Consider the following 288,358-nt stretch of genomic DNA (forward strand, 5'->3'; position numbering starts at 1 on the left):
CGTCGTTGTGCAAAAAACTTTAAAGTAGCCCATTATTGAAACATTTCAAAATTTATCAACATGAAACTTAGAATACTTGCTTATTATAGCATGGTGCAGTTGTTAGACAAGAGGCATAATTTTGCAAGCAGTTTTTCTTGGAGTTATACCCCTTTATAACTCAGAAGTTTTAACAGACGAGCGTTAACACTACATGGGGTGCTCTTGTTATTCCCTGTATTTACGTGTATTTTTGTGAAGGCTTCCACTAAGATAGTACTATAATTTAATAGGAAAACCCTAAGAAATTCTCATAAGGGAATATCCTTATACTTTATTTTGTTGTTTTGGGGTTGTTGGGTTTTTTGTTTTTTTTTTTTTAAATTATAAATGAAAAGTCAAAGATTTGAATTTTATGATTATCTGAGAAAAATATAGTCCACTAGTTTATCAAAGGTGTATAAAGTGGATAGACATCTTTGAGGTTTTATTATGTATTTTATGTACAATTAAGGGTTATGGATTAGAGATGGTCAATGCAAAAATACAATTTTACATTATTGCCTTTAAATAATGTCATGTGAATAGTGGTGCATCTTACATTATACATTTCCAGATATTATGTCTGTATTACATACATTACATGCATTTATTTAAAAAAATTCTTTATTGAAGTTTTGTACAGTCATATGTTTTTAAAATACCTTTTCAATGCTGGCAGTGATACCTTGTTTTAGCCACCAATGACATAGCTGGGCCAGTCTGAACATCTGACCATATGTTGATAAAGTTACTTAATTGTCTAGAGAAAAGAGCAACAGGCCAGCCTATATAGCCATGCAGTCTTACAAGACTCTTTATACTGTTGGTAGCTCAATTTTTGGCCGGGTTGCACTGGTGCAAACCCGGGTTATAGTATGGTGAATGTTAGATATTAAAATCCCTTAAACTTTGAATGGACTGTTTCAAATTCAAAGCAGGGCAAATCCATTACACAAATTCAGCAGGTTAAGAATTAAGTTTAGTGTTTGTTACTGAAATCCCTTGAACAACTAAAGGACTGTCCTGAATTCAAAGCAGGACAATGTAGATATTACAAATTCAGCAGGGCAAGTGTTGAATCACTTGATATTTTCAGTACTGTTAGTCATATTTTTGATGTATTTTTGTTTTCATATCTCCTAAAGAAAAAACAAGAGTACTTATATCAGCATAATGCACAAGTCAAATGTAAGCCCTGCCCCTCACCCATGAGAAAGTACTGCATGGGGAATACTAACTGAAATAGCTAACTTTTTATCTCCGGTCTTGTCCCACATTTCTGGGTCAATGCAATTTTGGCACCAAATAGCTGAAGGTATGTCCCACATTTCCGGGTCATTGCAATTTCGGCACGAAAATAGCTGAAAGTGATTTAAAGAGAATTCTACTTATCAGACTGTTGTTACAGGATGGGACATTAACAAGGAGTTTGATCATCAAAAAGTCAAATTCTTCGCTAATTGCTATACTCCTCTGAAGGTGGTGGGATTTGGGTTGGCTAGGTTACAACTGACTGGTGCATAAGAACAATTATATTGTGAATTACGTGTATGTTATTTGATTAGTGTATTTGTTGCCTGATAATTGAAACTTTCAGTGAAATATGTAGCTCCTGAATGACAGATATTTTGTCTTTAAGTCATCAATAATATATTTTTTCTATAGAATAATTTAGAGCTGCACAATTGTATTCTTTCATTATTTTTATATTTCAACAGTGACATAAATTTACAAAGTAACTAAAAGTGAATGAATTAATTTCTTGCAGGGTATATATAACCAGTAAATGAAATTATAATATAATAGATATTTACAAGATAAAAGGGGGATAGTACTAATGATACAAATCTGGCCCCATTTTCTCTGCCTTCCATTTTTGTAGGAAGAGGACTTCCTATATTTGGCCCCAAAGACTTTCAGAAAATTTCGGGTAAGGTTTTAAATTACTAACCTATGTAATTATTGCATGTGCATAGCTTATTAATTGCATGACTAGGCTTTTTATCTTTGTTGTTACTGTTGTTTGTTATGTATTTTGTATTTAAGATATTTCTCCCCATCAATAGCTCAGTGCCTCCATGGCCAATTAGATAAGTTTGCTGAATTCAAAACAAGCCTCACCTCTTTGGGTTCAATTTCCACTGAGACCTATGAATTCTTTAATGTGAGGAAGATTTCTATTGAAAGGTTTTATTCACAACAGGTTCCTGCTTGTGCCTGAAATAAATGTATGAAGGGACACCTGAGGTCTTCCTCCATCATTTAAGCTTGAAAGTTGCCATATGACCTTTAAATTGTCTGTGTGAGTTTAGACTAAACCCTCCCAAATAGCTTACATGGGTTTGGTTATTTGGTAATTTTTCATATACATGTATTATGAATATTCATTCAGTGTTGAGACAATATGGTGTTGTGCCACTGAAGGTGTTATTTATGCTAATATAGTTTGGAGACTGGCTGTCTGATACAGAGAGTTATAAAATATGTGTTTTTTTCATTTCTGTGGAATTAATACCTTAAGAAATCATTATGGTTTGTTTGAAATTAATATTTACATGTTGTTATTAGTTCATTAATGACAAGTTTCTGTAGTTGTTGTTGTTATGATCTGAAGTGAAATTTTATGGACCAGCACATTTTTGTTTGTAAGTAGAGGTCATGGTGAAGTTGCAGTTGTGTTTTTATGTTTGCTTTGAAAGTTGAAATAATCTGTTACTATCTTTGTTAATTAGAATCAATTTTGAAACATTTTTATGGTTTTTTTTTAAACTTGAATGTTTTGGGTTAGTGTCAGATATAATATAATATATATAATAATAAAATTTTATGACATTTACTCCATGCCGGAAAATTGAAAAAGTGATTTTGTCATGCTGCTTTCCGTTATTATCACGTGTTACCTCAGTGCATGTACAATTATATGGCGTGTAATTTAAATCATTGCAATGTTTAACATACACCCAAGATGGAATGCTAACTGCACATGCTCAGCTTTTGGCTTTCCTCAAATTATGACATCCATCCTGCACTAAAGCTTGGATGGGGATCCATTTTTTCATGCTTTGTAAAAGAGTTAAAAGTGCAACAATCATATCTGAGTACAACTTATTTTTATCAGTTTTGTGATATATTGTATGTTTTTAAATATAAATCCATAGACTATATATCCTTCCTATTGAGTTTTATATTAGTTGTTTTTTTCTTGTAAATTTGTATTCACCTTAGATATCCTTGACAACCTTTCTTCATCCTATGTCTGTATTACATTTTTCTCAGATTACTTTCAATATTGAGTCTTGCAAACTTTAGTAACATGGTGTAATTTCAACAAAAAATGAACTGAATGTTTTAATTTCTATTGAAATTAGCCAAATATTTTGATCAACAATGTAAATGAGCTAAAAGTATTAATTAAATGAAAATGATATTTTCAGTTGGAAAAATAGGTATTTGTAACACACAGTTTTAATTTTGGGTATTGTCTCTGAATAATGTAGTTGCATTGGTTTAAAGTGGCTGAATGTATAAATATAGTAGTACTGGTTGGAATTAGGATGGGCACTTTTTAGTGAATAGAATGATTAGGACAGGCACTGTCAAAATTAATTAACTGATAAGTAAAGACACTGTTTAAATGAATATGATGATTAGGACAGGCATTGTCCAAATGAATTAGCTGTTTAAGAAGGCCGCTGTTTGAACGCATAGGATTAGGACAGCAATGTCTGAATAAATTATCTAAGTAATGACACTGTTTAAATGAATAGGATGATAAGGACAGGCCCTGTCTAAATAATTAAGCCATCATCATGATCTAAGTATGTCTAAATGCCTTAATGAATAGAATTATCAATTTTTGCAGTGGTTAAATATATAGAATAATTAGGAAGGACTTCGGGATTCCATAGAACTGATTTATTTATTCAACCCGCTATTGTGATGTTTATGTGACATTTTAAGAAATTGTTGACATCGCAGTTTTCACTGGCTAATATCATTGAACCAGATAGTGATTGTCTAGGGAATTGTGTGTAATTTTTTTTTTGTAGATAAAAAATATTTTTGTCACCAAATACTAGAAAAAATCTTAAAATGTGTGTTTAATCGTTCACATGTCATAAAATCATGTCAGCCAAAACATATTTGGTTCTGAAATTGTGGAAAGGAAGTTCCAACTGAGTGTTTTAACTTGTGAACAAATTGCACCAGCAGATTTTGTTATGCATCTTTTATGGCCACACACATATTCTGGAGGGTTTAATGCACGTTGTTTAGACATTGCTTTACATGTTTGCATGTATGCTTTATGACTTTATGTTTTAATATTGTTTGGAAAATTAGAAAAAAGTTTTGTGTGTCAACTTAACAATGTTATCATTTATTTTACAGCACAAAATTTTACTATAGCTTTCTACAAAGATTTGAAAAAGAAAAATGTACATTCATGATACAATTTTAAAACTTTCGATTTTGTTTCTTTCTATAACTAGAACATTTTCTACGAAAAATTGTAACATTTGTATGAAAACAAAAATATTCAATATAATTTAAACATTTGAAATTTGTAAAAATGAATGATAAAATATGTTGCCATTATGTAAGTAATCACAGATTGTTTGTTTCTCTTGCAGGGCTGCGGTTGCTGGCCATTTAGGTAAAAATATTGGGAATATACCAGTCCATGTAAGCTTACTGGTATCACGATGTCCCTGTATTTTCCGTAGATTCTAGCTTTTCAACCGCGTCAATGTGTTTTATTTTTTATTCGAGAGCTGTTCAATAATCATTGTTTTTGTTAAATTTTTATTGTTTGTGTCAATTTACAATGAAAGATATTTTTGTTTCAAATTTATTTAGGCTTAAAGTTTGACCTTGAAGCTTCGTGAACAAAATTTTTCACTTATTTATTTATTTCTTAATATTATTTTATGTAACTTTCAGAAATTCAATTTTGTCAAACTTTCAGATGTTTTTTATATTAGATTAGTGTGAAATGTTAAATAAGAGGCACTCAGTGGACCAGCTGTGGTCTTATTTGAAATAATATTAAGGATATTATTTAGATTCTTTGTTGCAAATCAAGTTCTTAGTTGTAAACATCATTTCTTAGACACCAATGATTAACAAGACTTAGTGTTTTCCTGAAATCATTAATTTTCAAAGTCTCCATGCCTGAATTTAGAAATGCAATATTTGATTCAAAATTTATTTCACTTGTCAGAACTATAATCAAGAATTATCTTTATTTTGTATGAGATACATTTCTAGAAAATTTTGTTAAAATCTGTGAATATTTCATACTTCCATCACTAAATTTGAATAATAGTCTTGCCCTGCACGGTATTCAGAACAGTTCATAAATTGTTATACAAAGGGGGTTTTCTTTCAAAAAGCTAAAGTTAAGCAGAACACATGTGTTTCAGTGCTTGCAGTGCTTTGATTCTATACAGGCATTATAACTGCTAGTATATAGAAAGCACAAAATGAAAATGTTTTGTTTAAAATTTAGAATTTCAATATTCAAATGAACATAGGCCTAGATAAGGGACTCCAACAGATTTTTTGTACATTTTTACATGTTTATTGTTCAAGCTTTCTGCAATTACCTGGCATAATTTTTTTGATTTATAAGGTTAACATTAGTAAACAATTTGTTTTTAAGTGTTTAAAAATAGAAATATTTATACAAAGAAATATACTAATACATAATCCAGATAAGATTGCTGTTTTTACTGATTAACCTATTTGTTTATCCTGGTTTTTTTGGTAACCTTTTCACATATACAGAGTGGAAATTTTCAAAATTAATCTGCATGTAATCTTTACATTCAAATACGGTTAATCAGTGAAATAAGATATAAGTAAAATATAATCTGACTTAAAATAAGGTGAAGAGGTATTTTTTCAGGTGAAAATCCAGCACATAAAAATAAAAGATATGCATATTGTAGATTTTTTAATCTTAACTATTGTAAAATTTAAACAGACAGACAGATAGATGTACAACATCATTCTGTTATTTAATATGTTTAGAATTTTCAGTATTAGATACATTTTAATGGACCTTTCTGGTGTTTACAGTTTTATGTAAATTGGCTAACTTGTTATACAATCGCTACACTGAGATAATACATAGTCACTGGTTGACCTGGTTTGCACAAAGGAGCACGTGCTTTTGTTTGTGATACTGTTTGTGAGCAGTTGACCTAGCAATGAATGGAAAAGGTGTGGCTAAATGTTCCGCTACGAAAAACCGGAAAGGTCCATTATGATTTAAATCGGCTGTTAGTATTTAAACCATGAAAAGCTTAGAGTTATGCATGTGCTTTATTTTAAGTTGTCTATAAGATGTGAACAAAGCAATTCATTGTTTATTGCATTTTTGTATGGCCAAAAGAAGTGGGTTGGTAGGGAGGGAGGAATTGGGTGTGTCTGTAGGATTCCAAGTATATGATTAACAAGAATCTTTCTTCATCCTTGTTTCCATTGTAATATAATATTAGTACAAATAGGTGATTGCTGTTGCTAGCCTGGTTACTTAGATCTCACTTTTGTTACCTCATCATTCCTAGTTACGAGACATCTCCATTTCAAGTTTTGCCACCCCTTACACTGCTTAATGGATTTGCCCAGCTTCCATTTTGAAACAGTCCATTATCAATTATAGGGATATATTATATAGAACGTTTGGATGTCAGACTGCACATACGGTAAAATTTCTAGTAAGTGCCCCTCCCATAATAAAGGTCTCCCCCAGCTTTTTAGATAATTAGGAAAAAATCCACACTCAATAGTAAAACTGTGTTTTAATAAACACCCCCCCCCCTTGGAAAATGTTAGGCCACAGGGGCATTCAATAGGAATTTTACGGTATATGTGTAAATGACATTGTATGTGCAGACTTGCCTGGATCTATACTAAAGGATGGTAAAGGCCTTGCAGGTTTAGTTAAAGCATTGATAGAGCATTGATAGGGTTATTTTACATATATTACATGTGTATTTGTCTGATTTGACAGTCTATAACTTTTTGATGCATCTTTAATTTTGTTTTCATTTGTTTTTCTGTATAACCATGACTGTCTTATATTTATTTATTGTTAGTTGTTGTGCCAAAGAGTTTGTTAAGTTTATTCTTGTCCAGTATTTATATTTTTTGCCAAATTTTGTTGTTGCATCATTTTCATGTGTGGTAAAAGGTTCGTGTCATTTAATTTATTTGAGCCGCGGCATGACAAAACCAACATAATGGGTTTGCGACCAGCATGGATCCAGACCAGCCTGCACATCTGCGCAGTCTGATCAGGATCCATGCTGTTCGCTATCAGTTTCTCAGTACTTGTCAGAGGGTTTGTAAGTGAACAGCATGGATCCTGATCAGACTGCGCGGATGCGCAGGCTGGTCTGGATCCATGCTGGTCGCAAACCCATTATGTTGGTTTTGTCATGATGCAGCTCATTTTTTGAATTCTATTGTTTTTGTTCTCCAATTAGTTTCATTAAAACTTCCACCCAAGCAAATGAAACTGAGTAAATTGTCATTTACACATGCTTTGGTCATTTTTTTTTTTTTTTTTTTAAACCTTATCAAATCCCTTTGATATTTCTTATCTGAAAGTAAAACTTAATAAAAAAAGTATAAAATTGTTTTTATTTAAAGCATGTTTGAACATTATTAAACACTGATACCAACATAAATTTAGGAAAGATTAATTATGAAATTATAATACTATTTTGGAATGAACAATAATTAAGTGCTTTATTTTATAATTCATATGTGATGACTTGTGTTGTGTTTTAAAACTGTTTTCATGTGTACTTTACAGGTCCTATCTTTTATGTTGACACTATCTTTTCATTTTGAACACTCAAGTACAATATTAAAGATTGTGTTCATTTTTGTGATTAGAACTTTTTGTGACTGTAAGACATATAAAGCTATAATTATAGAATGTTTGCATCTTGATATAAATCATGCCTAAGAACTAAAATTTTGGAATTTCAGATATAAAGCAGGTGGTGCGTTCTTGTTGAATATTATTTTGTTAGGAATTGTTTTATTCAGAATTGTTTTCTTATATTATTCTTGTGAAAAAAATAACAGAGTCACTTTTTATTAAAACTCTCTTGCAATAACATTAAAATTACATGACAACAACAGCATTTTAAAAATTGTTTAGTACATTTTTTGGTAACTTTGCACCTATTTAAATGAATTAAATTAATATTAACATCTTATCGGTACCTTCAAAAAATTTAGGGCTATATATTAAATTAAATATACAAAATTTGAACAACACAATGTTTTCATTCAGTTTACTGCAAGAATGGCAAATCGTTGTTTTAATTTATATACATTAAATATTTATAAATTCAGTTATCATTTACATTATGATAATTCAGTTATCATTTTCATGACACACATGCTTATTTATTGTTAAAGGCTTTGGTGTAAAACTGTATCTACTTTGTGAAATATACCATGATAAATTAGACTTAAATTATTGTGAGACTTGTCCTGTCTTTGATTTTAGAAATGTCTCTATTATTATTTTATATACAAGATAAAATTGAGCAGTCGGCGGTAAAGCCTGGCATACAGAGGCTGGTCAGATAACTCTGATATTGAGGGTTGACCGCAAAACTGCAGTAACTTGTATGAGATAAAAGAGGGCTTACAACAGTTTTGCGGCCAACCCTCGATATGTGAGATGTTGCACCTACCATTATCTTTCATAGTCAGTCTTATCCCTTACCTTGCTTGACCTGAAAGTGATTGAACTTTGCCTTAAAGCCATGCTACACTACTGTTGTTACCAGCTTTAAATTTTCATCTTGACGTTACCCCCAAAATTAATACTGAAAATTCCCACTAATGGAAGGTGGAAAAGTCCAATTAAAGAATTTGGCAGGGTAAAGGTCTACCATTTTCAACTTTATATTTTTTTCATTGCTATTCAGGTATCTTTTGAGATATTTTTAGGTTTTATCACAGGCAAGTCATTATTGCAGACTACCAAAAAGTCATTTTTTGCAGCCAAAAATAACTATAATTTAGAACCTTAGTACATTGTACATGTTTCAACCACGCGAATCTTTTGTATTTGAATATAAATATCATTTTATACTTAAAGATTATAGTACAAGTGTGGCTTTTATGAAAATGTTTTTATCATTTACTCGTGTCATTTTCAGTTTGTTTTAAAACTGTTGTGAAGAATTGATTATTTTTTCACAAATATCTCATAATTGTAGACTGTTAAGTTTCCATAATTGATTTACAAATGTACATGTAGTTTATTTTTAGTTATACAATTTACCTTTGACATATAATAGAGTTTATATTTTTTATAGATGAATACTTTTGTTATCAAAATAAAAGTTTCAAAACTCAGATGTTTGTTGTTGTTGTAGATGTAGTTTGTTAGGTCTGGTTTTACCATGCAGTTTATGATTTGTTGATGAATTAAATTGTTTATTCAGTTCAAAAATATTGTCCCCCCCACACACACACAAAATGTAAACAGTCTCAAGTTCAAAGCACAACTGGTCATTTGGTCATTTTAACCTCATACTCCCTTAGTCTTAATTTTAATGCGCCCAAAAACCTAAGCATATTATGGTATGTAGATGGCCGTCCGTCTGTCAGTAGAAAATTAGTTTTCACAGCACAACTTTTAAGGATTTTAAGTGATTGTGTTTATATTTGGCATATAAGTATTGGTTGTATCAAAACACAGGTCAAGTTCAATTTTGCTGCCTATGAATAGTTATGCCCCTTTTTGGGCAATTTTTAAGAGAAGCCATCAGAGCCATTTACAACATAGAGGATATTGAATGAGTTTAGGTTTATTGCTAAATTTATTGAACAATTCAGTTGAATAAAATCCTATGTGAGCCTCTGGCATGCATATAGTTTTATTCAACAAGTTCAATAAATTTAGTGTTGAATCTACACGATATATAATATTCCATTTATCACATACATAAAATAAGAATGGTAAACTGTTAACAAAAGACATTTTTCATTGACATGCCTATAGTTAACACTAACATTAGCATGCTTTTACACTTATAATGTTTGTATATAACGCAAATGATGTCCGTCAAAGTGTTCCCAGCAAACATACCTATATCGGGCCGATATCGGCTATATGATGGAATATCTGTGTCGGCTACCATATATCGGACCGATGTCTATCCGATATTGACATATTTCACTGATATAGGTCCGACATCGGTCCGATTTATATTCGTTTGACATGATTTAAGTTTTATCATGGTAACATTTTTTAGCATACAGGACCATGAAACCGGGAAAAAATTTCCGAATTTTAACGCGTTTAACCATTGAACGGATATTTATCGTAATTTGCACAATGTAAATAGTTACCTACGCACCGTACATCCGGGCACGCTTACATTTGGCGCAAACTCAACAAGGGACAAAAGTTCGAATATTTACAATCGCTGGTAATTTAGCATTTTCTAATACCTTTTTGATAAAATATCATTAAACATAATTGTATATACTGGTTGAGTGCTATTGAAATTTTGAAAAAATATATAAAAAATATATGGACAAGATGGCTTTGATTTTATAGTCATACAATTTCGCGATCACGTTAAATTGGGTTGGTAATAATTTCTTTTAAACCTATAAGACCTTAGCAACTTGTTGACATAAATAAGAAATAATTTGTTCTTAAGTTTAAGCAAGACTTTGCCATTAATTGATTTATAGATTTTAAACAATAATTGGTCTTTCATTGATAAAAGATGTGCTTTTTTTAATGTCTGAATGGGTATTGTGTTATTTCCTTCCACTTGAAGAACTTAGGAGACGTAAGATGTCAGTATTAAATGAAATTATTCAAATTATTGGTTCATTCTGTGTATAATGTTTTTATTTGGTTAAATATTGTTGGTTAGGGTTTAAAAAGATCATGGCATTTCTTTTGATGTTCTTGTTAAGAAATCAAACTTCTAAATTTAATAGCAGTTTGTCCATGTCTCTTCATTTAAGGATGTTCACTTGGTCTGGACATTGCAGGATGATTTAATTAAAAAGAATATTCCTTTTGTTTTTTTTACTTCAGTAATTATATTGAAAGTTGTTTCTCATAAAATAATATTTTTGTATTTTAGCACGAGATATCCGCATTTTTACCCTATTAGAAAAAATGTCTCGACAACAGACACAAATATTGGACACTGTTCATTAGGTATTTGGCGTCTTGTCAAAGTTGGAAAGTCAAGATGGTGGTAGACCAAATGAATTGCCTGATGATATTCATTTACTAGTAACAAGCATTGAAGAACTGGAGTTGGTTGAGACAGGTTTACAAGAACCTGGTTGTTTCAATGGCTTGGTAAATTTATTTTCATTAGTTAGAAAGATGTTAATTTTATCTTTGCACGAAATGAATTTATTAGTGTTTTTGCTAAACTTTTTTTATGTCACTAAAATTTTGCACACTAGTTTTCTGTCCGTCAGACTGTTCTTAAAAGTTTTTGGCCTGTCATTAGTGTGCTTTTGTTTGTAACACAAAAGACATTATATTATTACTCTAGTGTAATATGTAAACATTATATTATAACTAGTGTAATATAATTTCTTAAATAGAGAATATCTGTTTGTTTTGCATGTAAGATTGAAAAATATTTCACTGAGCGAACACCAGATGCAATATTAATTTCATGACTTGCATTGCAAACGAATGAAAATAAAATACCTGGTGTTCACGAATGAAATATTATTTCACTCTTATATGTAAAACAAATAAATTTTCTTTTTATTTCATGCTTTTTTCGTGATTTTAAATATTTTTTACTGATTTGCTGCCTGACGTCGCGCATTCTCTTTATGAAGTCATAACATCATGATGTCACATCATCAATTTTGAAATATAATCCTGTTAAATACTCCAATTTTGTTACACTTTTAACATGATAAATGATGACATCGACTTTCTTTTCTTAAAGAAAGAACATTTACGTATGACGGCATTTTATTGGGCCTGTTATTCATTTAGTTATATTTTTCATCTGCATTCAGATATAGTCCGGCTACAGTGAAAATGATATATTATAAATTTCAATAGTGGTTTATCAAAATTATTATCTATTACAGTGAAACACTGGAAAAGCATGAAATATAATGGCCTTATTACACTCCTGTGAATTATGTGTCAAATGCTTTTTGAAACGTTAGAAATGTGTTAAGAACAAAAATCATATATTTCAGGTCACATACCTGACACTGCAAGGAGGTATCACAAGAAGCGATATGTCAAAAAGAGTCATGAAACACTGCATGTCAAATCAGTTGGCACTTCAGTTCAACTGGTTTGGCAAGAAAGGCCAAGGGAAGAGAGCGTTTGGGAAACTGAAGCTGGCCAAGGCAGTGCAAAGTAATTATTTTATTTTCATTTAAAATTTTATGGATAACCAAACACATAATTGTTACAGACAGTAAGAAACCTGCATATTTGACTTAGATATTTGATTAAAAAGAAGAAAATATATCACTATGTTCTGACCTCTGCATAGAAAAGGATATTTCATAAAAAATAATATATCCCAAACTGTGATTTTATTGCTTAATTAAATGTTTGGAGTTCAAATGCGAGGAATTATATCAGGAGGGAGTAGCCTGATTGATATAATGATTGTATTCGAATATCATAGTGAATTTATAATGCAGTGAAATCACTTTTTTGGATATATTATTTCGATTTTAACAACAACAGATAAATACTGCCGTACCTAGTATTAAGGTACACTGCGTCTGATTTGTTTCCATACTCATTTTCAGCGCCTCGCATTTTTAAATGCTAATGTCACATATCTGTAAATGGTTTCGTCACATGTTTAAATACAGTGATTTTATTGCATAATATTAAAATAACACACTTCAGGTCTTTCTGTGTTTAATAGAGGAAAATGCGGGTTGTGTTAGAATATTATATAAATTTTTGATAAAGTTAATATTTTTTATGATGTATACCTTTACTTGATGTGTTAATTAATAAAAGCATAATATTCAGTTTAGAACACTTGAATGTATGGAGAAGTTAATATTTTAATTAAGTATATCACAAAAATTTAAGGAGTATATATAGTCTACCACTACATGTGTCTATAAAGTTCTGCCAGAACAAATAAGTAGGTAGATCTTATTTTCTTTTTTAATTATACTTACAGAAGCAGTCATGAAATGTAAAAAATGTACAGCAGCTGAAGTCAAATTAGATTGTAGAGAATGGTTTCAAAGTGCATGTGACAGAGACGGGGGCCGTAAAAGAAGACAAAAAACCAATGAAGGTGTCCAAGAAACACCCACTGAATAGAACTTTTTAATATATTTATAGCGATATTGAAAGAAAAAAGATGGCTCTTTTAAATTGGAAGTAATGTAAAGGACTTGTATCATTCTAGCCTAATAGTTCAAGAACATATAGCCTAAGAAGAATAAATCATACATAAATAGTGATATAGTTAAACTAAACATTATTGAGATATATTTAAGAAACAATATCAGTTTCTGTGTTGTTCATCGGCTATTTAAAATCAGCTTAAGCTTGTGTGTCAGGCAGGATTATATATATTGTGCTTACATCGTTGCTGGATTAATGATTCTTCAGCCCCTGACCAGTTTAAAGTGACGCCATTCTGGCACTTGTATGAGCAAGCTGCATACTTGGGATGACGTTTTTATGGTGCTTACGAGTTCGCGTCAATTTGTCTTATAAAACTTATATCAATCTGTTGGGTCGGTGAATGTGAGATGTTACTTTAGCATCATATGAAAAGAAGAAAAAAAGTGAACTGAAAACATCAGAAAAAGTGCATTATTATTTTTGCCGTAAAAAGAATTTGAAAACTATTTTATTGAGGGAGAAAAAAAAACAGCGGCATATTTGTGTAGTCCATAATCAGTGCTTATTGGAAGTTTATGCCGTTAAAATCCTTCTTTGTTATAGAAACAAAATCTCAAGGAGTGTTAGATTTACATAAGATGTACATATTGTTATTGTTTTTACTCATTCAGTATTTCAATCGCACATATCAAATATTGAGATTATGGTCATAGCTTCATGATAATCAAAATAATTTTTACAATTATAATATACTAAATCCTGCGATTTGTGAATCTATATTCAATTATTGTTTTTCGTTATTAATTTTTGTTTTTGCTTTGTAAAAAATATTATTCTATTAATCCAATTTAAAAGTTACCAATGCCTTGGCCCAATGTATAGCTCAAGTCTAGTCTTTATTTTGATTGTTTTTTTACATTGGTTTTAAAATTCTTAAACATTTAATTTTCTTAAATAATTCTGCATAAATTGCTGATCATTTTTTATTTCTTTTTTTCTATTTATTGCATAATAGCTGAATATAGAGAAAAAAACACCCATACAAATGCAATTGTTGTAGATTCATTCTCATTTTTTAAATGGAATTGCAAATCGAATAGCTTGAACATATTATAAGTTATTATATGCATTTTTTAATTTGTTTGTTTTATAAATGTTTACCAAAGGAAGCAGAACTAAATTAATTATCTACTAAGTCTTTATTATCTTTTTTTTAGTCAGGTATCAGTCGGTTACACGATTACCGGAATGGCCGAATTACCGAATCGACCGAAAATCGGCGCGAATACCGAATCGACCTGTAAGTTACACTTAAAAACTTTAATTATTACAAAAGTTACAAGGCTGTACTTTGTAATAATTCAACTTTTTTAATTTTTTTCTTGCAATTTAAAATAGTAAACAATATCAATAATTTATAAAAGATTTTATAAATAAAACGTTGATTAATTTAATAAGAAATCTAATATCGCGACTACTGGCCAAACTCCCGTGACGGAATCGCCCTGTTATTTCTTTATGCAACTTTTAATGTCTTTTGCATGTTTTTATTAAAAAACCTAAATATTATCATTAATCTTCATAGAAATTTAGGAAAAAATCCTTTAATAATGATAAAATAAACAAATATTTTATGATTCAGACGAAAACGGGCAACCAACTGCCGGATCGCAAAGATTTACGTGAAATCGGCTCAGTATTGCTTATCTTAATACTTAAACAAAAATGGTTTGCACCCTTCGATTATAAATAAACAAAGCATGATTTGTAATAACAAGATAATTGTCAATAAATCATTTATTGAATTAAACAAGATATTTAATAATCGGTCGATTACGGCCTCTGTCGGAATTCTCGCGAAGATTACCGTCGTAATCGACGTATAATTATCTATTGTACTTTTTTACTTTTCGTTGCATTGTTAATATCTCCTCTTTATAAAATAATAAATAGATATGATAAGATATTCTTAAAAGTTTCTTTCTTTCTTTTTATTTTGTAAATTCATTGCACTTTGGTTAATAACGCAAGAGAATCGAGAGATCGAAGTCGAGTTTACATATACTCGTCATACAGCCGAAAAGGCGAATGAATACCGGAACTCGGCCCTGTATTCATTGTAATCATGCACTTTTGCAAGGAACAATGCAACCACAAAAATAATTAGATATCTTAAAAAAGTATTTCTGTAAATGAAGAATCCTTATTTAAATAGATAGCTAGAGATCTAAGGTAGGCAATTACTGCCATATCGATAATTATATCAGTGCCAGGCCTATCCGAACATACTGAATCGGCTGTTTTTCCCCACAAATGTTCAACTTTACAAAAATAACTTGAATATTTTATTAAATACAACTAATTAAACGATTTTTATAATTGTTGTTGAAATCGTAATCAAATAAGAAGCAAAGATTATGAAAAACGCTGGTTTATATTTACATATAAAAGATTTATATTGAAGATCGGTCAAAAAACGGGAAACCGTTCGAATTAGGCATGGATTACCTTGGAATCGACCTCGTAATTTGGTTATTTGTGAACTTTTTAAATATTCTTTTTATGTTTGTATCAAGAGATAATAAAATTTTCAATGATATTGCATTTTGTAAGTAAATTTGCTTTTATTAATAAAAACAAAGACCTAAGATCGGCGAATTACTGTCATTCTGCCCGATATAGGGGAAGGATCGTGGACGGGATCAGCCTGTATACTATAGTTATTTTTATGTTTATTTTATTAAATGCAAATAATATCATTGATATAAAAAGATTTTTGGAAATAAAGATCACTTCTTATTATAAAACTGGATGTCTAAGATAGACTAATTACTATCATAGTGCCTGAATTAACAGGGAAATACAGGAATTAGTCGTTATGTTTGTTATATTTCAGCGTTTTAAAAAATATCTTGCCATATTTTTATTAAATACAAACAATTCAAATGATATTTAACTTAATATTTATTGTAATCGCTATTACATAATAAACAAGGTGATCTATGATTTCTTCCATACTACCGAATCGACGAGCGATTGACCGGAATCGGCTTCACTTCGTCTAGGATTACTGGAATCGGTTCTAATTTTGTTGATGAATGTGAACTTAATATAATTATTATCATTTATTTTTGCATGTATTTACAAACATAATCATTGATCTTTTATGGAATAATGCAATATCGTCTTTACATTATATTTTTTCAGGTAATTGCTAACAGAGGATTGTTTGAAATGACGGATAACAATAGGTCAGTTCAGTCTTTCTTTATGTTTGCATAACTCAATTCTTGATTTCATAAAGTAGTCGATTCATAATTACATGCAATAAGTTTTATTTGAATCTTTATTTAAACAATACAAACCTCATAAAATATTCACATGAAATCAATGTTTTACCAGGCAGTTAAATCGTACTTACTTGACAGTTCAAGGTCATTCTGGAGTATCAAATCAATTGTCGTCATTTGCGTTTATTGGTGCACCATAAAAAATATTACAAAGATTGCGAATAAGTCGATCGTTGAAACATAGATTATTTAGTCTTAAATAGTAAACAAATCATATATACCCGTAACGTATAAAACAGTGAGATATGGATGTTAACTATATACGCAACAGATGTATACTGTCACTTTATTGGAAGTAAACGAGCTGTATATCGGGAGCTGTGTATTGGGAAGTGTGATATACTACCAAACAGTGGGGTGCAATATACAGTATGCTGATATATTTCATAGTGGGAGGGTCTGTCTGTTAGAGAAAGCGTGTTGTTAAGCAAGCTGTAGCTGGAATCCGGGGAATGATTACCGGAATCGGCCTGTTATTTTTGTTATATTATGAACTTTAAAAAAAAAATCTTGCATCTTTTATAAAAATATAAACAATGCTAATGACATGTAAAAATATTTTTTATAAATAAAATCGCTTAAGATTAATTAAGCAACAATACTTAAGATCAGCTAGTTACTGTCATACTGCCGGAATCGAGGAATGATTACCGGAATCGGCCTGTAATTTTGTTATTCATGAACTTTTAAACTTTTATATAAATATAAACAATTAATGACATGTAATTTTTTTTATAAAAAACACATTTGATTCATTAAACAAGAGATTTAATTATGATCAAGCAAGTTACTGTCATCTGATATTAGATCTCTTGTTAAATTAATCAAAAGCGATTTTATTTACTTCTTTTTTTACATTTCATTGATATTGTATAAAGATGCAAGAACCTTTTTTGTAATCTTTATTAATAACCAAATTATACGCCGATTTCGGTAATCCTTCGTCGATTCCGACAGTATGGCAGTAACTCGCCGATATTAAATATCTTGTTTAATTAATCATTTATCAATGAGATTTTATTTACAAAAATCTGATTACATATCATTGATATTGTTTATATTTAATCAAAGATGAAAAAATATATATACATCACATTAAAAAAACTATTGTGTGTTTATTTGGGATGTTCGCGGAAAATGTCATTATTAATTCAGTGTCATAAGTAACTACATGTATATATCATAGTCCTTTACTTAAAGGATCTTCTTCCATTTTTTATTAATAATTAAATGGGTCAAACGGTTAGAAATTATGCTAAACTTTGAAAAGAATCTTAAGATCTATACAGGGTGTTTATATTGTTGTTTTGTTTTTACATTGACTAAATCCTGGGATATACGATATCGTATGTCCCAGCTAAATCTTAAGTCTTTAAAAATTATGAAGTTCAATAAATCCTATGACTTAATTCATCTACAGCTTGCTGAACAACAGGCATTCTCTAACAGATAGTCTCTCCCACTATGAAATATATCAGCATACCGTATATTGGCACCCCACTGTTTTGTAGTATATCACACTTCCCAATACACAGCTCCCAATATACAGCTCGTTTACTTCCAATAAAGTGACAGTATCATCTGTGCGTATATAGTTAACATCCATATCTCACTGTTTTATACGTTACGGGTATATATGATTTGTTTACTATTTAAGACTAAATAATCTATGTTTCAACGATCGACTTATTCGCAATCTTTGTAATATTTTTATGGTGCACCAATAACGCAAATGACGACAATTGATTTGATACTCCAGAATGACCATGAACTGTCAAGTAAGTTGGATTTAACTGCCTGGTAAAACATTGATTTCATGTGAATATTTCATGAGGTTTGTATTGTTTAAATAAAGATTCAAATAAAAATTATTGCATGTAATTATAAATCGACTACTGTATGAAATCAAGAATTGAGTTGTGCAAACATAAAGAAAGACTAAACTGACCTATTGTTATCCGTCATTTCAAACAATCCTCTGTTAGCAATGTCCTGAAAAAATATAATGTAAAGACGATATTGCATTATTCCATAAAAGATCAATGATAATGTTTGTAAATACATGCACAAATAAATGATAATAATAATATTGAGTTCACATTCATAACAAAATTAGAACCGATTCCAGTAATCCTAGACGAAGTGAAGCCGATTCCGGTAATCGCTCGTCGATTCGGTGGTATGGAAGAAATCATAGATCACCTTGTTTATTATGTAATAGCGATTACAATAAATATTATTAAATATCATTTGAATTGGTTGTATTTTATAAAATATGGCAAGATATTTTTAAAACGCTGAAATATAACAAAATAACAGACTAATTCCTGTATTTACCTGTTAATTCAGGCACTATGATAGTAATTAGTCTATCTTAGATATCTAGTTTATAGTAAAAAAGTGATCTTTATTTCTCAAAAAATCTTTTTATATCAATGATATTATTTTCATTCAATAAAATAACATAAAAATAACTATATTACAGGCTGATTCCGCCCATCCTTCCCCTATATCTGCAGAATGACAGTAATTCGCCGATCTTAGGTCTCTTCTTTCATTAATCAAAAGCAAATTTACTTACAAAAATGAATATCGTTCAAAATGTTTATATCTTATATAAAACATGCAAAAGAAATATTCAAAAAGTTCACAAATAACCAAATTACAGGTCGATTCCGGTAATCTATCGCCTATTCCGACAGGTTTCCCGTTTTTGCCGATCTTCAATATTAATCTTTTTATTATTTATAACAGCAATTTTTCATAAATCTTTTGCTTCTTTTCAATAAACATTATAAAAATCTTTTAAATTGTTTGTTTTTAATAAAATAAGTCAAGGTTATTTTTCAAACGTTGAATAAAACAGACCGATTCCGGTAATTGTCCGATAGCCCTGACACTGCATATAATTATGCGATATGGCAGTAATTCGCCGACCTTAGATCTCTAGCTTATTATTTAATAAGGATTTCTTCATTTACAGAAATCTTTTTAGATATCTATTATATTGTTTGCATTTTTTTCTTGCAAAGTCCATAAATTACAATAATACAGGCCGATTCCGGTAATCATTCGCCTATTTCGGCTGTATGACAGTATATGTAACTCGCCGATCTTCGATCTTTTGCTTTATTAACCAAAGGCGAATTGAAATTTACAAAATAAAAGAAAGAAAGAAATTTTAAAATATCTTTCATAATATTTATATTTTATAAGATGAATATTAACACAATGCAACAAAAAACGTTAAAAAATACAATAGACTAAATTATACGTCGATTCCGGTAATCCTTCGCCGATTCGACAGTATGGCAGTAACTCGCCGATATTTAAATATCTTGTTTTAATTAATAAAAAATGATTTTATTGACAATAATCTGATTACATATCATTGCTATTGTTTATTTATAATCAAGGGTGCAAACATTTTGTTTAAAGTATATAGATAAGCAAATTACAGGCCGATTTTCGGTAATCCTTTGCCGATTCCGGCAGTTTGCCCCGTTTTCGCTGATCATAAATATTTGTTTATTATTATCATTATTTAAAAGCGATTTTTTTTCACAATCTCTAGCAAGATTAAATGATAATATTTAGGTTTTATAAAAAACATGCAAAAGGAACATTAAAAGTTGCATAAACAACGAAATAACAGGCCGATTCCGGTCACGGGCAGTTTGGCAGTAGCTCGCCGATATTAGATCTCTTGTTAAATTAATCAAAAGCGATTTTACTTATAAAAATCTTTTCATAAATCATTGATATTGTTTATATCTTATAAAATTGCAAGAAAACACTTAAAAAGTTTAATTATTACAAAGTTACAGGTCGATTCCGGTAATTCACCGCCGATTCCGGTCGATTCCGGTAATTCGGCCGATTCCGGTAAGTCGTGTAACCCGGTATGTTTTTATTTAAAGTGAAGATGTATATTTGTTTAGAAATGGAAGCATGAGAAAAGAATTAACAGTGATGTTTGTACAATATATATATTATTTATCAACAGAAATAACAATTGAAGATGGCCATAAGGAGTTGTTTACCAATTAATGCAATCTAATGTAAAAGTCAAAAAAATATTATTTAATGTGGGAATCTGAATATTAGTTATAGTATGATAAAATGATATAATGTCATCAGTGGGGAACTTTCTCAAGAGTGAATCTATTATATTCTTTAAAATTTTGATTTCTTAAATTTTTATGTCTTCATTATAAAGATTCAGTAACCATGACAATTTATTTTCTTATTTACTTTCAATAATTATATATTAACAAAATTAATATGAGTGTTATTCTATTACCAGTATATTGTCTTGTGATTTTTAAAGGAAATTTTTGATTTCATTTATGAAATGGACTTAAATGTCTATTTAATAGATTAATGATACAATTAGACTTCCTTAAACACTAAAAAAACTATTACAACATTAAATAACATAGATTGAAGACTAATATTGTTTTTTTTTTGGGGGGGGGGGGGGGGTTTTGTGCACTTTTTCTCACATACTTCTCAAATATTTATAACAAAACGATGAAAAATGGATTGTTTGCTGTTATGTAATTGTTATTGGGTTTTATTTGCAGTCTGCGATAAACAATTTAATTTTGATAAAGCAACAAATACTAGTTTACAGTACCATTGTCCTTTAAAAATACAACTATATTTTTAGCTCGACTATTCGATAAGAATAAGTAGAGCTATTGTAGTCACCCGAGCGTCCACGTCGGCGTCGGCGTAATCACTTATGTTAAAGTTTTTGTAATAGTTCAAATATTTTCAAAGTCCATTGACATATGGCTTTGAAACTTTGCACACTTGTTCACCATCATGACCCCCACCTGTAGACAGGAGGAGGTAACGGTATCAAACATTTTGACAGAATTATGCCCCTTTTTCGACTTAGAATTTACGTTAAAGTTTTTGTAATAGTTCAAATATTTTCAAAGTCCATTGACATATGGCTTTGAAACTTTGCACACTTGTTCACCATCATGACCCCCACCTGTAGACAGGAGGAGGTAACGGTATCAAACATTTTGACAGAATTATGCCCCTTTTTCGACTTAGAATTTACGTTAAAGGTTTTGTAATAGTTCAAATATTTTCAAAGTCCATTGACATATGGCTTTGAAACTTTGCACACTTGTTAACGATCATGACACCAACCTGTAGACAGGAGGAGGTAACTCTATCAAGCATTTTGACAGAATTATGCCCCTTTTTCGACTTAGAATTTACGTTAAATTTTTTTGTAATACTTAAAATTTTTCAAAGTCCATTGACATATGGCTTTGAAACTTTGCATACTTGTTCACCATCATGACACCAACCTGTAAACAGGAGTAGGTAACTCTATCAAGCATTATTTTTTACTATTAAGCACTAGAATAGTCGAGCGTTGCTGTCCTACCGACAGCTCTTGTTTCCAATCTTTGTTAAATTCTCTTTTGACTGTGATGTTAACTGCTGTACACAATTAACATACATTTGTTAAAAAAAAAAAATATTGATTCTATGATATATATGATGTATATTTGCCAAATGAAAATTAAAAGCTTATATTTAAGCTCAATTGTGTTTTTTGTTAATTGGAATGAAAAAATCAAAGTAAAATGTTTTATTAGAAGAAAAATTAAAGGTTAATTTATGTCGGTATGACACCGGCTTCAAATCGATCTAATGATATACAGCCGATATCGGCCTGACTTGTAGCCGGGTTGCACATCCGACATCTGTCCGATATAAGAAATCGATATCGGGCCGACATAACAACTGATATCGGGCCGATATTGGACCGATATAAAATGTTTGCTGGGTTATTACACTAGCTGATCCCATAGCTGTAACCTGTCGAGGTCTTGTTGTAAGATCCTTTCTTGGGAATTGTTATTGACAGCTATATAAACAGCAGTGTCATCGGCGAATAACCGGACCTGTGAAACTAAATTTTTAGGCATGTCATTTATATACATGTATAACAGGAAGAGAAGGGGACCTAGGACAGGCCCTTTGGGGACGCCAGATATTACAGGGACCTCGTTTGACGTTTCCCCATCTACTTCAACGGACTGGTGGCGACCAATCAAGAATGATTTGACCCATTGCAATGTGTTGTCTCAAATCTGAAATTTAGAAATATTGATAGTTTCTACACACTCTTAGTAAATGTAAAATAAACATGTCTTGAGTACACGTGTACACAGAGTATATATTTTGCATTTTAAACTCCATACATTTTTGATTTGACCCATTGCAATGTGTTGTCTCAAATCTGAAATTTAGAAATATTGATAGTTTCTACACACTCTTAGTAAATGTAAAATAAACATGTCTTGAGTACACGTGTAACACAGAGTATATATTTTGCATTTTAAACTCCATACATTTTGGGTAAATACAGTATGAATACATAGTGTCATTAAAAAAAAACAGCAGTTCTTTTAAGAAATGACCAAGTTAGCTTGACCATGACCAAGTTAACTTGACCTGTAGTAGGGAATGCAACTTCCCATACACAGTTTGTGCATTTCCATATTCAAATTAGACATATAAAGTAAGAATATTCTACATTTAAACAGATTTCTGCACTAGAAATATTTAACTTAAAGATGAGCATAGTACATCTTTAAAATATGAAAATATACAAGATAACCACAACTAGAATATGCGAGATATTGGTGGGTCGGTGGGTGGGTGGGTGAATGGATGGACTAGTGGCGAATCGACATAAGCATCTCAAATAATAAAAAAAAACGACAGTAAATAAATGAAATTATGTATACCAAAACTATATTAAAACACAACAAGGGAAATGATTTTTTATTCAGAAGCTAAAATTAACATAAAAGATATTCGGCAATAATAAGACAACTCAATTGTCAGTATCCTATTATTGATCAGTAGACGCCGTTGTCAGTCAGTACATTAGCGTCTGCCTAACCGGAAAAAGCGTGCAGTCAAAATGGCTGCGCCCGTAAATTCTGTTGGCAAACGGCAACATGCAAGAGCTAAAAGACCTGTCTCTGATGCGTCAGCTGAAAATGTTTCGCGGAAGAAACCAAGAGTTAATAGCTTTGACCATATTGAGTTCAAAAGTTATCTAAAAGAACCACAAATGGCGAGTTTAGGTAAGATAATTTATGCTGGTTTTGTTTGTTTTCATGTCATCTTTTCATGTCATTCATCTTATGAATTACTGTTGTAGGTGAATCCAATACCATTAAGTCCATTGCTTACAAGACGTTAGTCAAACACCAGCTGGAATATGGTTCCGAAGTATGGTCTCCCCACATCCCATACATCACAAGACCTGTATGAAAACTAAGACACTTGGGAGGGATGTGGAGCTCAAAACGCCTTTAAAATCCAAAATAAAATGTCTATTTATCAATCCCAGTAGATGTAGATCTACTGATCATTATACATATCCAAAAAACTTAATATTAGTCGTTTTGAAAAAAATCGTATTTCAACATCCATAACACTGTTTAATAATTTTAGTCAACTTATTGTACTTGGTGACGAGATATTGTGCTTATTTGTGTCTGGGCAATATCTCGCCTCTTATATTTGCAACAGGCAAAATAAACAAAAAGATTATCACAGTTTTACTCCATTAACAATATCTTTCGACAAATTCAAAACATTTTTATTTTGTGTTTTATTATATTACAGGGTTTTACCAACCCTTTTTATATTAGGGGTCCATTGGACGCAGGATCTATAAAAACAGGGGTCCACCACAAAATTTTGAGGGTCCACTCCCAGACAATTTTCGAAATTGCTGATTGCTCACAGAAGAAGTACACTAAGATTGCAATATAAATGACTATTGTAAACAATTTTAGATTTATTTCTCAAACAAAAACAAAAAACAAGTTTTTAGTATTTTGACTAGAAACATTTTTTCATTCGAAGCTCTAATCACTTTAGTCATTTATTGAAAGACATCGCATTTTCTTTATTTTACAGTTAGACATTTATCGGATAATGTGAAAAAAAAGCTTCAAATACGTCTTGAGATTTAGACTATAATCACTTGTATTTATCTAACCAGACTGGCCGGAATGTTGTGTCTGTTTTGTGGATTGTTAAGATGATGTATTCGTTCAGTTACAGGCGACGAGACAGGCTCATTGTCACCTCATTTTCGTTTCGGACCACCCCCACCAAAAATTTCTTGGGTCAGTCTGTTTTGCCGTCATTTAAACCAAAAGTACTGTCACAGATAACGGTAACAACTGAGCGCTCCGACTGATAATAATATCCGGGACACGTTGGTGCTCACTAATGATTGGTCGGTATTTTAAATGCGAACATCAACTACCCAATAAACTGACGCGTTACTATAAATACCAATTGGTGATTCCAATGACCTTCACTGCTAACCAAAACATTTTTATCGTAAAAATACGGAAAGGAGTGTTACTCTAAACAATATTTGTGTGGTCACGATACTAAGTATTTATTTCAAAATATGGAAATGACAGTTTCTTTACACAATTTTTCTGCGTCCATGTGTACGCAGAATTTATTTTTTGTGCGTACAGGATGGCATTTTATGCGTATATGACGTAGGATCCTGCGTCCGGTAAATCCCTGATATTATATATGATTTGTTTTCAAAACGGCTTATATTAAGTTTTTTAGATATATATGATCAGTACACGTGTTGGAATTGACAGCCAAAAGTTCTACTTGTTACGTATCTGAGTCAAAAATGGGTGGCCTATACACACTAGGTGCTCCTCGTTTAGGGCACTTGAAAAGTAAAAAGCAAAATAAAAAAACATTAAACAAACATTGCAAACTTGTTAGTCCGATATATTAGGCTTGTTGTAGTTTATGATGGTTGTTTTGTCAAGAAGTAAAAGATATCCCAAAAGCAACAACATATTTATAGGTCTAGCAAACTTGTGTGTGTAGAAGAAGACTTTATAAAATATAAATTTTAAATTGCTAGTCTCTGCGGTGACTGCAGAGGCTGAGTGTGTATAGGCTAGCATGGTAAAGTTGAAAACCTTTTTGTGTTTACAGGATTTGAAAAGTTTGTGGAGGCAGCAGCTAGTCATACAGATGGTGGCGGTGAAGATATTGTCTTGAAATTCCTTCATTCATCACCAGAATGTTCGGAGATATTTCATGTACTGGAGGTACAACAAAAGAAAGTACATGAGGTATATCACTCTCTTGTTAATTTAATAACACAGAAACATCTTTTTTTTTTAATCACAGGAAAATTCAGCTTGATTTGATATTGTGCAGGGTTTCTATTGACGCACATTTCCTGCGTCCTTGACGCAAAAATAGTAACCTAGGACCCTTAATTACTCTAAGTCTGCGTCCACGGGGACGCAAATTAAATTTTCTTCCGTAAATGTCATTTGGTAATTCCTTCCGCTTCTTTAAAGGAAATGACGTAATTTGGTAGACAGCAGAGTTATCTTTCTTTCAATTAATTACAGTTTAATACGGAATAAAATGGCGCACACTAGAATTTAGTCAACCTTAAAAAAGCGTCCCAGTCTATGCATTGCTATGAAATAAATCGTAAAACATGTCGGCTGCTCCCCGAAATAAATCACGTAGTTTTAATGAAAAGTGGCTAAGTACTTACCTGTGGCTCGTGCAAAACGAGAAGACCACGAGTATGAAATGCAACCATTGCGTCTCAACCAAAAAATGTGATCCATTTGACTTGAAAAATGGATGTCTGAACTTCCAGAATAGTACATTGTCCGTCATCAAGGGTCTAAAGATCACTCGGACGCATTAAACAATTGACCAGATGTGAAAGATCTTGACTTTCTGCAAGTTTTACAATTATTCAGCCAAATGAAAGAAAGGAAAAAATAAAAAGTAACAATAAATGATGATTATGTCATTGTGAAATGTATTTCCTGAGTTGACAAAGCAAAAATAAATAATAAATTTTATTTAACAAAGTCAATAAAATGCATATGTAGTTGAACAATGTATATAAATGTAAAGAATTAAACCTAGACAATGACAATGACAAAAGATTTATTTGATTTTGGCCTCCGGCCCATATCAACAAAACATATACATTACAAGCAGTAAGCAGCAGCATAGACAATATATATAAGTAATACCTTACATTGAAGTAATAAATGATTAGGACCCTCATATTTTTCTCTGGGACCCTCATATTTTATGAGCACGAGTCCCTGGGACTCTTAAATCAAAATTCCTAGTAGAAACCCTGTTGTGTAAATACCGAGTGCTATGGGATATTGTCCCTTGTGTGCAATAATCAGTCTTCAGATATGCTATTAATTTTCCAGTCAGGCAGTGAGTATTATTTATGACTCATTTATTTTTGATTTATGACTAATTTTTATAGATGTTTTTATAGGATTTCTTATGTTTTATTTTGTTTTCATTATATGTTGTTCTTTCAAATATGGACAAATTTTTATAAATGGTGTCTTCATAATTTTCAGCTTCAGTTAATCTTCAAGTGTTTAGAGACAATTTTGTTGAGGATTGCTGATGATCTTGGACAGTTTTATAAAAGTGGGCAAAATATTGTGAAGAAACTCCTGGCTGGTCATGTACTATCCATCTTTAATACACTCAACATAAAGAACAAGTATGAGAATTTTAATTTTAACACTTGCCATGCTATATAATCTCAAATGGAATTGTCCATCTTTTAATTTGGAAAAAAAAATCATTCTTTATAGGGATATGTACTGACTGAATAATAAAACAGTGGAGACCAAGATCTGGTGGCTGAGTTTGGTCTGCACTGGTCACATATGTAGTCTTTGTTACCATACAGATGGAATGAGTTAATGTGATTATATACATTACACAATTTCTATATGGCTTCTAAAGGTAACTAGAAATTTGAAACAAGGATGTTACTTATACATTGTACTTTATTTCTTCATTGAGTTTTACAAATAATTCACTGTCACCATTGTGAGGCAAATACTATGATTTGCAACTATGATTTTAATTTAATTACAAAAGGTACATATCTATCTCAAAAAGACTCAGAAGAAGAAGAAATAACTACTGAAAATAATGTCTGGGTTATCAAGTTGTTTATTGTTTTTCTGGCAATACACTTTTTATGACTGATTTATCTGACAAGCTCTCAAGTAAGATTTGATAGTAGGTTAGAAGATAAGGGTATATTGATTCTTCTTGGCTTTAAAGGCTAGCTTTATAGCACAGAGGAAAAATGACTTATGAGGATGTAAAAGGTTTAAAGCTCAATTTTGAGGGAGTTTGTATTCTCCAAGATACAAAGAAAATGATGTAGTTTTGGGTGTCTTCACCTGACATAGCGATTCTTTATGCATACATGTATAAGCTGTGACAAATTTCAGAAATTAGGCACGATTTTAGATATATTTCATTGATGAATATTAATTGATGCATGTTAAATTAGACTTTCAGAGCTATAATGCTTTGTTGCTTTTTGTTACAGATCAAACCAGATAAAAACTTCACTAAAGTTATTTATTGCCATGGTAATGTTAGGAGGGCCAACTACAAAACTTGTGTTGAACAATGTTGATTTATCTCACAAAGCAATGGTACCATTGCTACAGAGGAGGGATGTGAAGGTATTACTTTTGTAATGATAATTACCCCTAAATTTTGCTTTGTTAACATGCCTGAACATAAATTAGCTCTAACCAGGCAGAAATAGACTTGTCCATCTTTCAATCTGAACTAAAGCATTCATTATTTTATTCTGTAAATTTCAAAATAAGTACTGAATGAAAAGCAAACAGTACAGACCATGATCAGATGACACACAAGTCTGTCAGGCTGATCTTGGTCTGCACTGGCGCCATTGGTGAACATCAGACTAAGGTTAGAAAATTAATGGGTAGCGAAACTGACGATATGTACTGCTTGGGTCAACAGTAAATTGCTTAAAATTGTATATAAATTTAGCAGGTTAAAGGTGAAGTGTATAAAAACATTGTTTTTATATATGAGTGGTATTGTTTTGCTGATTGTTGTACCTCGTGTTTTGTTTCTAGGATGAAGAAGACGTACGGACATGTTTTATACATCTCATTGTGGCATGTTTATTGGCAGGAGATAATGACGCCATAAAGAAACTTGTACAAACTAAAGGTACTGTATAAGGAATAATGCAAAGGGATAGATGCAAATGAATTTATGATGACAAATTGTTGAATGCTTTTTGGAATCAATGCTTTTTCATAAAACATCAAGGAATAAGTTAAGGAATAAGAGTGGCATCCGTGACTGAGTGGTTAAGGTTGTTGCCTCTTAACACTATAGGTTCCAGCCGGACCAGCGTCTTTGGATTCTTTGTGTGAGAAAGCTATCCAGCCAGTTCATGGAATGCCGATGGTTCTGCTCAGGTTCCTGTTTGTGCCTGAAATAATGCACGGAAGGGTACATGAGGTCTTCCCTACCAGTAATTATACCCCCACCACAAAATGTGGGGGGGGCTATAATGGATTCGCTTTGTCGCGTCGGTCGGTCGGTCCGTCCGTCGGTCCGTCCGTCCGTCGGTCGGTCCGTCCGTCTCCATTTTCGTGTCCGCTCTATAACTCCTATACCAATTGAAGGATTTTTCAAACTTGGCTCAAATGTTCACCTCAACAAGGGGATGTGCAGAACCCATATTGCCCGTGTGTCAGTTCAAGGTCAAGGTCACAATTGAAGGTCAAATATCAAACACTATCAAAATATTACACAGTATGTCGTGTCCGCTCTGTAAGTCCTACACTTCTTGAAAGATTTTCTTCAAACTTGGCTCAAATGTTCACCTCAACCAGGGGATGTGCAGAACCCATGTCGCCCATGTGTCAGCTCAAGGTCAAGGTCACAATTGAAGGTCAAATATCAAACAATTAAATATTACACAGTATGTTGTGTCCGCTCTGTAAGTCCTAGACTACTTGAAAGATTTTCTTCAAACTTGGCTCAAATGTTCACCTCAACAAGGGGATGTGCAGAACCCATGTTGCCCATTTGCCAGCTCAAGGTCAAGGTCACAATTGAAGGTCAAATATCAAACAATCAAATATTACACAGTATGTTGTGTCTGCTCTGTAAGTCCTACACTAATTGAAAGATTTTCTTCATACTTGGCTCAAATAATTACCTCAACATGGGGATGTGCAGAATCCATGCTACCCATGTGTCAGCTCAAGGTCAAGGTCACAATTGAAGGTCAAATATCAAACAATCTAATATTACACGGTATGTCATGTCCGCTCTGTAAGTCCTACACTAATTGAAATATTTTCTTCAATTTTGGCTCAAATGTTCATCTCAACCAGGGGATGTGCAGAACTTATGTCACTCATTTGCTGGTTAAAGGTCAAGGTCACACTTTAAGGTCAATAATTGACTTAGAAAATATTCTTAAATTTTAACATTTATTTGAATATTTCTAAATCTAGAAAAGGTATTTGCTTGAAACTTAAAATATTTTGAAGGGTCACAATTCTGATATGCTGTTTGTTCAAGTTTCATAACTCTGTATTGCATTTTACCAAAGTTATGCCCCTTTTTAAGTCTTCAAATTTACATACAATCAAATATTAGACAATATGTTGTGTCTGCTCTATAAATCCTATATACTAATGGAAGAATTTTCTTCAAACTTTACTCAAATGTTCACCCCAACAAGGTTATGTGTAGAATCCATGTCACCTTTGTGCCGGCTAAAGGTCAAGGTCACACTTGAAAGTCAAAAATTGACTTAGAAAATGTTCTTAAATTTTAACATGTACTGGAATAATTCTGAAACTAGCACAGGCATTTGCTTGAAACTTAAAAGATATATGAGGTGTGGCAAATAAGATATGCGGGTCAAGTTTCATAACTCTGTATTGCATTTTGACAAAGTTATGCCCCTTTTTAAGTCTTCAAATTTACATACAACCAATACTAGACAATATATTTGTGTCTACTCTATAAATTCTATACTAATTGAAGGATTTTCTTCAAACTTTACTCAAATGTTCAACCAAACTGGGTGATGTGCAAAACCCATCTTACCCTTGTGCCAGATTAAGGTCAAGGCCACACTTGAAGGTCAAAATTGACTTATAAATAAAATGTTTAATACATTGGGAAAATGAAAGGTTATTTGTAACTGTTTTGAACATGATTTGATAATATATATTTATACTATTACCTGTACAATTAGTCTTTTTTTCACCAGAGATAATTTCTTTTTATGTATTTGTGCGACATAAGTTATTCCCTTAACCACCTTTCCAAGTGGTCTTCTGTCAAGGACATTGGTGGGGGTATGAATCGCATTCAGCGATAGTTCTAGTTCTGAAAGTCGCCATATGACCTATACTGTGTTGGTGCGACATTAAACCCAACCAAAAACAGGAATCAGGGCTTTTTTTTCACAGGTTGGGGAAGCAGCCCTGCCCTTAATTTTGGGGAAAAGTTACACAGTATATTTGCAAAAGGGGAAGAAAAAACTTGATGTTAATTCAGTTTTTGGCCAAAACTGCATGATTTTAAAGATTTTTTCTTTGGGGAAGCAGCCCTATACCGGCCCCTGCTATAGAAGGAAAAAAGCCCTGGGAATAATTAAATGACAATGTAATATTACCCAAACAAGCAAATACATGTAAATATAGAGAAGTTATTGTACTGTTGGTAATGAATGAATTCTAGTAGTAGCCTTAAAGTACAGACTTTTCCCAATTCATATTAATTCAAAACATGCCCAAAAACAAAAATTTGGTTGGTTAAAAAATTTTCCAAACCAAAAAAAGTGTTTGTATTTTTGGAATGTCATATCTCCCATTTTTTGTTTTCCTGATTTTACGGGTTTTGTTAAAAAAATGTATTTCAAGGTTAGAATTTGCCCGGGTAAATCTTTAAACAATTATTCCCTTCAAACAATTTTAAAAAAGGGTTAAAATTTAAATTTATGATTATTTTTTTATTTTTGTTTTTTTCGGTGGTTTATATAAATATTCAGGGGATTTTAAAAGGGGAAATTTTCCCACGGGTTTGAAACAGTGAAATTCCCATTTTGAAAATTTTTCACGGGTTTTTTTTTTTAAAACCCCCTTTTAAACGTTTTTTTCAGAAAAAATACCAGCTTGCAAAAGTCGGGTTTTAAATTTAAAATGACTTTGACGTCTTTAAATGACGTCAATTGAAATTTTTTATTTGGGGGCGTTTTTTAAATTCCCAGTATTAGGTTCAATGTCTTTTTAAAACGTTTATATGCATATAATAAAAAGAAAATTTGTTTAGTTTAGTGAAAGATCGAAATATATTTCACCTTGTGAACACCAAAAAATCATATTTCACGAGTGGCTGCGCCACTCGTGAAATATACCTTTTGGTGCTCACTCGGTGAAATATATTCCGATCTTACACTAAACTAAACAAATATCCTCTATAATTATAATCATGAATTTATACAAGACATGCATATTGTAAAACTGAATTTTTGTCTTGTTATATAATGCAAAGGTAAATATTTCATTTATGTATTGAAGAAATATATTTACATATTTCAATTTTGAGAGCATTGTATAAATCATAGGGTGTAAAATGTGTAGGATGTGTGATATTAGACTGGTTCATGATAGTGTGCGGCTTTGCATATGTCCTCTTAGTTTTCTCAAGAAATTTCAGCTGAACTTTCATAGAATGATTGTCATCAAATTTGCTAGCATAGATTGTCTGATTTTGTGTTTTTAGCTCACCTGTCACAAAGTGACAGGGTGAGCTTTTGTGATCGCTTTTCGTCCGGCGTCCGTCCGTAAACTTTTGCTTCAAATGACATCTCCTCATAAACCACTAAGCCAATTTCATCCAAACTTCACAGGAATGTTCCTTTGGTGGTCACCTTTAAAAATTGTTCAAAGAATTTAATTCCATGCAGAACTCTGGTTGCCATGGCAACCGAAAGAAAAAACTTTAAATATCTTCTTTTAAAGAACCAAAAGAGCTAGAGCTTAGATATTTGGCATGAAACATCTTCTAATGAGTGTCTACCAAGTTTGTTCAAATAAAAGCCCTTGGGTCAAAATTGGCCCCGCCCCAGGGGGTCATTGATTTTCCCTATATGCATATAGTAAAAACTGAAAAAATCTTCTTTTAAAGAACCCAAAGAGCTAGAGCTAAGATATTTGGCATGAAACATCTTCTAATGAGTGTCTACCAAGTTTGTTCAAATAAAAGCCCTGGGGTCAAAATTGGCCCCGCCCCAGGGGGTCATTGATTTTCCCTATATGCATATAGTAAAAACTTAAAAAATCTTCTTTTAAAGAACCCAAAGAGCTAGAGCTAAGATATTTAGCATGAAAACATCTTCTAGTGAGTGTCTACAAGTTGTTCAAATAAAAGCCCTGGGGTCGGAAATTGGCCCCGCCCCCGGGGTCATTGATTTCCTTATATGTGTATAGCAAAAACTTAAAAAACCTTCTTTGAAAAAAACCCAAATAGCTAGAGTTAAGATATTAAGCATGAAACATCTTCTAATAAGTGTCTACAAAAGTTGTTTCAAATAAAAAGCCTGGGGTCAAAACTGGCCCCGCCCCAGGGGTGTCATTGTTTTTAACTATATGTGTATAGTAAAAACTTAAAAAAATCTTCTTTAAAAAACCCACTGAGCTAGAGCTTAGATGTTTAGGCATGAAACATCTTCTTATGGATTTTCTACCAAGTTTGTTCAAATAAAAGCCCTTGGGTTAAAATTAACTCTGCCGCCGGGGGGGGGGGGGGGGTGAGAAGGTCATTGTTTTTCCTTATATTGTAAGCAAAAACTTAACATATGAAACATCTTCTAATGGGTGTCTTAATTCCAAGTTGTTCAAATAAAAGCCCTGGGGTTTAAACTGGCCCCGCTCGGGCCTATATACAGGTGAGCGACCTCAGGCATCATGGCCGCTCTTGTTACATTGGCAGAACATGTCCTCTTTGATATTTTTCACAAATATAAGTCAGAAAAGCTGGTTTGTGATCATCAATGAACTTGTTTATAATGTATTATTTCAGGTGATCAATGAATACAGCAATCAGCAAGACACACAAAGGTTCACCATGTTTTCTGAGAAAAGTTTGAAAGAACTGGGTCGCTCTATAACTGGCATAGGCTCGGCAAGTGGAAAACAAAACTCTGAAACAGAAAGGAAAACACCTATACTCCCATATGTTATGTTTATCAATTTATATTTAAACCCTTTACATGTACATTTATTTATTTGTATAAAAGATTTTCTTTGGTATTCATTTGAATGTTTTAAGGGATTTCAATAACAAAATACAGAAATGAGGTAATAACCTCATTTGAGCCTGGTGCAGCTGGCATGATTATGTCTTGTGACAAAGGTTAGTCACTTTTGTTTGTGGCAGATCAAGGGTTAACAGTAAAGGCTACTTTGATTTCTAAATAATGTAACAGGAAAGTGTCCATTGAATTCATATGGGGAAAAAATGCCATAAAGATGCATTGAAAATATTGACATAAAGTGTATTTATATGCATTATACATGTATACTTACTATATTTAGGAGATAATGTAGTGATGTTTTCTAAAAAAAGCCAAATATATCTGTACATCAAATATTTGTTAAAGGAAATATTCACTGTTTTATGGAACTTTTAAGATTAAATTGAGAATTTCTGATAGTTTTATCAACTTGAATATAAAAAACATTGTTATATTTTTGACAATATTAAATGACAGCTGTTTATGTTTGGTTTTAGATGGAAACTGATGATATGAGAGAAGACAAGGTTATTGTGGCTGAACTTGTACATAAATTTCTAACTGAAGTGTGTACATCCTTCAAGCATGGTATAATATTCCATGATAAATCATATGGTCAGTCCGCAAGGTATATAGATTAATCTGAAATTATCAACCTGATAGTTATGTGAGAAGTATTTGCTTGCATTTGTTCTGTTCAGATGTTGTGTTTACCCTTAACCCGCTGAATTTCCTATATGGACTCATCCAGTTTCCATTTTTGGAACAGTCTATATCAATTTTGGGGCTATCATGATGAAAACAAGTTGGTCAGCCAATAGTATAGAGCCTGGTTTGTGCTGCTGGCCTAGCTTGATACTCTGGTGGCAAGGCTGATGACTTGTTAAAATTAAATATGTGTGTGTATTTATGCTTCTCTCAGAAGATGGGAGAGCATTGTTTAGTTACAATAGAGTGTAATATATTTTCATATTTGTTAGCTTCATTTGTTAATTCCTCAAGGGCATTGAAAAGAAGATGCATTTTAAGAAGGATGCATGGGGGGGAAGGATGTGTATAGAAGGGCTGGAGGATTATTTAGTTGGTTGGTTCAATATTGATCCAAGCAGAACTATGTCTTGAATTTATCACTCTCAAAATGCAAGTAAAAAAATGAGACTTCATTTTCCATAACAAAGAAACAATTTGCAAATTTAGAAATTCTTTAATTTGTCTTTGTAAAGATGCTTGAATAAATATTGACAAAAAAATAATGATCGTACAACAATAAACAAAGATAATTTTGTAAATCTTGATGATCAATGACAAAAAAAAGCACTTTCATATTTGTGAATTAAAAATTTCTTTTAGACTTCCCACCAACGATAGGAAAAACCAGTAATTCCACATCCTGTGCACTCAGATTTAAACACACTTAAAAAATTACATGACTTGTCACTTAATTTTAGAATTCCAGTTGACATGAGACACATGTCTTTTTCTTGTTATTTGTAAGAACCAATCCATTTGATGAACTAGATTTTAGGAATTTGTGTGGCAACCTGTCTAATGATTGTTGTGAAGGAACTTGTATAGGTATATTAACTGCATCCCAGATCACTCCACTACTCCTACCCAATCTTACAGACTCCGTTGTTCCTAATTGACCAAAAATGGATAGAGTCCATGGAGTTACTGATAAAGGTAGTTTAACCTCTAGGACTGTTTAACCCACAATGTGCTGAATTGGGCTTATATATCTTGCTTTTTGAATTTAGCTGAATTTGTTGGATAGTTAGGTTGTTGCAAATTTTCCTGTGCAATTTTATAACTTAAAGTATTACTTGAAATATAGAACGTAACAGCGAGAAGAAATCAGTGTAAGACCATCTCACTCTAACTTTATCGACATACTCGAACTCATATATTGGCTGTTCACTTTGAATTAATTTGAAAGGGATATCAAAAAGTACAAGTAAAAGCAGCAAAAAAACCGCTGTCCGGGAAGCAATGATACTATTGAGCATAGAAAAATCGTGTATTGATGCTCACACCTAGGTTGAAAGATCTTTGGCAAATTAATTGATTTTCTGTTGTCCATCAAATACTTTCAAGATGAGCAGGCAATGTTGTAGATTAAGTTATGCTTTTGTGTGTTTTGTATGTTACTTACAGTATTGAAGTACCTTCTCTTACAAGCTACATCTAAAGTAAGGTTAAATTCACTAAAAGGTATACCATATAACATTTAGAATATAATCTTTCTCACCATGAGAGTCTTAAAGACCCAACATTAGAATAATCTTTCTTCACATGAAGGTCTTGAAAGACCAAAACCGATAGATTCTTGAATAAACGAGTTACAAACCAACCTGATGTTTGATGTGTGCTCTCTCCTCTTGATTTACTTGTTCATAGATACATGTATAATATTGAATACTCGATAGATTTCAAATAAATTTACATCAGATTACAAAATTTTTATTGTCTGATGATCCCTGACCATGCACTAATGATTTTTTTGAATCGTTAGAACCATTAAAAAAATAGAGGCCTTTGCTTGACCAAGTAATTAAGATTTCTTCTGGCTTTGAATCTATTTTATTGCTCACATGGTGGTATTTCTTGTATATTTTTACAGATATACAGCAGTGTTAGAAGTAACATTCCTATATTGCATATGAAAGAGAAAAAGAATGTTGGAAATATGGTACATATTCTGATGATGTATACAATGCCTACATCTCAGATCCTTAAAACAATTCTGCCAGGTGTAAAGGTAGGTTTTTTCTTGTTGTTTTTTTTCTATATGTATATGTATTATTGGACATAGAGATTTTCTAAGAATTTTGTTGCCAAACATGCAGTTTAAAATATTGATTTATACCCCCAAAAAAATCCATCAATACAGTATTGAGCCTTATTATACTGTATAGATGTGAAGACTGGCCTAGCTACATGCAAGTGGTGAAGGCATATTATTATTGTGTGTAGCATTTAAAGAGTATTTGAGTCCATACACAAGGGAAATAAATCTGAAAAGAGGAGATTTCCTATGAGCAATGACAACAATGTTAATAATGGAAAAATAATTATGTTTTCCTATGCATTGCATTTAGTTTATTTTTTTTATGAAATATTTCGAAACAATGGCCAAATATAAATATGCCAAATAAAACATATCAGTTATGACTATTTCAGGATAGAAACTTGGTTATAAACCATGAGAAATTATTTCAGGATAAAAGTTTGGTTATAAATGATGAGTTATTTTTTCAGGATGAGTTTGGTTATAAATTATGATATATTATTTCAGGATAAGTTTGGTTATATATATATATATATTTGTTTATTTGTGTCTCATCTATGTACATATAGCATATTACAAACAAACAATATCATAAGACATGTACACGGCCATTCTATATAAGAATTACAAGAGACAAGAAAATCATTCATGCGTAAAAGAAATCTACTTGCTACTAAAATCAAGTACAAAGTGGCTAAAAAGGATAAAAAAGTTTTTTCAGAGTACCTGTAAAAAAAAATAATTTGTATATATTGTAAAATGAAGGTTGTGAAATACTAATTACTTAAAACCATGTGCTACAGTTAAAATTTTGTACTTGTACAATTAGTCAAAATAATTTATTATAAACATTAAGGTAGTATCTCAGGATAAAAATTTAGATGCAATCCATGTAATTGTCTATTTCAGGATAAAAGTTTGGTTGTAAACCATGTGACATTAGGTCTGGTTAAACAGATGGCTGATACAGCACGACATGTGCTCAAACTGATCCAGAACTTGCCTTCATATACACCACATGAAAACCTGGCAATACACACCACATATAAAGCATTAGTAATCAAAGTATGTATTAGGTAACATTCCTTTTTACCCCAACCCCTTGATAACATTCCTATTTCTTTATTTACTTATTTTTAAACCCAATAAAGCCACAGTTGACTTTTTGTCCCCCGCCTTTTCGAAGAAAAAAGGGGGATATAGAAATAGGCTCCGTCCGTCCGTCACACTTTCGTGTCCAGTCCATTACTTTGTCATTTATCAAAGGAATCTGAAATAACTTGACACAAGTGTTTGTAATTATAAGATGAAGTGTCATGCGTAAAACCAGACCCCTACCTCCAGGGTCAAGGTCGCACTTGCTCATTCAAGGTCAACAATGTCTATTTTAGGGTATATGTCGTGTCCGGTCCATAACTTTCTTATCTGTGAAGGGATTTTGTAAATACTTGCCATAATTGTTTACAATAATGAGAAGATGTGTCATGCACAACAACCGGTCACCTTACTCCAAGGTCAAGGTCACACTTGGAGGTCAAAGATTAACATAGTCTGTCACAGGGTATATTTTGTGTCCAGTCCATAACTTTTCATAGATCAAGGGATTTTAAAAATACTTTGCACAAATAATCACAATAATTAGACAATATGTCAGACGCATAACATGGGTCCGTACCTCCAAGATCACTCTTAGAGGTCAAAGATTAACATAGTCTGTTATAGGGTAAATTTTGTGTCCGATCTATAACTTCTTCATTGTTCAAGGGATTTTGAAAATACTTGGCACACATAGCAACAATAATAAGACGATATGTCATGTACAACACCTGCATCCGTACCTCCAAGGTCAAGGTCACACTTAGAGGTCAAAGCTTAACATGATAGACTTTTAAATTCTGTGTTTCATTTTATTTCTTTAATAAATTTATTGTTGCATTTGCAGATCTAGCATTGATCATAATTTTGGACTGAATGTCCCGAGATCCATACCTCAATCTTTTAAAATAGCACAATTTTATGCTTCATATAAAACTTTCCCAAGGCGGGGGACGTTGGTAACTCTGTTACAAATTCTTGTTTGTAGTTGTATTACAGTAAAACATATTCTCAGTGTCGATATACATGTACATGTACAATGTTTCTATTCACTGTAATAACCCCATCTGCTGCCCAGGGTGCTTTGACGCATGCTTTAGCATTGTAATATACAAAGTGGCATCCACTGCATGTATATTGCATAATACTTTTGAGTTCTAGACTTTGAACAGATGCTAAGCATTCACAATTTCTTTTTTAAGATAAATAGATTTTTATTCAATAAAACAAATATTTTTACCTAGCCTGTTTTACTGCCCTGTTTGTTTACTGTGGTAGGAGTTTGACTAATTTTCTTGTATGTATACTGAGGTAGGAACGGCTTACATTGCTTGTGAGGGGGACTTCAGTTTCTTGTATGTTTAAAGGGAATAAAACTCATGAATTGTTTCTATGAGATTTAAAAAACAGTAAAATTATGCTGTTTCCAAAATCTTATGGTCAATTCTCGAAAGAGTTGTTACATGGACTGTTTCTGTTTTTTAATATACTTGAAAACTATATGTTAACAGAAAAAATGTTCTGGAACAAAATATTACCGTTTCACAATGATTGTATGTTTGCTCCATGCTCTTTAAAGGAAATATGCTGACATATTTCTTTGAAACGGGCATTCTGAAATTATTCTTTTTTCAAATTTCAAACAAAAATTTTTGTAACTTGCAGGCAGCAAAAATATAGCTTTGTACACTCTACTGTGACATAGATAATATTTAAAGAATTTTCCTTATCCAAATTTTCAAGGTACGTTGTATAAACAAAATTGTTATTTTTTGTATTCATGTGCACTGTTATATTACAGAATTTGCCAGATGTGATGGACATATTGAATTGTTTAGATAGAATTATGCAGACCACATCCCAAGTTGACATTGACAAAGTACAAGGTAATGTTTTAATTGTGCTTTACATGCAAGCGGCTCAAGCCAGTGCTTGGGGGCGTGAGGGATGTTGCACTTTTTCATTATCCTTCATGTACAGTCTCAAACAAACCGAGTCTGCAATTTTTGTAATATTGTTGTGATTTATGCTTCTGAGGGATCACACTTAGTCCAGATTTTAAATGTATTAATGTAAAACAAGCTACAGTTTAGCCTTTACCCCACTATAACTAAAGTTATTAGCATTTACCACTTATACATAACTTACCCACCATATTGAACAATGTAATGATAACTTATTTTGGATGTACATTTATTTCAGAGTTTTGTGGTATAGGATTGTGTGAAGTAATGATCCAGCTAGAACAGATATTATGTTTATATCAAGATTTCCAGCCTACTTTGCTTGCTGAACATCCCACCATTCTAGGTAACTATAGCAAATATTTTATCTAAAAGTATTTAGATTATAATGTTAAAGTATGCTTTCAATTTTTTCTCTTTTTTAGCAAAGTTTGAAATGTGATCTAATGAGTTAGATATAACATATGCCAGCAGTCTGCTTTCAAAATTAAAAAAAAAATACCTGACCTTACTGACGTGATGAACCTTTGCTAACTGTATAGACTCATGCAAGATAATACATTGTGAATTGGACTGTTCCAAATTCAGGGAGTGTAAGCTTGAAGTATGTAACAGTAATAGTGAATATGATTTGATTATAAGAATATTTTATTTGTAGGCAAGCTGATTGAAGGCATTATGGAGAAGGAGTGGCGCTCTGTTACATCCAGTTCCTATCATTTGATGAAAGTTCATCTTCTCAAACTGATGGCAGGAACTGAGTCAAGAAGACTGCCATGGGCTAAACAGGTTTGTAATGACACTTTTTAAAAGTGACATTATTCCCATAAAATGGTATATAGTAAAAAAAAAACTTTCCATTTTGCTATAATTCCTTTCAATTTTACAATTTACATCACATGAGCGATAAGGAAGTCACATTGTGCAAGAAAATTTCTGTAAATATCCATCAGAAACAACATGTAAAAAAGAAATAATGATGCAGTCCATTTATATTTTAAACAGATTTAAATTTTATCCTGAACATTTTCCAAAATCAATTGTTGGTCAATCACCATTATAACAGTCAATCTTTTGACATATATAGTCAATTCAACTCAATTTCTCTTTTCAAACAAAGGGAAGTACATGTATATGATTTTTTTTTGTTTAAAAATGCTTGTCCTTTGTGCTTTACATTTATTGCTAAGTTATCTTGATTGGTCTGAAGACAAAATCCATTACACTCTTTAATGTAAATGTACTTCACAAAATGATTGGTTGTTTTATTCAGCACAGTTACCCAATTGACTCCACAAATGTTACATAAATCTGGCTTACATTTTCATAATGTTAATGCCATTTGTAGCAAAACTTTGAAGTAACTGTTAATAAAAAATTTGACAAAGTTCAAAATCTAATCCTGTCATTAGCATTGTGATTTTTCTGTTGAAAAGGAAAATTATGTTGTTTTGATATTTCAGAATGCATCAGGCCAGAGTCTTCTTCATCAGTTGCTGGCAATGTTGACTCAGCTATCTTCTAACAGAGAACTTGCAGACATGACATTACAGCTTGTTTGTAAGGTATGATATTTTCTTCTAGCACAGTCATTAACTATCTTGAAACTTAACATGATTTTAGAAATGAAAAAATGCGTTATTAACAAATTCCAGTATACATATCATCAGTATATGAAAAGGGGGTGTCCATGGTCCAGTGGTTAAGGTAGTTGACTTTAGACCAATTGGCCCTCACCGCTGTGGGTTTGAATCCGGCAAGGGACTTTGGATTCTTCCATGTGAGGGAGTTATCCAGATAGCTTATGAAATGTCATTTGGTGCCTGTTTGTACCTGAAATAATGCACAGAAGGGCACCTTAAGTTGTCTTTTACCAGTTAAGGTGGAAAGTGGCCATATGACCTTTACTGTGTTGGTGAGATGTTAAACACAACCAACCAATCCTGTGATAATATTAAATAATTTTTCTTGTTTACAAGATATACCATTTTTGTTATTTGATAGTACATTTTATAAATCTTTCATACAAGTTATGTTATTTTAGGCACTTGACAATATCATTGTCCAGTCTGGTTTAGGAACTGTTAATTCATACAATTATATATATACAAGATATGTTATTTTAGTTATTGGAGAGTACAGACCAGTTTGAGAATCATCACAATGATCTACTTGTTTGGCTCAATGCTCTATTACACTCACAAACAGATGTGCTAGACTTTGTTTCCAAGGTGATGATAACCTATATTCACAATCCATATCCCTACATGGATAGAATGTGTGACCTCCAGTTGACCTCGGATTTAAACATGGCCTCAACTTCAGAGGAAAAGCAGCCATTTGGTAAGTACTAGTATATCTTTATTCCTTGCACTGGTACAGTGCAACTTCTGTAGGGAAACCCATTTACAGCAATAACATTTTAACAACAACAAAAGCAGTCCTTTCAAAGTAAGGCTTCACAATAAATTTAAGATCTTTTATGAACAAACAAAATATTTCTTCCCTTTGTTCATTTTGCTGTGCAGAGATTGCACTGCAGGGATTGCACTGTAGGTCTATGCTTTTACATCACAGAGCAACCCAGTGGCACTTAAAGATTTATTGTGCTTGCACACACAAGTGAGCAACTTGGTAGCATTCTAAAATCAATTGTTCTTTTATACACAAGTGTACAGCTTCACCTGCAGGTGGCAATTTACATTTTATTTGCTTGCACCTAAAAGGAGCAATCAGTGAGAATTTTAACATTTTATTAATGCTTGACCCCTGAATCATATTTTGAAGACAAATTATTTGGAAACTGGCATGTGTTTGGTTTTTTTCCTTTATTAACACTGAATGTTTATTACAAAGATAGTGAAGTTTTCGCACAAAAAAAGTGACGTTATGTGTCGTCACGCCAAATTTACAACAATTTTTAATACTTCCCCTCAGCATCTATTATTTCTTCTCCCTTACGATTAAGTATGGTGGACTTGGAGAAATTTAGAATTGAGGAAATTTGAGCCTTTTAGTTAAAAGGAATTTCAAAAAGGTTTGCAATATTTTTTACTTGATTAACCACTTTGAAAAAGCTATGTTTAGTAACTACAAAGGATAAAAATTTAAATAAATTTGCTAGAATATAAGCGCTCTAATCCAGAATATCAGTTTATATATTATGTAACTTTAAAAGGGTAGTTGATAGCTGTGATTGCGAATTGTTGTTAAGTTTAGCTATCTCTTCTGCCAAACTGTATTTGGTCTCTGAATCGTGCATAGTCACAGTTATTAAAATGCAAGATTTAATTCTGATTTTTTTACAAACAGATTTCCATTTTGTCCAATGTTGATTGTTGGGCTAGATGTACTTGAGAAATCGGAAACTATACCAAAAGGTAACTTTTTGAAATTTTCACTAAGTTTAAGAGAATTTTATCCAAACAAATTTATATAATAAATTTACACTTGTGTGCTAATATTTTAATTCAGGCTTTGAAACTTAAAATATAAAGATGTTCCTGTTTGTTTTATTAAGCATATCTATCCAGCTAGGTTAGGGGACATTGGTGGTTCTACTTACGGGCACCTGTAGTCTTCTTTCACTAATAAAACTGGGAAGTTGCCATATGACCTGTCAAGCGTCACTGTGACTTAAGAACCAAAAAAAAAAAAACAACTTCCAAAAACTTTTACTCAATGATCATTTTTGGTATACATTTATATGTACCAGGAATGTTGATGAAATCGCTGCTGGATGATACTTTTATAGTTTTTATTATGCTCCCCGAAAAAATTTCGGGGGAGCATATAGTCGCCGCCTTGTCCGTCCGTCCGTCCGGCTTTCCGTCCGTCCCCTTTTCTTGTCCGGGACATAACTTTGAAACAACAAGAGGTATCAACATGAAACTTAGTAGGTAGATAGATCTCATTGCAGTAGGTGTGCAGTGGACAAGAACCTTAACTCTGCCTTGCCTATTTTTTTTAATTATTCCCTTTGTTTATTTTTACACTTTGAGCTTTGTCTGGACATAACTCTAAAAGTATAAAGAGGTATCAACATGAAACTTTGTAGGTAGATAGATCTCATTGAGTTGGTGTGCAGTGCACAAGAACCGTAACTCTGCCTTGCCTAATTTTTGAATTATCCCCTTTGTTTATTTTACACTTTGAACTTTGTCCGGGACATAACTCTAAAACTATAATAGGTATCAACATGAAACTTTGTAGGTAGATAGATCTCATTAAGTTGGTGTGCAGTGAATAAGAACCGTAACTCTGCCTTGCCTAAGTTTTGAATTATCCCCCTTTGTTTATTTTTACACTTTGAACTTTGTCCGGGACATAACTCTAAATGTATAAGAGGTATCAACATGAAATTTTGTAGGTAGAAAGATCTCATTAAGTAGGTGTGCAGTGCACAAGAACCGTAACTCTGCCTTGCCTAATTTTTGAATTATTCCCCTTTGTTTATTTTTACACTTTGAACTTTGTCCAGGACATAACTGTAAAACTATAAGAGGTATCAACATGAAACTTTGTAGGTAGATAGATCTCATTGAGTAGGTGTGCAGTGCACAAGAACTGTAACTCTGCCTTGCATAATTTTTTAATTAACCCCTTTGTTTATTTTCACACTTTGAACTTTGTCCTGGACATAACTCTAAAACTATAAGAGATATCAACATGAAACTTTGTAGGTAGATAGATCTCATTAAGTATGTTTGCAGTGCATAAGAACTGTAACACTGTCTTGCCTACTTTTGGAATTATTGCCCTTTGTTCATTTTGACACTTTGAACTTTGTCCGGGACAGTACTCTAAAATCATAAGAGATATCTGAACATGAAACTTTGTAGATAGATAGGTCTCATTGGATGGAAGTGCAGTGCTTAAGAATCATTACTCTGCCTTGCTTTATTTTGAAGTAATTGCCCTTTGTTTATTTTTACTTTTTGACTTTTGTCCGGTACATAACTTTAAAACTATTAGAGATATCAACATGAAACTTTGTAGGTAGCTAGATATAATTGGATAAAACTGCAATGCTTAAAGAACCTAAACAAAGCCTGATCTAATTTTGGAGTTATTGCCCTTTGTTCATTTTCACACTTTGAATTTTACCCGGGACATAACTCTGATATCATCAGGAAACTTTATAGATAGATAGATCTCATTGAATAGAAGTGCAGTGCAAAAAAACATAACCCCTCCTTGCCTTATTTTGGAGTTTTTGCCCTTTGTTCATTTTTTTTAATACTTTCCTGTGTCCAGAACCTTCTCGGGGAGCATCACCCAGTTCAACCGGTTCTTGTTTGTTTGGGTCGTCAGAGCAAACAAATAATGGTAGCGAAATTTCAGACTCTAATGCTGTTATTTGCAAGTGCCGAAAGTAGTCCGCTTTTTTGAAGCGGTTACTTCCCTTTATATGTAAACTAACGCCGAAAGATTCAGGGGAAATCACTGCGTAAAGATGGTTAAATGACAGGCGCATTAATTTTCAAGCAAAATAATTCCCGAATGGTCGAAGATTTCTAATATTGTTTTATTCTTTATAGATATACATGCTTATAGTAAGCTCCATGATTATTTTCATCTGTGTAGCGTCGTTACAAACCCTAATATAGAATAATATAGTTTTCTTCAGGCTATTAACAAATAACTGCACCGTGGCCGAGGGGTTTGCGCGTTCGCTTAGGAAGCGAGAGGTCTTGAGTTCGAATCCCAGTTAAGGCAACTCATTTTTTTTTTCAAATTGTTTAAGTCTAATAAACATTGGATTGAATATCAGTGTTTAAATTACATGTAGTCTAATAGCCAATTTACTCCAGTTAAAACGCTTGAAAGCATTGGTGGCACTTTACAAAAACAAATTGTTTTATAATCTCACAACCTTCACCTTTCTGACATTCTGAGACCCAAACAAATTCAGCGCCTTCTGTGCTTTGATTACTTTCATGTTATGATATTTTAACTGTAACTAAATACATGTATAAAAATAGGGGGAAACCCCAACTATTCTTTCCAGGAATTAAAGTCTAAATGTTTTGTCAGGTGTACAATACATGGCCATTAAGGCACACTTGATTTAAAAGAAATAATTTTCAAGTGATATAGAAGATAATAATGTCTCAGTTTGATATTTCAGAACTTCAGGAGTACATATCTCGAGTTTTATTGGGGACATTTCATCAACAAACTTGTCCTGTAGCACTTTGTACTCTTCTGGCTAAATACAGAGACAGTTTGTTTCTGCCTGGCTTGTTAGACTATATTCTCACCTGGATAAAGGTAATCTTACTGTCATATGTCCAGGAACTTTTACCCTTAACATACAGATTTTGTATTATGGATTTGAACAGCTTTGAATTGGGAACAGTCTTTTCCAAGTTTATGGGATTTCACTATCAAGATACAAAAATTGTGCAGTATATTGTCATTTTAGTGCCGTAATAGGTTAACTCCTATTACATTTTATAATGAGTTCACCATTTACTGCACTAAGATGACAATTTAGCCTTCAAAATAAACAGTATAGGGTCTTGTTAGACTGCAAGGATGTGCAGGCTGGCCGGGCTCTATACTGGTGACAAAGGCCTTGCTTTCAATTTCAACAGGTTAAGGGTTTACATGGAATGATGAATTAAATTTTACAATAACCATAGATAAACCTTTTCACTTTACAAGTTGTGCATTACATAGTTTATGCAGCAAAAGTAGAAACAGTTTTATGTGTAATATTTAAATGAGGTTGTGTGAATGTCAAAATGTATTTCATGGAGAGAATGTAGAATGTAATTATTTTAAATTTAATCAAACATATTTTCTACTTATTGCTCTTTATATGGCTTTTATTCACTTTTATTAGATTTCTTCCTATGAATTGTCATGCGGTTTCTTTATATCAGTGGTCATGTTCATGTACCGTTATAACAACAATTTGGAATATTTTTACTAAAACAAATTATTTATTATGATATTTTTATGCCTATTCAAATGCATTATAAAACTGTAATATTTTAGTTGTATGAATATTATGTAATAAAGTGAGATATTTCATTTCTAGGGTGATGAGAAAACAACAGACATTTTACCGACCAAGTCGATGTATCAGAACTTCTTGTCCAAAAATCCAGATTTCCTCACAGGCGAGTCCAGCCCAATGTTTACAATACAGCAAGACTTATTACATCTTACATATATCATTAAACATTCTCAAAAGGTACTTGTTTTTTTTTGTATGGCTATTAGTTGTTATAAAATATATCATGCGAGATATATGTCATATCACACTGTTTGAAAGTGTTTAACTTTGAAGTGTACAGAATATAGAATGCTAAACAGATAAGGCTATACATAACATCACAGTTACATAATACTTTTATGTGTCACCATTTTGGTAAAGATTCTGATTAGTTTTAATTCAATTAATGAAATAATTGAAGTTATTGAGGTTTTGCTTTGTAACATGGAAAACTTTTTTATGACATTCACATCCATTTAAATGCATTAAACTACATTATATAGACAGAGTTATGCTGATTTTTGGAACTTAGAATTTTGGTTCCATAGTTTTGTGCCACCTCACTAATTAGCCTGACTGTTTAAAGATTAGGGAGAGCTGCTGTACTTCCGTCTGTATCAGCGTCACACTTCGGTGAAGTTTTTGTGTGCAAGTTGGTATCTCCAAAACTACTGAAAGGAATTAGTTGAAACATCACACACTTTTTTGAGAGCATATAAAGGCCCATAACTCTAACACAGATTTGGGAGACTTATGACCAATTTTGCACTTAGATAATTCTACAGTATCCAGTCTATTATTTAACTATCAAGCACTGAGAATAGTTGAGCACCCTGTCCTCTCGGCAGCTCTTGTTTGGAAAAACAGCTGTTTTTATCTCACAATCAAGTTCTGTAAATGGTTCAGCACCCAATCTGGCTGTCTCTTATTGATATTGAAAACTGATAAAATTGTAAAATACAGTTTGAAATTAAAGTCAAGGCTAGTCCATTATTTAAATAAAGCAGTTGAAATGAAATACATAACCACCAGTTTACTTATATCATTACAGCTAGTTAGTAAAAGATACATGAAGGAGATGAAACACTTAAAGAAATCCATTATCTCGAATATTCAGCAGTTGTTCAAGACAGAAAACGAGGAACCTCGAGTAAATGATGTTAATGATGAACTTATGCTTGAATCAGCAGACAACAGGAACACTAGTGTGCTATATTTAGCTGTCAGAACGGTTCTAGAAAGTTCAGTCTGTAAACAATTTTTTCTTTGTGAAGAATCTGAGAATCAGTCTACAAAAATTGGAAAACTAATGACAGATATGGTTACAGAGGTTGTGCAGTTGAGTAATGATAACAAGATAAAACTGGAGGATTGTGTTAACTTCTATCATGAGGCAATATTGTCTACATTGCAGACGTCTCAATTTAATAGCAGCAGATATTTAAGTGTGTTGCCTATGTTTGTATCGACTTTCACTGCCCTTCAATGTAAACAGGTTCTACAACTTGTATTGAACGGTGCAGTACTCCAAAATGAGGCCGATAATGGAATGTTGCTGAAAGTTTTAGAAAACATATTACCTTCACTTGCAGGGTCACATGTTAAAAGTGTCAAACTAACAGAAAATGGTGTCTATACCTTAGTTAACTGTTTAGTTACTGAGGGACAGTCATCGGACATTCTGTTAAAGTTTTTCAAGAAATTTCCAATGTTGTCTGCTCAGTGTTCAGAGAGGACTGTGGATAAAATATTTGAGATGACCGAGCGTGCTGAATTGTTTGTATTTTTGTTAGCAAATAATGAAAATTTGAAGGTGAAAGTGGCGGAGATAATTCAATCTGCAGATCAAGACTGGACCAAAGCTGATAATATCAAAATTCTTATAAAGTTTATCCAACTGGAGACTGGAAAAAATGGTGAGATTTAATTACATTTATCACATTCATGTAAAAGAGTTATACAACAAATATTAAGGCACATGTAAAATATACTGGAATTTTTTAATCTCCAACAAACTAGTATGGAACATTATTATTGGTGATTTTTGTTCAGATAAATTATGTAACATGATGTCAACATGTATATTGAACAATACAATCTCATTTTGAGATATTTTCCTACACTTCTAATGACCAATCACAGTGTCAGGTATAAAAGGCAATTTTATATCACCTACAGAATAAGCATATGGTTAGCTCAGTAAGTAGAGTGTTATACTGTGAATAGGGGGATTTGGGTTCGATTCCCAGACGGTGCAGGTCAATTTCTTTGTGATTTATCATGACATCCTTTCTACGGTCATTCACACTGTACCTCTGATCTGGCATGTACAGAAGTTATCAGTTCCTTGCAACTTATACTGGTATACCGCTTTGACAACCTGCCCAGGAATGATGCTGGGTTGAACTGTGCTATTGTAAATTCATTGTGGCTTACTGCTGTGATCCGCAGTGAAAACTACCAACTCCACAACCAACTACAAAGTATGTTTTGAAAACAGATTTAATGACTTTAGTTTAAATATGCTCAAATATATATTCCATTTTCTACCACTCTCAAGGGCCAACTATCAGACCTTTTGTTCACAATGGGTATTTTTTTCCCAGTTACTGAAACAAATTCCCAAAATTAAACATGCTGCAGATCTGTGTTACAAAGAACTTTTTCCTTTTACAGTTAATGCAACAAAGGTAGTAACAAAGAAAGCAGTGAAATCGTTATGGTCCCAATTAGTGTCCATATGTGGAGATGAATCTGTTGATAATCTCAGTGAATTAAAACAACTGGCAGAATTGTTGATCACAAAGGATATAAATGGTAAGTGCTTTCTGTTTTTTGGAAGGAGATAATTATCATGTCCTATGTTGTTTCCAATTGTAAAGGCCCAACAACTACAAATCCTTGCATCTGCATTACAGTATTGATCATTGCCTGTTTAGTAAATCAGAACAATGTATTATGGGAAAATAATACTGTACTCGTTATAATGTTTCAAACATATAGAAATCCTTTATAAACTACCAGGAGCAGTTATTTTCCCTGCTCAGTTAAGTAGTATGACATAGTAACATTTAAGTGTCAAGCCAGATTGAAAGCAAGTCTTTTTCATTACATAAATGCAGCTGAGTTACTGGTACTGACAAGTTTTGTTTTTGTTTCAGGAGAAAAGTTGTCACATGAGATGAAAAAGAGACTAGCAATTACATTAGAGGAGAATGTGGGGAGTGTCAAACAACATCATATAGATCTTCTACATATGCTACACAAACCCAATGATATCCAGGCTGTTCTATATATGTCTGGGAAATGCCTTATATCTATGTATGAAAGTGAAGGTATTGAAGCAGGAATTCAGGACAGTCTCGTCAAAATATTGGCGGAATACCCTATGGTATGCCAGAGTTTTCTGTTTCCATTTGTATTTTAAGGCTATTTTTGGTTGTTCAACTTTGTAAAACAAGTTTTTATGTTATTGTTTCACATTGTTTGAACTTTTTAAATAGAGTCATTTAGAATGACTTCACATAATTATCTAGTTCAGGGTAATTTAATCCATAATTAATTAAGGGAAGGATACTAATTCTGTAAATTAATTTTTTTGTTTTGATTTAGTGTAGTTTAATTATTCACAGACATAGGTCAGATTTAAAAATGTGTGTATTTATATGATTTTTGTTTAATTTATAGACAGATCTTGATGCACTTACAGCACAGTCAGAGTTTTGGCTGAAACTTGTTGAAAATACAATCAAGTGAGTGGATTAAAATATTTATTATATACTTATAAATAAAATACTGAGAAATATTGATGAAATAACGTATTTTCATTTTCTGTATTTTCACTGTAAAAAAAAATATTTTTCACTGCAGTGAAATATTTTCCATATTTTAACTGGTGTTTTGCCAGACTACTTTCTGCTAATTTAGCCAACATACAAAATTTAAGGGAAGGTCTTTTAAATTGTGATGCCATTCATGAAATATATATTTTCATACCACTCAATGAAAATTAAATTTTGTATTAATAGGAAAATCTTGAATATCCTCTATTTATTGATATAATACCATCAAAATTGTGTTTTTAAATCCTGTCATGGACTTAAGAATATTTTATATGTGGAACTGTCCAGCTAGGTTACAGATGGTTTCCTGGTTCTACTTATTACCTTGTCTGTTCTGAAGAAAAAGTCTCGGAGTCTTATTGTACTATTCAAACAGTTTTTATAAGCAAATAAGTAATATAGAAAAATGTATTTTATCTTACAGATATTCCTACGCTAATGTTAATTCATTGAAGTTTGTCACAAGATTTGTACAGCTTGTACAGACAGGAGATGCTGCTGTAAATAAAGTTGAAGATATCGCTTCTTTGGTTACTAAGCATCCATTATTTCTACCCATCATGTTTGGAGAACATGGCCAAGATTGTAAAGGTAGGTTGCTACAATATACATGTTTATATATATTTATCTGTGTTGTAACATTTGAACATTTTCATACAGCAATACAAATGTACAACACGGGATAAGGAGTGGAGAAACAATAATTCATTTATACATACACAATGTACACTTGAAACTGAAATTGACATTTTACAGATGATACAACTATCACCTCATTTGGATCATCTATTGACTCAGTCTACAGATCACTACAAAACATCATTGACATCATCTACGACTGGTGTGCAAGAAACTCTATGCTACCAAATCCTCAAAAAACAAAAGCGATGATAATCTCCCCATCAAATATTATTTACAACACAATTAAATCAAGCAATGACTACATTTTGAAAATGCAGGAAAATGACATTCAATTTACTAACTCTGAAAAATTACTAGGAATTCACGTTGATCATAGATTATCATGGAACTGTCAAATTGAACATCTGATTAAAAAATGCAATTCATTACTGTATCTTCTACTTCGTATTAAACAATACCTAAACAAACAAATGAGAATAGTTTTTTATAATGCATACATATTGCCACACCTAGATTACTGCTGCACTATTTGGGGAAATTGTAATGATGAATTACTGAACAGCTTATACAAATTTCAGAAGAGAGCCACCCGTATTAAACTTGATGCAGACATTGATACACCCTCAGATATATTGTTTCATGAATTGAATTGGTTAAAAATACATGATCGCATACATTATAAAAAGTCAATTCTTGTTTACAAATCCCTTAACAATCTATTGCCACATTATATGTCTGATTTATTTTCGCATACAAATCACACAACTCTTAGATCACACACTCAACAGACACTACATATACCTAAACCTAGATTAGAGTTTTGCAGAAAAGCTCTTGCATACTCTGGGCCTAAAATCTGGAACAAATTACCATTACATATCAGGCAATCAAACAGTCTTGCACAATTCAAAAAAACATACTTAACATGGTGGTTCTCTGGTGGAAACCTCTGCTTAAATGCAATGTAAATATTTGTTTTTTTTTTTGTTTTTTTTATTTGTTTAAAGATATACTATGCTCATCTTTGCGTAAAATATTTTAATCAAAGAAATTTATTCAAACCTATGAAATTCTTACTGAATATGTCTAATTTAAATAAAAAATGACTAATAAACTATATTGGAAGTTACGTTCACTAAAACAGGACAATTTAAATTGGTCTTTTCTTAAAAAAACTGCCAGTTTTTTTAACGACACTATATATTTATACTGAGACGACCTATGTGTGTAGAGTTTTAAACATGACATATTAACTTTGTGTGAAGTCAAAACATCTTTATTATATATTTACAAAGAGACTGTGTAGCAATTGTCAATATTTTCTGATATCAAATTTGAGCATAGTATATCTTTAAATATGTTTGTTTTATATATATGTTAGTTTTCACTTTTGATAACATTTGTATACCGGTATATTATCTATTATCAACACATGTCTTTTGTTTGTTTAAGGTTGATCTCACATATTTCAATGTTGAATGTATAATAATGAAATCAACTGATGTAATTATTTAATCTCTGATTGATGTATTTTATTTTATAAATTGTTTTGTACATTGTTGAGGCTCACAGGGAAGACTTGGCTTGCCCAACTGTGTTGCCTCATTAAATAAAGTCGTTACTTACTTACTTACTTACTTATTTTGTTATTGTCGAAAGCATGTTGTTGTGACAGATTCTTTTTCTTTTGAATAATGTCAATTTCTAAATTCTAGTTGTAACAGATAATATGAATTGTTGAAGTGATTTCTTGTTATATGACATGATTTTGTATTTTCAGATTTGTTGGTCAGCCTGGTACTAATAGTGGCAGAATGTTGTCCTTCCTGTTGTCATGGAGATCATATTGAAGTATTTCTGGGAGCATACAGGGCTTCTCTTTCTATGACAGGTAGGTTTTTCAATCATTAGCTGATAACTTGAACCAATTGAACCGAAAGTAATTTGCCTTTGCCACCGGTATAGAGCTGGTCAGGTACACATTTGTGCAATCTGACCAGGCTCTATACTGTTGGTAGCTAAATTTTTTTGCAATTTTGATATTGAAATCTTTTAAATTTGGAATGAACAGTTTCAAATTCAAAGCTGAGCAAATTCATTACAGAAAATCAGCAGGTCAAGGATTAAGTAGCATTCTGTAACTAGTAAACTATCTGTGCACACTGTATGGAACAGTGTTATTAAAGATATATCCAATCTAGCAACAGATTACTAGTAAGCTATGTATGTACTTAATAGATAAATTTTATAGATATATCCTGTGTTAGATTTAATTCTAAGAATGTTAATGAAGTAAATGGACAAAGGCAAGTTATTATCAGCCCTAGCATTACAGCAGTTCAAGCAATTTTTACCATCTAAATGGTTATAGATAGGTTTATTTTATAATGTTAAATATTGTACCTACCTTTAAACAAACTCATTTTTTTTATAGACCAGACAATTCTGAAGTTGATGCAACTGTATGAGAAACGTGAGATCTCTTCAGATTCCAAGTACGTAAAATCAGATGACCTAATTTTATTATTAATATTAGTTGTATTTATTATATTATTTTGACCATGAAGTTATTTTATGCTAATGATGCCAGATTTCTGGTTATTTAACAGTAAAGCATATTATCCATTTGGCTGTATAAGTTACCATAACATTTATTGGGATTTTCTGTCTATATGCCTTAATTTATATTTTGTGTTATTTAAAGCCATTAATTTAAGGGTTTTTGTTTCAGGTCGTTTATGTGGGGAGAAAAGGCTGTAGAGCAACATATGTTAAGACAATCACTGGGACCGTCTTTGAAGCAAACTACCATGATGCAAGTGATGTCTAACATTGATGTAGATATGATGTCAAACTCTATACTATTATTCCCACTTAGGAGAAAATTACATGTTAGTATTCAACCTGATGTTAGATGATTTAAAGATATTATATTTGTTGACAGTTAACTCCCTTGATCGGTTATGGGGTAAATATCTTTTTCCCCAGTTCTCGGGCAAAAGTCTAAAATGAAACTTCTTAAATATCAAATTACAAAGTTCTAGCCTTTTTCAGGAATATTAGATATTAAAAATGAAATAGAAAGTTGTGGTGTAGACAGACTTTGATGCTCAAGAGTCAGAATACAAGAACCAATCATTCCAAAACAGTGATCTTATATTCTTCCCAGTTTCTAAGCAAACTGGTATATAAACAACCAATCTCAAAGGTCTGAGACATGTTCCCAAAACACTGAAAAACAACCCACCTTAGTTAGTGTTACTAGTATTGTACTAATTACTGCTATGTTTTCAGGATTTGGAGCCTCGTGTAGCGGAGGAGTACAAGTCTGACAGTAAATGTTACGATCCTTGTTTTATACTGCCATTATTGAGTCATCTCCTTCAACCAGGTAAGTCATGTCGTAATAAGCACATGTACAAGTTGATAATTTCAATTTTCTAAAATAGTTTCACTTGTAAGTTGTAGGAGGTATGTCCCTTGCTCAGTTTCGAATTTTCGTTAAGGTTGACCTCCACCCCCGAGTTGATATAAAAAATATTTGCTTATGATGCATACCAAAATAACTTTGTACATTGGTAACTATTAAGTTACCGAATAAAATATTTATAATTAATTTTTTTCTCTAAATATTTTCTCAAAATATATTGTTTTAATATCCAAGATATTATTTATCCTCTATTGTTTTGAATTGTGTAGCTATTTTCTGATTATTTCAGAGTCGGTGATTGATTGCAGAAGATTTATACATACTGGTTGCCTTGGTTACACAGTAGCTGCACTATCCAGTCATGATGAAAACATACGCACGTTGTCACAACATATTCTGGATAAATTTCAAGGTCATTTGGAAGCTGCGAAAGTGCCGGAGAAAGAGCAACTGATGTACATGTTGCAGGTCATTCAAAGCAGCGTACCAAAAACCAAGAATAAATTGTCATCTATAATAACTCAGTTTCTGGCAAGGGCAGTTAAACTGATGTTAAAACCAGGTTTATAATCTTCACCGTTTACTAACTCTTATCGTGCTCAATATCATAAATGGACTTGTCTATCAATACATACAAAACGGCTCACAATTTTTTGGGATAATTTCATAACGGGTACTGGCAGAATTGCAAAAAGTCTAGACCATGATCAAATAGGAAATGTGACAGGAAATCATGGTTTGCACCGGTGGCTTAGGTAGATTCAGTTGCCACTAGCAAAATAAGAGTTAATTTGGAATATACAGGGCATCATTGAAACCTCACCAGTATTTTGTGTTGTTTTATATGATAAGGGTTATGTTTATATCAATTACAGGTAGTGTTAAAGTAGATAATGTGTGAAAGTTAATGATAGGATGTGTTTACTTTTTTACTTAAGTTAAACATACTCTGTTGTAATATTTTTGTAACACGACATTTGATGTTCCTTAACCCTTTCACTGCCATAGGGACGGCTTATGCCGTCCCTGTTATTTTCGGCGTATTTGCCATATGGACGGCTTTAGCCGTTTCTATAATAATAATGATAATAATAATAAATTAATAATAATAATAATAAAAATAATAAAAAATATAAAGAAAATTATACCATCGACAATAATTATCATTATACTAACAGATTTGGAAACATATATAATTATTATAATACTAATAACAAATAATTATAATTATATTAATTAATAATATAGTAATTTCTTAGAAAAAACTGGCAAATAGGTGATCAATAAAACAATAACCCTCTGGCAGCGAAAGGGTTAATATAATGCTCGTGTTTTTATCGCAATTCAACAGATCAAAAGCTGTGCAACCAATATAGTCAAGTTAGCCTGCACATCCTTGCACAATGACCAGACTTCACTACTGTTTGTTACTCAGTTAAGTTTGATTTTGAAAATGAGTAAAATTAATTGCAGATAATTCCAAGATCTAAAAATATAGGATAAGCTGATAATATCAATTCTGTAAATTTAGGCATAAAATACTTATTTTTTCAGATGATCACATGTACTCGATCATAAATCAGTTTTTACTGCTGAAACCAAAGCTAGACATTGGCAATATTCCGGAATTCTTCAAGCTTTTCAACAGCTCTGCAATGCAGGTATGTTACATTTTCAGAAGGGAATGCTCAGTGTAGGCTATTGTTGATGTTATTGAATAATATGGTGTCCTTCATTCTTTTGTCAAGTTTCTGTTATGGCAAATTTTTCAGATATTTCTTCCTCAATAAATTTCAAAATTTGCTGAATTTCATCATAGTGCGGACCTGAATAGTAATTTTGAATGTAAGTTCTATCTCAATTTCCCACTTGAAACATCACTCATGATTTTGAAGTCATAATTGTCGGTCTCTAATCAAGACCCATAACTTATAACTGGTAATTGTCATTGTGCGATTAAATTATAACCAATTACATGTATTGTGAAAATGGTTCAATGTTGCTTTATCTCATAGCCACTAATTGCACTTAATTGATGCTTCACATACAAAAATAAATGAATTATGGGCTATTGATGTGATTCACTGACATTTAGTAAATTTAATAATATGTTTTTTATATGGTTTACAGTATCAAGTAGAGAGAAGTTGGATGTTATCATTAATGAAGGACGGACTACGCGAGTCGGCAGACTACTGGATATTTGAGAAGAGGTTCACATTCAAACTCCTGCAGAGTTTCTATGATTCTAATTTGGCAGATTTAAAATCACAGGTATACCATCTTTTCTGTTATTTTGATTGTCATGAAATTTTGATATTTTGGATGCTAGAGTGAAAATATTGAGGTCAATCACAATGCGTACACATGTATATTGGTCAACACTTTTGACATCATTAACCAAGTTGTAAAAGGGAAGTTGTGGCCTTGACTGCCTCTCAACCTAGGGATGATAGGTTTGAGCCCTGCTCGAGTCACAACCATGTTTCCGCATAAGACACCAATAATGGTTAGTCAACTAGTTCATAAAAGCTGCAAGCTTTCTTCACAATCCAAGATAATTTTTTTTTTTAACAGAGTTGTACTCTTAAAACTCATCAAGCTTGTTAGAAATAATCCTGGAGTGACCATTTACAAACTTTATCATATCAATTTAACCAAATATCTTTTTGTCTATAGCTTCAGGTGATGAAAATTGTGATGGCTGCCTGCCAGGAAAGAAGACTGGCTGTTGATCTGTGCCAAAACCATGGGCTACTTGCCTGGATTGCTGCAGCTGCTCAGAAAGTGTGAGTACATAATGAATTAGTTTAAAATATTGTTGAATTTGATTTTAAATTTTATTTGTATTACATAACATTGCTTGGTTCTAATGTAATATAACCATTTCATATTTCTTTGTATTACTGACATTATTTTAAAAATGTCTGATCAATGGTGATTTTGATTGTAATGTTTCCTGTCTTTATGATATCACTTATATTTATTTTAAATTCTGAAAAATCTAGATTTAACATGTTCCAGAAATGTTATAAAAATCGCCACAGACTTGCCTTCTAGCACAAGACTTATTTTGATTGTGTACATGAAATGACTGCTCATTTAAGTTCCTTTATTTATTTATACAAACCATTTTGTTCCAGCTCATCAGAGAAGGTAGATTTATGCACGAGTATATGTAATTTACTACATCAAGTTTGGACAACAGTTATAGCGGAGTCACGAGAAGAGGTTCAATCCATGCAGTTATCTTTCTCAACACAAATGTTAGCATGTCTGAAGACACTACTTCCTCACATGTGGTAAGTGGAGATGTTTTAGTATAGGGACTCCACTGAGTTTTCTTGACATTACTGGACTGGAATTATTTAAGTTTTGAGTTTTTCTTTTACTGTTTGATGTCAGTCTGAACCAATAAATTATGTGTAAATTTAAGCTCATTCACTCCCTTGTTTGCATAGAACTGAAGGACTCAACCACAATGAGCACATGCTTTCCCCTTGTTCTATAATATGTTAAATATATTAAGTTTGTGTTTAAGAATAATAGTCTTGTATTGACTTGATCTTTGCATGTTAATTTGTTCTTTTTAAACAGGGACACATTCTTTTTCAGTAACCTACAAGGAAAAACAAAGTTACAGTTTGGTAGGAATCTGTCATCAGTACTGCACTATCTAAGTTCAGTAGAAAAGAACATGCGGGGTCACGTCTCACTCACACTAACACTGACGGAACTTTTGATGTTCATTCTGCATAATCAGAGTCACGGGGCAGCATCTAGTAATTTGACTAACTTGATAAAAACTTATGTACATGGGAGTGTTCTTGGCCTTGGAAAAGAAGAAAGTATTAAAGCTAAAACAAGTCATTTCCACAGTGCACACGATGACAATATGAGTAAATCTGTTGGTGCCGAGGAGACAGACTGTGACACTGATGTAGGTGCTTGTATGATAAAAGAAATTACCAAGATATTGGAGCAATTGAAACGTCACACAGATGGGAGGACAGAAAGTTACGTAGGAGAAATCTTGATCGTTAAATGGATTATAGATCAGATAGGTACAGTGATGAATATTCCTGTTGTATGTAGTATGGTGAAACAGTTACATGTAATGTTAATGACGGAGGAGGATAATCAGAATGTGATACTTCATTACATAGCTTGTACAAACAGTACAACTTGTAATGAACTTGTTGTTGACATTGTTAACTTGTATAGTGATATTAGTCAGTTGTACTCGAGTTCAACATCGAAAGATATCCAGTTGTTTCAAGATGATTTTCGCAACATGGCAGAATTGTTAAATGATATAATGACTGGAATATACAGACACAAATTTGGTTTGTCTCGCAAGAAAATGGAGAAAGCATTGGATAAACAACAGAAAAATTTGAAAGGTATGATTATACATTATTTGAGTTGACTTTGTACGTTGATCTTAGCTGGCATGAGTTAAGTGTGGAACTGCCAACATATGAGAAAAAAGGCATTATTCATGATTCTCAACTTTTTAGGCATTTTGTGGCTTTATATTAAGAAAAGCCATTTATACATTATATCATTATAATGTGTGCTATACAACTCGCCATAGGCTTGTTTTATAACACTTTCCTTCAGTGCAGTGGGTCCAAATCCTGCAAGGGTCTTTGGATTCTTTTATGTAAGGAAGCTATTTAGCTAGCTCACAGAAGTTGGTTGGTTCTACGCAGATGAGGCTTACCTCACCATTTTAAAAGTATCTGTGTAACTACACTGGACCATAAAGTTCAGTTGACAAATGACCAAAGATTATAATTTACTTCATTATGTCTCTATTTATTTAGGTTCAGATGATGATAACAGACAACTTGTGAAATGTGTGGCATTAAGACAGATGTTTGTAGACAAATTGTGAATACAGAATTTCACAGAAATGCCTTACTTCCAAAACAACACAAGATTATCAAAGTAACAACAACCAAACAAAATAACTGGTGTACATGCTTTATTATTAAAGAGCTAGGTTCAAACTCAACTGAAACTTGTTCTTACACTAATGATCAATTTCAGTTGTCAAAGTTCATTTAACAATTTAAGTAAATAGTCATATATTGATTCACCATTCTCATCATTTCCCAGCCTTCTGCCATTCTCAGGACATGGAATACAATAACTGGATATATTATACACTGACTGGATATATTATTTCTGTTTTTAAACTGTGCTACAAAAATAATATGTAAATAAGTAAAAAGTAGTTGCTCGGAATTGTTGAATTATTTTATTGTATCATGTTAAAGACAATTTATATGATGAAAATTAAAGATATAAATATTAAATGTACATTATTTGTTGACTTGTGTTTTTCGCAAATGGAAAGTATTAATGATATACCCATTCATGGTTATAAATATATGTCAGGGGTGTTAACATAAAAAATTGTTTTCAATCAAATCAAAGTGTTCATCAAAGTCACATGGTAAAACACTAGATGAGTTATTGTTTCAGAGATAATTCTGGGTTATCTGTGATACATTCTGAATAACTGATGTACCACTGAGGTCATCTTGGATTGTGTGCTGCACTCTTCCTCAATGAAATCTATTCACCTATGAAATTTCAAGTTGTTTCCTCTAACACTTTGAGATAAGCTCCGGACAAAAAAGTATGAAAAATAACAAAGGCCAACAACTCAAAAATTACAAAGGGTAGAATTATCATTCTTGTGCACAGCATTCCTTCTCAATAAGATCTATCCACCTATGAAGTTTCATGTTGACATCTCAAAGACTTGAGTTATGCTCCACTCAGGTAAAAACTTAAGTATGAAAAATAACAAAGGGCTTTTTGAGTTATGCTCTGGACAAAAATTAAGTTTGAAAAATAACAAAGGGCAATAACTGAGAAACTAAGCAAGGTTGAGTAATCATTCTTGTGCACTGCACTCCTCCTCAATATGATCTATCCACCTATGAAGTTTCAAGTTGATACCTCATACTTTTTGAGATATGCTCTGGACAAAAATGTCTGAAGGACAGAAGGATGGAGACTATTTCTATATCCCCCGCCGCCTTTCGGCGGGGGATAATAATAGGATGTAAGTTGTTAAGTCTACTACTGTTCTGATCTTTTCATTTGCTCAAAACATTCAATAATATTCATTTGGGTTTTAATTCGCACCAACACAGTATGTCATATGGCGATTTTCCAGCTTTACTGGTGGAGGAAGACCTCGAGTGGCCTTCTATGCATTACTTCAGTCACAAACTAGCATGTATGAGTACCACTGACGTTCCCAATGTAAGCTTGGTAGTTTTCTTGCATGAAAGAATCTGAAGATACTGGGCGGCTTGAACCTTCGGTGGTGAGAGGCAAGTGTTTAAAGCCAATGTCCATAACCATTAGCTATTACTATTATTAGTTCAGTATAGCTGTAAGTTACCAATAAGAACTTTAAAACAATGCAATTACCATCAGTTATCATTTTATTATCATTTTTTTTTCTACTTTTACCTGTGCAGGTAAAAGATTATCATGAACCCCTATGTAATAACAATTTAAGTTTTCCAACACGCACAGCATCCAAATTTAAAACAATACTTTCTCAACCAATATCAGATCTTGTATTGTAACACTGTTCAAGTATTTTGCATTTTTGGTTTATGATTCAAGTGTCACTAGTTTTCAGTTTCTGGATCTCTTGAACACCTGTCTCTCCTAATTGCTTCAGCACCTGACAATACTGGCCTCTGAAAACAGAATGACAACTTTCTGTCTGTAAAGAAAGGTTAGTCAATCTATAATAGTTTAATGCAAAGAAAAAGTGGGTTTTGACTCTTGCATGATGCATTGGAAAGTTTATATTGGACTTTTCCTGCCTTTGAGCAGGAACTTTTATTAATAAAGGGTTGTTTGTTATCAAACTGTTCAGTTTAAACAACTAACCTGATAGGCCTTACTTTCTTACAGTCTGAGCAGACTGACTATACTGGTGACATAGACAATTTATTTCGACTGTTAAGCATATTAAAGGATATATTTGCTATAATTACATAAACACATAATAAAATCACATGAGAGCCTGATTATATATATTCAATACTCATATTCTGTCACATAAACTGCTTGTATTACATGAACCAATATTCTCTGACAGATACAGGAATCTGTATTGCATACAATTGTAATATGGTAAGATTTTACTGGTACCTATTTTTTAAAACAAATTGATGTGAGACTTGTATTTTTGCTATGTCATATAACATTGCACTTGCATCTCAATCGGCCAAGGCCTAGTGAAACACACTATTAACAAAATAGATTATGATAATTATAATTTATCCTTTGTCTGATAATTCAAAATAAAACATGCTCATTGTAAGATCATCAAGCCTACCGTAACTTCTGGTCTGTACCAAATCCCCTCAGCTTTTCTATGTTTCTCACGGATTCAGACAATTTTGGTATCACCGTGACAACAGCATCTTGTAGCAACAATGCCATTTTCTCCATCAGTTTCAAAACACCAGTACTGCTGAACTTAAAGTAACTACTGATGAATTGTTCCATCACAACTGTAAGCTCACATCTGGATATAGAACAAATTATGATATGAAGTAAAGTTGTTCACCCATAAAAAACGCAACAGGGCTTGCTTTTTTGTCCAAAAGCAGATTGCTGTATCTATAATTCTATACAAAATGTATGCAATAACAGCCAGTCATGTAAATATATCAAAAACTGGAAGGATGTTTCCGAAATTGTATTCATTATGGTTTCATTTAACCATTTTCTAAACATGTCAATTTTTTTTACGGATCACCCACTGAGTAACTGAGATTCCAATATCAAAACACACCATTGCCCCTCACTGCTGTGGGTTCGAATCCAGACAGGGACTTTGGATTCTTTCATGTGAGGAAGCTATCCAGCTAGCTTACGAAACGTCAGTGGTTCTACTCAGGTGCCCGTTTATGCCTGAAATAATGCAAGGAAGGGCACCTGAGGTCTTCCTCCACCAGGAAATGACCTATACTGTGTCGGTGTGACGTAAAACCCAAACAAATATCAAAACACTCCACTGTTGACAACGTAGAACTTGGTCATACTTAACATGCTGGTAAATGAAGGCCTGCTAGGCTCAACAGTTGGCACATATAGGCCTGTTAGTATAGCTGCTGGCATTCAAATAGTTGAATCAACTAAATATTTCTTTAAATGGAGTAAAAACACGTTATGCTTTTTTTTTCTAGTTAAAAACAGAAACAGCTTTCTGAAGTAATATAAAATTTCATTTTACTACTTAGCTCAAAGACTACCCTACTTAAAACTTTCAATACATGAAAAGGTTGACTTACAGTTGCACACATTGTTTTTGACAGTAGAAAGCTTCTGTCAGGTGTTGGAGAATGGCTAACACGAGGTTCCATGTTGATGAGGTATTTGGTAATAAAAGCATATACTCCAGACATACAGGTAACATCATAGGTAGTTCTCTGTAAACATCAATATAGCGATTGTCTTGATTAAATATTCACATTGAACAACATTACTATCGGGTCATTTTTAACTGCAGGCTTCATTATTCTCTTCTAAATTTATCTAATAGATTTGCCCTGTTTTGATATAGGACTGACAATTGTAAAGCAATTATCAGATATCTCAAATACCAAAACACCATGATGCAGCAAACAATTTACAAGTCCAGTCGGACAGATATGAATACTAAATCTTCAGACTAATTAATATCTTAATATTTAGTAAAATTATAAGTCTTAAGTCGTGCCTTAATATCAGTTAAAATTCATTCATCTTCAAGGACTTGTCTACAATGTAACATGTATATAATAAACTTTTACTTGCTAGCCAGTTAATATAATTACATGTACCTTGCTTTAACCTCTGAACTTGCAGTCCTTTGAACTATCTCTTTTATAAAGCTGAATCCCTGAAATATACATAAAACAAGCACAATGTAGTTCACTATTTAAGGTTGTTTTTCGGACGAGTTGCATAAATAAATTAGTAGTATTAACAAGACTACCATGTATCACAGTTTACTACATAATTTCCCCAATTGATTCCATATTAACATTTGATCAGATTTCACCAACAAAATTTCTGTTTGATTTCCCTATATCTATACTAAGAACTATAAGGGTAATGGTGGCCTAGTGGTTAAATTGCCTTCCTCTCAACCCCTTCTTATGTTGGTGCCAGGTGTTGGTAGTTTTCACTCCAGATTATGGCAGTAAGCCACATTGAATTTACCAGAGCACAGTACACAGTACAGCCACGGCATTGTTCCTGGCCATGCTTTCAAGCAGTTTACCAGTAATAGTTGCCTTCACTTTTACAAGGAACTGATAAATTCTGTACATGTCAGAGCAAAGTGTCAGTATGAATTTAAGTGTTGTCAGTAGAAAAGATTTCATGATTCATCACAACCAAAGTGACCTGCACTGTCCAGGAATCAGGCCCAGATTGATAGATTCACAGGTCAACACTCTGCCTATTGAACTTACCAAACAGCTCCCCTTCTGGGGTCATGATCATGTTTCTACATAGGAACCCAGCACTGATCAGTTCCAGGAAGCAGACATAAGAATGGTTCAAGTCAAGCACTGAAGTAACTTACATATTTATGGTAATACATGTATAAATTAATCCAAGGATAAATTTAACAATTTAATTTTACTTTCACATGAAGCCAAAATATAAAGAGGATATTTTTTCGTTTGAGTAAAATATGGAATATATTTTCACTCAACATGATAAAATGCCCCATTTTCACGAGCCGGTACAGCGAGTGAAAATAGGTGGCATTTTATCATGTTGAGTGAAAATATGTACCATATTTCACGAAAAACAAAAAAATAACCTTTTTATTTAATTTTATCATCAAAGAAAAATGGTTACAAACCCCCTTGCTTGCTACGCAACTGCAATTGTACAGCACACAGTAATATAATATAATTATTGCCTTGTTTTGCACGCGATATTTAGCGCCACATTGTGACGTCACATAAACAACTCTTTTAAAAGTCTGTACAGCATTACTATATTGGTGTTCGGATTTATTTGCTTAGTTAGACCATTTTCTATCATGCTTAATAGTTTTCAAAACAAAATTCAACAAAAAATTGTTTTGTATTTATCAGATTTTTTCAAATAAAATGGAGAAAGAAGTCCCTTAAAATAAATATGAGTTTTGACTCCGCCCACTTTCATATTTATATTTCATATTTATTTTTTTAAAAGATATGAAATATATTTGACTGATATAGCACCATATTTCATGGGTAAAATTAAATAAAGACATCCATTTAATCTTTGATTCTACAGTATATGCTCTTTAAGCTTACATCCAGTATCTCAATGGCAGTAGATGAACAACAATTTTAAAGGGAATATCTTAGGCAATATGTGATACACAGATCATGTTAATTTTACAACTGAACAATTTTCTGGATAATAGATTAAGTCACTCAATACCTAGACATTAGTAAATGAAGATCAAATTTACTCACCAAAATATGATTTGGATGAACTGTCATGTTCTTAACAGGTAACAGATTGTTGACAACTATCAGAATAATGTAGTGCCGAAACTTGACCGAGTCTTGTGGCGGGCTCTGAATGAAGGTCTCACTCAAGCTTACCTAAAGATAGATATTAACCTTAAGCCTGATGGAAAACCAAATTTAATGAGCCATTGATACCTGTATAGCCAGGCCAGTCTGCATTACAGAAATCTAAGATACGATCTTAAAAACAATTCTGTTAAGCTGCATCTAATTGTGTTTTTCTTTTTACAAAAAGTAAAACAGGAGGAGTTTATATACATGTTGAACATTAGGGTGATTTGTAATCTTATTAATCAATGATCTAGTGGTTACAGTCTACAAAGGCCTTCATCTTCCAGAAATCTTATACTAGTATATGTATATGATTTAAAACAATCCTATATCTGCAGTGTTTATGGTTTTTTATATGAAATGTTGATATATGATAGTGGGACTGACAAATGATTAATATAAAAGTTAGCCATTAACAATTAGCCATTTTTATTATTAAAGTAATATACATGTACTCACAACAAGAGGATGGGCTGCTGTCACACTGGCGGAACTTGAACTAGAACTCTAACAGAAAATAAATTATTTTTAGTGACAACATACATTCATACCTCTTGTAAATAAACTGTGCAATTACTGCCAATTTGCCGAATGTCTATGCAAATCAACCTTTTGTAAGTTGTAAAGTAAAGTTAAGAATAATTAACAATTTAATAAAAGCAAACTAGAACTGCCACTACCTTGGCGTGAATACCCCCGCATACCACTTTGTCAGAATCAACAGTGGCCATTTAGAGCTCAAGGACAACCTCCCTGCCAAATCTGAGGTTACTAAGCCAGTGCATTGCTAAGTTATGTATTCTACAAGCTTCAAATGTGAAAATGTCAAAATCAATACATTGCGGACAGGACATTCTTAAGCAATTGAGAAGAAAAGCTTCTTTTTGTCAAGGTCCCTGTGACCTTGACCTTTGACCCAGTGACCTCAAAGTCAATAGGGGTCACCTTATAGTCATGATCAACATCCATGCCAAGCATGAAGACTGTGGGTCAAAGGAATCTTAAGTTATAGGGCGGACAAGCTTTTTGAAGTCAAGGCCCCTGTGACCTTGACCTTTGACCTGGTGACCTCAAAATCACAAGGGGTCATCTACTTATCATGATCAACATCCATGCCAAATATGAAGACTGTGGGTCAAAGGCATCTAAAGTTATTGGGTAGACAAACTTTTTGAAGTCAAAGTCCCTGTGACCTTGACCTTTGACCTGGTGACCTCAAAATCAATAGGGGTCATCTACTAATCATGACTAACCTCCATGCCAAACATGAAGACTGTGGGTCAAAGGAATCTTAAGTTATAGGGCGGACAAGCTTTTTGAAGTCAAGGCCCCTGTGACCTTGACCTTTGACCTGGTGACCTCAAATTCATCAGGGGTCATCTACTTATCATGATCAACATCCCTGCCAAATATGAAGACTGTGGGTCAAAGGCACCTAAAGTTATTGGGTAGACAAACTTTTTGAAGTCAAAGTCCCTGTGACCTTGACCTTTGACCTGGTGACCTCAAAATCAATAGGGGTCATCTACTAATCATGACTAACCTCCATGCCAAACATGAAGACTGTGGGTCAAAGGAATCTTAAGTTATAGGGCGGACAAGCTTTTTGAAGTCAAGGCCCCTGTGACCTAGACCTTTGACCTGGTGACCTCAAATTCATCAGGGGTCATCTACTAATCATGACTAACCTCCATGCCAAATATGAAGACTGTGGGTCAAAGGAATCTAAAGTTATTTGGCGGACAAGCTTTTTGAAGTCAAGGACCCTGTGACCTTTGACCTGGTGACCTCAAAGTCAATTGGGGTCATCTACTAATCATGACTAACCTCAATGCCAAATATGAAGACTATGGGTCAAAGGAATCTTAAGTTATTGGGCGGACAAGCTTTTTGAAGTCAAGGCCCCTGTGACCTTGACCTTTGACCTGATGACCTCAAAATCAGTAGGGGTCATCTACTAATCATGACTAACCTCCATGCCAAATATGAAGACTATGGGTCATAGGAATCTTAAGTTATTGGGCGGACAAGCTTTTTGAAGTCAAGGCCCTTGTGACCTTGACCTTTGAACTGGTGACCTCAAAATCAATAGGGGTCATCTACTAATCATGACTAACCTCAATGCCAAATATGACAACTGTAGGTCAAAGGAATCTTAAGTTATTGGGCGGACAAGCTTTTTGATGTCAAGGCCCCTGTGACCTTGACCTTTAACCTGGTGACCTCAAAAATCAATAGGGGTCATCTACTAATCATAACTAACCTCCATGCCAAATATGAAGACTGTAGATCAAAGGAATCTTAAGTTATTTGGCGGACAACCTTTTTCGAAGTCAAGGCCCCTGTGACCTTGACCTGACCTTGACCTCAAAATCAATAGGGGTCATCTACTAATCATGACTAACCTCCATGCCAAATATGACGACTGTAGGTCAAAGGAATCTTAAGTTATTGGGCGGACAAGCTTTTTGAAGTCAAGGCCCCTGTGACCTTGACCTTTAACCTGGTGACCTCAAAATCAATAGGGGTCATCTACAAATCATGACTGACCTCCATGCCAAATATGAAGACTGTAGGTCAAAGGAATCTTAAGTAATTGGGCGGACAAGCTTTTTGAAGTCAAGGCCCCTGTGACCTTGACCTTTGACCTAGTGACCTCAAAATCAAAAGGGGTCATCTACTAATCATGACTAACCTCCATACCAAATATGAAGACTAAGGGTCAAAGATATCTTAAGTTATTGGGCGGACAAGAAAAAACCGATGGACGGCCGGACGGCCGTGGACAAGCTGATTCCAGTATACCCCCCTTACAACTTTGTTGTGCGGGGGTATAATAACTCTAATCTGTTAAATTTTAAAAGTGCATTTATTCAAACTCTCTTTGGCCAGCTCAAAATTCAACCAAAGATAACTCTTTTACGAAAATTCAAGTCAAAAGAGTAGGGACAAATAGAAACTTTTTTTTGCTTAAAAGATTAAACCATATTTTTTTTCAAAGAGATTGGATATATATGTGCAGGGTTCATGGAGCTACATTGTATGTCTTTGCCTCATACTTTTGATTTATAGTCTCACAATTTCAAATTACAATTGACATAATTTCAGTACTTTTTTTACGCAATGCAGACAGGAAACTTTTACTATATAACTAACATTGTCACATATCATGACTTGTAATATAAGTAATAGAAAGAGCACCGAAACACGAGGTTATCTGATTTGTACGAGGTGGCGTAGCCCCCGAGTATTAATCAGATTACCGAGTGTTTTGGTGTTCTTTCTCTTTTGTATCATAGTCAAACATAAAAACACGTTCCCTGTTGTTACAATATGAAACCCCGGCAAAAATGAACCAATGAACGAGCATCTAAATATGACATTTCTGTCGATTTCACTTTCACTGCCGTCACAATATGTAAACCCCAGCAAAAATGAGCCAATCAATGGGCATGCTCTGGAGTGCGGGTAACTAATACCCGCACTCCAGTTAACGCACTGTGCATGTATATGTATACGATTAAACCCTGACACATTTTCAACAGAAAGGTCTCCAAACTATGATACAATCATTATGTACTTTCTTTATATTGCAAACATTTAATACAAGACAGACCTGTCAAATGATGGTATTGCTGTTTTTATACTTCTAGTTTAAACAATCATGTATATGACAATTGATGTTATCTCATGTGGACTTGAACTAATGTCAGAAATGTTATAAAGCCTGGCTCAGGCTAAATCATAACACTTTGCTAAACTTGTTTTATATTCATCTACTTAGTATATGAAATGACAATTCTCGTAAGCTTCTAGATTTATATCTTCCATCACTGTGGAAAAGATGATAACAAAATATTCAATACGACTATAGTGATAACATAAGCATGTCTAAACACATGTACATGAAAAGTTTATTAAAGTAAACATACCAGTGAGAATTTAGGCAGATATAACATCACTATGTCTCTAAATCGTCTCTGTACATAAGGATCTTTCTCATAAGGCAATTTTCTAAGACCTTGGATAAACTGAAAAAATAAGATTCATATTTCAATACCCAAGTTTCATTTTGCCAACAGCTTTCATAAAAATGTGATATTAATTTCCTCTTTAATATTATGCTCCCCATCACCATGGAATAGCAGTTTCTATTAATTATCAAAGACAAAGTTCAGGCCATACCCTGCGAGGAAAGCAGATAGTAGAACCCCATCTATCACATCAAGCATTACAAGTTGGACACATCCATTGCTATTTTGGCGCCAAGATAAAACCACCACATTTCACCCAGCAGAGTGGAAACAAACAGAAGACATAAACAATCCACTGGTAAATTGAGATGACTATAAACAATTATATTAATATTATGTCCAGTGCTAAATTCACAATTGTTATTATCATATGACAGCAAATATTTCTACAGAGATAAGCCATGAATTATAGACTTACCAGATGTAGATGGTCTCTGATGACATTAAGGAAGACATTATTCAAGGGTACATCTGGGTTGAGTACACTATGTGGAACAATAAGACTGCTTATCAGGCTAGGAACAATCACATCTTGCTGTAAAAATATCCAGCAAATTATATTTTATATTTATATACAGCTTTTTTATTGTTTGATTCTAAATCACAGACACTTCAAAGTTCTTATGGCGACTTTCCAGCTCAACTGGTGCAGGATGCTCCTTTGAGCCTTGTTTTTGATGCCATAATGCAACGCAGTAGAACCATAGATCTCCAAACTAGCTAGATAGAAAATTAGTTTCAGGTGAGCTTATATAAGGAAAATCTACTAAGTGCGACTTATTGTCATTATTTTTCTATTTATGATTACATTTTTCTTTTCTTTTTAATTTCTCAATTTTTCTTTTGCCAGTATATATTTTTATCCGAGTTCATTATAATCTTTTTATAAGATATCTAAAAAGAATCCTTAAAAATGACAGAAGCATGTTGGCATTCAAAACACAAGTGCAGACACAAGAAATATATGACATGAACTTACCTGGACATATAAAAGTTTAGCACAATACTTTATAAGATAGCCAGTCATTCTGTATATGTTATTTACAACTTCAGCAGGTGACATGGTTCTCAATATAGGGGCTATAGATTTCTGTACATCAGTGAAATAAGGAATAATCTGTTTCTGAAACGCCATTTTCTCTTGCCAGTCCTGGAAATTAAGTAAAAGGTGATTAGGTTTTGCCAATAACACGATATTGGAAACTCTTCAATTTTGTGTGCTGATAATGAAAACCCTTAAAAATTGAATAGATTGTTTCAAATTTAAAGCTGGACAATCCACAATCTGACTTATGAAAAGATCAACTTATTTCTAACATAGATCTCAGAGTGAGAAACTCTAACCTTCCAGCCTATTTGGATTTTCCGGCAGAGATTTTTTAACCAATTAAAATCATCCATAACAAAAAAGCAAGACACATAGAGTCAAGCATGTCAATGATATTAAATTAGTCTAAGGAAAAACAATTATGTAGATATTCTGAATGATATTATTTGCAGCACATTCTATCACTATCAGAGTTTTTTCTATGTGAACAAAGAAGCCAGGAGTGTGCTTTATTTCAAAGCAGTGCACAAACCTTTCTGTATAAAAGATATTGATTTCTAGTCATTAATCTAAGAAGTAAAACTGTTGCAAATTCTGTTTGATTACATCTGTACAGGGACAGTGTTGGAAAAAGGAAAATATCATCCACATCAGCTAACACTGGTTTAAGTCAAATTCAATATTTAAATACAGAATCTCACAAATGAATCTGGTGATAAATAACCAAGTAAAGGACAAATCACTGACTTTAAAAATGACATAGTCATGTAAGCCTAATTTTATTAATTTTCCTTCAAACTTGTTATTTATTATTATTACCTGTGTTTTCATATGGGCTGTCTCGAGAGCTTTAAGAAACAGTACTGGTGCCTGATCTATGTCACCAATTATGTCCATTTCAGCCTGTCTAAGAATATCCTGTACAGATTTCAACTGCATCACAGGTCTACCAAGTACAAAAATTACACAATCATTTATAAATCAGTTCTGCTTTTGTCATCAAAAATTAAACTTTATAATAGTTAAAGAAATAATAGATGGTAGATGTCAAAAGAATTAGGATTGTCATCATAGAAGTCCTATTTAAGTTTCTGTCTCTGTAGTGAAAGAGCCACATACTTGCTAAATGTAACTAGCAAAAAATAGCTAGCATGCTATTTGTTTGTTTGATTATTTCAAGTTACACTGAAGTAAGACCTTAGGTGCTCCTTCATGCATTATTTCAGGCACAAGATGGAACTCGAGTAGAACCACCAACCTACCATTAACTAGCTGGGTAGTGTCCATACATGAAAGAATCCAAAGTCTCTGACAGGACTTGAACTCACAGCATTGAAGTGCAAACAATTTGAAGTGGATAACCTTTACCACTTGACCACAGAGACCCCTACCACAAAATTGCTAAATGTCATTGATAAAAGAACCATATACTTGTTAAATGTTAAAAGTAAAAGAGCCACATACTTGCTACATATCATTGGTAAAAGAAGCACATATCTTCCAGAACAACATATTACCTTGTGATTTCAGCCAGCATCTGTGAGCCTGCAGGAACGTACAGACAACATTTGAACCAAACACTCACTATCAACCTCTCATAGTTGTCTACATCTGACCGCAGTTTGTCCAGTACTTTATTACAGGACAACAAATGGCTGAGGAAGCGACAGCTTATACTGAAACAAGAACTGTCTGTGAACTACATGATCAACATCTCAATTGTCTGTGAACTACATGATCAACATCTCAATTGTCTGTGTGAACTATATGATAAATAACTTACACAACATGCTAATTTTCACATAAAAATTACCATAATAGTTGTTATCTTGAACTCGGCAAATGGGTTTTTTCCAATCTAAAGTCCACAATAACAAACTTTCACCATCATAGCTTCTTGGTGCTTCACTATTCACAATAGATAAGTCAACCTTTTGAACTTATTTTTAATGTTGTAACTGTAAAAGTTTGTTTATACTCCTGGATTAGTTGGGAAAACCAGAACTATTCTTTATTCCAAAGTAAATTAAGCAAATTCTCCAGAAATTTAACAAGTCTACAAATTATGTATCTTTCGGACATTTTAACATACAGGTAACCCCTTGTGTGTTTCTCCATATCATTTTATGTACAGTTGTTAGACATTTGATAAATCACAATAGAAAAGAACTACAATCACATTACCTGATTACTATTTGTTAATTTATTAAACAAAGCAGGACAATCAAAATGACAAGAAATGCCAACCTAATAATATCACTTACCTAACATTAACTTTATCTGAAGCTGCAAATGTTTGAAACACATCCAAGAATGTAATGCTTTTATCATCTGAAGGACTGGAAGAAAAATGTTTGGTTACATTACCACTTAAACAAAGTGCAAAAGAAGTATGTGATTTAAGCAGTGTAAAATTTATATGAGAATTCAGCAGTCAGAATGTACATTTGTATCATTATATGCATGTACTTATTTTATTCAATTAAACACACCCCTTCTTACACCATGTGACTAAACTAATACCTTTCAGTATTTCTACTATAATATTCCTGCATTTTTAAACCATACATCAAAATATACATTTTATTGTACAGAGCACTCACTTAGATACAATGTAGCATTATAATATACACATAATTTGTAATGTAATATACCTTGTCAATGAGAGAAGACAGAAAGAGGCAGCAATATCAGCCAGTATTGGAGGGGGTGTTAGTGTACTAGCATGCTCCAATATAAAACTGTACACATTCTGCCAGAGAGCACTACCAAACTCTGAAAATACAATCAATGTATTAATGTTTGTTTGTTTTTCCAGTTTTTATGCCAATTTTAACATACTTTTTGGTCATATCTCGGCAGTTGGTCCATCTAGCTGGCTTTCCTGAATAACTAACCAGTATTTACCTATTTCTCTGTAAGTGACCATGCAACTTCAAATGTACAAGATCAAGTGTCATGGAAAATTTGGCCTTGCCAGACGATCAAACCAATGACTCCTGAATTACAAATCTGATGCTCTCATTACTGAGCATAGTGGATAGATATCAATTAATGATATAATCTACATGTACTAGAAAACAAAGTACACAAACAAGAGAGCTGCTACTGCCCTTTTCAGTCCTTAAGTATATATAAAAATGGAGCTTATTTTTCTTTCTTTCTCATTAAAACATGAAAATGATTACTGCCCAAAAAAAATCTTAATAAGAAAACATTTGCACCACAAATCATCAGTTATCATTGTAACAACAATAAAGTATGTACCTGCATGCTGTAATGAGCACCTGACAGTTGGAAGAACATCTACTGTTGCTTGTTGTCTCACCTGTCTGATATATTAAAAGTATTATTAAATATCTTTACAATGAAAGTCATAAATGTCTCAAAGGCATTTAGAATAAATTTCTCCAGCTCAAAAACATTAAAACTCTTAAAACTTCTGGAATCAAAAAGAATTAGCTTTTGCCACCAGTATAGTGCAAAGCCAGCATACACATTCATACATTCTGACCAGGCTCTATACTGTTGGTAGCTTGATTCTTCGTATTTTTATATTGAAATCCCTTAATTATCAAATAAACAAATAAACTGCAAGACATATCCATTACACAAATTCAGCATGTTAAATATGTATAGACTACAAAAGGTAATAGCATTAGTACATTATTTTATGATTTTTTTTAGTAAACATAGAACTTACCTAAATTTATCAACAACAATATGTAAAGTTGCCAGAGTTGTCCTCAATTCATGTTCTGAACTCACAGACAGCAACTTGTGTATTGCAGGACCTGTTAAATTACATGGCACTTTAAAACGAAACAAAAACTGCATGATATTTAAAACCATCACAATAGAGAACAGTTTGGGTTGCAGTTAGGACTTCTGTGTGTATTTAATTTAGAACTTCTGTGTATATTCAATTAGGACTTCTGCATATAAACAATTACTATGTTCATGTATATACAATTAGAACTTCTGTGTACATTCAGTTAGAACTTCTGAGTATATTCAATTACTGGTGTATACTGTGTATATTCAATTTATATTTTTAAGTTTGTTTGCTTACAGTTGAAACTCAATTTAGTGAGTCACAAGTCCACCTTCCTTACTAAAGTTCTCTTTTGTACTAATATAAAGCCCTTTATAAAAGGATCATCACTAACAACATAAAAACAACAACAAAACATTGATCACTTCACAAGAAGGCCACTCCTACAATTGAACACTAGCATGGTATAAGACAGGTATCTTACAGATAAGTTTGTACTCCGATAGTTGTAGGGTTTCACTGTTTTCAACAATCTCTTGTAAACCTTCTAAATAAATCAGTATCATCTTCCATAGACTGTGCTTGATGTCAATTCCAGCACCACCAAAGTTGCTAAAACAAAAGTCAGTTTTATTCAACATGTTAAATTTTTTATTTTGCTGTCTGAAAATCAGTAGACTTGACTGGATCTTGATAGAAGCTATATCATACTAAATTGAAAGAATTATGTCTGTAAATTTAAAACAAGCTGGCGACGCATTCGCAAAATCACTGTTCAACCTACTAAAATAGTAACCAAGTATTTTGTTAGGGAATTTACTATTCCATTTTCATATTATTCATATACAATGTATGTTATATAATAAATGACAAATATTTTTACTGTCATATTTTCACTTTAAGAAATCTATGAGAACGCATGAATGCTGAGTTTTTAAAATGGATAAAAGTTTATTTATCCAGTAATTGTTTTAACGCATTTAAACATTAAACATTTTCTGGAAACTCGTATAAACCAAATATCAAATCATGAGAAGTGATACACCTTCACAACAGTTTAGATTATGATGGAAAGCTTCAGGATTAACATAAATTATGTGGGGAATTAAGCAAAACTGAAGACTTTCTCATGGTTATTTATCATGGTTTTATCATTTGTACAATGAAGATCTGACAACAAAGAAACCAGTCAACAATCAGAATATAAACCTACCTGACAACATTAGTGAATGCTGCTACAAGTCTGTCAGCCAAGAAACCAATGTCAATTTGTTTGTCAACATAAACAAGCATTAGTGTGAATGCACCACGCCACACCACTGACCTTCTCGCAAATGTGATGGAGTTGATATCCAGCATGTCGTAAAAGTCACAGAGTTTTGATGCCTGCAAAGAAAAACAGTAGCAAAACAGCAACAATTAATCTTTCTTGCTTACATATTCATCAACTGTCATACTTAATGCAATTTTTTTTATCCTTATGACAAGTACAGTTGGAATATTTAATAATATGATTATGTATACAAAGTTGCAAGCAAAATTTACAGGTACATGTTCCTATAACTTAAATGAGACAAATGTCAGACTATATGCCAACAAACAACTGGACAGCAACCTGTATAATGAATTCATTATCCTGTTTCTCTTCTTATGATAAATCTTGCAAAAAAAATGAAATGTTTACAACTCATTATGAAACTCAAATATTACAGTATTTGAATTTTGAAGCAATATTCAAGGAGTCATTATAATACTGAATAGTCATATATTTCAGTGACATTTCTGGAAGTTCACTCAATTTTATAGATACCTTTACTATATATCAGAACATTTTTCATATATAAGACGACTACTTTGTTGCAATATGAAAGTTACATACAACATCTTCAAGGTCTGCAGTCATTCCCAGGGTGATAAATAATGTAGAAAGATTGTATAATCCACCTTCCATTAAATCCTGGATACGTCGAGCATGAAACTTGGAGTATATCCTGCAAGTAAAACATACCATTTTTACTGAGCAAGTGAAAATCCTAGATAGAGAGTAATTGGTAGTCCATGAGTTAAGTACTAACCATTTCGACATTTGAAATGAATTTGCAATAGTTAATTTCTCTTTAAATGTCTTGAATTTATTGAAAAATGAATATTAATTGACATTTTATCATGTTATTGGACACTTATTATCTGCAATCCTCAATGCTTATTGTTCATTTGGTTGAATACAAATATAGATTTCAATAATAAATTTTTGTATCATTTTTTTTTCATTATTATCATATCAATTTTAAAACTGAGTTTACTTCCTGACATTTAGAGATTGATCAAGTAATTTAAGGAGAAAAGGATAGCCCAACCATTCTTCCAGCTAAAATGTCCTAATAATTTATTTTAATCTGGCATACATGTGACATCCCGGCGGGATTTAAAAAAATCCCGATATTTCAACACTGATCCCGATTCCCGATATTACAGCTTGAATTCCCAATATTTAAAAAAAAATCAACATAAAAAAAATCAAACACAGCACCTGTATCTAAAATGTAAACCGTGCCTCCGGGCATTGATTGTTATCTGTCCATATCCTAAATTATAGCGGATTAAATGTTGAGTCGCTAATTGACAGCAAGGTGACGTAATAAACAGTTCCAATACCCAAAGTTATTCTCACATGTTTAACTTATCACGTGTCGTGTGTCAGTCAATTGACCTCTTTTGTAATTTGGCAGTAGGTATTACACGCTACGTCATCAAAACTACCCTGTAAATTTACATGTATGAATTCGGCTCAACCTTTGATTTTCTTTGATTAGTGCCGCACTGATAAAGATAAAAGGGGAGCAGAATCATTTAAAGTGGATCATTCAAAACCTGTTTGAGATGTCTAATTAACCTATTTTTAGTGAGTGGGTAATTTTTTGTTTTGTTTAGGAATTACGCAATCATCGAGGCAAAAATGTGGATTTAATTAACAGAACGATTCTTGCATTTATTTTGAGTCTTTTACTTATGTTACGTTATTTAACTGTCATAGTCTTATGTTTATGAATAGTTGTTGCACGTTTTCAAATAGCTTGTGTTTAATTATTGAATGACTGAAAAGACATTATAATTCTTCAAACTGAAAATAATGAAATGTGAAAGTGTGACTGTTTTAGAAATAGCCAGTATGACTACACTTATTTATTTATCTATTTATTTATTTATTTTTTTGGTGAAATAAATTAATATTGATAAACAAAAAAATCATAAAAAGTATTATCATTTAATGATTTTGAGGGTAATATAGATTCTTTGAACCAAATGCGCCAAACACGCACTGAAATTCGAGTCGATAAAAAAATCCAGTTTTGAGCCTCAAAATCCAGCTGAAAATCCAGATTTGGCCCATTTCATTTGTCACATGTATGATCTGGAGAAAAAGAGATCCCAAGGAAGCATTAATCACAACACTAGAACTCCGCGAGTCGGATGTGTCGCCTTGTAAACAATATAGTTTAGGAGAAATGGCCAGGACAAAAATGAAATATGAAAACTAACAAAGGGCAATAACTCAAAAAATAATAAGACCAGTTTCTGTGCACTGCACTTCTTATCAATAAGATCTATCATTTATGAAGTTTCAAGTCCATATCTTTTATAATTTAGGAGAAATAGCCTGGACAAAAATAGATAAAGTATGAAAATTAATAAAGGGTAATAACTCACAAATAAGAAATGCAGAGTACCGGTTCTTGTACACTGCACTTTTTCATGTCCATAGCTTTCATACTTGAGGAGAAATGACCGGGACAAAAATATAGTATGAAAATTAACAAAGGGCAATAACTCAAAAAATAAGAAATGCAGAGTACCGGTTCTTGTGCACTGCACTTCTTCTTAATAAGATCTATCATCCTATGAAGTTTCAAGTCGATAGCTTTTATACTTTAGGAGAAATGACCAAGACAAAAATAAAGTATGAAAATTAACAAAGGGCAATAACTCAAAAAATAAGAAATGCAGAGTACCGGTTCTTGTGCACTGCACTTCTTCTTAATAAGATCTATCATCCTATGAAGTTTCAAGTCCATGGCTTTTATACCTTAGGAGAAATGGTCCGGACAAAAAATAAAGTACGAAAATTAACAAAGGGCAATAACTCAAAAATTAGGAAGTGCATAGTACTGGTTCTTGTGCACTGCACTTCTTCTTAATGAGATCTATCATCCTATGAAGTTTCAAGTTCATAGCTTTTATAGTTGAAGTGAAATGGCCCAGACAAAATTAAAGTATGAAAATTAACAAAGGGCAATAACTCAAAAATTAAGAAGTGCAGAGTACTGGTCCTTGTGCACTGCACTTCGGGTTATTGAAAGATACATGCATACCAAGTTTGAAGTCAATCAGACTTATAGTGACTGAGATATGCTCCGGACAAGCTTTAGGGGACGCCGACACCGACAACGACGCCGCCGACAAAAGTAACCCCTATATGTCGCCTTTTGAAGGCGACACAAAAATTACATGAAAATTGCAAATAGGTTTTAACTTATAAAGCCAGTTACCTGCCCTTGACTTGTTTCCACTCCTGTGTAAAACCCTTCCTGTAGAGTTCACCAACATGCTGACTCAGCAATCTTAAAAACAGCTGAAAACTTGTCTCTTTATCAAGACTACAACAAAGGAAAAAACACAGTCTCAGTTAATTAACAACAAGAAACTTCCTATTCTGTATGAACTGTTGTTCAAAACTAAGTAACTGAGTCAATTTCTGGCCTTATTGTTGAGGTGTTATTAGTTTTAGTTTACACAAATTTATTTCAGTTTGATTGTGTTGGAAGCTTATTGAAACACTCTATATGTTCCTGGAACCAATCAGTGCTAAGCATTGAGTGTAAAGTTTCCTGCTCACAGAAACAACTAATGGGGTTTGAACCAACTCCAGCAATCCTGAGATAACTAGTTGGATGCCTTAACCACTTGGCCATCCCGCCACACAGTTCTATGATATAGACTTGAGATTGGACTAAACTTGAAATACCTCATTACAATCATTTGATGTAATTCAGACTTGTAACACTGTGAGATGTAAACAAGAATAAAATCAATCAATCTATCTACCAATCAATAAAATAAGCTTCAAGCTTTCTTTACAATCAAGTTAAAATAAATATAAATTACTTAAAATCTAGTGCACTTTGATTTAACTATTTTTTTTTTAAAAAAACAACAACAAAACAAGATAGACTACAAATGACATCTAATTTATATCACTAAAGTTCAACAACAACTAAATATTTGTTTAACCTACCTGCCTAAGTGTCCTCGGGTCCAGTCTTTACATCTTTCATACATACTACAAACACTCTGGTCTACCAATTCCAGACTTTTTAGTGAACCCGTACCAGTGGACAAGTCTGACTGATTCTGTAAATAACATACAAGGAAGTACATAAAGTTGATACTATAACTACAATTTGTCAGATATGCATTAACAGTACAAATTTAAATTGGGATTTGTTTTACTTGAAATTTGTTTAAATTAAAATGAAAAAGGACCACAGCTATTTATTTATTAATCATTTATGTCTTGACAACAGTTTTCTTTCACAAGAGCTGCCTGCTGTGCACTCTACTAAACCAAGAGCCTTGATAATGAAAGAATTCATAAAGAAGAATATCTTATTCAATCTCCAGGCTTAATTTATAGGCCTTTGATCAAGATCTGCAATTATGACCCAAAAGACATTTGTAAAGTTTTACGTGAAAGATTTTTTTCAAAGCTTGCCAATTCCAGCCCAAATCAGCCTTGTGTGATAAAAATTTATAACAGAAGACAGTTGCAAGTTATTCTTTATTTATTACATATGAAGCTGCATCCGAAAGTTAAATCAAATGTTACACTGACACAGATACCAATGCACAGCTAGGCTATGAAATACAGAGCTGAAAAGTTAGTCGCAGTCAGACAGACCAACAAAACAGACATGACCAAAACAATATGCTCAGAATTATCAATTCATAGATTGTATACAAAAATTGTGTACATGTATATTATTAGTTATAAAGATTGTTGATAGATTATATGGCCCTATATAAACATCTGTTTGTAAATATAACCCGAGCCTTGTAGGCGAGGGTTATATTGCAAACAGCCGTTTATATACGGCCATATATCCTGTCAACAATCTTTATAACGAATTTATAATACAGCAAGCATCATTTTTTAGAGAAAATGCAAGATTTCTTCATGAATCAACAGTAGCCGTGTATATAAAACTATATAAACGTCACGATTATCCAATGAAAAGCGACATTACAAACATGCAGTATTATAATGTTTTAATTACCAGTCTTTTGTAAAAGAAGTCCCAGAGTGTAATAAGGATACTAATGTCAGGTTCCCAGTGACTTGTCAGCAACAAACACGTCTTTAAATGTTGTCTCAATGTTGATTCTGTTAGCCCATTCTAAAATAATAACATATAAAGCTAGAAAGATTATAGATTTCTGGCCAGAATTTTACACTAACAAGCAACAATAATACAAGCAAATTCAGCAATTTTGTTTTTGTGCTAAATAAGTTAAATGAAAAATTTACAAAACAATATTGAGCAATGTTCTTTAGTGTTTTACTGACAAATTTTTACAAAGCACAAATTTGCTCAAATTTCAATGTATTAAGTTATTTTTTTGCTGATTATGAAAACTAGAAATTACTATTGAAACAGGGCCACAAGTCAAAAGTGACTGTTTCAAAATTTAGCTTAAATTAACATGTTTAGACTAATAGCTTATCAAAGAAGCCAGTATATCATTCTTGACTCTCTAATTTCCCGATTTAGAAATAAAACTTAAACCTACAAAAGTTCTTACCGTTGAAAGAAGTTTCTTCAACAAAGATTGCAAATCATGGTAATTGCTAACAAGTGAATAGTCAGACTGAAATCAAAAGTTAAAAACCGGATTATGATTAAATGATACATATACAATAAACAGCATCTTTATAGACGGTATCGCTTTAAGTGATATCCTTATTAAAGATGTTAGTGTTTTTGTTGTTATTTAATGAATTGTAAAATATGGAATTTTAGAACAACATTTATTTTTTGGTTTATCTTTGACATCCAACTTAATCAGTTAAATGAAAGAAAATGAACATTTTTTTGTAAAAAAAAACAACAAAATAAACATTAAAGAATTACTATTTCAAAACAAATGAATAAGTGGTTTAGGAGAAACTTTATTTGAGACTTGTGCTGGACAGCACACAATGTTTAATCACAATACAACACCTTAAGACTATGTGCTTAATTGACCAAAAAAATATATATTATTTCAATGACTTGTGAAAGTACTTTTCTCAGAACTTCAAGAACTTATGTAGAAAACTTGAAATAACACTCATTTACCACTGAACTTCCTGTGACCTGTACACCAAACAAAGGTGAAACACAGTACATGATCCACAAACACAACCCTACTTTGTCATCTGTTTTGAAGCCATCTGGTGGATTCAACAGCACAGAAGTGTCTAGAATATATATACATGCTTATTTTTGAGTTTCCATGTGAAATTCGATAAAACTTCTCTGAATGTCATTTATAGCAGCATATTAGTTTTATGTTCAATTTGATTCACAAATAATCCAAAACGTTTCAAGTTCAAAAAGTCGTACTAGAGTATAGAGTGATCATGATTCTGAAGACTTCAAAAAGTCAATTAAAATCAAGAGCACTGCATGCAGTGTAAATGTTCATCTGTTAAAAATTATAAGTTAAAATGGGGCATAACTATACAAATTTTTCTTTCAAATTTATGCCCCTTGTCTTACAACTACACCTTGTCATGATAAGCAAGCAAGTATTCAAAGTTTCATGTTGATATCATTTAAAATGTTTGAATAATGGGCTACATTAAAGTTCATGCACAACAACACTGATGACTATGACGAGGCCACAGCAATTTTATCATAATAGCTCACCTTTCGAAACAGACAAGCTAAATATTACATACTAAAATTATTGTACCTTCACAGTCTGTCATCATCTCTACATCTTCATTATCTATCACAGATTTTATCACATGATGAAGACTCATCCAAAATGACTGAAATATTATACAATAGTTATTTTTTACATATCTTTTAATATTCAAATTAAAAAGGTGTAATTATTCTTTATCAAGATGGTCATAAAGGCCCAGCTTCACTCACAAGAATAATATATCAGATTTGTTCACATGCTTCTATATTTTAAAGATCCTGTATGTTTTGTGATTGATATTGTTACTGTGTGTATACCACACTTACAAAAAAATTATATTATGCAAATTAAACAATTTTCAAACATCAAAGAATATGTAACATGTGTACTGCAAATATTGTGCACATTATATTTAATCAATAAATTATATGCATTTGTTTCTTATTGGAAAATTTGACTTAGAATTTATAGAAATTTATAGAAAATAAAATTCTAATTACCTCCCTTTATTTACATGAAATGTTAAATTCAGTAATATCTTTATAAATAATGCTTGTTGGAACTTACAATATTGACAAATCTTAATTTGAGCATCATATTTATGAAATAAAACCATGAAAAAAATGTGTTACAGGATCTTTAAGCTAATATGGACTTTTAGAGTCATACAAGCAAAGTTTATTGATAATACACCTATTGGTTCAAGAGAATATTTTGTTTGATGTTATTTTTAATTACAAATTAAGTTTGTTTGTTTGTTTTAAGCTGATCTCAACACTTTTTTGGTTATATCAGTAGTGGATCAACATTTGTGCCTACTCCATTGCGATGAGCCCTGAATATTACTATTTGTACATGTATTAAAAATAGGAAGTAAGTTATCATATTTAACTTGAAAAAAGGGTAAAGTAAAGTACATATAAGTACCAACTTTAAATGGTACTGTTTTGGTTTTTAGCAATAATGTAAATGTTTACAAAAAACTGTAAATGTGGGAGCCTAACACATGTGGAATTCTGGAGTAGAATTAGGAATTTGAGAGAGAATCTCCCCTATGGCGAGATTAAAATGCATGATCTCAGGATTCAGAATCCGGTGCACTTACTTTACAACAACCTTCTCACAACTGCACTAAATATATTATTTATTAAACATAAATCACATAGATAAGTTGCTAAATATGTGTGTAATGAATGTTTACCTCTCCAAGATGGCTACTTGATCTCCACTCTGTTAACCTAAGAACAAGTGCCCATAATTCCTTCACACAGCTACAGGAAAATATTGAAGTCTTAATAGGGTCTTCGTTATCAACCTATATATATATATATATATATGAAAAAAAAAATATTGAAAAACAAATCATTTTGGCTTGTAAGTTACATATAAATGACAAGTGTTTACACAGCAAAATGTCCAGGCACAAAGTTTGTTTTGTATTTATGTCACTTTTAACTCATTTCTTTGATCTTATATCTGGACATTCTACCTAACTAGCTTTCATTTTACAACTAACCAATAATTACTTATTTCTCCACTAGTGTCCTTCTAATAATCTGACATGATTTCTGAATCAGCTGTGAGAGACAAATGACTATTTTACTCAATGTCTATATCAGTTGTCATGGGAATATTTCATCTGCCCGAGGATCAAATCAGCGACTCCTGGATTACAAATCAGTTGCTCTCCCTAATCAGCTAAGTGTAAGTGGGCACAGATCTAAGGATATAAACAAATAATAAATATGGTAGTGAAGAAAATTAAAAAAAAAATCTTACAGCCTTCTTTACTTACTTTACTAGCTTGTCTAAAGTTTCCAAGGGTTACAAACTCCCACAATATAACATGTAATACTTGATCATAAAGTGAAGTATTAAGGTCATTGTCAGGGGTGACACAAAATCTCCTTCTGTACTTGTAATCTAAAAATATCAATAAAACACATGTTTGTCAAAACATATTTTCCCCAGAGTGCAGTAATTGGTTAATTCATTATATAATTTAATAGGAGTTAACTGCACTAAGGTGATAATATGCCACAGTGATAACACAAGACATTGCGAGAGTAGGGTTTATTCTAGAAAAAAATGAAAACATCCTTCTTTTAGATCCATTACAGATAAAAGCAATTTACTAATGAAGAATCTGAATGACATCTGACATTATTATAATGATATCTTTTGTAAAAAGAAGTTCCTGCAAAATAAAACTGACAGTGATTTGGCAAAACAAAATACTAGTAAACCATGCTTAGGTGAAAAGTACATCATTTACTCATATTTTGTGTTTCCTCAGTTTACTTTAGTAGTGGCACAGAACTCTGTATTATCAACATACTTAACTTTTTTTGCTATATCTGCATTGAGTTTAAATAGTGATTTCAAAAACTTATACACATGTATTTTGTGTGAACCAAACAAATTTACCATACACATTGCATTTTTAGTTACACTTGGTTGAAGATGTTTTAGTTCAAACATATGCTTGACAAAATACAGTCAATACAGAATATTTGGAATGTGTTGATAACAGAGATGCGTTGATAACAAAAAGTCCAAGTATTATACAAATAAGTTATAAATACTGGTCTTTACAATACAGCTGATACATATGGATATATATACAGCTTGAAAAGTCATATTGGACTTGTCTAGTGACCGTCCAGTAGTGAGGTTAAAGCAAAACATCATACTCATCAGTGTACCTGGAAACTTTATTTGCAGTACATGGACTATAGACAGCACCCTCCAGTAAACGTCGAAATGAAGATGTACATATTGGTACAATATATTACTCTGTAAAGAAATTAGTTATATCAATTTTCTTTGCAAAAACAATATGCATGTATATCTAGCAAGAAAAAAAACTTGATTAATATTGCCCAATGATATTTACCAATATTTCAAACTTATCTTTAGTATGAATAACTGACAATCATTGCAAAATTACATACATTTGAACAGTAGTTTGAATCTATTTTCCAGTTTAAAATAGAAAAATTTGGATAATATAGGCATTTAGTTTTGCAATATGCAATTGCTAATTATATAGTATGATATTATTTATAATAGTGCTAGATGTGACAAGTATTTTGTCTTAACCGAAGACTTGAATCAAATACAAGATTTACCTTTCTCCCTTCAAAAGTTGACTGTAATACATGGCTAGGTAAATCTGACAATCTCCCTATATATAGTAACAATGAATGAAGACTGACCACAAGCTTGTCTACATCTCCCACACTGTTACTGTTCAAACATAAAAAAATATTTTTCAAAGAATATATAAAAAATATAATATGAATGTGTTATTATGATGGGTTGTATAAAGTATTGCTCAAGTTGATCATGCTAAGCTTTACTATAGTCTACAGGATGCATGTGAATACATCTTGCCAAAATAAACTATTGCCAATAAACAAGAGTGATACAATCTACCAGAACAACACATTTGTGGTTTAATTCTCCTTCTATAAAATGTGTACTGAAAATCTGAACATAACTTTAGAAAATATTCTTCATATTATGCCATATCTTTTTCTCAAACATTTGCCAACATTTCTAGAAATAAAAGAATACCTTTGTATAGATATCATGATGAATTGCAGAAATCTACACATCTGTTCTCTGATGTCCTGTCCATTTACAGTTTCTTCTACAATATACAATACAAATAGCCAATAAGAACACTCAAAAATAATCCCAACATGGAGTGCCAAAACTTTAAAAATATAAGTATGACCCCTAGAATCAAAGTTAACCGTGAAAATAAACTACAGTACATTATTATGAAAAGAGTGAGCATTTATGAAACAGAATTCACAGTATGTTGGACTGATATATTACTGGTATATTACTTTTACATCTCACAAATTTAATTTCAAACAAATGTATAATACACATTTCAAACACATGTCCATTCGTTATAACGTTTATTCTAGTTATATTACATTTCATATTAAACTCAAAGAATTTTCAATGTCTTAGATAGAAGTAGAACTTAACAAGAGGATTCTGAGGACCATGGATTACGAACCTGAGAAAAAAAAGATAAGAATACCATGGTTCATGTCATCATTAGTAGAAGGGAAATTTGTTTATGTTTTTAGCTCTATTTATCATCTTGTTCTAAAAATCAAATCTTCTTTTATCGTTCTGAGTAAAGGATAACATATCAATATTGAATAAATCATCAAAACTGACTAAGCAGTTCTGGTTGTGATATGGTTAAAAGGAAAAGTTTATAACGAACAACAGACTAAGGCTGATTACAATACCTCAACTGAGAACAATGTGCTCAGGTGAGCTACAAATTAGGACATGACTAATCAAATCTCTAGAATAAATACTAAACAATGTTGATTATTACCTATAACAAAAGAGACAGTTGACCTTTGCACCAATGACTGGAGTTCTCCTATCTGTTGCCTATGTGATATAAAAAAACAAAAACATGTTGAAATAAAGAAAACTGATAAAACTTCAACTATACAGAACTTAATTTGTTACATCAGTAAAACCATATCATAAATTAGTAATTTACAAATAAAACTTCAATACCATTTAAATACCAAGATCTGCTCATAAAACACCTATGTCCCACCTGTTCTCTAAGTTTGCCAATTAAAGAGCAGGACCACACAGTTGATAAAGAGAGCCAACTACATTTTGTACCTTACTGAGGCAGCATGTTGATTATTGTTATCTACATTTCAATACAATTCAAATTGTCTCTGCAGATTAACTAATCACAAAACTGACAAACAACCTTGTTGCAAGATGATGAGAAAACTTACTTTAAAATTAGGAATAATTTATCAATGTTCATGTTTTTCATTATAGATGATGGCCAAGTATGCTCAAACAATGATAAAGACTCAGTCTCTGGTACAAAATGGCTTGTATTACAGCTCAACAACCTGAAAACAAACATTTATACTGTCACAATTAATGTTCAGAAGTGATTTTTCTTTTGCTGAAGACTATAAATGTGTACAATGATTTTTAAAGACAAGTCAAACCGTATGCAGACAATGTATAGCCAGCATGCACAACTATATTATCTGGGAAAAAAAAACTCTATACTGACTGTTAACTAAAGTTCTGGCACATCAATATTGGACAGTTCCAAATCCTGCAAGATCTAAATATGTTACACAAAGTTCATTTGTGTTACGATTTCTTTCAACATATATTAATCACTTTGGAGTCAGCTTCCTGGAACTAATGTCACAGGTGAGAAAAATTTGCAGCCTGACCAGGACTCGAACCCGGGACCCTCGGAATACCGTACCGTGGCTATACCGACTGAGATATCTGGCCGCTTACACATCTTCTCTCTAAATAGTGAACAGTTCTGAATCGTGACATACTCCCCTGTTATATTGAAATTCGTCCTTGAATTTCACAGAGTTACAGATCAATGTCAATTAAACTCTGAGCTATATTCAGTCACAGCCCAATGTTGGGCGCCACATGTCACAGGGAGAGAAAAATGTGCAGCCTGACCTGGACTCCAACCCAGGACCCTAAGAATACTGTACCACGGCTCTATCAACTGAGCTATCCGGCCACTTACACATCTTCTCCCCTAAATAGTGAAAAGTTCTAAACCGTGACACTTACAACAGTACTGGTATAATATGAGATAAAAATATCATGACCAAAGTAAAATTTGAACCCATGACCTTTTGGATGAGCAGCAGACTTATATACAATGTATATACCAGCTCCCCTTACAAAAATCATCAGTGAAAGCCTGAAATTTAAAGTTAAGCGAATGTGAGGGTGAAAATTAAAATTAAGTGAAATTACCAGTGTAAATATCCAGATCTCCAGTATGAATCACCATGAAACAATGTCTCCTTGTACAAAAATTCTCCAATGCATCGAAAACAAACATCTTTTGTTTCTGCTGTAAGATAACAATACATATCTAAGAAAATAAAACAATATCGCACGATAGTTTTTGAAGTGTAAAATATCAATCAATAATATCTAAAAAAAAAAAAAAAAATGAACCAAGCAAAGAATTTTAACAATGAAATATATTACTGATAATTTTGTAATCATACACGTTCATGTACACAAAAAAAATAAAGATTCTATAAATCTTGGCAGTTGGCCAAAATGTTACTTCTACTATCTGTGAACATTTTTGGAGTAATCATAATTGAGTAATTCAATGAATTTTCAATACTTCAGCTTCAGGGATCACATTTCTAGGCGACTTAGGCGAAATAGTCGCTCTGTCTCTCTCCATTTCACCCGGTTTGCTTAGAAAAGCGAAAACAAAGTAGCCCTTATTTGGATAAACACGGCAATAATTTCCCAAGTGTCAAAAATAACTTAAAAAAAAAAAAAAAAGATAAACCTTCAGGCCTGGACAATTTTGGTGGTGATGGATCTAACAAATCTGGGATATGAAATCCAGTGCTTTCTGGTGACAGTGGTGGGGTTAAACTGTCTCCACTCATCCTGAAATAAACAATCAAATTCGTATGTAAATGTTTAAATTCAGAAATCAAAGAATTAATGATAATAACAAGGGCTATCATTCAGTCAAAATCTATGCAAGAGTAGATCTAATGGATCTTGGATATTGTCATTCATAAATTTATGAACTTTGAAGATGTAGATCTAGATGTAGCAAATAAAATAAAATTATGCAGTTAACATGAGGGAAAACAAATATTGTTTTATTTTAATCCCAAATTCGTCAAAAAGTCAAGGTAAAAAAATTCATAACAGGATACATTTTTTCAAAAGAAGTAAAATGGTGCGAGTCGTTAGTGGTGCGAATCGAAAAATTTTATTAAGTGAAAAATTGAGGTTTGACATCATGATATAGATATGAATAATTTTCGAATATAACAGTATTAATAAAAAGTAACATTATTCAACGTTAATCGTACATTGGTCATCTATAAGTGTAGAGATAGAGATTTCTTTATTTTCCGCGAAAACATTGAAAAGGTTTGGTCTAAATTTCCAACCAATCGCTTGATGATTAAGGTAAAGTAGGGGTGATTTAGGGGTAATAGGACATTTCGGACCATGGACGTTTCGGACCAGACATTTCGGACCAGATTTTGGGACACTTCGGACCATATTTAGGGACATTTCGGACCAGATTTTTGGACATTTCGGACCATGTGTTGGACATTTCGGATAAAGCGTTAGACACTTCGGACCATTGTTTTGGACATTTCGGACCATGTGTTGGACATTTGGGATCATGTGTTAGACACTTCGGACCATTATTTTGGACGTGTCGGACCAGAATAAATATTTTTTTTTATATGTTATGCATCAATTATTCTTTAAACTAAAGTGTAACTTTAGAATATATGAGACACCATGGAACGATTTTACACCTATCCCGATTTAGATTTAATTTATTTTGCACTATAAATGAAGGGTAAAAAAAACAAAAACGTTTTAATGACACGTTTGCAAAAAAAATATTATAAATTATTTAATTTTACCCATGAAATATGGTGCTATATCAGTCAAATATATTTCATATTTTTTAAAAATAAATATGAAATATGAATATGAAAGTGGGCGGAGTCAAAACTCATATTTATTTTATTGGACTTCTTTCGCCGTTTTGTTTGAAAAATCTGATAAATACAAAACAACTTTTTCTTGAATCTTGTTTTGAAAACTATCTAGCATGATAGAAAATGGTCTAACTAAGAAAATTAATCCGAACACCAATATCTTTAATTCAGTAATTAACGCTGTACAGACGTTTAAAGAGTTGTTTACATGACGTCACAATGTAGCGCCAAACAGCGCGTGCTTACGCATACATTACTGCGCACTGTACAATTGCATTTGTAGCAAGCAAGGGGATTCGTTACCATTTTCTTTGATAATGAAATTAAATAAAAGGGTTATTTTTTCGTTTTTCGTGAAATATGGTATATATTTTCACTCAACATGATAAAATGCCACATATTTTCACTCGCCGTACCGGCTCGTGAAAATATGTGGCATTGTATCATGTTTCGTGAAAATATATACCATATTTCACGCAAACGAAAAAATATCCTCTTAGTATATACAAAAAAACATTTTTTAATATTGCAGTCTGGACATCATTTTTTTTACAATTATAATCAGTTTGTTTATTGTTAATTAAAACTGTACTTTAATCGCATTCCAATCAAATCCAATCAATTAAATATTTGTTGTCAAATTATGTGAAAATTGCATGCATATGCTTCTTTAATTGAGTGAAACGTAACTTAAACGAGTTCTATTCAGCAATTAAAAAGTGTGAAAAACTGCATTGACAAGGATGTCGTTGTTCTTTAATACCTGCTAGAACACGATTTAATTTGGTTAAAATTGACTTTAAATAGGTGTATGTGTGTGTACTTATTGTACATAATATCAAATAGTTGATTAAACAGGTACGTATATCAATTTCAATTCTTTTAGATAAATCAAACATAGCGTATCATTATCTCTCTTTTTTGTATGAAGGACATTCGCATAAATATATCCTACGCTTACCAATATAGTTCTAAAGGTATTCTATTATTGTTTAAAAAAAATTCAATATTAAAAAATTGCCAATTGGTAATATAAGCTTGTCAGAAAAAGTGAAAATCTCGTCGGACTGGTCATTACTGCGTGCATTTTGAATATCATAAAATATAACTATGTCAAATATTTATTGCATTTATTATTAGAAAATATATTAAATACATCCTGAAATAACAAATAATTACACATAAAAGGAACATATGTGCTGGTCCGAAGTGTCTCCATCATGGTCCGAAATATCCCAAAATCTGGTCCGAAATGACCAAAAAATCTGGTCCGAAGTGTCTGGTCCGAAACGTCCGTGGTCCGAAATGTCCGTAATTCGATTTAGGTAGGATCATTTTGAAAATTGACCGATCTTCTTCGTTGCTATACTTATTTACCTAATTACAAGAAACACACTGGCAGTAACAAAAGTTATCATAAGAACTCCGGGACATATTTTGAGTTATCACAAGAACTCAGTGACATTTGAAAAATCGAGTATAAATTTATTAGCCTAGGCTTTATATTTGCAACTCTTCATCATTAATTATAATTAGGTAATTAAGTATAGCAACGAAGAAGACCACAAATAAAAAGGTCAATATGTACAAATGAGCAAGTAATTTGTAAATTTTACTAAAAACTACCAGATTTTTTTTAAAAAGGCAATGAAAAATGAACTAAAATGTTTTTCTGAAAGATAATACAATATGTAAATTATCATTTTTCACGCGAGTTCTCCAAGTATATAGAAAAGACTTCCACAGAAATCCGTAACGTTTTTCCAGGAACTCCGTGACAGTTAAAACAAGTTACAAATGTATCATAAGAACTCCATCCTTCGTGTAACAGTTCCTCCCCCTTGATTCGCGTTCTCGACAGCATATTTCAATTAAGTAGACCTTGATTTCAGATAATGATTTTTGGAAATATAGATATTGCGGGTATTCTGATTTTGAAATTGAGTTATAAAGTCTTGAAGCATTTTCTGTGTTAACGACTGCATATGCATGAGCAATCGATTGTACAGCCAAAAACTAATTATAACCCTTTACATGTAGTATATTAGTTGCCTCAAAAAATAAACATAAACTTTATCGATCTACTTTAATGATTAGTGTGATTTTCTATCGATCTACTTTAATGATTAGTGCGATTTTCTAAGACAATAAAATTACTGACACAATGAAATTGATTGCTGATCGCAAGACATACACTTTCTAAAACGACCCCTTTTTTAAACGGCTTTTTAAATATTCGCGGAAAAAGCATATATTAAAGAAGACTTAATTACGTTATACTCGTATTGCATTTCTTTAAGAAAACGATGTAATGTCAGAACTTTTCATACATTTACATTTGAATCGTCAAAACACCTGATGTCCGATTGAATCTTACGGTATTCCCTGCATTTTTTTTTCGCCAGCTAAATGATACAATAATCTGACAATTGTTACCAAACTAAATCTACACAAAGTAATGGAATGTTATTATTATTATATTATTCCAAAATGAAATGAAAATCAAAACGAAATGAATGCAAGTCATTCGCTTTTTCCATAGAGCTTTGATTATAATATTATCTGTATTAAAAGTCCCTGCTTTTCTCACTTTATCGTGGCTTTAATAAAGTGTCTGTATATACAGAAAGAACAAATCGACTGTCCAAAAAAAATCACGCGGAAGGCCTATATATTGCTGTAAACAATAAACTCCAAACTAATGTAAATGCTAACTCGCAAAGGATCGAGACATATATGGTGTTTTAACGGTTGGCTGCACAAAATGGTGTTTTTTACGAAAATTCGCACCTAATTTACCGCCGGTCCAAAATCCGACCGTGAATCACGGCACTCTCAAGGCCATTCACCTTGGTATATAAGTTTGTGTCTTAATTATATTGCTGTAAAGAAGAAAAACAAACCTAAAAAAATCTACTGAGGGCCTTTCTACTTGAAAGACCCTGATCTACTGGATAACATACAGGATCCAAGTGGTTTGCCTTTGCAAAGCCCAATACAGTTGGGTAGCTCTTTTTGTATTTTCATCCCGAAATACCTTAAACTTTAAATGGACCATTCCAGATCCACAGCTGGACAAATCCATTACAAAAGTTTAGAAGGTTAAAGACTTTATACCAATTGCTTTTCCAAGTAGCACAATCGTTCGAAATTAGATTGATTTAGACAATGTTTATGTTCCAAACCATTTAATGACTGTCGGGACTGAATTTTACCCAATGCATTTGCGCATACTGGCTGGTGTCCGAGGACATTTGGTATCCACTTCGAAATAATACCATCAGTTACGACGGCCTTTACGGCCGATACTTGACGTAAAACCACCAGTCAGCAAAAATCCTCGACACATTTGAAGTTCCTTTACAGCAATGGACATCGTAGATTTATTCTGAACAAAACAATACTTTCGTAAAGTAATACGCATGCATTTAAAACTGCTTTAATTTGCAAAATCAGTCCATCATGTATGGTTCACTCTGTGACTCATTCTTTACAAAATTCGAGTTTCACGTGCAAGTAAGGAAGGAGCATATCCGGTGCAGTTTAAGGATACATGTACAATGTAGTCTAAAACTACATGTATTTCTATACTATAGTCGAATAAACCTTTTGATAAAAAAAACAACAACAAAAAACATTTAAATTGAAATGTCTTAATCTAAATGCAAAGAATTCCGGCAAGTTACCACAGTGGGTCGTGGGGATGCTAGAGCCTAAGCTTTGAACTAGCGAGGTGGCAGCTTGTGTTGGTGCTTCCGTGCAATCAGAAAGGAGCCTTCGACGTCAATGTTCGCAGACTGCACTTACAAGGGAAATACGGCGGAAAGGTGGACTGCGAATCATGAATCGAGTCCAAGACCCCCATATGTTGCAACCACCTACGGGATTGCTTTCAAACATCAACAGCTATTCTTGCATAAAAAATGTGCACGCAGATGTATACATTTACGAAAAAAAAAAACATGCATAATACAATCAAGTAAGCACGTGAATCTTCACGCGGGTCCCAGTGTAAAATAGCTTACTGCTATGACGGTTAGTTTCGTTATCAGAACAAACATCGCACTAGCACGTGAAAAGCATGACAAAATAGGTTCTCTTTACCAATAAAAAAACATATAACGAAACGTAGATTAGACCACAGCTGTTTTCTCTCGGCCAATCAGAGTAGTTTAAAAGTGTTTGATATATCCCACATATCACAGTAGTGTTTGATATAACTATCATGTTTGTATTTAACTGAAAGAAAAAACCCGTTATGTGCACGCTTTATGCGAGGAAAATTTATATGTGTATAGTAAAGTTCATAGTGTAATTCCCTTCTTAAAAATTAACAGATAGCAATAGTCCTTTGACCAATTTATTTCGTCAGTAGAATAGTTACTGTATTTGTAAATAAGAAAAAACAAGCAATAATGAAATGAAGTGCGTTTACCAATCTATTTAAATCTATATATGTATCTACATTTTACGACCGCTTTTGTGCTAATATTTTTAGGCACTGTGCCTTGTGCATTATGCCCGGCTCACTCTTAATAGCAGACACTGTAAATGTACATTCATTTTCGGTTTGGGATGAGGGGATTCCACTGGTGGGCAGGGGATGGGGTTTCCGAACGGTGACTGGACTGCGTTTGCAACGCTAAGGCAATGCTATGCTTTAAGGCTTCAGAGGGACGTTTGAAATATTTTTTCAGTTCATGAATGAGGTAAAAAAGACAGGATGTATATAAAGCATACAACAAACACACGAATCTATATGTCAAGTAAAATATTTTCAACTTCAGCCGGACAACCAATCAATATCCTGAACCCTAGGGTTGTTTAAGCATTAAGGAAAACGTTAAATGAAAGTTACCTGCCCGTTTCTCCAAGAGCCCACTCTTGAGAAGCAGCCATCGCCCATGATTTCTGTCTAAGAGTATTTTTCGGTAAGCAGTTTTGCTTCTTGACTTCATATTTAAGCGCTGTGTACGGTGTAATGTCATTTAATCATTTAAATGAAGAATCAACAGGAATAACAACAAAATCTCTCAACTTGCAAAATTGTAATAATATCACATTCAGAAATGTTAAATTCTTCCCAAATTTCTTCTTACTGCACCTTTGTGATGGAATGTGAAATCTATCATTCATAAGATTGTGTATACAGTAACTTATGAAAGAACATGAATTATGCTATTTTCTCGTGCCTTTTTTTGCCTACAATAAGGCCAAATAGATTGAGTAAGAAATATTTGGATGTCCCTATGTAATTGTCGTAGAAAAAAATCGTTTACGCATATTAAATCTTCACCTTAAACAGAGAAAACTACCTGTGGTCTAAGTCAGATAGATCGCTCGTACCAGTTGGATGTGAGATTTATCAACTCGCTTCGCTCGTTGATAAATCTCACATCCAACTGGTACTCATGATCTATCCTATACATAACCGTATTAGACATATACTTTTATGCATGCACTTTTATTTTCGTGCATCAACATCTGCAGAATCCCTGACCTGCCGGCTTATACTTAACAGAAAATGATGAAAATACTTGAAATTACCCTAAATCGCGTTTTTCCATGTTTGAACATGGCCTGTCATATAAATTTGAAGAAAAATTGTTGTTTTGTAGATTTTTTTATTTTTTTCATTAACCCATTACTTCATGAGCATTTTGTGAAAAATGGCTGTTTTCATTGAAAAGTCTCCCGTTACAAGTTCAAATTGCTATAATACTATAAAAACTGCTTCAACACTAATCAAACTTGGCACAAATGTTGACTGGACCATTGCCCTTGCAACAAAATGCTCAGGCTTAAATTTTCTGTTACCATGGCAACGAGGGGACATCTCAAAATTGCCAAAAATCACTATTTTGCGTTGATTTTTTCCATCATAATTGATTTCAAAGTGCTGCAACTTCTCAATGGATTGAGATAGAGTCAAATGCTTTTCGGCGTTGGTTACACGTTACCTTATGATCAATCTGAGGTCATTTATAGCCTCTCACAAGTCCAAAATTTTCTTGGCGATGAGGGGGACTCCGCCCCCCTTCAAACCCCCCAAACAGAAGGGGGCACATCCCCCTTCTGGCAACCCCCTGATGTATCTTTTGGTTCTGGGGCCGCGCCGAAAAAGTGCTCACTTTTTTTAACAACATTTCTCAAACGAAAACAAGTGTTGGGGGCCTAAATAAGGCATTTTTTCACCATTTGAGACAACAAAAAGGGGGGGGGGGGTGAAAAAGGCGTTAAAAGGCGTGTATATGAAGTAATGGGTTAACAGAAAATGATGAAAATACTTGAAATTACCCTAAATCGCGTTTTTCCATGTTTGAACATGGCCTGTCATATAAATTTGAAGAAAAATTGTTGTTTTGTAGATTTTTTTATTTTTTTCATTAACCCATTACTTCATGAGCATTTTGTGAAAAATCGCTGTTTTCATTGAAAAGTCTCCCGTTACAAGTTCAAATTGCTATAATACTATAAAAACTGCTTCAACACTAATCAAACTTGGCACAAATGTTGACTGGACCATTGCCCTTGCAACAAAATGCTCAGGCTTAAATTTTCTGTTACCATGGCAACGAGGGGACATCTCAAAATTGCCAAAAATCACTATTTTGCGTTGATTTTTTCCATCATAATTGATTTCAAAGTGCTGCAACTTCTCAATGGATTGAGATAGAGTCAAATGCTTTTCAGCGTTGGTTACACGTTACCTTATGATCAATCTGAGGTCATTTATAGCCTCTCACAAGTCCAAAATTTTCTTGGCGATGAGGGGGACTCCGCCCCCCTTCAAACCCCCCAAACAGAAGGGGGCACATCCCCCTTCTGGCAACCCCCTGATGTATCTTTTGGTTCGGGGGCCGCGCCGAAAAAGTGCTCACTTTTTTTAACAACATTTCTCAAACGAAAACAAGTGTTGGGGGCCAAAATAAGGCATTTTTTCACCATTTGAGACAACAAAAAGGGGGGGGGGGGTGAAAAAGGCGTTAAAAGGCGTGTATATGAAGTAATGGGTTAAAATAAACGCGTCCTCGTGTTTCTTAATTTAAACCTAACGAGTTTCTTTTCTGGTTCAGTATAATTATGAACCTCCAGCGTGGATGGGTCTATTTCAAATTTTCAATGGCAATGAAAGTAAAATAACTCTTTATTTCAAAATCTCATGTGCCCCATTGCATGTAACGCCCAACCCTCTTCTAAAGACCTTGACATAGCACTTAGTCAAGCACGATGTGAGTGTCCTAACAATTAATCACACCACTGTGGATTGTTGTCTGGATATGTTAGAGGGTCTCACATCTAGTGAGCTTTGTACACACGACGGACCTAAGATTAAGAGAGATCGACGCTCTACCACACTACACCACTCCTCTTCCATGTTTTATGTACTTTTTTCTCATTATTTTTTTTTTTCATTCATAAAGTTGCACAGGATCATAGAGAAAACTTATTTATATTAATTTTATATTAATGATGAAACACAGTAATAAGCTGCCCCTTCTTTATTCTACATGGAAAAAGACTAATCAACACAAACGATGATCTTGGCAAAAGAAGTACATATACAATGAAAAAAGAAATTTCACATAATTTGTTCAAAATATGTGATTCCATAATGGAATATCAGAACAAAATATTGAATACTTTTCACTTTTAACAATAAACAAATATCATTCATGATCTGATCACACAGGAAAACAATCAAGCAAAGATTTTTAAAAAATCAATAAAATATTGTTACATTCCAAACACCTTACATTTAATTACATTCATGAAACTTCACATACATATATATAATTATAACTATGAAAAAGTATCACATAAACTCATACTAACATTCATGAAAATTATCCTATAATCATATTAATAAAACCTCACATGTAACATTCCTAAAAAGTCGCATAAATTTACATTCATGAAAAATTGAAAAATATTTGCATTCATAAACTTACATGATTACATATATGAAACCTCACATTGAATTATATTCATGAAAACATACACAGAATTACATTCACATAACCTCACATATACCTAACAAGAACATTCATATAACCTCACATATAATAACAAGACATTCATATAACCTCACATATAATAACAAGACATTCATATAACATCACATGTAATAACAAGATATTCATATAACCTCACATATAATAACAAGATATTCATATAACCTCACATATAATAACAAGACATTCATATAACATCACAACTAAAGAGCTCAATATTTACAAGCTATATACATTTTCCCCCTATTTCCAACATCATGAGTGAGTTTGTTTATCATCATTGAAAAATTTCATCACTGTACCTACATCCATGACATCAAAACTTAACAAGTCTGTCAATGAGTCTTCATCAGGACTCAATGCAAGTAGCTTATCAGTTTTAGCAACATTTACATTACCCAGACTTTCACTATAAATGTCACACTGTAACTGGCTAGGCATGGCAGTAATAAGACTTGGCATTTCTGTCAACATACTATCTGAGCTGGTGATCGAAAGCAAAAGATCCAATGGTTGACTTTTAAAACAATCTGAAGTTTTGATCAGATTTGAATCTGGATGATATAGGCTTTGTGGTATTGATGAGCTATCCAAAATAATACTTGATGTGTCTGGTAGGAGAAGACTTTCACTGACTGAAGCATCGAAATACTCCATGTTGGAAAGTTGTGATTCATTGGTGGAGATACTGTTTGTAAATTCAGGTGTAGAAGCAGTTAAGCCTGGTTTATTGGTACTGCTAGAAGTAACCGATGGGGAAGCACTGTGCACAACTGCTGCAGGGAACTGATCACCTGAACTTAGTTTAGGTATGATCATGTCCACATTTGTATCTACATGAGAAGTAGGAGATTCAACAAAATTTCTATCAAACATGAGATTATTTTGAGTGGTACTCATGATACTGTGACTCATCATTGGTGCTTTTGAGATAGCTTGATAACTTGAAGTCACGTTGGAATTCTCTGTTGTTGTTGGCGTCGTCTTCATCCTATATTGACATACTTGCACAAATTGTCGAGATGTAAGAAGCTGACTTAGTAGTGGGAGGTTGGGATTTCCACTTGTGGTATATTCTACCTTCATTTCCTGCTCTTCACAACATCGCCTACCTGACCTTGATCTGAAAAAAAATCAGATGTATATGTAATGGGAAATATATTATGAAACAAAAACTGAATGTCTGACCCAATTACTATGTAGATTGTTAGAGTGGGTAGATTATAAAGATTTGAACAATTGAATAATTATGGCCCTTGTATCATTTATGTACCTTTTATCTGATAACCAATGCAAGCATACCTATATGCTAAAAAAAAGACACAAAAAAAGAAACAAGAGAGCCATGATAGCCCTGAGATTGCTCACCTTTATGTTGGCCCCCAGGGCGGACCAATTTTAAACCAGGGGCTTTTATTTGAACAACCTTTGTAGACACTCACAAGAAGATATTTCATGCTTAGTATCTTAACTCTAGCTCTTTGGGGTTTTTTTAAAGAGGATTTTTTAAAGTTTTTACTATACACATATATGAAAATCAATGACCCTGGGGCAGGGCCAATTTTAACCCCAGGGCCCTTATTTGAACACACTTGGTAGACACTCATTAGAAGATGTTTCATGCTAAATATCTAAGCTCTAGCTCTTAGGGTTTTTTAAAAGAAGATTTTTTAAGTGTTTACTATATACATAAAGAGGAAAACAATGACCCCCTGGGGCGGGGCCAATTTTGACACCAGGGCTTTTATTTGTACAAACTTGGAAGACACCCACTAGAAAATATTTCATGCTTAATATCTAAGCTCTAGCTATTTGGGTTTTTTAAAAGAAGATTTATACTATATACAAATAAGGAAAATCAATGACTCCCCGGGGTGGGGCCAATTTTGACCCCAGGGCTTTTATTTGAACAAACTTGGTAGACACTGACCAGATAATGTTTCATGCCAAATATTTAAGCTCTAGCTCTTTTGTTTTTTTAAAAGAAGATTTTTTTAACTTTTTCTTTTGGTTGCCATGGCAACCAGAATTCTGCATAGAATTAAATTCTTTGAACAATTTTTAAAGTTGACTACCAAAGGAACATTCCTGTGAAGTTTGGATGAAATTGGCTCAGCAGTTTCTGAGGAGATGTCGTTTAAAATAAAAGTTTATGGACGGACACGATGGACGGACGCCAGACGGCTGGACGCCTGACGAAAAGTGATCACAAAAGCTCACCATGTCACCTTGTGACAGGTGAGCTAAAAAGAAACACAATTTCCTTTGACCAAAGGTGAGTCATATCTTAACTTTATTTACAAAATCTGAGCAATTTTGAATCAAAATCATGATGACTGACTGCAAAGTATGGCCTCCTAAAGGGTTTAGACTTTTTTTGATCTGTTATATATTAATTGGGGACTCTGGGTCCATACTCTCAGTGCCTGAGAGGGCAGATGGACCCTCATTAAGCCTAGAATACATTATATATTAAGTACATGATTTGTCAAGCTATCTTGTACAATTTTTTAGTTATTGTGAGATTCGAATTTCCAGACAAATGTGTGGACTGAGAGAAAGACATATACAGGTTATTTTTTTTAGTCCCCAAAGGTGTACCTGGGAAAATGGATGTCACAGTGTGAAAAGTTTGAGCCAAATAGAATACTGATATGCAAGTCTTTAAGAAAAAAAACCAACTTTCTCTATAGGTTAACAATACAGATGGATTGCCACTACATGCCACCTTTTTGGGGTCATACAAAATTCTTCATGCTCATTGCAAGATTCTTTGAAGATGGTTGTGAACAAGCTTGCTGAAAACTAGAACCTTATGAGTGAAGGTCAGTCAAAAGTCAAAGTAATATTTAAAATAACTTGGTCCTAAATGATGTTTTGTCCAAATATAAACCAAACATCAATTAATTACAAACTTGTAGCAAATTTCAGTGAAAAAATACCTAAAAAATAATTGAAAGTTTTAAATCAAATTAACAACAATTTGACCTTATAAGTCAACTTTGTTTAAAGGTCAAGATTAAAATTGCAATGCTCAATATCACAGTTTCATGCAATAATATGCCCTTGCAGATCAAGGTAAGGTTAAGGCCAAAGTTATGTTGCTAAATTAACATATTTTGTTCAAGTATGAATCAAATTCATCCATAAATAAAATTATGGTCAAATTTAGCGAACTTCAAAAATTTAACCCTTACGGTCAAGGTCATTAAAAGGTCAAGGTCAAGTTCAGTTTGGCCTACTTGAAGGTTTTGTAAGAAGGATTATTATGTACAAGTATGAATACAAGACACAAGGTACTTATGTTTATCAAAAATAATTAATAACATACCTGTAATTTGAGCGTCTCTTTGGTTCTGTTTCAGCTTGAGCTGGTGAATTTGACCTGGACCTACTGATAGATGTCCTCTGAATTTCTCTCTTAGATGATCTTCTTGATAGATTTGGTGTTCTTGGTGGAGTTGGAGTTGGTGTCTGCACAGGGGTACATTTAGCAGAAGACCCTGGGGTTGTGTTAGGTACTTTTGGGGAAGTGGGAGGGGCCAGGTTTGTGGAAGAGGCTTGGTTTGTTTCCATGCTGTCCTGACCTGTGCTAATTAACTGATCTAGCGTGTTTGACCTAGCTTCCTGTTCCAGCTGCTCAGGATTGGTCATAATACTTGTATGCTTACTGATAGTACGCAGTGATTCAAGAAAACCTACAAAATGTAGAACATAGTTTAGAGATGTAAACCGATAACAAGATCCCAAAAGGCATCTCAAAGGATATGAACAGTTTGTGGAATTCTTTTTCTAAAGGCATCCTCATGCTCAACAAGTTTATTTTTAAATCCATCATCAATTCAGTTATATTGCTCTTCATTGTAGTATTGTCAAGTCACACTGTTTTAGATCCACCTTAAACCTCAGTGTGGCATTGTACATGATTCTTATGCTGTCAAACCTTATTTTGAAAACATTTGTGCTAAATTATTTCAAAATCAGTCATAAAATGAAAAAGATTGTGTCTGGACTGAATCTTTTTAGACCAATATTTGAAATTAACCTAACATTAAGGCCTTGACCTTTGAACTTTAAATAAAGTTCTTATGCATGATACACTGTCTTATCATGCTAAACATTTATGCTAAGCTACTGCAAAATCCTCACTAAAATGGCAGAGAGATTGGACAGGCAAACCATCTAAGACCAAGATTATTTCATACCCAAAATTTACATCATAAATTTACAAGTGTGACTGTAACCTTTTAGGTTACAATTATAAAAATGAATCATTTATAAACTTAAGTGGGCAAATAATGAAACAGTAATCAAGAGAGTGATGACCTAGTGTCCCACCAATTAAGTGCAGGGATCATTAGTTCGGGCCTTTAAGTTCCGCAAAATTAATGTAAGACAGCCATGCTTTCATACACAAAGACCCTTATCATAAATGCCTTTTCAGATTAAAATAATCATTAATACCTTTTCTAAGATTTCCAAGGGAAAGGCTGCTCTGAATCCATTGGAAAACATTCTTGTGGAAATCCTGGCCTTCCTGTTTACCAGAGGTCACCTTCTTGTATGATTCATACAGTGGATGCATGAAGAATCTAAACTGATCACATGTTAAGGAAACAATATCTGTTATCAGAGTCATAACAAGTGCACAAAAGGTCATGGATGGATTTTAATTTCTAAATAACTGTATTGTTTTGTCAATGGATAAATCAAATCTGTCAATTAATAAGTTATGGCAGTTTTATCAAATTCAATAATTTGACCTTGAAAGTCAATATCATTTTCAAGTAAATGTCAGAAAATATTCATCATGACATTTCTGTTGTCCAAGCATAAAACAAATCTGTCAATAATGAAGCTACAGCCAATTTTAGTAAAATTCTATGATTTGACCGTGACATCATTTAAGTCAGGGTCAGATTCAAATTGAACTCCTTGGAGGTGTTGTCAGAAGTGTCTTTGTCTATGTATAAAGTCAATTAGTTTTTATTATAACAAAGTTATAGCAACTTCAAATTTCAAGCAAATTACAGTCATGACTTATTTAACCCATTACTTCATGAGCATATTGTGAAAAATGGCCGATTTGAAAAGCCTCCTGTTACAAGTTCAAACTGCTATGAAACTATGAAAAATGCTTCAGTACTGATGAAACTTGGCATAAATGTTGACTGGACCATAGCCTCTATAACAGCATGCTCAATCTTAAATTTTCTGTTACCCTGGCAACGGGGGGACGTCTCAAAATTGCCAAAAATCACTATTTTGCATTGAATTTGTTTTTTTTCCATCAAAATTGATTTCAAAGTGCTGCAACTTCTCAATAGATTGAGATAGAGTAAAAGGCTTTTCAGCATTGGTTACACCTTACCTTTCGATTGACCGAAGGCCATTTTTGGCCTGTCACATGTCCAAAATTTTCTTGGCGATGAGGGGGGGCTACTGCCCCCTTTCAAACCATTCCCTTTCTGGCAACCCCTTGATGTACCTTAATTTTTGATAGGGGGTGATGCCAAAAAAGTAATCACTTTTTTTTATCAACATTTCTCAAACGAAAAACAGTGTTTGAGGCCTAAATAGGCCATTTTTTTCACTGTTTGAGGCCTCAAAAGGGGGGCAGCGGGCGAAAAGCCGTCAAAACACGTCTATATGAGGTAAAGGGCTATAACTTTGTGATGAATTGTCTGCCCAAAGCATGCCAATAATATGAAAGCAGGACATTTTTTTTTATTAATTGCCTTTTAAGATTATTTAGAGCATAAGTTATAAGCATTTAACAGACTCAGTCAAACATATTTAAATAAAAGATTAATTTAACAACAATGTTTAGTTTTATGTTTAAGTATAACAATATTATGAATATATGTATCGGAAAAAAGGATACGATCCAAAATTTCCAGTTCTTCTTTGTTTCATCCTGCACATACTTGTTATACAATGTATCCATGGCAACGTCATCATGTTTCTTTACTGTTTCTAACCCATTCTTTGGCAATTTGTCCTGAAGTTCTCTGTGAAATAGACAGTGAAATGGGCATGTTTTAAAAGTGCTCTCCTGAAAAAAAATTGGCAACAAAGCTCAAAAGAACTTGTCTGTTTAACACTAACAGGAAATGAATCATCAGGCCTTTTTTCAATTTAAAATAAAATAGCCAACTGCAACAGTGAAATAACCCTAACAATATTGTGTGACCTATAACCAAAATCGTACACAAACATGTAAAAGGCATGTATCTTCACTTTATAATGGTGGTTCCTAAAATATGACTTCCCAACCATCCCTTCATTTCTTCCCACCCCTACTCATATTAACAATTTAACAATATTCAACCCCCCCCCTCCACCCCGCAACAAACCCTCAGCATCATTCCATTACATGACTTGGTGGAAAAGCAAGAAAAACAAAACATATGAACAATGCTTAAAATTTTTAAACTTCCACATTTAAATAATTATACTTTAAAGTTTAAACATGTGTTTTCTTTTAGACCTGATGAATTCATTCACTGCTAGCTAAGAAAACTTTTTTCCTGGTATTCATAAAGAATATCAGCTGGGTCACACAAGGTCACACTGCCCTTGTGTCTTCTTACAAATGCATATGGTTACATCACAATATCCCATCTTAACATTATTACATGTATACTAATAATAGTGAAAATGAGAGACCTAAATACAAACTAAAACAATATCACCTCTATTTGAAATATCTGTAACAGAATCCAAGCAAATTAATGATACAAGGTATAATCAAAAAGAGTCTATTTATAGATAAAATTGAGTTATGTACATTTATAATAGATATTACATTTACTATAACTGGAATAGATGGAAATGTTAATTACAAATTTCTGAAAAAGATCCAAACTAATTAATACTGAAGCACTAAGTATTAATTAAAATTGCATTAAAATGTTACCTTTGACCTGAAAGAGATAGAGAGTCAGTTACATGTACATTCCTTATTATATATACAAATAACATTTCATATATAATAATATACAGGGCAAGTTTTGTTTTTGTCACCTTTATAATCATTATTATCATCATCATCATTATCATAAATTCATAATTAGTACCACTATCACAATTATAATCATACATTCAACAAAGATTCTATTTCTATATAAACATAAACATATATATGTACCAGTACTATCATTCTAATAAAAGGGCAGTGTAATCCTTGGTGAACCAAAGTCCTGAAAAGTAACCAGAATTATTAGAGGCCAATCGAAATCAAAGAATAGTAGTTTCTTTTTCCACAATAAAAAATGTCTATTAATATTTTCAGAACAGACTTTAGATTAAGACTCTTAAATCAGTAACACTAAGCACTGGACTTGAAAATTTCATACAACAATTAAATTCAAATTAATTTTTTTTACAGAAACTACTGCTCTTTGAAAAATCACTAACATAAATCTATAGAATACATATTCTAGTTTTTGACTTACTGAATTTCTGTACCAATGGATTCTAGCTGCTGATGCAGGGCCTTTAGCTCTGTCTGAGTGCTCCCACTCTCACTTTTTAAACGTCGACAGTAGTCGGCGGCTAAAATATTGGAGAACTTTCAAATATTTTGTAAAGGTGTCTCTAATTTAAGATCAGAGACAAAAAATAATGAAACAAGAAAAACCCATCTAAATTATAAAGGCCGTCTGCAGATTTATCTAACCTTTGTACTGTGACGAGCATTACATGCTCATTATTGTCAAACTTTCTGTGCCTGATAACCGAAATTATAGAAACAGAAACTTTGACAAACTATATTCACATCGTGAAAGGGTCGATATCTGCTGTGCAGCCAGTCCCTACCTACGGAAATAATAACGATTATCGGAAATGATAATAAAAATAATTGCTTGCAGAATACTTACTTTTAAATAACATCTTTGCTTTGCTTTCTTTTTCGGAGACATTTCGCAATTCCGGAACAAGTGTCAATAATGTGTCAAAACCTTTCTGTAATAATAAAATTTAAGAAAAACAAATTATTTAACTTTAGTCACAAGTGTTCTGGAGAAAACCTCATATTTGATAGGCATGGAGAATATCTACATGATGATACTACCAATATTTGACAAATGATTCTATGCTAACCAAACCTATCTCATAGCACATGCATTATCAACTTAACATCAATTACTCCACATCCATTTATTACACAGGTATTTAGCTAATTTATCAGGTCAATCACTATGCTATATGTTATAAAATAGTCCTTTTTATCAAAATAATAATCTAGCACCCATTTTTCTTTTACAAAAGTGTATGTTATAGATAATGAAAGTGTGCTATTTAATCATATTGATCCTATACTATTAAAGAAATATAATAGCAACTTATATATAGCATCAGTTGTCGACCACATAAATGGGCTAAGTACCTATAATCATTTTACAGGAATATCATAATACAAAACATGTTACAGTATGTTAAACTTATTTTTTTTTGTATAAATTAACATACTGACAGTAAACTTACTTTTATACTTTTATTATTTTTTTGTTCTGTTTTTTGTGTGTTTTTTTCTTTTTTGTTCAGATTTAAATGTTTCAAATTGTTTGTTTCAAATCATCTTGTCTAGTTCGATTTTACTTGTACTTTAATCTAGGTTTTATCAATGATATAAGAATCTAAGATTAGCTTTGATTTTATAGTTCATTACATTGTATTTTATTTTTCATGCTAGGTTGGATTTTACATTATTTTTTATAAATACTTTTGATTCATAAATTATTATACATCAAACATGAGAAATTTATATTAATAAATATCATTTATATTGTTTGTATTATGCAGAAATTTTGACTACGTTCAATTCTATCAAAAATATTTTACTTTATAATTTCAATTTTATTTGGAACCTTAACTGGATTTTTTTTTTACAATATCAAGTTTATTATCAAAATTAAATTTATTTTGATTTTTCAGTTTTTAATTTTGGTTGGATTTTTAATATTTTGTTTACATGTAACGATGTTTCTTTAAATTTTACTTTATTTTTGTTCTACTACTGTTCTCTTGTAATAATAAATCACTAGTAAGTTTTGTTTTATATTGTTATTTTTATTTTGTTGTCATGGCATGTTTAAGCAGTTTGTTTTGTGCTAAGATTTTTTTTGTTTTTTTTTCCTTTTTATTTTTTATTTTTTTTTTGGGGGGGGGGGGGGAGGGGGTGTAAAATTTAAAAATAATATTAAAACAATTAAAAAATATCCAAAGCCTACTTAAATTCCTTCTTACCAATAATCCATAGCAATTTTGCAAGGTTTCATTCTGTAACTCTATTTATGAGACCATGCATTAATCTAAATAACTTTTTACTTCCAGGAATGTTGCATTTTCAACTAGAACAGACCTGTTTTTCCATGAATCCCTTGGAATTTAAACACAACAATATACAAAATATAATATGTTACAATGTTAAAATCTTGCATACATAAACATGTATATATATATATTTTTTTAAAACTACAACAAATACATTTTTACATTCCTTGCGAACACAAGCATATTTTAACAATGCAAACTTTGCAATAGATTTCATAGCAAAGCCTAAATTTGTTGTGAATTCCTGACACTTACAAAGACAAACAATCAAGTTTGGCATATTTACAATGCTTGTGTTCACTATAGAAAGTATGAAACTATTCCAGTTTATTCGAATAAATGTCAATGTATAAAGTTATATAAATAAAAGACCCAGTTAAGTATATAGCAAACCTGTATTTTATCACGGCGCTTGTATTCCGCTTTAATGTGCGAATCCCGCTTGTGTCTTGGGATAGGGTTTGCTGGGCGACCACACTTGGACTTTCTACTTGATTTCTCCTCTGATGGAGTCCATTCTCCCAGACCGTTGTCACTCTCATTACCTTCAGGTGAAGATGGCTCAAAACTCAACTGAAATTATGAACTTCACAATTATGCATCTTTCAAAAGAAATTCAAACTATGTTTGTACAATTTATCATTTTCTCTTAACTAACAATCTATTTGCAATGTTGAAAATACTTATGGATAAATTATACTGTCTAGTACTTATGTGATACATTATACTGTCTAATACTTATGTGATAAATTATACTGTCTTATACTTATGTGATAAATAAGACTGTCTAACACTTATGTGATAAACTAAACTGTCTAATACTCATGTGATAAACTATACTGTCTAATACTCATGTGATAAATTATACTGTGTAATACTTATATGGTAAATTAAACTGTCTAATAATTATGTGATAAACTATACTGTCTTATATTTATGTGATAAATTATACTTTCTTATACTTATGTGATAAATAAGACTGTCTAACACTTATGTGATAAACTATACTGTCTAATACTCATGTGATAAACTATACTGTCTAATACTTATGTGATAAATTATACTGTCTAATACTTATGTGATAAATTAAACTGTCTAATACTCATGTGATAAACTATACTGTCTAACACTTATGTGATAAATTATACTTTCTAATACTTATGTGATAAATTATACTGTCTAATACTTTATGTGAGAAATTAAAACTGTCTAATACTTATGTGAGAAATTAAACTGTCTAATACTTATGTGATAAATTATACAGATAAATACTTATGTGATAAAATTATACTGTGTAATACTTATATGGTAAATTAAACTGTCTAATAATTATGTGATAAACTATACTGTCTTATATTTATGTGATAAATTATACTGTCTTATACTTATGTGATAAATAAGACTGTCTAACACTTATGTGATAAACTATACTGTCTAACACTTATGTGATAAACTATACTGTCTAATACTCATGTGATAAACTATACTGTCTAACACTTATGTGATAAATTATACTGTCTAATACTCATGTGATAAATTATACTGTCTTATACTCATGTGATAAACTATACTGTCTAACACTTATGTGATAAATTATACTTTCTAATACTTATGTGATAAATTATACTGTCTAATACTTATGTGAGAAATTAAACTGTCTAATACTTATGTGAGAAATTAAACTGTCTAATACTTATGTGATAAATTATACAGTATAATACTTATGTGATAAATTATACTGTCTTATACTCATGTGATAAATTATACTGTCTAATACTCATATGATAAATTATACTGTCTAATACTCATGTGATAATTTGTACTGTCTAATACTCATGTGATAATTTGTACTGTCTAATACTCATGTGATAATTTATACTGTCTAATACTTATGTGATAAATTAAACTATGTAATATTTATGTGATAAACTTTACTATTTAATACTTATGTGATAAAACAATGTCTTATACTTATGTGATAAAACAATTGTCTAACATTTATGTGATGTGATAAATTATACAGTCTAACATTCTTAAATCATTATTATTCTAGATATAAGCAGCTGGGCTGAAATCAGAAATAATATGTCCTGTAATAATTTAAGACAGACATAACAATGGATTACAGCATTTCAGGATTTTTTAAGAGAGTTACACTACAGTAAATGCTTGCTTTTAAAATATTGTATTTTCTGAGATCTTTGCATTAGATTTTTTAATTTCAAGTTTTTCAATTCCTGAAAGGTAAACTACAGCTAATATGACCTCAAAATCTTAAAGACAGATTTACGAATATGTTAACATGTCCACAGTGAGATGAACACTACAGACACAAAACTATTATGACAATGTGCATGTGGGTGTTGGGGAAGGGGCATAACTTTGTGGAATATCAAAATGTCCAAACTCCTCAATAACAGACAACAGTGATAAAATTGATAAAGTAATAAATAACTCTACCTATAAACAGCTAGCTGGTTGAAGTGACTTGACCATATAACAGGGAATGCTTTCTCTGTCATTTACAGGTCAATATAAGAATAAATTGTATTTCAAACTCAGAGGCAAGTCATTTTTAACTATAGCATGAACTCTGTTTGAACTTTTAAAACCAACACCATGATAATTAACAATTTGCTAAGCATAAAAAGTATGTCAATATGAAATAAAAGCTAAAAATAGGAGATAAAAAACATAAAATGTTACATTTAAGCATTTATAGTGCCTTACATTTCTAAAGGTATAATTTATGTTAATAGGCTTAACCTGCCTGTCTCAAATAGCGGATATCGAATGAGTGTAGGTTTAATACTAAATTTATTGAACCAGATGAATACAATCATATTAAGCGAGCCTAATATTGTTTTATTCAACGAGTTCAATAAATTAAGTATTGAATCTACACGAATATTCTATTTATCACATATATAAAATTATAGCTAGTGTAACACTAACATTAACATGCATTAACGCTATGTTTATAGTGCAATTGACGTCACATCAAAGTGTTATTACACTAGTGTAATATCGTCTAGTGTAATATCGTTTTTATTAAATGGCTTTATTACATTCCCGATGATAAAGTGAGTTTAAATATTTAACAAAGTTAAAAAAATATCCAATAGCCCAATGTATGCTGAAGCCTATTATTTTGTTATTTACATATATATGTATATATATATATATAATATTCTGCATCACACGCTCTTGGTGTGTGACAAAGATAATCACGATTATTTTTTTTAAAATGAAAAATTATATAGTAAACGATATTTTTTTTCTGATAGACTACTTTAATCTACATTATGAAGATCTAGTCTATATTTCACATGATTTTTGTGTTTGTTTTATTTGAACTTAATCCTTTGGATATTCTATGTATTGTAACCATAAATGACATGTAAAATATTTTAATCAAGATCATCATAAAGAACTATTTTTCATCAAAAAAAGCGCACGCACAGCTCATGTCGCTATGCACTGACGTCATTTAAGATATCTGCAATGATTGGCTCTTTGGATTAGACACTCTGGTTAAATTATGCAACTATTGGTCAGCTACATTTCCACGTGACTTCTCGAGGTCTTTGGTATAAATACAGCGAGTTTACTACTCAAGCTTTCTTGTCAGTTCAGCAATCCAACGGAACACATCCGCGATTGAATTTAATAAACGTGTTCATGACAGAAAACGATACAGAACGATTAAAATAGTGTTTTAGTCCAACATCAAAGCGTCAATTAAATCAATGACTGAATTTTACAATAAATCTCGTAAAACACTTAAAATTCCAGGTAAAATTAGAATTTAAAAAACTCATTCATTTTTCTCATTAAACAATAGTTCATGTCGGCTTTTTAGCGTAAAAATGTAGATAATTGGACACAAATTGATTCAAGTAATTCTTACCTTTCTAGTGCTCTTTTCTGTTTCATATCCGTTATAAATCCTTAAATTCTCTAACGTTTTTAAATCTAAATCGACCGTCATTTCTGCTCGCATTTTGTTTACAACACCCGGCGAGCTTGTTTCACTCGTTCAACTTCGGATTTATTCGTTGCTTGGTGTAAATCCAAGATATTGAATGAAATAAATAGCTAACTTGTAAACAAGCATTGTACTTCCCAGGTCACCGAGACCTCCGATACAATAGCTAAATAGAGGGAACGACAGTTAAATAGCCTTTAGCATTATTATTATTATTAGTTTAATATTATTTTAATAATCAGCGATTGCATAAACAATACCGTAATAATAAATTTTATTGACACGAAATTATATTTTGTAGATCTACACTGGTAATTAAAGTAGCTTACATTTGTAATTAATTAATTAATTCGGCGTGAATTCACGGTTTGACTCATTTTATTCAGACTGTTTTTTTATTATTTTTTTCTATTTTTTTTTCATACAGTCAAACCGTTGGAAAACGACAAATCGCCCGTTCAAAAATATCACGATGTCTCTGACAATTCTAAATAATTCATTTGTATAGCATAATAGCTGCGGACACTTTGTGCAACCCATGTGCAAGATGTGTGCAAGACATGACTTTGTTCAATATACACTTAACAAATCTTATAAGTGTGCACCATTTATGTCCTTATAACTTCTTCGTTTATCAGTATATTAATTTCTACAAAATTTTGCGTTCTGACTATTGGCTGCATTTCCACCATTTTCCCATGTTCAGGCACCCTTTTCCCGTGTTCAGGCATGTCAATTTTAACCAATGAACGATCGAAATTCACAAAATGCACGAAAAATTGTGAGAATGGGTGAAATAAAATTGCGCATGATATTCTCGGATACGACAGAGATCCACATATCAGAAAAACACCACATGGATAGATTATCTATACAACAGCGTGGCATAGCCCTAGGATTGGTCAACGCTGGAGTAAACCAAACAGAGGTTGGTAACAAAATTTATTTGTTTAAATCCTTTGCATTGAAAAAGCCGAATATCATTTAAATTCAGTTTCTACCCAAGACGAGCATAAATACATATCTTTAATTTATTTATTTATTACATGTATGTATCATTTGTAGGTTGCGCCTCTTATCGGTGTACACCGAAATACTTTCAAAAGGCTAATCATTGAGTACAGAGCAACTGGCATCGTTGGTAACCTTCCTCACCGATACAACGGCATGCAACATCGATGTGACGACACTGCCAGGCTGTAATTAATACACAGTCAGGGTGGGCACATACGGTAGTAGGACTTCATTTTGCAACATCGACTTCCGACACGCATTCACATTTTTAGAAATACATCTTAAATTTGTATCTTGAATGAAAAAAAAAATGAATAAAAATGATAGATTTCTAATGTGTCTCTTTTCTGTATTTAATGAAAATTTCAGAAGATCTGGCAAATATTGATACACCTATGAAACCATTTATACATGCACACTTATAAGATTTGTTAAGCACATGTAAGTGGCATAAATCTATTTGGAAGACCTAGCCCGGCTTTCACTGACGTTCTCAAACAGACAGTCTCAACATAAGATTGTCTCATTATTGACCGAGATTTACTTTGAGAACTTAAATAGTGAAAACCGGGCCTGGTGTAGTCCTATGTAATATAAAAAGGATTTTATATGTGTAAACCATATATAGTACTCCCCGCGGGTACCGCGTCCTTGCCCATTCCGATGTAATCAGAAAGTTTGTTTCTTTACACATTGAATGCCACCAAATACTGTTTCCACCATTAAAGTGAAAGTGGAAGTGCTGCTTTTTGTGAATTTGGATATAAATTGTTAGAATTTTTTTCATTTCAAATAAATTCTGTCATTGATAGGAAAATCCAAAGCTGCCGGTGTGTGTTAAAATACTTCTTTATTTTACCCCATATTTAACAGTTAAACTTATAATTTCATGTACCGACAATAATAAGAACAGCACTTGGTATCATAGGGGCCGGACCATCCTACCTTGACTTGGCTCTCATGGATTACACCACAGACAATTAATTGCTCGTAGGACAGGGCGGACCCTGGGATATGGCGGAACGCGGTCCGTCCAAACATACGGTCCGCCCTGTCTCACTAGTCTCACGGTAGTCCAACTAATTAGACTTGTCAAAGAGACACCGAGATAATTTTGGACGGGCGCTGTCTTTTTTTAACGGTTTGACAGTAAGAAAAAAAAAGTCTGTAAAATGGGTCAAACCGTACACGCCGAATTAATTAGGCTACCCTGTCCGTAATTCAGACAATTGGGGTGTTGAGCTCAAAACGCCTTTTAAATCAAAATAATATGTATCATATATTTGCCAATCCCAACAATTGTACTGATCATTATTATTTATAAAGACGTCGAAATATGATTTTTTTCAAAACGGCTCATATAAAGTTTTTTATATATATGATCAGTAGGCCTACATGTGCTGGGATTGACAAATTTTATTGGATTTTAAAGGCGTTTTGAGCTCCACGCCCAAAGTTTCGGTGGATTGCACGCGATGTTCCGTCTCGTGAGATCATCAACCATGCACTAGCCTTAAAAAAAAACACTTATAAATGCTAGTTTTATGGTCCAGGAAAAAGGAAACATTTCCCGTTAAATAATGACATAGCTTTTCAAAGTGGACCAGCTAATTGTACTGCGCGACGATATTTTGTGCGTGGGCGAGATTCTGACACAGAACGAAAATATCACAGGACTACTGACTGTACTTGTAAGTATTTGAAAAGCACAGTGCTCAACGGCAAAGGCAAAACCACGGATTTATATGCAATATAAATCCATGGCAAAACTAAGGAAATAATTAGTAAAAGTAAGCCCCATCATCATGAAGTGTTATCTTTAAAAAAATATGTCAAATTTATACAAAATATGCCTTTAGAAAACCAGATAAATGAAAAAAAGGTATATAAAATGGGACGAGTCATCAGCGGCGCGAAATGATATTAGCAAAGATTTAGCTCCCCTGGGTAAAGGTCACGTGCATTGTTTACTAGCATGATTCATTGGGAAATGTTGACCGGTATTTGTTTTTTACACCCCTGCTTGTTACCCTTTATGGCATAGATGTCTGCATCTGCAATTGGTGCGACCACTGCACAAATAAGACTAATTTTCTGTTCCCCGCGAATTATGTTCGAACAAGTCTGCAGCTTTTTGTGATCTGGTGATATATTAGCATTTCAGTACGGGCGATTGATAGACCGCAATTGATGGCCATGAGAGAGACCCATAATAGCCAGAAAGTTCTATATACATTTCAGGGCCAGTTTTGGCGAACTTTCGAGAAATAAGAAGAAACACAATTATTCATAAATTATTTATAGCTATTTCGGCAAAATGTATATTTTCATGTCAATCATAATCATGTTTATAAATAAACCTGATTTGTATTATGTACAGTAGATGTTATAAACATGTGTAAAATTTAATAAAGATAAAGCATTGTCATTGATCAGTTATTACACAGATATACTCAGTACTGTACTGTAGAGGTAATGTAAATTTCTGACAGGTGTCAGTTATTGCATGGAGCTAAATTTTAAATTGTTTATATATCTGTGGTTATTGGCATTACTGGCATGCGAGCAGTTCCCGTACAGAAGCAGTACCCGTATTTTTCATTTAAACGCTTGATTTTTACTTGCAATCTTCAAAAATTCATTTCAAATCAAGCAGATGCATAAAAGAGACAAAATCTAAGTGTCAGTTCGGCAGTACGTATAAAAGTCTCATTTTAAATCACTTTCACCTGTGCGTTGTCAATACGTGACCTTGTTTTTCTCTGGGGGATTCCGTCCTTGCGCGCATGCGCTAAAATATTTACACGTGAGGCCTGTTAAAGGGTTTTCCACTAATACCACCTGTTTACAGATAAGTAGGCAATGTGATGAAAACTTGTTTAATTATCAGAATTTTGATCAATATTACTATATTAGATAATTTTATGGCTTTGATGCGTAAAATATCATGCATTCAAGCATGCCATTGTATGAGAATGCGTTGGGGTAACGGTACCGGGTAATAGATACCAGCGTTTAGTCTACGCTCTATTTCCTGAATTACATCTATTTATCTCTTAGAAAATGGTCTGTTCAACAATTATAATTGAAAAATAGGTCCGTTATAACAAAATTGTATAATTATAATGAGTTAAATTTTATGTACGGGAACTACTTCTCTTCCTACAAAATAATGGATAATTTCGGTACCCCATATGAGGCCTCATAACTAAGGGTTATTCTATGTTTAGAACATGATGGAATTTCCATGATTTGTGTGACGAGCCGACTAGTGATGTGTAACATTCAAATTTTGGTGAGTGAGCGTAATAAAAAATAATGTTTAAGTAACTACGATTTTTGTACGGGAACTGCTCGCATGCCAGTATATATTGAAATCATTTGTTTATTAAATGTGCTTGTTTTGTGTTTTATTCCAGGATATTTTAACCAGACTAATTAGAAGTTACAATATACAGTATAGATCCAAGAGACTTTAGTTTTATCCAGAGGTACATTTTCTTGAGTTTCTGTGTTTTCAAAATTTAACCCATTTTGGGACTGAAAGATACGCATGTACATTTTTAGTCCCAGTGACATTCCACAATGGAAGATTTGATTTTACCAAATATAAACTACACTTTTTTTTTTCATTGTTAATGGAACTATATTCACGAAAGCAATCATCAAAGTTTGATATTCTTATTTTTTAAAATAGTTTTTATTTCAACTTTTCACTTACTAAAATGACTCCTATGTTGATGCCGTCTCTCTAGGGCCTTGTCTGTGTGTGTGCCTCTCTGGGGCCTTGTCTGTGTGTCTGCCTGCATTCCAATGTTGTTTCACATGTAGCTCTTAAAGTGCTTGAGCTTGAGTCAACAAACTGTACAGAAATGTTGATCAGCATGTGAAGTTGTGCACTTGGGGTTTCGCATGTGGATTAATTCAGTTTTGTCAGAGTTATTGCGCATGACTTTGTAAAAATTTGAAACTTTTTATTTGTGTCACACATAGCTCAACAAATATAAATTTGACCTAGAGTCATGAAACTTTTACTGGAGTGTTGGTCAGCATGTGTATTTGTGCACCTAGGAGCTTTCTTCTGGATTTATTCAGTATTTGTAGAGATTTTGCCCTTATTAAAATTTGCAATTTTCAACTTGCGTCCCACTGTTGCGCATAGATAAAAAAGTATTTGACCTAGAGTCATCAACCTTTAACAAAAATGTTGTGCAGTTGTGTGCCCAGGGCTTGCTTCTTGATTTATTTGTTACATGTATTTGAAAAGTTATTTCGCTTGAGTTAGTTCAAATTTGCCATTTTCAACTTGTGTCCTGCTAGTCATACTATACATCAGTAGACTGACAAAACTGTCTGGGGGCATCCTTGGCTCATGTATTTGTTTAGAGTAAATGACATCTAATAAGTTCATTCACAAGATACTACTAAAATTGAGAAGTATATAGAACGATTTTTTATGCATTTGTTTTATTAGATTCAGGTGATTCCCGTCCAGATTAAATAGAAGATATGGCGGAAAAGTCTCCAAATGATGAAAGTGGCCTAGATGATTCAATATCTGGTGAATTTCCAGAAAATGCTGATAGTACTGAGAAATCACAGAAGTTGAATGAAAGTGATACAGGCACGGTGCCTAAAAAGATACGTCTGCATACCCCTAGTCCTGGTCCTGAGCCATTCATGGTACAACGTAAGATATGGGCATCTGTAGTAACTTTTTATAATAATATTCATGGTTTATAAGGAATTTTACATATAAATTATTAAACAATGAATGATATCTTTGTCAGGCATTGGTAACATACATATTACAGTGCTTTTTGCAACATGATTTTACGTACCATTCATACTAAATCATCACCTACTAAGTTGCATTGTTATTGTTGTTTATGTTCATATATAACAGTCAGTTATCGCATTTTGTTTATTCACAACCTCACATGTTTGGTCCACATTTCAAATAGTGTTTGTCATTAAAATTGAAAAATAAAATAGTACTGATAATATTTTTAATAACACAAATCATACAAAAATATGTCATTTAAATTCCGGGGATGGCAAATTTCATAAGCATAGTTATGATATAAATTTAAACATACTGAATGTTTATTTTTCCAGCATCTCCTCCAAAGTTTGTAACATTTGATGACTTGATGGCTGCTGCAAGTGGTGTAAGGAATATGAGTCTTGCCCATGAGATTGCTGTTGATTCCAACTTTAAATTTGAGAATGTGCAACAAACTGGGTCTAGGTAGGTTTATTCATGTATGCCATAGACTGAATTTAGGTTAAAGTCAGGAAATAATTGCCCTTTAACTCTTCAATTTCACCCCTATTGAAGATAAATTGCATTCCAGATTCTAACAGTACCATTAAAGAATAGTCTAATTAATTTTTGTGATTCATAAAATTGCTTGCCTTTTAAAGTAAGTCATTAAGTGTATTAGCAGCATTCTGGTTATTTGCCACAGTTGTTAATAATTACTTCCCTTGAAAAGTTTTTTTTAGAAAATAACCTGCTGTAATTATTAATAATATTATATACAAGTTACTTGAACAAAGTCAAGTTAAAGTTGTACTGTATGTACATGTATGCTGTTTTTCTTACCACACTTGTTAGCATGAGTATTCACAGAATATAGGGGAAAGGGGAAAAGTTTTATAATGATGAAGAAATATATGCACAAAAAAAAGAATATACATGTAAATAGAATTTTACTGAAATAATTGAGCATTGTTTTACAGTCTGCAGAAGCAAGTGAAAGAAATTATACACAAAGCATTCTGGGATGCATTCAGTGAGAAGTTGGAGGAAAATCCACCTGACTTTGGACATGCTGTGGTTCTCATTAAAGAAGTGAAAGAGGTAAATTTAATATGTAGACAGACTTTTTGTGCCCCCACGTTAGTGGCGGGCATTTAGATTTACCCTTGTCCGTCCTTCCGTCCGTCCTTCCGTCTGTCCGTTCACTTTTGTGTCGCACGTAACTCAAAAAGTATTTGACCTAGAGTCATGAAACTTTACAGGAATGTTGATCAGCATGTGTAGTTGTGCACCTGGGTATTTTGATCTGGATATTTTTAGTATTTTCAGAGTTATTGCCCTTGACTTCGTAAAATTTTGCAATTTTCAACTTGTGTCGCACATAACTCAAAAAGTATTTGACCTACAGTCATGAAACTTTACAGGAATGTTGATCAGCATGTGTAGTTGTGCACCTGGGTATTTTCGTCTGGATATTTTTAGTATTTTCAGAGTTATTGCCCTTGACTTAGTAAAATTTTGCAATTTTCAACTTGTGTCGCATGTAACTCAAAAAGTATTTGACCTAGAGTCATGAAACTTTACAGGAATGACGATCACCATGTGTAGTTGTGCACCTGGGTATTTTCGTCTGGATATTTTTAGTATTTTCAGAGGTATTGCCCTTGACTTAGTAAAATTTTGCAATTTTCAACTTGTGTCGCACATAACTCAAAAAGTATTTGACCTAGAGTCATGAAACTTTACAGGAATGTTGATCAGCATGTGTAGTTGTGCACCTGGGTATTTTCGTCTGGATATTTTTAGTATTTTCAGAGTTATTGCCCTTGACTTAGTAAAATTTGGCAATTTTCAACATGTGTCGCACGTAACTCAAAAAGTATTTGACCTAGAGTCATGTAACTTTACAGGAATATTGATCAGCATGTGCAGTTGTGCACCAGGTATTTTCGTCTGGATTTATTTAGTATTTTTAGAGTTATTGCCCTTCACTTAGAAAATTTTTGCAATTTTCAACTTGTGTCGCAAGTTTCTCAAAAAGGATTTGACATAGTCATTAAACCTTATGGGCAGGTTGCTCAGCATGTTTTAGATTTGCACCTGGGTTTTCGCTTGTGGATTTATCCAGTATTTGTAGAGTTATTTCCCTTGACTTAGTAAAAAGATTGACAGAACAGTGGCGCGGTGGGGGCACCCGTGTCCTATGGACACATTTCTAGTCTTGACACTTAAATCAGTGAATATTTCAGTTCAAAGAACAAATATCAATTACATATGCCAAATTTTTATACCTGATATACAGTCATCAATTTATTTATTTCCTATAATTATGCCCCCATTTCGAAGAAAAGGGGGTATATTGCTTTGCACTTGTCGGTCCGTCGGTCCGTAGACCAAATGGTTTCCGAGTGATAACTAAAGAACCCTTAGGCCTAGGAACTTCAAACTTGGTATGGTGATTGGTCATGACCAGTAGATGACCCCTATTGATTTTGGGGTCAAGGGGTCAAAGGTCAAGGTCACATTGACCTTGTAAGCAAAAACGGTTTCCGATCAATAACTAAAGAACTTTAAGGCCTAGGAACTTCAAACTTGGTATGGTGATTGGTCATGATCAGTAGATGACCCCTATTGATTTTGGGGTCAAGGGGTCAAAGGTCAAGGTCACATTGACCTTGTAAGCAAAAACGGTTTCCGATCAATTACTAAAGAACTTCAAGGCCTAGGAACTTCAAACTTGGTATGGTGATTGGTCATGATCAGTAGATGACCCCTATTGATTTTAGGGTCAAGGGGTCAAAGGTCAAGGTCACATTGACCTCTTGGGTAAAAACGGTTTCCGATCAATAACAAAAGAACCCTTAGGCCTAGGAACTTCAAACTAAGTATGGTGATTGGTTATGACCAGCAGATGACCCCTATTGATTTTGGGGTTAAGGGGTCAAAGGTCAAGGTCACATTGACCTTGTAGGTTAAAACGGTTTCCGATCAATAATGAAAGAACCCTTAGGCCTAGGGACTTCAAACTTGATATGGTGATTGGTCATGATCAGTAGATGACCCCTATTGATTTTGGGGTCAAGGGGTCAAAGGTCAAGGTCACATTGACCTCTTAGGTTAAAACGGTTTCGGATCAATAACTAAAGAACCCTTAGGCCTAGGAACTTCAAACTTGGTATGGTGATTGGTCATGACCAGCAGCTGACCCCTATTAATATTGGGGTCAAGGGGTCAAAGGTCAAGGTCACATTGATCTTGTAGGTAAAAATGCTTTCCAATCAATAATTTAAGAACCCTTAGGCCTAGGAACTTCAAACTTGGTATGGTGATTGGTCATGACCAGCAGATGACCTATTGATTTTGGGGTCAAGGGGTCAAAGGTCAAGGTCACATTGACCTTGTAGGTAAAAACTGTTTCCGATCAATTAACTAAAAACGCTTAGGCCTAGGAACTTCAAACTTTGTATGATGATTGGTTGTGACCAGCAGATGACCCTATTGAGTTTTGGGTCAAAGGTCAAGGTCACATTGACCTTGTAAGTAAAAACGGTTTCTGATCAATAACTTAAGAACGCTTAGGCCTAGGAACTTCAAACTTGGTATGGTGATTTGTCATGAGCAGCAGATGACCCCTATTGATTTTGGGGTCAAAGGTCAAGGTCACATTGACCTTGTATGTTAAAACGGTTTCAGATCAATAACTAAAGAACCCTTAGGCCTAGGAACTTCAAACTTGGTATGGTGATTGGTCATGACCAGCAGATGACCTATTGATTTTGGGGTCAAGGGGTCAAAGGTCAAGGTCACATTGACCTTGTAGGTAAAAACGGTTTCTGATCAATTAACTAAAAACGCTTAGGCCTAGGAACTTCAAACTTTGTATGATGATTGGTTGTGACCAGCAGATGACCCCTATTGAGTTTTGGGTCAAGGGGTCAAAGGTTAAGGTCATGACCAGTAGATACTTGATAACCCTTATTAATTGTTTGATCACTGGGTCAGAAGTCATGCATAATAACCTTATCACATGACTAATTGGCTGCTGATAGGGGGCATACATGTTTTACAAACATATCTTGTTTATGTAAGCACTAAGCAGGTTATACTATTGCCTGAATTAGTTTTTATACCCCCACAAACGAAGTTTAGGGGGTATATAGAAGTCAGCTTGTCGGTCGGTCCACGGTTTCCGAATGATAACTAGAATTTGGAATGAGATATTGTTATCAAACTTGGTATATAGCAACCTTATGTAAATACCCAGGTTGATATTGCATTTGGACCCCCTGGGGTCAAGGCCAAGGTCACCGTTACTAAAATAGAAAACTTGTTTCCGGACAATAACTAGAGTTAGGAATGAGATATTGTTATCAAATTTTGTGTATAGCACGCTTATATGAAGACCTGGGTTGGTATTGCATTTAGGCCCCCTGGGGTCCAGGTCAAGGTCATTGTTACTAAAAATAGAAAAACGGTTTCCGGTTAGGAATGAGATATTGTTATCAAACTTGGTGTATAGCAAGCTTATATGAAGACCTGGGTTGGTATTGCATTTGGGCCCCCTGGGGTCAAGGTCAAGGTCACCGTTACTAAAAATAGAAAAATGGTTTCTGGACAATAACTAGAGTTAGGAATGAGAAATCGTTATCAAACTTGGTGTATAGAAAGCTTATATGAAGACCTGGGTTGGTATTGCATTTGGGCCCCCTGGGGTCAAGGTCAAGGTCATTGTTACTAAAAATAGAATTCCGGACAATAACTAGAGGTAGGATTGAGATATTGTTATTAAACTTGGTGTATAGCAAGCTTATATGAAGACCTGGGTTGGTATTGCATTTGGACCCCCTGGGGTCAAGGTCACTGTTACTAAAAATAGAAAAATGGTTTCCGGACAATAACTAGAGTTAGGAATGAGATATTGTTATCAAACTTGGTGTATAGCAAGCTTATATGAAGACCTGGGTTGGTATTGCATTTGGACCCCCTAGGGTCAAAGTCACTGTAACAGTGTTACTAAAAATAGAAAAATGGATTCCGGACAATAACTAGAGTTAGGAATGAGATATTGTAATCAAACTTTGTGAAAAGCAAGCTTATTTGGAGACCCCAGTTGGGATTACAATTAATTGAAATATTTCTTTGTACACAGTTGATGGTTTGTGTTCAAATTTTTCTTCAGACTATTTATTTTTCAAAAAGTCAAAGTTGCTGGTGGGGGTATAAATCACCTTCAGTGATAGGTCTAGTTTTTTATGCTCCCCGAAAAAAATTTGGGGGGAGCATATAGTCGCCGCCTTGTCCGTCCGTCCATCTGTCCGTCCCCTTTTCTTGTCCGGGACATAACTTTGAAACAACAAGAGGTATCAACATGAAACTTTGTAGGTAGATAGATCTCATTGAGTAGGTGTGCAGTGCACAAGAACCGTAACTCTGCCTTGCCTAATTTTTGAATTATCCCCCTTTGTTTATTTTATACTTTGAACTTTGTCCAGGACATAACTCTAAAACTATAATAGGTATCAACATGAAACTTTGTAGGTAGATAGATCTCATTGAGTAGGTGTGCAGTGCACAAAAACCGTTACTCTGCCTTGCCTTATTTTTGAATTATCCCCCTTTGTTTATATTACACTTTGAACTTTAGCCGGGACATAACTCTAAAACTATAAGTGGTATCAACATAAAACTTTGTAGGTTGATAGATCTCATTGTGTAGGTGTGCAGTGCACAAGAACCGTAACTCTGCCTTGCCTAATTTTTGAATTATTTCCCGTTGTTTATTTTTATACTTTGAACTTTGTCCTGGACATAACTGTAAAACTATAAGAGGTATCAACATGAAACTTTGTAGGTAGATAGATCTCATTGAGTAGGTGTGCAGTGCACAAGAACCATAACTTTGCCTTGCCTAATTTTTTAATTATCCCCCTTTGTTAATTTTCACACTTTGAACTTTGTCCAGGACATAACTCTAAAATTATAAGAGGTATCAACATGAAACTTTGTAGGTAGATAGATCTCATTAAGTAGGTTTGCAGTGCACAAGAACTGTAACACTGTCTTGCCTACTTTTGGAGTTATTGCCCTTTGTTCATTTTGACACTCTGAACTTTGTCTGGGACATAACTCTAAAAGTATAAGAGGTATCAACATGAAACTTTGTAGATAGATAGGTCTCATTGGGTGGAAGTGCAGTGCTTAAGAATCATTACTCTGCCTTGCCTTATTTTGAAGTTATTGCCCTTTTGTTTATTTTTACTTTTTGACTTTTGTCAATGCTTAAATGCTTAAAGAACCTAAACAAAGCCTGGTCTAATTTTGGAGTTATTGCCCTTTGTTCATTTTTGCACTTTGAATTTTACCCGGGACATAACTCTGATATCATCAGGAAACTTTATAGATAGATAGATCTCATTGAATAGAAGTGCAGTGCAAAAAAAACATAACTCCTCCTTGCCTAATTTTGGAGTTTTTGCCCTTTGTTCATTTTTTTTATACCTTCCTGTGTCCAGAACCTTCTCGGGGAGCATCACCCGGTTCAACCGGTTCTTGTTTTATTTCTAAATTTAATTTCATTGAATTTGTCAGTATTTGATCATAACTATATCTGTTAATAGAATTAATAATTTTACATATAGAACTATTGATTTATATACATTACAGGAACTTTATTTGTTTTCTTAGAGTTTGATGTCTGTGTTATTGCCCCAGCATAAACGCTTACAGTCACAGATGGAGGAAGTTCTTGATCTAGATCTTATTCAACAGAAGCTTGAGAATGATGCATTTGACATTTATTACTACTCCGATTATGTAGTAGGCATTATGGGTAAATTGTGTGCTCCTGCCAGGGATGATCGTATAGCCAAATTGAAGGAAACGAAAGAAATTGTGCCACTGTTTAAGTATGTTTTCAATTTATTTAAGAATATGAAAAAGGTTTAGTGTTCAACAAAAATGTACCGAAGAAAAACATAGTTTATAAGTAATAAATAACACTGCATGTTTTATTCATAAGTTTCTATACCACTGCTGTTTCAGATAAATGAATTTATATATAAACTTGATTACATATCTATTAATACAAAATCATACAAATTTACATGTACATAAATCTTGAAGCATGCTTTTTTACGGTGTTGTAATGAATATATGTTGTATTCATTTGCATAATGGAAGAAGGATGTTATGATTTTAATTCCCAAATGGAATGAAATAGATTATCCAGCAATTGATTTAAACAACATTTTTTCTCTCTCAAAACTAGTGGTCAAAATTACTCCAAAATTGTTTTCTATGTCAGGATTGTTCAGATAATGAATAAAATGTAATTTATTTATGTCACAGTTTTCACTGTTAAAGTCATAAGTATTTAATGATGAATGTGAAAACTTCAGGGAAATATTTGAAGTTCTTGACCTGATGAGGATGGATATGGCTAACTTCACCATACAACAGATTAGACCATACATACAGCAACAATCAGTAGAATTCGAGAAGAAAAAGTTTGAAGAATTTATAAAGAAACAGCAAGGTTTGCGTTGTAATGTTTATAAATCGTAACATTAGAGGGCAGTTTTATTTTTGTGCCCCGGCTATAGGGGTGTCATTTAGATTTACCCTTGTTTGTCAGAATTTGTGCACCTGGGTATTTTCATATAGATATATTTAGTGTTTTTTGAGTTATTGCCCTTGACTTAGTAAAAATTTGCATTTAACTTGTGTCGCATGTAACTAAAAAAGTATTTGACCTAGAATCATTAAACCTTATAAGAATGTTGATAAGCATGTGTAGTTGTGCACCTGGGTATTTTCATGTGGATATATTTAGTATTTTTAGAGTTGTTGCCCTTGAATTAGTAAAAATTTCCAATTTTCAACTTGTGTCGCACGTAACTAAAAAAGTATTTGACCTATAGTCATGAAACCTTAAAGGAATGTTGCTCAGCATGTGTAGTTGTGCACCTGGGTATTTTGTGCGGATATTTTTAGTATTTTTAGAGTTATTGCCCTTGACTTATTAAAAATTTACAATGTTTAACTTGTGTTGCACGGAACTCAAAAAGTTTATGACCTGTAGGCCTGAAAGTTTACAAGAATGTTGGTCAGCATGTGTACTTATGCACCTTGGGGTTTTCTTGTGGATTTATTCAGTATTTGTAGTATTTGCCCTTTACTTAATAAAATATATTTAGTTTTCAACTTTGGCACATGTAGCCAAAAAATATTTGACCTAGAGACATAAGATTGACAAATTGGTGGAGTGTGGGGGCACCTGTGTCCTATGGACACATATCTAGTTAAATGATCAAATCCCCAGTAAACACCCCCACAATACATTTTGGCGTAAAATCATTATGATCACATCAACAAAGTTCTGACAGATAAACATATTGGAACTAAATGATTGGCTTATTTCCCCTGACCCATTAGGGTTAATTGTTGGGAAGGCTGGCTTTTAATTGACTGATGCATAATAGTTGTGCATTTTTAGCCAGACTTCTCAAAGAAATAACCTGTGTGTCATAATATTTGGTTGAAGTTTTTGGTTCAACTTCATGTGCTTCTTCATTTCTTATCAACTAGTCAAGGTAATCACATGAAACTTCACAAATGTCTTCATATGTAGTGAAGGTATTCACTAGAAATTGTTCTCAAGTGAAGGTCATAAGACCTTTAACTCAGGTGTGTAATTTGACTGAATTATAGCACCTTGTGATCTTAGAAAATTCTTCATTAGGTTTTGCACGCGAGATTACAGCCATTAGAGGTATTTTCTTTAAAATTCGCATTTTTCTTTAGGATTTTGATTGTCATTCAATATCCAAATCCTACGAGTTTTCCATTAATTATGAATTAAATCTTTTCCTCTGCAAATTATTACATTATTCAGGCCTTTATTTTACAATCAAGTATTGAGAATAGTCAAGATCTTTCATACAGTTAGCATGTTTAAATGTTTTTGGATTTTTCATTGTGTATCATGTTTTATGTAGTTCAGTAAGTAAACGTAATTACAATAAAAGTTAAAAACTAATTTTCTAGAGGCTGGCATAGACGGTCTTGAGCTTACAAAGTGTTGGTTGGCAAGAAGTTTGGAGAATTTAAAGTCAAGGCCAGTAGCTCCTGAAGAGGAAGTTTCCCAACCAAACATGCCCACCCCAGCAGCTATTCTAAATGGTGCTTATATGGAATTATTGCAGTGGGATACTAGCAGAATTTTTCCAGAGGTATGCTATGTAATTACAATGTTTACACTAAGTTTAAAGTAAAGTAGATACAATATTTAGTGAATGTTACATTATTATGCTCCCCGAAAAATTTCGGGGAGCATATTGTCGCCGGGTCGTCCGTCAGTCCGTACGAACCCAGAGGTACTTGTGTGACTTGGAGAACAATGGGTAACAGTAAATTCTCTTTGATCCTACTCATTCCAATTTTACTTGTGTGTCTTTTTTTAAGCCTTGTGTGACTAAAAATGGCCAAAGAGATCAAAGGAAAAGTCACATAAGTACCATTTTGTGAGTACATCCGTCCGTACGCACGTACGTCCAGAATTTGCAATTTTCAACTTGTAACTCAAAAATTATTAATATGTACATTTCAAAGTTCGTTTTCAAAAGTCACACAGTGTATTTCTCACGAACACCAAATAACACTGCAAGAAATTAGCTGTTTCCTTTGTGTTAATCACTCAATAAAATTGTTTTGTTATGACATTTCGTCACCTTAAGGACAATTTAGCCCGGAGCGCTGACAAAACAAGGCGCTAATTGCTCAATAATTTCAATTTCTTCCTTAATTTACCTTTGTTTTTGGTCACCATTGTTTTTCTCAAGGTGACAAACTGATGCAGACAAAGTGCCAATGAAGTGATCACATTAACTGAAAAATATGCATGAGACGTCAAATATATGTATGTTGTAAGCGATATCTCGCTAAAACCGATCTCGTTATAAACAATAAAAAATGAAAGGAAAACAGCTGGGACACAGTAGAATGTACATAAGCGGTACCTCGTTAAAACCGATCTCTTTGTAAGTGGAGTAGACTGTATACATAATGTTACTATCATCTCCTAACCAATAGTGTGGATTAACATGATTTCATTGTATACTATGGTACTCTTGACGGTATATTTATGTTTCAGACCCTTGTATTAGACCAAAGTAGATATCTTGAGTTACGAGAACAGACACTGCGTCTCACCATGGTAACATCAATATTACTGGTGACCTTTAACACAGTAGGTCAATCTATAGCTGGTGTACAGTCACTCAAAGTAAAACTAAAAGAAGAGATATGTACTCTGTTAGAAGGTGGAGAAGAAGCAGGGTATGTTCTGTCTTATTATTTTTACTTTCATATACAATTCTGTACACCTTCAGTATGGTATTTTGACAACGCTACTTTGGAATACTAGGTGTGTAATAGAATATTCAATAATACCAGCACAATAGTTAGAATCTGATGATAAGTCCTGAAATTTTCCTGTGAAGCTTTAAAGTGAATTGGTCTAAATTGGAAGGTCTGTAATATCATAAATAATTATGTTAAAATTATGTTTTATCATGCTTGTCAACAAACCATGAACGAATTATATTATCTGATATATCTTTATATAGAGGATATTTGTTTAGTTCAGTGTAAGATCGGAATATATTTCACCGAGTGAGCACCAAAAGGTATATTTCACGAGTGGCGCAGCCACGAGTGAAATATGAACTTTTGGTGTTCACAAGGTGAAATATATTTCGATCTTACACTAAACTAAACAAATTTTCTTTTTATTACATGCTAAGAAACGTTTTAAAAAGACATTAAATCTTATACTGAATGAAAAGCGCTCCAAATAATAATACAATTTGGTACCCAGTACTGTGCACGCTGGTATTTCACTGAAACAACGTAATAGGCTTAAATTCAAAACAGTGAAATTATCAAAGTGGTAATTTCACTGTTTCAAACTGTGAAATTACCAGTTTTATATCACTGATATATTTCTATAAACCACCAAAAAAAGGATGTAATAAATAGCAGATAATAACCTATTGTAGAATAAAATATTATTCATCATATACATGGTCATATTAAATTGTTTAGCACTTTATCATGTGATGAGCAATGGATCAACACCAACATCAACATCAGTTTGAAGCATGTTTTAATATAGTAATGCATGAAGTATCTCACACATAGAACAGTATTTAGTCAAAATATGTTATATAGAGTGTTGTGAGGAATTCTTTCGCACTTTCTTATATCTGTCTCAGAATTGTCGGAATTAGTCTCCCAGATTGGACAGAAATCTGTGATTAAGACATACAAGCTAAATGACTTGTGTTTCAATGAAGAAGTATTGATTTAGAAAAACTCATGCTAAAATGCTGGCACAAATTTAATATTCTGGTTAATGTTACACAAGACATTAAATATTTACATTAATTTTAATAAGTATTTGTTTATCATAAGGATTTTCTGAATACATTTTAAAAAAAAATCATATCTGAAGAAAAATTGCATGTTATAACCAATTTATTTAAACTTTATAAAGTGACATTTATGCCCATCCAAGGGTAAATAGTGTGTGAACAGCTGAAATTAAAAATTACTTAACATTGTCCCATAATTCCTTTAAATTTTATAATTTACTTTGCATGAACGATAGATAACCCATGTGGCCCAATGAAGTTTTTGTAAACATCCTCCGAATTCACCTGTTATGTACAATTTATAAAAAGAGTGGGGCAGTCTTTTCATATTTTAGGCAGAATAATATTTTATCCTATTCATTTTCCAATATTAACTGTTTGTCAATTACCATTATATAAGTCAGTCTTATGAAATAAAAAGTCAATTTATCTCGACTTGACAGTGAAAAAATTAGCATGTCACTTTATTTTCATTAATTACCTTACCTCTCTGGCGTGGGTTCGATTCCCGGGAGATGCTTTGGTAGTTTAGCGCGGAGGAAGGTAGTCTAGTACTGGTGTAACTCTCCAGGAACGATGGTTAGGAAACTACCCGCCTATATGACTGAAATACTGTTGGGAAAAGGCGTAAAATGAAACAAACAAACAAACAAAACAAATTGATTACCTTACTAGAATGATAATTTTTTAATGAAAGTTAATATTGTGTATCTTTGTATCAGGAATATAGAAACAGCCTTAGAGAATATTAGTGAGCAAGTAAGCATGAATGTTGAAGTGTTCCTGAAAGATCACGGTTTCCAACCACGCAGTGAAACACAGAAAACATCTCTCAAGGGACAAATTGTAGCACTGAAGGAAAAAGATAACCAAATTTACACAATAATGTGTGAGTATATATGAATTATTTTAATATTTAGCTTTGTGCAAATTAAGCTGAAGGAAGAAAAGATTGTCAGACCTTTTCAAAGTTTGCTCTCTCTGAAGTCTTTCAGATTTTTACTGCATTGAGTTGTTCATCATTGTATGTCAATTTATGATCTATTTACCATGGTATGTCAATTTATGATCGATTTATCATTGTATGTCAATTTATGATCAATTTATCATTGTATGTCAATTTATGATCGATTTATCATTGTATGTCAATTTATGATCGATTTATCATTGTATGTCAATTTATGATCGATTTATCATTGTATGTCAATTTATGATTGATTTATCATTGTATGTCAATTTATGATCAATTTACCATTGTATGTCAATTTATGATCGATTTACTATGTATGTCAATTAATGATCAATTTACCATTGTATGTCAATGTATGATTGATTTATCATTGTATGTCAATTTATGATCGATTTATCATTGTATGTCAATTTGTGATTGATTTATAATTGTCTTTCAACTCATGATTGAATTATCATTTTTCAGCAAAGCGAGTTATAGACTTCATACAGCAAACATTGTTTTCAAAGTTAACAGAACCGCTAAAAATTCCAGCAGGGATGTCAGTGATGGAGAAAGAACTGTCTCAGATTTGTGGACAATTTCTACGACTCATTTCTCACAACAAATCTGTGTTTGGTCAGTACTATGCTAGTATTATTGGAACATTGATAAAACCATTACAGACTGATCCCGCCTCCACAGATCATGTGTCCTAGCTGAACAAATTTTAATGTATGAACAACTGTGGCGAGTTGTCCCGTATAGTGCATGACATCAATCTGCTATCTAATATGCATTTGTCTCCTTACATAATATTTATGCTTCCATAATGGATGTACATTGAATTTGTTGTATACAGCTTGTATTCAGATTTATTCAGCAGAAAGTTACCAGTTTATGAATTTATAATGAAGTGGGGAAATATGTAAATTATTTATTATTTATAATTAAACTTTGATAAACTAAAGATATTATGAGTTGCTGCGTTGCCAAGTGTTTAACATGTTGCCATGTATTTAAAACGTTGGACTAGTAATCTAAGGATTGTTATCTGCTTGGGTTTAGACCTGTTTGGAGCAAGCCATTGTTTCCTTGATTAAAATTTTTACACTCATTGCTTCGTACTGGTTGTTTCCGGGAACAGATTTGAGAGTGTTTCATTAAGCTTATAGCTTCCAACACAATCACACTAAAATAAATTTGTATAAACTAAACTAAATATAAACACTGTAACATTGAGTTATGATGTCACATATTTCATTGAACTAGTGATGTCAAGATTTTCATTAGAAAATTTCATTTACATACAAAAAAATAGTGCTTTTCATTTGACCAATTCAGCTCAGAATTGAGTATCATTTTGAGCTAATAAAATATATAATGTGTTATAAAAGTTTACCATATTAGAAGGGTTTTTTTTTTAGGCTCTCCAGAGGACTCTCAGTTTTTCATAGTTATCTTTCTTTTTAAAACTGGTAGAATTTTTAAAGCTTGATTGGTTTTCGAAGTATTTATTTCATTTATATAAGTTTTTTTCTTTTTAAATTCTCTAACATATTCTTTCTGATCATTGAAGTTCAGTGTTTTATTACAAAAGTATTGTGCACAACATGTGTGGATATAAATGTATCATGATAATTTATAGAATTTTTCAAAATTTGCAATTTTCCACATTGTTGCTTTAACATGTAGGAGCTTCCTAGAAGTAGAGGTGCCATTTTTTCCCAATTTGATTTTTTCATTTTTTATGAACAATTTTGCAACGTTTGGCAAGTTTTTTTCTGCAAGAGAGCCTTTATCATACAGCATCACCTTTCAACAGGAGTGGGCTGAAACATCTGTGATGAAAGCTTATCAGAATTACCTCAGTGCATCTTCCTATAGGGATTTTTTCTATTTTTTTAATAATGAACAATCAATTTTCTTTATGTGAATTAAACAAGAATGCAACTCTTACAGATAAAACAGATCCTGTGAGGTACCATAAAATTCCTATCAAACTAAATAAATAATAATAAAGAAAAATCCGCTCACCAGTGCTGGAGTAAATCCTTAATTTTATTCAAATCCCTCAGAATCATGTTTATATTATAGCAAACACAAAAATTTATCATATAAACTTTTACACAAATGCACTTGAATGTTATAACAAAAACATATTTATAATGATTTTAGGAAAAACTGTTTTTAAGAAACGGTTCACCCCCCCCCCCCCCCCCTTTGGAAAATGTTAGCCCCCCCCCCCCCAGGGGCGTTTAATAGGAATTTTCCTGTATTTCTGTTACCTGAGTGTTATGTTTGATAGGTCCTACAAAATTTAATGTTTTAATACAAAAAATGATATTGTTGCCATATGAATTTTCCACTTGTTATGCCCCCATTTCGAAGAAAAGGGGGTATATTGCTTTGCACTTGTCGGTCCGTTGGTCCGTCGGTCCGTAGACCAAATGGTTTCCGAGTGATAACTAAAGAACCCTTAGGCCTAGGAGTTTCAAACTTGGTATGGTGATTGGTCATGACCAGTAGATGACCCCTATTGATTTTTGGGGTCAAGGGGTCAAAGGTCAAGGGCACATTGACCTTGTAAGCAAAAACAGTTTCCGATCATTAACTAAAGAACCTTAAGGCCTAGGAACTTCAAACTTGGTATGGTGATTGTTCATGACCAGTAGATGACCCCTATTGATTTTGGGGTCAAGGGGTCAAAGGTCAAGGTCACATTGACCTTGTAAGCAAAAACGGTTTCCGATCAATAACTAAAGAACCTTAAGGCCTAGGAACTTCAAACTTGGTATGGTGATTGGTCATGACCAGTAGATGACCCCTATTGATTTTAGGGTCAAGGGGTCAAAGGTCAAGGGCACATTGACCTTGTAAGCAAAAACGGTTTCCGATCAATAACTAAAGAACCTTAAGGCCTAGGAACTTCAAACTTGGTATGGTGATTGGTCATGACCAGTAGATGACCCCTATTGATTTTGGGGTCAAGGGGTCAAAGGCACATTGACCTTGTAAGCAAAAACGGTTTCCGATCAATAACTAAAGAACTTTAAGGCCTAGGAACTTCAAACTTGGTATGGTGATTGGTCGTGATCATTAGATGACCCCTATTGATTTTGGGGTCAAGGGGTCAAAGGTCAAGGGCACATTGACCTTGTAAGCAAAAACGGTTTCCGATCAATAACTAAAGAACTTTAAGGCCTAGGAACTTCAAACTTGGTATGGTGATTGGTCATGATCAGAAGATGACCCCTTTTGATTTTGGGGTCAAGGGGTCAAAGGTCAAGGTCACATTGACGTTGTAAGCAAAAACGGTTTCCGATCAATAACTAAAGAACTTTAAGGCCTAGGAACTTCAAACTTGGTATGGTGATTGGTCATGATCAGCAGATGACCCCTATTGATTTTGGGGTCAAGGGGTCAAAGGTCAAGGTCATGTTGACCTCTTGGGTAAAAACGGTTTCTGATCAATAACAAAAGAACCCTTAGGCCTAGGAACTTCAAACTTGGTATGGTGATTGGTCATGACCAGCAGATGACCCCTATTGAGTTTTGGGTCAAGGGGTCAAAGGTCAAGGTCACATTGACCTTGTAAGTAAAATCGGTTTCTGATCAATAACTTAAGAACGCTTAGGACTAGGAACTTCAAACTTGGTATGGTGATTTGTCATGACCAGCAGATTACCCCTATTGATTTTGGGATCAAGGGGTCAAAGGTCAAGGTCACTTTGACATTGTAAGTAAAAACGGTTTCTGATCAATAACCTAAAGAACGCTTCGGCCTAGGAACTTCAAACTTGGCATGGTGATTGGTCATGACCAGCAGATGACCCCTATTGATTTTGGGGTCAAAGGTCAAGTTCACATTGACCTTGTATGTTAAAACGGTTTCCGATCAATAACTAAAGAACCATTAAGCCTAGGAACTTCAAACTTGGTATGGTGATTGGTCATGACCAGCAGATGACCTATTGATTTTGGGGTCAAGGGTTCAAAGGTCAAGGTCACATTGAACTTGTAGGTAAAAACGGTTTCCGATCAATAAACTAAAAACGCTTAGGCTTAAGAACTTCAAACTTTGTATGATGATTGGTCGTGACCAGCAGATGACCCCTATTGAGTTTTGGGTCAAGGGGTCAAAGGTTAAGGTCATGACCAGTAGATACTTGATAACCCTTATTAATTGTTTGATCACTGGGTCAAAAGTCAGCATAATAACCTTATCACATGACTAATTGGCTGCTGATAGGGGGCATACATGTTTTACAAACATATCTTGTTTTAAAAGAAGTTTGCATCCTTTATGTATATTGTTCCATGTTGTTTTCAGCATAACAAATAAAATTTCCCGTTAGCTCTACACCTTGTTTTATATATACAGATGCAAATGTTTTTATTAAATTTTATTTTCATCTTTATAACTTATAGATATCAATATATTAGACACCTGTGTACATGATTACACACCCCTGAAGAGCAAAAAATACCAACAGACAAGTCAGCAAAATTTTACTTCAAACCAAGACTGTGAATACTTGACCTTCAATGATAACTTGCAGAATGTTTGTCTTTGCAAAGATGAAACATTACCTCTCCACCAGCCTTCATTTTGAAACCAAGTGGTAAAGTACGAATCGCTTTCAGCTGTGGGTTTGAGTCCTGTAAGAATCAATGAATTCTTGCAGGTAGAGAAGTCAGCATAGCGGAGGTTGGTGTTTCTACTCAAGTGTCCATTCGGGTCAGAAATAACTAAGGGACCTTTGAAAAAATAGGCGGGATTGGATGTTTCTCCTACACTAGCTAGAAATTTAACATAACCTTTTTCAGTACTACATGGCTTCAAAGTTGGTGGCTTTAAACTATCAAAAGTGTTATGTCTGGTTGTTCCAATGAATTTCAAACACCATTGCACATGTATTAATTTATTTCTGTCTTACAAGACTTAGTGAGCACCTGAAAAAAAAAGAACCACATCATTTATAAGATTTAACCTTCAGGGGATTCTACATAATAAATAAGATCAGGTTCTTGGGACTTGAGAATGATAGTTTATATATACATTTGTTTATTGCGTTATTTTAATCATCTGGGACCAACATGTTATTTTTGACCCAAGAAATCACGAATATCGTGATTTAACCTTTTCCCACATATAAGCGTGTTTTGGCGGCTTTTTGCTCCCCCCCCCCCTTTTTTTAGGCCTCAAACAGTGAAAAAATGCCCTATTTAGGCCCCAACACTGTTTTTTCGTTTGAGAAATGTTGTTAAAAAAGTGACCACTTTTTCGGCGCCGTCTCCCGTCCAAATGTTACATCAGGGGGTTGCCAGAAGGGGGGGGGGGGTTTGAAGGGACGGCAGTCCCCCTCATCGCCAAGAAAATTTTAGACATGTGACAGGCTTAAATTGGCCTTAGGTCGATCTTAAGGTAACTAGTAACCGACGCTGAAAAGCCTTTTACTCTATCTCAATTCATTGAGAAGTTGCAGCACTTTGAAATCAGTTTTGATGGGAAAAAACGATGCAAAAGAGTGATTTTTGGCAATTTTGAGACGTCCCCCCGTTGCCATGGTAACAGGAAATTTACGATTAAGCATGCTGTTACAGAGGCTATGGTCTAGTCAATATGTGTGTCAAGTTTCATCAGTATTGAAGCATTTTTCATAGTAGGTTGAACTTGCTACAGGAGGCGGCCATTTTTCGCAATATGCTCATGGGGTAAAAGGTTAAAACTTTTTTGAACATCTAGATATCTAGAAAAGATTATCTTTTCTTCAGAGCTTACTGTAATTTTTCTTGATAGTCATATTCATACATTCATCTGTTATTTAGTTTATTTTATAGCGTATGAACGATCGCTTGCCCTATCTGTTTGGGTTAATGTTCGTGAAGTTAGCCGGAACAGCCGGAACAAATTTTTGTCTAGTCCGGCTCTTCCGGCTTCTCCGGCTAGCCGTTATATAAACTTGCAACTGTGGACACTGGGTCATATAACCTGGTTATTGTAAGCCCATTAATATAATATCCTTACATTATATTATTTTGTCAAAATCTGTCGTACACTCGCACATTTTGGACTAGCTGCTCCATAGAAACAACTTGTTTTGATAGAACGTACTATGTATACATGTCACATTGAAAGTGTCGGTATACTTATAGCAGACTCTTGCGAGCATAATATTATTTTAATCAACGAGTTAAATAAATTCAGTAATGAACATACACCAATATCTTATTTTATTTATCACATATTCAAAATAAAGACTGTTTACAATGAAAAAGAACCACTTTTCACCGACACGCATATAGTGTCTATATATAACGCAAATGACGTCAAGTCAAAATATATGCACGGCCGTGCAATACCGTCTTTACGGAGTCGCAAAAGCGGCACGGGTGTGTGATAAAAACAGGATATTTAATATTCTAGATAAAGGAGTAAACTAGCAATATAGATCTACATATATTTAGAAAGTTTATGTACAATTCTTAAACCTGAATGTGCGTCCTTTGCTTTTGTATCACCGGAATGTCGAGTTTTCTTCATAGAGTTTTTCCCTTTCTTCGGATTGCATGAGACATAGCGTCTGTCAGGGCAGTTGCAGGTAATCGCATACATATTTAAAATTGATTTTATGATTTTTTAAGACATGCGATGCGTGTATAATTAAGTAAAAATAGTATTCAAGAAATGTTACAACTAAACTTAAGGTTTTATTTATTTTTCTTTTGAGCAGGTAAGTATCCGGCGCTGCTTAATTTCTCCAATTTTCAAGTATATCTAGAGGAATTCATATAACTTGCAAATCACATGACATCGTCATTTTAGTCTTCTTCAATATTAATTAAAGCGGGAAACAGCAGACGACAGTTATGACGTAAACACTTATTTTTTATCAAACGACGTCATAACGTAATTTGTTGACAAGATGTCGTCGGCAAAAAATGCATTGATTGAAAATACTGACAATGAACAGGGAGTAGATTCTGAGAGAAGAGAAAACATCTTTCGAAAAGATACCAAATATTCATGGTTTGTCTGTTCCTGCGCTTTCTTCACCCAGATATTTGTACTCGGTGTTTTACACGCTTTTGGTGTCTTTTTTGTCGAATTTGTGAAGGAATTCAATGCTTCTAAAGGATCTACAGGTAATCTTCGAAAGACATGCACTCACTGATTTTCATGAAAATTAGTCTGCACAGTCACAATTTTTAATATTCTTACTGTCTTTCATTAACTGAACATTTATTTAAAGCGTCACATATTCTCATGCTACTTTACAGACCATAGGTGCCTGACGTCTGATATCCCCTTCATATTCAATACTGTGCACAGTATTCTTGTTCTTTTTGGGTCGCTGCGCTTGCGCAAAGCGAGCCAAAGTTATAAGCTACATCTCAGGCTTACTGCGAACCGAATTTCGGCTGAATTATACATGCACGTAGTAAATAGTTCCATATTGTCGGTAACAAGTTAGAAAATCCGTACCTTCATTCATTACAGGAGGGTTATCATACATTTTGAAATGTATTATGATAACGAAAAATTACAGTAAATTTGTGCTGTGGTACAGAAAAAATATCAATGCGCGATTGAATCACGTGACAGGTCACTGAGGTCAGCCATGCTTCTTCCACAGCTTGATTCGACTTTCGTTATTTGATACAGACATCCAGGATATTTTGAAGAAATTGTAAGTTCTTGAGTAATTTTGACAGTTTACCTCGATTAAATAAGAAAGATTTTATGAAACTGAACCACCAGTGAGATTAATTTTTGAAGATTAATTTGTTTATAAATAAAAATTGTCGGTAACAGGGTAACGATTCGCCACAGTGACGATTCGTCCGAATTTAGTGACGATTCGCCCCACCTAAAATTAACAAAATTTTTTAAAATACATTTGGACCTGAAAAAATATTTAAGGTTTGGGTATTTTTGGAATTTGTTTGGTATATCCTTTATATTTAATAGATAACAGATAAAGGTTTAACAGAACTAACAGTATAATAATAAATTATTGAATTAATCTGGATTCTCATTTGTATCAATAATATATTATGATATTTAATATAACTTTCAGAGTTTTAATAAATAAACTAGATAATAGATTGATGTAATAGATAAGTATGATAATATATTGATTTTATTTACTCATAGATATTCGTTTCTACAAGCAGATTGTCATACATTGTATTTTTCTATAGTTCTATTGGCCATGGTATTTGTCGCATGACATTATATAATGGCAGATTGGTGAATCAAAAATTATTGTTTATGTTTACAATGCATATCATAGAGGAAAAATAGAATCCCTTAAGAACACCCAAAATGACACAATTGAAAAATGTTTGCAGGTTCGGTTTGTTTGAGGCTAAACAGTACTGGAAAATGAAAGTTACTGTCCTTGCCCCCCTAGCACATACTGGCTTTAAGGCCCATTATGCCCCAGAAATGATTTTAATTTATTTCTCAAAAGCCTGTTATTGGTGGCCTGTTATAACTTCCAAAAAGTTACTCAATGGGCAATTATCTGAACCAACTTTTGCCTCAGCTGTTGCTTTTTAGCAATCAGTATAGTTAAAGTGATTTAGTATTTTGTATGGAAGTCAAAAAACTACTTTGTTTACATGCAAACAGTAAGGCCTTACATGTAGTAAGTCTGTCCTAGAGGAGGTGTCTGATTATTCTTTAGGCTTCAGTTCTCACACTGACACTAACTGAGTTCAAATATTTTGCAAATTCAGTTTTTATAGTCTAAATTACTCTAATTATTGAAATATCTAAACCAAAGTTTTTGAAAAACGCAGAAAAAAATACACAGAATCTTGAAGAACAGTATCCTTTTTTGTTCAGTTCCCCCATTCTTTTTTTCATTAAGGGAACACACATTGTATTCTTTGGGAATCATACGCCACTTTTCATGGAATGGCACTAACATGTCACATTGGAGGTTCCATGATCACTGCCATAAAAATACACCTGCTAATGTTTCTAATTTAAAAAATTTACCATTACATGTTTAAATGTTGAATACTGCTTAACCTAATGCTATTGGGGTGTGAACAGTAGCATGCACTTTCCAGTACTATCCATAAACTGGCTCAATCAAACTGAGTCTGCAGCATTTTCAATATTGCTATTTTGGATTTTTTTTTAGAATTTCTGTTTCTCTTTATGTACATAATTACCTAGTATTAAGCTTTAAATGAGCGAATAAAGAGACCACTTAGGACAAACACACATGCAAACAACTGGATTTTATTTATTTTGCTCAAGCCCTGTCACTCAGTCATATTTACCTGTGTATTTAAAGAAAGATTCTACAACTAGATTTTTTTAGAAGGTAATTCCTGATCCAGAAGTGTTCTCCCACAAACAAGTGCGTGGTTCCCCATTCTGCTCTATGCTAGTGCATACAAAAACGGACGATAGTACTTAGACTGTGTATCATATAACACTTTATTTACATGATGATTAGGGGGATTTTCTAATAATATGAAAAAATTGTTGATATAAGAAAATATATATATATATATGAAATTAAATTGATAACGTCATGGGATTTGACTGATTAATTTCACAAATAATCATTGTATATTATAAACATGAATGATATTGTCTGAATGGTTAAGGTCAACATTTTACTTGCTTCTGATTTGTCCCAATAGTTTGATGCATTGACCTGTTTTGAGTTGGTATATATACATGTACATGATGTAGCTGATTTGACTATTAAGCCAAATGATTTAGATAACTTTAAGTTGGGAATGCTTTATTGTTGATATGAAAATCATATGAATGTTAAATAAGAAATGCATTTATTTCAGGTGTGTGATATAATAAACTGTTGTGTGAGGTTTTAAATGTGACATGGTCAAGAATACTATGATAGTATTGTTCAGTGTAAGTTCTCTTTAAATGTTTGTTTATATAAGAAAAACCCACATTTATTTTATTGAGCTCTGGAAAATTTGAAACACATATTTGACTTAGTAGTCAAATTTAAGAACAACACTACTGTCATGGAAGTATTTCCTGTACAAAAGCAGTATATACCAGCTTTTTTTGCAATAAATGCTGTTGTTTTTCCTTGTGTCCAGAATGATATGCACATACTATTAAGAAATATATTCAGAAATACATTGAAAATTGTATATTTGTGCTATTCTAATTCTATTCTTTCCAATACATGTATGAATCAAAAGCACTGTTCATTTTTGGGACATTTTACACTATTCAAGTAATCATTCTGGGAAAACAGAGCGAGTGCATGATCTGAAATTTTTGCATATAGGTTTTTTGCCAAGATCTACATCAAATAGAATATCAAAATTATCAATCTTGAAATATTATTTCCATTCTGGTCATGTCAAAAGCCTCAGTGGAGTCCCTTTAAGTAATTCATATATGACATTTACCTTTAGATGACTGACCATCATGGTCAAATACTGAATTTAACTTATTGTCATATTGTTAATATTTATTTGTTTTGTGTTCGCATATTAATTTATAAGAAGAATTCCTTGAAAAATATTTACCTCATTTTGACTGGAAAAGTACATATATTATAACAACCTTAGCTAAAGGTAGTAATAAGAGTATGAGTCTGAAGTTTACAATATTTATGATTTCTCTTTGGTTACAGAGAGAAACAGTTTTTCTTTTTGTATCTTATTATATTGAAAAATGTATAATTTGCTGTCAAGTTGTGTGTTACTAAATGTGTAGTACATTTTACATTATCTTCTGTTCTTAGTAATTAATCTAGTAGAGTAAGTGTATAGGTAAAAGAATCTCTGGTAAAAAATATTGAAAATCTTAAAAGCACATATAATGTGTCAAAGATAAATAATTTTGTAATTCTTTAGAAAGGTCAAATATGTGTTCAATTATGTTTTAATGATGTATTTAGAGCATTTTAAATGTTTTAACAACTGAAAAGAGTAACACTGAACAAACAGTCATGTGTTGTAAAGGTAGCAAAATGTGAGCAAAGTATTATTTTGACTTACATACAAAATACTGAATTAATGTAATTATACCAATTGCCAGATAACTTATCTACATGTACATGGTCAATGAGTACATGTAACTATTTGAGAACTGCAACAAGATATGTAAAAGGAAAGTTTGAAAAATAAAAATGTTATCTTTTCTAAGGCTTAATGGACCTTTAAAAAGTTATTATTTAATATATATTTAATGCAGATATCATATGTGCAGAAAAAATTGTGGTAAAATGATATAACTTGCTTTGTTTAATACTGATTACTTGTGCATGATCTTTAATATATTATAAGACATTAAATTTTGTTTTGCTTTTTTTTAGGTGACTTCTGTCATGTTACTGTTTGATAACAGTGAAGGTACAGTACATGTAGGTTCAGACAAGTTATATACATGTATACAGGACAAGATAGCTCAAACTGGTAGTTTGTTATAGCAAAAAGTGATGAAGTTTCAGCCATGAAGTCTTCATCGTGATGATGATCATCATGATCCTATTTATAGATTCTTTGCAATTATCTGTAAGGAAGAGGTTTCTGCTGCAGAGAAAGAAAAAAATTCATACAGGTTTGTCATTTTTTCAAATAATAAATTTAGGTCTGTTGTTGATTGCATGTACATTAAAGGTCTTTCCTTATCATAAGGTTCTAAGGTTTGTCATCTTGTGGTAATTACTGATCCCTTAGTAATTAATTACAGTCATCAAACTTTTTAAACATGTTTACTGTAATCACTTGTTGCATGGTGCATATGCCTGAAGCCTAGGATTTTTGTGACAAATATCATCATGTTTTACTATTAGATTATGTGGAAAAATGATTAATAAATGAATTATAGTTTTAAGGGTTTTTCCAAATTTTCAACTTGCACCGATGTTGTTGTATATCAGGGTTTTACTTTCTAATGTTTGACTGATATCATTGCAGACCTTTACTAATTCAAAATCATGACAAAGTATTTAAAATTAAAATTTTCCTTTCCAGAATTACATTAATTCATTGTAGGACTAGTAATCATACAAAAAAATTATATATTACTGTAAACATGTTACACTAGAAAATTAAAAAATTGAAATGTATGCTCATAGTGAAATGATCCATTCAAAAGTTAAATTTTCAATTATTTTTCTGAAAAAACAATAACAGATTATGCCCTGCTTCTAGTTTCTTGTATTTGAACAAATTATGCTGTTTAATTGTTTTACTAAACCTTGCTCTCCACTTTGCAGTAAGAAGTTGCCCACTCTGTTCAAATGAAGCTGTCTGAAGTACCAAGTAGAACAATGTATTATTTCTGGAACAACTTAATTGAAGTGAAGCTTACTATGTGAAGGAGTTATTTCTGTATTCAAAAGGAAACTTCAGCATACAGAATACCAATTTAGGTATAGTACACTTTAAATTTTTACTGTTATCCATCTAAAGAAAGCATGAGATACAAAAATAAGCGATAATAATTATTTTCCTGACACCAGAATACACTATGGTTCTGCTTGCAGTTAGAAGTGATGTTCTATTCTTGTACAGCAGCATTAATTGAAACCAATATTTGTCCTATCATTTAATTGAAAGTAATTGACAATATTCTTGTTTGTTTTTCAGCAGCATTTGTAAAGTTAATTAAGTCGGTATATCACACCATCCATTGCTTTTGATTTTCTTGTGACCAGAAACTAGCATTTTACATAGTGGTGTAAGCTTTCTATGATCATTCATGCAAAGATATGATAAAGATATATATATATATATAATATATATAAGAAATATGTCTTCGATTTTACTGGTAAATTGTTATGTATGGAGCACATTGTCTTTATGATGTTGAATATATTCAGTGCCAGATAAACAATTACTTGCAACATGACAAATATATTTTATTTTCAGATATTTGTAGCTTCAGTTATGGGAGTACACAAGATTAATTGAACTGGAATCCCTTCAGACGTTGACATAGCTAAATTTCGCAGTTTCAACTATAAATGGACATTAAATTAATATACATTGGTTTTATTTTATACATGTATTTGTTAATATTTTTGTTTTCCATTATTTCCCAATATTGTTAATTTTGGATAATATAATGCCACAGAAAACTTGTCGGTCTTGGAGTATGGCTGTTTAACAAAAACACTACAGAGTGTTCGTCAGAACAATGAAATTACAGTTTTGCTTGTTAATGAACTAATTTACATAAATATATAATTTTTGTAAGTATGAAGAAATTTGGAACATATCATATAATGGGTATTTGTTTCTTTTGCATGCAAGATCCAAATATATTTCATAGAGTGAACAGCAGATTTAATATTTTCATGAATGGCATTGAAAAAACATATACAATGTATAACTTTGGCACAATGTTGGTAAATGGAGGCTGCTATTTTACTGTGACTGAAAGTAGTTCAGATATGACACCTTATTATGTCCGAGGTCTATAGCCCATCATACAAGCCAAAGAGAGCAGATTTTTTTTTTTTCTGTGTAGAATCATTAATTTCAATGTTCAGATTTGAAAGTGATTCTGTCATATTTTCCTGAATTTGTTTAATTTCCTTCAATGATTTGCAAATATTAATTATCTACTTTTTTATTTATCACATTTTTCTGAGAAATAAATGTATTTCCCACAAAATTTCTGTTTGTTTATAGGCTTTTCATCCTCATTCAAATAAGGGTCTGGCTACTTTTGAAATTATACTTTATTGTGAAATAATCTAAAAGTAATGTCATTTTTTACTGAAAGCATGTTATAAGTTATGGTGTTCAATTGATTTCTGCAGGACAACTTATGAAGGAAATGAAGTGAGTTGACATTTGCCATGTTAGTATCAAAAGGCAGATTTAGTTTCAATAAATTATTTTTGATGCTGTTATGCCCCTTTTTAGCTCGACTTTTTTTTTTAAAAAATAGAGGTATTGTTACAGTCATGGCATTGCCGAGGTCATCCACAAGCTTATACTTTGATCATTACTTTTTAGCTCACCTGAGCACAACGTGCTCATGGTGAACTATTGTGATCCCCCACCATCAGTTGTCGTGGGTCGTCAAAAATTTCTTTAAACAAATCTCCTCCGAAACCAAAGACTGCACAGTAATAAAACTTTGCAGGAATGACCCTACAGTTAGTGCCCTTAATTACTTTTGTCCAGTGCATAACTTGAAAACTAGTACATGTAGTTTGAATTCAATACAAATTCATACAATGGTCAAGCGAAATGAGAGAAAGTGCAGTGTACAATAACCATTACTCAATCTGCAGTATTTATAGAGTTATTGATCTTTTTCCTTGTCTTTCTGGACTTATTATAGAGTAATTCAATAAAACTTCATCAATGGTCAACCACATTGAAAGGAAATGCAACATACAAGAACCACAACTTACTATCTTTAATTGCCCACAAACATAACTCTATTTCAATTCTTTTACAAGGTATTCTGTTACATCCTAATGTCCAAAGCAGTCTTGTGGGGGTATTAATCACATTTAGTGATAGTTCTAGTTTTAACTAATCATACTTTACTTATTGTTTTGTGAGAATTTCATGAATCTCTCTGGATGAAATTGTGACTTTGATAAGTCATGTATTCACAATCACTGAAAGTTTATCCCTGATGGAACACTTATTACTAGTATGCATAGAAACAAAGATTTTTCAACCATTTTCTTTTCGAGTTGTTTGAACACTATCCAGTCTATATGCACATGGGTTGATGATAACTTGAATATCAGATTGATAATAACTATAATCCCCAAGAATGAGCATGTTTTTCATATGCCTTATAAGTAGATGAAATTATCAATGCTTAGTCATTGTTAATAGAGGACTTGGTTATCTACTTCCAGCTTCTGCTTCTGTCAGTAGTGTACTCTTAAAATTTATCCAATTTAAAGTATTATTTTGAGGATATAAAGCAATTTGGTTTTTCGATCTCAACTGAACCACTTGAGAAAAAGTACTGGTTTTTAGTACTTTTGATAAACCGTGTTGTAATTGTTGGATGTCAATGATAAATCTCCCTGAATAAAATCATATGGCAAAATATTGCACTTTCCTTTGTACTCAGTCATTTCCACTTGAATATGACTTGACCCTTTAAAAAAAGTTGCAAAAGGACAGGAAATTTGGCCTTTCAAGTGATCACCAGCAATATAATGTCATATAAATTTGTCAGCGCAAGCGACCCTCCAGTGCTTTCAGTGCTTTGATTACAACCTGTGTTCCTTATACACATGTATATGTATACGGGTAGGTTAGGGTGTGTGTGTTAGACGTCATGCACTTGTGGTACAGACAAAGCAAATTTGTGATGATTTGAATTGGTGTCAGGTTTCGTGACTGCTATAAAAATTGTAATATTTTTCTTAAATTTGAAATTTTCTCCAACATAAAATATCTCCATATGCTACATGGATTTTAATTGGACAGAGAGGAAATAAGTTCAAGTGAAATATGAAAGTTTCTTCAAATGAAGGATTTCAAAAGAACCATTTTATTCTTCGCTTCGACAAAGTAAGACGTAAACTATGAGCTACCGGGTCAAAATTCCGGATGTCCACCGTGCACGTGCAGATTAAATCATGGATAATCACGCTAATGATTTTGTTTTCTCTTCACTTGGAAAATCATTTATATATACTTCATATAAATGTCTGGGTTTGACTTCAGGTAAGATATATCTTTATGTTTGATGTAGATTTGCTCATTTACTAGTAAAATGAATAAAAAAGAAGGGGATTTTTTATGATTCCGAAAATTTCTAGTACTTGGAAGAAGATCAGTGGAATGTGTAAACCATTTATACAGACAACTTGGAACAGCAACCTTCAATATGTACTTTCAACTTTTTGAATTTCGAAAATGCGGAAAACGAAGCAAACAAGCCCAGACATTTATGTGATTTTTAACCTAGCACTAACTTGTCATAGTCGTTCTCCTGAAACTTCTCGTATTTTCTTAAATGGATTATTACTTTTCTAAGATTCGTCTTAATATTGTTAGAGATAATGAAGTATTTGTTTGATTCAATGGTTTCAGCATATGATCTAAAGTTTTTATAAATTTTATAAACATTTCAGAGGGGATGGGGTTTTTTAGCTAGGGCCCTTTCTATACTTTTCGTCCGTCAAGTCATTTGTTGACCAGTTTTAGCTACAGCAGGTTTATGATGGCGGGGGCGTTTTATTGTGATATCACTTTTTTTCTCGTCATTTGTATCCTCCGTGAGATTGTTATATTTTACCTTCTCTCTGTTCTACGGCATCGGAACCTGCATGTGCACGGCACCAACAATGACTATAACACCCGAGTATTTCGACAAGTATATGAGTATAGCTACGGGGATAACAGTTTCTGGCAGTAGCTTTGGAACGCTGATCATGGGACCGCTTTCACAGTTTATCATAGACAAAGCGGGCTGGAGGACGGCGTTCCGTGTATACGCCGGGCTTATCGTCATCACGATTTTGCTCAACTCGAGAATCAGGGCGCCCCCGACTGTTACCAAGCGAAAGCTTGAGGGTCGTAGCTTCATTAAAGACCTTGAGATCTGGAAGAATAGGGTGTTTGTAGTTTGGACAATTGCAATAACGCTGGTCATGTTTGGTTTCTACATACCCTATGTACATTTGGTAAATATCTTTTCTTATCTTATGACGGTGTTAAATACATGTACTTTATTATATACTTATGCATGAAATATTTAGAAAAAACGATGAAATGAAAATGCGTATTTTTATTTTCCATATTTTCACTGTAAAACATTATTTTTCATATTTTCCGTATTCACTGGTGTCTTGCCGGACTACTTTCTTCTAAATTCAGCCAATACTGTATATAAAATTAAAAGGAAATTCCTATTCATAAGGTTAAAATAGAGAAAAGGTTTTTAATAAACAGAAAATTCAAGTTATTTCTATAAATATAGGATTGATTTTCATCTTGTGGTATGAATATTATCATATTTCACGGGTGGCTATACTGCCATTCGTGAAATATCTATTTTCATACCAGTCGATGAAAATAAATCCTGTATTAATAGAAAAAACTTGAATATCCTCTATCTATTGACCAATTCATCTGTTATTTTGTGTCAGTTATCATATATGTTGTATAAACGGAAAGAAATCATAAATTCAGATATAAAAGGGTTATTTATCATTATAAAATTAGAAATAATGTGTGCTGTTTGAATATCCGGTCAGTTGTATTAATTTTGATGATATCTTCACACACGCAGTTAATGTAAAATTTGTTGCAGTCCATTTTCTTTGATTATGGTGACGCAAATTTCACATAAGATACATTTGCAGGTTTCATACGCGGTCGATCAAGGTATTTCACCAGACTCAGCATCCTTTCTAATGATGATTCTTGGAGCAACTACGGCAGTAGGCCGTATCATGTTCGGAAAAATTGTGCAGCTCGGAATACTGAAACGTCTTCATATGCATCAGTTGTCTATGGTTGTCACTGGCACGGGGGTAATGATGTTACCACTCATTACATCTTACACAGGTTTGTAATATTTTTTATTAGTAATAGGTCTTTTCAAATTTTAAATTAAGCCTAATTCATGAACAGTTAGGCACTAAAACTAATCATGCACGTTTGCTGATGTATCAGATTTGAACCACTATGTCGAACTATGTAGGAATAGAGGTTAATTGACCTTTTTCCGTGTATTAACATCTGCAAAAGCACAGGGATTCATTTGAAACCTGAGCATTCAGAGACACTTTAAAACTTATCATACGTTTTGTTTGTAGGTCAATATTTCGAACTAAGACACCAATATAGATACTGTTTATACTTAATTCAAAATGCGCCTTTCGCTCTTTTGAATTGCCTGTAAGGCCAAGATGTGTACCATCTTTGATGGGCAGTCCTAGACCAACTTCATTGATTATACAGTCAGGCCACTTGCCAAGTTTGTTATTATATTGTACTTAAGAAAATGGATATGTGTATTTCAAAATTCCAATGGTAACACTGGGTGACTACAAATCCAGGGACTGTCAGTTCGAATACCATATATTCCAATTAAAATTAGTATTCAAATTATTCAAAACAGACTTAAAAACTACAGGGTTCTTAGCAGTTGTTTCTCCCGTCTGTATCCTTCGTATTATCTTAAAAATTAACGTAAATCACACGTAACATTATTGTTATATGTTTTATATTGCTTATATCAATTATACACTCGGCCGCCACTTTTTAGGAAGAGTGAACAAAAAAGAGATTAGGGGAAACTAAAGGCGGGTGGCTGAATGACCATTGCTTTGACGTTTCATCTGTTCCTTTTATGCCGGGACAATGCGCTGTCTTCTTGACGCCAAAAAGACCGTGCAATCGCTTCGCGGGTTTATAGTTTCTTTCTTTCCCCGCAGAACGTTAATTGTTTTAACCAGGTATTTGAAAATTCAATAGTCAAAAGTCTCCGCTATTCTACTTGATGGGGCCTTGAACTCAATTGACTGGTGATACTGTTGCATAAAAATGCCGTTTTCAATATGACGTATAACATTTCACTTTCCAGGGATAGTTCTATACGTTATAACGGTAGGGCTTGTTGATGGGTGTTTTGTGGTACTTCTACCAATTATGACCGCATCACTGATAGGAATAGAAAAGAGTGTGGTAGCCTGGGGATTCCTGATAGGGACATGCTCGATTACATTCACACTGGGTCCTCCAGTTGCAGGTAAACGTTTAATCCTTAACCTAAGGATGTTGTGTTATGGATTTCTCCAGCTATGAATTTGGAACAGTCCATTAAATGATCGATTACAGTATGAAATCAAGAAAAGAGCCAGGTCTGAACGCACAGATGTACAATCTCGCCTGGCTCTACTGTATATATTGATGGCAATTTTAAGCTAATTATTTTCGGTTTCAGCGGGTTATAATAATAATAATAATAATAATATCTTTATTTAAAGAAGGTTACACATTAAGAACATACAATAACAATCATATATATCTTATTTCCAAAGTGGCCTTCTGAAAAAGAAAACAACAACAACAACAACAACAGGACATTCATAGGTAGAAAAATGAATATATATTGTGCACAACTGTACCTGTACTTATATATGTCCAGCATCTATGCATTTATTACATGCCTTTCAGTAGATTGCTAAAATAAATTTTTAACAGTAATAAGAATATTAACGAAAGTTAACAGATTTTGAATGTCAAAAGTTGTTTTCTTGTGAAGAACTTCTATAACTTTGATGGCGGGAAACTTACTGAGATGTAAAAGCGACCTTGCGACTTCCGCTAGGTATGCCGTAAGGGTATATATACCCCTCATATATTCAACAAAGGACTTATGATGCTATATAAAGACTTCAATTCTTGTCATTTATGTTAATCTATTAAAATACAGGCACAGTATGATGTCACCGAATATTAAGCAGGCATATATTATTAGTTATAAAGATTTTTGAAAAGTTATATGGCCCTTTGTAAACGGTTGTTTGTTCATATAACTAGAGCTGCCATGCGAGGGTTACATTGCAAACAATCGTTTATATACGGCCATATAACCTGTCAGGAATCATAATTCAGCAAACTTCATTTTTTCAGAGGAAAAAATGTAATTTCTTCAAAAATTGTATATAAAACTATATAAACATAATGATTATCCAATGAAAAGAGACCTTTAAAACGTGCATTATTATAAAATACAAGTATATTTTCAAGCTTGCAGAACACTTACAAAGCTGAGGTTACAGACACGCAAACATTTTAATTTTTGTATCTAACATACATGTTCATGTACCGTTTTATTTATTTTAACTTATGCATAAAACAAAAAAGTATAGTATACTGGTTCATTTGTTTTGTACACAAGCATTTTTTTACTTATAAAATATTGTTCTCCGATTGATGTACTGCCCATATCCAACAACTGATAAGCACAGTTGCTATGTTTGAAGAGCCAGTTTTATTTCTCTTTGCAGGGGCTCTGTACGATTTAACAGGTTCGTACAACATTGCGTTTCATTGTGCTGGAATACCAATCGTGCTGGGGTCCGTTATACTGTTTCTTATCCCATGGGCTCAGCGTACATCTAAAGGAACATATGGTCTAGGTGCCCTTACTGAAATCACGTTACAAGCCTCCAGTCAAGATGGCCCGAGTAGTGTATTCCGTACAGATAGCGGAGGTACCATTTGTGGAGATGAAAAAATCGTGAAATCCGTGCACATAGGCTCAATAAATGCAGCTGTACAGACGGTGATCTCTACCCCAGTCAGCACGATGTATTATTCAGGTAATGATAGGTGGAGACTGAAATATTTTTAGGAATTTAGAATGAAACATTCATGTGATTTTAGAATTAAACATAATCTAGCATAAAATAAATATACAGGGATTTAGTACGTGATATACAGGTACAGGAATTTTGAAGGAAATATGCCAGTACAATAGCCTTTTAGGTATAATACAAAAGGTATAATAAAATCTCCCCTTTTTCCAGATGGTTAAAGCATAGTCTAGCTTATCTCAGCAAAACAAAAACTGCAGCATAGCATACACTTTATTCTTCTTAGCATATATCTAACATTGCACTCTTGAAAAAAAAATGGAAATTTTCTTTTCTTAGTGAGATATATTCCATATTATGTATATAAAAAAAACTAAAACAAAACAAATATCCTCTCTACATAAAATAACAACATCCCAGTAGTCTTTTCACCAAAAATGATTGCACTATCAAAATTGTGAAATCATACGCATACGTTTAACAACCTGAACTCAGTTCAATCCTTAAAAAGACAATCGGAGTAATTTACATAGAAATGAAGTTTTTTCATTGTGATTATCCTAGGTATTTGATATATAAGACTGATTTTAATTACTGGTCCTTATTCAAACTTATCAATTTTTATATAAAAAATGCCAAAATGTTAGTGTATTTACGGCACTGTGATGCATACATTATCTATCTTTGTGGGAAATTTTGAAACTAACCTTTCAGAAACTCTTGTTACAATGAAAATGTTGAATATTTTAGATAAGTCAACATCTACAGATGATGTATCAATAAACAAGATATCTTTTGATTTGTCTGATGCTGTCTCACAACTCAGTTACAATAGTCCTGTATTTGATGATAGATTGCTTCAATCTTTGAGTAGTGGTCAAAGCCAGCGAGCCTCTTCAAATGATTCAAATGAGGTAAGTTACTTCTCATCATAATTAAGGTAAACTTCACACTTTATGGAGTAGATTTTGGATAACTTCCCATCTTACCGCCAACGTTGAAGTTCATATAACAGGGACGTCCTTGGCTGAGTGTGGAAATGGTTAAGGTCATTGACTTCCAGTCATCTACCCCTCAATGTTTTAGGTTTAAATCCCATAAGGGAATTTAAATGCCTTTCGCGTGAGCTATCCAGCTAGCTTACGGACTTCTCAAGTGTCCGGTGGTGCCTAACATTATGCACAGATGGGCACTTGAGGTCTTTCTCAACTTGTAAAGCTTGAATGTCGCCATTTGACCTTTTAAATTGTCAGTGTGACTTAAAATCCAAAGCAAACAAACACAATCTGTATAAAGACAAGTTATCAATTCCTTCCGTTACAGATGAGACTAACAACCTAACTTATAGTAGAACTACACAGACTGAAATGTTTGGCTGACTGGTACAAATATAACTGTTTATTGGAGTAATCAATTGGCCATACTTAACAGAAACCCAAGAGCCTTTGACGACAGCCAGTGTGTGATTCATCTTCTTGCATATTTTATATAACAATTATAATAATTCTAGTTTAAAAAGAAATTTCGAAAACTAATTTTCCTATCTAGCACTTAGTGTGGGTTAAGTTGGCAACTTGAGTGCGTTTTATGACATCATTCCTCAATGTACTATAATGACAATTTTACCACTTATTTTCTTAATTCCAGATACCAAAGATCCCTCCTCCATCTGAACAAGCCCATCATCATCGTCATACAAGAGACAGACATGACATGATGGGCGCGTCTGTCAAACCAATCAAAAGTGAAATTAATGAGATCCTCGACGAACATGGACATCCCCACAACATAATAATATCCGGTTCTATGACATCAGAGCAGAGTTTCACTCATTCATTGTCTACTTCAGAACATTTTGAAAGAAGCTCGTCATTTCGGCAAATGGATGGTAATTCCGTTTACTTAGATCAAAATATTCTTCAAGCTGGAGCCATCTCTTCACATTCAATTCTCTCAGATTCTATAAATAGCTCTGTTCCATCCTCAAGTCATTTATTTCCATTGCCGGTTGATCCGCTAAAACCTACAAGAGCAAAACAACCGAGCCCAAGACAAGGCTCAGTGTGTAGCAACCAGTCGGTCGCAGACGATAATATCTCTAAAAAACCCAGTAACTTTGATCAGACAATTTCAGACCAGGTTAACATGCTAAGAGACACTTTAAAAAGTCCTTCTCCAGGTTCAAGTAAAATGGAAGAAGCAGAACTCGAATTTAATCTTGTGGCGGGTAGTCCAAGGCCAGAGGATCTTTCAACTTCAGAAAAATGTTTGTCCCCTTCTTTGAAAAAGCCACAAGCAATAGCCGGGCCATCAAACCCATTCCTAGAGGCAGAAACTGCCCGGTCTGGAAGTGCAACAATCCAGCTTATTGAGGAAGCCATGCAAGCAAATGACATCAAAGAAAGTGACAGTTCTGAACATTCATATGCAAGCAGTACACAAATGAACAGTGACACATTTAACAGTGATAATCAATTAACAGTTATACCTGCTAAGAATCCATTCACAACACACAAATCTAGCCAGAGTCGTTCAAAACTTGCAGAATTATTTAAACCAATCGCTGAAGATGACATTGTTCAGAAGAAAGCATCGTATGAAGTGCTTGATACAGAGTCTGGAGATCAGGTTCAAGAAACCTCTAGTCAAACTGGTGAGTTGGACGTGTTCACTCATTTATTTCAAGATGAAGAAACACAATAGAAGATATGTAACGGAGTTGAGCAAAGAAGCCAAAGGTAGAACAAAGAAGCCCAATAAGAGCCTGGAAAACTGGAAGCACATGTGAAAGAGACACAATCTACAAAGTTCACAATGCTCTAGGAATTAACCATGAAAACAATAATTGTTTCATCTATAGTCGATAAAAAAGTATTCTAGATTATGTATATGTATTTTGTTTAGCGCTGATTTCTCACATGTGCAGCATATGATTTCTCACATCATACTTCCAATACTGGTACTTTGATATAGCTATTTCTCAGCATTATGACTGATTAGTGGTGGGACACCAGGGTCTTACAAAAAGACCCTATGGAACACTTACAAATATAATGTTTGGAAAACGGAAATGCAAAAAAAAAAAAAACTCAAAGAAATTAAATGTGTTTTCTTTACTATTCACATCCAACAGCAATGGACCATGCTACAGCTAATCTTGTCTTTTTTTTAAACGACTAATAATGCCCAATACATGGTATTTAGACATCTCAGCTATTTCAATAAGCCATCAAAAAGTTTTATTCAAAAATACATGTAGGGCTATGCGCAGTTTTAACAAAGAAATATTGGCAATATTGGCGACGCCGATTGACCAAATGACACCAAATAAATTACTCCTTTGCTGAACATGGTTCACGGCTGAAGAATGAGCTATAATTAGCTTTATCCAGCCATATGTGAACGGTAAAAGGTAGATTAATGTAAGAAAATGTATATTACTGTACATCTTAACTGGAAAGTGCAAAATTGCATCTCATATTTAAAAAATGTATGCCTCCAGATGAGTCAAAATATTTCAAGATAATTTAACTTGGTAAACTGTACTAATTTTTTAAGAAAAGTAAACAGATAAAAGATTTAAAAATGATAATTTATATCTTTTGTGCAATTAATGAATATTTTGGAGTATTTAGCATCATATCACTAATATTCATGGAGTATGAAGTACTTTAATTTGTATACAGAATGGGTAGTGATAATAGGACAATTGTTATAAATAATGTTAATTTAATTTGATTTGATTAGATTCGGGTTTAAAACACGCAAAAAAGAAGGTTATGATCTATAATCCGTGCAAACATAGGTATTAAATTAAGATGGGTGATTCTAACATACTAAAGTTAAAACTTTTCTACTCTTCTGCGCATCGGTCGAATGTTTCACTAACGCTCACTTCTTCTGAAGTAGCGTGAGTGCATTCAGTAAGCTGCGAAGGGAGCGTAGTGTTTGTGCGAAATAAAACCCAACCAAAATATTTTAACTTGAGCCTTTCTTGTGATGTCAATATCACTCAGATGTGACATAATTTCATATTTTAAAACTATTGCCATGAAGATTAAAAATACATTATGTGTGAATGGAATCTAAAACAATGAGTGCAATGTCTACGAAAAGTAACAAATGCTTGGTAGTAAATTTGTTAATATCATAGTTACCTCGCCTTGGTCAATGCCTAAAACTGATGGTTAACGAGACAATATCATTACCAAACAACTAAGCAAGAATTTATAAAGTTCGGTAATTCATGCATCAATCGTTAAACTTAAAAATGGCAAAACTTTGATAATTGTTTATACTTACCGTTGCTTGTTTTTGCTTCGAATAAAAGGGTTATGTATAAGTTTATATTGGTACTGATGTTAAAAACGTTTTAAGTTTTACTGCATGCCTAGTTTAGTCCTGAAATGTTTTCCTTAATGCTCCCACTGGGACTCTTAAACAAAATTTATCCCCTTAGCAAGACAGTATAACTTCAAACGTTTTCTTTTTAATTATATCAAGCACTAAAGTCAATCTTTGGTGAACTACAGATTTTTTTGATATTCTTTAAAAAAAAAGAAGAAAAAAAAGCAGCCCGACTGTGAGCATGCGTTCCCGCCTCGGCCAATATCGTAGCAAATCGGTTATTTTCGGAAGATTTTTTTTCTTCAAAATCTTGGGCATTCACTCTTGTCATAAACGGTAAAAAATTATTGTATACCGAACATCGTGAAAAATAACGTTCCGGAAATGACCGATTACGTTATTGGCCGATGTTAGACATTTTTTGGCGTGATAATGCTAATTTTTATTAAAACTTTGAAAATGTATTTTAAAATAAGATATTGTGAAGTGAAAAAAAAGTAATTAACACATTGCAAAAAGCACTTACAATCCACGTTTTAATTACCTGTAAAAAGAAGTCAAAATGTGCAACATAGCCGTTACTGCACGCAGTAGAAATATTGTGATAGAGTCATAAATCAAAATCAAAAATAAAACTTTTTTCTCAAGTTTGATTTTCTTGAAATATTTTAGCTGCTCTTCAGGCATGCATCTTTAAAGATTTCAATCTTTACCGATCTAAGTAATACTTAACGGAATATTGAATTTGTTATGTAATCACTATGACCGTAAACGAACTGTTTCAATTTGTGTGGCCTTATCGATCTGCACTTCTTTCACATACACGAGACAACTCAGACACTTCGAGCACAGTGTACATAAAGGATAACGTTGATAACAAGTAAGTTTTCATAAGATTTATTGATACAAATTGTTTTAAATGTTAGATCTAATAAAATTTAAAAAAAACACTAGGCAAATATACAGCTGATCTTTATCTGTTTATTATGTAATTTTGAAGAGTGTATATTGCACTATATAGTATTACATAACATACTGCCGTGTAATAACGGACTGATGTGCATAATCCAAGTGTTGAGTACAGTATACAACTTCATGTAATTGTTATACTTACAATTTTTTAGTCATCTATTAAACAGTCTTAAACAGTTAAAGAGGAACATCAACCTTAAGACTGCAGTCTGTTCTTTAAGCCCTGATGTTATTTAAAGATTGAAAAAATATATCTATATTTTATATTTGAATCCTATTATCTTATAACTGTTTTCTTTTCAGTGTCGAACTATCAACTAGTCTATTTTCCTCTTAGAGGTATGTTTATATTTAAGTTTTTTTTTTATTGAACATTTGGCGTGGGTTCGATCCCCGGGAGATGCTTTGGTAGTTCAGCGCGGAGGAAGGTAGTCTAGTACTGGTGTAACTCTCCAGGAAACTACCCGCCTATATGACTGAAATACTGTTGGGAAAAGGCGTTACAAAATGAAACAAACAAACAAATTAGAACATTGAGCGGATATTAATGGAACCCGTGACTCTTCAGTAGAGCTCACCGGTTGACCTTGTGCATTAATCAGTTTTAACCACGACCCCATTCCACTGGGAAGGACGGGGGATAAAAGGCAAAGAAGCTTTCGCTCGTACCCGCACTTCATGATCAATGTTTGTTGTATTTTTTTGCGCCAAAGTGGCCGGGAACATGTCTAGATTGCAGTGCAGGGGTTTTAGCGGGATTTTTTCACGACCGGGGCTCTAAACGGGGTTTGAAAATCCTAAATAAAAGTCCCGCCAATCCATATGCTGGGTGTCTTGCTTACAACTGACTTCTGCGTAACTGTCACATTTTAGAGGCTAATTATTCATTATACCTTTATCACATACATTAGCATAAATTAATGCCTTTTAAAATGTTGACTTGTTTTTATGTTTCATCAGGTTTGAAAATTCCAACCTCTAATGAAGATATAAATGTACGTCCAATGTAGGTTTGATACGGGCTTTGGTGACACAATGCTATTCAGCTATCTCGAGCTTTACACTGATAAAGGGAGATTTTTATGCAACCATGTATGACTTGAATAAATTAAGTTGTTCTATCCAATAAGCAGTCAGGGTATAAGTTTTGTCATAAATTATATACATGTGCATTGTATATGATTGCACCGAGGGTTCTTATTTTATATGACATAAACTGCATCGAGGGTTCTGAAATTATTAGTGTTATTAAATAAGCGTAAAAGATTTCGTCCATTGTACAGATTTTTTCCCAAATGTTTTGCAAAAAAGGACATCAGCCGCCCGAAATTATGTCGATGTCTCTTTGTATCATAATAAGCATTAAATGCACAGAGGACTGTTAATTTCACATAAAATGCACCAGGGGTTCTAAAACTCTACAACTTTATGACATGAAATGCACCAAGTGTTCTAAATCCGTACATGTTTTTTCCTACAGGACATTAACAACATTTTTTTTCTAATTACAATTTTATTTTTCTTTACAAAATACACAAGGAAAGGTTGTGGAGTGACATGTAAGATTTGATTTTAATGAGATTGCAAGTAATCTAGTGTCCTTCTGCTTTAAAATGGAGTCACAGAGCGTATATAATGCAAGCATAATTTAGATACCACAGATACAAAAGAAGTGTACACTTTCAGCTTAGTTTATCATTGAATGAAGCATATAAGGAGCTTATATAATAATACATTTATGTGCAGACCAAGCGATGCATATAACTCCTTTTATGAATACGACAATGTCCTGGTTTCATATTACACGTTGAATGTTGAATGGACATGTAATCATATTCATTTGAAAGCAAGAAGGGTGATACATGTCCTTGTCTAAATATTTCGACTGCAAGATCGACCGATTTTACAAACTAATATAACATAGATGTCGGTCCATCGTCTAGACTGGTGCCCAATTTGTTGGGCTATTCTCCAACGGCAACCAGTATGCCCGTTTGTATAGCAATATATAATAATAAATTGAAAAGGCATTATACATATTTACATATTATTATCATATTGCCTCTATTGCTGCAAACGAATCTCATTCCCCTCACTAGTTTACTACCCCCAAACTTGATTATTTCCTTTGAAGATGCTATTCCGCTAGCATATCTGTATATTGGACCCTTCTGTAACAGTAAAAAAAACTGTATGGAAAGTAGTCATATGACTTTCAAAATGTCGGTTTTGTTAAAAGTCAATAATAAAATAATGTATGCGTTAAAAAAATTGAACACCTCCGCGTCCGTTCTTCCATCCTGCAGTCTGGCGTTTTACAAACACCTTTCAATTACTACATCTTACACTCTCCTGTAAATAGCGCTGATGTCCCTTATAGTTTGAACTTTCTGTATAGAAAACCTTTAATGGAATCATAAAGTCCACTGAACATATTTCAAAATAAAGTAATGGATGTGCAATTTGAAGCTTCAACAATGGGATTCAGGTGAGGGATCTAGGACTTTTGGTCTCTTCTTGTTTGTGCTTTAAAAGCGGAAATTTGTATTCATGCTCTTTATATAATAATTATGTTCGTACTTTTTTGCAATAATATAGATAATTTGATGTTTAGTATTACAATTTCATTCATTTTTGCATCGTCGAAACCCAAAATTATGCTTACTACATTTATTACGGATATGAACGCGTAACGGCTACTCCTGGTTCCTGTGTTATTAAGGATGAAATTTGGAAGTCTCTAATTTAGTATTTACCTTCTAGGACGTGCCCAAGCAACAAGATATTTATTTGTTGATAATGGAATCGACTATAAAGAAGAAGACTGTGGAAAGGACTGGGTCAAAACATATAAACCAAAAATGGTATGTATAAAATATGATGTTTTCTCTATAGTAAATGATATATACTATAAGTGAATTAGGACGGCAAACCATTTTCTTCAAGGGTCCAACTATGATACCCAAACAAAGCCAAATACGGTTGTTTTACCTCGTTTACCAGAAAATGATTTATAAATTGATTAATTAACATAAACAAATAAATAAAACCCAAAGTCAAGCTATTTTTATTACCGCATTGATGTATTTATTGGTGGATTAATTTTTTCGTTCCTGTTTAATTTTCTTTAAAATCTTGGTTCTATAGACAACTTTTTGCCCAATTTTGAAAATTTATCAACTGCGTGCTAAATTGCTAAATGAGCTACCTCTGTCTGATTATTTTTTTATGTTTTATTTTTTCCAGCCATTTGGTCAATCACCTTTATTGAAAGATGGCGACTTTGAAGTGGCCCAGTCAAACACCATTATGCGTTATCTTGGCAGAAAACATGGTAAGATACAGTGACTATATATCTAGAATAGTTAAGGCTGCATCCCTCTAGATGAGCAAAAATATTTACAGAAAATCAAACTTGAAAAAAATGTACTAAGACTTTAAGAAAATAAAAAGATTCAAGCTTAGCTTCAAGTGATAATTTACATGTTTTGTTGCTTAAGCTATTTTTAGTATATTTTGACCACTTTTTAGAAATTTATGTGGATTGTAAGTGCCGTTTACAATGTGCAAATAACTTTCTTTGTTTACTTCACAATTTTTTACTTTCAAATACATTTTCAAAATTTTCATGAAAATTACCATAAATCTGAAGACATTCTGCTTTAAACATTTTGACACTTGTGGTCTTCGCTTGACTCACCCAAGGTAAATTCTTCCATGGTACAAAGCTATCGAGCTAGAAAACGGTAGGTGGATCTACTCGGGTGCCCGCTGAAGCTTTGGTTTTCAGGCGGACTGGTCTCTTAAAAATTTGTTTGGAAAAGTTCACATGTTTACTTTCTGTCTGCACAGGATTGTACCCGAGTGATTTACAAGAGGCGGCCAAGGTTGATATGATCACTGACCACGTGGAGGACATTAAAGGACCGTATGTTAGAATGATCTATCAAAATTATGTACGTAACATTTTTACTTTCAACTGAAGAAAAGACTGCACAGTCACAATAAAACAGTTTGTGGATTATGACTGCTTGCCAGTGATCATGTGTATTGGGATGCGTTCTTTGAATGCCGCCCTTTCTTAATTTGTTGATCCTGTTTTTTTTTCATATTTTGTAATTTTATTTTGCTGAATGGACAATATCTGCATGGGCAATATTTCACGAGACGCACAAGTCTGTGGGTTATGCGGTCTCTCAAATCTACCATGCAGGGTTGAATAAATATCGCAATTAAGGTACAACAACGACTCTTTTATAATAGACCTCCTTTAACATATCTCTACCTGTGGACGCACCATGCAACAATTTAATTACTAGTAGATCCAGCTTTTTCATACCGTATCACATTATTATTCATACAGATTTTGACCGGTGACCGGTTAAAAGGCCCAGTATTAGCGTTAGTAAATTTCATATATCTCAAGTCTGTGTAGGCCCCGAGTTTTAAATGATAACTTTACTAGATGACCTATACAGTGTCGTTTGACTTCCATTGTAAGTTAAGCGCATTGTTCTTTTCGTCGAGGGCACATGCGTTGTTTTACTTGGCGACTATTCACCACTTTTCATGGATTGGCATGAACGTGTCACATTGCAGGTTCCATTAAAATCGCCGAATGAACACATCTGCTGATCTGCTGATGTTTCTAAATTCAAATTAACCATTTCATGTTTAATGTTAAATATTTGCTTTAGCCGGTGCTAGGGTGTGTGAACCGAATCTTGCAGTTACCACTTTCGCCATGAGCAGACTCAATCAAACCGAGTCTGCATCATTTTCACTTTTGCCGTTTTGGGCGTTCTTTTGGTGATTCCTTTGTTCTCAAATCTTATTTAAGCAAATCATGTATCGCTATAATTTACCTGCCTTAATTTCCTTCTAATCTATGTGACATACATGTACATGTATAATGTTCTGCGTTTCATAGTTTCCTTCAAGGGAACATTAAGTAACATATTTTAACCTAAGATGTGATTGATTTTTACGAAGGACGGATTAAGGGGTAAAGTTTGAGAACATAAAATAGGGACAGCTACACTATCTTTCAAAGCTTATCTTGGTTTGTTTAATTTATTAAGGCCTTACAAACGAAAATTTCGTTTAAATGGTACATTGTATCACTGCTTTAATTGTATCATTGACTTTGGTACGGCGCTTCTGCTCTTTTTCTGCTCACATATACAACCATTGTGCAGACAAGATTTTGGTTAAGAACGTGGTCTGCTCATCTCTGTTACACAACTTCAGTTTCCTTTCAAAATACACTAAAAAGTCAGTTTATAGTTGTTTTTTTTTTTAATAAATCATCTGTGGGTTTTGCCAGATAGTATAAAACTTCCTTTAAATGCCCTCTCACTGCAAAATGAAGATGTCCCCTGCCTAATATATAATTGCAATAACACGTGATTTGATCAATATTACATTCAATCTAAAACAGATACTCTTTTTAAATGGTTAATACTTTTTAAATGGTTAATACTTTATTCAGTTAAGAGATGTCAAAGGCGCAAACTTAGAAAACCACAATAGCTCGGCTTTGAGGGCACAGACAGCAATTTTCTGTTACTCCTCGCCACCCCCCCCCCCCCATCGCCATCAGAGATGGAGTCAGTATGTCTATGCAATTTAAGAGGATGACCATGATCTTTTGGCCTCATGTAAAACCTTATTACATGTAAATGTATGTAAAATGAATATTTATGTGTATATATTCATGGTAAGTTTCGGAAATAATCTTGACTTAAAAATATTTTATCTTCTTCCTTCAGGAAAATGGAAAAGATGACTATGTGAAAACTCTTCCCGAAAAACTTGGGTATATCGAGGTATGTGTTTTAGCCACAATTCCATGTTTGTTTTCGATTTTGATAATTAAGACTGGACTGGCAGCAGGAATCTCCGTGCATCAGCGAACCTAAATTGTCTACAATGTCATAATTTAATTTTTTACCAAGAATACCGCTGTACTTTTCATCATGCTTTATTTCTATTGAAATATAATACATATATAAGGATGTTTATTATATGATTTAATCGAATTTAAATGCAGACTAACTTTGTTCTTTTAGAACCTGTTCAAAAAGTGGGGGACAGAATACATTACAACGAAGGTATGCTTTGATTTTATAACATTTTGCGATTATTCCCGACGATTTGTAAGGATAATTTCAGAGATCGAGTTTATCCATCGGAAAAAAGAACACATTTTAGAGTGATCACCACTGCATGGCAGTGATACTGTAACCAACAAAAAGAAGTCGACTTCCTCGAATTATTTGCCAAATGGGTCATTTTATCGATTTCTTAAAATTTTTGTATCTCTATTTTTCAATTGATTTGTGTGTGTCCGTCAGTGGGCTTCTGCCGCCGTCATAGTGATATTTGCAGGCAGTCCTGTAACTTATTTAATTTAAGAGCTCCTCTGTTTCGGAGACTTTTTTTGCAGAAAGCCATTCTGTCATGCTAGTTGCGAAATAAGGAATATGTACAGTTGTGAATAAAGGCATTTAGCAATTGACATTTGTTATTTTTGGAACACTCGGATTTATTTGCACAGCAATGATCATTCAACAATTGATATTTGCCATGAAGAAAATGTTATATTCTATGTTTGTTTTTTCTTATCGTCTGCATTTTTTCAGATATCATTTGCTGATTATATTCTTTTTGATCTACTCGACATTCTTTTAAAATTGTCCCCTAAACCCCGGGCCCAGACGCCCCTTACCCACACTTTAAAAACTTTCTTTCGATTTGCATGGCTTCACGGGCCTAACTTAAAAAAATGCCGGAAAAAAGAGGGAATTTTTTAAAAAAAGCCCCGTCAATGGGAAAAGGGGGAAAAGTAAATATACAGGAAGTGACGTCAGCATTATTAACAAACTAAATAGCACAATCATTTATTAGTGTGCATTTTTATTAACGAATGCCCGTTTACTGTTACATGTAATAAAATTCCAATGATCTACAGAAGGTACACTGCTTCCGGTGTTTAACATATTTTTAAGATCATTCATTAAATAATCATCTATCATTTATTTTAAAAGTTTCTTTTACTACATTTTTGTCAAATTAAATCATGTGATGTTCAAAATATATAACAACGAGTTTTTGTTTGTTGTTAATATGTGTTACATATTCAGTTACATTTACCAAGTAAGTTAGTATACTGATAAATTAGTGAAGAAACATAAGCAAATACAAAGTTAAAGACTATATATGTGTAATTGTAAATTTGTTTGTATGTAGAATCTATATATCTAAAAAAAAACAATGATAAGTATAAATGAATGAACTTTTATTTAAAAAACAAGAACAACGATGACGAAAGTAGGTCACAGTTTCAGTCGGTTTTTACTTGCCAATAGTGTAATGTAAGAAAAAGTTATGCAAAATAATTGTCACCTATACACTCGTATTTCAAGTGGAATAAACAAGAAGTGGTCGTACCTCATAAGTCGGTGGATGCATTTACCATTGTTTTCTTTTACATCAAATTCATTCACTTCCAAACTGCTGCAATTCTACATGCATTATTATAACGGTCATAACACACGTTAAAGCCATGGTACTATATATAGCCCCTAAATATGTAAACTTTAAAAGAACTTGTTTAGACTGTTTCGAGGCCATTTTGTTGGACAACCCCTAGTTTAGCAATAGGGTATGTAAGTCTCGTCATGTGACTTGCGAGATTTCACGATATTTTGCACTTCCGGGTACAAACAAATATCAACAACATTGCTTATCTATATTGGGTAATACTTGTATGCCGGTGGGAAAGTAAAACTTATATGGAAAAGCAAATGATATGTGAAAATTGGCAGAGTTTTTTGTTTTGTAACGAAATGCAAATGGTTTCATCTTGTGTACAAGTATCAATGAAAGACAACTTCGTATAATCTTCAGGTGGGTGTGTCATTTCAAATTCAGTTTATCCCAATAAATGTTGTAATATTTTCATTTCCATGTAAATCTAATAAATTTGTTTTTTGATACAACATCATTCGCATCTGACACCAGACTGGTGAATTTGATTTTATCAATTTTCTATAGCGCTGCCTGATTATCTCTCAGAAGTATATAATGTTTAGAAATTTCGGACAGCGCATATTTCGGATAAACGTTTTAATATGATTATCAATGTGTTTTAGTTGAATATATTTTCTTCCAACTGAAAATATTATTTATTTATAATTATTATCTTTATAAAGCACAAACAGTCAAGCTGTATATAACCAATTTAAATTGTCATAAAATTTAATGAAATATTTTGCTCCTGTAGATATTTTGACAGAGGACAGTGGTGAGATGAAAGACGTCAGTATCCATTGTAAATACACATGCATGCTCTGAAAGAAAATGTCCATACACAGTCTTGGAGTACATAGTGGTAGAGACATGGCAGTCCATTACAGATTTTGACTGAATTAAAGCTTCTTAAAGCCTAGGGTTTCTTAATCGGACAAAAATCATAATCGATCATCGAAAATAATCGAACAACCTTTTTCGATCAATCATCGATTATATAATCGAAACATTTATGATAACAAAGAAAATATGTACAATGCACATATCATGCTTTAATATTTATAAGAATTCCATTAATATTCTATATTTTGTGTAACTACCACTTAATCAACTGAAATAAACTAGTAACTCATGCTTATGTTCATCTTTGAGTAAAATATTTTAATCAAATAAATTCATTATATCTATGAAATTATTATGTCTCAATCCAATAAAGGAATGAATAAGCTATGTATTGGAACAAGAGAAGTTGGTCATTAATAAAAATGCCAGGTTTTTTTAATGTCGTATACTTATATTGTAACCATTTTTAGTTTAGTGTGTAGATTAATTTTATACATATCTTCTTTGTTTGAAGTCAAAACATGTTTATTTCATATTTACAAATAGACTGTGTAGCAATTTTCTAATTTCAAATTTGAGCATAGTATGTCTGTAAACTAGAATGCCTCACTGTCAACTATTAACCTCATGGTCACCAGTATGCTTTCTCATTCATTTTAATGAAAATTATTGGGTAAACCAAAGCTGGCTTTAATTTAAAGTGTTGTTATAATACTGTAATAAGTGAGTCACTTAAGTAACAGCAAGAAGATAAATAACCGATGATCGATTATTGAACTTTATATTCGATCATCGCTAATCGGTCCTATAAACGATCAATTATCGATTATACTCGATCATCGTTTAATCCCTATTAAAGCCCCATGTCTTGTGTAAACTGTCTGACTGAATGTTTGTATTCTAATAAAAACTAAGGTTGAAGACACTTCAAAGATAAACAAAATATATGTCAGTGTAAAAATGTTAAACAAAATATCTGTCTTTGTTAGAAATAAATAACCTGTCTTTATTAGAAATAAATAACCTGTCATTTGTAACTTTGTATTAACTTAATTATTCAAAGATAATTTATCTTCTGCAAATGGCTGCCCAAAACAGTTTCAACCAGGCATCATGTAGTTTCAAAACAGTTAAGATAAATTTGTTATGAATAGACTTGTAAAGTAACAGGAATGGTAAAAAGATAAATGTTCAGCATTAAAATGTTTCCATCTTGATTGATTCATTTCATATTATCACCATGATCACTGCAATTGCTTTTAACTTCTGTCCATGTACATATGTGTAAATGTAGTCATTGAAGAGCTGTCAAGAACTTTTCATCAATATTATTTAGATAGTGTCTGTTTCGATTTCAGGACAGACAAAATTCAAATGACATGCATAGTATTTAATATAGTCAATGCTTGCATATTCAAGCAATCTAGCCATTGCTGTTAGAGAATTAAAGTACACAGTGACACTTATTTTGCAGATGAACTCTTATGATCAAGCACTGCTATAAATATATGCCAAATAGTAGAAACAAAAAACAGTTCATAAGTTTAATAAACCTTTATTTTTACAAAATTTATAGTGCACTGCTTAGCATATATATCACACTGATTTTCCAGTGGAATCATATTCTAATTGAAAAATGTTCAGCTTGATATCAAAGCTTTGAATGCAAATTTGTGAGCTTATCAATGATTACCTCACAATATTAGTAGTAGATGATATATAATATTTTTGCTAATCTTTACTTCATAGTCATTTAATGTCCATAATGTCATATGACTATACTGTGATTCCATGAAAAACCTTATCTCTGGTGTGTTATCAGCTTTGGTATATATAGAGTATCTAGTTTTAATACTTAAAACTGCAATGAAATGTGGATATTTTACTCTGTTTCTATCATTGTGACATTAACATGTTAACAAGATCATAGTGTCAAACACCTTAAAATCATACTCTTTATACATTAAGATTTTTGTGCTGGATGTCATTCATCTTCTTCAGGATGGTACATTTGACTATTCTCAGTGGCTTATATTAAACTAATATTTCACTGTAACTGTGTGTTCTCTGATATCATTCTCAAATTAAGGAACTGGAAGATGGTAGTTGCAATAAAGGTCTTCATGGACAAATCCTCCTTCATCTTTTCCCTTTTTATCTGCAGAATGAAAAATCAATAAATATGTTGTTAATACAAGTGTAAGACACTAGAAATGATATTTACATTACATTTAATAAGCTGGTCATGATTGACAGAAACATTTCATATTTGAAGTAAATAAACATTAAAGATAAACAACAACACATATTGATCTTCTTGAATGTGAAACATGACTGTTTTTAATGTTTTATTTACTTATCAATTATCATGCAGTGAAATCCAAAAGTTATTAATATATTTTGATAATTGTTTATCTTTCCGATCTCAACTAAAAATTAATCAATTATTTTACATGTATTTACCTTTGATGTATAGATATTTCAGGATCATAGGCAGTGCAAACAGTTGATTAATGGTCCATATTGAACAACTGTATATTCTATACTTGTCATATACCTCCTTGTCTATACATCTGAAATGGTTTAATCAAATATTATATTTTTTAATTCAATCATAATTTGCTAGATACCATATTAACATGTATATATAATTGAAAAAGGAACAAGAATAAAATGGGTGGGAAAAAATATCCGAATTACTGTGCAATGTCCGAATTTTGTATAACTTTAATATACACTAGAATTAAAGTGTTTCTCCATTGTTTTTTTTCAATAAGTTAAAATGGTTTGAATTAATTTCTCACATCAGTAGTTTTAAAACAATACTAAAAGCTAAATAACTAGAATTCACTACCTTGACAAAACATCCGAAACAATTGTCACTATCCGAAAATAAACTAGTTTTATTAAACTCTATAAATCCCTCGTTTTTCCGTCAGATAATTGACCTACCTGCATTTTTTGACCCGTGCTATCCATTCCTTCAAATCTGAAGAGGACCGAAACAAATTTAACTTCTATATCCCTCGAGTTCTTCGGGTTACCTATATGCGCAACGGTAAATAAGTCTGCCGATGTACCCGGAAGTGGTAAATCGAAAGTGAAAGTAAACGAGACTTACGGGCCCTATTATACATAACATAACAAACATGTTATTCAGTCTTCTGCATATACAGTACATCAATATTTACGAGTTAAAACTAGCCAAAATAAGTAGTACTTTAATTTCTAAAGTGACACTTCAAATAATTTAATTGATATTCGTGAACATTATGCCTCAGAAACGAACACATTTTTTACTTTTTTAGAAAGGACAAACTTTGGTTTTACAACATTTAAATAATGGTTTAAGAGCATGTTAGATGATAATTACCTAAAGAAAGTAGCGGTAAATGTGAACCCATTTGTCATAAAAGTAGCAAAATGTAAACAAAGTAGCAAAATGTAAAGAAAGAAGTATTTTGACTTTCATATTAAATACTAAATCACTTGCCAAATTGCCAAAAAGCAACAGAAGAAAAAGGAAGGTAACTGGCCAATGAGTATATTTTTGGAAACTATAAAAGTACACCAGAAATAATTAGCTGTAGAAGTATTTCTGTAGCATAAGAGCCTTTAATCAAGGAGCAAGCAAGATATGTAGATATCCCTGATAAAAGGTAGTAGCATTTTGAGGCTTAATGAACCTTTAAGACAAACAGTCAAACTTTACTCATCACCTCGGAATAACAATCCCAATATAAGATAGAAACACAGGTATTTCATTTATTTAGTTGTAAAAACGCTCAGTCCATGATTTCCCGCTTGTTGTTTGTTGTCTGATACGGACGTTGTTTGCGAAGGCAAAAAAAAGAGAACAAAACAAAAACAAAAAAACATTAGAAACTGACAAAGGCATAAACGCTTTGGGTCCAACACGAGTCGGGACAATTTTCTTCATTTTTTTTATATATTTTTTTTAATACACAAATGTACTTTATTTTACAGGAAGTGACTAGATAAGTTTCAAGCTCTTATCACAATAGCTATAAAAACAAGTATCTTAAAACTTCCTTTTATATCTGCCCCTTATGGATTTGAAAAAAACAACAACAACAAACAATGAATCAACTAACTTGAAATACTTACACTTTTTGTTATTTTGAATAAATCATAAGAAGCGATTATAGGGAACTTATCTATAGCCTTTGTATGCTAAGGAGCAGCAATAATTAAATTTTGTCAACTATACGACATATTTATAAAGAGTCAATATCCGAGGTATGTGAAACCAAGACATCCATGTACTATAGCTTCAAGTAGTTCAAGCAAGCGGACAGGAAAAAGAATTGATTCTCAAAAACTTGATAAAAAGAAATGTTTAAGATATTTGCATACACGACCCGAGGCTCAAAGACTCTTTATCGTCCTGTATTGACACTGTAAAGGTCACATGGCGATGGTGAGGTTGTCCCTCCGTAAATCTGGCACAAGCGGCTAACCATGCAGATAGAACCACTGACCTTGGATAAAATCCTAATTTGAAATAATCTTATGTGTCGAGTGTATTTTAATCTACAGCGATGAGCACTCGGCTCTACTTACCCTGGCGTCAGTTGAAATAACCACATCCTTAACCAATTCATTTGAAAAGTTAGGGTATTTTTGTAGAGCTGACGAGCCACGTTTCAAGCGTCGGATAACGAAAGGGATACAACTGAAAATACTAGTAACCGAATTCTTGATTATATGGGATTTACTTTCCTTAGAACTTACTGCGCTCATCAAAAGTTTTAATGAATATTTTACTTAAATCGTTTCGGGGTCTTGTTATGCACTCACATTTTATTTTTGTTTTGATTTATCTTTCGATTATAAGGTCACTGACGTCCAACCACTTGTCCCTCGCTGCTGTGGTAATAACCCAAGTCTTTCACGTGGGGAAGCTATCCAGCTAGCTTAAAAAAGCGGCGGTTTAACTCAGGTACTCGCAAGTGCTTGAAACAATGAATGGGGTACGGGACAACCGAGGTCTTCATTCATTAGTAAAGCTGAGAACATGATGTTAATGCTGGAGTCAGAATGTCTTTCTTAAAACTATAACCATATAAATAATATTCGATGGAAAGCAATAACGTGCATATTGAAACATTCAGTTATCAGCATGTTTACTAATTAGAACAAGCAACTCTTTTATTTCCTATGGAAATCAAGTTTTTAGTAATCAAGCTTGCATCACCGTGCAAAGTTTCTTTTTCTTCTTGTTAAAGTTTTTTTTTGTTGTTGTTTTTTTTTAAGAAAGGGTTTGTGATTTTGCTTGAGTTTAGTCATTTGCCTGCATTAATCTGGTTGGTCCTACATTCTTCAAAACATTTTGTGTGTGTTTTAGTTTTATTTTAGTTCGGCGCCGGAAATTACATATGTCCGAGATCTTAGCGTCCATGCCGGTCTACTCTAGAAGTCTCATCGGGGACGTGTTTTTTCAAGCCGATCTTTCTTATCCTGTTCTTCGTTCGTTGGAGGAAAATACAATACTGGCAAAGCATCATGTTCCGTGACGGCAGCAAACAGGCGGTTAACATAAAACGGCTCTTGTTAGCGCCACCCTCCCGAGTTAGTCACGACAGGTCAACCAATCGTCTCTGGTACTTGAGACGACTTGACCTTGACCTGCCGTGTGCCTTCTCCGCGACGTGCACGCCTCGGGAGGGATTTGGAGATGAAATTCTTCATTAATTGCTTTCATTTAATTCGAGACGTCTGAACTGTCCTTGGTCCGCACATGCGCAGAAAGACAATATATTACGACTTGCTGACGCAAATTTCGTAATGTTCGATACAACATTTAAAAAGGTGCTTGTTCATATCAATTGACAGAATTATCATTATCGATTATAAATTTTCTTATAATAAAAATAATGAAATAAAAACAAGCATTGGTTCTTTGATTTTATTTTTTTCTTCTTTCTGTTTTTTTTTTCTAACTTTTCTTGCATATTATCATCACGGATTTATATTACATATAATATAAATCCGTGTTATCATAAACATTTTGATAATCAATTTTCAAAAATACAAAATGTACATACATAGTAAAAACAAAATAAAAATGCCATTTTTAAACACAAATGTACAAATAAAAAAGCAACATATATTCTCATTCAATCAAATGTGAGAATCAACATCTTGCATTATTTTACATTGTTTATTTTTATACAATTTATCTATACTAATTAAATTGTTTTTATACAATTTATCTAAACTCACTTTTATTTCAATATTAATTTCTTTGGCATAAAAATAACAAACTATCTAAAAAAGTTGCATTTATGTTTATCTAAACTATAAAAGTATAGCATTAAAAGTCGTTCACTATTGTTTTATTTTGTTTGAGTATTCTTTGTTTAATACAAAATGGTAAGTTTCTGATATGAAACAAAAATATCTAGAAGCGTTTAGCTACATTTGAAATTAAGAACTCAAACATTCAAATGCATTCAGGTCGCACCGCTAGAAGGCGCTTCTTATCGCGACCCACAAATTTATGTTTAAGTACATAGCAGACAAAAAAGTTGTCCTTGACAGCTTATCAGTTAGTCCTTGTACCTATGAGCAGACATATAAGATAAACATAAATACAGGTGCTTATCAAAGTACAATTTCCAACGTGTAAACATTATCCAGTTTTATCTGGTTCATGGCTAGCGTCAAAGTTCAATGTCAAGTTTATATTATCTTGCCATATCTGGTACATGGTGTGATTATTCACGTGTTGAATAATAATGCAATCTGTTTCAAAACCGGATACATAAAAAATGCACTATATTGCTGGCATTATACGTAACTGGTTGGTATTTTAGTTTTTGGACAGTTTTATCCTGCGCAATACCAATTTTCGGTTTTCTGTTAAACGACCTATTCATTTTAACGAATTACCAGTTACAGTAGCAAGACTGGACCAGCCGCTTTTAAAACACAAGAATTGGACCTTTGTGTTCATTTTTCCATTGTGTTAAAAACATACTTATGATTATTTCCACATTTTCCCTTAGGGTTTAATGGATGAAACTAAGCAAATTTAAGCTTAAGTTCTTGTCCAATCATTGGAGAATGAAGTTTTAATCCATGAGAATTTCAAGTGATATTTTCAACCATGCGAAAATGTCCGCGTTCGTTGTTGTTGTTCTCGTTTGAATTTCAACACTGGACTACTGTTGTTGTTTTGGTCAGACAGGTCTTTAACAAACATCTCAGTTTCCTCAACCCTGAACATAGCTGACTTCACTGAAAATAAAGCAGAAAGGTTTTCATTATTTGATATTTTTGTTTATAAATTTGTCAAAGTGGCTGAACAGATTTTATTAAAATTTACATGTATAAAATCTATCTTAAGAAGCAGGTAAATAACACAGCTGTTTTTTTCGATCCAGTCTTTTTAAACACTGAGATCATAATATGAACAAATGTTAAATATGTGAAAGTACTGACATATAATTAAATGTTGGTAAAAAAAACACTTTTATAACAAGGGTGCCATAGTCACAAAATACGCCCGTTTACGAAAAAGCTTTAGATGGAGATGGGGGCATTATGGATAAGTGTTATCTAGCAAGCAAGTTTTTATTCTTGGCACTGTGTTGTTAAATGAACCTTAAAACAAATCAATAGGGAAGATATGCACAGAATGTGTGACCTTGACCTTGGTCGCAGGGACCTGAATTTTATGCACGGCACTCAGCCTCACAATGATGAACATTTGTGCCAAATTATATTGAAATCCCTCTATGCATGTAGAAGTTTTGCTCCAGACAAGTGTTTTTCTATGAGCTCTAACTGTGACCTTCACCTTTGACCTAGAGACTTGGTTTATGTGCAGGGCACTACGTCTCATGGTGGTGAACAATTCTATAAAAGTAACATTAAAATTCCTCCATGCATGTAGAAAATATGCTCCGGACAACATCTGGATATTTAATCATCTCCAGTGACCTTGACCTTGCAAATATTAACCTAAATTAAATGTGTAACACCTGTAGTCATGATAGTTACCATTTGTGCTACAATCCATCAATAAATGATGACTAAATGGTCCCTATAACCATCTTCAAATTTGTATCTGAACTTTGACCTCTATGTGTAACCTTGACTTTGGTCGCAGGGATCTGAATTTTGCATGCGACACTCAGCCTCACAATGGTGAACATTTGTGCCAAGTTATATTGAAAACCCCCTATGAATGTAGAAGTTTTGCTCCGGACAGGCGTTTTTCAATGAGCTCTAAGTGTGACCTTGACCTTTGACCTGGAGACCTGGATCATGCATGGAGCAATACATATCATGGTGGTGAACATTTCCATAAAGTATTATAAAAATTCTTCCATACATGTAGGAGATATGCTCCAGACAAAATCTGGATATTTCACCATCTTTAGTGACCTTGACCTTGCATATATTGACCTAAAGTACATGAGTCACAGCCGTAGTCATTATAATGACCATTTGTGTTACAATCCCTCAATAAATGATGATTAAATCGTCCCTATACACATCTTCATATTTTTATCTTTTTTTAAACGGGCGTATAAAAAGTACATGTAATTTAATAACTAAAAAATTCTGATTTAAGATTTTATTCTAGGGAAATACATTTCATTACAATTCTTAATCTTTGAATGAGCTGAACTGATATTTACTTGAAAATTAAAATATAATTAAATTTCTATGAGAAAGTATTTACATTTGATAAGGTAATTACTGTATGATCTTTATGAACAAATACCAAGTCTACAGAACACCAAAGTTATCACAGTTAAGAATCTTGACCAATGAATGAAACATGTGTAAATAAATGTTACATTCTTTAGAACATACTCAAGTCCAAGAAAGAGGATTATTTTATGCCCTTTGATTAAATTCTATTTTTAGAATTGAAAGTGAAAATAGATCAAGGGGAGTAATTGTGTAAGTCATTTATGAACAAAGTAATAACTTTGTTGTCACCCTTTGATTAAATTCTATTTACAAAATCTGGATATTTCATCATCTTTAGTGACCTTGACCTTGTATATATTGACCTAAATTATATGTATCACAGCCATAGTCTTGATAATGACCATTTGTGTTACAATCCCTCAATAAATGATGACTAAATGGTCCATATACACATCTTCATATTTTTATCTGAACTTTGACCTCTATGTGTGACCTTGACCTTGGCCGCAAGGACCTGAATCTTGCACGCGACACTCCGCCTCACAATGGTGAACATTTTGCCAAGTAATATTGAATCCCTCTATACATGTGGAAGTTTTGCTCCGGACAAGCATTTTTCAATGAGCTCTAAGTGTGACCTTGACCTTTGACCTAGAGACCTGGTTCATGTGCGCGACACTGCTCCTCATAGTGGTGAACATTTATATGAAGTTTCATTAAAATCCCTCCATACATGTAGGAGATATGCTCCGGACAAAATTGGACGCCGTCCGCCCGCCCGCCCGCCCCGACCGCCCGCCAGGGGCGTTCCCATAATACGTCCCGTTTTTCAAACGGGCGTATAAAAATGATATTTGTTTCCAGTAACATTTTAAGTGTCATTTATATTTTGTATAACACTGTATTGAAGAGAATTCACCATTAGATTCTACTAGTTCCTTAACATATAAAATAAACAAAACATAATGGACTCAACAAAAAACAAGCGTCTACTTCTTTACCTAATTATGTATAATTTCAATGACCATGATCAAGCAAAGTGAATTTAAGAGCAAACCTATTGTAAAAATAATACTATGACCACAGCAGATTTCGTACAGGAAAGAAAAGATTTAAAAGGTCAAGACAAACAAGTATATATCTTTATAATTATTAATGTATAACAATATTAAAAAAATGGTCTCACCTGGTGATAATATTTTAGATGCTGCGTAGCTCAACAAACGTGCTACTATAAACAGGATAACAGCATAAAACCCACATATCAGTAGTAAAATCAGACCCTTGGACTCGAACCCATTATTTTTCTGCATGTCGGTTCCTCGTGACGTCATTCTTATGCTGCCTGTTGGGTTGCTGTAACACCGCACTTTCAATGTTTCAAAATCTGGGGACATTGGTAGTTTACCTTCTACAACTGTAAATAAAAAAATATGTTTCTGTAAAATTCATATATAATTAAACTGATAAATGATACAAAATATGAAAGGAAGAGCAACGTGAAACAACCCACTATCCAAACTTGGTACCAGAAGAGTATTAACTTACACGTGCAGAGTTGCATCGTATAAATCAGAAATCAATCAAAATAAACAAACAAAATAGTCCGATGAGACGTCCTGAGACCCTCATTTCTAATGGTTTAGGTTCTTCTAACAAACCATTCACACCAATTTTTCTAACCAATTAAACAGGTAATTAAACCCTCTGTAACTTTAATGCAAGAACAACAACACTGCTTAATCTGTTAATCTGTTTATTATCCGGTGCATATTACATTAATAGTTATTATACGGAAGTGTAATATATTACAAATCAGTGCATTTTCACGAAAAGGGACATTTCGATCAATATATAAAATATACCTTCATTTAGAATATGTACATATATGGTAATAATACGATTATATATGGAATGAATTATCAACGAAACTATTTCATCATCCGAAACGTTATACATAGTAACCCCATACATCGTTACAGTAAAAAATATTTGTACATGTACTTCTACACTAGTCTACTTCTACACGTGTACTTACTGAAAATTAATAAGCAATAAAAGTAAACGTAAAATGATATGATATTTGAAAGGTATTAAATGATATTTTAATTACAAAAAGGTATAAAAAATAGTCTTTTTATAGAAAACAAAACTTATTTTACGAGCACTTTATCATCGTTTATGCATAATATGAAAAATATTGATAAATTATTCAATTAACATACCTAAAATTTAATGCTTCCAATTATCAATTCCACAATTTAGTATTAAATTGTTTATCATATCGCACTTTGTTGTGCTTTCCAAACAGCGGACTGATCAGTAATGAAAGCCCATGAAAGCAAATCGTGAATATACATGATGTGTTTACATGATTTCATCATGCAGGTTATGTAGGTCAAACTATAACTACCTATGTAGGAAAATCCCACGATTATAAATAGATCATGCGCGTGCCGCATGATATCCGTTATAATTTTCCGTTGACATTGACACAGTTAATCTATAAATAGCCTATATTTGTACCGCTGAACTGATTATGCTGTAATAATAATCTTCATTATTATGCAGTAATCTTCATTACGAAAGTAAATAATAGGACAATAACAATAGTCCACAATGCTTAAATAAAGTCTACTGTATGCCTATAAATAATTAAAAAAAAAGCCTTTGTTATAAAAATATATTTATAAAATAAAGACTAAATGTAGGTACCGGTGTATGTACTGGGTAAATTAACCTTTCACCTCATATATACGCGAAACAACGCACTTTCGACCCCCCCCCCCCTTTATTAGGCCTCAAATAGTGAAAAATTGTCCTATGTAATGAAAACTGTATATAGACATTGCATGGATGTACCATGAATGAAAACTGTATATATGAAAACTGTATATAGACATTGGATGTACCATGAATGAAAACTGTATATATAGACATTGGATGCATCATGAATGAAAACTGTATATAACCATTGGATGCATCATGAATGAAAACTGTATATAGACATTGGATGCATAATGAATGAAAACTGTATATAGACATTGGATGCATCATGAATGAAAACTGTACATAGACATTGGATGCATCATGAATGAAAACTGTACATAGACATTGGATGCATCATGAATGAAAACTGTACATAGACATTGGATGCATCATGATTGGAAACTGTACATAGACATTGGATGCATCATGATTGGAAACTGTACATAGACATTGGATGCATCATGAATGAAAACTGTATATAGACATTGGATGCATCATGAATGAAAACTGTATATAGACATTGGATGCATCATGAATGAAAACTGTACATAGACATTGGATGCATCATGAATGAAAAACTGTACATAGACATTGGATGCACCATGAATGAAAACTGTACATAGACATTGGATGCACCATGAATGAAAACTGTACATAGACATTGGATGCATCATGAATGAAAACTGTACATAGACATTGGATGCATCATGAATGAAAACTGTACATAGACATTGGATGCACCATGAATGAAAACTGTACATAGACATTGGATGCACCATGAATGAAAACTGTATATAGACATTGGATGTACCATGAATGAAAACTGTATATAGTTCTGTACATAGACATTGGATGCATCATGATTGGAAACTGTACATAGACATTGGATGCATCATGATTGGAAACTGTACATAGACATTGGATGCATCATGATTGGAAACTGTACATATGTCACAGGGTGAGAAAATTGTGCAGCCTGACCGGGACTCGAACCCGGGACCCTCGGAATACCGTTCCGCGGCTCTACCGACTGAGCTATCCGGCCGCTTACACATCTTCTCCCCTAAATAGTGAACAGTTCTGAACCGTGACACATAGACATTGGATGCACCATGAATGAAAACTGTACATAGACATTGGATGTACCATGAATGAAAACTGTACATAGACATTGGATGTACCATGAATGAAAACTGTATATAGACATTGGATGTACCATGAATGAAAACTGTATATAGACATTGGATGTACCATGAATGAAAACTGTATATAGACATTGGATGTACCATGAATGAAAACTGTATATAGACATTGGATGTACCATGAATGAAAACTGTATATAGACATTGGATGCATCATGAATGAAAACTGTATATAGACATTGGATGTACCATAAATGAAAACTGTATATAGACATTGGATGTACCATGAATGAAAACTGTATATAGACATTGGATGCATCATGAATGAAAACTGTATATAGACATTGGATGCATCATGAATGAAAACTGCACATAGACATTGGATGTACCATGAATGAAAACTGTACATAGACATTGGATGTACCATGAATGAAAACTGTACATAGACATTGGATGCATCATGATTGGAAACTGTACATAGACATTGGATGTACCATGAATGAAAACTGTACATAGACATTGGATGCATCATGATTGGAAACTGTACATAGACATTGGATGTACCATGAATGAAAACTGTACATAGACATTGGATGTACCATGAATGAAAACTGTACATAGACATTGGATGTACCATGAATGAAAACTGTACATAGACATTGGATGTACCATGAATGAAAACTGTACATAGACATTGGATGTACCATGAATGAAAACTGTACATAGACATTGGATGTACCATGAATGAAAACTGTACATAGACATTGGATGTACCATGAATGAAAACTGTACATAGACATTGGATGCACCATGAATGAAAACTATAGACATTCAGTCATGTACATTATCTAAAATAGATATTTGTAAAAAGGAAATATTTCAATAATTATTACAAAATTATTAAATAGCAACTTTATGGCTTTCTATAAAGTATGAAAAATCATCAAACCTTTTCCGCGATGAATACAATTCCTTGAATTACAAACTTTTGACATTTTACTCCCTTCCTTAATGTTAGAGTGATGTCCACCAATCGAATGTCTACAAGAAATGGCAAGGGACTTTGTATGCACTGTACATTTTATTATGTCGGAATGTCCATAAACTGGTGTAGAGGTTAATACCAGTGGTTGAGAAATCTGATATGAAGTTCAGAATATGAAATTTATGTTTTTCAGTACTTTTTTATGTATATTGAAATGAACATATTCTTCAATTAGGGTGCTTGTAACATGGTAAAAAAAATATAGCTTAATTAGTAATTAATAAACATGTCATAATTCTGGTCATAAAAGATGAAAACCTCTTAAAGGTTAGTTCCTACAAACCCGCCACTGCATTTCATTATTTCAATCTTGACTCATCAAGTATGAGTTGAAGGTCCAACTTTTATCCCCAGATGAACTTTTCACGCCACCTTTCTATATTTAAATTTGATAAATGTAATGTAAATATTGTCTGTCTGTCATTTAACTTTAGTCAAAATCACACTGGTGCAATTTTTTAACATTCTATTATGTCATGATAGATAACTGTGTTATGAAACCAAAAAAAAAAATCCCCTCTATTATATATGTGAGTCACAAGTGATAAAACCAACATAACATACATTTAATTAGTATGTATACTTGTATACTTAGTATAAATATATAGTCATTAAGATTTTAACCAGGTTATATGGTGTACATGTATGTATTTAACCTGCCATGTTTGATTACCAATTTAAAGTATCTTTGACTTTAAAAATGAAACATAAATCCACTAATTAGCAGTGGCCATGTACTAGTTTATTATATACAAGTACTTATAAATGAAATATCAAGAACTACACATATTGATGAAATAAAATGCGAATTTACATTTTCTCTATTTTCAGCGTAAAAATGCATTTTTCACTGCAGTGAAACATATTTTCCATATTTTCACTGGTGTCTTGTCAGACTACTTTCTTCTAAATAAAGCCAATACAAAAAGTTAATGGTGAAGTCTTTCAAATTGTAACATAAAAAATAAAAATGTATATAATAAACAGAAAATTCAATTCATCTTGTAGAATGAAAATTATATTATCAGATATTTACTAGCTCAGCTACTGCCGCTCATGAAATATTTATTTTCATACCACTCAATGAAAATAAATCCTGTATTTATAGAATTTTTTTTTAATATCCTCTATATATTATTAGTAATAAAGGTTAGTGTCAATTTATACGACTCAGTGTAACAGTTTCAACCATTTATACATGTATAATAGCAAATTTCCATGTTTTAGTCTTTCATATTAATTGACTCTAAAGTCCCTTTTTTGCCCCCAGATTAATCTATTTTTAACCTTTACCAAGTTAAATGTGAATTTTTTAATCTGGACAAAACCATCATTTATAAAAAAGAAAGGAAAAAGATTTTCATGTACTGACTGAATTGTGAACAGTGCATGATAAGCTGGTTGACCCCCGTCTGAACTGGTTGCATGGGTAGATTCAGTCAAAGTCAGTAGGCTACCAGTTAACAAGCACGAGAAAATCATGTCAAATTTAGTACATGAACATGTGATGCAAGTTCTTTTATATTCTAAATTTTCAAGGAAATATACATATCAGATGTTATTGCATTGTACACAATTTATAGGTTTATTAATTTCAAAAACCACAACTTAAGATTTTTAATAACACATCTGTGGCTGCATGTATTTGTAGAGTAGCTTTTAAATTAAGGTTGTGTTATCAGACAGTTATGTCAAGACCAAGACTTAATACAGACTTAATACCCTAACCTGTTCAATTTCTTAAATGGACTTGTTCACCTTTCACTTTATCAATTTGCGGGATATTAGTATGAAAGTTTCAAAGTTTGAAGTTGGTCATACAGCACTCAGGCAGCATTGTGCAGTCTGACCAGGCTCTATACTGGTGGCAAAGGCTGATCACTTTCAGTTCATTAATACAGTTACACTCCAGTTAGATATTCCCATCTGTACCAGCTGGAGAAATGGTTATGATGAATATGTACACTGGGTCACACCACTGATGCATACATGAGTCAAATTTGCATATATATATGTTTATACAATGTATCCGTTTGTTTGTTTGTTTGTTTCATTTTACGCCTTTTCTAAACAGTATTTCAGTCTTATAGGCAGGTAGTTTCCTAACCATCGTTCCTGGAGAGTTACACCAGTACTAGACTACCTTTCTCTGTGCTAAACTACCAAAGCATCTCCCGGGGATCAAACCCACGCCAGAGAGGTAACTGGATTAGAAGTCATCGACTCTAACCCCATGACCACAGAGTTGGTACATATACAATGTAACTAAATCTGAAAAACATTCAGCCACTTTTTTGTTTTATCCAGGGTTGGACTTTCAAGGCTTTTCAAGATCGTAAGTCCATTTTGCAGAGAAGTTATCTGAGATATCTTGCCCATTAACATTAATGATTAAGTTACATACTGAAAAGAACTGTCGGTTGGACAGTGAACTTGACTAGTAAAACAAGAGTCTGGATAATGTGCAATTTTTTATGTTCAAAAAAGGCCTTTAATTATTCTGTACGACTCCATGTTTGAGTTATGGGCCTTTGTAGTGACTTATTTTACTATAGAATAAGTGTGTGAAGATTCAACAAATTCCCTTTTTAACTATAAAATTCAATATGTCCATTTTTTACAAACAAGCAAAACAAACAGTTGTTCATTAATTTTATTATGTACAAATAAAAACAAAATTTATAAGTTTAAAAAAACATAATACATGTAATAATAAACGATGAGGCTCTTTTGATTCATTTACCTTGTTTCTGATTTCAAAATGGCATATAACAAATTTTGATGATAAAAATAAGGATATAAAAGTTACCGTACTATTGCAAAAGTAACACCAATTCCAATACAAGGCATTTGATCAACGATTTCTGATAAATATATGTATCAAAGATGACAAGATTTATTCTGTGCAAAAGAAATTTATATATAACCTAACACTTTTTTTACTGAGATATGCAAATGGACTAGACTATAAATTAGATAACAAAGTAACACAAATGAACATGCATTTTGATTCGTAACTAAATAGAGAGTAGCACCTATTAACACAAAAGAAGTAATTACCTGCTTAAAAAATAAGTCACAATGAAAAATGCAGACAATACAGAAAATGCCTAAATAAAGAAGATTTTTCAAAACATACAGTGGTCAAATTTAAACAAGATGTATAGGGTTTGTGTTATAGCATAAAGGGGAAATACTCTGTTGCCCCTATTAAGTATTTATATCAAAGGGGGGCAATCTGAATATTTTTTTCAAGTTTAGTTCGATTGAATTACATGTACTAAAAAATGTCAAACATTTTGATGAAAATGTTATGGATATGTTAAAATAAATCTGCCAGTAGTAAATAATTAACAGTGGATGCAAGTGAAAAATTTGTAACCAATATTGAATTCATTATAAACCGCCAAATTTTCTTGCAATCCGGTCAACTTGTCCCCTGGTCAACTCGTCCTCTGGTCAACTCGACACCTTTTTGGTCAACTCGTCCCCTACTTTTGGTCAACTCGTCCCTAATATGGTCAACTCGTCCCCTACTTTCGATCTCTGTCTTAAAAATGTCTTTAAATAATTCTTTTATGTAAAATATGTAAAATTAATACTGAATTTGATTGATATCGAAATATCAATAAAATAATTACCTCTTTTCGTTAAATTTTAATGATCTTTATCTAAGCGCATGTGCATGCATAGCTTTGATGTCAAACTACAAAGACAGGTAAGTTTACATACATTCAATTAATGTTTAATTAATCGGAGTTTTAATGATAATTAAAACTAAAATTAGGTCCAACTCTTTGATTTTTACCACCTCCCTGAATGGATTAAAGACTGGCGACAGATTAACAGAAAGGAAGTGGCTAGCCGTACGGGCCCGTACGGCTAGCCAAAAGTTCTAGCCGTACGTGAGTCACGTACGACTAGCCTGGACACACTGTAATTATATGGAAGTCGAAAATGCATATGTTATTTTGTGTCTTTAAACGACGATTTTAATCAAATCTCCGCATTTATCCTAGTGTGTTCACTTTAATAAAGATGCTCCGCAATTTTGCAAAAAAAAAAATGAATACGAGTAAGCGTTGTATAATCTATCTTAATAAAATTAAGTGTCAAAGTTGCATGTTATAACGTCCTTAATTTTCATGCTTATGATTTGTATGAAAGATGAATTGTTAAATCTGTTAATTAAGCACATGGATCGAATAAATAATGATCGGAGGGGAATAAATAAATAAATAAAAAGAATATTTAAAAAAAAACGGTGAAAAGGAAAAATAATTTAATAATGCAAACTTTCCTTAATGATGGACGATGAACAAACTTCTATACCGTCGGTATTTGACGCAATTATCAGAGCCCGACAACAATTATTTTCGGTGGTTGTTTTGGAGGGTTTTTTTTTCAATTTAAAAATTAAACTTAATGAAACAAAAAATGATTATTATCAAAGTTTTGTAAACTATTTCAATTGATGTTATTTAACTGCAACCAAACGCTATTTTTTTCTCTCGACGTCTTGTGATGTCAAAGTACGTACATTCTTTACTGTAGCCAACACGTCGATTAATCTCTAAAAGTAAACATTCTTGACTAAAATCCTCGCTTAAAGTCATAATTAACATATGCACTTTCGCCTTCCATATATTTTTGAAAAGTGCCGTACGGCTAGCCAATACAGTGTGTCCTGGCTAGTCGTACGTGACTCACGTACGGCTAGAACTTTTGGCTATATGAAAAACAAGTAGTAATAAAATATAAGGGACGAGTTGGGGACGAGTTGACTAGAGGACGAGTTGTCCAGGGGACGAGTTGACCAAAAAGGTGACGAGTTGACCAGAGGACGAGTTGACCAGAGGACGAGTTGACTCTGAATCAAATTTCTTTACTAAAAGCGCTATTATAATATTGCCAAAAAGCTTGTCTCTGAACAGCAAGTAATGAAGTTTAACAATCTAAAAACAAGAGGGCCATGATGGCCCTGAGGTCGCTCACCTGTATATAGCCCTCCCCCCCCCCCCCCGGGCCAATTTTTACCCAAGGGCTTTTATTTGTTTATTTGAACAGACTTGGTAGACACCCATAAAAAGATGTTTCATGCTAAACATCTAAGTTCTAGCTCATTGGGTTTTTTAAAAGAAGATTTTTAAAGTTTTTACTAAAAACAATGACACCCCTGGGCAGGGCCAGTTTTGACCCCCGGGCTTTTATTTGAACAAACTTTGTAGACACTCATTAGAAGATGTTTCATGCTTAATATCTAAACTCTAGCTATTTGGGATTTTTCAAAGACGATTTTTAAGTCTTTGCTATACACATATAAGGAAAATCAATGACCCCCCCCCCCCCCCCCCCGGACGGGGCCAGTTTTGACCCCAGGGCTTTTATTTGACCATACTTGGTAGACACCGATTAGAACATGTTTCATGCTAAATATCTTAGCTCTAGCTCTTTGAGTTCTTTAAAAGAAGATTTTTTAAGTTTTTACTATATGCATATAGGGAAAATCAATGACCCCTGGGGCGGGGCCAATTTTGACCCCAGGGCTTTTATTTGAACAAACTTGGTAGACACTCATTAGAAGATGTTTCATGCTAAATATCTTAGCTCTAGCTCTTTGGGTTCTTTAAAAGAAGATTTTTTAAGGTTTTTACTATATGCATATAGGGAAAATCTATGACCCCCTGGGGCGGGGTCAATTTTGACCCCAGGGCTTTTATTTGAACAAACTTGGTAGACATTCATTAGAAGATGTTAGAAATTCATTAGAAGATGTTTCATGCCAAATATCTTAGCTCTAGCTCTTATGGTTCTTTAAAAGAAGATTTTTTAAGTTTTTACTATATGCATATAGGGAAAATCAATGACCCCCTGGGGCGGGGCCGATTTTGACCCCAGGGCTTTTATTTGAACAAACTTGGTAGACACTCATTAGAAGATGTTTCATGCTAAATATCTTAGCTCTAGCTCTTTGGGTTCTTTAAAAGAAGATTTTTTAAGGTTTTTACTATATGCATATAGGGAAAATCTATGACCCCCTGGGGCGGGGTCAATTTTGACCCCAGGGCTTTTATTTGAACAAACTTGGTAGACATTCATTAGAAGATGTTAGACATTCATTAGAAGATGTTTCATGCCAAATATCTTAGCTCTAGCTCTTATGGTTCTTTAAAAGAAGATTTTTTAAGTTTTTACTATATGCATATAGGGAAAATCAATGACACCCCGGGGTGGGGCCAATTTTGACCTCAGGGCTTTTATTTGAACAAACTTGGTAGACACTCACTAGAAGATGTTTCATGCCAAATATCTTAGCTCTAGCTCTTTGGGTTATTTAAAAGAAGATTTTTTAAGTTTTTACTATATGCATATAGGGAAAATCAATGACCCCCTGGGGCGGGGCCAATTTTGACCCCAGGGCTTTTATTTGAACAAACTTGGTAGACATTCACTAGAAGATGTTTCATGCTTAATATCTAAGCTCTAGCTCTTACGGTTCTTTAAAAGAAGATTTTTTAAGTTTTTACTATATGCATATAGGGAAAATCAATGACCCCCCGGGGCGGGGCCAATTTTGACCCCAGGGCTTTTATTTGAACAAACTTGGTAGACACTCACTAGAAGATGTTTCATGCCAAATATCTTAGCTCTAGCTCTTTGGGTTCTTTAAAAGAAGATTTTTTAAGTTTTTACTATATGCATATAGGGAAAATCAATGACCCCCTGGGGCGGGGCCAATTTTGACCCCAGGGCTTTTATTTGAACAAACTTGGTAAACACTCACTAGAAGATGTTTCATGCCAAATATCTAAGCTCTAGCTCTTAGGGTTGTTTAAAAGAAGATATTTAAAGATTTTTCTTTCGGTTGCCATGGCAACCAGAGTTCTGCATGGAATTAAATTCTTTGAACAATTTTTAAAGGTGACCACCAAAGGAACATTCCTGTGAAGTTTGGATGAAATTGGCTCAGTGGTTTATGAGGAGATGTCATTTAAAGCAAAAGTTTACGGACGGACGACGGACGACGGACGGACGACGGACGGACGGACGGACGGACGCCGGACGAAAAGCGATCACAAAAGCTCACCCTGTCACTTTGTGACAGGTGAGCTAATAACTGAAAGCATCTAGTCTTTTTATAAGTCTTCTATGGCTGAAATTAAACAATATATAAGTTTTCTATTGCAGAACTTTAACACAATCTATTTCCAAGGATATGAAATTAATATTACCTGAAGTTTTGATACTAAAAACAGCAACATGGGGTATATTTTTTAGTTTAAACATATTTATTTCAATATTTTACATATATTACATTTTATATTTATATAATTGTTACATAAATTGAAAGGGATTAGAACGAAAGTATATATTTTTCCAAGATGAATTGGTTGGAAACACTTGAGGGGAATTTTGTCGAACGTGGGTGGAAAAACAGATTTCTTGAAAATCCCCCCCCCCCCCCCCCAAAAAAACAACACCAGACAAAATACATGATAACAGACTCACATGATACAATATTAGGTAAATGCTTGACAGAATATGACAACATTATGATATCGTGCAATATGAAATGATGCTAAATCTAACAAAACACGACACAAGCTGAAGTTGTAATATTGCTACATGATTAATAGAAGAAAGGAAGAAAATTTAAAACTGGTCTAAAACCTAAAATTACATTACATTTGGCACGGGAATACATTACAATACATTTACCTTCACTCTACTTTTCAATGAACACATTTGTACATTATTCATATCAAAGGTCTAAAATTATTTCGCTAACCAGTGATATAGTCCTGGTTCATTTATACTCATTGAACACAATATATCTTACAACAGGATACACAATTACAATATACAGTTGTAACTGATGATGAAATGTATTTATATAATAGAATTCATTGCCGAGACCTCACAGAGGCTACTATTACATGACCCTTAACCTGTTGAAAGTGTGTAATGGAATTGCCCTATTTTGACTATGGAACATTTGATGTTAAATGGATTTGGATATCAAAATACAGAAATAGAGTTACCAATAGTACAGAGTCTTGTCAGACTGCATGAATGTGTAGGCTTGCCTGGCTCTATACTAAGTGGCAAACACTAATCAGTTTTGGGTTCAACAGGTCAAGGGTTCAGAACTACTTCGATAATATGATTTTAACAAAACATTTTGGCAGTAAACTTTACTTCTTCTTTAACCAATATGGCACCAAAACATCATGACTTTATATTGATCTCAGGTGCAAAAATGACATTACTTTAGAATTATCTCAGGTGTAAAAATGACATCACTTTATATTGATCTCTGGCATCAAAATGACCCTACTTTACATTGATATCTGGCACCAAAATGACATCACTTTATATTGATCTCTGGCACAAAAATGACATCCCTTTATATTGGTTTCTGGCACCAAAATGACATCACTTTATATTGATCTAAGGTGCCTAAATTACATTCCTTTATTATGGTTTCTGGCACCAAAATGACATCACTTTCCACTCATCTCACGCACATAAACAACATCACTTGATATTGATCTCTGTCATCAAAACAACATAACTTTATATTGATCTCTGACACTAACAAGTATCCATTGTTGACATCCTTTTACAATGATCTCTGGTGCCAAAATGTTATCATTTTATATTGATCTCCATATGAAAAAAAGGCTATTGCAACTTATATGAACCATTCTCAAATCCATTCCAGGATATATGAAGTACTCGTGTTAAATGATGAAACATGGTCAAGACAAGTGTAGAGCTTGATCCCCCAATCCCTGGGAGGTAGACACCTTAACCACAAGGCCATCTCTCCTAGGTCACCCTTATTTTAGGTCTAAATGTGAAATACTTATGGCTAAGGCTCATTTCAATTCTTATTATCTTTTTGCAATGACTTACTTTATTAACAAAATACTAAAACTAATACTATGGAAATACCTATATAGGCAACACTAACATCTTATCAAATACAATGTAATACTAACTACATTTGTAAGCTTTATCGCCTAAAAGCATTGTGTAATCTGTGTACAGTGAAAACAATCAATCTTATTTTTCAATATCAATAAACAAGAGGGGCACCATGGCCCTGTATAGCTCTCCACATTATACAAGAATATTTACATTTTTCGCCAATTGTAATACATATATGGGTTTCACAATCCCAGGGCCCATTGAAGGGCCTTATTTATTGAATCAAAATAATTTTAACAATCTTGGGAAGACAGTCTTTGTTGCTCTTATGCAAGCTTAAAGGCCTATTATGCCTCAGAAATGCTGTTATTCTTATTTCTCAGAACATATATTTCTTGATGTCCTGTTATTAAAGTTTTCAAAAAGTTACTCATTGGCCAATTACCTAAAATATCTTTAGCTTCTGTTGTTTTTTGGCAATAAGAACAGTTGTAGTGATTGAGTATTTTGTATGAAAGTCAAAATAATGGTAGTTTTCTGAATGTTCTGCACTTAATAAAAAAAAATTAGTATTATTGAAGTATATGGAGGTTGGTTGGGGTGTTTTTTCCCAACCCAAGCTGAATGCTAAATTCTTTCTGTTTCACTGGTGAACATAACATCACCTTAGTGCAATAACTGGTTAACTCCTATTAAATTTAGAAGGACTTAACCCATTACTGCTTTAAGGTGATGATAATAATGTTTCATTTCTGTACAATAATGTTCTGCCCTGTAGTTACTCAAATATGTCCTGTCACTATTTCATAGATATTTTTGAATGCACAAAACAATTATATACTAAAATATCTATAATATGTACACATACATGTTTTCTTTTTCAAATTCAAGTCAATTAAAACTTAACATTGGAGACAAATCACTATGAAATTCACAGCACTTAAAAATTCTCACAATTTTATACAAATTATTCCACAACAACTATGAATTGTAACTTTGACAACAAAAACCTTTCACAGATCTTTATATAACCCGAATCTGTCTCATTAAAGATTACAATAAGAATTTCACCACAATGTCTCTGTTAACAAAATAGCACATGTCTTTGTTTGTGGCTTAATCTATTGTTATCCAAATAAAAGGTCAGAATAGGGTTCTTTCCATAGACTTACCATGGAGTTAAGAATATTTTGGGGTTTTCCCAGCTTATCCGAGGGTACAAACAACCTTTTACAGTTACAGCTTTGGAATTAAGCACAACAGGTTGACTAATCTATTGTGACGGGTAGTGCACTGTGAAGCTATAATGGTAAAAGTTTGTAACGGGGGATTAGCTAGGAAAAACCCACATTTGGCGAATTCTGAATAACATCCATTATCAGACACACTGCTCTTCTTTGACCGTCATGTAATATCACAACAATTAGTACAGAAAATCTAAAGGATCAGAAAGCATCAAGTTTATTATCATATGCTTAGACTTACATCAAAATCCTGATTTTATCTAAAACTGTCATCAACATAAATTCTATTTCTGTGCATTTTTTCTAGAAGCTTACTTTCTCCATTAAAGGAAATTAATAGGCAAAAATTGCAGAATACAAGAAAAATGCCACAATAACTTTATATTGTTACAAAAATCTCTACCAATCATCAACATAAAACTTTTTACCCAGAAGTTGATGGACTATTATTTTCTTCACCATTTACACGAATAAAGTCTAAAATAACTTTTTCAATATTTTCAGGGGTTCCATAATCAAAATCAGGAACAATAATCTTCAGCAATTGCCAAATATTGTCTTGTAAGCCCTTCAATGTGGTCTGAGTCTCCCCCAATTCCTTTTTTGTTTCTTCTAACTCTCTAGCCTTTTGCAGCAAAACTTGCTTCTGTTCAGTTGGACACAGTTTAAAAAGCGCAACTTCTTCAGGACTTGCAAATTTCACCACTGTTGGAACTGTCTGTACCCCTTTCGCAACAAAAACTTTCTTTTCTTCTATTGCCTCAATCTTATCTTCAGGTTTAATGTCGCTCAACTTTTTATCCAGTTCTTCCTTATCAGGTTTAACATCTTCAACCTTGTCTTTATCATTAGCACTTCCATCAACCTTTTTACCCTTGTCTTCTTTTATTCTTTCTGTGCCAACACTGGCTTCTTTATTCTTAGCATCACTTATTTCATTAACAGTATCATCTTTTTCCTTAACAAAACCATCTATCTCTTTAACATTTTCTTTATCATTACTACACTCTTCACTTACATCTCTTTTATCATTTGTTCCCTTTTGATCATCACACTTTTCTGTTCTAGTGTCATCAGATATTGTTTCACTAATGTTTGTCTCTATTTCTTTGTCTTCTGGCCTTCCATCTTTTGTTTTTAATACTTTGTTTTTGTCCTTGTCTTCTTTAGTGCCTAGACTAGCATCAGATTTAGTTTGTGTTTCTACAATACTTTTATGGGTAGCTGGAGTAATAGTCTTAGATTTGTCTTCAGTTAATTTAGAACTGCTTTCTGAGTTGTTTTCAGGATCAACAGACACTGAGGTATCTTCAGTATTATTTTCTGGATTAACCGACAATTCAGTATCATTCACTTGAGAGTTGTTTTCAGGATCAACGAATTCTGAGGTATCATTAACTTGTGTGGTATTTTCATGATCAACGGCACCTGCAGTACCACTGTCTTTAGTGGTATTTCCAGGTTCAACTGACACTGAGGTATTTTTATCCAAAGTCTTATCTTTAGATTTAGTTTGATTGTCAGATGAAACACTACTTTCGACTTCCATGTCATTAGAAATATCATCTTCATCAAGTGTTAGATCTACAACACGATCATCATCTAAATTTATGGTTACAAATCCTCCTCCCTCTGTTTTTATTTTTGCTACTTTCCCACTGCTTTCATCTTTGCTTGTACTCTTCCTTTTCTGGGGTGGACGAAGTGCATGACTGGGGAAATATAAATAAATATAACAATAACAAACATCATAAATCTCAAAGTCAAACAGCCTATGACAACCTAATAATATAATGTTAAAATCCCTATACTTTATTATAAGAAAATGTGAAGCCAAAATTATTTCTGACAAACAACAAGATCAACTAGAACTATCACTAAATGTGATTAATACCCCCACAAGACTGCTTCGGAAATGAAGATGTTACTAGTAACAGAATACCTTGTGAAAGAATTGAAATATAGAGTTATGGTTGTGGGCAATTAAAGATAGTAGTGGTTCTTGTATGTTGCATTTCCTATCAATGTGGTTGGCCATTGATGAAGTTTTATTGAATTACTCTGTAATAAGTCCAGAAAGACAAAGAAAAGGAACAAAGGGCAATAACTCTATCAATACTGAAGATGGAGTTATAGTTCTTGTGCACTGCACTTCCTCTTATTGTGCTTGACCATTGTATGAAGTTGTTTTGAATTCCAACCAGTACGTTTCAAGTTATGCTCCGGACAAGGAAAAGTATCAAAGGGCAGTAACTCTGCATTTTGTCAAAATGGAGTTCTGGCTCTAGTGCACTGCACTTCCTTTTAATGTCCTTGACAACTGTATGAAGTTGTATTGAATTCCAAACAGTAGTTTTCAAGTCATGCTCTGGACAAGGAAAAGTAACAAAGGGCAATAACTCTGTAATTATTTAAGACGGAGTTATGGTTCTTGTGCACTGCACTTCCTCTCAATGTGCTTGACCATTGTATGAAGTCATATTGAATTCCAACCATTAGTCTTCAAGTTATGCTCCGGACAAAAAAGCAATGGAAAAGTAACAAAGGGCATTAACTCTGTTATTAGTCAAGATGGAGTTATGGTTCTTCTGCACTGCACTTCCCCTTATTGTGCTTGACCATTGTATGAAGTTGTTTTGAATTCCAACCAGAAGTTTTCAAGTCATGCTCTGGACAAGGAAAAGTAACAACCAGTAGTTTTCAAGTTATGCTCTGGACAAGGAAAAGTAACAAAGGGCAGTAACTCTGTAATACGTCAAGATGGAGTTATGGTTCTTGTGCACTGCACTTCCTCTCAATGTGCTTGACCATTGTATGAAGTTATAATGAATTCCAACCATTAGTCTTCAAACTTATGGTCCGGACAAAAGAAAGCAATGGAAAAGTAACAAAGGCAATAACTCTGTAATTACTTTAGATAGACTTCCCCTTATCGTGTTTGACAATTGTATGAAGTTGTTTTGAATTCCAACCAGTAGTTTCAAGTTATGCCCCGGACAAGGAAAAGTAACAAAGGGCAATAGCTCTGTAATTAGTCAAGATAGAGTTATGGTTCTTGTGCACTGCACTTCCTCTCAAAGTGCTTGACCATTGTATGTAGTTATATTGAATTCCAACCATTAGTCTTCAAGTAATGCTCCGGACAAGGAAAATGCAACAGAGGTCTGGACCGACCGACCAACCGACCGAGCAGGGTGACTCCTATATACCCCCCCCCCCCCCCAACTTCGTTTTTGGGGGTATAAATATTCCCAAATTTCTGCTTTCAGTTCTATTACATTCATAAGATATTAAGATACTTAGCCAACATTCATGAAATAAGCCAAAATTAAATCCCTGGTAAAAATCTTTGATTTTACAAAATGAAACATGTTTCCAGGACATAACTGCTTTTGCTTTGTAATAAGATGAACATAGAGGCACTATATGTGTTTATTTCCACAAGGTGTAACCTTCACCTTCAATTTACAAAATATTTTTTGATGGAGAAAATACATTTTGTAACATTGATCCTGGACTTCATGATGCTAAACAATTTTCAGCCAATAAAAATTGCTGACTTTCATCTGAACAATAAAGTACTTGCATTATCTATCTGGCATTGTGTCTTACTATGGTAGCCTGCCATTTGTGCAAAATGATTTTTAAATGCTCATCATGTCCCACCCCATTAAGCCCCACCAGCCTAAACAAAACTAACAACTCTGCAAAGGTGCATACTTTGATTGTTTCCCCTGCTATCTATAACACTACTCCATATGTATTACAACTGCCTGGTGCAAAAACATATAATAAGAAAAGAATTTACCTGCTTGAAGAGACTGCAGAACTGCTAGTACCTGTCAAGTCTTTAACCTTTTCCTCTAAATTCTGGAGATAAGATTTAAAAAATTTGAAGTATCTAATGGTAAAATATGATTAAATTATTACACTGTACTGATTAATTGTGTTTATTCTTGTTTATCAGCAATTGACTAACTGTGTACATGTATGTTTTTAGAAGTTTTATCACCTTTTCCAAATTTCTTTTTGGTTAAATGCTGAATTCTAAAAAAAACCAAAAAACAAGGGGGTCATGATGGCCCTGAGTCGCTCACCAGAAAAAACTGCTTTTCAGTGTTGGAAATAACCCATTGTCAATATTTTCTTATATTAAATTTGACCATAGAATATCTTTAAACTTGAATTTGAAGAAATGCCATGACCTGGGGCATTTACAGTTAAGCTTAAACGGGGCCAATCAAATTAATAGGAGCAAACTTGATAAAAGACTACCAAATAATGCTACAGACAAAGTTTGGTGATCATCCATCAATTATTTCAGTAGGAAATGATGTTCAAAGGTTTTTTCTATTTTTAGCTTTAGTGGCCCCTAAAAGGGGCTAATCAAATTAATATGAGCAAACTTGATAAAAGACTACCCAAGAATGCTACAGACAAAGTTTGGTGATCATCCATCAATTAGTTCTGTAGAAATAGACGTTTACAGGTATTTCTATTTTTACTTTTAGGGCCCCTAAAAGGGACCAATCAAATTAATATGAGCAAACTTGATAAAAGACTACCTAAGAATGCTACAGACAAAGTTTGGTGATCATCCATCAATTAGTTCTGTAGAAATAGTTTAAATGTATTTCTATTTTTAGCTTTAGTGGCCCCTAAAAGGGGCTAATCAAATTAATATGAGCTAACTTGATAAAAGACTACCTAATAATGCTACAGACAAAGTTTGGTCATCATCCATCAATTATTTCAGTAGGAAATGATGTTCAAAGATTTTTTCTATTTTTAGCTTTAGTGGCCCCTAAAAGGGGCTAATCAAATTAATATGAGCTAACTTGATAAAAGACTACCTAAAAATGCTACAGACAAAGTTTGGTGGTCATCCATCAATAAACTCTGTAGAAGAAGACATTTAAAGTATTTCTATTTTTAGCTTTAGTGGCCCCTAAAAGGGGCTTATCAAATTAATATGAGCTAACTTGATAAAAGACTACCTAAGAATGCTACAGACAAAGTTTGGTGATCATCCATCAATTAGTTCTGTAGAAATAGTTTAAATGTATCTCTATTTTTAGCTTTAGTGGCCCCTAAAAGGGGCTAATCAAATTAATATGAGCTAACTTGATAAAAGACTACCTAATAATGCTACAGACAAAGTTTGGTGATCATCCATCAGGGCTCTAGCTAGACCAAAATTTTAGGGAGAAGTGACTTCTCCCTCAGCTCCTATCAGGGAGAAGTTTGAAGACATAAGGAGAAGTGAAAAAGTGCTTAGTACATTGATTTGATCTATAAAAAGGAGTTTTACCTATTTATTGATAGTGATATTTGAAGTATAAGTTCTAAAACCCTCTATCATCAGACCATTATAATGTTTTCTTCCTGATTAACTCCACACACCCCCCTCCCTTTAGAAAATATTCATTGTACAACACATACTGACATAATTCTCAATGAAAATTGATGTAAACGATACCTTAAGGAATTTTCATTAATAAACTACATTTTAAGTGCTATTGGACATATTTTAACAAAACAATTTTTCCTTTTGGTAACTATTATTTTCATCGTAAAAATCGGCATCGCGAAAATATGTGACAAATGAAAATTTGTCTGTTTCCTGCAGAAACACTTACAATTCTAGTTGTTGTTGATTTTGATTATATTTAATTAAATATTCAATGATTATTTTTAGATTGTTATTCATCCGCTATTGCAAAAGGCATTGTAAAACAACATTTTCAAATTTATAGTTTACCGCATAATTTACCGACGTTTATGTAACTTTTTGAAGACAAGGTTTATCTACTACTGTTTTTGACTTGTCCAAAATTGGTCTAATGTGGGTCAATGTTTTTTAAGTTCTTTAACAAATTTCATTATTACTATCAAACAGGTATCAAACCATTTACTTGTGCTTCTGCGTGCATTAATTTATATGCAAGTAAATTTACACGGTCTGTGTGAGGTTGCGTGTAATAACTGTCAAATATGGTAAAAGCAATTCTGGGTGTAATCTTTTTACACTTGCTGATAAAATAGTGGCAGGTGTCGTAAAATTATGCCTAAAAAATGTGATGTTTACATTGGCGAATTTCGGATGCATCTGCATATCATGTCACTTAAATGTGTTAATTGATGTCAATTATCGGCAGTAACTGCATGTGTGTCACCAATTCAGTTTGATTTATGCCTGGAGGCGAGGATTAACTTAATTAACATGCACTGTATGATATATATGTACATGTGGTCAGTAAAAAAATGCGGCGAAATCGTTTTCGCTTTGATGTTCAAACTCGGCGAAGTTCTGACACTTTAGGCGACTAAGTCGCCGAAATCGCCCAGTTGCTAGAGCCCTGTCCATCATATAGTTATGTAGAAATAGTTTAAATGTATCTCTATCTCAATTTTTAGCCCTAGAGACCCCTACAAGGGGTCAATCAAATTAATATGAGCAAACTTGATAAAAGACTACCCAAGAATGCTACAGACAATGTTTGGTGATCATCCATCCATTAGTTCTGTAGAAGAAGATGTTTTAAGGTTTTTCTATTTTTAGCTCTGTTGACCCATAGATGGGGCCAATTGAAATGACATGAGCAAATTCAAGTGTGACTGTCACAAGGATGCCACAGACCAAATTTGAAGTAAATCTTCCCAGCAGTTTCAGAGAAGAAGACGATTGTTGACACATGACGACGGATGCCGGAGCATCCCCCTTTGATATAAATAGTTCACCCTGGACCTTCGGTTCTGGTGGGCTAACCAGAGAAATAAATCACTGCATACCTTACTGGCAACATTTGTTAACCGTAACGACTCTGCCATACGTAACATGGCTGTAGACTTCTGCTCAATCTGCTTCTTTTGTATTTCCAGTTGTTTTATTGTTTTCTCCTGCATTGCCATCTTCGCCTGATAAACTTTTAATGACTTTTTCGCATGGTCCAGATCTGCCACAGTTGGTTTTCGATCTACTTTGTCCTGGCTTGAAGATACTTCCTGCAATATACACATGAAAATAAGAATATTTCAATATGCGATATTTCATGACTCGGAGAAATAAGAAAACACAAAGATTTTCTGTGGTTTAAAGTGGTTCTTACTAACCGAAGCTTGGGACATAATCAGAAAATTTTTCAGTGAATAAAATTTCATAGTGAAGACTTCTAGAAAAGGATAAATTTGCTAGTAGTGCAGTAAATGACAATGGATTAAAAATCTAATTTGGAAACTCATGGAAACTTGAACAAATGACAACAAACACCTTTGTTTGTCCGATATTAAATGTTTATTGGTCTGTGCAAATTTCATTCAAGTCTTGTACTTTTTTGTTATAACCAAGTACCTCAAGTTCTGTCTGCTTTCTGTTAATTTCATACAGCTTCTTCTGCAACAATTCCTCCTTCCTTTTTAATGATTCTTCTTTTTCCCTCAATTTTCTCTCCTGTGAGGTAAAAAAAGAAGGTACATCAAATAAAGTTTGAATTTTACACATTATTTCTCACAGTTGAGCATCTCAGAGCAGTTCCAATACAGTTCTTAAATATATCAATTAATTCATCTTCATGTAAAAGTAAATTATGAAAATACATATAATAGGTCTTAAAATGACCTTGTGTGAGGAGGTTGTGAAATAAAAATATAAGCAATTGCTGACATGTAATAGATTTCTTCCCCAGTATCTGCTGGGTGTAAGCTTTATGTCTCAACCTGGTTATAGCTTTATCTATATTATAATTGTAAGATTACTGGACCAAACTGAGGATTGTAATATGTTAATTAAGCTAATAAAAAAAGCAACATATCAATGAAAAACTGACTTTAAACATCACACAAGTCATCCTTCCCTAAAAACTCTTTATCTATTGACCTTGAGATAAAAGTACTTTAAGTGTAAAGGTCAATGCAACCTCTCACTACTGACTATCAATAAATTTCTGGTCTTCCTTTTGACTGTATTGTAACAAATGTTTAAGAAGTTTCATTAAGACTGTGCTGCAGGAAATACAATTTCACAAACACTGGCAGTTTTTGCAGTAAAGGCAATTTGAATATAAAATTTGATAAAATTTACCTCTATAAGACGTGCTTGTCTATTTTTCTCAGCCCTGGAAAAAGAATAATAAAATATATATATAATAAGTTAATGCATTTAATTGTCAATGCATTTAATGATCTAAGTTTCATGTTGTGGACAAATAATCATCTTTACTGCCCTATAACAACTCAATGCACTACTAGAATCCTTGTTCTGAACTTCAGAGGGTTTTCTTTAATCCCCTTAAGACAGCCTTTATTACAGTACCACAGAATTATACTGTCCTCTCAGTACAACTGAGTGAAAAGGAGCAACTGAGTAAATTTCTTGCTCATAGCTGAGTCTTTAATGAGACTCAAACCCAGGAAAATTAACTTAAAAATGTGTGTCCTAATAATGAAATACTATTAGTGATGAAATCCTATCCTGTTGGTGAAATCCATTTAATGTATTTGAAAGCTAACACAGGTAAGTAACTTAAGTTTAAACTGAATTTTTTGCATATGAGAATTGTCATACATACTGAGTTTTTTTGTATGTTTTACGATATGTAGTTTGTAATGCCTCGTCATCATCCTCGGGCTCTTCTGGAATGTCACAACGACTGAAAATATACAGTATATTTGTTCATTATTAACAGATTGGAGATCCATATCATCAGTTGAAATGCTGTTAAAATTGGTTGTTTTTTGAGTCGTTAGATAAAATTATCCCACTTGACCCTTGGGCAAATCGGTTATTTTCATTGGCATATTTGTTGCCTCTGATAGAAAAAAACGTGTCATATAATTCTATTATTTGTTATTCAATGTCTATCAGATGTTATTACATTCCTATTTGATATAACCAAACACAAAACTCTGTTACTCTGTGCAACTGTACAAATACAGTTGACTCTCGGTAACTCGAAATCCAAGGGACTGGGCATTTTACTTCGAGAGAAACGGAATTCGAGTAACGTGGATTTGCCGCCATTACGTTGACATTAGACATGTATATGCATGTGTCTGATTGAATGTGCAAAGAAGTAGGTTTATTATTGTTGATAGCGGCAATGCTACAATATTTAACCGTTGAAATGACGGTAAATCACTTACAACTACAAATTATGAACAAAAATATATTATTCAAAATTTAAAATAGGTATATTAATAGTGAAACATAAACACAAACATTCGTAGCAAAGTGTGTCAGTATTTATCAGTAAAGCACATATTTTTAATAAGCATTCATTACAATAAAAACACAATAACACTTTTATTTCGACAACAATTTATCTAATATTTGAAGTGAATTGATCATCGGACGAAAACGAAAACGAAAGTAGCAACTATCGTGAACCGGAAGTACATATTAATGTATGCAATATGACGGTACATTAATGTCATAAATGTCATTTACGTTGATAACAGACATCAATACCTAGGCTGTTTTTAACTAACACCTGCCAGACTGGCACGATTCTTAATTTAGTTATCTAACTATTAAAACCAATTAAGTCCTGAATCCGATTAAAGCCACTTTTACGACGCGTTAATAATGCATGATGACCGACAATTAAAATTACTATGAAACGTGTGAATCACGAGAGACAACATCTCACCTTGATGTCGCCGACCTTTGATCAGTCCGCTGTTTTCACAATTCGAAAAATTGAGATGAAAATATGTTGGACTTTGATTGACGGGACCAAATTTTCTTTTCGACTAAACAGGAGTCTCAGTAACTCAAAATTTGACCTAAGCGGAGTTAAAATATAAAGGTAAAGAAGGAAATTTGACGGGACTTTAGAAATACTTCGACTAACGCGGAATTTTGAGTAAAGCGATTTTGACTTATCGAGAGTCAACTGTATATATATATTTTTGGTTTCGTTTTGGTCACACTGAAACTGTAAAGTTGATACGGCAACTTCCGAGCTTTATTGGTGGTGGTTTACCTCAAATGCCAGTCTGTGCATTATTTCAGTCAGTAACGGGTACCTAAGTAGAACCACTGACCTTCCATAAGCTAGTGGGATACCTCACTGATTGTACAAATATATCCTGGTTAAAATTCAGTATTATTCAAATTTGTTTTGAATGTTCATTGCGTCACCAACATTCCTTTCTTAAACAAATATATCAGACAGATGTTCATGAATTTTATAAAACAATATGACAATGAAAATTGATAAACAGTTTGAAATATACAGTAATCTTATTTAAACTCAACATAAATCAATTATTATGATATTTTACTTCGGTAAATAAGGGCACAAGAATAGAACTTACTTGAAATGAGCGTCTGGATTAAGGTAGCAGTACCATTTGTCTGGTAGTTTCTCACTATACCCTGTTGGTAGACGTCTCCAACTCAGACAATTATCACACTGTGCCCAAGTCCAGTCTGGAAGCTGTGACCTTTAATATCATATAGATGTGTAAAAACAATTGTATAATAAATAATGAAAAGACCTTCCCTGCTTCATAATGAGTTCCAGGACTAGTATAATGTATTTGTTAATGATATCAATTAAATTATTCATTAAATACAGAGACAACAGCAATAAAGAGTGCTGGATTTCCTATTATTATACACATGCTCTGTTCACCTAAAGTGAAAGTACACCCTTTCCCGTAAAAACTAGACCAAAATCAAAACAGGAGTGACCCAAAGGTATCTTTTAGAGAATCAACTTTTGTTAAAATGTGCTAATATTGAAAGAGTATGATTTAAATGCGCTTGTGTGTAAATTTTGAATTTTTTCTTTATCAAATGACATGAGAGTACTTTTATTTTACAATTACAATTTCCATTTGCAACTTATTTCTGCATTTTTGTACACTAAATAATACTCATATTAAGGAAATGTTAACAACAGTAAATGAAATTATCAAACATAATAAATACTTACGAGGTATGAGGTATTGACTTAGAATTCGGATTTTCACATTTTGTCTTCTCGTAGAAGTAATCGTTTAACTTGTTAGCTGCATTCTGCATAAATGCTCTAAAAGAAATATTGTTTAATACACTTATATTGATGGTTAGCTACATTTATACTACAAACAAGCAGTGCCTGTATTTTCCATATTTAATGTTAAAGATTTTGATATAAAAAGAAAAATGTTAAGCAGCCAACTTTATGGTGGGATAATCATACTGTGCTGAAGTGAGGGCTGATTCAGGCAAATCATTAATGCCAGTAGCATTCAAGGTATTGTCTCCTTACTGTCTTTAAATTATGCCAGGTATTCACTTGCACCAACACTGTAAAGGTCTTATGTAAAACCTTAGATGTATCTCTGTGCATTTTTAAGGCACAAGTGGGCACAGAAAACCACAAATTTTCATCAAGTTACCTAGATAACTTCCTCACATGAAAGAATCCAAAGTCACTGGTGGGATAAGTATACACTTTAGTGAATTGCAAGTGATTATAAGTCAGGGACGTACAATGTAACCAGACAGTCAAGTAGGTCTCACTTTCACTTTTATCATAATGTTAGCCCATCTCAAACATGATACTAGGAAAGATTATGTTAAACTCCAGTTTTTACAATAAATACAGATTTCAGAATATATTTGTCATGGATGCTATTTTAATTCTTATAATTTTCAACATACATTAAATATGCTAGTACTGAAAACTAGAACTAAAATAGACTTACAACATAATGACAAACTTACAAGTATTTATCCGTCTTGTTGAATTCCTGTTTATTATGTATTGGATCTAGAAAGTTACACTCCACAACCCCAATCACACCAACACCATGATCATTCGCCTGTATAAATATAACATTGTCACTTTTTATAACACATATGTTTATCTACAGTCACCAAAAGTAACACCCACAAGAAAGATTGTCATTTCATAGGAGGCTAGTATAATGTCCCTTGCAAGTATCAAGAATATTAAGCTAGTGCTTTAAATTGAATGTTGCAGGTTCAAATCTTGTCTTGACCATTTCTTCAGGTTTCATTTTTAAAGAGACTCCACTGAGATTGTGTGACATGATGGGACTGAAAATATTTTTCCCAGATAAATGTACCATTTGATGTAGGTTAAGACCACTAATCTTTGTGCACAATTTCAGATCATTTGCGCACTTCGTTTTTCCAGAATAGTTATTCAAATTGTAAAAAAATGACCCAAAATGAAAAGCGTTTAAATGCTTTTCACTCAAATTGGGCTAAGAAAAGCATAAAAATATGATTTTCAATTTATTGCAAAGTATATTTCTTAACTATCTTTGCATATCTTTCTGTTTAAAGTGCCCCAGCTCATTTATGTAAGAAATTCAAATGTTATGTGTTTAGGCTTTTAAACCTCAGTGGAGTCCCTTTAAGAAATTTGACCACTATATACATGAAAATCAAGCTGATTATATTAATCCTGCATTTCATAATATAAAGAATTGAAAAACATACTACTATTAAAATTAAACGTTTGGATCATAATTAAACGTAGTTACTAAAAGTCTAAAAACTTTCTGAAGATTAATTTATGTGGTTATTACTGTCAATCAACCCTATAAGAAAGCCATTATGATTATATGTAACCATTTAATTCAGTGAAATAACTGAAGTCACTTACTTGTTTTTGACAACCAATTTTCTCATAGGCTCTGATAAGTCGGTTTTTATGGTACATCATCAGACCGTAACTGTCTGGTTCCTTATTGCTAGTAAACCCAAATATCAGCTTCACTGGCTTAGTCTGTTTAAATGTTAAGGTCAATCTTTCTTCACCCTGTATTATGGCAATCTTACTTCACCCTGTAAAATGGCAATCTCACTTCACCCTATATAATAGCAATCTTACTTCACCCTTTATAATGGCAATTTCACTTCACCCTGTATAATGGCAATCTTACTTCACCCTATATAATAGCAATCTAACTTCACCCTTTATAATGGCAATTTCACTTCAGCCTGTATAATGGCAATCTTACTTCACCCTGTATAATGGCAATCTCACTTCACCCTGTATAATGGCAATCTAACTTCACCCTGTATAATGACAATCTTACTTTAACCTGTAAAATGGCAATCTTACTTCACCCTGTATAATGGCAATCTTACTTCACCCTGTATAATGGCAATCTCACTTCACCCTGTGTAATGGCAATCTTACTTCACCCTGTATAATGGCAATCTTACTTCACCCTGTGTAATGGCAATCTTACTTCACCCTGTATAATGACAATCTTACTTCAACCTGTATAATGGCAATCTTACTTCACCCTGTATTATGGCAATCTTAATTCACCCTGTATAATGGCAATCTTACTTCACACTGTATTATGGCAATCTTATTTCACCATGTATAATGGCAATCTTACTTCACCCTGTATAATAGACTGTCATGCTTTCATTTGGAACAGACCTGTCTATCAATTATAAACTAAACAGGTTTAATATCAAAATTGCTTGTTTGTACTTTTTTAAGTGAGATTTCAACACATTTTTTTATCAAATAATGACAATCGGTCCACCAAACCAGTTTTTTTCTGAATCACTTACCAGTAAATACGTATTTCTCCACAAATGACTCACTGATAACTGATTCCACTGTGAGGGACAAATGACTGTAAGATTCAATGACTGAGATCATTTGTCCTTAACCTGAGAATCAAACTAGGGACTACTGGATTACAAAACCAATAATCTCTCTTTGGAGGTTAGCTGGCAGATGTGTTTGAATATAAGTAAGCTATGTACATGCACTTAGCAGCAAATAAATATATAGTCTAGTCATTCTGTATTGACAACAAAGCTTATTATCTACTAGCATTTGAAAAGTTAAAATATGAATACAGATATGAAGAGCTTTGCACTTTAAAGACACTGATACACTTAAATACCACTGTTTTATTACATGTGTTTATAAAGATCTTTTTAAAAGTTGCATAGCCTAGTTTAAATGATTGTCAGCTAATAAACTCGGGTAAAAAAAAAATATTGTACACTGCCCGAGGCAATATTATCTGTCAAGTTTGTGCCTTTTTGACAAATTCATCATTCTGCACAATTGCTTTGTTTGAAATAGGACATAATTAATGACAGATTTGCAGCAGTATTTTGATCATTTGTGCCAAATGGTCACACATCAATATATAAACTTTTACCTAACCAGAGATTGGTAATTACATAATTGATGTCTCTATCTCAATGTTTAAAGTTTTTTTTCCTGTCTTTTTTTGTGTGTAAATTTGGAATAAAATGTTGTTTAATAATATATCATAATAATTATAATATGTATAATTTTAGTCATTGTATACAATTGAACATACACAGTCTCAAAGGATACAAGCCATGTGGGTTTATAGACGTCCACCTCAGTCTGTGACAATGATTTAGATATCAACTTGGTCTTCACTTTCTGGCCGCGTATAACAATTTTCATTCTTGGTTTCAAATATAATATAGAACAATATTCCTGAAATATAGAGCAATATGTTTATCAATAATTAATTTTACAAAAGAATGTGTAGAGTATTAAAGTGGTTTATACAAAATTGTATAGACAGCTGTAAGCTTATAGACACACTCAAATCTGTCCCTGAAACCAACCAGTACTAAACAATGAGTGAATGAGTGTAAAGTTAGATGTTAAAAAACAACAGTATACAAATGACTTGGTATAAGGTAATGTTTACAGTAAATCTTAAATTACAAGTCTAAAATGTTAACAACTTTGCCATGCTCATTCCCCCAACTTAAAAAAGAACCATTTCAACCAATCTAACAAAATTGACAAAAAGCAACATAAAAACTTACTTGAATCTTTAAATACTTAAAGATATACTATGCTCAAATTTGATATCCGAAAATATTGATAATTGTTACACGGTCTCTTTGTATATATGAAATAAACATGTTTTGACTTCACACAAAGTTAATATGCCATGTTTAAAACTATACACACATAGGTCGTCACAATATGAATATATAGTGTCGTTAAAAAGACTGGCAGTTTTTTAAGAAAAGACCAACTTTACTTGTCCTTTACTAGAGAACGTGACTTCCAATATAGTTTATTATTCATTTTTTATTCAAATTAGACATTTTCAGTAAGAATTTCATAGGTTTTAATAAATTTCTTCGATTAAAATATTTTACTCACAGATAAGCATAGTATATCTATATCATAGTATTTCATACCTCATTCATGCACCATTATCATGCATCTGGTCTTATTACTAATATTGCTACTAAACAATGATATTGTAAATATTGATTATAACATTTACCCTAAGAGATCTCCTGTATTCTGGTGATGCTGTGTATATTGGTCGGTTAATGGATGTTAAATCTATTACTGGTGTTTCTGGATTCCTGATATCATGAGGGTCTGACACAAAATCTAACTCCAGATTATCTGTGTTGTCTCTGTAAAAAAATTATACAACTTACAGATCATAAGAATTGAATCACCAGAATTTGTCCAAATAGTCTATTTTTACCAAAATCGAGGTAAAATCCCAAAGTATTCATGAAAATTCATAATTTCATTGATTCAACTTACTCTTTTCCCAATATATGTAATTAATGATTCACAAATTTCCCAATAGGGCAATTACCAACCTATTCCTAATAAGGTATTATAAAACACTGGACAAAATACACTTACTCTTTCAAATTAAAGATGATAATATTTGTTCCAGTCCTCATCTTCTCTAATGTCTTCAACTCTGTCATGAGTTCTTTTTCTGTTTTGAAAAGTGAATATTTCAGTATAGCCTTCAGGTTGGTCATACTCTCCGAGTTATTATTTCTGCTTACTTGAGTTATAGTTAAGGTCTACTTGAGTTATAGTTAACTACACAAAAATCTTTTCATTTTTTCTCAATGCATCTAATAACATGGTTCATACAAATTTTCCTAGGCAAAATGTAAAGATCTTTTTTTTAAGGGTTCTTAAGCCAGTTAAGGACCACCATGTCAAGAATAAGATGCAGTGATAAGCACGTTTGCCAAAACTAATTGAAAACTTTTTCTTTTGATTATAAAACTTTTCCTTGGTCAATGTTGAAATTTCAAATACAGTAGTTTTCAAGACCATCCAGTTAATTTTTAAGGGTTTATGCAGCAAAAAAAAAATCATTTTCAAGTGTTTTTCTAAACAGACATCAAGTTCAAGGCTTTTTTAAGGCCTGTGTGAATCATGAATAAACATAGCAGTAAATACATGCAGTTTGTCAAACATTAGAAACATGTTGAATGTTCATAAATATATTTGTATGTATAATTATGAACTTAATTTCTTCACAAAAGACTAAGTAATTTAATCAATAGTTCAAGACCGGGCAAGCCAAACTAAGTATGTTTTATTGAATGAAAAAAAAATTACTGATTATATTATACATGCCACATGCACAAATGTTAACTTGTCTGAGTTCAAACATCTTAGTCTTCAGTGTTTATCTAGGCATATTGACCAAATGAAAACTGTTCAAAAGGATTTACTTTCATTTTTACATGATCTTAGAACAGATACATTATAAGACAAAAAAAAATTGAAGGTAGCCAAGCTTGTTTAAGAGTCATCTGCCCTTGACCTTTATTTTTTTCTTATTTTAATATTCAGGGGCTTTTTGTACCCTCAAAGAATTTTTCATTTTCACTTTTTATCAAAAGATACAGCCTGCAGGAGTTATATCCCATGTTACTATTGGCACTACAACAGCCTCCGCATTTGTAGCTTTCAGGTACGTCTGTGAAAGGAATCCAACACTGGTTGATGTTAGACAACGTGTAAAAACCATCCCATCTAATCCAAGGCGCATACTTCCTGATTTAAATCCATTTCCATAGTAACCAATTGGCTTTACATTCCCTACAGTGACTTTTTCACAATAACCAAAACTGAAACATAAGTGGGGAAAAACCATTCAATAAAATAAACCTATTTTGTCAGGAAAATAAAAATCAAATGTGACACTGTGTGCTTTGAATTCCATTAAGGATGTAACAAATAACAAAGTCATATTTCATTTGTGTTAGGCCAATGAAGGTTGCCATTGATATAAATGATTATCCACTCCTGCCTGAAATACTGGTCAAAGATAGGCAAAGGAACTTACTGAATTATGACCATCAATGCTGGAAAACCATGTAGCATGAATAGCAGTAAGGCAATTTATATATCTATAGATTAAAATTAACTCTGTATTATATACTTCAAAGTAGAGTACAGAAAATAAAGCCATTTTCAAAGGGTAAAATACATAATTTGGATCAGTTTTCTGTAAAATACTATTCCGCATTTTGTATAACTAAAGTCATTTCACCACAAATGTGTTTTGTGTTTTTATTTAAATCTATAACCTCAGGCATATCCTACTAACAAGGATAACAATTTTTTTCTGTCTTGTTTACTTTTCTGTGCGCATTTCAGTATGTTGTGAAATAAAAGGAAAATAACATTTTCTGGGAGATAATATAATAGTCACTACTTTAATCTCCTGTTCTGATAACATTGTATCACTTAGTATTGTGTAAAATTGTATATAAACAAACAACACCAGCAATACTACCCATAGAAAGAGCACTTGTAGTATGTAATATTTCCTATAGATGTATCATGTCATTTAACAGTATATTGTGCATAAAATGATCAGTGACATATACCTCAACATCTTGTACAGCTTCTCCTGGTTCATTCCATTTCCATTGTCCACAAATGTTAAACACTCCTTCTTGTTTATATTTCTTTTATCTATCCATAACTCGGAGGCACTGACATCTGGGTCATACGCATTGTCTAAAATAAATATCAAATAAAGCATTAAATTAGTGATTTTACTTCGTAAAGTGGTCTTTTCCTCCTTTGCATAATTATAGATTATAGTAAAGTACATAATGAGTTTGAGGGTGTTTACTTGGTTTTTACTCCAATCTTAACAAATTTTTTAGTCATATAATCTTTGAGGTCTGTACTCCTGACTGACTGTCCTGGATAACTTACTAGTAATTATTAATTTCTCTACAAGTGACTGACTTCTAATCCTACATCTTATCTGAATCAGTGGTAAGAGATTAACATTAGGCTCAATGTCTAAGATTAATTGTCACAGAGAAAGTTCAACTTGCCCGAGGATCAAACCAGCAACCCTTGGATTACACATCCAATATTCTCCCTCTTTAGCTAAGCAGGAAGACCAGTGTAAAAGGTTTTAAATTCTAAAGTACTAAAAAGAACTGCCAACTCTGAATCATTCTATCCTTAGGCACTTGCTACCCACAAAAATTTTCCTGTCAAAATGTGCAGAAATTTATCTTACTCTGGTATTAATAACTAATAAGTGATAGTATTAGTAAATTCTGTTATATTTTGAATAATATAGTCGAAGTTTTCACCTTGATTGTGACTATTTACATTGTAAACATTACTTAATATTAGAATAAACTGTTAACAAAATTTTCACAGATAATTTCATTCATCTGAAGTCATGCCACATTAATTGATTTCACATATGTTCAATGATTGCACAAATTTCTTGTAACCAGTCATTATTTTATTTCATGTAGCTATGGTAATTCTGTCAAGTCAATGGCTGGAAGAGACTAAATGTTTGTGAGCTTATATGACCAAAGCATCAGGCCCCGTGTTCACTAAGAAAAGATCAGGATCAGGATCAAGTGATTTTATTTTCATTGTTTAATGTTACTAAAATTATTTGTGTTTTGTTGAATTAAATTGTAAATATTCAAAATGTAAAAATATGCTGATTTGCAAAGAAAACAAACTATTTTTGGATAAAATCAACAAATAATAAAACAAATCTTACAAAATTAACAATAAATTTATTCTAAAATTTCATATACTTGCTATTTCAAGTCCAGTTTTATCAAATTTATAATTAGATATTTATCTATGAGGATAAACAATGAAGAATATTAGGGTTTTTAAATTTGATCTTGATCCTTAAATCTTTGTGAACACTGGGCCAGGAGTTATATAGTAAACAACCATGTAATGATGTACACGTGACCATATGATCTGTAAGAAGTCCTTTTTCATTTATTTATAATACCAAACAATTACTTTCTTTGATGAAAATAAAAAGTAAACCATAAATATGCAGCACCTTGTATATAAACTATAGTAATGTCACAAAAATTGTCCAATGAAAATTGACATCAGTTTACAAATGTGCAGTATTTATGAAACATCTATACAACATTGACAAAGAGCCAGTATAAAGAAATTAATTATAAATACCTATCAACTCAGCAATTGCTGAAAAAGGCCAGGTGTGTGATGTTGAATTTCCATGCAAAAAAGCTGGACTGACCTGAAAATAGATATAATTCACTTACATGTATTTTTACGAAATGCCAAATATAAAACTTCAAACACCACTCCATAAATATATCATTTGTTCCATTTAATTTTATGCTTAAATTACTCCATTTGAGGACAACTTGATGGTGACCCAACATAATTTCAACTTGACCATATCTTTGCAATTATACCCAAATTTATACCAAATAGACTACAAGACTAAATGTAATCTACCCAACATTATGTCTATTTGACTCAATATAGTGCCAATCTGACTCATTCTTAATTAATGCCAACCAGGCCAAACCTAATATCAACTTGACCAACATATCAGAAAATGGAAACAACCCAAAGCAAATTACACTCAACATAGTGTTGATTTAAAATTATGGATATTTTATGCTATCAGAAATACCGTATACCTAAAGATCATATCAAAAAATATGATTTACAGTAGAAATTTGTACACCTTAAAATGTAAATAAACTAGAAATGTGTCCATAGGACACGGATGCCCCCACACCCCACTGTTCTGTCAATCTTATGACACTAGGTCAAATATTTTTTGGACTACATGTGCCACGAGTTGAAAACTAAAAATCAACAAAGGGCCATAATTCTGTTAAATTTGGTCGCAGCAAAAATTCCTTCCTTTACTGCCATCTACACATAAAGGTTGTTCATCCCTTGAAGTTTAAGCAAAATCTGCCATCCGGTTTAAGAGGAGTTGCGTTCACAAAATTTCTACATAGTATATAGTGAAAAAATCAACAAAGGGCCATAATTCTGTTAAATTTGGTCACAGCAAAAATTCCTTCCTTTACTGCCATCTACACATTAAGGTTTTTCATCCCTGGAAGTTTAAGCAAAATCTACCATCCGGTTTAAGAGGAGTTGCGTTCACAAAATTTCTATATGGTATATAGTGAAAAAATCAACAAAGGGCCATAATTCTGTTAAATTTGGTCGCAGCAAAAATTCCTTCCTTTACTACCATCTACATATTAAGGTTGTTCATCCCTGGAAGTTTAAGCAAAATCTGCCATCCCGTTTAAGAGGAGTTGCGTTCAAAAAATTTCTACATAGTATATAGTGAAAAAATCAACAAAGGGCCATAATTCTCTTAAATTTGGTCACAGCAAAAATTCCTTCCTTTACTGCCATCTACACATTAAGGTTGTTCATCCCTGGAAGTTTAAGCAAAATCTGCCATCTGGTTTAAGAGGAGTTACGTTCACAAAATTTCTACATAGTATATAGTGAAAAAATCAACAAAGGGCCATAATTCTGTTAAATTTGGTGGCAGCAAAAATTCCTTCTTTAACTACCATCTACATATTAAGGTTGTTCATCCCTGGAAGTTTAAGCAAAATCTGCCATCCCGTTTAAGAGGAGTTGCGTTCACAAGATTTCGGGACGTACGGACAGACGGACGGCGTGACGGACGGACAAGTGCAACGCTATATGCTCCCACTCTGTGGGGGCATAAAAATTATTTGATTCATCTTAAATATCCCTCAGCCTGAAAGTTTAAGCAAAATCTGCCATCCAGTTTAAGAGGAGTTGCGTTCACAAGATTTCGGGACGTACAGACGGACAGACAAGACGGATGGACAAGTGCAACGCTATATGCACCCCTATGTGGGGGCATAAAAAGTCACTTAATAAAGGTGGATGCAAGTAAGATGCCGACTGTATAAATAATTCATATCAAAAATATTTTATGATAAATATGTTTATACTGTGAATGTTTTTTTTTTTTTTTTTAGAATTTTTTAGAATTTTTTTAAAGAATTTAGCTATTGTTAGAAAAATTGCACGCCACAGCCAGGACTCGAACCACCTGTCTCTGGATTGCCGGTCCAGTATGCTAACAGTAAACTATATAAGTAAGACATAACCTTTGTTTTTGTAACTTTATGTTTTATACTTTTGTGAAACCTAAAAATGTATGAATGTATTGATTTTTGAACAAAACAAAACATAATATATTTTATTCTGATTTAAGCATACAAGTACAGTGATTTTCCTGCTTATAAAACAGACTCCGATAAAAGGCCTGTTCCCAATTGAAATTTTCTTTAAAATCATGCAGTTTTCACAAAAATCTGAACTTAAACCTGCTTCTTTACTTCCCAAATTGGTAATTTTGGCAATAATTTGGCATAATCCGGTCATCTTCCCCTAGGGGACAATCTTTTTTTTTAGTTATTATATTTGGCGTGACTAACATTAGTTCATTCCGTAAAGATCACATCAGCTTATTTATAAATTTTAGATCAATATATTAAATTTAATGGAATTAATGCAAAACGATAAGTTCCCAATTCAGCTCATTCCATAAATATAACAACAATTTTAAAATTAATTTGCTTCTATATTTGATATTTCATGGAATGAATGCAAAATGATAATTTAAATTCAGTCCATTGTTAAGATTATCCTGCATAATGCAAGGCAAAAGAAATGATCAAATATTTCATATTGGGGTGTATATATATAATCCGGCCAATGTCCCCGGGGACGTTGCCCACAGCATTTTCTAGTAATGAAAATTACAATAAAAACACATTTTGTTTGAAAAGGTCATAAAGAAACTTGTCCCAAAACAAACCAAGCCCCATTTTATATAATAAAAGAACCCCCCAAGAAAACCCTCTTCCAGGGAAAAATTCCCTTTACGCGGCAAAAGAAATGATCGAATATTTCACATCGCGGCTGTATATATATAATCCGGTCATCGTCCCCGGGGACGTTGCCCACAGCACTTTCAAGCTATAAAAACACAAAAAATCTGTGAAAAGGTCATTAAGACACTTCCCCCAAAACAATCCAAGCCCCATTTTATAAAATAAAAGACCCCCAAGAAAACCCTCTTCCGGGAAAACCTTCCATTAAATTTACAAGGCAAAAGAAATGAACGAATATTTCATATCGTGGCTGTATATATATAATCCGGTCATCGTCCCCAGGGACATGGCCCACAGCACTTTCAAGTAAGGAAAATTAATATAAAAACATATCGATTTGTTTGAAAAAGTCATCAAGATACTTCGCCAAAAACAAACCAAGCCCCATTTTAAAAAATAAAAGACCCCTGGGCAAGAAAACCTCTTCCCAGGAAAACTTCCCTTTACGAGGCAAAAGAAATGATCGAATATTTCATATCACTGCTGTATGTATATCATCCAGTCTTCGTTCCCGGGGACATTGCCCACAGCATTTAAAATGTTATAAAATATAAGTTTATAACACATATCAAAATGTTTTTATTTAAGATGGTTTATTAAAATTTCATATGAAATGGAGACATGTATATTTTTTGGGCTGATTTTCTTTCCATACATATATCCATATTAAAAAAGGTTTTAAGTAAAAAAAAAATATGAAAAAATGGCTTAAAATTAAAAGTTAAATAAAAAATATTCCATCCAAGTATGTGCCTATGAACAACTCATGCAGCATGTTTCAATTTACCCCTGTATCATATATACTAAAGTGCATGTATGTTCCGTTCCAATCAACAACTGATTAGTTGATATCAGTGTTTTCACAACTGATAAGGGGGCTAAATCACTGTATACATAATTGATTAGGTGACCAAATAACTTTTTAAAATCAAGAGATAAAGAAATTACAGGCAAATAGACGCATATTAAATTTAATTAAGGCTACCATAAGATTTTTTTCCTCATTTATCACATATATGATATAAATTAAGTCAATAACTAATTTTTAGTATTATACTGTGCTCCTCTTAGGTCACGGTACTTAACAGTTTAAAACAGTAAAAAACGCAAACAATAAATAACACTACAAAAATTGTCATAAACTGTATCATTTAGTCATTTTTCTGCTATATGACACAAGGAAACAACAATATATTCAATCTAAATTAGTTTTAATTTGTCAGATGTAGACCGTGTGTCGGCCATTTTGAAAATAGTATGTCATCATTTAACTCGCGGTAATGGTGTTTTATTTCAGTTTTTTCATGTTTCAGTTATAATTTCTTTATGTTATTTTGCATAATTTTAAATATTAAAATAATCTTTACATTGTAACTCAAAATTTATTTTTTTAACAAACAAGAACATTTAGAAAATGATGATTGTTTCAGACGTATGCAGAAATTTAATGGACTATTGTTGTTTTTTGCAGAAGTTTGTAAAATGTTGCTCAGTTTTACGTAAAAATCTATAGATTTAAATTATTTTGCACAAAAAACTTTGTTGTTAAGGTGTTTGAATAAAATATGTCAATTCTGACCAATTTTAACACTGGCCACATGAAAATATGCCATTACCGCGAGGTAAGTGATGACGCGGAATTAGTGATGTTGAGTATATTCCACAACTAAACAATATCAATTTTACTGAAGAAAATGATTTAGATCTATTAGAATCTACTTTTTACAATATTCCCTTTATTGTCAAAGCAACAGACAAAATGTTTATTTATTGCATTTATCGATCAATCTATTGCAGAAACTGAAAATTCAGATTTATGACTGCTATTCAAGGAATTAAAGGTTTTACCCGAGAAGTTTTTATAAAAGATAAATCTGACGCCATTTTTATGAAGTTCTTGATTACTCGTTCTCACAGAACTGTTCTCATTTTACATCAACACTTCTTTCTGTCAGACTCTGAAAAGATTATCAGATTTTCCGGCTAAAAGAGCATTCGTTTTTTTTTTGTAAACTTCAACTTCAATCTTATGATTGGAAAAATAATTAATATCTTTTAATCAAAATTGTATTCGCCAATAACTTCCTTCTTTCCTAGCTCCCAGTTTTATTTCGGTTAAATATTTTGCTTTTACGTTACAGTAAAAACAAGTTGATATGCATTGATTCCCGGCCGAGCGTACATTTTATTTAGGCAGCACGCATAAACGGTAAAACCATTCGAATGGCGGGAGAAAAAGAAAACAATATATGAAAAAGTAATAGAATAATTTTGTCCTTGTTTTTATTTTTTTTGTATTTTAGCGTGCATATTTCTCAAAGAAACAAAGACTAATTTGTCACAAGTCTAGAAAAGTTTAGGTACTTCGAACAGGTTTATTTACATGTACATGAAAACTCCAATGAAGTTTTCCACATTTGCAAAATAATATGAAAGCGCACATCACCTTGATAATCTATTTAAATGTATTCATTTCAGGTCAAAAACTCCACACTTTCTGTATAAAGATTCTGAGTTATGTTTAACTGTTTAACTATTGTTTAATATATCTAAATCACGTGCAGACACTTGGGATGTGGAGCTCAAAATGCCTTTAAAAAAACTTTTGAAAAATTTTCATATTTCAACTACTTTCGTCGGGTCATGTGTTTTGACGCTCATCTATTTTGACGCCATTTTTGTTTTGACCTAACAAATGACGAAAACGTCCTCGTATGACGTCATGATTCAGCGATTTTTTTCTCTTCTTTGGGAATGGTGCCGGTATCAGACTGATTGGGAAAAAATGCATTATTTTGACTTAAATTCGGATTTTTTTTTAATGCATTTTTTTCAGCTACAAATAAGATTAGTCATCATGAATAAAGATAGGTAACAGTTTCCACTGTCCAAGTAAAACTTTTGAGTGATTATTTATATGAATATGTTGGAATAAAATGATTTCAGAGAAATCACTTGGCCTTGGGGGAATTTTGAACAGCCATTTTGGGAATTTAAACATTGGAAATTGGGAATTTTAATGTCTATTTTCTATTGGGAACAGTACCGTTTTAGGGTAGTAGTTATATAAAGAAATAAAACACTGTGATTTGCTGACTGCATTGCAAGCATGTATTTACAACGTATAACTAAAACATGTGGAAAGACAGAGACATTTCACTGAAAATGCTTCACCTTTATTATATGTACTGTATTTTTTCATCTTTTTACTAATGCAAATTCAACTGATGTTTATGCAAGCAGGGTCTTTCAAATAGAATGGTCTGGAAACGCGCTATGTAAAACCCTTCTCGCTACAATTAAACATGTCTCGGTATAAATCGGTATAGTTTGCTATAAGGCCAAAAAAAAAAAATTGTTTGTTTAGGGTAACCTTCCCAAAATTGCTAGGTAGGGTAGGTAGGGATTTTTTTTTATTTTTTTTATTTTTTTTTTTTCAAAATCTGTCGTAAGTTCAGAGTGTTTTCTTGCACATGGCAGTCTTTCCTACACTACTGACATTGCCTGACTTTGTATTATCATATTTTATCATATAAACAATAATTCTGATTAAAATCTGCATAGCTTTAATGCCATTTAATGTTATTTCAATATTGAATAAAGACAATATACCCAAACATGCGTTAATTTTGATGTTTGTTTGCTACAGGCACTACTTTAAAGTTTGACTCTAATCTGAACAGCAAACAGTGCAGATTCTCATCAGCTTGCATGGTTGCAATTCTGCTGATCTGAATCTACAATGGTTGCATGGTAGGAGTTAAGCACAATAAAAGAGCTAAAATGACATGCTGTGATCTGGCTTTCAAAGTTTTAGTTACAAAATCTAGACTTATTCTGTTTTTCACTATTTGATATTCGTGCATTAAATACTGCACATTTCATTGAATTAACAATTGTAGAGCTGACATCTTGAAGCTCTTACAGTATAACAAAGTTTATATTTTGACACTATGGTACAATTTAACAAAATCTATAATTTTGAATTGCACTTTTGATACACTTGTTCACATAAAAAGTGCAAACACTTCTATTTGTAAAATGACACCCTTGTCAATCAAATACTGTTTATTTTCTATCAGATACATGTATGTCAACATATCAAAGACAATAGCCAAGCTTTTTGATGAATTGGCATTTTGTAGATGTCATTCAAAGTGTCGTCTAATAGTATCCATGGCCCATCTGAAAAAAAGCAAAGGCTAGATCTCAATAACACATGGAAAATGGGATACATTTGTGATGGTATGAAACAAAATGATGCACAGTACAGAGTCAGACTCCAAGTCTGGCTAAAAATTTGTTTCAGTAGTATGCAAAAGAGGATGAAAAATATACTGGAAAAGCTTTGCAGGTCTCCAGAATAGCTATGTACATATGACCTGTGGCTATACTTTATACTCAAGTGCACTTGATTTTCAGTGGGCCTAGGGCCTCATTTGCCTCTAACTACTGTCTGAACTTGAACTGGTTTAATAAATTGTAACACTTTCAATTTTCCAATCAAACTGAAATGTGTAATTTCAGTGTTTTTTTTCACCCTTTTCATTTTAATGTTACTGATTTAATATTCATTTTCATATTTTTGAAGTGTGGCACAGGACATATCAAAACACTTGAAAACAGCTTGTCAAATTTTAAATATTAAAAGCAATAAAAAACGAGTGGCATTGGTTTTACCTAAAATGTGTTTAACCTTGTTATTTATGCAATAAAATATCAATATAGATCTACTAAAAAAAAAATTTAAAAAAAATTCACTGACAGGTATGCAACGAAAATTATGGGTATGTTCGTTCTCGGTGTATAAATTTTCCACCGACAGGTAGTATCGTCGGGTTTTCGCATGAAATCAATGCAATATATATTTTTCTATCAAAACTGTCTATGAACCGATCCTTATTTTCACGTAAATTACCACAGTAAAGTCAGAAAGTCAGAAATCACCCAGGTCCGAAAGATGAGACCGTCATGACATGTACATTAATTAGAGCCTGGTATTTACGCATGAAATACTACATCAACAAAGAGATCAAACGGGTCGAACACACATGCAAACAACTGGATTTTACATACTTTTAAATGGTTTTATCCTCCACGAGTGGCACTAAGTCCTTTGTGCCTGTATTCGCAGAAAAATTCTACATGTAGAAATTCCTAAATCGGAAGTGTTCTCCCGAAACACGTGCGTGGTTCCCCGTTCCGCTCTATGTCAATGTATGTAAAACGGAAGCCGGAGAATACTTCCGGTAGGAATTCCTTCTAAAAATATCGTCTACATGTAAAATTTTTGTTTCCGATAGCGTGATATTCATTGGACCGCATTACAGCACAAGCCAATCAAAACACGTATAACTAAAAATGACCGATCTAAATCGTCTGAGAGTTTTACAACAGCGTCTCAAGCTTTCAATTCTCATTTATCCGCCCTTTGAAACTATCTATTCGCTACCGAATATTTTTTGTTTGTTCAGAAACGGAAAAAAATAGTTAGGGTCGGCGCATTTTTATAGGTAGGGTCGGGTTACCCGAAACAAACATATTTTTTTTTTAGGCCTAAGCAAATTATGTAAGTGTTCAAGAAAAGGGCGATATTAAATACAAGAGCAAAAATGAAAATTTTAACGACATGATGTTATTTAAAAATCTTTAAACTTTTGAAAAAGGATAAATATTTCAGGAAATAATGTTTTTTAAAGCCATCTTTGTTAAAAAACATAGATTGTTTGTTTAGAATATTTGCCGATAATCGGCGCCATTTTGAAAATGCACCAAATTAAACATCAAATATTTGCAAATAACATCTTGAAATATTATAATATTTTTACATGATACGATTTAATAACATCTTTTCTCTGTAAAATCAATTTCTATTTTGTCATTGAACAATGCATGAATGTAAAAAAAGCTCATGAAACTCGGACCTATTTTCAAATATAAGCATTACCTTGGCACCGGGAACAGAAAATTTCTAATTTCATTGCAAATCTATAAAATTGTTACTTTTAAAGTAAAAACTGATAATATAATGTAGTCAGAGTTAGTTTTTAGTATTTTTTTTTGATTGATTTAACAAAACATTATCTTATAATTTGATTTTTGAATGCTATATCACGGTCGGTAGATAACCCAATCACGTGACTCAACTGAGACAGCATTTTTCGTAAAATTGGTCAGTCTCCAGACCATTCTATTTGAAAGACCCTGATGCAAGACATAATTTTGCAAATATAGCCTTTGAAAAATCTTGACCTGCCCTTTTCTGTTTCTATCCTCCATTTTAAAATGTCTTATGAGTGTCATGTGACCAAAACTTTGCAAAATGTCCTTAATATTCACTGTAGCATAGGGTGTACAGCTTATATTGTTTGAAAACATTAATTGGTTTTTAATTGATACTGAGTAAAATTCATAATGGGTTAATTATTGTATATAAAGTTTAAAAAAGAAAGAAAAAAAACATTTTTCAAATCAACATATACATATCTTTACAACCTCATTCATTTTAGATATATTTTTCAGCCCTTTAAGCCAAATACAGATGCTATTCATCAAGATTAATGGTAAATACATTCAATGTTAAAGAGACAGGTGCACCTATTAAGACCACTGCCAGGGTGTATTCCGTGTAAGGCATTCCTAAATAATGGATAGTTTTATATGAAATAAATTATGATTTTAAGTTTTCACGATGTTGTTACATTGCAGGTTTGCTTATTTAAAAACTTCTTTTGCTGTTCATATTACATTACAGTGAAATATCCTTTTAAAATGAAAAGGCGTCATTTCATATGACTGTAAACAACAACGGATGCCTCCACGGTCTGTTTACTTAAGTACAAAACTTAACTGATTTTGAATTTTTAACAAACATAAAAATGGTTTGCAGAGATAAACAACATGCCATAGTAACTTTATATTGTATATTATTTAATGATCAAGTTCAATAGAAAAATGCACTAGTTAAACAGCTTAAGGGCGTCAAAACTTATGACTCTAGGATATAATAATACACAACTGATAAAAATAAGATAAAAATTTTTGCTGGAAAAAATCTGCACACCTACATCTACATTCTACTGCTTTAAAATCGTAATCGATTACACTAAGCAGGCGCGTTGTCTGGGAATAGCTGTTGAAAAACAAATATGTTAAGTGCAAATTTATAGACACAAGGTAAAAGCAAGTTAAAAAGAACTACAAGACTGAGATAAAAGTTAAAAACAAAGCTGGCTTAGAAGCAGCTGCCAGAGGTCTAAACTGGCCTACAGTCAAAATCATGTACTTTATTCCATTTCCAATGTTTTCATATAATTCTTTTGTCCATTGACACAAAAGATATTATTCTCCATGATGATGGTCAATTTTAAACTTCAAGATAAACAAAAATAAATAAACAGGTTGAAAAAAACACAGGTATTCAACATACATATTTATTTTGTTACGGGAGGGCTTTTGTCCGCCCTATTTTTTTCAAGGGAGGGCTTTTGTCCGCCCTGTCATTTTTAAGGGAGGGCTTTTGTCCGCCCTGTCATTTTCTACGGGAGGGCTTTTGTCCGCCTTGTCATTTTTACGGGAGGGCTTTTGTCCGCCTTGTCACTTTCTGACGGGAGGGCTTTTGGCCGGGATGGCTTTTGTCCTACACTCATAATTTTATGTAATTCACCAAAATCAACATCTTGTTTTTTTCTTGTTTTTAGCTCACCTGTCACAAAGTGACAGGGTGAGCTTTTGTGATCGCTTTTCGTCCGGCGTCCGTCCGTCCGTCGTCCGTCCGTCGTCCGTCGTCCGTCCGTAAACTTTTGCTTTAAATGACATCTCCTCATAAACCACTGAGCCAATTTCATCCAAACTTCACAGGAATGTTCCTTTGGTGGTCACCTTTAAAAATTGTTCAAAAGAATTTAATTCCATGCAGAACTCTGGTTGCCATGGCAAACCGAAAGAAAAATCTTTTAAATATCTTCTTTTAAACAACCCTAAGAGCTAGAGCTTAGATATTTGGCATGAAACATCTTCTAATGAGTGTCTACCAAGTTTGTTTCAAATAAAAGCCCTGGGTCAAAAATGGCCCGCCCCCGGGGGGTCATTGATTTTCCCTATATGCATATAGTAAAAACTTAAAAGATCTTCTTTTAAAGAACTGTAAGAGCTAGAGCTAAGATTTTTGGCATGGAACATCTTCTAGTGAGTGTCTACCAAGTTTGTTCAAATAAAAGCCCTGGGTCAAAATTGGCCCCGCCCCGGGGGTCATTGATTTTCCCTATATGCATATAGTAAACACTTAAAAAATCTTCCTTTAAAGAACTGTAAGAGCTAGAGCTTAGATATTTGGCATGAAACATCTTCTAGTGAATGTCTACCAAGTTGTTCAAATAAAAGCCCTGGGGTCAAAATTGGCCCCGCCCCAGGGGGTCATTGATTTTCCCTATATGCATAAAGTAAAAAACTTAAAAAATCTTCTTTTAAAGAACCCAAAGAGCTAGAGCTTAGATATTTGGCATGAAACATCTTCTAGTGAATGTCTACCAAGTTTGTTCAAATAAAAGCCCTGGGGTCATTGGCCCCGCCCTTGGGGGTAATTGATTTTCCCTATATGCATATAGTTTAAACTTAAAAAATCTTCTTTTAAAGAACCGTAAGAGCTAGAGCTTAGATATTTGGCATTAAAACATCTTCTAGTAAATGTCTACCAAGTTTTGTTCAAATAAAATCCCTGGGGTCAAAATTGGCCCCGCCCCAGGGGTCATTGATTTTCCCTATATGCATATAGTAAAAACTTAAAAAAAATCTTCTTTTAAAGAACTGTAAGAGCTAAAGCTTATATATTTGGCATGAAACATCTTCTAGTGAATGTCTACCAAGTTTGTTCAAATAAAACCCCTGGGGTCCAAATTGGCCCCTCCCCAGGGGTCATTGATTTTTCCTTATATGCATATAGTAAAAACTTATAAAAATCTTCTTTTAAAGAACCCAAAGAGCTAGAGCTAAGATATTTAGCATGAGACATGTTCTAATGGGTGTCTACCAAGTATGTTCAAATAAAAGCCCTGGGGTCAAAACTGGCCCGCCCCGGGGGTCATTGATTTTCCTTATATACATAGCAAAAACTTAAAAATCTTCTTTGAAAAAAACCCAAATAACTAGAGTTTAGATATTAAGCATGAAACATCTTTAAGTAAATATCTACAAAGTTTGTTCAAATAAAAGCCCAGGGGTCAAAACTGGCCCTGCCCGAGGTGTGTCATTGTTTTTTTACTCTATGTGTATAGTAAAAACTTAAAAAATCTTCTTTTAAAAAACCCAATGAGCTAGAACTTAGATGTTTTGCATGAAACATCTTCTTATGGGTGTCTACCAAGTCTGTTCAAATAAAAGCCCTTGGGTAAAAATTGGGCCCGGGGGGGGGGGGGGGGGCTATATACAGGTGAGCGACCTCAGGGCCATCATGGCCCTCTTGTTTTTTCAAGGTATATTCCTAGGATTTTTATAACTTGCCAATTTTGTGTATCAGAATAGAAAATAGATGGATCATGGATGTTGTCATTATCATAAATACTGTCTTTGTTCTCATGATGGTTTTGAAAATAGGAAGTATGACCTAATACTAGAGTATGGTACTAGTTGCCATCCCTTGTATTTTGTTGTTCTCATATAATTGGGTATTTTAGTAATACCGCTTTATATTACAGACTAAATTGGAGTATCAACTTGAAAAATAGAAAATGGCAACAATTGTGAACATTTTTGGAAAACTGTACACATTCATGAGTAAGTAAAGCATATTAAATATGTTGATTATTTGGTCTATAATTTATTGAACCTTACCACACTTTGAAACAATTTCAAATTAAATGTACAATGAACCACATTTTACTGTATGCTTGTCCTTGCACTGTTTGGTCATGTAGCAGGTCTGTTGTGGCACCAGAATTGCTGGGAACATGACAAACTTGCAGTTTGGTGTTTAACAGTGGCCAAATTGGTAATTACTGGCTAGTTACACAGAAAAGCCGGTAAGACTTCTAAGATATGATAAAAAATGTGTTACAATTGACATAAAATCCAGAAAAAAACCAAAGCATTTAGTGGGGATTATACCAAGCAACCATCCATAGACATGGCTTTTACTGCAACTTGTAATTGACAGTTTCTATTGACAATTCAGGAAGAGGGCAGCCTGTCCCAACCACTACAGATGAGAATGAAACTAGGACAGATAATGTGGTAGCTGATGGTGCTAGTTCTACAGATGATGTTGAGGAATGCCAGGAAGCTTATCACAGTGATGATAAGGAGTTTGTGGTGGTCAACAAAGGGCTGGAGAAACTGGAAAAGTGTATGACAGATTCTACAGCTAGTAGTGACTGGGAACACATTCCAGGTAACATTCCTCTGTGTTTTTATTCCTTCTTTAGACAGATCCATTTATACAAATGTTAATTTGTCAATAATTTCTCAAAATTCAAATTTTAAAATTTGTTTCCTGTTATTGATGCATATTTGAGATTACAAATATGTTTAGTAATTGTGAAATTCTTTTCAATTTCAAGATGTTACCAGACATGCTGGAAAAGCAAAAGATGGTACAGGCCAGTGTTTAGATATACCAGAAATTTTGTTGAATGGTAGGTTTGTTAATAAAATGGCAGAATTCTTCCCAGCTTTTTAGCTCACCTGTCACTTTGTGACAGGGTGAGCTTTTGTGATCACTTTTCGTCCGGTGTACGTTTGTCCGTCTGTCCGTCGTCCGTCCGTCGTCCGTAAACTTTTACTTTAAATGACATCTCCTCATAACCCACTAAGCCAATTTCATCCAAACTTCACAGGAATGTTCCTTTGGTGGTCACCTTTGAAAATTGTTCAAAGAATTTAATTCCATGCAGAACTCTGGTTGCCATGGCAACCAAAAGAAAAAACTTTAAATGTCTTCTTCTAAAAAACCCAAAGAGCTAGAGCTTAGATATTTGGCATGAAACATCTTCTAGTGAGTGTCTACCAAGTTTGTTCAAATAAAAGCCCTGGGGTCAAAATTGGCCCCGCCCCAGGGGGTCATTGATTTTCCCCATATGTATATAGTAAAAACTTAAAAAATCTTCTTTTAAAGAACCCAAAGAGCTAGAGCTAAGATATTTAGCATGAAACATCTTCTATTGGGTGTCTACCAAATTTGTTCAAATAAAAGCCCTGGGGCCAAAATTGGCCCCACCCCAGGGGGTCATTGATTTTCCTATATGCATATAGTAAAAACTTAAAAATCTTCTTTTGAAGAACCCAAAGAGCTAGAGCTAAGATATTTAGCATGAAACATGTTCTAATGGATGTCTACCAAGTTTGTTCTAATAAGAGCCCTGGGGTCAAAATTGGCCCCGCCCCAGGGGGTCATTGATTTTCCCTATATGAATATAGTATAAACTTAAAAATCTTCTTTTAAAGAACCCAAAGAGCTAGAGCTAAGATATTTAGCATGAAACATGTTCTAATGGATGTCTACCAAGTTTGTTCAAATAAGAGCCCTGGGGTCAAAATTGGCCCCACCCCGGGGGACATTGAATTTCCTTATATGTGTATAGCAAAAACTTAAAAATCTTCATGGAAAAAACCCAAATAGCTAGAGTTTAGATATTTAGCATGAAACATATTCTAGCGAGTGTCTACAAATATTGTTCAAATAAAAGCCCTGGGAACAAAACTGGTCCTGCCCCAGGGGTGTCATTGTTGTTAAATATATGTGTAAAGAAAAAACTTAAAAAATCTTCTTTTAAAAAACCCAACGAGCTAGACCTTAGATGTTTAGCATATAACATCTTCTAATAAGTGTCTACCAAGTTTGTTCAAATAAAAGCCCTGGGGTTTAAACTGGCCCCGCTCCGGGGGGGCCAATATACAGGTGAGCGACTTCAGGGCCATCATGGCCCTCTTGTTATAAATTTCTGATCCTTTGATTGTCAGATGAGTAGGGTCTCCTTAGTCCTTAACACATTTCACTAATTATCTTATACCTTACAGAGTCGGCATGGAACATTTAATTGACAAACATGTAACTATTGAGTGCTCAGGCTTTGTCAATCAAAGGTATTATTGCTAAAAAGTGGACCTGAAAGTGGTTCATTGAAGTTTTCTTCATTGCTAAGCTAAAATGTTTAAACTTCAAGATTTTCTGTTAAACTACAACTAAACAATAGCTGATGAGATATCCTGTGTAAATATATTATATATGTATTTATGATACTTATATACCATTTTGATAATTTGATGTTTTAGGGAGCACACTTTCAGGAACAGATTTAGATGCTGTGTATTTGTCAAAGTCCAAAGATGACCAATCAAAGGACAATGAATTACAGGTAACTTTAATAGAATATAAGCATGATTAATAAATACCAGACTGTAATTTATATCTTAAATACAGTTCAACCTCTGTAGAGCAATTACCACTGTACAACCACAGTAACTAACTTTTTCCCAAAATAAGACTTCACATTGAATGTAACCTCTGTAATGCAACACTTCTTGTCAACAATAAAAGGGAGTTGCTCTGCAATCTTGAAAGGTAACACTGAAGTCTCCAGTAAGTTGGACTTAAAAAAAAAAAGATCAAGTATAACAAGGTTGAGTGATAAATGTAAGATGGCAATTGTCAATGTTCCAACTGTTTGCTTGAAATCTTAATTTTTTTCACACTTTTAAGAGCTTCATGTATATAGCAAAACTTAGGGGTGACATAATAATTTTGTGGGTTGGAAATAATCTGATTTTAGATACTTTGGAAAACTGACTGTGGTTGAACTCTTCTTGGAAATTATTTGACAAGTTTATTGAATGTTGGTAGTTTTACCAATATGACTGGTAGTGTTGCTTCACTTGAATTTCAAATAAAGATATATATGCAGTATGTAATAAATTGATGTATAGTGTGGAAGGTTTTTACAGATACCTTAGCAGTGTCTATCCTAGAAATTCAAAAATAGGGGTGATTTCCCCCCCATATTTCAAAAAAAAAGGGGGGGGAATTGATTTTCAAAATCAAGGGTGCCAATATAAACTGCCAATGCTGAAACGTCTGCATTAAGTTTACACCGAGGCGTTCAACCGATGAAATAATTAAAATGAAAATATTTATTTAAGGCAGCAGAAGTTGTCCCCCCTTAATTTTTAAACGAAAACAAATTATTATAGAACTGTCGCGATTGATTATAAAGGGATTGACAATACAAACAATCGACCTACCTTTCACAACTAGATCGTAGCCAAGCTAGGAATTGCTTAATTTTTTTTTATTATTTACTACACTAAAATTGCGCCCAACTCTAGGACACTAGTTCCGGTCGGTACGGAACATTCCGTTAATTTCCTGTCAACTCAACCATACGGTACTAAATTATTATAATTAGCTTACAGTTACCTCCCTTCGGTTTCTGGTGTAAATGTAAACAAAACAACCAAATATAATGCGGGATGGAAGTTTTACGATTTTATTAACTTTTTTATAGATGTGCGATTTTCACGCACATGATTGTGAATTGTGCGCGATCTGTGAAATACTAGCGTGAATCGCGCAATTGCGGGTCCTAGAATAGACACTGTCTTAGTAACAAAATTTCGCCACTACTGGAAATACCTTAGTGTTATCATAACCAGTTCTGAAATTTGTAACTTGCACTTTTTGACTTAACAAAGTTGCTTTATATAGTTGTCTGCTTGTGCAATGTACATGCTAAAATTCATTGCCTCAGCTGTCATTTCAGAAGTTTCATAGCCAGCATCTTCTATGGTATGTGTTGAATGTTGCATAATAATATTTATTTTACATAATATCTACATCTAAGTTTTTATTTGTAAGGATGAAATTACCATAGAGGTTGAGAAGGGTAAAAGCGATACAGGAGTACTGACTGAAAGTAAACAAATAACCAATCCAGATAAAGAAGATAGTAAAGGGCAGATTATTACACCAGATAAGGAAGATAGTAAAGTGCAGATTATTACACCAGATGAAGAAGATAGTAAAGGGCAGATAACTCAGTCAGATAAAAATAGTATAGGGCAGATAACTAAGTTGGATAGAGAAGACGGGAAAGAGAAAAAAGTCAATGAAAGTAAAAGAGGAAAAGGTATAGTAGATGTAATAAATGATAAATAAGGTATTAATGATAAACTGCTTTTAGCTTGACTTAGTAAGTTAGAACATTCAAAGTATGTTGAGAGCTGTTCTACTCATTTTGTTGTTGGGACCCTCATGCAGATTTCTGATGAAAGTTTTTGTGCAGTAAAATATTTTATTCCCGATATTTTTGATAACCAAAGCTATTCTTTCGAACTTAACTCCTTGTAACTCACATCACATTTTAAAATATTCTTTCATGATCTAACTCTCCTTTGAATTTTATGTAAAACTTGCTATTTTTACTATCTCTACATAAGTTCTGTGTCCTCGTACCACTTGGACATGTCTGACTAGATATTGAATGGTTTCAACTTTACCACTTGTTTCTCTTTGTTTGCAGACAGGAAGATGTGCAAGTTTATCAAACGTGGTCAGAGATGCTATAAGGGTCCAAATTGCAAATTCGCTCATTCAAAAGAACATGGACAGCAAGGTACTGTAACTTAATTTTTTCGTGTAATGAGAACAGAAGGTTAGAGGATAATTATAAGTATTAGTTGAATGTTCTGGTGTCCATTTGTCAGCAAGTGCAACTTATTCTTAAAATAACTAGTCACTATCCAGTTGCCAGAACATCACCAAACTTGGTCTGTAGCACCTTAAGATAGTCAATTATTAAGTTTGCTGAAATAATTTTGGCTGCAAGAGAAAAAAAAATGTATTTAACATTTAAACATCAGCTTCTAATGAACTGTTTTGTTGACCATCAAGTTGGTCTACACAAGTTCTTATAAATCTGACAACTTGCTTTACCAGATAAAACATAAATATTTCATTACCAAATATCTTGGAATGCTTAAATATTAATATCATCTTCAGAATTGTCGTCTTTCCATTTTTTTAATGTGACAAATCACATAACATAAATTTTATTGACATTAAATAGTCCATGCATATATACAATAAATGGTTCGTAGTGATGGAAAGCAAGAAAAAACAAAAACAAAAAAAAACATGAAACAATATTAGTTTGTTTTTTTTTCAAAGGAAGTTTAAGCCATTACTTGCTAATACAAAAATGTAGAAATGAAAACTGTAGAAAAAGATTGTTTACATTAGTCTATAGGAATATTGACAAACAGTTTGTAAATGTAAACCAAATCATTAGCTTTACTTTGACTAGCAGTGATAATTAGTTATGTGCTGGTTATGGAATCTGGCCTGTCTGAACATTCTTGCAATCTCTGAACATTCTTGCAATTTGACCAAGGTCTTTATTGTTTGCATTATGCAAATGTTTAAGAAATGATTTTAGCAATCCCCTTTGAGTAAAAATTAACTGTTCCAAATTGAAAGCAGGATGAGTTCATTATAGAAATTTAGCATGGTAAGGGTTGGTAAAACTGTTCGATTTGTTGTTTCATGTAGTTGTAGCAGAACCAGGGAAATCATTAGATGAAAAAGATTTCCATTGCTACATAGATTTTGTCCATAAAAGCACAGAACAAGGTATACAAATTAGTTCAAAGGATTTATTCTACAAGCTTGGCTATGAGAAAGGAGTGGACGTTGAAAAGGTTGGTGAGGCAGTGCTGGGACAGTATCAATTAGCAAAGGGTAGAAATGTAAGAATTTAATATTGTTTAGTATTTTCTTCATTTAGTTATGTCTTAAGAGAATAATTGTTTGTTTCAGTGTTTGATGGGAAAAAAATTTATGTTTCACACTTTGAGGACCAGATGTAATAATTTCACTGTGAAATTAACAATTTTAATTCTACTAAAAAAACATTTTTTAAATCTATATCTATACAATAAAATGACATCTAATAGCATAGTAGTGTGAACTCGCATGCTATTTAAACATTTTAGGTTTCCATTTATCTTTAAAATCATTAAAAAAAATTGCTAGTTCAGACTCATTTATTAAATTGGACATTGTAATTTTAAAACATTTTGTTACAGAATTGGTCCTGGGTAACAGAGGCTAGATATTTTGCCGAGTTATTTTTTGCTCCAGATTGGATTGATAGGTAAGAATTGATAATTAAATTATCCATAATTCTTGAATCAAGAGTGATGCCAGTGTTTATGACTATCAGTGTAGATGTGGGTCACTCTGCACATATGTGCAATTTTACCAGCATCTCTATTGGTATTATTTATTCTAGGATTTGAAATTGCTGGAGATTTTTTAAGTAAGGGAGATTCCCTAAAACACTTTTATTTCAGTCTAAGCCTACTGTTTTCTACAAGTGTCCAGACCAAGGTCAGCCAGCAAATTCATGCTCTCTGATCATGGTGTACACTGTTTGCTTTTTAGTCAGTAAATATTTGGAAAATTTCCTTAAAAATGACAAATAGTCGTGTTCAGATTGAAGGATGGGCAGGTCTATTTAAGATATTTAACAGGAAATGGATTTAACAAATTTTGTCTGCACAAAAAAATGAAATTTAAGTTCATTAATCTTGACAAAAATGATTTTAAAAAATATTAAGATTCTATTTAAAAAAACATAAAGATTTGTTATATTTATGAAATAATGTATAACTCTTCAATGCGAAATTTGTGTTACAGAAATATACCGCACAGGGACGTAAAGTCAAACAGGAAGAATCGACCCAGCAAGAAAAACAAGCACAACTATAATGAACAGTATGTTAAAGAATATTATCAAACTTAAAAATGTTTCTGATATTAAACTGGTTAATTTCCTCATTATAAAGATGGAGATTGTCAATAGGTTGAAGGTTTACCTATTTTTTCAATGACATACATGTATATGACTTATAGATTTATAGAAATACTAAAGCAATAGCCATAGTAATGTTTGTTTAAAAATACATCTATCAAGAGATGTGTGGGATAGTGAGAGGAATCTGTTAAGTTTAAACATTATACTGGGCCGTATGACATGTTGTGCAAATGCCCATGTATATTATGAGCTGTAGCTTGGTTGGTGTTTCGTGTTTGGATGACTAGAAAATGTTTGTTATAAGCTTTTGTTGTGCTTGTGACAAACAGACACCTTGAATGGTTAGTCACCTGACCTAAGCTATTAAATTCAACTGCTTATTACCATTAAAAAGTATAATGCTGTTCATTTGATTTCGTATTACACAGCACCTTATTAGATTACAATATGTAAGCTGTGTGGTTAATTGAACAAAATTATTATACAAATTACTCTGTGTTTGCTAGATAAGTTTACCTTGGTGAAATGTGAAACAGTTGAGTTGTAGCACATTATAAATGAGAGATAATATATTATGGTTAAAGTAGATAATTGATTTTCCTTTTTTTTCCAGTTTTGAAAATCCTTCTGGTTTGTGCAGAGACTATCGACTGAAAGAAAATCCAGATATACAGCTAGTGTCAGCTAATGCTGCAGGTGACAGTAATAGCAATGTGTCCCCAGGACAATCTTTGTCAAGTCATGTAGATAATCATGGTGATGAAGGACATTCTTCTACAGGTGAGTTTGATGAAGTGATAATTATTCCTAGCTATTTATAATAAATTGTGAAGTTATTCTATTATTACATAGAACTTAAATAATTTCTATTTGTTTAGATACTTTAACTTATGAAGTAATAAAATGTTGCAAGCAAATCTCCAATGAGAAATTTTATGAAATAATACACAGAAGTGGATGTAAAAATACTTTAAAACAATTGTACATGAAGTTAAAGAGGATTGTTAACAACAGCACTTTGTTTTAAAATATTGAGAAGCCTCTTTGGCAGAGTGGTTTAGGTTGCTGTCTTTGAACCACTTATACTCACTGTAGTGGTTTCAATCCCATTGGGGATCTAGCTAAATTATGTTGGTAGCCCTACTAACTTCTGAATTTTGCATTGAGAAGCTGTTGAGGTTTTTCTCTATCAGAAAAGCTTGACGTCAAATGTTCAGGGTACACATACTGAAACCTTTGCCATTTCAAACCTTTCCTTATCAGAAACTGAAAGTTAAATCAACCTTTGACATGGTCAGTAACATCCTTGTATGTTAGTAAACAAGAGTGTGTATAGTTAAAATGTATTACTAATTAGAACTACATAGTTGATTATTGAGTATGTTAAAAATCCAATTTGTAGACATTGTTTGAAGATAGATAGTAACATAAATTGCCTAATTTAACCTATTGTAGGAAAACCTTCGAATGTGGATGATTTTGTCACCGACTATACTGATGAAATAATTCAACAGGCAATGAAGATGGCATTAGGTGATGGTCTATCTGAATCTGCTATAATGGAAGTAATAGAAGAAGTAACATCAGTTGATCAGATCAGTACACCATTTAAACGTAACAAACAGACAAAACTTGATGTTAACAGGACACCTAGACGACGACCTGACCAGCTGGCTCTAGGATTTAATTACCACTCGGATCTGGTTGTTCAGCAGTCGCCAAAAACTGTTCGTGGGGAGATTATACCCCTCGATACACTACAGAAACCACGCGAACGTCCGGAACAACTTGCGGTCAGCTTTAACTATTTAGCTGAACAACTGGTAAAAGATTCACCTAAAACAGAAACTGGGGAAGTTATCATTGAAGGTGTTGTCACAACTCCAAGAAGGTTAGCACGGGATCAATTAGCAGTTGGTTTCAACTATCACTCAGATCAGATTGCTAAACTGTCATCACCCAAGGAAGAAAACATGGACTCTAATGAAGAATTAGACATTGATTATATTAACCAAAAAAATGACACTCTCACATTAATGAATGGGGACATCAAAGGTCACGATGAGGTCAAATCGGCAAAAAGGTCAATAAGTGACACAATTGCTGTTGGATTTAGTTATAACTCTGACCAGATACTGAAAGAGTCGTTGGATAAGATAAACGGAAATCTGCCAAATGATAACGTTGTATCTAGCCTTATTGAGGATGTGGTAATTGGGGAAGGTAGAAATATTGTTGAAGTAGTTGATGATATACCAGTCGTAGGACTACCCGCTGGTAGTGTCTGGTAAACAGAAAAAACAATATAAACTTACGTTGTGAATTGTCTTTAGGCATCGGTTGTTTTGAAAATCCTTTGTTTCATTGTATAAATTGTGGTATAAATTTTCATATGTTATTATTATTATTTCTAAACAGTTTGCATATTTATTTACATATTTTAATTATAGCAGAATAATTAAGAAGAAAAAAATCTATAAGTTTAAAAGTATTAACTAACATAATTTGACATGTTCCATACTTACTGTTACTTCTTAGTTTTATATATGAAATTTTTGTAATTATTTTTTCTTTTTTTTTGTGGGGGGGGGGGGGGGGTATTTTTAATTCATTGGAAACATTTCGAAAACTGGTTAGCATGTACTGGTTTGTGTATAAAAATGTTAAATTTTTTTTTTTTTTTTTTTTTGCTTAAAAAATCTCAAGTTTTGAAGATTTTTAAAGGTTTATATAAACCAATATTCTTCGGGATATTAGATGGTTGTGATATAGGAAACTTTGATATTTTATTTCTTGCTTTTTAGAAAATTTATAAAACATAACTGCAAAGTGTATTTTTATATTAGGATATATTTTCACTGCAGTCAGACACTACATGTATCTTACAGCAGATGAATTGCATGTATCAGAAATATTATAAAATTAGATATTTTCACAAGGCCAAAATTTTGCAGAATCTACATTTTAGATTAATTATTAAGTAAAATATTCAAGAGTTTCTCGTTTCATGATTTCATTTCTGTATTATTATTTTTTGTAAGCAATCTGTTAACGTTTAAGATGGTAGTTGTGCGTTTTTGGTTTTCCGACTTTTGCTATTATCTCAGGAATAGATAAAATAATATTTAGTCTCCCATATCCATTTGTATTCTCAGGAAATTTATCATGTTTTCACTTTCCAGGTCATGAGTGCAAAAGTATTTAAAGATGATCTAGAGTGATTTAACTAAGATACATTTTCACGGCAATCACATATATTATAATAAGTCAGAATATTCATTTTATCAAATGCAGGTCTAGTATGAATATTGATTGCCATCAGTAAGAAACTATGAAACTTAGTTAAAATTAATGCTTGGGTGAATTTAGGATCTACATATATCTTGATTACTTATAAAGATTTTCCTTAAACACTCTATCTGTTATGAAAGTTTGCATGTTTGATTTAGTGGTCCTTGCAGGTTTCATGGACGTCTCAAGTTCATTAAGGTTTAATGGACATCTCAAGTTCATTTAGGTTTCATGGACCTCTCAAGTTCATTTAGATTTAATGGACCTCTCAAGTTCATTTAGGTTTAATGGACCTCTCAAGTTCATTTAGGTTTAATGGACCTCTCAAGTTCATTTATGTTTAATGGACCGCTCAAGCTCATTTAGGTTTCATGAATCTCTCAAGTTCATTAAGGTTGCATAGACCTATCAAGTTCATTAAAGTTGAATTGTCTGATTAAGCTCATTTAGGTTTCATGAACCTCAAGTTCAGTTAAATTCATGGACCTCTCAAGTTAAGTTAGGTTTCATGGACCTCTCAAGTTCATTAAGGTTGCAAAGACCTATCAAGTTCATTAAAGTTGAATGGTCCGATTAAGCTCATTTAGGTTTCATGAACCTCAAGTTCAGTTAGATTCATGGACCTCTCGAGTTAAGTTAGGTTTCATGGACCTCTCAAGTTCATGTAGGTTTTATGGACCTCTCCAGTTAATTTAGGTTTCATGGACCTCTCCAGTTTATTGAGGTGACATTGACCGGAGTTCATTTACTTGTATGCAAAGGTGTTGATGTTAAGGAGTTTGTATATTTGTTATGTATTTAATGGCAAAGATTGTCACAAAGTTGTTGACAAATGATTTTGAATATAAGTTTAATTTTGGAGCAGGTATTTTGTCAAAAGAATATACAGCATATTAGATAGCGACATGCTTGCATTGTTACATATGTGTATGATAATATTTGTGCTGTAAATTACTATTTGTATATATATGTACTTATCACATGATGTCACATGTTTTCAATGTTATATTTAACCATTGTGTATTTTGTTCATATTACAAAATAATGTATAAAATAATGTTTGTGTGATAGAATCAAAAATTGTCTGTATGTGTGATGGCAAAATTTAAATGCAAAATAACAAGGTGGACTATGGATATGGTGTGAACGAAAAATAATTTATGATGAAAAGTACAACAACGAATATTGCTAGTATAATTTTGAAAATATGTTTTCTTACAGTTGAAGAATTATCATTATGACTATTTATTGATGCACAAGTCTTGTTGCTGTATATATTATTGTGATGAAATTAATATTTTTTTTGTGAATATATTTTTACACATGAAAACCATACCAGGTGCGTGCTTTGTAGAATTTTCATGCATATCAGACAGGATTTTCTACATTTTACAATGGTGCTAAAAAAAAACTTACACCCCCTGTGTAAGACAAGTTATGTGCTTTAAATGACCTCATTCCCACTTGCCTTTTATGAATAAATTGCATGCTTAGTGCATCGTCATTTTACTGTATTACTGAAGTTAAACATTCATACACTTATGTAAGTAAAAAGTGCTAAATGGCATAATTATGTAAATTTTTTCAGAAATATGATTTCTATCTAATATGCAAAAAAAAATATAAAAAATCTAACGCTATTGTCACAGACAGGACTATCTCGCTTTCAAGGTTACTGAGTATCAACTACCTGGTTGGTGCTGTAAACAGTCACCCTAAGGTAGGTATTTCGGTCAATACCAGTTGCAGGTGTAAGAATCGTATATTACTTGATCAGTATTATTGCCAAAGTTAATCAGTATTGCCATAATTTTTGTAGGTGCCATGTTCTGTATTATTGTCATAGTTTATCACTTTTGTTTCCTAGGCAATTGTTCTGTATTCAGGAAATACTTGCAAATGAACTAATTTGGAGTGCATTGCACAATAACACAGTAAATTTCATTTGTTTGCTTGGTTTGTGAAAAAAAAGTTTTTTGCCATATTCTTCACTTGTGTTAACGATGTAATAGCAAGTCCAAGGGCATGTGACGTAACTCTGCAGACATAATTGTAAAATTATGTCCCTTTCAGGAGAAAGTTTTACATGTAAGCAGATTTCTCAGAAACTAGTGAAAGCACCACATGTCCCTCAGCACTCAGATGGCCTTTTAAAACAAGTTAAATTGCTCTTACTTGTTTATTTTTTATTTTATTTTTTTTCAACGAAGAAAATATTTCTTTTATTCTAGAATAACATGTATGTTTAGTTCCAGTGGTAATGTGGACAAAAGTATCTGATTCTCAATCTGTGGAATGTTGGCTTGATTCATTATTTGTGAGACCATTACTCGGAAGAATCAGGCTCAAGAGTTGTTCATTTAAGCTTCAATCTTTTCCATTTTTGACTTGTAGTAAGTCAAAGCTCTTGGTTTTTCTACTCGGCCCAGGTTTCAGGGATCTTGTTTCCAACAATATGTCTCGTTTAAACAAAATTCTTATAAGAATTTTCTGGAACTTTATGGTCAAATATTTACTTTTTAGCTCGACTATTCGATAAGAATAAGTAGAGCTATTGCAGTCACCCGAGCGTCGGCGTCGGCGTAACCACTTATGTTAAAGTTTTTGTAATAGTTCAAATATTTTCAAAGTCCATAGACATATGGCTTTGAAACTTTGCACACTTGTTCACCATCATGACCCCAACCTGTAGACAGGAGGAGGTAACTCTATCAAGCATTTTGACAGAATTATGCCCCTTTTTCGACTTAGAATTTACGTTTAAGTTTTTGTAATAGTTTAAATATTTTCAAAGTCCATTGACATATGGCTTTGAAACTTTACACACTTGTTCACCATCATGACCCCAACCTGGAAACAGGAGGAGGTAACTCTATCAAGCATTTTGACAGAATTATGCCCCTTTTTCGACTTAGAATTTACGTTAAAGTTTTTGTAATAGTTCAAATATTTCAAAGTCCATTGACATATGGCTTTGAAACTTTGCACACTTGTTCACCATCATGACCCCAACCTGGAAACAGGAGGAGGTAACACTATCAAGCATTTTGACAGAATTATGCCCCTTTTTCGACTTAGAATTTACGTTAAAGTTTTTGTAATAGTTCAAATATTTTCAAAGTCCATTGACATATGGCTTTGAAACTTTGCACACTTGTTCACCATCATGACCCCAACCTGGAAACAGGAGGAGGTAACTCTATCAAGCATTTTGACAGAATTATGCCCCTTTTTCGACTTAGAATTTACGTTAAAGTTTTTGTAATAGTTCAAATATTTTCAAAGTCCATTGACATATGGCTTTGAAACTTTGCACACTTGTTCACCATCATGACCCCAACCTGTAAACAGGAGGAGGTAACTCTATCAAGCATTTTGACAGAATTATGCCCCTTTTTCGACTTAGAATTTACGTTAAAGTTTTTGTAATAGTTCAAATATTTTCAAAGTCCATTGACATATGGCTTTGAAACTTTGCACACTTGTTCACCATCATGACCCCAACCTGTAAACAGGAGGAGGTAACTCTATCAAGCATTTTTTTACTATCAAGCACTAAGAATAGTCGAGCGTTGCTGTCCTACCGACAGCTCTTGTTATGATAACCTAATCATATTTTGGCATAATATCCATGATGCACAAATCTTAGTATTGTTTGGTGAAATAGGAATTGTATTTTCTTTCCCACAAAATTCCCTTAAACAATTTTTTTTAGGAACACAAATTTGGTAAATGATGTTAATATTTGTTGCTGTTTTGTTGTTGTTTTTCAAGTAGAAATAGATGCTTGTTTAGATCTCAGAAAGAGTTTAATAAAAAAATAAACTTAAAGAAAAAAGAAAAAGAGATTGTCTTGTTATGTTTAAGCTGAAATTGTACAAACATTTTTAATACACCCGTCGACATTGCTCATATGGAGAGCTATATGTGTATCACAATGTCCTGATTGTCATGTTTGAATACCACTTATATCAAATACATATATAAGCTTAAGCAGCCTTGAGAGACAAATGATTTAATGTCCAAGATAATTGACATGTTAAAAGAACTCCACTGCTTCCAAAAGTAGATAAACTGTGGGTTTTGGAATAAAAAGATAATAAGAAATATGTTTACAATTAAAGTAAATTTAATTAAAGAATTTATTTTAAATCAAAATTTAGTGCCTCTCTTAGATCGAGTTTATGAACTGTTTAAAAGCTTTTCGTTTCTTGGTCATTTTACATGGTAAAATTTTTTTTGAAAAACAGCAATGAAATTTGCCCACCAGTAATTAGTGAAGACGCATATCAAACAGAATAAATGTCTGGTACAAATCTTCCCTGTCTTCTTATGTCTAAGAACCTTGGTGGATGACGAGATAGAGCCTCCTGATTTGTACAATTATCACTCCCACTATGATAATGTCTCAGAATCTTCCAGGGAGAGCTATGGTAGTCACTCTTGAGTCTTGATCTAAGTCAATTTCACACCTCCGGTTATTGCTTTATAAATAAGGGATACTTCTGTTAATATCTCTTTTTCATTTACAAGTTTTCAAGGACCTGTTCTTTATCCATTTCCAAGTACTGAGAGTTGTTGAGCACACCAGCTTAAACACTATCTTGTTAAGCACACATTCAAGATCATGTCTTTTATGTCAACTTGGTAAGAAAAATGTTTACCCAATTCAATTTTTCACTGAACATGTTGAGTTGTTAATCACCATCAATCTAATATTTACCTTAGGGCGAAAATTAACCGGGCCGAAACTTAATACGGCACGGGTACGGCGTAGTATATTATTTATCAAGTTCCGTTTTTGAACAGGTGCGCTTAGACCGGATATTGTGGTTACCAACAACAATAATGGCGGCCTACATGCAGACGTTTGGTTTTAGATTACCTAAGTAGTGATTTTTATAAAATAGGAAATTCAGCTATCTTTAAATAAGAGTAACGTGGCGCCATTATTTGTAGCAGATAAGGGAATACATACATAAGCAAAGATGGATGAAAGACACTGGTGGATAGCCAGTAAGATCCAAGAAACTTTCAAAATCGGAGGTTACGATAATCCGACTTTGTTGGAGGACTTTATGATTGAAGAAACGACACTTGCCAAAATCAATAAGTTTCTCAAAGCAGGAGGGCCATGTCGTTTATTCTTTTATTGCGAAAAGCCAGAAACTGGTATTGTTTCTACTCGGGAACTTCATGTGACAGGGACATTGGCATCCCTGAAGGATACAAACTTGGAACATGTAAACATTTTATATTTCCTCCGTAATCGTGTTGATAAAGATGTTGATGGAACAAGGATGGAACGGGATATATTTTGTGGAGAACTTAAGCATAACACTATAGAAACACTCACAACCCTGTTGTCTGATGTTTACATTCCTCTGGTTAAAGCCCAGAAGGATTGGGGTGAATGCAACCCTGATGGCCAGAATCAGCTGATGAATAACATGGACAAATTTTTGACAGCTCTCAATGAATCAACAGCGTCATTACAGTCATCAAAACAGATGGTATATAATTCAAAGTTATCCCTCACATATCTCTCAATTGGTACCTTGTCCTATAAATATGACGTCAAATTGAGATATTTTTGCTTCTGGACTTGACCGACATAAACTTTAACAAGCCAGTAATGTCTAATATCTGACAATGTCCCTAATTTTGTACCAGACTACCAGTTAAGTTTATGTCACTCTATCTTGTTAGAAGTCTTTGAATAAAAACACCATGTTCAACAGCTTTACCAACTGCATGAGCTTCACATTTTCTTGCAGGGTCTCCAATAAGAGAACATTTGTTTACCATGACATATCATGAAAAGGTTTTTCTGCATTTTCATTTTAATCAAATGGTTCATAATATTGTGTAAATTTTTCTTAATCTAGTTTTCATTTATGCATCTTATGGTTTTGTCTTTACTTACTGCTAATCATGTTTTTTTTTATGTTGCTGTTATTCTACATGCATATGCTCCTATATTTAGATGTTAAAACAGCCAGACCACATTGTATTGAATGATTTCAAACAGCAAAGGGCAGCAGCTTTAGATCCTCAGCTTATTAGTCAGTATGAAGAGTTAGTCACAGAATGGATGAACACAATAGAGGCAGTTCTCACAGATACTTCTGATGAAAGGTAATTACTATAACATGATGAAATATAACAATCTGCCTGCAGTCTCATAGACCATTGTTTGAAAGTATTAGAAATATATGCAGGGTTTCGGCTTATTCTTATAAGTACAAGGTGTCTAGGGCATTAGGGTGAAATTACAGACAAGAGTTGTCTGAAGTGAAAGAGAAATATGTGACAGATGTGTAACTAATGTGACCCATTCAATGAAAAGAGCAGACTTCCCGAAATACGTCGGTCCGACGGACATGTCCGATAAATTTTTATCAGGTCCGACGATTTTTTATTCCGGATCAGTCCGAATGTTCGGCTTTTATCCAAGCCGCATGTATACAAAATGGCGTCGCTAAAGCTGCCAAACCTGGGAAAAACGAAAATCTTCGTCAGAGGAGCGCGCACAACAGTAATAAAAGGATGAAAAGAATAGACCTGAGACAAAATTTAATGAAAAATGGAAGCAGGACCATGAATCGTTGGTGTATAACAGGGAGGAGATGAAAATGCACTGTACGGAATGTGCCGATTTTTACGGCGAAAAAAATAAAAACAAAAAGTGTCTTAGAAATACAAACACAAGTTTTTCTTTGATTTTGATCAATTTTATTTGGTCTGACAGATTTCGTTTCGGTGCGACAGATTTTCATGGTTTGTCAGACCGAATGTCTGACAGTTTTTTTTACTTTCGGGAAGTCTGAAAGAGAACAACTTAGGTCACATTGTTACCTGCAAAATTTTATTTTATAACTGGTCATTTTATCTAATGGAAAACCCTAAATAAACATTATGTGTATAAGTATATAATGAAACATATATATTGAAACATATTAAAAGTTTCCTGTTCAAAGTATTTTATGGACAATGAATTAAGGATTTAATAGAAGTATCAACATATTTTTTGAATTTTTCTTTATGACAGATATTTTAAAAATGGAAAGCTCTACCATATATGAAGTTAGAAAATGATTTCGTTATATTTTATTTATTTATTTATATGCATACATTTATGTATCTATTAAGTTTTACATCAATTATCTTTGTACTCACTTTATGACATTAAGAGTTTTCTTGTCAGAATAAAAGCATCATGTACACATTCTAAGGATATTGTTGAAGTAAACATCTTTTATACCTCTACAGGTTTTTGATTGTATTATTTAGCAGTTATATTTTGTTTTACAAGTTTTCTATGTATTCATACAGGTTTCCTTTCTATAAAATTTGTTTTGTTTTAGAAAAATGGATGCTCTTTTCCCAGAACGTTCCAGGTGATCAAGTGTATAAAATGTTTAACAAAATGTTTCTATGTCTGATTTGAATAATAAAAATGTGTCTTTAGAATAATTTATGCTGTACTTAGCCTAAAATTGATTCAATGTGCTTAGCTTCCTTACCATCATTTCAATATTGAATTCATATACTTGATTCTTACAACCTAACATGATTGTTTATACTATGAAGTTAGTTTGTTATTTTAGTCAGTTCTATTAGTTCATGCAGAATTTATATAAGTTCTATTATGTAGCAAGCCATAAAATTCTCACACACTTCTTACACTCTTAAATAAGTTTGTTGCTCATGGAAACAAAGGCTTGCCTTTGACAGGGTTTGAACCCATGCTGACAACAATCCTGAGATTACTAGTCATCTGACACATGACTTCAATCCATAAAACAGGCTGGAAAGTTTCTACATGTAATTTAAATTGAAAGAGCTTGTTTCACTGTTAAGTTTCTGAAAGAATCTTAGTAGATCTTATGATACTAATTCAAGCTGATCTAAGAATTACTTCAAAATTTAACTTTAATAAACATCATTAAGTTGTAATTTGTTGCTATGTTCTGTGTATTTTTGTTATAGATTTGTGTAATATTTGCTGAGTAATTATTTAGATAACACATCTTTGCAAAGGCTTGTGTGTGTGTTAAAACTTACCAGTAACTGTTGATTTCAGCAAAGCTTATTATCAGTTGTCTTCAGCTGTGAAAACTAATGAGGCTCTGAACATTCAACTTAACTAATCAATAAACTAAACATACATTGTTTAATCAATATTGTATACAATTATGATTGAAAAGTTCACAAAATATTGTGACTTGACTTCTTGACAAGTAATTGATATTATTTCAGCTTGTTTTTACTATGGATAGGTTTTTGCTGACATTTAAGTCAAGTATTCATGCTGTAATAACCAAGTACTGGTACTGGGTAAATTTTCATACCTGACTTTTCTTCAGGACTTTGCCCATGAGTCTGATATAATCTAAAATCTGCTGTATATAGACAGTGTAATAAAAAAGCCTTTGTATGTAGTTATACATAACCAATTGAAATAAATCATTTCAAAGATATATTTCGTATTCAAAAATAAAGAAATTTGCTCTATTATACCTGTGTAAACTGTGTTATATCAATATTTATTTTCCTACCTTAAAAACATTTTACATCAGTAAGACTACTGTAAGTATATGGTGAACTTGGTACGTTTAAGTTGGTAGCATGAATAACATTTATTTTTTTGCTCCAAACTCAAATATTTTCAAGTGTCCAATATGATCTGTCACAAGGTTGTATAAATTAACTAAGTAAGAAACAGATGATAATGAATTCAAGATTCAAGTCAAGATCTTGTGAGAAATATCCCATGAATATTATAGATGGGAAGATATTCTCTATGTTAAGTTTGTATTGTTAAGGTGCTCAGGTGACGTCCAGTTTTTATTCACTTAAAATGTTTCTGTTATCAGAATCTAAGATCATGCAAAGTTTAAATAAGTTTTGGTTATGTAGTTTTCAATCTGCTTGATGTTTATATGAAAACCTGACCCGCATTCATTTCTAAAAGAGTTGGAGAAAAAAGCACGGTTAACAGTTGTTACAGGTCTGGTATTATTTTACATGTACAGAATATTAACTTTTATATGTTTATATATTAGATTTATGGATCCAAATGCCGGTCCACTGTCAGAGCTCGAGAGATGGCGTAGACGTCAACGGTTACTGACCAATATCACCGAACAACTGAAAGGGAAAGAATGTAAAGCTGTGATTGGTGTTCTCATCACTGCAAAGTCACGACTTCTGAAGAAATGGAAACAAATTGACGCAGCGTATGTTACACTTCATTCTTTCTAAAAAAAAATATAAGAAGTAATTTTTATTTTTGTGCCCCCACGTTAGTGGTGGGCATTTAGATTTACCCTTGTCCGTCCGACCGTCCTTCCGTCCGTCTGTCCTTCCGTCCGTTCACTTTTGTGTCGCACATAACTCAAAAAGTATTTGACCTAGAGTCATGAAACTTTACAGAAATGTTGATCAGCATGTGTAATTGTGCACCTGGGTATTTTTGTCTAGATATTTTTAGTATTTTCAGCGTTATTGCCCTTGACTTATTAAAATTTTGCAATTTTCAACTTGTGTCACATGTAACTCAAAAGTATTTGACCTAGAGTCATGAAACTTTACAGGAATGTTGATCAGCATGTGTAGTTGTGCACCTGGGTATTTTCGTCTGGATATTTTTAGTATTTTCAGAGTTATTGCCCTTGACTTAGTAAAATTTTTCAATTTTCAACTTGTGTCGCATGTAACTCAAAAAGTATTTGACCTAGAGTCATGAAACTTTACAGAAATGTTGATCAGCATGTGTTATTGTGCACCTGGGTATTTTTGTCTGGATATTTTTAGTATTTTCAGAGTTATTGCCCTTGACTTAGTAAAAATTTTTCAATTTTCAACTTGTGTCGCATGTAACTCAAAAAGTATTTGACCTAGAGTCATGAAACTTTACAGGAATGTTGATCAGCATGTGTAGTTGTGCACCTGGGTATTTTTGTCTGGATATTTTTAGTATTTTCAGAGTTATTGCCCTTGACTTTGTAAAATTTTGCAATTTTCAACTTGTGTCGCACGTAACTCAAAAAGTATTTGACCTAGAATCATGAAACTTAACAGAGATGTTGATCAGCATGTGTAGTTGTGCACCTGGGTATTTTCGTCTGGATATTTTTAGTATTTTCAGAGTTATTGCCCTTGACTTAGTAAAATTTTGCAATTTTCAACATGTGTCGCATGTAACTCAAAAAGTGTTTGACCTAGAGTCATGTAACTTTACAGGAATATTGATCAGCATGTGCAGTTGTGCACCAGGTATTTTTGTCTGGATTTATTTAGTATTTTTAGAGTTATTGCCCTTCACTTAGTAAAATTTTTCAATTTTCAACTTGTGTCGCATGTAACTCAAAAAGTATTTGACCTAGAGTCATGAAACTTTACAGAAATGTTGATCGGCATGTGTTATTGTGCACCTGGGTATTTTTGTCTAGATATTTTTAGTATTTTCAGAGTTATTGCCCTTGACTTATTAAAATTTTGCAATTTTCAACTTGTGTCACATGTAACTCAAAAAGTATTTGACCTAGAGTCATGAAACTTTACAGGAATGTTGATCAGCATGTGTAGTTGTGCACCTGGGTATTTTCGTCTGGATATTTTTAGTATTTTCAGAGTTATTGCCCTTGACTTATTAAAATTTTGCAATTTTCGACTTGTGTCGCATGTAACTCAAAAAGTATTTGACCTAGAGTCATGAAACTGTACAGAAATGTTGATCAGCATGTGTTATTGTGCACCTGGGTATTTTTGTCTGGATATTTTTAGTATTTTCAGAGTTATTGCCCTTGACTTAGTAAAATTTTGCAATTTTCAACTTGTGTCACATGTAACTCAAAAAGTATTTGACCTAGAGTCATGAAACTTTACAGGAATGTTGATCAGCATGTGTAGTTGTGCACCTGGGTATTTTCGTCTGGATATTTTTAGTATTTTCAGAGTTATTGCCCTTGACTTTGTAAAATTTTGCAATTTTCAACTTGTGTTGAACGTAACTCAAAAAGTATTTGACCTAGAATCATGAAACTTTACAGAGATGTTGATCAGCATGTGTAGTTGTGCACCTGGGTATTTTCGTCTGGATATTTTTAGTATTTTCAGAGTTATTGCCCTTGACTTAGTAAAATTTTGCAATTTTCAACATGTGTCGCACGTAACTCAAAAAGTGTTTGACCTAGAGTCATGTAACTTTACAGGAATATTGATCAGCATGTGCAGTTGTGCACCAGGTATTTTTGTCTGGATTTATTTAGTATTTTTAGAGTTATTGCCCTTCACTTAGAAAATTTTTGCAATTTTCAACTTGTGTCGCAAGTTACTCAAAAAGGATTTGACATAGTCATTAAACCTTATGGGCATGTTGCTCAGCATATTTAGATTTGCACCTGGGGTTTCGCTTGTGGATTTATCCAGTATTTGTAGAGTTATTTCCCTTGACTTAGTAAAAAGATTGACAGGACTGTGGCGCGGTGGGGGCACCCGTGTCCTATGGACACATTTCTAGTTTTGTATTTTTTTCCTTTTGACAAATTATTGAAAATTCACAGTTCTTGAAAATGGAAATACAATGTATGCGTAATGACAATGGGTCGTGCATTGATTTACCTAATATTATTTTGTTTTTTGTCAATTCTCGATGTCCAAATAAGGTGATGTTATTCAATTTTTCAAATTGATTTTTATTATTTTCAATAAAATTAAGATATTGCAGTTCAAAGCTTTATCTGTAACCATTAAAAATGCAATACAAAAAATTAGATAAGATTTTGAATGTGTAAAATTTCCAATATATAATTATTATTTTATTAACACTTTATTACAGTATAACAGATGGAATGAATGACACCAAAGACAAAGTGAAATTTCTGGAGTCTTTAAAGCGGCATTTTGATCAGTTGTATAGTGTAGAGTCTACACCGTCTAGCATCATAAACACTGCCATACCAGGACTAGCTAACAGTGTCAAGCAGATGGATTCTATTTCCAGATATTACGCTCGTACTGGATTTCTAGGGCTTATGTTTACAAAGGTTTTTTTGTTTATCTAATTTATTTATAAAGTTTTCATGAAAAATCTGTTTATATAGAGGAATACTAAGGCAATGTCTGTTCTGAACTTAATGTAAAGACTGATTCACTCACAGTGTATATTTGTTTTACAAACTGTTGTCGTTCACTTCTTAATTAGGTTATTTTTTATATTTTTAAGATTAACTGGTATCCTAGATATTTTTTTACACTGTACATGATCATTATTTTATATTGTATATTCAGGTCACAAACCAGCTAGTGATGGCATGTAAAGAGTACATCAAGAACTGTACACTTACTATGGAGGATGATGATCTACTCTGGGATAGAATACAGGAAGAAATAGAGATACGTGACACCTCAAATACAGATGTCGACCCCAAAATTAAACTTCTTAAAAGCCAAGTAGAATCAAAATTAAAGGTAAAAAGATTGCAATGTAGAAATAATATGTCATTTTAAAAAGTAGCAGTATATTTATTACAAGTATGTAGATTTTTCTGAAAATGAATTATGTTTTTTTCTACAGAGTGTTGAATTATGCATAAAAATGTAGATTTCTCTATAATCTTAAAATATTAAAATGTTGCCTTAGGATGTGTATAATATATCTGTTTAATTGACATCAGTATAAAACCTTGATGGGTACAATGTAAAAATATTATTTCAAAATGTTCTGTATATTATAAATTTATATAGCCTGGTGCTACTGGAAGGAACAAAGCTAAAGAAGGTCGTGACCTTGGTCTCCAGGACGACACACTTTATGGTAGATTAAAGGCCTGTCTGACACTTCAAGGTTTCTATAGAGAGACACTGAGATCACTGCGAGATTCTATTGGTCAATCTTCTAACATGTCACACTTCCCATCTCTCAGTAGTGTAGGAGGACCTGGAAGTTTTACTACCAGGTACATGTATTATAATACTGCATGTTTGTTATGCTTTTTTTTGAGTGAACAATCATAACATTTATGTTATCTATATACATGTATACAGATGCTGCAAAATATTGATATAAATTTTATTTTGGTCAAAGAAAGCAATTGCATTAGATTATTAACTTATTGTAAAGATTTTTGTGATGTTATATGTATGTTTGTCATGGTAGAAAATAAATGTTTTCTTTTAGGTTTTTTGTCAGAACTAAATCCAGCCATATTGGGATTGGGTATATATATTCAATAAAGTTATCTTTTTATGTTTGTGCTGTTATCTTAATGCTCTTTGTTCATTTTGTTTATATCAAAACTTTGTCTGAATATTTATGTTATTTCATTTTGTGATTTAATTTGCAACTTAGTTGGTTCACATTTTCATATTTATCTAGAACATTTCTTAAATTCTAGTAAAGAATGTTTTAACTATTACCTTGCTGGAATTGAAAGTGTTAAGCCTCTTTGACCAGTATAGAGCCAGCCAGCCTGCACATTCATACAATCTGACCAGGCTCTATACTGTTGGTAGCTAAGTTTTTGTATTTTTAGTAATCTACACTGTTTGGCAAATCCAATATTCAAGGTCATCAGGTTATGGGTTAAAGATTGAGTAAACAAGTATTATTTAGTCTTAGCATCGTACATTTTAAAAGCCATAGTTTCTTATTTGTTGGTATTATTTTCTTTTGTTTAATTGTGAAAGTCTAAGTGAAACATGTAAGATTGTATTCTTTGTGAAGATTTAACACACCTGCTGATATTTCTAAATAAAAAAAAAATTCACCATTTTTGTATTCAAATGTTGAATTCTGCTGAAGCCGGTGCTAGGGGGTGTGTATTGTAACTTGCACTTTCCAGTACCGTCCATGAACAGGCTCAATCAAACCGAGCCTGCAACATTTTCAGTTTTTTTGTTTTGGGCATTCTTAAGGGATTCTGTGTTTCTCTATTTTATTAACATTTTACCATTTTTTTTCAGGTCTAACAGGGGATTGTTGAGTGGGACCTCACGTGTGACAGGATCCTCACCGAAGAAGGGCGTGTCATCTCTACTAGCTGATGTTCAAGGTCACGGTGTACCGATGACAGATGAGGAGGCGATTATGTCACATTTTGATTTGTTCTGTAACAGGATTAGACAGCTGATAGATGTTATCAATACATTAGCTCAGTATACAAAGTTAGTTTCGTTTCATTCTGTCTCCCTTAATTCTGTATACTGGTATACAAGATTTTACATTAAAACCAGTTTTGTAAAGTGGCAAGCTTCATAACTTTTCTTGAACAAGTTTGATCTAAGTAAGAGTAAATGATATGACAAGCAGTGCAAGATATATTTTGATCACTTGATGAAAACAAGTTGCATCATGTGATAGAATTTACGAAAAGATCCTGTAACTTTTGGACACACAAAAAGTATGTTGTTAGACTTTGTTTACTTTTTTTAAAAAATCATTGCATCTCAGCTATTGTGATTTTTTTTTACTGCATTTTTATCAGAGATGCAAAGATGGTAATATCTAAAACATTATTATTTTATTATGTAATCTATCACCCCTGACAGGATGGTAAAATCTACCCGAGGTGTGCCAAAACCAAGGAAGGAAGATCTTGTGATAGATGATGGATCTGAACAAGAGGAATGGAGGAAATATAAGAAAACCGATGATGCCAAACCTATGCCAAAAAGTATGTTAAATATACAACTGATGATTGTCATTGAACTATTATTTACATTTTATAGTTTTATTTTTGTAATGGAATGTTTTTGGAAGAGTTTTTTTAACATTGAAATATGCAGGGGCTTAGCTGAATAGAGAAACCATCAGATTTGTAATCTAGGGTATTCCTGGTATGATCATCTGGCGAGGTATATTGTCTCCTGTACAAATGATCCCAGGCATTGAGTCATTTGTATCTTACCACTGATTCAGAAATCATGTTGGAATAACAGTTGATCTTTGAAAGAAATTGGTAATTACTGGAAAGTTAAGTAGACAGAATGTGGAGATATGATAAAAAAGTATGTTAAAATTTGTCTTAAAAACCAAAATGAACCAATAAGTTCGATATTCAAAGCATGGCAAGTCTGTTATGGTAAGGTTTCAATAAGAATGTCAAATATTTAGAATATTGTTCTACTTTAAGTTGAGTTTGAGGAAGAAGATCCAGACCTAGCTCAGGTGACAGTAAAGATGGCATCACCAGATCGTAGTCTAAGGGTGATAGCAGAAGATGAAGAAGTGCTGGAAGAAGAAGATGCTGATGCTGAGAAAGATGAGAAGAAAATGGACATCTATACTGCTGTAGAACAAGGTGATGATGTTTTCAATACACAAGAAAACAACCAGGGACTAACAGAAGAGGAACTGGCAACTCTCAGTAAGGAAAACAATTTAACACTACCTTAACGGCACATGGTACAAATTATTCTGTTGATTGACATCTCATTGAATACCAGAGTTTGTTGAATATGACAGTTTGTCTAATAAGACACTTGGTTAAAGACTTTTATTTTGTTCATGAATTTTGACAAGTACATAATTTGAATTGCTTAGATATCCTGTATTGAATTTGTTTTGAAGAAGTGTTGTTATATACAATTAGCTGTCTGAAATAGTTAAGCTGTTAATATGCATCTATGTAACCAAAATATATTAAATTACCATTATAAGCTTATGAAAATCAATTTAGAATGGTTGATTGGTAAAATATTTATTTGACTTTGTGTTACCTGCGTTGTATTTTGTTTGTAGGGAAGTATTGTATTTGTTTGTAGGGAAGTATTGTATTTGTCTGTAGGGAAGTATTGTATTTTGTTTGTAAGGAAGTATTGTATTTTGTTTGTAGGGAAGTATTGTATTTATTTGTAGGGAAATATTATATTTGTTTGTATGGAAGGTATTATTTTTGTTTGTAGGGAAGTATTGTATTTGTTTGTAGGGAAGTATTGTATTTGTTTGTAGGGAAGTATTGTATTTGTTTGTAGGGAAGTATTATATTTGTTTGTAGGAAGGTATTATCCTGAAGATGAGGAAGATGAAGGCCCAGCTATATCTACAATAATAGCTGAACATTTGACTAATATGACAACATCATTGAGTGTAAATGTTACAACAAAAACAATGCTTGATGTGGAGTCAAAGGTAAACTACCTACAATACTTACATTGCCAATGATTGTACTTAGAGTAATATTGATTTGGTGCAAAATGTCATAGGGTGAAAAAGTGGGGACTGACTGAAACTGAAACCTGGGAATATCGGAATACCACACTGTGGCTCTACTGACTGAGCTATCTGGAGTTTATACATTCTGTCCCCTAATAAGTAAACATTTTTAAACTGTGACTTTCATACTATGTTTACTTGATATTTCACAATAATTGGAGAAAGAAGAAAACTTTCAATTTGTACATAATTAAGCTAGTTGATGAAATATAATGTGTAATGTTCAAGACTATGTTATTTGGAAAAAAATATTGAATACTAAAACTGACAATTTTAAGATTTTAATATTAAATTCCCACAATTTTACAATGGACAGTTCCAACTTCAAACCAGGATGATTCTATTACATAAATACAGGGATACAGGTGGGTATTGAATAAGAAAATGTTAACTCAGAAACTGTTAAAACCAGCTATTTTTGTGTGTAACGATGTCGTGATTGCTATTTGTAGGACAAAGACAGATTTGATGACCACTACAGCAACTTCTCTAAGATTGTAGGAGATGTAGAGAAGTTTCTGGCCTCGTATTTACATGTTATCTTCTGTAGAAAAATGAAGACTCAACAAGGTTTAGATATCATTACCAGGTATTGTTTTTGTTACATCATTTACACAGCTAGCTTATGAGTGATCCATGGTTCTACTCAGATGCTTTCTTGTGCTTGAAATAATGCATAGAGAGGCACCAGAGGTCTTCCTCTACCAGTAGAGCTGAAAAGTCGCAATTTAACCTTTACAATAGTGATGTGACTTAAAATTCTGCAGATATGACTTAAAAGTGTTACACATGGAATGATAACAATAAATACCTTTGACATTTATTTTTGTTTAGTAACATTTGTTCCAGAAATGTTGTATAGCTTGCTTTATAACACAGTCTTAGATTTGTTTTATATTAGTTAACTGAAATAAGTATTTGAAATGATACCTCATTTGAGATCCTCTATTGCGATTGGTAATGGTGTCATATGAGGAAAGGGGGTTGATTACTAATTATTTATCACACACCCGTGCCGATTTCGCGACTCCGTAAAAATGGTATTGCACGGCCGTGCATATATTTTGACTTGACGTCATTAGCGTAATGCGACGCGCTAAATATTAGCGTTATACTATAGACGCGTCAATGAAAAATGACTCTTATTTCACTTTAAACGGTCTTTTTTGGGGTATGTGATAAAAAGAATATTAAATTCGTGTAAGTTCATTACTGAATTTATTGCACTCGTTGAATAAAGTAATATTATGCTCGCCAGAGGCTCGCATAATATAATTTTATTCAACTCGTGCAATAAATTCAGTATTGAACTTACACTCATTCAATATCCTCTATATATCAAATGTAATCTTTTTAGACTTCAAGCAGTCCAGAACAGACCTGGCATTCGAGCCACTCTAGCAGAAAAGTTTGTAGAAATTTTCAACTGGTATGAAGCGGATCTAGAGGAGGTTCATCAGATATATGAACAACATAAGGTATACAGTACACAAGTTTAGATATGACTTATGCACCAGTCAATTAATTCCAAAATAACAACTTTAATTGTTGAGGCATTAGTAAAGATTTTAACCCTCCAATTAACACCACAGAGCAGTGCCCTTACCAAAGGTTTGAAAATGAAGAGGTCAAAGTCTCCCACTGTTCTCTGGGATTAGATAATGGTCGGTTATACAATTGCTGGTGCATGATCTGTGTGTTAACCTTTTTTTTGCATTTGTTCATTCATTCATTGCAGAAGTCTAAGAATGTTAAGAGGTAATTTTAGTTTGCCACTGATGGTTTGATAACGGCCATGTAATTATGTTTTATAAATTAAGTAAAGTTTGTTGACTGTTGAAGACATTTTATTTTTGAGCCAGTCAGTGTCTCTGATTACAAATTTTAAAAGATGTAGGTACACTGTAAAAATGGCTTTATTAAAAATGAGTTAGTCAGTGAGCCCTTCTTTATTCCCATCATTTTAAGAAAAATATCACAGATCTAGTTATCTTGATCAAGTAAGATAGGCCACATCTTTTTGGTATGATTTGATGTTTAACTATAAATAATTTATAACTATTATCATCTTGTGGTAATTTATACAGGAAAACCCACAGTTGGTTAGAAATGCCCCTCCTGTAGCTGGAGCAATTCATTGGTCGAGACAATTATTGAAGCGTATCGAGGATCCTATGAAGATATTCAGGGATAACAAGGCTATTACACAACTTGGAGATTTTGGACGTATAGTTCGTATCTATAACAGACTAGCTACGGCTCTTGTTACATTTGAGAGCTTGTGGTTTACTCAGTGGAAGGGTCGCATAGATCAAGCTCGGAATGGTTTAAGGGCCACATTGTTTGTACATCATCCAGTTACTAATGAGATTGTTGTCAATGCTGATGAAAGGTAAGTCACTCGTTTATTTATTCTTGTCAGACATAATAGAAAACATGGGAATCAAGTACTTGCAAAACACTGAATCTTAATTCCAAAGGTGATTCATTTTTTAACAGACTTACTGAGACCTTTTTTGTCAAGTTCACTTATTTTGTAGATTGAATATCAATACATCCTAAAATATATTTACTGATCACTGGTTTATTGCTTGCTTATCATCATCTTGGTGCAGTAATGGGTTAACTCGTATTAAATTCATTGCAGTTAACCCATTACTGCACTTAAGTGACAACATTTTCATTTCATGAAAAGTTTAACTTTTTTAATATGCTTTTTGTATACTAATACAGTAAAGACTGGTTTAGTAGTGCTTAGCTTAAATAAGTATTTTTTTATAAAATGTTATCCATGAGTTCTACGATGTGTGGATATGCATGAGGCAAACAGTGTATTGCACAAGACTCGGTATACTGCATGGGCGGCACTGGTCCGTCCGCCGTGATAAGTGGCCGAATCAAGATTTAAGAACTATAGGTCAACCTTGCACACACTTGTTCTCGATGAAGTAATAGGAAGTGTGTCGAGCTAATTCCAGATCCATTGAAGAACTTTGTTTCACCCCTCATAACAGAGTATGTGAACCAGCAATTACAGCCAGGCCTCAGTACACTTGCATGGAACAGTATGAATATAGGTATGAACTTTCTTGTTGGTATACATTGCAGTTTTCATCTTAACAGGTACATTGTACTGAAAATCGTATTATATTTCAGTTATTAATTAAATTTATTGGTGTTTTTGGTCGTGGTTTAAGTCACAATAATTCTTTAAGGTCATAGCACACAATTAAAAACACAAACCTTGTGTAAATTATCTTGAAAGCTTCTTTACTTCAATGAACACAAAGTTCCTGGCAGAAAACCTACAGCTGTGAGTGGCTATTGAATTGTAGTCAGCAACATTATTAACGGCTAGTCCACGAAGAACTCCAACCAATTTAAAGAACTCCAACCAATTTTCATACATTTACAAATTTGCATATTAAAAATAATTAAATTAATAATTTTTTTCTGAGACAGTCCGTTTTGAATTTGAGGTGGTCATTTTTTGGTTTTATCACTTTACTTGCAACAATGAATGTTTTCCTAGCGTTTGGCAACACAAAATGCATTTGAGACAGTTATTTTGCCCTACAGCTGCTTCCTAATGACAGCCCTTGGCATAAAGCTTTATATTGCAATATATACTATATAATGAACATACACATTATTATATTTATAGTATAAATTATACAGCAGTTATATATACAGTATATATATATACATTTTCAGTTTAAAAAGTTGGTAAAATACAATCAATGTTCCACTTGTAATGCACTATGATCACACATTGTGTCTGGAATACAAATTTGCATGACTGTTGTTTATGTATTGATCTTTTACTACTGTTGTCAATACTAAATATAGTAATGTATACTGTATTTTTATGTCTTGAAATTTACTTTTTCTTCAATATTTCTTGATATAGTATTAAACTTTAAACATTTATTGTAGATCACAATGTAACTCTGGCCAAGTTCTATTGTTCAGATTTGTATTTTTATGTAACAGTTTCCTTTTTTTTGCACAGATCATTTTTTTATACCTCTGAAAATGATACTTTAATTAATTGACAACTGAACTATATTTTCCTAGCCATTTTGAAACAACCTGTTTCTAAATTGGGAAACTTATTACCATGGTAACCATAAGAGAATTGGAAAAAATTTACAAACCTATCAAAGCATTAGCTTTTGAGATGATAGTACACATTTATAGAAATTTTTCATAAAACGCCAAATATGTTTTAAGTTTCTTGGGTTTAGAGCAAGTTTTTATTTTTGTTTTTGTTTTATAGAATTTTCTAGATTAAATTTTGTATTCTATTTTGAGTAGAAATATAATCAGTTCAATAAAAACAAACGCTTTTCTTAAGCTTTCGACGTTTAGTCTTCTTCAGAAATTTTTTACTGATTTAAGTCTTGTATTTAGTGACTAGAAACTGTCACAAAACCAGTATTTCTATCAGTATTTCCTATGTGCAAATCAGTGTAAAAAATGACAAAAAACAACAACAAATAAAACACCATGTAAAAAAAACTTTAAACATGTAACACGTTTTTGTGATATAGTTTGTTGGTAATATAATTCATTATATTTGTTACAGATGCCTTCCTACATCAGATACACTCAGCAACAACAAAGTTGAAGAACATGCAGAAACAAGTAAATGATGTGATGGAACAGAAAGTATTCAGTACCCTCGACACAATCACAAACTTCTATCTCTTTGATCATGAGCTTGCCTTCTCTAGAGCTTGGGTAAATATATCAATCAGAACTGTTGTTTTTATGCCCTCTTGTCATTTGCTTTTGTTTGTCTGTCTGTCTGTCTGTTTGTGACACTGTCCGCCCTAACCTGAAAAAAAAACAGGAATTTTGTGGTATAAGTTTTCTATGGACACATTTCTAGTTTATTCCTGAAATAATGCCTGATGGGTAGTTCCTGAGAGGAAAAAAGCATTGAAAAGATATTTTGAATTTTTCCAGAAAATCTAGCTGTATTTTCTGTAAGTTTTATGCCTGAACAATGATTGAGATACTAGTGGATCTGGGGCAAAATTGTTTTGTCTCATCTGAAATATGACTACTGTCAACTTTGATAGATATCTTTATTCAATGTGGCTAGAGCTTTCATACATGAACACAACATACTTATCGATGAGAGCTTCTTTATTATATGACTATATCACAATGACTCGTACATGACCTTGGCCTTCAAGGTCAAATTTTTGAAATGCGGAAATTTTCACCATAATCTTGTTCCTAATTAATATACATCGTATTTCATTGATTTTTATACAATTATAATATATATAAATATACAGTTTGTATTATTTGTTATTACACATTGTACTGTTATACTGTATCTATTTTAGCCACCAGAGTTGTTCCGTGAAGAAATGATGCGTACAGCAGTAGAGAGAAGTAATATGCTACAGGACTATGTAGAAACTGTCATGGAGGGATTACAGACTGTTTCAAACATCCTCGCTGTCAAGAAGGTAACACATGTTGTCATAGCAACATATTGATTGATAATAATCATTGAAAATAGTTCTTAACAAATAAAACTATTTGTTTATATAGTGATATTATTTATGTACTGTGCATATGCTTCAGTTATCCTTACCAATCTTACAGATAGTAATGCTAGTTATGCCAGTTGTAGTATAATACTTGCATAACATTGGTCAATTACAGAAATTCATTTTAAGATTAATCTTTTGTGTATGTACAATTATTTTAATGAAGACACTTTTTTATTGTAATTTCAACATTAAAACTTCAAATATGATGTTACAATGTATGTTTATAGAAGATATAGGTGCAGGATTTATCAGTTAAATGTTAATAATTAGACATTGTGTACTCTTCAGACTTATATGAATGTATGATGATCACTTAGACTTAATAATTAAATGATTTCTAGGCATATTCTCTTGTTGGAATGTCCATGTCCAACCTGTCAGCCACTGCCTTTGTATCCAAGAAGAAAGCAAACTCTATGGAAAGTGTGAAAAAATGCATCACGGTTAGCTAGCTTAGAACAGCTATGCATGAAAATTTTGCTTTTGCCCCACATCTCATAACCATAATACCTGTTCACTGAGCAATCACCAGTATGATTTTATAATGAGCAAGAATATAATTCACAAATAATGAAGCGTTAATCCCCTTTTTAACAGAAAACAAGTAAAAGAATGTCTATACCTTATAACACTTAATATGTGAAATGATTCCAGTCAGAAGTAATACACATCCCTGTTAAGTTGTAGATGCTTTTTGTTTGTTTGGACTTATAAACTGAAATATTATTTTACTTATACCTGTATATATTCTGCTACATGTATGCTATCTAAGATATAAAAAAAATGTGACAAGACGGAAATTAGAATTAGTAATACACACAATTGTGATCTAAGTTTAAAAATTATGGACTATTCAATAATTTTATTATTTTACAATTAATTTGCAAATTATTACAAGGGTTTTGATAATCAAAGGGTCATTGTCAGAGAACCAAGGTCTAGGATCTGGTCTTGAGTCCTGAAGATTTTGCTTCACAGGTTTACACTCCAGGCTTTTGCATCTTTGACATTACAAAATCTACTCGAGCAGGCCCCACAGTGACTCAGACAAGCCTTAAGCTTTCTTCACAGTCCAGATTAAATAAAACATGTTTACACTAAAATAATGTTCCCATTTCATTTGTACATAAAATTAAAATTCTTCCCATAGTAGCCAATGTGTTGTTTCAATATTTAAGTTAATTACATAATAGTGATATACACTGTATTTGTGAATGTGTAACAAATTGCTAGGGCTGTCATTGATAGATTTTTTTTTATAAATATATCAAATTTTTGTCATAATGCTGGTTATGCTTCGTTTAGATGCTATAATTTAAATTTTGTATATACATTTTTCAAGTTTGATCAGTTAACCTTACACAGTGTGAGAAAAAAGTAAACAGTAATAGTGTCGTCTTCCAAATTTGGCTGAAGAAATTCAAAACGAGAAAAAGATCAGCTCATAGAAGTTAATTTAGTGTTGTAGCATTTTTTTTAGACATTTATATTTGAATTAATACTCCAAATTTTGAAATCGATATCAGATAAACCGTTAAAAATCATCACTACATCATTGTCTTGATGTCTGTTGACAGCCCTACAAATTTCTAATATTTTAACCACCCATTCGTTTTAACTAATTAAAATTGCTTATCATTTATAACTCGTTATTATTGTTTGTTTTACAGCATGAGATGGTGTTATATTAACCAAAATACTTTTCACAAAAGTAAAATAATATCATAATATCATGTGTAAGCCTTTTAAACAATACATTATGATATTTTAGAAATTGAAGTGTGAGCGCTTTTTGTTTTTATATATACGTTTTTTATATGTTCTTTTTTTATTTGCTTCAACAAATAAACATTTCTAGTTTAAAAAAAAACTGAGGAAAGAATATTTTATTTTTTTATTTGATAAGAAGGTTCAGGGGTTTCATTGTGACCCAATTAAATTACCATATAAAATCTCCTGCAACAAGGTTAAAAAAGTCTCAAATTTAAATTTCTGGTCCTTCATGATTATGCAAAGTAATTCAGGAAAGGGTTTTGCGCGAAATAAAGATTAGACAAATATAAAGTGATTAACATTACTGTATTCAGCTACTTTAAGTTATATATGTATACATTCTTACTGGAATTTTTTCTTTTTTAACCGCCTCCGTGGTCGAGGGGTTAGAGTCAATGACTTCTAATCCACTTACCTCTCTGGCTTGGGTTTGATCCCCGGGAGATGCTTTGGTAGTTTAGCACAGAGGAAGGTAGTTAGTACTTGTGTAACTCTCCAGGAACGATGGTTAGAAAACTACCCGCCTATATGACTGAAATACTGTTGGGAAAAGGCGTAAAATGAAACAAACAAAACTGGAATTTTTTACTTATTTCAAGAAATAACCATAGTTTTTGTGAACCATAATGAAACCCCTGCAGGTGATCAAGTTAATAAAGGTGTTATAATTATAACTTTCAGAGAAGAGAATGGTCTGCTGAGAATCTCAGTATGCTGGTAATGATGACAAATATTTGCTGCATCTCTCGCAACTTTCTACATCTCAATCTCTTCTACTTCAATACTAAACTAAATTACACTGCCAAATATCTTAAATGAACTCATCCATCAGCATCTTCTGTGTTTGGAAGAGTCAATTGTCAAATTTTAGGATATTCTGATAATTTTTTTCTATATTTGTCTGCCATCACAAACGGCCTGTGCGGACTGAAGGAACATTCAGGCTTGCCTGGCTACATTATGGTGGCTAAATTAGTGCTGTTTATTTTTGTCTCCAGCATTTCCATATAATGGAATGTTAAATTTTATTGTGCTATAAGCATTGTATTGACATGCTTTATGCAATAAACATTTGAATTTTAAAGGCTAAACTTAAAATAATTTGTAAGATATAATGATTGATCTAATGATTATTGATGTCAATGTAACACAATTTGGTCATTAGAAAATTGAGGTGACCATCTTGGAGGCCATCTTGGATTTCTTATTAAGTAAAATAATTAAATTTCTTGAAATGATTAACATAGATAAATATGTATTAAGACACCCAACTGCTAGCCATTTACTTTTATGCCTATGGTGAATAAGCAGAAATATGTACATATATAAATTAATATGTATATTTATAGTATAAGTTTGTAATGTTTGTTTTCCTTGGATAATCATAACTTTCAAATTGTCTTTATACACAACTACTGTAATTTTATTATGAATTAATTTTTATATTTTCTCAAAGTCGGGAACTGTGCATTAACATAAAATCGTTATAAAGAAGTTAAATGGTTGTTTCCTATATATCCATATATGCTTGGTCATATAACCTTTACAAAATTTGTAATAACTAATCACTTATGTGTGTGTTTACATCACCAATAATATACTCAATGCACTTCTTAGAACTTGAAAAATACAATTGATTATTCTTTTCTCCTCAAAGATCTTGAGACAGTTGTTTTTGTGAAACTTTATTATCTCATAATCTATATTCCACACATTTTGTTTTTATTTTGTCTGTAATACTTGTGTGATAATTCTTTTTCTTTTCATTTTTATCTAATAGAATCAATCAATTTCAAATGCATAGAGATTGCCTGGTAGTTAAGGTGTCTGCCTCTCAACCTAGAAATTGTGGATTTGAGCCTTCCTGGGGTTTTGACTATGCATCCACATATGACCACCAGTACTGGTTAGTTCCAGGAAGTGGAATTACTATTAAACTTAAATATATATTATTAAGTTTTTGGCCTTAAAATGAGTGGCTCCATATCTTGGAATTTGAATTTTTGAAGAAATTATTATTGAATTTTCTTTTTCTTTATTACTTTTTCCTTTCTTTTTTATTGAAACCAGAATCAGATACAAATAAAAAATTTTTAGGAAGGTTTATAAAATATTGTAAAAGATTTTTGTACAAAAAACTACAAGGATTTCTCTGAATTGATTTGTAATTTTCAAAGATAATTCTTTAATGTTGCCACATGTTAAGTAAAAGTTATTTATAATAGTGATTATACAATGTAAGTGCATTTGATACTAAAAATAACTTTATAATAGAAAATAATTGGATTTCAGTGGAAACAGATCTTGTTTAGATATATGTGTGTGACAAGTGTATGGGAGATTCCAGAAAATGTTTATACATGTATTACACTATGTTCTTGCAGTTGTTCTCCTCTATTTCATGGTTCAGTTTGTTGACTACTAGTATGTATATATGAATATACAAATAAAGAATTTGAATTTATTCATGCTTGTTGGTAGATGAATAAAATATGATCGTGAATCTTACGATTAAATAAACAATTATTCTCTGTACATTACAGCCGGACCCTCATGGTAAAGGTAAGAGGGTATCAGTGATTGTAGACCCAGAAGAGATAGAGAGGGAGAGAGTTAAAGCCCAACAAGAGGAACAACTTGTCCTTGATCTCATAGGTAATCTTTATTATCAGTTATCATACTTTTCAAATAATAGATTCTATGAATAGATATATAGAGTCATAAAATAAATAATTTTATTGTTGTAGAATGTTAAACTGTAAAAAAATAAATGTAAACAAAAAATATAATGTGAACAAATAGGGGCATCCATTGCAAAGTGGTTTAGGTTGTTGACTTCAAACCACTTGCCTCTCACTGCTATGGGTTTGAATCCCGACAGAGACTTTGATTTCTCTTGTGTGAGGAAGCTATCCAGCTAGCTTTGGGAACGTCCGCTGTTCTACCTGAAAAAATGCACAGAAGAGTAAGGTAAAAATGTTAACAATTTAATGATACAGTAAGAATAAAACTGTTTCATGATCAGTGTAAAATTTGTTCAGTTTTGGCTATTTATGCAAATTAGAAGTACTTAATTTGTTTGTTGTTGTTTTTTCTTCAGCATATTTCCGTGACCATGTTTATGAAGCAGTTCTATCAGCCACGTCTAAGTCCCTGGCTCTGTTAGCGGAGTCTTGTGGGTGTGATAGTGAAGTTGTACGTGTGATCAGTGCCATGTCTAATCAGTCTAGTGATGCCAGTTCACCGTCACCTAGGAACTGGGGTAGCCGAGCTGGTACCCCGGTAATGGACGGGGAAGGTCGGGCACAATCTGCTGCCAACTCACGCCCACTGTCTAGTCTTTCACAATTATCTACCATGACTTGGACAACAGAAAAAACTCACCAAGTCACATTTCTACAGTAAGTTCATTAATAATTTATTTTGGATACCAGGCAAATGAGTACAATGTGTTTAACATTTAAATTTTTTTAAAAAAATGCAAAAAGCTCCTGAATTCTCATTTGTCATCTTCTTTTGATAATTTTATATTCAATGTATCAACTTTTTACTTAATGATATGTAGCATAAATAAAAACTAGGATTTTTCTTGAATAATATTGAATAGGTTTTTTGATAACTGAAAACTTTAATAATTTTGAAAAGTAATTTTGAAATTTAAAAATTTCTCAATAATTGTTTCTATAACAACAGGTTTGAGGTAGAGGTGAAGTTTAGTATACCTACAATCAGTGTTGAGCCAACATTAGACGTAGCACAGACCGCCGTGGCCGATGTGGCCAAATGTGTCATTGAATCAAACAGAAGTATGTAAATTATTTTATCGAAACATCACATGGTTATGATTTATTATGTTATAATCTGGTAATTGAAAAAAGCTATAGAAACTTTATATGCATAATTATAAGTCTCTGTAGATGCAGAAAGTTATGTGATAAACTGATTATCAATTTTGCTATTCAGTATTATCATCTGTGTAATCTATATATAGTATCTTAATGAGTTGTTAGTTCATATTGAATAATTCCAAAAAGTCTAGGAAAGTGTTGTAAAGCAAGCTTGTGGCATGGTTTAAAACGTTTCTTGGATTAGTTTAATGTAAGTTTATATGAAATGACAATACATGTAAGATTCTTTTGATTACAAGATAATTTAAAGCCACTAAACAGTGAAAAAAGTTAAAATTACAGTATGTTTTAACAAAAAACATTGAAAAATGGTAATTGTTAAATATGTCAAAATATAAAGTACATAATGAAACCATCATGTGATATGATTTGATGTCATAACTTTGAAATATAACTTGGTATCATTTAATTTTGTGTGAAATGTTTTGATGTCATAAAACTTGGTGTCGTAAAATTTTGATGTGATATTTTCAGATATTGTATGGATGAGTGAGCGTGGAGAGGAGAGTTTCTATGATCTCATAAATGATGATGAAAATGTTGTAGACATGATGTCACAGTTAGCCTGTGTTGTTCAAGGTACAATTTTATATATGGCTCATTCTTTATACATAACACTTTATTCATTTTATTTTATGGGTATAGTCTTTGAAAAAAAAAACAACAGTTTTTTTTTTACATTGGGTGTACTGTGTAGTGATATAAACTGAATTCCAACACAATCTGTAGCTTGCATCATTAATGGTATTAGAAATTAGATGATGTCAAAAATACTGTTAATATTTATCTTTATAAATACAACCAAATAAAAACTCTGTTACTTGGTAAACGTCCCTGTACAAGTATCATGTCATGGTTTTGTATTCTACATGTTAAATCATGTCCTAGTTTTGTTTGCTACAGGTTAAATAATGTCATTGACTTGAATTCTACAATTTAAATCACATTATTATTTTATACACTACAAATTAAGTTATATTGTCTTTTTTTTATGTTACAGATTTAGACCCGGTGGTGAACAAACACCTGTTCCATTTCTCTTATTACAACTTCCTGTGGAAGGATGACATGCATGGTAACTTCAAAGAGTTTATAAGTAGTGATCCAGGAATATTTGCTATCAAACGTGAGGTTGAAAGGTAACTATTCTATGTTATGAATATTTTTGTACATAGTTATTACAATGCTGAAAAAATGAAAATAGGTAGAGCTATAAAGTTCCATTTTTGATAAACAAATCACTGTATGTTTTGCATAAACATAAGAAGAGAGAACTATTCAGGAAGTACTTGAAAATAACAAGTTAGCATTTTTCAACATTCTGCAAATATTTCTTATTAACACATATATTCTTTAACATTGAACTTAGTTGAATTTTAATCAGTTGAATACTTTACACTCACTCATATGAATAATTTGAAGGAACATTCTAGACAACAATAAAGACCAGTTTTTATGTCTTTGTTATATAAAATGTTATGTTTTCTTCATACAGGTATCTATATATTGAGAAGAAGGTGTTGGGTATTCCAAGGTCACTGCCTGTTGGCCCTATCCTGTTACAAACAGACCCAATCAAGGATGCCCTACATGGATTCTCTATGGCCTGGAAGACACAGTTTGCCTCTGTTCTACATGAAGAGGCCAAGGTCAGTTTGATCTATTATTAGATCTTCATAGTATATAAGAGGCCAAGGTCAGTTTGATCTATCATTAGATCTTCATAGTATATAAAAGGCCAAGGTCAGTTTGATCTATCATTAGATCTTCATAGTATATAAGAGGCCAAGGTCAGTTTGATCTATCATTAGATCTTCATAGTATATAAGAGGCCAAGGTCAGTTTGATCTATCATTAGATCTTCATAGTATATAAGAGGCCAAGGTCAGTTTGATCTATCATTAGATCTTCATAGTATATAAGAGGCCAAGGTCAGTTTGATCTATCATTAGATCTTCATAGTATATAAGAGGTCAAGGTCAGTTTGATCTATTAGACCCTTAATTCAAATTATATAAGAGGTCAAGGTGAGAGTGATCTATTATTAGATCATTACAATAAAAATGAGGTCACGGTCAGTTTGGTCAATTATCGGTTTTAAGTCCTCATATGTGAGGTAAATCATTTTATCACTGTTTTATGTAACATGCCAAGGTCACTTTGATCTTTTATTAGATATGAATTGTATTTAAGAGACCAAGTTCTGTGTCATTTTATTTGATCTTCATTGTATAAAAAGTCATAATCAGTCAAGTTGTAGTATAAGTTAATCAAATTTTAACATAAAGACTTTCACTGAAGATAAAAATCAGACAACTTTAAATTTATTCTCAGGACCTGAAGTGGCATTTGTTTATTCCTTTAAGGCTGTATAGATCAAATGTGACTCTAGCTCTTGTTCTTAAAATTGGCAGATTTTGAAAAACCTGCTAAAAAATAAAAGTATAAATATTTGAAATGTATATTAATACCTAGTTATAGCTTAACATTTGATGTTTTACAGAAAAAGTTGGACCAGGCAGTATTGTATAGATCTAATGTACGTAACAGATTAGAACTTCATGTACAAACACTCGATCAGTTGAACAGTGCACTTCATCTACTAGAGGAGCTCAGAGATATGGAAAACAAAATTGATGGCATTTATTTGCCCATTGGTAGGAATATTTACTGTACTCTGATTATAATTATCAGGATCATGTCTATAAAGTATTAAAGTGACATTATGTTCATTTTTTCATTGACAAGTTGAGTTTAATTGACTTTATATTTTAAAAGAATGATTACTATAATGGTGATTGGCCAACAGTTGAGATTGGAAAATGTAACAGATAAAATATAAATCGGCCACTGTGAAAACACTACCCCACTCCTTATAGGTAAACTCTGATTAATATTTCCAGTAATTTCCTTGGGCCACATACGTTATTTATTGTTCATGCAAAAGGAAATTACAAAATTGAAAGAAATCTTGGTAAAATGTAAACTTTCTTGTTTTAGAAACTATGTACACAAAGTTACGAGAGTTTGAATTAAGATTGCCTAGACAGGAAGTAGAAGAGGTTGATGCCCTCAGAGAGAACTGGACTGAACTGATGGACTTGGCTGAACAGGTCAGAGAAGTACTTCTAAAAGAACGAAGAGGAGCATTTGAACAAGAACTGGATAAACAAGTGAAGGTTAGAGTTGAACTCTTCATTCTGTATGTTAAAGGGTGACAAGTTTAACTGGGAAAGATGTATTTATTATAAAACATGCAATATTATAATGATCACTGATTGATATATGGTAAAAAGCTCCTTTAAATATTTTATTTTAGATTTAATTATCTTTTTTTTAATTCTTGAAGTTTACTGATGGGTTGTATGAGTGGGAAACACTGGTTTCTAATGTTGTTATTTTTCACTTTCAGACATTTGTTGTTGAGGTTATCCAGTTCAGGAATGCATTTGATGCGCAGGGACCGGCAGTCCCTGGTATACCACCTGCCGAGGCTGTTTCCCGCCTGCAAGACTTTCAACAAAGATACCATCTGTATGACTCAAAAAGGAAAACACTTGACTCTGTCTCTAAACTGTTTGGTATTCCATGTAAACCATTTGCAGAATTAGATAAAACAGGGGAGGTAATGCCCATTTAGAATTTTCACTGTTTGAAACTCTTTTCTCATAGGAATTGCTTACTTTGGTGATGTTATTATCTCTTTGCAAGTGTCCTGTTGCTGAAGTCAATATCATGACATCAATCAAGGCCTTACACAAATATGAAGGCATTTGTAATGATTCCAATCACAACTGTTATTGAACTCAAAGCTTTCATTAAAAAAGAAAGCTTTGCTTTTTCTGACAAGGCATTCACAGAAATCAAGACCTTCAGTTAATTCATGACATTTAAAGAAATCAAGGCATTTGCTGAAATCTATTTCAGTACTGAAATCAAAATGAAAAAAAAAAAATGAAATCAAGACCATATATATTAAAAAGATACTTTTTTTTATAACCCTGCTATTAAAAATGGAAGATAAAGAACGAAATATATATTTAACATAATTATGTTAAAATATGTTTTTTTTTTACAATTTCAGGAACTAGATTTGTTAAGTCAGCTGTATGGACTGTTCCAGAAGTTTATTAGGTTTGATACAAGGTTCAGGGATACATTGTGGGCTGAGGTGGATCTAGATGCTTCATATAAGGAGGTAAATTTATACTTGTTTTGTTATATACATGTAAACCCTTGTAAGATTAAGGTAGTATGCTCCCAGGTTTGTGCTACTTTTAAGGTAAATTAAGAAAATGTGCAATACTGTATAAGTGGATATTTCCGTGTGTCGAAAAGTTAGCGAATTAAAAAACTCAGATATTTTGCACAACGAAATATCAAATAATCGTACGAGGGTAGAATTTAATGACAGGTTGGTTGATATTTAGGCTAGAGGAAATTTTATCGATTTTTGTCAATGCACGAAGTTCGCCAATATTTCTGCATTGCTAACTTAACCACTTACACAGTACTTTGTATGACTTCTTCACTAAGATGGAACATTAGATTAATAGATAGGATCAAGTTCAAGGTAACTGGAACTTTAAGAACATTTTTCTAGTTTGGAAAAGAGTTTATCTGTGTTGATGGGGGAAGGGTAGGGAGGAGTTAGGGTATCAAAGTATCCATCTGTGTACCACCAATATTCCTTGTTTTTTAGCTCGACTATTCGAAGAATATGAGAGCTATTCTAGTCGCCCCGGCGTCCGCGTCGGCGTCAGCGTCCGCGTCGGCGTCTGCGTTGGTTAAAGTTTTTTGTAAAGTCAAATATCTCAATTACTGCTTGAGATATTCAATTGAAACTTACAATACTTATTTATAGTAACAAGGTACATCAGATTGACAAGTTGGATAACTCTGCCTACAATATCGACAGAATTATGCCCCTTTTTAACTTAGAAATTTTGGTTAAAGTTTTTTGTAAAGTCAAATATCTCAGTTATTGCTTGAGATATTCAATTGAAACTTACAATACTTATTTATAGTAACAAGGTACATCAGATTGACAAGTTGGATAACTCTGCCTACAATATGGACAGAATTATGTCCCTTTTTAACTTAGAAATGTTGGTTAAAGTTTTTTGTAAAGTCAAATATCTCAATTATTGCTTGAGATATTCAATTGAAACTTACAATACTTAAAAATTTATAGTAACAAGGTACATCAGATTGACAAGTTGGATAACTCTGCCTACAATATTGACAGAATTATACCCCTTGGGAACTTAAAAATTTTGGTTAAAGTTTTTATTGTAAAGTCAAATATCTTATTTATTGCTTGAGATATTCAATTGAAATTTAAAATACTCTTTTATAGTAACAATGTATATCAGTTTGCAAAATTGCATAACTCTGCCTGCAATATTTGCAGAATTATTTGCCCCTTTGAAACTTAGAAATTTTGGTTAAAGGTTAAAGGTCTTCAAAGATATTTACTTGAAACTTTACACATGCACTTAGGGTCATAATTGGAGGGTCATAATTGTATGTCACTGACAAAGTTCTATAACTCTATCTTGCATTAAGGCTGATTCACATCCCCTTTTCTACTTAGTCTCTTGGTTAATGTTAACATGATAGTTTTACATATCTTAATAACTTTTAAAGATATTTATTTAAAACTTCACATATGCATTTAGGGTCATAATTGTAGGTCACTGACAAAGATCCATAATTCTATCTTGCATTTAGGCTGATTTTTCTCCCCTTTTTCAATTTAACTTAAAAATTCATGGTAAAGTTTTGCTTGTAAGCTGTTATCTCAATAACTACTGAAGGGTTTGTACCTTTTTTGGGACAATTTTATGCATTCATAATAATAAAGCAGTGATTAACTTGATAAAACATCTTAATAACAAGCCTTTGTACCTTTTCTGTCAAATTCATGTATTCATAGGTAATTAGTATTATTTTACTCAATTAAACACCCTTGTGACATTTCCTTCAGAATAGTCAAACCAATACTGTATAATTAGACTCTCTCTAAGGCCTATAACATGAATTTATGAAAAAAATTAGCTCTTTTGTGAACTTAAAAAATTTAACATTATAAAGGCTCTTTTACTATCAAGCACTTAGAATAGTCGAGCGTGCTGTCCTATGGACAGCTCTTGTTTTAGGTAATTCTTGTTAACTTTTATATTGCCATTTAAGAATGGTGATTTCAAAAACACAAATTCTAAGAGAAATGGGGTGTCACTGTAAGATAAGAGATTGTGTTAATATTTTCAAAATTGTATAACTATGTCTTAGTATCAGACAGTTTGAATTGGTTGAAAGTTTCAAAAGACAATTGCATTGTTTTACTTCAAGAACTATTTTGCACTTTTCAAAGTGCCAGCATTGTATGTTCTTGGTTGTATGTTTGTATATTTCCGTTTGTTTGATTGTACAAAACATGTATCATTGAGTATGTATTTTATATATAGAAATTGGCATTTTAATAAAAATTTCAAGTTTCAAGTGTAAATATATACATGTATATATTTTAGATAATAAACGAGGATAGTGGGGTATGTTAGACATATATTGTAACAGCATGTATCAGTCATTAGATTCATAGATAACTTTTATTAGCTCACCTGAGCATATAATATATGCTCAACGGTAAAGAATTAGGATTGATAAAATTTGCCTGTCGCTCATGTTCCATTTGATGACTTTATCTCCTTTTTCTTCATTGATTTATGCTTACACCCATTTGAGCATAAGATAAAAGGTTGTTACAGTTTTTCACTCAGGTTAGCGATAAAAGAACCAACATGGTCCTCTTGTTTTTTTTGTACTTTATACTCTATAAGAAAAAAATACATCAAATGCCTTTAGTTTTTTTAAGTCTCTATGGAAGAAAGGGTTATTTTCCTCCGTTATACTATTAAACAGTGAAAGAATGGGTAATCTACATTACACTGTAAAAGAATGGGGATTTTTTAACATGAGTTATAGTTTTAATAACTTTTATACTTTTTCTTTTTTATACAAATAACTAATTAAAAACTCACTACTTATATCTAATAATCTAATATTTGTAAAACAATAAAGTACAATAATTAATGGGGTTGGGTTTTTATTAGCTCACCTGAGCATATGCTCAGGGTGAGCTATTAGGATCACTCTTCGTCCGTCGTACGTCGTCCGTTGTCCGTTTACACTTTTAAAACGACATCTCCTCTGAAACCATAAGGCAGATCATAATGAGTCTTCACAGGGATGTTCCTTGTGTGAAGCCTTAACAAAGTTGTTCAAAGAATTCCATTCCATGCAGAACTCTGGTTGTCATGGCAACCAAAGGAAAAAACTTTAAATATCTTCTTCTAAAAAACCCAAAGAGCTAGAGCTTAGATATTTGGCATGAAACATCTTCTAGTGAGTGTCTACCAAGTTTGTTCAAATAAAAGCCCTGGGGTCAAAATTGGCCCCGCCCCAGGGGGTCATTGATTTTCCCTATAAGCATATAGTAAAAACTTAAAAAACTTCTTTTAAAGAACCCAAAGAGCTAGAGCTAAGATATTTAGCATAAAACATCTTCTAATGGGTGTCTACCAAGTTTGTTCAAATAAAAGCCCTGGGGTCAAAATTGGCCCCACCCCGGGGGTCATTGATTTTCCTTATATACGTATAGCAAAAACTTAAGAAATCTTTTTTTTAAAAAAACTCAAAGAGCTAGAGCTAAGATATTAAGCATGAAGCATCTTCTAGTGAGTGTCTACAAAGTTTGTTCAAATAAAAGCCCTGGGTCAAAACTGGCCCTGCCCCAGGTGTGTCATTGTTTTTAACAATATGTGTAAAGAAAAAACTTGAAAAAATCTTCTTTTAAAAACCCAACAAGCTAGACCTTAGATGTTTAGCATGAAACATCTTCTAGTGGGTGTCTACCAAGTTTGTTCAAATAAAAGCCCTGGGGTTTAAAAGGCCCCGCTCCGGGGGCCTATATACAGGTGAGCGACTTCAGGGCCATCATGGCCCTCTTGTTTATATATGAATTTTTTTTATATAATTTTTGTCATTTCCTTATGTTCAGTGAGGGAAACTAGCAACATGGTGAAATAAAATACTGAGGTCCTGATACTAGACAAACATGTTTTAGCCAGTTTTTTGTTTTGTTTTATTTACAATGATTAATTTCAACTTTCTATGCCTAAATTTCTATTTGAATTAACTGCTTTGTAGTTGTTTCCAGTGAAAAATAAATGTTTCTGTCTCTTTAAAGACTATTATTTTGTTGTCTGCATGAAACTGTGAAAGCTACGAAGTGATTTAGAAATAAAGTAACTGCTTCAGATTCATTCTTGCATGAATAGGTTAATTGCAGCGCTGTTTGATAGAACAACTTTGTTGTGTAATTTCTATAAATTGAGTGAAATATTTTCTGTACTGAAATTATTATTTGTAGCTCAGTATGTACTTGAATTTATTTTTATGGTTATTTATAATGTATGCATCGTAGAGTATAAAATCTATATGCGGAAACTAGTTGTAGAAATATTATGTTATATATATTTAGACAAGTATTTCTAATTATATGTATGATCACTGATACACATTGATTTGTATATAGTAAAACATTGGGGTTTTTTCTTGTACAATAATTTTACTTTTTTATATTTACATTTATTCTATACCTATTTTATGTAACCAATTGCAAGATTTCTTTACATCATGTTACCATACATATGTATTCCAGTATTTGCCCGTAGATGATTTGCACGAAGATGCTTACAAAAATTTCAATATTATATATTTTTTGTACAATTCAGTGGTACAATTCAAACCTTAAAATAAGTCTGAAATGCATTGAAAAGTTCTGGAAAAAATCACTTAGTCAGACCTGATTTACATGAAGTAACATCGCCCATTTAATATGATGAATAATTTACATACGAGGGTTTTGTGATTAAGGAAACTACATGTACAAATGCTTGCAATAAATATAATATAAAAAAGGTATAGAATAAACAGGTTGTTTCATAGTGTTCTGGGCATTATGGAATTTATTTAACTATATTCTCAGCTATAAAGCATATTAAAGGTAACTTGTGGGTTGTGTAATATGATTTTTACAGCTTGGTAAAGCGTCTAAATATATCTCCATGTTATACACTGAGATCATTGTTGAATAATTATAAATGAATGAAATCATTTATACAGTCATACATGATAAATATAGTCTACCTGTTAACAAAACTCTTAAAACTTACAATTCCTGTAAAACATATGTTTTTGTATTGTGTATAAAGAAAATATATAATTATACAATTACTGAGAAATTTATTTTGAATTTTTTTCACCAGGGGACAGAGTATACAAGTTTGACTGTATTGGATTATCAATCCTATTTATGTATTACTTCACTCGTCATGACATGTCAAGAGTTGATGGCAAAACTGCAATAACTTATGAAATAAAGGACTTACGACAGTTTTGCGATCAACCTTTGATATGCAGATCTTTCTGCATCAGTCAATTGTAACCCTTGAATGTAGTGTAAACTTCAATTTTTTTATCATTTAACACCTGGTGAAAACAAGGGGCAGCAAGATGATAAAATCTTGTCTAAATGTCCCCACATTACATTACAAGTTGGACATATCCCATTATATTGATGCCAAAATAAAACCACTTTGACCTCGCACTTTGAAAACAGACAATAACTAAGTAAGAAGTTGGTTCATTTGACCCTACTGTCCCCACACTTGTAGGAAAGGAAGGCTATCGGGGCTTTAATTGGCTGATGCAAAGTTGTCTAGCTTTATAGGGTTATAAAATAAAACATAGTATTGCGTTTTTGTGTATATGGAATTATTTGTGTAAGTGTAATTGTTTGTGTAAGTGAAAATATTTTTGTAAGTTGAGTTATTTGTGTATTTGTTCAGGTTGAGAGCTACTGGGACGAGTGTTTAGCCCTGCCAAGCAAGTTAAAAGACTGGGACGCATATAATGATCTCAAATCTAAACTACAAACCTACCTAGAGGTGTTCCCACTCCTAAACAGTTTGGCTGCAAAGGTAAATATTTTTATATTCTCTTGTTTTCTCCAGAGTTTTGTTCTGCATTTTGCAATTTTTCAAGATTTCATCACAATTTGGTGTCAGTTTGTGCCAAGATATCCCAGTTATTGAAATGTTTCATCGTTTAATTTACCTTGTTCTTTGTCTTTGGCAATGAAGTAACAATTTATCCTGACTTACTGAGCTCCTTGTCTTTTTATATGGTTTTAGCTCATTCTTTTACTGTTGTTTTTTTATGTGACACAGAGGGAACATTAGAAAAATTTTGCCATGCTTAAGTGTGAACTATTATGTATGCTCTTGTTAACTATTACATGAGCACATGTTAACTACCGAGGTTTAGGGTTAGCCCTTAAAGTGAATATGTTCAAGACATGCACATATTGAAGTTAATATGTTGGCAAGACCTTTTATTGTGGTTGTTGGTAGATATGCACATGATGCACATAATGCACATAAAAGTTATTTGATGTTCCCTCTGTGCCTCCTAGTTTTTTGGTAAAGACTATTTTTTTAAAATGAAAAGAAAACAAAAAAACATCTTTTTATGCCTTTAGTATGTAATACTTTGAAATCAATTAATTTTGCTGGAATGAAATTTTGCACAAACTATGGACTTATATCTGCACTGTTTTTTCTTTAAAAAAAAGTTAAGCATACAATTTATTTCCTTGTGCAAAATATGTAAAATTTCCTCCCAAACAAAATTGATTTCAAAGTACATTGTATTTCAAAATGTTATTATACTCCTATGTGGGAAAATTTCAAAATTTTACCCAGTGAATTATATGTAAGATAGCTTTGTTTTGGCTATGTAAATATTTTTTGTGTTGCAAGCAACAGGGTGAAGTGGCACCATTTTAACAGCTTTGTTGAATTCAAATTATGTTGTGTTTCATATTTTTACACAATTTATATCCACCTTTGCCATTAATGTTTTGCTTAAGTTTACTTGCAAATTTAATGATAACTTGTTTTTAGAAATATTATATATATCTTGATCAGTTATTTACTTTACAGCGTTAAGATACAATGTTACACATAGTAACTGTTACTGTAACTGTGACAGCTATTTTTGTGATATGATGATTTATGTGATAATTATTTTAAACAAAATGTTGTATTTCTTCCTAATTTTATTTACAGAGCAATTTTGATAACAACTTTTAGGCTGAAATGTTTTCTTTACCACTTTTTACGTATAAATTAAATTTGAAATAGATGTCATATATTATCATACTAGGTCATTTGTTTGAAATTACATTATGTAATTCATTAAAGTATAAAATGTCATCAACCCAAAGTAATGTAAATGATAAGTAATTGTCATGAAGTAAATGACAAATCAAACAGTGATTTAATCACATCGGCAAAATTATTGGCTAGTTTCAAGACTATTTGAGATGACAACAAAATTAATGAATTTTTTTATGCCCCCACAGAGTGGGAGCATATAGCGTTGCACTTGTCCGTCAGTCCGTCCGTCAGTCCGTCAGTCCGTCCATACGTCCCGAAATCTTGTGAACGCAACTCCTCTTAAACCGGATGGCAGATTTTGCTTAAACTTACAGGGATGAACAACCTTAATGTGTAGATGGTAGTAAAGGAAGGAATTTTCGCTGCGACCAAATTTAACAGAATTATGGCCCTTTGTTGATTTTTTCACTAGATACTATGAAGAAATTTTGTGAACGCAACTCCTCTTAAACCGCATGGCAGATTTTGCTCAAACTTACAGGGATGAACAACCTTAATGTGTAGATGGTAGTAAAGGAAGGAATTTTTGCTGCGACCAAATTTAACAGAATTATGGCCCTTTGTTGATTTTTTCACTATATACTATGTAGAAATTTTGTGAATGCAACTCCTCTTAAACCGCATGGCAGATTTTGCTTAAACTTACAGGGATGAACAACCTTAAGGTGAAGATGGTAGTAAAGGAAGGAATTTTTGCTGCGACCAAACTTTACAGAATTATGGCCCTTTGTTGATTTTTTCACTATATACTATATAGAAATTTTGTGAATGCAACTCCTCTTAAACCGGATGGCAGATTTTGCTTAAACTTCCAAGGATGAACAACCTTTATGTGTAGATGGCAGTAAAGGAAGGAATTTTCGCTGCGACCAAATTTAACAGAATTATGGCCCTTTGTTGTTTTTTTCATTATATACTATGTAGAAATTTTGTGATTGCAACTCCTCTTAAACCGGATGGCAGATTTTGCTTAAACTTCCAGGGATTAACAACCTTAATGTGTAGATGGTAGTAAAGGTAGGAATTTTTGCTGCGACCAAGTTTAACAGAATTATGGCCCTTTGTTGATTTTTAGTTTTCAACTTGTGGCACATGTAGTCCAAAAAATATTTGACCTAGAGTCATAAGATTGACAGAACAGTGGTGTGTGGGGGCATCCGTGTCCTATGGACACATTTCTAGTTTAATTATATGATACAACTATATAAAAAAAGCCCCTAACAGCTTAATCAGCTTTTTAGCTTGACTATTTGATAAGAATAAGTAGAGCTATCCTACTCACCTGAGCGTCGGCTTCGGTGTAACCACTTATGTTAAAGTTTTTGTAATAGTTCAAATATTTTCAAAGTCCATTTGCATATGGCTTTGATACTTTGCACACTTGTTCAACATCATGACCCCAACCTGTAGACAGGAGGAAGTAACTCTATCAAACATTGTAACAGAATTATGCCCCTTTTTCGACTAAATATTTACGTTAAAGTTTTTGTAATACCTCAAATATTTTCAAAGTCCATTGACATATGGCTTTGAAACTTTGCACACTTGTTCAACATCATGACTCAACCTGTAGACAGGAGGAGGTAACTCTATCAAGCATTTTGTCAGAATTATGCCTCTTTTTTTACTTAGAATTTACGTAAAAGTTTGCATACCACCTCAGATATTTTCATATTTCATTGACATCTGGCTTTGAAACAAGTTGAAATTTTATACACTTCTTTGAGAGCATTATAGGACTCGCTTTAAGGCCTATAACTATAACATGGATTTAAAGAAAAATTTGGCCGGTTTATTAACTTAGAAAAATTTACATTATCAAGTCTCTTTTACTATCAAGCACTTAAAATGGTCGAGCGTTGCTGTCCTACTGACAGCTCTTGTTTACCATGCCATTTTCATGTGGCTTACTTTAACCATTTGTTATTGCACAAAGAAAAGTCGAAATTGAACAAATAATGAACATGCTTCAAAATCAACAGCTTCAAAGTTAAGATATAGCGTGGTTAAGGTTGCTGACCTTCAATTTCTGGCATCTTGTGATTGTGGGTTTTGGAACCCAATGGGGACTTAAAATATGTCCATATGCCAAAGATATCCTGATAGCTTAGCGAAGATGGTTGCTTTACTAACAAGCCTGCATATGCTTAAAATAATGCACAGAGGAGCATCCAAGGTCTACCTCCATTTGTAAAGCTTGATAGGCAAGACTTTAAAGTTTCGGTGACTAAATCAGTTAATAAAGAAAAAATGTTCAGGGAGTTGATGCTTTTTGTGTTATTTTTTTACACTTTGTTTATCATTTGTTAATTAAAAAATTATAATATTATGACTCATAATAACTTATTTCAGCTTGCCCAGGTCAGATTGTGTTTCCAGTTTTCCCTTTTTTCATTGTGCTTAAAATTTAAACAAAATATGTGAAAGCTTTGTTTCAAAGGAACTACTTTCTTTTAAGTAAACTGTATAATCCTGGACTACATGTTTGATATTTCATTGTTGTAGGGGTATTTGAGAGGGATAGGTTGGTAGATTTTTCAATAAACCTGCAAGTAATAGTATAACTAAGATAAATCATGCTTTGAAATCAATTTTTTGTTTAGTCTCCTGGGACCAAAAGTGCCTGAGGCCAGCCAGCCTGCACAATTGTGCAGTCTGACCAGGCTCTATACTGTTGATAAATTTTCCATTTTGATTTTTAAGTCTCTAAAACATTGAATGGATCATTCCAAATTTAAAGCAGGGCAAATTCATAACAAAAATTCAGCAGTTTAAGGTAGTTTAAGGATTAGAAAAGAAAGAATATAAATGTGCAATCAAAACTTTACAGGGGGTAGGGGAGGGGAGGGGAAAGGGAGATTTACATTTCCATATTTCATAATGGTGTCAAAGCTTTCAGATATTTGATAATCTGCAATAGTAATTGCAGTTATATGCATTCATGCCCTTGAAATTACATATAATCATATTTTCTCCTGCATGTAATTTAGCACATTTTTACACATTTGAATGAGGGAATGTTTTACCCATGGTATGGTCATGCTTAGAAAATTGCTTGTATGTCACTGGCTTTTGATGCAGGGATTTAAAATTGTCAGCGTGCATGTACCAATACCTTTAAAATATACATGTTAAAATTTATATGTAATATTTGTATGTTTTATATTACAAATAGATCATGATATTTCTAGCATGTCTAGTTTAGTCAATGATTTTTTTTCCTTTGTAATATCTTTTGACATTTATGTTTAAACAGTTTGAAGTTAACATCAGTTCAAAATTTTTAATATTTGTAACTATATATGTAATTATGAAAATCATAAATGAATGAAAAGAGTTATTCCTACTGAATTTTGGATTACAATTTTAAGTTATTTAAAAATCTTAATAATAACTGTATGATATGGGAATATATTTGGATATAGTACATAGAGACAAGACACTAGACAAGTCTAATATGATACCTCAATCTGTATAAGAGTCCAAATATATCTCATATTGTACAGTATGATGTTATATAACCAGTTACTTCTTTATCCACATTATATAGATGAAATACAAATTGTTACCAATTAATATACATTTATTTTGATAAGGAACCTCAGACAGTTTTATTTTTTAAAGTCATGCTCCAATACTTTGTAATAAACAACTTTTATCCTTCTTGGAAAAGGCCAAACATACTTTACTGTCCAAAATTGGATACTTTAGTATCAAATGCAGGAAATATATTGGACAGTCATATGGTAAATTCAAAAGCCTTAGATGAAAATAGAATGATATCATATTTTTAAAATGTGTGCAACAATTTAATTGTAAAATACTGACTTGGATTTTATAAATATTGATTTTATAAATATTGAACATATTCCATCTTGTATAACTGTATATATTATGGATATTTTATGTATAATTTTTGTATATACAGGGAGGTTTAGGAAAATATGTAACTATAGTAAGTAAAAGAGGCATACCTTTGTACCCTACATTTTTTGGTAACCCAAGGAAACTCCATGCAATCCAGAGTTGGCTTATATAGGTCACTTGTACTTGGTGTAGACCACCCTGTAATTGGCGTAGATTTTTCAGTATTATTTAGACAACAGGATGTGACTTTACCCCCGGTGCCATGGCTTAATATTCCTACCCATGTTTGTGTTTTATTTCAGCATTATAGTTCCCTTATGGATTATACCAATATACTAAATTCTCTGTATACTATTGGTTGTTAAGGTTATTAAAGGCCCATATACTTGATTCCTTTTATACTATTCATTATAACGCTGCACATTTGTAACGCGTTTTTCATTGGATAATTGTGAAATATATATAATCTATATGTTAATTTATTACATAACCAAAAAAAGAATTTGTACTGTTTTTTTAAATTTCTAATTAAGGTTTTAAAAGGGTTATATAACTGATTATTAGCTGTGCTTTTGCAATATAACCCTCACCAAGAAACTTGAATTATATAGCCTTACAGTTGTTTATATTTGGCCATATAACCTGTCAGAAATATTTATGAATTATATTGTAAAACTATTTCACAGCTAATATGGCACATGTAAATTGTACATCATTCCTTGTACATAATTGGTTATAAAGGATTTGGAAAGATCATATATATAATCAGAGCAATATGGTGAAGGTTGTATAACAAACAAACATTTGAGCACAGCTTTATAATCAATAAAAAACATCACAATTGTCCAAAGAAAATCAGTGTTACAAACATGCAGTTGTGCAGTATTATGAAAATCCAACATATGATAAAATAACAGATAAAATATACATTGTATGTTTCTGGTTGATTGAATACTGTCAAATAATGCCTCCAAGATTCTTTTGATGTCATACCTTAATACTGTTCCAATTTATTGAGATGATAATTGTCTGTTGTAATATAATTTGCTTGACTTCATTAGACGATTACAATTATGTTACTATATATGTTAAAATTTTACTTTCTTGTCAAGAATTTTTTTTATGTAGGATTTGGTATCTACCTGCAAAAATGAATAGTATTAGTTGACAGTATTCCTGGAGAACTGTACTGAGTGTTGATATAAATTAACTTAAAATCATGTTTTTAAACTATCATTGTACTGTATAATAGTAATATGCTTTAATGACTTGTCTATATGTTCACAAAAAAAGTTACGTACTGGTGAAGAAACTCCTTCTATACGGGTAATGTTCGGTACAACTAGCTTACAACATATGTGTCAATCGTTTGGTAACCTCGGCCCTCCAACCTCCAGGCAGTGTGAGGGATAGCGAAGATTTTACTTCTGTCCGTCCCCACCCTGCCCTGTCAATATACAGGTTTTGTTTTGGTACCAAAGTAGTCCGGAGTCATTTCCAACTGGCAGGGGGTCAATACAATGATTTTGTTTCGGTAACAAAAAAGTTGGGACTCATTTCCAACTGGCAGGACGGGTGCTTCTTTAAGAGACTTTATCTTTGGACTATTCTAGCACACCAGGGATCTGAAATCTAAAAGTACCCTATGGGGTTGGGGGACTGAGGTTACAATTCACTGGTGCATAATTTATTAACACTACACACCAGCATATTGCATCAGTAATGATCCACTCTAGAATTCTAATATGTTCTTTTTTTTTATAAATTGAAAAAAAGATATTTGCTTACCATCTTAATGATAGACCTGAGTAAAAATTAGGATTTAAAAAAATAAAAAAACAAACAACAAGACCAGGCAGAAATAACATTACTAGAAAAAAAGCTAGACATTAGAATAGAAAGCATGTTTTACTTATCTAGAAATATGCATGTTTTAATTCAGAAAAATGTATGTCCCCAGGTTGTAGGCTAAATGAATAAACATTCTTATATTTAAAATATAAGCAAAAGTTCTAATTTGTCAAGTCACAAATTCTTCCATATTTACTTAAAATCTTTCTATAATAAGTTTTTTTTAATGATTTCTATAAAATTCTTCAATTTAAAGAGTAAATTCTTATGTTTTGACTAAAAAAAGAAAATTTTAAGATTGGTTAAGACTTTAGATTAAATGATTTTATAAATTGATAAGGGCTTTTTAAGAAACTCGGTTAATGTTTGTTTAGAGATCATTTTATTAATTTTCTGTAAAAGTTTAGTGGGATTGTAATCCCCATGATATTTCAAGAGAGTAACAATTAATTCTTCAAATTATAAAAGTTGTATTATACTTGTAGGTAACGTCTCCCTTGTTAAGGACTCCATTTTTTGTAAAAATTTACTATAACACTGTGAACACTTGAAATATTATGTATACTTAGAAGAAATGCAAATCAATCACTTTGAAAGCACATGAAATGAAACATTAATATCAAATTGATGTAAAACTAACTTGATTAGAGATGAAAATCAGTACTATATATAGTTTAAATATTCAAACTGATGTTTTTATGTTATCTTATCGCCAACCAGGGAAGTCAAAGATTTGAAATACCAGTGAGTAAAGTATTTGTGTGGAGAGCTGTTTTTGGGGTCTTTTATTTGAGTGAATTTTTATTTTAATGATTTATTTGTTTTGTAGAAATGTGAATAATTTCTTTTTATTTCATTTTATTCTGAAATTATGCAGAATTGTGACTTTTTTTTGGTAGAATCATGTGTCTGCGAGACATGTACACATGGAAAATGTGTCTGACATAGTTTTCAACAGTTTTGACATATTCAGTAAAAAGTGTGTAATAAATATATGTTGATTTTTTAGATTGTGTTATTTATTTGTAGATGAACTAATCAAGTGTCTGTGATTTATGTCTGTGCTTTATGTCTGTGATATAATTATGTCTGTTGCAATTAGACATTAAAAACAAACTTGCTTTTACAGCTTATATCTAACACCTGCATGTACAAAATCAGACCACATTAAGTTCAAGGAAGTATAATATTTTATAAAAAATACAAGTAGTATTAAAGTATAAATACACCGAAATTAATGTACAGAAACTCTTGTGCCATTTCTACATATTATATTTATGTACTTGAAAGCTTTAGAATACAATGATTTGATTATATACATTAAATAGACATTTGTGATATGTTTGTTAATAAACCGAACCAGAATATGTAATTTCATGTAAAATGCATTTGGGGGAAAAAAGAAGTATGCGTGAAATTTGTGTTTATATAAAATTTATAGTTAATGTTTTATTCATGTTTCTTTCTACAGGAAATCAGAAATCGTCATTGGCTACAAGTGATGCATGTCACCGGAAGTTCGTTCCAGTTAGAAGCCAATGTGTTTAGACTATGTCACCTACTGGATATTGGTCTTATAAAGTAAGTTTAGTCCCAGTGCATTTATTAAATACAAATTTTTGTTTCATTTGCAATATATACATTAGTGAAAATCAATCTTATCTTGCTAAGGTATACTTTTAAAAATATTCTTGGTCCACCTAAACTTAAAAAATTGCTATACAAATATCAATTTCAAGGAAAACGCAATTTTGTGAGCAATTTGCCAATATTTTGTACAAACAGTACTCTATATAACCGTGTGGCAGCTTATTTAATAATGTTGTAAAATTTAAATGCATGTTAGTCTATAGGAAAAATTAACCTTTTTAAATTTTACTCAGATGTATCCGTAAACTTGTGAATACAGACAAATACAGAATTAAAAATAATTAAACATTTACCGGTATTCATTTTATTACAGACATAAAGCAGCAATAGAGGAAATATGTCTCGGTGCAAGCCGAGAACTTGAACTTGAGATCAAGATGAGAATGACCGAGGAGGAATGGACGGAACAGGTGCTTGCCTTCGAGCATTACAAACGTCGTGGACCTATATACTTGGATAAAGTGTTTACTGAGAGGTTGTTAGAACAACTTGAAGATGCACAGGCCTTACTGGCTAACATGCTCACATCAAGGTTTGTAGTTATAAAATGTTCATTCTTTTTGTAAATTGTCCTTTAATGCATAAAAGATATTTCTATTTTCTCTTTTAGTTTGTTTGGTTATTCCTCTGGTGCAAATTACTTAGTCAAGATTATTTATGTATTACATTTCTTTTATGACATCATCAGTGTGTATATAAGAAGTTGCTTTGTTGTTTTGTAGATATATCGGTCCACTGAGGGATGAGGCAGCCTCATGGGCTGAGAAGCTAAAGGAAGTGGCTGAGGTGCTTGAACTCTGGTTAGAGGTGCAAGATTTGTGGCAATATCTGGAAGCTGTCTTCAGTAATCAAGTGGCTGCTAGAGTAAGTACTTTATATTTATATCATTACTTATAAATATTTTTAATAAGCTGTATGACATGGTTTGAATGGTTGTAAACTTATATAGTTTTGTGGAAGACAACTTCATATTTCGTATATCAAATTTATTATAATTTGTTTGTTGAAAATTTAAAAAAACCCATAAATTTGCAAAACACCATCACCGTATTGCAGTTTTGGGTTAACTCATTATGAAATTTAATATGAGTTACCCAGTTACTGCACAAAGGTGGCAAAATATACAATTTAATCATCATTGTCTAATGATAATCTATGTTACAAATGTGCAGGGTTACAAATATCTTACATGCTATATATGAGATAATGAGAATTTTTGTCATGATTTTAGGAGCTACCACAGGAGGCTAAGAGATTTGCTCGTATTGACAAGAGCTGGACAAAGATGATGAAGCGGGCATTTGATACAAGAAATGTTCTTCAGGTATGTGTCTATAGGCAGTTTTTTGGAAATAAAGCAACTAATAATTCTAATAAATTGAAAGTTTTTACAGTATAAACTTCTGTTGAAAATACAATTATTTTCAACACTCAAGACAGATTTTTTTCCAGAGTTGATAAAATATGCAAAGGTTTTTTTTGCATATTTTTATTTTCCAAAGTACTTGTCAAAAAATCTCTCATTTTGCAAATGGAGCGTTCAAGGGACATTAATGTTATAATGTAGTTTTAAGGGAAAAACTGATATTTGTCTGTAGAGCAACAGTGTGCAATGTTAATAAGATTTTATACCAATGACCTCTGATTGACTTTGACTTTTAATTGATTATTTTGTTAAATTGATTCCAAATTGTCAATGTTGTTTACAGTGTTGCTATGGTGGAGAAGTACCAAAGGCAGTATTACTACGTCATGTTTATGAAGAACTTGAAATTTGCTTCAAGTCACTGGTTGGTTACCTAGACAACAAGAGGCGTGTGTTTCCAAGGTTCTATTATGTCTCTGATCCTATACTGCTTGCCATCTTGAGTAGACCAACAGACCTGGAATCTGTAAAACCTCATCTCAAGTAAGCTAGTGATAATATTTATCTCTTAACATTGCCTTTAAAGGGTTTAGAGTAGTATATGGCAGTATGGGATAGCACCGGATTAGTTGTCCAGGAGTGGCTAGTTGGATCCCTGGGGTGAGGCAAAATTTCTGTGTGACAATAGATCTTAGATACTGGATTGGTAGTTGGTCACAATATATATATTGCAGTATTGGATAGCATCAGATAAGTTATCCAGGGGTGGCTAGTTTGTTCCTCAGGCGTCGATAAATTTCTCTTTGAGAATTGATCTTTAACATTGGATTATAAGTAGGTCACTTGTGGAAAAATCTGTTATTACTGGTTGGATATCCAGGAAAGCCTGTTAGGTGGCTGGACCACTGAGATATGACCAAAGAGATATGCTTTTGCTTTTTCTGTATTGTGATAAAAACCTAAATTGGAAAAAAAAAATTTTGTTTCATCATTGCTGATCCTTCAAACAAAAAATTAAGTATATGATTATGTATAATACTATTTTGTTTTTATATACAAGCAAACAATAAAAAAACGTTAACATTTATTACTGGAAATTTATTTCTTAAAGGAAAAGTAAATATCAGTTTATAAATTTACAGCAGTCATGTGTACTTGTACAGGTAAAGTAAAGGTCACTATTATCCAATGAAAATAGATGTAACAAAGTTGCAGTATTATAATATTACATGGATTTTTTTTAGATCAATATTCAGCAGTATAAATGATGTAAAGCTGGAAGAAACCCGAGCAGGTCCTATAGAACCCACAGATGAGGTTGGCTTCCCTGGCTCTGGAGGAGGGCTCAGATCCACTACCCCACACAGTCGAGCAAAAACATCTAGTGTACTCTCCGCTCAAAACCGAGGGGAAACCCCACCAAAAATTGATAAAAGACTCACTCAAGTTTATGTAAGTTGTTTTATAAGATCTGTATTAGTAATAAAGCGTGATATAAACAAGTACCAGTTTACCTTATTCTAATTTCATGCATATATGTTACTGCGAATGAATTATAATCTATACAGGTATGGACATATACAGTAGAACTTCTATATGTTGAACTTAGATTAGTTGATTTTCTCGATGTGCCGAATAAAATTGAAAGTCCAAATTTTTTCCCCTATATATTCTTTATTAAAAATATGTGCTGATTTATTCATTTGAGATCTTCTGAGACCCGGTGTCACATGATAATTGCACGAGATATATTAAATTTACTATATTAAAGTTATTGTAGTTACTGCCCTTCCTTTTATTACGCCTTTTGTAACTCACTGGTTAACATTGATAACTGGAGTTTTTTTCAATAAATTGAGACTGATTCTTTAGTCGAAGTCCTGATGTATCAAAGTATTTACGCAAGTCCCTTAAGTTTGACTTATCCAAGTTCTACTGTATAATCTTGTTTTTTAAGTTGAAGTACACATAAGATATTACAAATATATAATCTGTATATCATTATACTTAACATATTTTGCACAAACATATAAATTTGATACCTTACACATAATATAATAGCATTGCTTGTTGAACATACAGATTTTGCTAGAGGTTGTGGAGGTGTTAGTAATTTGCATAGTGTTAGTTGAGTACTGCTATGTCAGTACCAGATTATTTGACTGTAATTATCCATTTCAAACATCCTATCAAGCTGCTGTCGAGTATTCTTGTGGAATTTTAGTAAAGCCATTTTTATTGGGCCCACCAGAGTTAAAAATAGTAACAAAATGTGACAGTATGCAGGTATAATGTGAATCAGTTAGAAAACAAAGTAGTTCGACTATAATTAGAAAGTATTTGATGGATGAATCTTTTATGTTTTAATTTTGTTTAATGATCGTATAATGATTTCATGAATAGCGTCGTCGGGCTAGAAAACATAGCGATGAAGATGTAAGTTGTAGATAAATTCACCAAACATCTGTACGGTCCTGTACGAAAACAAATCTATCTATATCATATAACAATATCATGTACCCACCTTCTTCTTTTCCTCATTTCTCATCTTCATTAACAAGGTCAAATGTAATTATAAACAGCAATGTAATCAGATCAACTTTATCTTAAGAATGAAATTATGATTACATTTAGTCAGTAATGCATCAAAATCATATTGTTTTGCTATAGCATATTTTGAAATTTTATATTTGTGATAGTTTTATTTTGTATTTGAAAATATATTTATGATTGAACACATTGTTTCCCTAGATTAATGTACAACTATGAAATTTATTGTGTAAAAAGTATTAAAAGTTAAGCTATCCAATAACCTAAAGTTGATTCTCTTACTCAAATTATTGTGAATCTGAGGGACTGAGCGGATCCAAGGGGAGTTCAGGCAGATTTGGGGTGGGCGGAGGATTAATGGATTGATGGAATTTAGTTTATTCAGGGAAATTAACGGATCAAAGGGATTCAGAGAGTGAAATAGTCACATACTGATTAAGGGAATGATACAATTATTTTATGTTCACGATTTAAGTTATTACTCTGTATCGTGATTATATAAAGGCCTCTATGAGTGATACTCAGCAGCAGATGAGACGTATAGCAAAACCCAGGGTACGACCCCGGGGCAGACCTACTGTAGAACGTATCTTGTTTAGTTCTACGCCAGGGCCTGGCAGCAGAGTGAGTTATATGTGCCGAGTTTATGTTGGAAGCTTTTTGGGAATCATGTGATCAACATGTTCTTGTCTCATGTGACTAAACTATGTCCACCAGTTTATGTTTGAAGCGCGTGTATATTTGATTTGTACAGTCTGTTAAGTCTTATGCCATGAAATTTTTTGTTTGTTTGATATGTTAGGAACAGGGGCTCATATTTGTGATTGTCTAATAAAATGTTAATGCTTTAATTATAAAGAAAATATTTTTATCTTTTTTTGTTTGTCTTTATTGTACTAAGAATTATACTAAGAATCAATAATGAATTAGATAATTAGTTTTACTAATTTGGTATTACTTTTAGATACTAGTGTCTGCTAATAATGCTTCATAATGATATAATGGCACTGCTGCTTGGTACATATATAGGTGATAATTATTATAGTCAATTAATGTAACAAATGTGGTGATAATTATTATAGTCAATTAATGTAACAAATAATCCAACATTTACACAAATAATCTAAGAAAATTAGTTGTTACTTATGTATTTGTATTAACTCAAGCCTGGATTAGATGATCATACATTTTACTTGATAACTCCAAATGAATTTTGTAAACTGACCTGAAATGTTCAGTTTCATTAGTAGGTGATGGAAATAAATTCCCTTATACATGTAATAATTCCAAAATGACTTTGGTATTCCGTGATTGAATCGGTTTCGTGATTATAAATTGATAATAGGTGGTGAAATATCTATTTTATTGATTAGGTGATGGAAATAGATTCCCTAATTTTAGTGACCTGTGGTGAAATATTAATTTTATGGGTAGGTGATAGAAATAAATTTCATAATATTTCCTATATAAATTTGGTAATCTGTGTGAAATATCTATGTCATCGATAGGTGATATATTTTACTTTTTCATTAGAAAAGGAAAGGATCAACATCTGAGCCTGAGGTATAGCATTTCAAAATTTGTGTTCACATTTATATTTTTAGACAGAGGTCAATGAGTGCATTAAATAGTTTTTGAAAATATTTTTTTCATATGTTTGACAATTTATTTAGCAATATTTTGTTGATTTAATTTCAATTTATGGAGTGTTTTACAAAAGTTATGTTCTTTTGCACTAGTTTGATTTTGTATCATAATGATGGAAATAGATTTATAAATACATGTATTTCCAAATGAATTGGATAATCTGTAGTGAAATATTGATTTCATGAGTATATTTAGGTGATTGAATTAAATTCCCAATATTTCCAAATATCTCTTCATATATAAATATTGGAATATCAAACCAGCAGTTTTAACAATTTTTTTCTTACATTTTGCGTTCTATAGCTAACACCTTTTATGTTTCTAGTTTTAGAGATTTGGTTTAAAAATTGTCTTTTAATTGAATATTTTGAATACTTTGCCAAAATTGTTAATGAAAATTTGAGAAAACTTCATTTTCATATAACAGAAAAAGAAGGAATATGTAAGTTGTGTTCTGCTGATTCATATTTCATTTGTTTGTTGTTTTTTTTCTATGTTCTGTTATTTGAATATGTTTATGGCTATGTAAAAGACAGCTTATGATGTTGGATGACAAGATTTTATTTTTTAGCTCATTTAGGTGAGCAAGTTAGGGCCACCATGGCTCTCTTGTTTCACATCGTTAATGAACTTTGACATATGACCATTTTTTGTGTTGATTTTGTTTTTAGCTCAGTTAGGTGAGCAAGTTAGGGCCACCATGGCTCTCTTGTTTCACATCGTTAATGAACTTTGACATATGACCATTTTTTGTGTTGATTTTGTTTTTAGCTCAGTTAGGTGAGCAAGTTAGGGCCACCATGGCTCTCTTGTTTCACATTGTTAATGAACTTTGACATATGACCATTTTTTGTGTTGATTTTGTTTTTAGCTCAGTAAGGTGAGCAAGTTAGGGCCACCATGGCTCTCTTGTTTTACATTGTTAATGAACTTTGATGTATGACCATTTTTGTGTTGAATCAGCATTAGATCCAAATAAATGAAAAAATAATTGTGTTTAAAATAATTTATTTATTACTAATTTTGTTTTATTAAGTTTATTGTTCTTGGAAAGTGTATTGAAATTTTGTTTGAATTTTATAAATGATTTGTCTTTCATAGAGAAAAAAGGGATCTTCATCAGAATATACAAAGGTAAAAAAATTCACACCTGATAGCACTATGTACATTAAATTGTAAATTTGTGTTGTTTGCAAAACTGGATTGATTGACTGACTGTTATTATGTTTCAAATAGACTTTCTATAGTATTATAGTTAATAATACGCAATAAGATCATGATAAGAAATAAAATTATAATGATATGCAATTAAACCAAAATAAACAGTCAGTTTTGGTGAATTACAAGTTCAAGTATTAGGTAATAAGTTTATGATACACCCTAACTTCATGATGAGCCATAAGTTCATTACAAGTCATAAGTTAAACTAGTTCTTAACAAGGCACAATTTCATCATGATTCATAAATTCATGATAAATAAGGTCAACAGCTAGTTTATAAAGAGCAATAAAATCATGAAAGACAGAAGTTCAAGATAAGCAATAAGTTCATGATAAGTCATTTTCATTGAAATTATTGTTGTAATCATGAACTATGAATATTTACTTTTTAATTAGAAAAGGAAAGGATCAACATCTGAGCCTGAGGTATAGCATTTCAAAATTTGTGTTCACATTTATATTTTTAGACAGAAGTCAATGAGTGCATTGAATAGTTTTTGAAAATATTTTCAATTGTTTGACAATTTTTTAATGCAATATTTTGTTTATATTTATTGTTGGTTTTTTTTTTATTTATTGTTTTTTTTAGTGTTTTACAAAAAAGGATATGGTCTTTTGCACTAGTTTGATTTTGTGATGATTAAAAGTTGAAAGGTCTCAAAAACGTAGCAAGATTGTTGCATGATATTTTTGCATTCGTACACAGCATGTTTTTAGAGTAAGAATGTTATCCTAGCATGGGCCATTTATTTGTTAATCAGAAAAACAATGCGTATGTAACATGATTTTATTTAAAATGTAATTACTAGAATAGGAGTCATGTGATGTGAGAAGGTTTGATTAAGATCCATAAAAAGTGTACATGTTATTACCGGACTGGGATCCTCCATGTGACATGATTATTAAGAATGCAATAAGAAGACTCAGTTTCATGTAACTTGCAATTATTTAATAATGTGACTGGGAATCATGTGACATGATTTAAAAAATGGCAGATAAGTGCAGACACACTTTAGGTGTGGATCAAACTTCTGTCCCACGCCCTAAACCATTTAGAACCAAATATATTCCAGTTTTGAAAGATCCCACCCAAACACTATAGATTATTAGTACCATTACATATTTTATAGGTTATAGTATAATTTTATTTTTACAATCTATATCAAAAGAAATTTTAATAGTTTGATTACTAGTGTTGGGATTTATGAAAATGGAATTTATGTGGATTTAAAGGCTTTCAGTCTGTTGGAGAGATGGTCAGAAGTTTAATCCACACCCAAGCATGATGTGTCCACAAATGATATAAAAGAAATGCACATAACAATTAAAACTCATCTTCTGTGTATTAGCACAGCCAACACAGCACACATTACAACTATCATTTTAAAAGGGTGATGTACTACTGTTTTAGCACACTGTGGGCAATGTGATGGCATACCACTTGATTGTTTTTTTGTGTGCAACTTTTCTAAACCTAAAAGGTATTCATTTCAACTTTACACATGACTGTCTTCAAAAACATAATTGTAGGTCACTGATCAAGACCTGTAACTCTTGCACATGGATATTTACTGAGTTATTCCCCTTGATTAGCTCAGATTATTCTGCATTTTTGTGTTTTGATTTTTATATACCTAATTTCAGCAAAAATATAGTGTCATCCATCCAACATTTTATTGCATGTAATAAACTTTTCCAGGTGAAATGATTCGCAATTTTGATCAAACTTTTACTAAGTATTGCCTATGAAGCATTCTTATTTTGATTTCTTAAATAGTATGAAATAATTATATGAACTGCTGACAGATTTGTTTTATTCAATGTTACCAGAAAATGAAGAAACCAACAGCTGCAGATTCTGTGGTACATACTGTTACACCAATTGTTATGTTTGTTTAAGTCATTCATTTGAACAAAGTTTTACACATTTTTTTCTGAACTTTCCTTTTAAATTCATTTCATATTTATTATGGTGTATATTTTAGTATTTTACAAAATCATTATCAACACAATATGTATGAGAAAAACAGTGGCATCTACCATTCAACCTAGTGGTCATAGGTTCAATTCCTACTTGGGTCATGATTAAAGTTCCATCAATTGACATATCAGTACTGGGACATGTTGTTCCAGGAAATGGATCCAATAGTGATCGATATAAAATATTTTAATTTTACATAGTACTAGTACATTATAATTACAATGCATTTATTATTAATCATTTTTAAACAGAATGAATTTAAATATTCAATTGTTTCTGTTGTTGTTTTTTTTAATCTTTATTCATGTAAATTTGTTATCATTCACTGGAATTTGTTAAATAATTCTACCACAGAACTAAAAATGAATACATTGTATTGATATTATGACGATTTAAAAAATTTAAGCTGTAACGATTCCATGTAAACTGAACGATACTGAACAATTTTTTTTATTTCTTGTGCACAAAAATTTGTAAATTATTTTGTCAAGTTAATTTTAAATATTTTATTTTTATTGTTTAGTGATATATTTTATATATTTGACTATACAGTACTGTTTCATAATTAAGCCAATTTATTGTTTCCATAGCAAATGAATCCGTGGTCAGGTATAATAATTGAATATGCGAAAAAAAACGCAATAGTAGAAGATTCTCGTATTGTAAGACATAATTTTATAATTATTACAGTTATACAAAATGTTCTGGGTGTCTATTAAACAACATTTTATAAAAACTGTTAAATTATTGTTCAATACCATTTACATGATTACTAAAACGTATTAATAAATAATCTGTCAAAGTTCAAAAATGGCCTTCCACTGGTACCTTAAGTACTTTGATCCACTTACGTAGGTACGGCAATGTGTCTGGTAACATGTGAATGATATATGAACAGAAACAAAACATTATTAGTAAGCACATGCATACAAATACCCAAATACATTTATGTGGTCACATGATGTAAAGAAGCATTTTGATTGGTTAAATAGATATTGAATGAGATGATGTGATATACATGTACATTACATGATAAAAGATTCCGACACATAGTAGAAAAAATAAAAAAAATTCAGACATAAAATGTTGAGAAATATTTACCCAGAAAGATGTTGAAACAAATTACGTTAAATGTTGGTTATTTAGAAAAATGTTTTACAAACATGACAAGGAATTATTGAGAAGTTTATCTTTATTTTAGATGGACCAAGTCTTTGCATTTCCTTACATATTAACAATGATTTCTTGTCAGTTTATGACTTATTTAGAATGTTTAAAATTATCCCATGTTTTAGTTATTTTGTTTTGTCATATATTTTTTTCCAGCATAATGACTTTTAGAGATGTAGAAGAACAATAATATTATGTTACTTTCCTGTTAATTGTATTCATCTAGATTTACTTTTTCAAACTTTTAGATGACATCATTATGTAGTTTCATTTTATTTGCATATGTATTATGATTTACAAGTACTTTGTAATTTGCTATTAAAAAGATATAAAGAAAAAAAAAGTACTTAAACATAGAATAATCATTGGTTATGTTGTGTTTTATACAATATACAATAATCATAAGATAAATATGTAAGAAAACAACATGACATTATATTCTTGTAACTGAGGGTTTTTGACAGGATATTTGGAACACAATTCAGTTATATTCAGGGTTTTTAATTCGTATTTTATTTCTACATATCAGAATATGAACCCTAGTGCCCTCCAGCAAGGTCCGACGTACCTGCCCTCGGAGGGTATAATGGAGGAGATTGTTATAAAAGACGCTGTTTCTGTATCCAGTGCTGACGGAGAATCATTCCTTCTCAGTGAAAAGGTAAACTGTACTTGACATGTATAATATTTTATTTCCTTCTAAAATGTAGTTTGTTTTTACCATTTATTCTCACCATTCAAGTTGTGGTGTTAATATTTATATGGCTGTATAAAATTTATGACCTAAATTCAATTTAAGTCAAATAATTTAGAAATTGTTGCATAACGTAAATTCATAAAAATGACTGTTTGACTTTAGACAGTTTTTGTATATATCAGGTGACGTTAACAGACGAGGTGGAAATCTGGTTGTCAAAACTACGTGACTCCGTATGTAAGACTATACGAGAGATGAACATTGCAATCATACAAGATTGTAACAACGGTGTTCCCATAGATGAGTGGGCGGCAAAGGTAACTTCGATAGTTTTTTTTGTTTTTTTTTAAAAACACTGCATTACAAAGTCAAATGTCCAAACTCTAGAAGTAATGCCTTACCTATGCCAGCAGTATAGATTCAGGCCAGACTGCATGTCCCTACAGTATAGATTGGTTCCATTCAGCTGATTTTATATTGGCTTTCAGTTATTTGTCCATGGCCGTTAATATATGCGTGAGGTCTCCAACCATCAGGTATAAGCTAGAGTGTCATTGAATATGTTGACTGTAAATTTCTGTTACAGACAGAGCAGAAATGTAAATCCTATATTGTGAATTTAATTGTTAATTTATCAATAATAAATCATCTTTGCAACTAGTATAGAGCTAAGGCATCCTGTGCAGCCATGCTGTCAAACAAGGTCATTGACTTGTTACTGCTTTATTTTATGGCATAACTATTTGTAGTAATCTGCAGTTCCAAATGTAAGGGTTGACAAGTTTATCATATAACTTTATGATGGTTAGAGTTAATATGTTGCTATGTTTTGTCTATTTTTACAGTATCCAGCTCAGGTATGCAGATTGGGTTTGCTGTACCACTGGACAAAGGAATGTGACATGGGCATTACTGAGATTAAATTTGACAGAAAAGCTCTGCAAGGAACGTTAAAGAAATATATCGGTACTGTATCAAAGCTGCCCACTGTGCTATCTAGAGGTCAATGGAGGAATCTGGAGGACCCAATGTTACCTCTACATAAAAACAGGCTGGAATGTATGATCACCGTAAGTAGTATTAACTACCCTTACAGTCTATTTTTATTTTGATTTACATGTTACAGGACATACCTTAAATATATATATGGCATTGAATGAGTGTAATTTATTGAACTAGTTGAATAAAATCATATTATGCAAGCCTCTACACAAATATAATATGCTATATATCAAATAACAGGAGGGCAGCTTTGCAGAGGTTTTGTTTGTTTGTTTGTTTTGGGTTTAGCTTCACATCGACACAGCGTATAGGTCATATTACGACGTTCCAGCTTTACTGGTGGAGGAAGACCTCAGGTGCCCTTCCATGCATTATTTCAGGCACTTTGCAGAGGTTACACTGAGTGAGTGAGTGAGTGAGTGAGTGAGTGATCAAGTGAGTGAGTGAGTGACTTTAATATCTTTAATGCTTTTTCCTTGAGATCATTGTAACCTAACAGCTGTTAGGCTTTACTAGAGACCTAACAACTCGTGTTTTTTGTTTCTATTTATAGTCATCACAGTTTTTACGAGACGCCCTAGATCAGCTATGTCAGAGGAAACTGAGAGAGGTGTCCGACTTTGAGTGGCGTAGAAGTCTCAGATGTTATTATCAGCCAATCGGTACGTCCTATTTTATATAATGTATGCCGTTACTTCCAGTATAAAAAGCATATTTCTCTTTGATAATTAGATGACTGAGTCTTCAGGAAGACACAATCTATTTATAAGTTAAGCTGATTGGATGTTTACTTGAATCTTTTGGTAAATGGTGGCCATAGTTTAACAGTTTGAAGTTTTTTACTGTTTTACGGGGCAGAAGGGTTGGTCTTTGTTTGCTGAAATCTTAGAGCCAACTACATGCTGAAACATTCAAGCTAAAATTAAGAAAACTGATCTTGTTAAGTGTTGAAATATTGTATTTGTAGGTCTTATCATAGTAAAATCTTTGATTTTTCAGCAGAAATTATGAATTTATAGCACACAGGTCAATTGTAACCCTGGTATTCCTACCTCTGGACAATAGCTGAGAAATGTCTGCTTATTAATGCCTACTATGAGTTGAAATTACTCCTTCTATTTTGGTGTCGAACAATACTAACTGTATTGACAAAGCAGTTTGGAGAGAGACAGAAGTTAAAAACTTGGCTCTTTTCTACAGCTATCCCTCTCACTTCCCCAGAGGTGGGGGCATTTTAGTTACGATTGACCAGTGCAAAAAATGTACTATAGTGTTAAGATGTTTACTGTATCCTTCAACAGTGGCAAATGATAATTTGTCGTTTAACATTTTTTTTTAGACATATATCTTTATTATCAAACTGCATCTTATTGTACGATCTTTTTGATTTTTTTGCAATCCCAGT

At 32.7% G+C, this 288,358-nt stretch overlaps 10 protein-coding genes, 3 long non-coding RNA genes and 1 pseudogene across 24 annotated transcripts in view; 9 read left to right on the plus strand and 5 right to left on the minus strand.

Annotated features, from left to right (window-relative positions):
• The first annotated feature begins 11,181 nt into the window (after positions 1 to 11,181).
• LOC132726210 (uncharacterized) lies at positions 11,182 to 14,125 on the plus strand. Its single transcript, XR_009625165.1, has 3 exons — positions 11,182 to 11,392; positions 12,268 to 12,433; positions 13,227 to 14,125. It is a non-coding gene; the product is annotated as an uncharacterized LOC132726210 (long non-coding RNA).
• A 9,548-nt stretch (positions 14,126 to 23,673) lies between these two features.
• LOC132726207 (nucleolar pre-ribosomal-associated protein 1-like) lies at positions 23,674 to 47,834 on the plus strand. Its single transcript, XM_060711483.1, has 22 exons — positions 23,674 to 23,882; positions 25,792 to 25,931; positions 27,219 to 27,367; positions 28,217 to 28,355; positions 28,782 to 28,883; positions 29,050 to 29,166; positions 33,766 to 33,921; positions 34,477 to 34,607; positions 35,475 to 35,554; positions 36,134 to 36,168; positions 36,600 to 36,737; positions 37,677 to 37,832; positions 39,664 to 39,748; positions 40,065 to 40,172; positions 40,485 to 40,615; positions 41,290 to 41,391; positions 41,953 to 42,169; positions 42,683 to 42,707; positions 43,139 to 43,206; positions 45,957 to 46,099; positions 46,875 to 47,030; positions 47,796 to 47,834. Exons 1-22 carry the CDS (start codon positions 23,717 to 23,719, stop codon positions 47,832 to 47,834), a joined length of 2,583 nt encoding a protein of 860 aa, XP_060567466.1. The 5' UTR covers positions 23,674 to 23,716.
• Positions 47,835 to 47,887: 53 nt separating this feature from the next.
• LOC132726198 (uncharacterized) lies at positions 47,888 to 60,074 on the plus strand. The gene is made up of 16 exons (XM_060711470.1): positions 47,888 to 48,748; positions 49,509 to 49,649; positions 49,994 to 50,223; positions 50,520 to 50,584; positions 51,099 to 51,265; positions 53,097 to 53,207; positions 53,751 to 53,811; positions 54,048 to 54,207; positions 54,611 to 54,707; positions 55,036 to 55,308; positions 56,301 to 56,407; positions 56,877 to 57,020; positions 57,426 to 57,535; positions 57,890 to 58,048; positions 58,362 to 59,149; positions 59,576 to 60,074. Exons 1-16 carry the CDS (start codon positions 47,902 to 47,904, stop codon positions 59,644 to 59,646), a joined length of 3,531 nt encoding a protein of 1,176 aa, XP_060567453.1. The 5' UTR covers positions 47,888 to 47,901; the 3' UTR covers positions 59,647 to 60,074.
• Positions 60,075 to 61,198: 1,124 nt separating this feature from the next.
• On the minus strand, positions 61,199 to 89,219 carry LOC132726196 (protein MMS22-like). 4 transcript variants are annotated; one of them, XM_060711468.1, is made up of 34 exons: positions 89,108 to 89,219; positions 88,567 to 88,670; positions 88,008 to 88,104; positions 86,990 to 87,112; positions 86,563 to 86,621; positions 85,773 to 85,848; positions 85,325 to 85,442; positions 84,899 to 84,989; positions 83,989 to 84,116; positions 83,395 to 83,508; positions 82,239 to 82,317; positions 81,620 to 81,741; positions 81,084 to 81,149; positions 80,558 to 80,677; positions 79,519 to 79,634; positions 78,773 to 78,880; positions 76,105 to 76,216; positions 75,439 to 75,611; positions 74,710 to 74,837; positions 74,154 to 74,244; positions 73,718 to 73,782; positions 73,105 to 73,225; positions 72,715 to 72,789; positions 71,968 to 72,126; positions 71,270 to 71,396; positions 70,382 to 70,552; positions 69,821 to 69,937; positions 69,301 to 69,399; positions 65,828 to 65,875; positions 65,261 to 65,392; positions 63,620 to 63,678; positions 63,089 to 63,226; positions 62,128 to 62,319; positions 61,199 to 61,480 (listed from the first exon to the last, which is right to left on the minus strand). In XM_060711468.1, coding segments are annotated over exons 1-34 (3,612 nt in total). In that variant the 5' UTR covers positions 89,110 to 89,219; the 3' UTR covers positions 61,199 to 61,398. The 4 variants fall into 4 exon arrangements, with proteins under 4 accessions (XP_060567451.1, XP_060567449.1, XP_060567452.1 ...); XM_060711466.1 differs by having other exon boundaries at positions 88,008 to 88,107; XM_060711469.1 differs by having other exon boundaries at positions 89,087 to 89,200.
• Positions 89,220 to 97,245: 8,026 nt separating this feature from the next.
• LOC132726204 (mucin-2-like) lies at positions 97,246 to 111,182 on the minus strand. Of its 4 annotated transcripts, none has more exons than XR_009625162.1 (9): positions 111,023 to 111,182; positions 107,506 to 107,685; positions 105,657 to 105,741; positions 105,231 to 105,330; positions 103,658 to 103,784; positions 102,238 to 102,370; positions 101,105 to 101,471; positions 97,970 to 98,896; positions 97,246 to 97,907 (listed from the first exon to the last, which is right to left on the minus strand). XR_009625162.1 is itself a non-coding variant. In XM_060711479.1 (8 exons), exons 1-8 carry the CDS (start codon positions 111,113 to 111,115, stop codon positions 98,029 to 98,031), a joined length of 1,953 nt encoding a protein of 650 aa, XP_060567462.1. In that variant the 5' UTR covers positions 111,116 to 111,182; the 3' UTR covers positions 97,246 to 98,028. The 4 variants fall into 4 exon arrangements, 1 of the variants encoding a protein (XP_060567462.1); XR_009625164.1 differs by having other exon boundaries at positions 97,246 to 97,814; positions 97,939 to 98,896; XR_009625163.1 differs by having other exon boundaries at positions 97,939 to 98,896.
• On the plus strand, positions 110,744 to 133,623 carry LOC132726206 (T-complex protein 11-like protein 1). 2 transcript variants are annotated; one of them, XM_060711481.1, is made up of 11 exons: positions 110,744 to 110,907; positions 115,534 to 115,605; positions 116,589 to 116,804; positions 117,233 to 117,365; positions 117,860 to 117,980; positions 123,564 to 123,784; positions 124,277 to 124,413; positions 125,925 to 126,109; positions 127,030 to 127,214; positions 129,034 to 129,200; positions 129,747 to 133,623. In XM_060711481.1, the coding sequence occupies exons 3-11, from the start codon at positions 116,624 to 116,626 to the stop codon at positions 129,977 to 129,979; spliced, it is 1,563 nt and encodes a 520-aa protein (XP_060567464.1). In that variant the 5' UTR covers positions 110,744 to 110,907; positions 115,534 to 115,605; positions 116,589 to 116,623; the 3' UTR covers positions 129,980 to 133,623. The 2 variants fall into 2 exon arrangements, with proteins under 2 accessions (XP_060567464.1, XP_060567463.1); XM_060711480.1 differs by lacking the exon at positions 110,744 to 110,907 and adding an exon at positions 114,041 to 114,114.
• A 3,212-nt stretch (positions 133,624 to 136,835) lies between these two features.
• LOC132726202 (uncharacterized) lies at positions 136,836 to 142,281 on the plus strand. Of its 2 annotated transcripts, XR_009625160.1 has the most exons (5): positions 136,836 to 136,954; positions 139,092 to 139,167; positions 140,594 to 140,838; positions 141,500 to 141,655; positions 142,155 to 142,281. It is a non-coding gene; the product is annotated as an uncharacterized LOC132726202 (long non-coding RNA). The 2 variants fall into 2 exon arrangements; XR_009625161.1 differs by lacking the exon at positions 139,092 to 139,167.
• A 3,172-nt stretch (positions 142,282 to 145,453) lies between these two features.
• LOC132726214 (uncharacterized) lies at positions 145,454 to 152,637 on the plus strand (the record flags this gene model as incomplete). The annotated part of the gene is made up of 6 exons (XM_060711493.1): positions 145,454 to 145,900; positions 146,582 to 146,786; positions 147,808 to 147,972; positions 149,237 to 149,551; positions 150,296 to 150,459; positions 151,193 to 152,637. Coding segments are annotated over 6 exons (2,352 nt in total), but the record flags the coding sequence as incomplete, so codon positions are not given.
• Positions 152,638 to 154,652: 2,015 nt separating this feature from the next.
• LOC132726215 (glutathione S-transferase P 1-like) lies at positions 154,653 to 161,701 on the plus strand (annotated as a pseudogene).
• A 3,502-nt stretch (positions 161,702 to 165,203) lies between these two features.
• Positions 165,204 to 166,352, minus strand: LOC132726201 (uncharacterized). The gene is made up of 3 exons (XR_009625159.1): positions 166,193 to 166,352; positions 165,704 to 165,813; positions 165,204 to 165,398 (listed from the first exon to the last, which is right to left on the minus strand). It is a non-coding gene; the product is annotated as an uncharacterized LOC132726201 (long non-coding RNA).
• A 2,150-nt stretch (positions 166,353 to 168,502) lies between these two features.
• On the minus strand, positions 168,503 to 176,915 carry LOC132726200 (uncharacterized). Of its 2 annotated transcripts, none has more exons than XR_009625158.1 (3): positions 174,157 to 174,311; positions 173,118 to 173,348; positions 168,503 to 170,503 (listed from the first exon to the last, which is right to left on the minus strand). XR_009625158.1 is itself a non-coding variant. In XM_060711477.1 (3 exons), the coding sequence occupies exons 1-3, from the start codon at positions 176,835 to 176,837 to the stop codon at positions 170,367 to 170,369; spliced, it is 414 nt and encodes a 137-aa protein (XP_060567460.1). In that variant the 5' UTR covers positions 176,838 to 176,915; the 3' UTR covers positions 168,503 to 170,366. The 2 variants fall into 2 exon arrangements, 1 of the variants encoding a protein (XP_060567460.1); XM_060711477.1 differs by lacking the exon at positions 174,157 to 174,311 and adding an exon at positions 176,792 to 176,915.
• An 8,465-nt stretch (positions 176,916 to 185,380) lies between these two features.
• LOC132726208 (MORC family CW-type zinc finger protein 3-like) lies at positions 185,381 to 211,063 on the minus strand. Its single transcript, XM_060711484.1, has 17 exons — positions 210,926 to 211,063; positions 206,325 to 206,397; positions 204,731 to 204,863; positions 203,742 to 203,965; positions 202,731 to 202,881; positions 202,351 to 202,489; positions 201,408 to 201,536; positions 199,692 to 199,814; positions 198,782 to 198,879; positions 198,006 to 198,101; positions 197,383 to 197,511; positions 195,633 to 195,713; positions 195,146 to 195,179; positions 194,417 to 194,515; positions 193,858 to 194,070; positions 190,874 to 190,935; positions 185,381 to 188,777 (listed from the first exon to the last, which is right to left on the minus strand). The coding sequence occupies exons 1-17, from the start codon at positions 210,959 to 210,961 to the stop codon at positions 187,490 to 187,492; spliced, it is 3,108 nt and encodes a 1,035-aa protein (XP_060567467.1). The 5' UTR covers positions 210,962 to 211,063; the 3' UTR covers positions 185,381 to 187,489.
• Positions 211,064 to 211,208: 145 nt separating this feature from the next.
• On the plus strand, positions 211,209 to 233,012 carry LOC132726209 (uncharacterized). Of its 3 annotated transcripts, XM_060711487.1 has the most exons (13): positions 211,209 to 211,334; positions 218,770 to 218,848; positions 219,246 to 219,461; positions 219,631 to 219,705; positions 221,342 to 221,424; positions 222,921 to 223,018; positions 223,055 to 223,191; positions 223,585 to 223,677; positions 224,613 to 224,809; positions 225,149 to 225,216; positions 225,762 to 225,839; positions 226,493 to 226,659; positions 227,335 to 233,012. In XM_060711487.1, exons 2-13 carry the CDS (start codon positions 218,803 to 218,805, stop codon positions 228,168 to 228,170), a joined length of 2,094 nt encoding a protein of 697 aa, XP_060567470.1. In that variant the 5' UTR covers positions 211,209 to 211,334; positions 218,770 to 218,802; the 3' UTR covers positions 228,171 to 233,012. The 3 variants fall into 3 exon arrangements, with proteins under 3 accessions (XP_060567470.1, XP_060567468.1, XP_060567469.1); XM_060711485.1 differs by having other exon boundaries at positions 222,921 to 223,191; XM_060711486.1 differs by lacking the exon at positions 211,209 to 211,334 and adding an exon at positions 211,382 to 211,437 and having other exon boundaries at positions 222,921 to 223,191.
• Positions 233,013 to 233,993: 981 nt separating this feature from the next.
• The window catches only part of LOC132726216 (dynein axonemal heavy chain 5-like), a 127,640-nt gene continuing 73,275 nt past the window's right edge, over positions 233,994 to 288,358 (plus strand). Inside the window, exons 1-47 of the mRNA XM_060711495.1 lie at positions 233,994 to 234,683; positions 235,157 to 235,308; positions 238,239 to 238,412; positions 241,016 to 241,223; positions 241,468 to 241,647; positions 241,924 to 242,135; positions 242,357 to 242,395; positions 243,142 to 243,342; positions 243,727 to 243,851; positions 244,311 to 244,544; positions 245,175 to 245,308; positions 245,845 to 245,981; positions 246,750 to 246,870; positions 247,480 to 247,784; positions 248,342 to 248,469; positions 249,981 to 250,135; positions 250,753 to 250,878; positions 251,307 to 251,408; positions 253,420 to 253,455; positions 255,282 to 255,393; positions 255,839 to 256,139; positions 256,432 to 256,544; positions 257,121 to 257,225; positions 257,647 to 257,785; positions 258,142 to 258,295; positions 259,150 to 259,303; positions 259,647 to 259,825; positions 260,059 to 260,271; positions 260,731 to 260,844; positions 263,180 to 263,200; positions 266,561 to 266,692; positions 273,113 to 273,145; positions 275,142 to 275,251; positions 275,634 to 275,852; positions 276,043 to 276,184; positions 276,552 to 276,644; positions 277,030 to 277,229; positions 277,931 to 278,138; positions 281,985 to 282,017; positions 282,500 to 282,529; positions 283,934 to 283,966; positions 284,675 to 284,746; positions 285,784 to 285,915; positions 286,134 to 286,268; positions 286,797 to 287,021; positions 287,507 to 287,615; position 288,358. The exon at position 288,358 is cut by the window's right edge and continues 56 nt beyond it. Of these exons, the coding sequence (XP_060567478.1) occupies positions 234,159 to 234,683; positions 235,157 to 235,308; positions 238,239 to 238,412; positions 241,016 to 241,223; positions 241,468 to 241,647; positions 241,924 to 242,135; positions 242,357 to 242,395; positions 243,142 to 243,342; positions 243,727 to 243,851; positions 244,311 to 244,544; positions 245,175 to 245,308; positions 245,845 to 245,981; positions 246,750 to 246,870; positions 247,480 to 247,784; positions 248,342 to 248,469; positions 249,981 to 250,135; positions 250,753 to 250,878; positions 251,307 to 251,408; positions 253,420 to 253,455; positions 255,282 to 255,393; positions 255,839 to 256,139; positions 256,432 to 256,544; positions 257,121 to 257,225; positions 257,647 to 257,785; positions 258,142 to 258,295; positions 259,150 to 259,303; positions 259,647 to 259,825; positions 260,059 to 260,271; positions 260,731 to 260,844; positions 263,180 to 263,200; positions 266,561 to 266,692; positions 273,113 to 273,145; positions 275,142 to 275,251; positions 275,634 to 275,852; positions 276,043 to 276,184; positions 276,552 to 276,644; positions 277,030 to 277,229; positions 277,931 to 278,138; positions 281,985 to 282,017; positions 282,500 to 282,529; positions 283,934 to 283,966; positions 284,675 to 284,746; positions 285,784 to 285,915; positions 286,134 to 286,268; positions 286,797 to 287,021; positions 287,507 to 287,615; position 288,358 (6,806 nt within the window). The 5' untranslated portion in view covers positions 233,994 to 234,158. The remainder of the gene's footprint in view (positions 234,684 to 235,156; positions 235,309 to 238,238; positions 238,413 to 241,015; positions 241,224 to 241,467; positions 241,648 to 241,923; positions 242,136 to 242,356; positions 242,396 to 243,141; positions 243,343 to 243,726; positions 243,852 to 244,310; positions 244,545 to 245,174; positions 245,309 to 245,844; positions 245,982 to 246,749; positions 246,871 to 247,479; positions 247,785 to 248,341; positions 248,470 to 249,980; positions 250,136 to 250,752; positions 250,879 to 251,306; positions 251,409 to 253,419; positions 253,456 to 255,281; positions 255,394 to 255,838; positions 256,140 to 256,431; positions 256,545 to 257,120; positions 257,226 to 257,646; positions 257,786 to 258,141; positions 258,296 to 259,149; positions 259,304 to 259,646; positions 259,826 to 260,058; positions 260,272 to 260,730; positions 260,845 to 263,179; positions 263,201 to 266,560; positions 266,693 to 273,112; positions 273,146 to 275,141; positions 275,252 to 275,633; positions 275,853 to 276,042; positions 276,185 to 276,551; positions 276,645 to 277,029; positions 277,230 to 277,930; positions 278,139 to 281,984; positions 282,018 to 282,499; positions 282,530 to 283,933; positions 283,967 to 284,674; positions 284,747 to 285,783; positions 285,916 to 286,133; positions 286,269 to 286,796; positions 287,022 to 287,506; positions 287,616 to 288,357) is intronic.

Source organism: Ruditapes philippinarum, unplaced genomic scaffold, assembly GCF_026571515.1.
Source record: "Ruditapes philippinarum isolate M1 unplaced genomic scaffold, ASM2657151v2 ctg1127_1_1_1_1, whole genome shotgun sequence".
Taxonomy (NCBI): domain Eukaryota; kingdom Metazoa; phylum Mollusca; class Bivalvia; order Venerida; family Veneridae; genus Ruditapes; species Ruditapes philippinarum.

Coding starts and splice junctions, on each gene's coding strand:
- LOC132726208 (XM_060711484.1), bottom strand. CDS start 210,961: ATGGCGTCAGATTTATCTTTTATAAAAACTTCTCGG. Junction 201,537..202,350: donor AATACAGGAGATCTCTTAGG/GTAAATGTTATA, acceptor TCTATATTTCAG/GAATATTGTTCTATATTATA. Junction 197,512..198,005: donor AAGTCAATACCTCATACCTC/GTAAGTATTTAT, acceptor ATGATATTAAAG/GTCACAGCTTCCAGACTGGA.
- LOC132726196 (XM_060711466.1), bottom strand. Junction 84,990..85,324: donor CAACTTTTGAAGGGAGAAAG/GTAAATCTTGTA, acceptor ATTTCTTTACAG/AGTAATATATTGTACCAATA. Junction 71,397..71,967: donor ATGCTGGCTGAAATCACAAG/GTAATATGTTGT, acceptor TGTACTTGGTAG/ACCTGTGATGCAGTTGAAAT.
- LOC132726204 (XM_060711479.1), bottom strand. CDS start 111,115: ATGCGAGCAGAAATGACGGTCGATTTAGATTTAAAAACGTTAGAGAAT. Junction 101,472..102,237: donor CCTTGGAAATCTTAGAAAAG/GTATTAATGATT, acceptor TACATTTTGTAG/GTTTTCTTGAATCACTGCGT. Junction 98,897..101,104: donor AAGAGACGCTCAAATTACAG/GTATGTTATTAA, acceptor ATTTTTTTTCAG/ATCAAGGTCAGGTAGGCGAT.
- LOC132726200 (XM_060711477.1), bottom strand. CDS start 176,837: ATGTCAAAAGTTTGTAATTCAAGGAATTGTATTCATCGCGGAAAAG. Junction 173,349..176,791: donor TTGTATTCATCGCGGAAAAG/GTTTGATGATTT, acceptor TTTTATTTACAG/TTGTAGAAGGTAAACTACCA. Junction 170,504..173,117: donor ATCTAAAATATTATCACCAG/GTGAGACCATTT, acceptor CTTTATTTTCAG/TGAAGTCAGCTATGTTCAGG.
- LOC132726207 (XM_060711483.1), top strand. CDS start 23,717: ATGGCTGCGCCCGTAAATTCTGTTGGCAAACGGCAACATGCAAGAGCT. Junction 27,368..28,216: donor ACACTCAACATAAAGAACAA/GTATGAGAATTT, acceptor TTTTTGTTACAG/ATCAAACCAGATAAAAACTT. Junction 36,738..37,676: donor CAATTCTGCCAGGTGTAAAG/GTAGGTTTTTTC, acceptor TGTCTATTTCAG/GATAAAAGTTTGGTTGTAAA.
- LOC132726209 (XM_060711485.1), top strand. CDS start 218,803: ATGGCAACAATTGTGAACATTTTTGGAAAACTGTACACATTCATGA. Junction 219,462..219,630: donor TGACTGGGAACACATTCCAG/GTAACATTCCTC, acceptor TTCAATTTCAAG/ATGTTACCAGACATGCTGGA. Junction 225,840..226,492: donor AAGCACAACTATAATGAACA/GTATGTTAAAGA, acceptor TTTTTTTTCCAG/TTTTGAAAATCCTTCTGGTT.
- LOC132726198 (XM_060711470.1), top strand. CDS start 47,902: ATGAAGGAGATGAAACACTTAAAGAAATCCATTATCTCGAATATTCAG. Junction 48,749..49,508: donor ACTGGAGACTGGAAAAAATG/GTGAGATTTAAT, acceptor TTCCTTTTACAG/TTAATGCAACAAAGGTAGTA. Junction 54,708..55,035: donor GAGTCATCTCCTTCAACCAG/GTAAGTCATGTC, acceptor TGATTATTTCAG/AGTCGGTGATTGATTGCAGA.
- LOC132726206 (XM_060711481.1), top strand. CDS start 116,624: ATGGCGGAAAAGTCTCCAAATGATGAAAGTGGCCTAGATGATTCAATA. Junction 124,414..125,924: donor ATTTATAAAGAAACAGCAAG/GTTTGCGTTGTA, acceptor CTAATTTTCTAG/AGGCTGGCATAGACGGTCTT. Junction 129,201..129,746: donor CCAAATTTACACAATAATGT/GTGAGTATATAT, acceptor ATCATTTTTCAG/CAAAGCGAGTTATAGACTTC.